The sequence below is a fragment of the Sus scrofa genome, chromosome 8, assembly GCF_000003025.6.
Source record: "Sus scrofa isolate TJ Tabasco breed Duroc chromosome 8, Sscrofa11.1, whole genome shotgun sequence".
In the NCBI taxonomy this organism is placed as follows: domain Eukaryota; kingdom Metazoa; phylum Chordata; class Mammalia; order Artiodactyla; family Suidae; genus Sus; species Sus scrofa.
The window spans coordinates 43726566-44005696 of NC_010450.4; the positions used below are offsets into that span (position 1 = coordinate 43726566).

The 279131-nt window shown below is 40.6% G+C and overlaps 3 protein-coding genes across 6 annotated transcripts; 1 reads left to right on the plus strand and 2 right to left on the minus strand.

Annotated features, from left to right (window-relative positions):
- Window positions 269–19219, minus strand: MSMO1 (methylsterol monooxygenase 1). 2 transcript variants are annotated; one of them, XM_005656503.3, is made up of 6 exons: window positions 18977–19219; window positions 12246–12531; window positions 7525–7673; window positions 6197–6323; window positions 4145–4299; window positions 269–1251 (listed from the first exon to the last, which is right to left on the minus strand). In XM_005656503.3, exons 2-6 carry the CDS (start codon window positions 12498–12500, stop codon window positions 1056–1058), a joined length of 882 nt encoding a protein of 293 aa, XP_005656560.1. In that variant the 5' UTR covers window positions 12501–12531; window positions 18977–19219; the 3' UTR covers window positions 269–1055.
- KLHL2 (kelch like family member 2) lies at window positions 22858–144446 on the minus strand. 2 transcript variants are annotated; one of them, XM_005666650.3, is made up of 15 exons: window positions 144194–144446; window positions 130747–130872; window positions 112392–112498; window positions 100123–100244; window positions 68154–68316; window positions 51534–51643; window positions 47487–47603; window positions 45290–45439; window positions 40370–40487; window positions 29632–29829; window positions 29164–29265; window positions 27658–27786; window positions 26938–27078; window positions 25423–25566; window positions 22858–23980 (listed from the first exon to the last, which is right to left on the minus strand). In XM_005666650.3, exons 1-15 carry the CDS (start codon window positions 144217–144219, stop codon window positions 23952–23954), a joined length of 1782 nt encoding a protein of 593 aa, XP_005666707.1. In that variant the 5' UTR covers window positions 144220–144446; the 3' UTR covers window positions 22858–23951. The 2 variants fall into 2 exon arrangements, with proteins under 2 accessions (XP_005666707.1, XP_020956943.1); XM_021101284.1 differs by lacking the exons at window positions 112392–112498; window positions 144194–144446.
- TMEM192 (transmembrane protein 192) lies at window positions 234105–267721 on the plus strand. Of its 2 annotated transcripts, none has more exons than XM_003128993.5 (6): window positions 234105–234221; window positions 242885–243031; window positions 244769–245033; window positions 258411–258545; window positions 259048–259150; window positions 259872–267721. In XM_003128993.5, the coding sequence occupies exons 1-6, from the start codon at window positions 234213–234215 to the stop codon at window positions 260008–260010; spliced, it is 798 nt and encodes a 265-aa protein (XP_003129041.1). In that variant the 5' UTR covers window positions 234105–234212; the 3' UTR covers window positions 260011–267721. The 2 variants fall into 2 exon arrangements, with proteins under 2 accessions (XP_003129041.1, XP_005666708.1); XM_005666651.3 differs by having other exon boundaries at window positions 234143–234661.

Here is a 279131-nt window from a genome sequence, read left to right on the forward strand (position 1 = left end):
AGACTCGGCTCAGATTCTGCGTTGCTGTGGCTCTGGTGTAGGCGGGAGGCTACAGCTCTGATTAGACCCCTAGCCTGGGAACTTCCGTATGCTGCCCTAGAAATGCCAAAAAGACAAAAAACAAAAAACAAAAAAGTTACAATTGCCAAAAAAAAAGTTTAGCAAAATGAAACATTTAAAATGCTGAAACAATTCCTTCTAGTACAAAATTTAATAACTTAGTGATTTCTATACTTTTCCTGGTAAGAATGAAAGGTGACAACTAATGTTCAAAATTGGAAACTAAATAATCAAACAAAATCACATTTATTTCAATAACTTTAAGTGCAAATACAGCAAGTCAGTTCACAAAGTCTCAAGATATAGCTTTAAGTATAATGAAAAATTGATACACAAAAACAAAAGGGTAGTTAGCAGAAATAAAGCTCAATTTAAAAAAAATTCAAGTAACCCGAAAACCTGTAGACTAAAATCTTCTTACATCAATTTGGAAATGCCTTAATTTACAGATAACAGTAGTATATTGCAAAAAGACTCCTCGAAGAAAGAGAATCACCTCAAACTGGTCAGCTCCAGATAAGAGTAGAAATTCTTGGTGTTGGCTATTTCGGATTCGGCAGCCTCACTCACACTGTATGGATTGGTGTAGGTCAACCCATGGTATTTGATTTTTAAGGAAATTCCAAAAGTGTTTAAAGTTCAATATGAGGCCGACACCACTACTAAGAGTTCTTGAAGTGGCCACTATATATAAAAGATTTAAAGACCAATTTCTGCTTCAGGTCTCTGGTACAACTGGGTGAACAGACATAGATTAAAACTCCGTTACTTAAATCCTTTTTGTAAGGTTAGCAACATGTCCTTTAAAGTTTCCTCATGGAAATTACTTAAATATATAAAAGTTCCCACCAGGAAGATAATGAAAGGTTGTTAATGTTCTTTTGATCACTTTGCAGCCAAGAGACATGTTTATTTCTGCTCCCCAGAAGCAATGTTAGCTACTAGCTTCAATTCAGGAAAATGTGTATCTTCGGGAAGGTTTATGTGAGATGTTTTTATTCAGTCTTTTTCTCAGCCTTTTTCCTCTTTTCATTGTAGGCATTATATTGAGCGTCTGTTCCAAAAATTCTGTCCCACCATGTAAATGTCGACGCATAGTTTCCAATGAAGTTCATGTGGTGGAAGTCATGGTGACGAGAACCAGCATAGAAAGGGATGAGATGTAAAGGGTTGAGAGGGATGTCATAACCACTGGGGGGAAAAAATGATAAAGATCATTAAGGACATAAAGACACAGTAAATAATCAAAGTTTTCACTGCTTGTTAACCAGTTCATTCTATTTTACCAGTCACAAAAGACAAAAACTCACAGAAAATGGTGTGTACTCTAGAAATCACTTTAAGAAATTAAATTAAAAAAATTTTAAGAAGAAATTAAATAACAACTTGATGGTATTCTTGTTGTAGCTCAGCAGGTTGCAAACTCGACTAATATCCATGAGAATGCAGGGTTTTTTTTGTTTTTTTTGTCTTTTTTTTTTAAGGCTGCACTCGCGGCATATGGAGGTTCCCAGGCTAGGGGTCGAATCGGAGCTGTAGCTGCCAGCCTATGCCAGAGCCACAGAAACACCAGATCCGAGCCGCATCTGCGACCTACACCACAGCTCAGGGCAATGCCAGATCCTCAACCCACTGAGCAAGGCCAGGGATTGAACCCGCAACCTCATGGTTCCTAGTCGGATTCATTTCTGCTGTGCCATGACGGGAACTCCCGAGGATGCAGGTTTGATCCCTGGCCTCACTCAGTGGGTTGGGGATCTGGCATTGCTGTGGCTGTGGTGTAGGCCGGCAGCGACCCCTAGCCTGGGAACGTCCATATGCCGCAGGTACAGCCCTACAAAGAAAACAAAAAAACAAAACACTTGATCGACTTATAGAAATTAATACTGTCCATTAGGGGATAAAAGAGAGGGGTTATAGTAATGAATCTTTAGCCAAGGATTCTTATTTTTTCTGTTTTTGAGGAGCTTTCTTACCATAGTTTGTAATGCCCATAATACCACTACATTTGTCTTTTAGGAAAAATGATACGAAACTAGTACCAACATTAAGAAGGTTAAACCTGTGGATCACTGTGTAGCAACTTTTTTTAGAGCACCCGCCTTTATTTTTAACTACAAATCTAAAAATCTAATCTCCACAATTATACCATCTGATTCATCCCAATCCTTCCCTCCTTTAAAGAAGCTGAGAGGGAAGGAGGGAAAAAGAGCAATGGAAGAAAAGAAAGAATGAAGGAGATACCATCTACCACTTCTCTGCCTAAGACTAGAAACATTCATTTTGCTACTTTAGTGATTCAGAAATAATTCCTAGAGTTTCATCTTCTGCTTTCATAGATAAAGAAAAAACTCCCAAGTAAAAATGCAATGAATATCTAATCATTTTAAAATAATAGCAAATTAGGATAATTTTGGAAAATTAAGTATTTTTTTCAAATAAGAGTTAGGTTTATGTTCATTATAGAAGGCTAAAGTAATTGCTGGTCTTGAATTATGGTATTTAACCAGATTTTTAAGGAAGCAAAAAAATACTTTTGTTTGAACAATATTTTAGGGAGACTAAGCAAGGCATGAAGCCCCAAAGCCAGAGAAAAAATAAATGATAAATTTTACTACATAAAAATTTAAAAGTACTGCAAAAGAACCATTAAGAGTTAAAATTCAAATGACAGGTGGAGAGAAAATATTTACAACAAAACAAGCGAAGCTTACATGAAACCAATACGTTATGAAACATATAACCCAATAGGAAACTAGGCAAATGATATAGAATGGTAATTTAAAGAAAAAAATAGAGAGTTCCTGTTGTGGCACAGTGGAAACAAATCTGACTAGTAACCATGAGAATGTTGGTTTGATCCCTGGCCTTGCTCAGTGGATTAAGGATCTGGCGTTGCCATGAGCCGTGACGTAGGCCAGCAGCTGCAGTTCCAATTCAAGCCCTAGCCTGGGAATTTCCATATGCCATGAGTGCGGCCTTAAAAAGAAAAATGAAAAACAAAAAACAAAAAAACTGTTAGTCAACAAGCACACAGACAGCTGTGCGGCCTCACCAGCCCCTGGGGAATCCATATCATAACCCTAAATGCTCTCTGCTCTCCTACTGACCAAAGTAACATGACTGTAACATCCAGACTGGAAAGGGAGCAGGGAAAGCATTCTTACAGGCCTCTGCTGGGCATGCAGCGGAGGGCAAAATCTTATTTCATTTTCTCAAGTAATTCATGAATATTCCCTTACCACAAAAATAACAGCCATAGATAGACAGGAATGTAAAAATAAAATAAAATAATCTATTGTTTGAACTTTTATCCAATGATTATATTCTCTTGTTTTCTTAAAAATAACAACATTGACAAGATTAATGTCTCTTATTAGTCTACTTAGGAAAAAAAAAGCTAATCTATGACAATGATTACAGTGGGTGAAATGGGTGAAGGTGGTCAAAGGTAGGAACTTTCAGGTATAAGATGAATAAGTCCTGGGCATGTAATGTGTGTTGACTACAGTGTAATAAGGACTATAGTCAAAAATCCCGTGAATTTGAAAATTGAGAGTAGATCTGAAAAATTCTCATCATCATAAGAAAAAAAAACTGGAGTTTCTGTCGTAGCTCAGTGGTTAACGAATCTGACTAGGAACCATGAGGTCAAGGGTTCGATCCCTGGCCTCGCTCAGTGGATTAATGACCCGACATTGCCATGTGCTGTGGTGTAGGTTGCAGATGCAGCCTGGACCCTGTGTTGCTGTGGCTGTGGCGTAGGCCGGCGGCTACAGCTCTGATTAGACCCCCTAGCCTGGGAACCTCCATACACCATAGGTGAGGCCCTAGAAAAGACAAAAAAAAAAGACAAATAAATAAAAACAAAAAAATAAGAAAAAAAAGTAACTGCATAGTGATGATCGATGTGCTGATCATTTTGCAATACATACAGATATCAAACTATTATGTGGTCCACCTAAAAAACTAACACAATGTTATGTGTCAATTACATTTCAACTTAAAAAAAAGAAAGATAATCTACGACCATGAAAACAGAATATTTTGATATCTTCTACTTGAATAGAAATCGTTAACTCACCTATGGACATCGATAGTTTCTATCAAACGAACGGTCACCCAGGCCCAAAGAAGAATAACATGATCACATAACAGCATGATTCCAATGAAAAATCCAGTTCCCAGAATTAGGGTTTCCAGAGGGTGTGCATATTCAGCTTCCATCCCAAATGGAGCCTAAAACAAATCAGAACTGCTTACTGCACTGTGACAGTTAATGTTATGGATCAACTTGCCCAGACTGTGGTGCCCAGCCGTTTGGTCAAACTCCAGTCCAGATGTTGCTGTGAAGGTTTTTTGGATGTAACTGACACTGAAATCAGTAGACCCTGAGTAAAGAACAGGACCCGCCATAACACAGGCAGGCTGCATCCAATCAGTAAAGGCCTTAAAAGCAAAGCCTGAGGCTTCCCAAAGAACAAGGAATTCTCACTCCTGCAATACAGAAGCCTTGCCTGGTTTCCAGACTGCTGCCCTGAGGGATTCGGACCCAGGATGCAACACCAACTCTAGTCCGCATCTCCAGCCCGTGAGCTGCCCTACAGATTTCAGATTCACTAGACCCTACAACTGCACGAGCCAATTACTTACAATAAAACTCCTACTGTGTGTGTATTTCCTATTGATTCTGCTTCTCTGCAGAACCCTGACTAATATATATATGCATATATATATTCTAATTTATCTATGCATATAATTTTATAAAATGATGTCCTTTCTATATGTGATGGTGGTACAGTCATCCTTTGGTACCTGATGGGGTTCCAGGATCCCCATGGATACTAAACTCTGAGGATGCGCAAGTATCTGACATAAAATGGACAGTATTTACACATAACCTGCACACTTCCTATTTACCAATAATACCTAATAAAATGTAAATGCTATGTAAGTAGCTACAAATACAGTTTAAAGGTTATTAAATAGTTACCCGCTTAAGACAAATTCAAGTTTTGCCTTTTGGAACTTTCTGGAAATCCCCCCCCACCCCACCCATATTTTCGATCTGAATTCATGGATTCAGAACCCATGGATTCTGAGGGTCAACTGTATATTCAGCCATACATATATGAACATCAACAGTGATTCTCAATAAAAATCTTTTGTTACTCTTACCAGACATCAAAAGGTCTTGGGATGTCCTTAATACAATCTATTTCAATAGCTATCTCTGAAGACTTAAGATAAAGGCATTACACAACTGACTTGAATTCTAATTTTGATTTATGCACCTGAATTTGATCTGCCAAGAAAGGGATGTTTGGTTTGGCATATCACGTAATCAGGATAATGCAGAACATACCAAAATAACCAAAATCTAATGACAAAGCTGTTCTAACACACACACACACACACACAAATCACTGTTTATGAGGAGTTAGCAATGAGATAGAAAGGTATTAAAACTAAGCTGGCAGTTGTTTTGGAATTTTACTGATTCGAGGTTTGTTGTTTGGGGTCCCACTTACAACATCAGAGCTGCTCTCAAACTGCCAGAAACCCAACTATGTCAGGACAGTTCCCTGAGCCCCAAAACATAAACGAACCATTTCATGGAACATTCTTCTTTCCAGTTTCAATTTACCATGAAATAAAAAAAATAAAATTTGTAGAACTGGCTTTGTGTGTGTGTTTATTACATTTTTTTTTTTTTCTTCGTCTTTTGTCTTTTTGTCTTTTGTTGTTGTTGTTGCTATTTCTTGGGCCGCTCCCGCGGCATATGGAGGTTCCCAGGCTAGGGGTTGAATCGGAGCTGCAGCCACTGGCCTACGCCAGAGCCACAGCAACGCAGGATCCGAGCCGCGTCTGCAACCTATACCACAGCGCACGGCAACGCCGGATCGTTAACCCACTGAGCAAGGGCAGGGACCGAACCCGCAACCTCATGGTTCCTAGTCGGATTCGTTAACCACTGCGCCACGACGGGAACTCCCTATTACATTCTTAATAATCATGCTGAAAGAAGAAGAAAGAAAAATATCGCTGACAATTTTTTTTTTAAGTCTAGGGGATTTTTAAAAAATATTATTGCCTCCAAGAGAAAAAATGTACATTAAATATAATTCTTACATACCTGAAACTCATGATGAATTTTATGAATATATTTATATATTCTTTTGTGGTGTAAGAGCCTATGCAGGAAATAGTGCCAGGTATCCTCAATCACAGCACAGCCAAAGCATCTTGCCAAAAGCATGTACCTTTAAAGTGAAAATGCCATAATGAGGATAAAATAACTTTTACTTAAGTAATCTAGACTTTTTACCTGGGTCACTGCTGGAAACACGACATAAAACCAAATACCAGGTGGTTCCCGTTGTGGCTCAGTGGTAATGAACCCGACTAGTAAGTATCTATGAGGATTTGAGCTTGATTCCTGGCCTTGCTCAGTGGGTTAGCGATGCGGCGTTGCACTGCTGTGAGTATAGGTCACAGACTCGGCTCAGATCCTGCATTGATGTGGCTCAGGTGTAGGCAGGCGGCTACAGCTCTGATTAGACCCCTAGCCTGGGAACTTTCATATGCCATGGGTGTGGCCCTAAAAAGCAAAAAAACAAAAAACCAAGAAAGAAAAAACCAAATACCATCCTGACCTAACTGGATATACTGATCAACAAATTCTCAAAACTGCTAGATACAATTGGCTAAATGACAGAAACTGAAGAGTTAAAAAGTCTGTGACCACCACACCAATTCCAGTTCATTTAAGAAAAAGTCACAGGTATAAAATCGAAGTTAAGAAATAAGATTCAAAACTTCTAGGAAAAGAATAACATTGACGAAGGACTCAAATTATGAGACGAAGGACTCAAATTATGAGTAGCAAAAGTAAAATCATTAGGGGTTTTTTTTCTGCCAAAGAGAAGGACATAGTGCAATGGGCAAGAAAGACTTTATATACATATGAACACACACACAGACATTCTTTTGAATATCGAATATACATTAATAAGAGAAACATACATCTATATATTGTACATCTATATTCAGGTTATGTCAAACAGTTAAATATAAATGTTATGGGAACAAACATTTATGCTCAGATAATATACCTCTATGTCTGTATGGACACAATTTTTATAAACCTCACAAACTCTCTTATTTTTTTCCACTCATTTTTGACTTAAAATGCAATGTATTTTTTCTCAGCATAAGCATAAGGATGCTATGGAAACTTCTGATACAAGAAACTCACCTTCTGGTAAAATATTACATAAAATTAGAAACATAAAAACAGGAACATTTTGTTTCTACTGTGGTTTACTTTTTCTACATTTTTACTACTCTCAAAGTTTCAAACAAATAAACATTAACCAAATGAGGAAAGAAGATAAACATTAAGGATATTTTAATCAGATGATAAACCATGACTGAGTATAAAAACCATATTTATCCACATACCATCTTGGCATTGTTTCCCAATCGTAAGGAATACTGAAATACTCCGTAAAATAATAAGTTCCACAAATCAAAGGAAACTGGATACAAAAGTGATTAAACAGAAGTACTTTAAAGCATTTCCACTGGTTTTCCCATGTTTCTGGTTTATCCTATGGAGAAAAATCACAGTATTTAGTTTAGCTTCTGCTATCATGAATTTCACCTGAAAATGATAATTATTAATTTTTCCTCTAATGTTTATATAGGACCTTAATTATGTTATTTAATTAATCCTATGTTATCTGAATTTTATATTATAAGCACATCAACCCCCCTTCTTAGTCCCTGACCAACTATTACCACCACTTTAAATAGGTAAAGAGATTGTTAATAGACAAACCAGCAAAATAATCCCAAAGACCTCAACAAACCAAAGCAACACCACAGAATGAAGAGCTCTTGTCTTTTCTGCCTGCAAATCACTTGTCTTGTACCAGGAATTCCAGAGGGAGAAGCGTGTTCTGCTAAGACCACAGTCAGATTGTGCACACAGCATTGGAAGCCTTGCCATGCAGGTAAACCAATGCTTCTAGCCATTCAGAATATTCATCCCCAGAAATAAGTGCATTTCTGTCCAAATACACTAATAGAATTGTAAATTCTCTGAGCTAGAAGAACTTGAGAAACAAACATGTCCAGGTGGTTCCCAAAGAATGGAGAGCTACTTGCCCAGAGATGCAGGAGTTCAGATCAAAGTCAAAATATGGAAGTATAATCAATGGAGTTCAATGTTACTAAAACCTCATCAGGGTGATCGACTTGCTCAGCAAACCATATGGAAAAACCTAGATTTATTCAGTAAAGGGCTATACTAACACTACTCACAATAGCCAAGACGTGAAAACAACCTAAATGTCCTTCGACAGATGAATAAATTAAGAAGATGTGGTGCATATACACAATGGAATAGTACTCAGCCATAGAAAAGAACAAGATAATGCTACCTGCAGCAGCATGGATGCAACTAGGGATTCTCATACTAAGTCAAGTCAGAAAGAGAAAGACAAATACCGTATGATATCACTTCTATGTAGAATATAAAATATGGCACAGACGAACCTATCTGCAAAACAGAAACAGACTCACAGATATAGAGAACAGACTTGTGGTTGCCAAGGAGCGGGGAGGAGGGAGTGGGATGGACTGGGAATTTGGGGTTGGTATATGCAAGCTATTACATTAAGAATGGATTAGCAATGAAGTTCTTCTGTACAGCACAGGGAACTAAATCCAATTTCTTGGGGTAGAACATGATGGAAAATAGTATGAGAAAAAGAATGCATATATATTTATGACTGGGTCACTTTGCTGTACAGCAGAAACTGACACAACATTGTAAATCAACTATAATTTAAAAAAACTTTATAAAGGTCTGCATTTAAAAAGAAGTGCATTTGGTTTTACCAAAAGATGGTGATAATAAATAGTAGCTATCACTTTGTTTTAAATGTACTTACTTCAAAATTCAGAAACTTGCTAATCAAGATTTTTTACCCAAATCAAAAGATCCCAAGGATGGAAACCATTTGCCATTGGCAGAGGCCCAGAGAAGTCAACCACCCTGCCCAGGATCACACATGCTGTTATTAGCAGAACTTGGACTAAAATCTATGTCTCCAGTGTTGTTTTTGAAGTTCTTTAGGACAGTCACCTCCCCTGACAAAAAAGGAACGGCAATCAACTGGTAATCAATCTGGAGAGCTGGCTCTAATCTCAGGGCCTCTGAGGCTGACAACTCAAGTTCCTCAACAATAAAATAAGGGGTTCAGGCAAGACAATTTAAAACTGTCTATTTCTACTCTGAGCATGATCTGACCTGGCTCCTCCAAAATTCCAGTCTGTGACTGGGGACAAAATAAATGGAAGATTCTGGCTTGGGTTGGCAAAGGGACTCTTTTCTCCGTAGAACTGTGTTTAACAGACTTTAGCAGATATCCTGGCTAGAATCTAATACTCACGTGGCTGCAGAAATTAATAAAAAATGAATCAACTGCAACTAAAAAAAAAAACCCTGTGCTTTACTTTTTACCAGGCCCATGGACTTTAGAAAGAATGTTTTCAGTGGACACATCCTTGAAGAAAGTTCCTAGAGAATTAAGATGTATGACTTTTTATTATTTGCCTTTTTAGGGCCATACCTGCAGCATGTGGAGGTTCCCAGGCTTGGGGTCAAATGGGAGCTCTAGCTGCTGGCCTATGCCACAGCCACAGCCATGCCAGATTTGAGCCGTGTCTGTGACCTACGCCACAGCTCATGGCAATGCCAGATCCTTAACCCACTGAGTGAGGCCAGGGAGCGAAACTGCATCTCCATGGATACTACTCAGATTCCTGCTAACCCATGACGGCTTGTTTTTAAACCCTCTTAAGTTGTGAAAATTTGTACTGATTCACAATTTTAGTATCAAAAAAGCTCAAAGCAGGGACTTTAATGATTGCAAAACTCAAGACATGTCAAGTACAGACCTAAAGCCCATTGATCTCAGTTTTTAAGTTACTAGTTGGAACCCATTAGATTACTGCCTGTCCTTTCTCTTGCCACATTTTATTCTAAAGTCTCCATAAACTTTGACTGGAACATATCTTTCTCTCTCTGAAAGTGTGTTACCACCTCTGATCAGTGAGTCAACCACAGAGGGCAGACAGCACAGGGATACTTTGGCCTGGTCAGCCATACAACCCATCAGCCCTATAAAGAAGCCAGTGGGTGACCCAGGGCAGCCAGAGCTCCAACAACAACTCAAGACATCCAAACTCAACTGTGCCTTTCAAAGTAGGCCTTTTTATGAAAAGCATTTTGGAAATTTTGTGCTGATGTATCATTTCTCTCTCTAACAAGCTGGTCCAGATTCTTCCCTGGGAACTGCGCCCAACTCCATAGTCTACACATTACAAGAGTCTGCTATTTTCTCTACGTTTAAAACTGGGTATATCTCAGCACCCTGTCATGCACAGAAATCTCACAAGAACCAGAGCTGTGTAGTTCCCATTGTGGCTCAGTGGGTTAAGAACCTGACATAGCCTCCACAAGGATGTGGGTTTGAGGGTTCAATCCCTAGCCTCACTCAGTAGGTTAAGGATCTGGCATTGCCATATGCTATGGTGTAGGTTGCAGTTCGGCTCGGATTCAGTGTTGCTGTGGTCGTGGTGTATGTGGCAGCTGCAGCTCTGATTCAGCCCTTAGCCTGGAAACTTCCATAAGCTGCACCTGTGACCGTAAGAAAAGAAAAAAAAAAAAAAAAAAAAGAAAGAAACAGTGCTGTGAAGCAAATATCTGGAAGCTAGGAGTATCATCACTTTTTTAGGTTGATAGGAACTACCACAATATATTTTGGGTAAAAACAAAACCTCAACCGTCCTGATCAAAGTCTTAGAATATTAACATACATGTAGGAGCTGAGACATCAGAGGTTAGAGTGAACTGCAAATAATACCCATAAATCTCCCTAATCTTCTTTCCAGCTAATTTAAAAATTTAAAATTTATATCTGATAAAACCTCTCCATAAAGTGGATATAGAGGGAATATATCTCAACATAATAAAGGTCACGTATGATAAACCCACAGCTAACACCATACTCAGTGGTGAAAAGCTGAAAACATTTCCTCTAAGATCAGGAACAAGACAAAGATGCCCATTTTGACCACTTTTATTCAGCATAGTGTTGGAAGTCCTAGCCACAACACTCAGACAAGGAAAGAAATAAAAGGAAAACAAATTGGAAAGGAAGAAATAAAACTCACTGTTTACATACACAAATACTAATCAGTCATTATGACACAATGAAGTTTTGCCACTTGCAACAACATGAATGGACCTGAAGGATTACACTAAGTGAAATAAGTCAGACAAAGACTACATGTTCATGATCAATTATATGGTAGGGAGAAAAAACCCTATACAAATGAATGAATAGAACGAAACACAGACTTCACAGGTGTAGAAAACAAAATTGGTTACCAGTGGGGAGAGGGAAGGAAGAGTAAGATTAAGAGGATTAAGAGGTACAAACAATGACATATACAACAGATAAGCAACAAGGATATATTAAACAGCACAGGGAATATAGCCAATATTGTGTAAATTTAAATGGAGTATAATCTGTAAAAGTTTTTAATCAGAATGCTGTACACCTAAAGCTAAAATATTATAAATCAACTACACCTCAGTAAAAAATTTTTTAATTTAAAATTTATAAACCCAAATGGGATAAACGTCATATCTACCTAAGGCACAATTTAAAAAATTATTCTTAAAACCTTATCAGTAATGACATAAGGCAGTGCTATCTAATATGGTAGCAGCTAGAAACGTGGCTAGTGAACATTTTAAATGCAGCTAGTCTTACCTGAAATGGGCTGAAGTAATATACACTGGAATTCAACGACTTACTTTAAGAATAAGAACAACATATCCCATTAAGAACTCTTAAACTTTGATTACTTTGTTGAAATGACAACAGTTCAGATTTACTGGGTTAAATAAAATATATTGTGAACATTATTTTCCCAAATAATTTTTACTTTTTAATGTAGTGGAAGAAGATTATATATGTGGTCTCATTACTTGTCTATTGGTCGACCTTGATCTAGAGTCTACTTTCAGTTATGAAGTTACATTTACTTTAAAGATATTCAACAACACTAACGATAACATTCCATTCCAAGTTCATCATACTCACCTTCTGAATTTTGTACTTTTTCATGTAAGGTATAAATTGAAACAAAAATCCAGGTAAACAGAAAAAGAAATAAAGGGCCTCATGAACTATGAGGGATCCCCACGTTGCAATCTGGAACTTTGTATAATTGTTCAACATATAATTCCAAGCATTTTTAAATGGTTCCTGCAGAGGATTCTCAGGTAGAAGTGAATCTACATACTCCACAGCCAAGGATGCCGAACTAAAGATGCTGATACTTTCATTTGTTGCCATTTTTCAAATGTCTGCAGGCAGCCTTATAATTCTGTAAATATAAATAAATAAATAAGCATGCAAGCAGAACAATGAAATTCTAAAAAAGGTTTTTAAATGCTTCTGATTAATTTTTTAAAAATAATTACTAAAGGCCAATCTCTCAGGTCCTAAACATGTGATTTAAAAATATCAGTCTAGAGGTTCCTTCTGTCGTGCAGTGGGTTAAGAATCTGACTGCAGGATTTGATCCCTGGCCTGGAGCAGTGGGTTAAAGGATCTGGTGTTGCTGGAGCTGTAGCATAGGCTGCAGTTGTGTGGCTCAGATTTAGTTCCTAGTTTGGGAACTTTCATATTCTATTGGTGTGGCCTTAAAAAAAATAAAATAATAAACAGGAGTTCCCGTTGTGGTGCAGTGGAAACGAATCCAACTAGGAACCATGAAGTTGCAGGTTTGATCCCTGGCCTCACTCTGTGGGTTAAGGATCTGGCATTGTTGTGAGCTGTGGTGTAGGTCGAAGACGTGGCTTGGATCCTGCGTTGCTGTGGCTGTGGCTCTGACGTAGGCCGGCAGCTGTAGCTGTGATTAAGTCCTTAGCCTGGGAACCTCCATATGCCGTGAGTGCTGCCCTAAAAAGCAAAAAGCAAAAACAAACAACAAACACCAGTCTACAGGATGTCATCATCATCTACATTTGTAATATGAGTTAAAAGCCACATGTTCACTCTCAAGAGCAAGATATAAAGAACAATAGTGGATAAGAAATTTCAAAACGTTTTTAAAGAGACTTTTCAGTGTGGTCTCTAAGATAAACCTTGTCATTTCAATGAACAATAGTTGAGTTTAAAAATGTCAATTAAAACCAAAAGAATCTATAAAGAAAAAGTCTGCCAAATTTGACTACGTAAAAATTAAATACTTACATAACTGGGAATTAAAAAGCAATTATAAATAAAGTCAAAGATCAAATGACAAACTGGAAAACATATTTCCAAGAATCATGATAAAGGGCCACAAAGCACACTTTGGAAAAAGCCTAAAAACCTAATAGAAAAATGACAAAGACCATTCACAGAAGGTTCACAGAAAAATAAATACAAATGCTCATGAAGCAAGTGAACAGTTCAGTTTGAATCAAATAGGAAATGCATCTTTAAATCTCTAAGTTTCACAATACTTAGTACCCAACAATTTGGAGAAACAGGCACCATGGTATATTGCGGATGGGAGGATCTGTCTATCTTTGAAGAAAAAATTCACAGTATTTATTACAGTTCAAAATGAATACACCTTTTGGAGTTCCTGCTGTGCGGCAATGGGATCGTGGAGTCTCTGCAGTTCCAGGAAGCAGGTTTGATCCCCATCCAGCACCCAGCATGGTGAGTAAAAAGATGCCCCAGCTGTGGCTCAAATCTGATCATCCCTGATCCAGGAATTCCATATGCCTTGGGGCAGCCAAAAAAAAATATATATGTATCTTTTGAATTCCCCAGTAGCTCAGCAGGTTAAGGATCCAGCGTTATCACTGCTGTAGCATGGGTTTGATCCCTGGCTCAGGGAACTTCTGTAAGCTATAGGGGTAGCCAAAACAAAACACCAAACCAACAAAATAAATACACCTTTGACCCAGCATTTTTCTCACTCGAGTGTACAAAGACACTGACTGAAGGAAGCATTGCTTATAATAGCAAAAAACAAAGAGAAAAAAGAAAAATAAACTAAGTCCAACAATAAGAAATAAATAAATTCTATCATGTCCTTCCAAAGACACACAGCCACTTAAAAGGAGGATGTTCTACATGTTCTACATACAAAGATGTCTAAAGACAATGTTAAATGAAATAGCAAGTTGTGGAATGTATATAGCAAGAGCCCCACTTACATTTTTGTGAAAAGTTTGTATACTTTAAGCACTTTTATGTATCTGTGCACATCAGACACACACACAAACACAGAAAACATAGAAAATGCATATACACTCCTGGTGGGGGGGGGGAGTTACAAAGAGGAGACAAATTCAGCTTTATACTGTATACTTTCTTACAATTTAATCTTTTTTCATGAGCATGTTTTATTTTCATGATAAATAAGTTTAATAGATCAATCAAAATACAAACTTATGAAGAATGACACTTTCCAAAAAATGTTTACTTCCATCCCTAAATTACAAATGGACCACTAAAATTGCAAATGGACTACTGAAAATAAATACATGAAGCCTGAGAAGCACTCTTTAATATTGCTTAAAATGATCCCCCATGGAGTTCCAGTGGTGGCTCAGTGGGTTGGGGGACTGATGTTGTCTCTGTGAGGATGCAAGTTCGATCCCTGGCCTCATCAATGGGTTAAGAATCTGGCGCTGCAGCAAGCTGTGGTGTACGTCACAGATGCAGCTCAGATCCAGTGTTGCTATGGCTGTGGTGTAGGCCTGCAGCTACAGCTCCAATTCAAACCCTGGCCCAGGAACTTCTATATGCCACAGGGAGAGCCATTAAAAAGGCTCCCCCTCCCTCAACTTGACCTCTTATCAAAGAGGATACAGGGAAGCTTAGCCAGCTTACCCAGGGCTCCGAATTCACTTTGCATCCTTATCTAGTCACTCTGTGACTAGAATGTCACAGCCTGAGCTCACTCACCCTCTCCTCTTAGACTTCCTGGCCTTGTGTTCTAATCCTACCTCATCAAGAACTTGTCCATCACTTACCCTTTCTCACCTTCCATCTTTCCCTCTTGACCGAGTCCATCCTGTCAAGTTTTAAAACATACCCAAGTCTTCCTTCCTTGAGAAAAGTTTTCCTAACCTCCATCCATAACCTCCCTCTCAAGCCACTGTTCCATTTCTTTTTCTTTGGGCCAACAAACTTATCTCAAGGTAGAGATCCCCATACAGCCTCTTACTGCTGAATTCTCACCCACACAATTTGCTCAACTACAGCTGACCCTTCTATAACACAGGTCTGAACTATGAGGGTCCAGTTAGACTTGAATTTTTTTTTCAATAAATACAATGGAAGATTTTTTTTGAGATTTGTGTCAATTTGAAAAAAACCAAAACAGGTGAACCTCAAAGCCTAGAAATATAAAAAAATTAAGAAAAAGCTAAGTATTTCATGAATGCATAAAATATATGTAGTTACTAGTCTATTTTTACATACGCATAAAGTGAGCGATGTTTCATATAAAATCAATGTTACATTTTCTGTTTTACAACTCTACTTTCAAAGAATTACATCACCATACACTATTCTCTCTCTCTTGCAATTGGAGAAACTGCAACCCAGTCTATTGTCACAGGCAAAGTGGTTTTAAAACATAGTAACAATGTTTCCAATACTATATCATGAGTATAACAAATACTATATGCTATAAAACTTCATAATGATTCACTCATCAGTGTGCAACCTGGGCTACTGTGAAGCAACTGTAGCAATTATACTACTCAACCACAAAGCAATCACACTGCTGCTTTTTCATCATTAATGATGAATCCTTACACCTGTAAATAAGTATGAATTCCTTTTTCAAGTCATCTTTTCATTTCTGATGTCTAGTGTTAGTAGTATGTATAATATCTACAGTGTTTTGATCATCTAAGACTGACATAAACTTACAACGTCAATAAATATGGCACAGAACTGTACAGGTGTTTTCCTTATTTTTTAACATTTTCTTTTCTCAACTGTTTGTGTTATTCAACAGTAGGCTGTTAGCAGTTCAGTTTGTAGGGGCGGAGGGAGTCAAAAGTTATGTGTGGATTTTCAATTGTCCAGGGGGTTGGTGCTCCAACCCTCAAGTTGTTTAAGGGCCAACTATACTTGCAATTAGCTCCCCACCCACACGAAAAGTCTTCAATCTTCTAAATTACAAAATAAATTTTGTTCAATCCTCATTTTTCATGAGATCATCATCAAATCTGACAATGTTGAACCAACACCACTTACTAGCTGTGTGACCTTGAGCCAGTTAAGTAACTTCTCTGAACCTGTTTTATTATCTGCAAAATGTAAAGAATAACAATAATAACTTGATGATGTATATGTATATCAAATTACCCCAATGTACCCCTTAAATGTCTTATAATTTTTTCAATTATACCTTGGTAAAGCTGAAAAAATAAGGAAGAGCAATATGGTTCTTCTAATGAGTCTAAGGAATAATGTATGTGACATACTTAACATAGGACCTGACACACAGTAGCTACAAGAAGCTAACGGAGTTCCCCCTGTGGTGCATCAGAAATGAATCCGACTAGGAACCATGAGGTTGCAGATTCGATCCTAGCCTCGCTCATTGGGTTAAGGATCTGGAGTTGCCATGAGTTGTGGCGGAGGTTGCAGATGCAACTTGGATCCTGCGTTGCTGTGGCTGTGGCTGTGGCTGGCAGCTGTAGCTCTGATTCGATCCCTAGCCTGGGAACCTCCATATGCCCTGCATGCTGCCCTAAAAAGACAAAAAAAAAAAAAAAAAAAAAAAAGAAGCTAACATTCACTAAGCACTTTCTATAACGTAGCTATGTTCTAACAGTGTTACATTACTCTTTATTAAAGACGTTAATACTTTAATCCCTACCATACCTTCAAGGTAGGCATTTTTATTATTGCCATTTTACAAACAAAAAACTGAGGTTTAGAAAGATGAAGTTTCCCAAGTTACAAAAAATGTGAAGTGGGGTACCTGTGCTCTCATCCACCATACTATACTGCAATCCTAAATTTAAAAAAGCACATAGTTAAATATTATAATAAGGGGGGAATCATTCCTACAGTTCACCTAAGCCTCCTGAAAGAGTATGCTAGTTAGGCTGTCTTCATCTTCACATTTCCCCACTATTTAATCTGTTCCCTAATCAATATGTTGAATCTACTCTTAGTAAATGAAAGGGTCTCCTAGCTGCCAGATCTAACCAACATTTTTGGGGGTTTATGTGGCCACTCTGGAAGATTTGATACTTCTCTCCTTGAAACACCCTCCTTTCCTCATATGTATTCACTCTGACTTAATGTGCTAGTATGTGCTGCCACTGTGCTCACTGCTGCCCTTGGCCTTGACTTCAAAACATATAATCTAGTGAGGAATCAAAGTAACCAGACTATCACAAAACCTGTGATAAGAACAATAAGGGGCTGGGAATTCAGAGTGCTGGAATGGAGAGGCCCAGGGGAGAGAAAGATGCACCTAAACTAAAAGCTGGAGCTTGGAGGGGCGGGACCAGATTGGAAAAGAGTAATGTAGGGTAGGATGGGGTGGGTAGGCCTGATTTAAGTAAAGGAAACATCAGTTCCTAAGACTCAACCAGGAGAGGATAAAGGACACGGGCCCATTCTGATTCAATGTGTCTGTGGTACAGCTTTTGAGAGAGGAAGGCTCAAGAATTAAGGCTCACCCCTAAATTCCCAGGGATGTTTTCCTTACCCTTTTCTAATTATTCCAGATTACCTAGAGAGTAATCTGTGTTAGGAAAATGCTGATATTCAGTCTCTCTCTCCAGGCCTCATTCCGAAACTCCAGGTTCTGATTATCCAAAAATCCTCTGGCCACCTCCAACCAAGACAGTTCTGAGGCACGTCAAGCAGCCGCTCCCTGCAACCCTGCCCAGAGGCTCCCTCACCTCCTACACCTCCTGACCTGGTTCATCACCTATTTAGCCATCTCAGAATGTTCCAGGTCTCTATCTCTGCTGCCTGGGTTAAGTCTTCAATCACTTACCTGATTTACACATAACAAGCTTAATTAATATTCAGGAGTTTACTCTCTGGACTCAAGGGAGGGAAATGGGTACACTGTTGCCAACTGAACAAAAGCGAAAAAATTGGAGTGAAAGAGGAAAGAGTGAATTTTCTCCTTTTCATATCCCTGCACAACCAGACTGCCTGGAAGCCGGCTAGGTGCTCTGACAGAAGAAATGCAGCTGTTTGCGGATTCCTTGAGAAACCTGAACTTGAGCTGTCTCGGTGCTGCCAGCCGTGCCTGACGCGAGCCGAGCCCCACCGCACCTCCAAGCACGCCCTGCCTCACCCCTCCGTCAGGTCACGTTCATCTAAACAGCAGGCAGCTTCCCCCTTCCCCGGGCCCTGAAAATTCCAGGGAACTTCTCCCCAGCTAAGGACCCGGGCCTCTGCTCTCCTCCTCCCTTACCTCCTCACCCGCACTCTCCGTTTTCCTACACTAAGGCCACGGACTGTCCTGCGCTCCAGGCCTCTCTGACCACGCAAAACAGCTTCCTCTGTAGGTGCGGCCTTCTGCCCAACTCCTACTCATTCTTCAGTACCCTCCTCGGATGCCCCTTCCAGCCACACGCTCGCCGCGCACACACACAGGCCCTGCTTCCTCTTTGTAAACGTCTGGCCTTTGTCACTCGGTGCTATGACCATTGTCCCCAGTGACCACTGACTGCTGAGAGCCATACCCGGCTCGACACTGACGATTCCACCCGCGCCCGCCACAAGACGGCCTCCACCCGCGAGCGCCGGCCAAGCTCTGCATCCCACCCTCTCACCTGCACGCTGCGCGGCCGCCGCCTCCCAAGCTCCACTGGGATGCGCAGCTCGGTGAGGCCTCCAGCTCCTCCGGTCGTTATTCGCTTGCGAGAGCCAGGCCCCACCTTCCAGGCTCTGTGATTGGTCGGTGCAGCTGCCGTCATCGTGTGACTCTACTGAAAGGAGGGCTGGCGGCTCGGCCATTGGCTGCACGGATGGAGTGAGGATCGTGAGAGCGAGGCATCCGGCCAGTAGCGGCGTCCGGAGCCTGCTGGCAGGAGCGACCTTCAGTCCGGGAGGTGGGCGTTCCCCCACCCCGCCCCCGGCGCGGGTCGCTTGGCAACCGCGGCTCCATGAAAGAGCTGGGAGGCTGCGCGCGGGCTCTGAAGTCTGTTTTCGCTGCGATTTGTTCGCAGACCGCCCTTTCCGCAGCTGCGCCCGTCTTCAGACCACCTTCCCTCTAGTCCCAGTCCAGCGCCCTTTGATAACCGTTACCTGTACGTGGGAGATGAGAACTTCCAGTGCAGTGCTGCTCTCGTTGGAGGAAGGGAAGCCGAGACTCCGGAGGTTTAGTGGGGTGGCGCGGCAGCTGGCTGGGCCCCCAAGGACACCGACGCTACTGACTTGCACGGGCTTACCCTTGCAGCTGGGCTCGGGTGTGCACAAATGGGGAGCACCTAAGAATTTAACTTGAACTTAAAAGTGTCTTTTAAAACTTTCATAAGGGTGTAGTGGAAGGCACTTACTATGAAGGACTTTATACAAACAGGACACTGTCGCTCTCGCGGCTGTAATCAGACTGACTCTTGCCTATAATTTAAGGGGCCAGCAGTTCCTCCCCTACCCATGGATTCAGGAACTATCTGCTTTAGGAAGTCCCTTCTTGAGAGATGTGCCTCTTCTGAGGTTCAGGGACCTCTGTCCATTCGTCTGTGCCATGTTTTTGACACCCACGTCCTTTGTAAAGTATCCTGACATAAGTCACATCAAATGAAAAGAAATGGGGTCTGTCCCATTTCTGGATGCTCAGACCTGTCTTTAGGAGGCCTGTTGATGTCCCGCTCAGGTCTCCCTCTTCAGGAATGAATCAGGCCTTCAGCTGCTGAGTGTTGGCAAAGAAAGCCACTTTCCCGTGGCACACATCCCTTCCCAGGAGGCAGCCTAAGTCCAGTGATTGGTTGATGCTAGATTATAAAGGCCCAGCCCCTCACTCCAATTTAGGCATCCTTTGCTTTGCAGGCTAGCTCCAGAGCAACCCCCGCCTCCACCGCGCCCCGGCCCCGCCCCTCCTACTGACTGAGGTTGTGGTAAGACTGCACTGCAGCCCATTTTCTCCTCAGCCCAAACCTGCTGCCCTCCATCAAGTAGTGTTAAAAGCATGCACCTCGAAGTTCCCATCGTGGCTCAGTGGTTAACGAATCCGACTAGGAACCACGAGGTTGTGGGTTCGATCCCTGGCCTTGGTCAGTGGGTTAAAGTGGTGAACCTGTGGTGTAGGTTGCAGACACGGCTCCGATCCTGCGTTGCTGTGGCCCTGGCCTAGGCCGGCAGCTGCAGCTCCCACTGGACGCCTAGCCTGGGAACTTGCATGTGCCAATGGGGGCAGCTCTGGAAAAGGCAAAAAGACAAAAAAAAAAAAGCACCCTGGGGTCAGACCTACCAGGCTTTGTCACTCGCTGTTTCGATAACTTAGCTCTCAAAATTTTATCGAGTACATCTATAAAATGGGTACTATAATAACGTTGGCTATGGCAATAAATGTGATCATGTACGTAAGGCCCTCTGCACAGGATCTGGAATACAGGAAGCACTTAGTAATATGGGTTGGTTATTATCTCTGACTTAGAACCCTACCACAAGCATGTATATATATATATATTTAAACATCAGAGCTGGTGTATGTATGTGGAGGATCAAATTCCTATTTTATATCTTGGAGATTTAGAGCTGAAAGGAAATACAGATATGGCTTAAAAAATACAGAAATAAGCTCACCTCATTTCCTTATAATGAAGAAAGGGGAGGTTCAGAGAATTGCAACAAGAGTGGTAATCTAATAAAGGTCTTCTGTATTTCAAGCGCACTAACATATATCATTTCTTTTAAACTCCAGTGACCTTGTAAGTGGCATAGACACTACTGTTGCCATTTTAGAGGAGACAGAACAAGGGTCAGAGGTTAAGAAATGTGTTTAAAGGCACAGCTAGTAACTGACAGAAGGGGTGCATACACAGCCATGATCATGGGCTGTGCAATACGTCCCCTACTTTCTTCCTTAGAGTTGTGAAGTCAGGGTCAGAATGCCAGAAACTTGACTCAAAGCGTGATTCCATTTTCCCATGTAAGCCTCCTCTCTAAAACCAGATGCAGGCATACAAGCCAGCAGGAGGCAATTTGCTCAGGACCAAACTGAAACAAGCAGCAACCCAACCCATTACATCACTATGTAATATTATGCTACGCTTATACCAATAAAACAGAAGTCTCATAATTCACCAACAGGATTATAAATACCTGAGTCCTCATCCCGTCTCTAAAGGATAAAAAAAGCAGTAATCATATGCCAGAGTGCCTAAGGAATGGGAGGGGAACTGAAAGTATACGTATACACACCTTAACTCCAACCATCACTGCTTTCAGCTAAGAAGGTGCAAAGCCAAGCAAAGCAGGCAGCAGAATTGCTCCACAAAGCATGTACATGAAATCTAGCCTTGAACTCTGCTCATACCTGGTGCTGTTGCTTTGGCAGGATTTCTAAGACTTCTGACCTCTCTTTTTTGTACAATAATAGATCAAGCCAGGAACACTTTTATAAGCCTAACCAAAACTTCCAAAATGGAGAGAAAAAAGGCTGGCATGGGGTGTATATTCAAAGCCTTTGAAATCAAAGGGTTATGCATCTAGCTGCTGACAAACCTCGGCAAACTGTTTTATGGTACAGCTATTAAAGCTTCATAGAAAGAAAAGACAAATCTGACGTGCTAAGATTTAAGACTTTGTTACCCTAACAGATTATATTTAAAGAAGAGCTTTAAAATTTTTAGGTAAATCTTTGATAGATTTATGGAGAGTTTCATGGAACATTAGTGTTTATAAGTGACCAGGAAAGGTAAATGACACATTCTTCTTGGTGCCACTGTCAGAAGCAACTGGCAGTGCTCCAAGTTCATTAGATGCTTGACATGTTAGTTGACAATGGATGTCCCTGGAGCCACACTAAAGCAGAAATTCATATTTTCATAAGGTGAGCACAGGTTTTTACTTTTTCTGATTAAATTATATTTCCACTTATAATGGAAAATTCAACTAAGTATTAAATGTGGTTCTCTGTTTAAATGTAAATATATTAACTAAACAGAAATTTTATCATAGTTCTTTCCTCTTAATTATCGACTGTTCTGACAATAGCTCACACCTACCTTTTAAATTCCTGAGGAATAGCCACCATAATCCATCACCCCCTCCTATCTCCTCCTCTTCTGTGTCTATCACCTCACCTGTCCATCCCACTCCTCTTTCCTCAATTCCTTTTATTTGGTATTAAAACCACAATTTCTCAGTTGTTTCAGAGCAGATATTTTTTCTTTGACTTTCTTTTTTGGTCTGATGCTATTTATCTTTATCTTGCGCCCTGCCAGTATTAGGGACAGAATATAAAAACTTTAAATTTCACCATTCCTTGGGAGACTTTTTCCTTGATTGCTGAGGTAGCTTTTTCTTGGAGAACAGTTTTCAGTGACTTTAGTTACTGATTTAACAGACTTGCCTTGTAGGTTACTCTGGCAACAAACTAAAAATATTGGTTTATGATGTTAGAAAATGCAAATTTTATAAAAACACAGAAAGTGAACCAACAACTTTCTTAATAGCAAATTAAAGAGAAAAATCAAGGACAATGTGAAACGAATAATATACAAACTTTTATTCAAAGTTAATTCAAGAAAGACATGTTTTGGTCATTTTTAAAGTGAGATTAATTGAAGATCTCAGAAAAATTGTATCTGATCAACACACATGGCTACTCACAGAAAGTTCTCTCTTCTGTTAATAGCAGCTAAATTTATACACACAGAAAAAATTCTTAAGACCATGCAAATTCAGTTGAATTCCATACATTCATTAAATTCATCAAAAACCTGCAGTAATGTTCATGCCAAAGTGTTACTTTAAGAAAAAAAATTAGAAATACACACCAAAACATGACCAAGATTAAACCAAGGAAAATAATAAATAAGCATAATTTATACTTTATTTTAAAAAGTTTGGCATCACACATTTATTCAAGTGTGTTACACCATGTTCATTCCTCAGAAGTGGCATTTTAAAGTGTTAAGCAATGTTAAATATCAAAAAATACAACTCTGTTTTACAATGTAGTACTGGCATAATTCAAAGTACTGTGCCAATTATAAATAGTATAATCAAGTTTCAAACATCTTTTCAAACATATTTAAAGGAAAGCATATAGACACACATTTATATGCACACAATTTATTATACTCATGTAATCAAACATATTTTATAAAAGCAGTTTTATCCCTCGACTAGTTTGTATACTTACATAGATTTTAATGCCTGTTCAAAGATTTTCAGTTCCTGTGTATACAGATTTTCAAGAGAAGGAATAAAGATGAAATTTAATTTTACAAGAACACATATTACTTTATCTCCCTTCACAAAATAACCCATGGTCACTCAAGGTTGGTAACTAGTCTTTATGGAAGCAACTGTTGTCCAGAAACCACAGAATAATACTGCAGTCCAAGTTTCTTATTAAAATTCAGTCAGCTGCTGCTCGTTGCAGAAAAAGCCTACACGGTGCATCTACCAAAAATAATCTTCAGTATGTGAGGCCTATAAAGGCAGATGATCTTATCTTCTGCTGAGACTTAAAGTGCAGCTACAAGTGGAGAAGTGCTAGACTCTCGGCAACTTCAGAAGTACTTGTTGAAGCCTGCTTCTCATGTGGAAATGTGCCGAAAATGTCCTTTAGGCTCATAATGGTTTATCAATAACTGTGACCCCTGAACAAAGAAAAGAAGAAATAAAACATAGTCCTGGGAAGCATTCTATATCTCTGAGAAAATACCGAGTCTTAAAGTAGTTTATTATTTAAGTAACAGGGACTAACAGATCATGATGTTTCAAAATCTCTTTCTTAGCAACTTCAGGACTACCATCATTTTAATCTAAATGACAATGAAATCTCTGTTCAAAAATTTGGACCAAAACTACATCTACTACTTGATACAGAACTAGTCTTATGCTCTTCACAGTTACAATTAAGGGGAAAAATTTTTACTCAGGGAATACTAAGATCCGCCTAATACTGAAAGGGGCACAAAGAAACTTTTGAGAGTGATGAATATTTGCATTATCTTGATTATGATGATCCTTTCATGATTATATACCTATGTCAAAACAAATAAAACTGTATACTTTAAATATATGATATTTATTCTATGTCAATTATAGCTCAATGAAGCTGTCTGCAACAAAGTTCACATAATTTTGAGGAACACTATCCTAGGATCCTACTGTATAGAGTTTTCTTAGGTGTTGTTCTGTATGACACATAAACAACAGTCATGGTTAATTAGTATAAAATTTTTTCCTCTATTGGATCAATATTAGGATATTGCTGAAATGTTCTAATGTTTAAAGCAATATAAATATCATCAGAATAATTAATATGCAACATATATAGTTTTAAAGGCTCATCTTTATATTTATTAAAGAGTATTACTATTTCTTTTACTAAGAGAATGGACCAAAATGGCATTTTATAATTCAATCAGTACTGTGCTTAAGTGAGAAAATTACTCTGTAGCCTCACTATAAAACTACCACATGGAGCCCTGCCAAGGGAGATGCTGCAGGGGGGTTCTATCTTTTGGATATCTGAGTAATTAAACCCTTGCCACAGTCATCAGATGACTGATGACACTGCATACAGGTGTTAGCCATATTAAATTTTATTGTATGATTCCACAGTGGAAAGATTTATAATTTTTTTTGTCTGTGTCTTTTCTGTCTTTTTAGGGCTGCACCTGCAGCATATGGAGGTTCCCAGGCTAGGGGTCTAATTGGAGCTACAGCTGCTGGCCTACACCACAGCCACAGCAACTCGGGATCTGAGCCGGGTCTGTGACCTACACCACAGCTCACGGCAATGCTGCTGTATCCTGAGCAGGGCCAGGGATCAAACCTGCGTCCTCATGGATGCTAGTCAGATTTGTTTCTGCTGAGCCATAATGGAAACTCCAAGATTTTGTAATTTTGAATTACAAATCAAATGACTACAGAATGACCAAAGAATACCAGTGCTTTATTTCAGAACGTACATATCCAATATGAATTATTTTGAGAGTAAGAAATAAAATATACTTTGAGAGAAGACTTTCTTCTTATATAGGAGAAAAACATTCCTTATGTAAAAACTGTAAGAAAAATGAACAATTATTACCTGCATAACTTCTTCCTGTGCTCATACAAGATGACACGACTGTCCATTTATCAGTTGTTGGATTATAATATTCTACTGATGCCAAATTACAGGAACCATCATCCCCTCCAACTACGTATAACAGACCGTTAACTGCACAAACACCTTTTAAAAAATTACACAAGATAAAACAATTATTTTAAAAAACTGGATGAATACAAGTACCTTTAACCTGTCTGGTGAGGTGATCCAGAGACATACTTCCTTGAAAGAGGCAAAAGGAGAAGATGCGGAGCCTAGAAAGAATTTCTTTATGTGAGACTAATACCGACTATAAGCTCCTACTCACGTTACTCATACAGCAGTTGCTTTATTATATGCATTGTTTCACTTAACCTTCACAATAACCTTAACTTCCAGGTTAGAAACTATTTTAATCCTTGTTTTTATTAGAAACAATAGAAAATTTAGAGTTAAAGAAATTTAGTAACTCTCCCAAAGTCAGCTTCTAAGGGAATCATAAGGAAAAAGAATATATATATATATATATATAAATAAAAGGTAAAAATGATTCTGAATTTCAATTATTATACTGACTGGCTAATTATCTCCAAAATGGGAGAATAGTATAATTTAATTTTATTATTAGGATAACATGGGTTTTTTTTGTGTGTGTGAAAATTCAAAACATCTAGAAAATTATGAAGAAAAAAAGACCATCACTAATCCTATACCACTTAGAATCCTGATCACTAAAATTATCATTATTATCTTTTGTCATTTTCGGGCTGCACCCATGGCATATGGAGGTTCCTGGGCTAGGGGTCGAATCAGAGCTGCTGCTGCTGGCCTATACCACAGCCACGGCAATGCCAGATCCAAGCCGTGTCTGTAACCTACACCACAGCTCACAGCAATGCCGGATCCTTAACCCAGTGAGCGAGGCCAGGGGCTGAACCTGTGTCCTCATGGTTCCTGGTCGGATTTGTTAACCACTGTGCCACGACGGGAACTCTACCCTCAGCTTTCTTAAACTTGTTGTTTTGGTGTTTCCATTTTCTAGAAATCCTGATCTGTATTAAACTGGAATTGCCATCTTTACGCTTCCCCTCCAGATTCGAATAAACAACTAGCTTTTTAATCTGGTATAAATATTTACTCAACCAGAGTAAATTCCCTGAGAACTGGACTCTAGAACATGATACACAGTAGGCAATCGAAAGTGTCTGTGGTAAGAATGGATGAATTCAAGTATTAGTTAAAGAGGGTTCTTCCTATAAAATAGTCTCTATATTTATTACCAAAAAGTAGCCTCTAATTGAAATATACATTAACAGAAGGATCACATTAACCTGCTATATTCCAGACACCATGCTAGGTATTTACTATATTGGATTATTAAAAAAGTTTCTGCTTTAAAGAGAAAGTCTATTAGGAACCCATATCAGTAAAAGAACAATGGAAATATACAGTTAAGCTAGTAAAACTATGAACACAATTCAATGTAAATTTCATAATCATAAACCAGACAGATACCTGCATTTCTTCTGCACATGTTCATATCTGCAACCTGTCTCCAAGTGTTGCTGGCAGGATCATACACTTCAACACTTTTTCGTACTAAAGGGCCATCATGACCTCCTACAGCATACAATAAGTTGTTTAACACACCAACACCTGTAAAACACAAAGAACCAAACTACAGTAGAGTAAAAGAGACAAGAAATCCGTAACATATTAGAGCAAGTCAATATTAAAGTATACAATCTAAGAGATGGAAATGAATACAATTATAAATGAGAATCTCAATAAGATCTATTGCTCTAAAAAAGCACACCAAATACAATAAAAATATGTAGGTAAAACACAGAGAGGGAAGTCCTTTAACACAATCCTTCTGGAAACACTTTCACAATAAAAGCAAATCAGTAGTAAAACACAAAATTTGTAACGAATGGATATGAAGAGAGTTGATTCTCCAATAAGCACTAAAAACAAAAACCTTAAAGTAATGCCAAACAATATAATTAAATGAAACAGAGAAGACGCCTTTAATACAGCACTTTAGGGATTTTACAAAGTGAAATTTAAGTGCAGCTACCTATCATTTTACCTACATAATTCAACACACATTTTAACAGTGTCACTAGAATCAGTATATATTTTCTGCTAATATAAAGAGGTGTCATCATTTCACTTGTTTAATTTTTTTCCATCCTTTTCGTGCTTCAATTGTGGAATGAGGTTCCTAGTCACCTGCTCCACTTCGCCTGGTGCTCATTTCCGCTATATAGGTCCACTCATTCGCTGTAGCATTGTAGCATTCTACTGTGCTGAGACACTGGCGTGAAGCTCCATCATAACCCCCTACAGCGTAGAGCAGACCTAAACATGGAATCACAAAGAGAACCGAATTCATAAAGTGCTATTTTTCAAGTCAGAAAATAATAAATTTTCCTCCATGGTAGCAGAGTTTCCCTTTAAAACATAAAGCAGGGCTTCCCTTTAAAGCATTACTGATTTTTATGAGTTTTACGAACTATTAAAATCTAATGGTGACAATGGGTGGAGTTACAAATCCTACTATAAAGATCTGCAGGATATATATGATCTTAATTTAACACTTTCATCAATAATCTGACTGACAGAACAGAAAGTACACTAATTATACCTTTGGATAACACTACTTCTTAGGTCAACAACATCCCGGAAAACCAAATTAAATATCAGTTGTCTTGGTAAATTGAAAAAAAAGTTAAATCAAGAGTTAGTACTAGTACACAATGGAATATGATTTGGCAATAAAAAGAAATTAGGTACTGGCAGATGGTACAACATGAGTGAACCTTGAAAACATTATACCAAGTCAAAGAAGCCAGTCACAAAGGACCACATACTGAGTGGTTTCATTAATATGAAATGTCCATAAGTGGAAAATTTATGTAGAGACAGAAAAGTGGAGTAGTGTTTGTCAAGGGCTGCAAGGATGGGGGTGATGGCTAGGAGAGTAGGGCTGCTTTCTGGTGTAATAAAAATGTCCTAAAATGAATTGTTGTGATACATGCACACTTTGAATGAGTGAATTGTATGATGTGTGAATTCCATCTCAATAAAGCTGTTTAAAAAAGCGCAGAGGATTATACCCACCATGGGGAAGGCAGTGGGAACCCAGAAATTTTCTCAAATAAGAAAAAAAAAAAAATCATACTTACAGCCTTCCTTAAACTCTGTTGGGGGACAAAGTAGGATATAAATAAATAACTATGGAAACTCATCCCTTAAATGTTAAACAACTGCTTCTCTACATGTAAAATTTCATGTTCATGCCATCTGGTTTGTTCCCCATAGGGCTGTATTAAGATCTGTTAATAGAGATGAAGGGCCGGAGGAAGGAGGAGAGAGGGAGAGAGGAGGGGGAGAAAGGGAGAGGGAGAGACAGAGGGGAAAGAGAGGGAGAGAGAGGGAGGGAGAGAGAGAGAGAGGGAGAGAAGGAGGTGGAAGAGAGAAAGAGAGGGAGGGAGAGGAAGAGAGGTGGGGAGAAGGAGGGAGGAGAGGAAGAAAGAGAGAGGCATGCCAGAGGGCAGGTGTTCCTTATATAGGTTAGTTTATATAGACAAACTGATTTTTTTTAAAAAAGGATAACTAACATTTTACGATAACCACTGTTTTCCCTTTTTAAATGATCATTTGCTTGCCCATTTAGAACACTGGTGTGTAGGTTACTGGAAGAACCATTCCTGGCCACCAGGAAGCCATGCGCACCTCCAACCACGCCAACACCCACGCTGCTCCTCCTTGTGTTCATGGGGGCCACGTGGAACCACTCGTTAGACTTGATGTTGTATGCTTCCACGGAGGACAGCCCTGTAAGGAAAAAGGCACAATGGGCTCCACCTCCTCCTCAGGCTCCTTATATGTATTATTAGGAGAAATACTTCAGCTACATTCAATTGGGCTAAAAATCCAACTGCCTGATAAAGAGGAAGAGCTCCTACCCTGGCTGCTGACATTTATTGGCTTTTTAAACTTGGGAAGATGACTGATACTGAAGCATGAGAGAAAATGTACATACTCAGCACTCTTAATGTCATTTAAAGGAATTCTGGATGGGAATTTTAAACTTATCTTCATAATGCCTGCTAGAATGCTCACACGTCTCCTAATTTTTACCATAAACATGATTGCTGTGCTTGTCCTCACAGTAGTGTAGAAAAGATAAAAGGAAATTGCCTGTACTCCCGTCGAAGCCTCCCACAGCATATAACAGTCCATTCAACACAGCGGCCCCCAGAGTGCTTCTTCGGTCCCGCATGTTAGCAACGCTGGTCCACTGATCTTTCACAGGGTCATAGGAATCCACAGTGCGGACCCTCAAGGAACCGTTAAAGCCACCAACAGCAAAAACAAGTCCAGCCATATAGACCATCCCTGAAAAGTAAATACAACCGTTAATGATGCATATGCAACCAACCACTACCACCTTCTCAAGACTGCACTCCAGTAAGTCTACAGCTGTTGCCAGAATATAAGTTCCCCTTGGGAGAAGCCAGGCTGAACAGGTCCTAAGTAATGCTATTAATTAGCAAGAATATATAATGACTAAACTGTGCTTTCTACTACTGAAAAATGCAGAGGCATGGGCTGAAGTACTATTTTGACTCTTGGCTTTTTCAAATACTTATTTACAGACTTAAACAAGAAGCCAGTATTTTCCAACTACCTGAACCTCTACATATCTCCCATGGCTTTCAATTCTGGACCTTCTACTCCATATGTTTATACTTAATTTGCATAATGTGCTCCCAGTTTATCATGTTAGTGGGCTAAATCAGGGGCTGGTAAGTTATAGCCTGCAGGCTATTTTCGTAGAACCTCATTGAGTTAAGAATGGTTTTTACACTTTTAAATGGTTGAAAAGCAATCAAGAGAAAAAGAATATTTCATGACACATAAAATTAAAATTTCAGTGTCCATAAATAGAAAGTTTTATTGGAACACAGTCCAAGCCATTCATAGTGTCTACAGCAGCTTTTGACTATAGCAGCCCTTGAGTAGTTGCGACAGAGACCACATATAACTTCCAAAGCCACAAATACTCTCTGGACCTTTAAGAAAAAGTCTGGTGGTCTCTATGCTAATAGATGCTAGGGGATCCCTGGACAGAGAAACTAGACTGCAGACTCTGGGTTTCTACCACCTTTTCACTTTCCTGAGCTTTTTCATGCTGCTGTCCTGCTGAGAAGCTCCTCTTAGAGTTGCAAGCCCCAGAGAAAATTCCACCTTCTTTATGAGCTTCCCAGAACCACTAATCCTGAAAGGATTACTGTTAACTTATGAACCCCTAAAGCAAATAACACCTATTTTAAGGTTAATAAATCTTATACAGTTTATAATATCATTGCTCTAAATTGTTTGCATTTTGTTGTTCTTCAGTTCTGTAATGTTGATGTCACTGCCCCAGCTGGAGGGCAGGTCCTGTGCCTCAGTTCTTTGAATCCCACTACGAGAACAGGAATTAACAGCTCTAAGTATTTGACTAGCTCAAATTTCATATGATGCTTTAAGGTAATTAAGTATGCACCACTACTCCCTAATGTCTTACCCTCTTTACCTCCCCCCACCCTGCCCTAGCCCCCCCAGAAACACATGGATGTGCAGTTCTCCACATGGCATGGAGATTGCAGTTCAAATGAAGTGGCCTGTGCTGGCAGCTCCCTGTCAGAGAGGAAGGATTTTTCAGCCCCTGGTTCAATCAGGACCTGAATATTCAAGTTACATCCTGGAAAACCCAGAGTATGCTAAGAGAACTGTGAGCAATGGGCAATTTAAGTGTGAACTAGCAAACGATTCAGGGTATCCATTAGATTTTCTGAGAACCCAAAACAGGAAGGAATGTGGCAGATCTCCTGGGAGGCCTGGGGGCCAGTGAGCAGTGACACAGCAGGCAGCACAAGGAAGCACAGAAGAAAATGTTAGAAATCTACTGAAGGATATAAAAGAAGACATGAGTCCTATCAGTAGGAATAGTAATTAAAACTGTTCTGTTTTGATGCAGGAGGCAAAATAAATCAAGGGACCAGAACAGAAAATTTAGGATAAAACCCAGTAAATTTAGAAATTTACTATATGTTAAGGCAACATTTAAAATGATGGGAGAGGAGTTCCCATCGTGGTGCAGTGGTTAACGAATCTGACTAGGAATAAGGAGATTGCAGGTTCGACCCCTGACCTTGATCAGTGGGTTAAGGATCCGGCATTGCCGTGAGCTGTGGTGTAGGTCGAAGATGTGGCTCAGATCCTGCATTGCTGTTGCTCTGGTGTAGGCTTGTGGCTATGGCTCCAAATCGACCCCCTAGCCTGGGAACCTCCATGTGCCATGGGAGCGGCCCTAGAAAAGGCAAAAAGACAAAAAAAAAAAAAAAAAATAATAATAATAATAATAAAAATAAAATGAGGGGAGAGAAGTTCCCGTTGTGGCTCAATGGAAATAAATCTGACTAGCATCCATGAAGACTTGGGTTCAATCCCTGGCCTCGCTCAGTGGATTAAGGATCTGGCATTGCCATGAGCTGTGGTATAGGTCGCAGACGTGGCTCGGATCTGACATTGCTGTGGCTGTGGTGTAGGCCAATGGCTACAGCTCTGATTGGACCCCTAGCCTGGGAACCTCCATATGCCATGGGGGCAGACCGAAAAGGCAGAATAAGTAAATAAGTAAAGTAAAATAAAATAAAATAAAACAAAATGAGGGGAGACAAGAGTTCCGGTGGTGGCTCAGTGGTAATGAATCCGACTAGGATCCATGAGGATGTGGGTTTAATTCCTGGCCTCATTCAGTGGGTTAATGATCCGGCATTGCCATGAGCTGTGGTGTAGGTTGCAGATGCAGCCTGGACCCCCTGTTGCTGTGACTGTGGTGTAGGCTGGCAGCTACAGCTCCAATTCAACCTCTAGCCTGGGAACTTCCATATGCTGTAGGTACAGCCTTAAAAGACCGAAAAAAAAAAAAAAAAAGGAAAGAAAAAAGAAAGAAAAACAAAAAACCCAGAAAAGAAAAATGAGGGGAGACAGATAGATTAGACAATAGAAGATGTTGGGACAATTGGCTAATCATTAAAAACAAAATTGACATCTTATTTCCTATATCAAAATGAAGTCCAGATGATTTTTTATATAAATATAAAAAATAAAAATGCAAAGTACTAAAAATGTCATATTATTAAAACCTAATTATTTTATAGGGGAGAAACCTAGCAGACACTACCTTAATCAAGTTACTAAGGTTAAAATCACCAGAAACAATCATAATTACACCAATCTAATCATGATGAAACATTAAACCCAAACTGAGAAACATTCTTCAAAATACCTGATCAAGTGCTCTTCAAAACAATCAAAGGCATGAAAAAAAGGAAAGACTATGGAACTGTCACAGAGCAGAAGAGACTAAGAAAACATGATCAGGATGGTAGAGTAGGGGACACGGCGCTCACCTTCCCCACAAATCCATCAGAAACACATTCACATGCAGAACAATTCTCACAGAAGACTAACCAGAAACTGGTAAAAGACCTCCTTACAGCCAAAGCTGCAACAAAGATCTCCACGTAATCAAGTAGGATGGGAAAAGAAAAGGCATTCAGGACGGGACCAGAGCCCCTGGGGGGGGATCTGTGAAGGAGAGACATGGGCAGGCCCTCACCCTGGGGAGCCCCTTGCCAGCTGGGAGGTCAGTTGGGACAGACAGAGGGGCTGGAGGTGTTACAAACCTGGGTTTTGGACTCTTTAGTTGAGAGAAAATGACAAGAGGCCAGATGAGGAATTCAGGCAAAGCTTTACTGGGACACCTGTGCACAAAGGAGTGAAAAAAAGTAACTGGTTCCCTTGCTTGCTCTCTGAGGAAGGGAGAGGTGGTCCCTTAAATGAAGCGAGTTCATGTGGGTTGGGCTTAAGGGGTGGCTCAGGTGGTGTGCCCATCCTCTTGGTGGTACTATGTGCAGGGATCATGTGCTTTTGCTCCAATCATCCCAGAAGCAGCAGTTGGGTTTGGGCCTTTTTGTATCCTATTGTTCATAACAGCCCATGTGTATAGTTATTTTTTGTCCATTACAGTTTCTTTGTATTCTGAGATGTTTGCCCACATGCAAGCACTCCAGTAGAGGGTCCCAGGTCCCAGCCTGTTTCAGAGGTGTCTAGACTCTATTCACAATGAGTATGCAGGTGCTCGCTTGCTAGCAATCAGGGCAAAGACTGACTGGAGTTGATGGCTGCAACCCTGCCACACTTCCCAGTCCAAAACGCATGCTGGGCTGGGATGCTAGTACGCACACAAACAGCTAGATGCTGAATCTTGGGCAGGTCAGCCCTAGGAGGGGACTTGATCTAGCTGCATGGAGACAGCTTGTAGGACCTGGTGTGGGGTCCTGGCTGAACCCTGGAGCCCACTATCAGGGTTCACACGCCAGGGGCAGGTCTGGCTGCTGCAGACTTTGTGGGCATGCACAGTGAGGGGAGGTCTGGTCTAGGAGCTCACTAGCAGCTCTGGCACCTCAGGGGCAAGTCAAGCCCCAGCTGACACTGTCAGCATACACACTCGGTACTGCCACAGAAATGTATGTCTTGTGGGGACAGTCTTTAGGGAGGAGTACACAGGGTTCCTCTTCCAGCTGGAGGGCTCTGGCTCTGCCCACCCCACAATGAAGCTTAGAGCCATATCGGATACAGATAGGTCCTGGGAGAGGAGTGCAGCAGGGGAAGCCCAGGTCCCGGGTGGCAGCACAACGACCTTGATTCCTACAGCCTCAGTGCCCCAGACCTCAGCATCAGCCCACTCCACATCACACATCAGAATCCAGCACTAGGTCTGGGATGAGCACAATGGAGGAAGGGACACAACCTTGGGCCACTTTTGGGCAAAACCATAGATGTCTGCCTGGGTAGCACATAGGTTCACCATGACCACATGGGCCTCCTTCATTTTAGTAGTCATCTCCTTTGGGATACAGCAAGGGCAATGAGGACATAACAAACCTGATCCTCAGTGCTTCTACTCCAAGAACTGGGGAGCAGACTCCACTCAGCAGGGCCATGACAATCACCAAGCAAAGAGGAGGTTTCCACCCACATCCAGTGTAGGCTCTGAACAATATACCAATCACCCCCTCTTAGCAAGGGGATAAGCGGGTAGCACAGTCTGAGGAAAGACGTGGCTGGCAACAAGACCAAAAACAGCCCTAGCACAAAAAATACTGGACTCATACAGTCTAAAGAAGGACAACTCCACATAAAAACAAACACTCCTTTAAGACCACATAGATAACTTAGGTCCTAAATTTACATAGAGTCAGAGAAAGTCAAGTAAAATGAGAAACCAAAGGAACTACAGTCAATTAAAATAACAAGAGAAATCCTCTGAGAGAACAATGAAGCAGACCTGAACAATGTACCAGACCCTGACTTGAAAAAGGAAATTAATATAAATGCTGAATTGAGAGATTGATAGAAATGCAGATCACTCTAACAAGGAAGAATTTACAAAGATAAAAACCAAGCAAAACTAAACAACTCAACTGCAGAGACAAAAAACAATCCAGGATAGCACACTAAATAATGAAGAAGAATGAATAAGTGATCTAGAAGACAGGATGATGGAAATCATCCACTCAGAACAAAAGACAGAAAAATTAAAGAAAAAAAAAAGAAACTTATAAGATCTACAGGATAATATAAAGCATGCTAACCAACACATAATAGAGGTTCCAGAAGGAGAAAAGAGAGAAGGGGATTGAAAAATGAATAAGATATGGCTGAAAACCTCCCAAATTTAAGAAAGAAATAGATATCCAGGTACAGGAAGGACAGAGGATCCCAAACAATATGAAATTAATCAGACACACACTAAGATATTTCATAATCAACATACTTGAAAACCAGTGTACCCACAAATAAAAAACATACAAAAGATTCTCAAAATCCAAACAGAAAGGAACTCAAGTATAATACAAAAGAAAATCAGCAAACCACAAAAGGAGAAACAAAAAGAAGAAATTAGAAAAGAAAGGAAGGAAGGAGAAATGAAAACCAATACCACAGAATTAAAAAAAAAAAAAATACCATAAATTGTTGTACGGCAACAAACTGGAAAACCTAAAAAAACAAAAAACAAAACAGATGTTTCTAGAAACATATAGCTAGCTAAAACTTAATCAAGAAGAAACAGATTATTTGAACAGACTGATCACTTAAAGTGAAATAGAATCTATAGTTTAAAACAAAACAAACTCCCTGCAAACAAAATGTCAGGATAGGCTTACCTGTACTTCTCAAAGTATTTCAAAAAATTGAAGAGCATTCCCAAATTTATCTCACAAGGCCACCATTACCCTGATACCAAAACTAGACAAAGACACTACAAAAAGAGAAAAGTATAGGCCAGTATCTCTGATAAATATAGATGCAAAATCCTCAACAAAGTATTAGCAAATCAAATTCAATAATACATAGGAAGGATCATACACTATGATCAAGCTAGATTCATTTTGGGGTCACAAGGATGGTGCAACCCATCAATAGGCAAATCCATCAATAAGCTATAACCACCACATTAACAAAAGGAAAGACAAAAACCACATGATCACCTCAATAGATGGAGAAAAGCTTTTTGTTTTGTTTTGTTTTTAGGGCCATACCCATGGCATATGGTGGTTCCCAGGCTAGGGGTCAAATCGGAGCTGTAGCTGCCAGCCTACACCACAGCCACAGCAACTTGGGATCCGAGCTGAATCTGCAACCTACACCACAGCTCATGGAAACACTGGATCCTTAACCCATTGAGCGAAGGCAGGGATCAAACCCGTATCTTTATGGATACTAGTTGAATTCATTTCTGCTGCACCACAACAGGAACTCTTAGAAAAAGCATTTGATAAAATCTAACATCCGTTCAAGACAAAAACTCTCACCAATGTGGGTCTATAGGAAACATATTTTAACGTAATTAAAACTTATGACAAACCCACAGCCAACATAATACTCAACAGTGAAAAGCTGAAAGTTTTCCCGCTAAAATTCTGGAACAGGGCAAGGATGCCCACTCTCGCCACTTCTACTCAACACTGTATTGGAAGTCCTAGCCACAGCAATCAGACAAGAAAAATAAATAAAACGTATCTAGATTGGAAGCAAAGAGGTAAAACTGTCTTTATCTGCAGATGACATGATATTGTATATAGAAAACCCTAAAGACTACATGAAAACTATTAGAACTAACCAAATTCAGCAAGGCAGCAGGATACAAGATTAATATAAAAGAAATATGTCCCATTTCTTTGCACAAACAATGAAAGAGAAAGTTAAAAAAAAAAAAAATCCCACTTAAAACTGCATCAGGGAGTTCCCATTATACTGCAGTGGAAATCAATCCGACTAGGAACCATGAGGTTTCGGGTTCAATCCCTGGCCTTGCTTAGTGGGTTAAGGATCCTGTGTTGCCATGAGCTCAGCAACACATAGGTCACCAATGTGGCTTGGATCTGGTATTGCTGTGGCTGTGGCATACACTGGGAGCCGTAGCTCCAATTCAACCCCTATCCTGGGAACCTCCATATGCAGTGAGTGTGGCCCTGAAAAGACAAAAGACAAAAAAAAAAAAAAAAAAAAAAATTGTATCAGGAGTCCCACTATGGCTCACTGGTAATGAAGCTGACTAGTATCCATGAAAACACAGGTTCAATCCCTGGCCCACTCAACAGGTTAAGGATCTGGCATTGCCAAGAGATGTGGTATAGGTCGCAGACACAGCTCAGATTTGGCGTTGCTGTAGCTCTGGCTCTAATTTAACCCCTAGCCCAGGAACTTCCATATGCCACAGGCACAGTCCTAAAAAGACTAAATCCGTAAATAATAGTATTAAAGCCCTTCCCCAAACAAAAACAGAAACAACAAAACTAGGAATAAACTAAGGAGGTGAATGACTTATAGGCTGAAAACCATAAAACATGATAAAGGAAAATGAATATGATTCAAAGCAATGTAAAGATATCCCATGTTCTTGGAATGGAAGACTCAATATTGTTAAAATGGTCATAAGTCTACAGATTTAAAGCAATCCTTATCAGAACTCCCATGATATTTTTTCACAGAACTAGAACAAATAATACTAAAATTTATATAGAACTACAAAAGACTCAGAATTGCCAAAGTATGGGGGAAGGGGGAGGAAAGCTGAAGGCATAACTCTTCCAAACTTCAAACAATACTACGAAGCTATGGTAATCAAAACAGCATGATATCAAACAAAATCAGATATGCAGATCAATGGAAACAGAACAAAGTACCCAGAAATAAACCTACACAACTACGGTTGATTAATCTGTGACAAAGAAGGCAAGATAACACAATGAGGAAAAGACAGTCTCTTCAACAAGTGGTGTTGGGAAAGCTGGACAGCCACATATAAATCAATGAAATTAGAACACTCCCCCATACCATATACAAAAATAAACTCAAAATGGTTTAAAGACATAAATGTAAGACATGACACCATAAAACTCCTAAAAGAGAACATAAGCAAAACATTCTCAGACATAAACTGTAGCAGTATTTTGTAAGATCAATTGCCCAAGGGAAAAAAAAGCAAAAATAAACAAACGGAATCTAATCAAACTTATTAAAAGCTTTTTTGCACAGCTAAGGAAACTGTAAATAAAACAAAACAAAACCTACAGAATGGGAAAAAATATTTGCAATGGATGTGACTGACTAGATGTTAATATCCAAAATATACAAACAGCTCCCTTAATTCAGTATCAAAAAAAAAAAAAACCCTATCAAAAAATGAGCAGAAGACCTAAATAGACATTTCTCCAAAGATATACAGATGGCCAAAAAGGGCATGAAAAAATGTTCAACATTGTTAATTATTAGAGAAATGTAAAGCAAAACCACAATGAGATATCACATCAGTCAGAATGGCCATCATCAAAAAGTTTACAAACAATAAATGCTGGAAAGGGTGTGGAGAAAAGGGAACCCTCCCATAAAGTTGGTAGGAATGTAAATTGGTGGAGCTACTATGGACACCAGTATGAAGGGTTCCATAAAAAAGCTAAAAATATGGAGTTCCCATTGCGGCTCAGTAGGTTAAGAACCCTAATTTCTTAATTTTGCTAACGGCATAGCAGTTATATATGATATTAATATTAGGGAATTACACACACAAATATTATTATACACACAAATAATTTTTTTTTTTATGTCTTTTTGCCATTTCTTGGGCCGCTCCCGTGGCACATGAAGGTTCCCAAGCTAGGGGTCCAATCGGAGCTGTAGCTGTCAGCCTACGCCAGAGCCACGGCAACGCAGGATCTGAGCCGCGTCTGCGACCTACACCACAGCTCATGGCAACGCCGGATCCTTAACCCACTGAGCAAGGGCAGGGATCAAACCCGCAACCTCATGGTTCTCAGTCGGATTCGTTAACCACTGCGCCACGATGGGAACTCACACAAATAATTTTTGAGTAAGGCATTTCTATACAAGAAACAAATTCTTAAATCCAAAGACAAAATTTGAGATAGAGAATTAATATTGTCACATGGCAAAAATTACACAAAAATAACACAAGTCAAAAAATAAAAAAATTAATACAAAGAAAACTTCACAGCACATGACAGACAAAAAAGCTACTTTCCATAACATATCAAATCAACAAAACAGTATAAAAAATGGCACAAAGCATGAACTGACAATTCAGAAACGTGTTTAATTTTCCTCAGAATACAAGTACAAAGTGGCTGAGACAGCATTTTTCACTCGCCAGATTGTAAAATTCTAAACATTTAATTACAAGGCATTGCAGGGTATGTTCTTCGTATTTTACTGTTAGTGGAAGTCATAATTGGTATATCCTCTGGTACCGTTTGAGTCATTAATTCCAGTTCTAGAGTCTTATCCCACTAAAATATACTAGCATGTCTACATAATGATGTATGAGGAATTCACTGTAGCACTGTTTATAAGATTAAAAACCATTTTAATGTTGAATTCAAAACTAGTAAAAATTATACTACATCCAGACCCCCCCTTCAAAATCCTACACAGCTCTAAGAGAATGAGGTAACTCTATGCTATTATGAAACAATCTCAAAGATATAGTGTTAAAATACTATCATGATAGAAATGTTCCATTAGTTACACAGAACTCATTTTGCCATGGGAGCTATGAATTACAGATCCGTCCAGGGCTGAGTCCCAGGAAGAGTCCTTAGAGTGTGAAACTGCCTTTTCTGACTGCAGTTTTGGCTAAATAAGGTCTATTTCAATAAATGTTGAAAGAAGACAACATGGCTTGGAAGAAGGTAATATAGCTTGTTGCTAAGTCAGGAATCTCTTATAACTAAGGGTCTCAAGCTAAAGAATCCTTTTTCAACACTTCAGCAAAGGTAACTAGGAAGACATCTAGCAAATTACTAGCTACTCCACCTTATACTAGAGAATCAGAAAAATATGTGAAGTTGAAGACAGAGTAGCTCTCCCCATCAACGTCTCGTGAGTTATCAAGGTTCTCGAATCACTGTTTACCCATATAGCTACTTTAATCAAAGATTTTTGGAGTTCCCCTTGTGGCTCAGCAGAAACAAACCCAACTAATATTTATGAAGATAGGAGTTCGATCCCTGGCCCTGCTCAGTGGGTTAAGGATCCAGCACTGCCTTGAGCTGCGGTGTAGGTGCAGTTTGGATCCCAAGTTGCTGTGTCTGTGGTGTAGGCCAGCAGCTGTAGCTCCAATTCAACCCCTAGTCTAGGAGCTTCCATATGCTGCACTTTCAGCCCTTAACAAAAAAAAAAAAAAAAAAAAAAAAAAGCTTTTCTAATAAAGATTCTTCAAATTAATAAAATAACGCTTGAGAGAGAAGCTCCCAATGAATGACCCAGTGGTAGGGAAATGATCACAATGCCTCACGCTTACCTGCCCTACATCTTCTGGAAGGCAATTCTGCTACTTGGTGCCATCGCTCTTCTTTGAAGTCATAACATTCCACACTTCGGATAGCCTTTGGTGCTTGTCCCCCAACCACCACCATCAACTGGAAGGGCAGAAGTATAAGCACTTGAACAAACAACTATTGCATATTCAGGGATTTAAATTGTCTTACAAAGACAGTGATGTGAAGAGTGTTAGGATGAAAATGGCAGGCTAAGCTGGGGGAAAACAACCACCTAGTCGACATTTAATAAACATCAACAAAGGGGGCATAGGTTAGAACTACAATTCTAATATCTAGCACATTTAGTCAAAAATAAGGATATCAGAAACTAAAATAAGTTTCTGATCCTTCAAGCAAAAGCAGTATTTAAGCCAAAAACAGCAGGCAGTCGGCACTGGCAAGGCTGCATATGTCACAGGGCTTGCTGTAAACTAGATCCCAGCTTCTTAATGACCAGGGATTAGATCTCCACTGTCTAGGAGAGCAGACAGAAGTGAAATTGATGTTAGTGGGTAGGTGAGGTGGAAAGGACAGTAAGGCATTAAAAGAAAGATGAAAGAAGGAAAAACAAAAAACCTATTGAAAAAGGAGGACTAATTGAATTGGCTTTCACAAGAGAGCAGATTCCTGATCTCAAGTAAAGAGACCTCCCTGGATGCCCCACAAATACAACAACCAAGAGGACAGACAATGAGATACTAGAAGTCATGATGAATGAATGCACACTAGTCTAGTGCTAAGAATAAGTGAGGTCTATAAATTTCTTCAATTCAACTCAATCCAACAACTATTTATTAAGTGCTTACCATTTGTATTTGATCAGAATTATGCTAAGCTGTTCTATAGAGGAGCTGTAAGACACAGCCTCTACCCTCAAAAGCTCATCCATATCACAAAGGAGATAAGACTCTAAGGTAATTCAAGAACAATATACAATTACAAATGATCAGAAAGCTATGTGATTAGTTATAGACACTAACTGCTATTCCTGATCAGAAAATGAAACGTAGTCCTAATTTAGTGACAGCTTCCTGGAGAGGGTGGCATCTTGAGATAGATGGAATTTAGCAATGTATTTATTCATCTTTTAATGAGAACAAATGGCACACTGGGCACTCTGTGGCAACACTGAAAACACAGCTATCAATGCAGAATAACATAAAAGTTAATGATGTCATATATGGAACACGGTAAATAACGGCAAGCACCTTTCAAGAGAAAGGTGAGATGATAGGAAAAACAGATGTTCAAAAGAAACCAACAAAAAAACCCAAAACAAACAGAAGATGGTATGACTCATACACATAAAACAGGGAGGTTTGCAACCTTGACTGAGTAATCATCTGACTACGTGTACTTAAAACTACAGAAAGATGGGCACACAGAAATCAGAGTAAATCCTATTTCCACAAAGAAGCCAATTTTAGTAATTTATTAACTGGAGAGTAGAGTTTTAAAGGTCTTAAAAAGATGACTGAATATAAACCAATTACATGATTTTTTTCAGACCTGCATCTACTAGTGTTGAATGCAAATAAATAAAAGGTAGAAGTAATAAAGAAAACCTGCAATACCCCCTTCCCTCCCCAGAGGACAAAAGCGGAAGGGCAAAGTTGTGAAATCATAGAGGTGCAACAGACTGAAAGTCAAGGTGTATCTAGGGATCCATAGAAGATCTACCTGTGTATAAACTTTAAGATTCTGCCCACCAGGAAGACAATAGTTGAAAGAGGCTTGGTTAACACTGCTGATCAAGGCCAGTTAATAAAACTCTCTGAGGGGAATACTTTTCAAAAAATACTTGAGAAACAATATTGGTTTACTAGATTTCATGATTCTCAACTATGAATCTCATGATTTCCACATAATATTTGGCTTTTATATAAAGAGGGAAGTGAGGTGGAAGCAAAAATGTGCTACTGAATCTGTCCTTTACTCACCTAAGAGAGGTAAAATGGGGAGAGGATTTGGGATTCCAGGAATCCAAGATAATGGGAACAAGGAAGAATTATAATGGGAAGACAAGAATAGGGATATTTGCATGAGCTCAAAAGACAGAGCTAAAAACTACTGCTACTACTATAAAGAGGTACAATGACTCTGATATACCAATTATTTGTAAAAGACCCCTATCTCATTTGGGAAACAAGACACTAGTCATGCTAATGTAAGGAAGAGAAAACTGAGAAGATATTTGCATGGAAAAATTAAATGTGACATATTTAAAGAAGGCAAGGGGCAGGGAGTTAACCAAATTCAAGTGACAATCCTCAAATGTAAGTCAATAAAACTTTTGCTCTTTCATTTTCTTCACCTTTTAAATAGCAGTTTAAAATTTCCCTTTGAAATACCAAGTTTCATAATTTTCCAACTGGAAATCTCAATAGGTATCCTGGTATAGTAAAGAAAAATATACACATAGAAATCATATGATAGCATTTGTACAAATACAGTGCCCCACACAATCCCAAGATGGTTTATTGGAGACTAATGCTTGAGATATAAAAAGACCATTCGTGCAAGTTATTATGAGTCCATAGAATCAGAGCTACGGAGTCACTGTTGAAGTAGAAATATTATTATTCCAGCATTGCTACCATTTTTGGTCTGGTGTGTCTTATCATGACTGTGATAAAATACATTACTATGAAATATGTCAGCATGAGAAATTAATCTCTGCCTTATTCTTATCTAGAGTTAATCTTGACTATAACCACTCTAAAATAACAAATACTGCTGTTGAAAAAGCATCCAACACAAGTGCTTTTTCAAAACACATGCAGATAAATAAACTTTGAGGAGAGGCTACGCAAATGCAAAATCAACAGCAGTACAGCTCCCTACTACCTGCCAGGTATGCCAGCCTCCTCCCTGCCCACCCTGTGGGGATCAGCATGCCAGCCACATGGGTCAGCATGCCTGTCACTAAAGAACCGAGAAATCCAAAGTTTAATAGTTGGAAGAGTCATTCCAAAGCCACAGAGAAGCCCAGAAACAGTGTCAACTGATCACAACTCTACCACAGAGAAAATACTTGATAGGATCCTACCAAGAACTCTTAAAATGTTTTCAAAAGTGACATGCTTATTCCAGAATTAGAAGAGAATTAGCTTTCACTCTAAAGGTAAAGGCAGAGCTAAAGATAGCAAAGCTGAAGATGCTAGAAAGAGGGAATACATAAGTTGAGATCTTTTACAAATATGAAATATTTTAAAAATATTAAAGATAAAGCAAACTATTTAGAAGGAAGTTAAAAGACTAGCATAAAAGAATAATTCAAATGAACTAAGTCTATGAACAACTTTTATAAATTGATTTTTTTTGTAAGAACAAAAACTGACACCAAAATAATATGGACAAAGATGAAGTAATGAAGACTTATACAGATGGCTACTTATAAAAGGAGGTAAAAGGGTATTTGGAAAATGTAAACACTTAAAAATCAGCAGACCCAGATGGCATGCATACTAAGGTGTTAAGGGAACTAGCTAGTGTACTTACTGAGCCACTTACAATTATTTTTGAAAAATCTTGGAGAACTGAGGAGAGATCAGAAAATTTAAAAAAGGCAAATACCAATTTTCAAAATAGGGTAGGAAGTGAATGCCTTGTAAATGCTTTTTAAGTAATAATAAATCTCAGTAAAAATTTAGAATATTTTGAGAAAAGCATTCGAATTTCTAGGAGCCTTACGACATGATGATAACACGCAGAGGGATGTTAAAAAAATCATGCCAAATGTGAATCTATGTGATCCTGAATCTCATCAGATGTTATATGCCAAATTATTTATTTTTGGCTTAGATAATAAACAATCATGGACTATGTCAGTAAGTGGGTATTTCTAATGAGGTATCACCAGGGAGAATGCTGAAGTCCACTCTAAATTAAAATATTTACTAATGACCTAGAAAAAGGAGGGAGTAGCACACTGGCAAAATAAACAGTTAGTTCTAAACTGAGAACTCCTTTTAACAATGGGGCAAAGCAGAAAACACTACTAATATGGATATGAAGCAATTAAAAATGTAGATTCAAAAAATGCTTCAAAAAACATTAAAGTGAAAGAACATAAAAGATATAATTTAATGAAAAGAGAAGTTAACTAAAGATGATATAAGAAAAAAGTAGATAACAGATTAATTCTTATTTCTTAATCCATTGTCCCAAACACACATGAAGGCTTAAAATCAAACAATTAATCAATCAATCAAAGCACCACATTATGGATCACTCAGATTAGACCATATACAAAATGGTGCTTAAAGCGCTGGTCTCCTGGTACCATAAAGATGCAAACAGAGCAGAAGGAATTGCAAACAGAGACAAATGAATGGTGATTTGTAAGGAAAATTAAATCAGTAAAACATGAATGGCTTCAACTAAAAAGTAAAGAGGTAGAATATGACCTTTCACACAGGAACTACATGAAAACTGGAGATCTGGAAGGACAAATGGGAAGCCTACACTGAAATGGCTACATATGATGTGCGAGTGAACTATCAAACAGTACACAGCAGAGAACTGGAAGGAACGAACGGAACAAGTCAGCATCCTTAGTTCTTAGCAATTCTGTGAAACTACTTGATTTTCAATTATTGCATAAACATGTAGCTTATAAAGAAATCTTTCTACTTAGTCTGATTTTCCTTTCTGCTACAACTGGAGCTAAAAAACTTCAGAAGGGACAAACACCAGTGGCCTCTGTTCCAAAAGGAGTGACATTATAGAGTTTATAAGATCAAATGAATCAAACTCAACAGAGAAGTTGATCACACTACAGTGAATATACACTACAGTGAATTCCTGTGTACACGGAAATTCAGGTGAGTAAAAATATTAGCAGCCTCACTATGGCTCTTTCAGATGAGATAGTAACAAGAAGGAACAGCAAATCCTACTTTGGGAAGGTTCATGGGTGTCCTCAGACGGGTTCGGACACTCTTCATCAGTATTCGCTGCTCTGTTGGTAGTAGGTGATACTTCATAGCTTCAATGAGGTAATCTTTGCAAGCACTGCTGTTCTTGACCAGCGCTTCCTCCTCAACCCTCTGGAAGAAGAAATCAATGAGGGGATAGCTACTTCATGATAAAACTGCCAAACAACTGAAGAAGAAGATAACTGGTTCAGTCTAAAAGTTAAGGAGGAAAGTTAATAAGTATCACTAAGAGAGAAGTAAATAATGCCAAAAAATGCTCAAGTATCTGGTCTGCAGAGGGAAAAAAAAGATGTAAAAAAGAATTGCAATGAAAATTATATACTTCAATGTCAGCTACAGAATAATCTTTAGATAATATGATGTTCATCTATTTCCTAACTTTTTTTTTTTTGTCTTTTTAGGGCTGCACCTGCAGCATATAGAGGTTCCCAGACTAGGGATCGAATCAGAACTACAGCTGCTGGCCTACGCCACAACCACAGCCACACCAGATCTGAGCCGCATCTTTGACCTACAACACAGCTCACGGCAACAACCGGATCCTTAACCCACTGAGCGAGGCCAGGGATCAAACCTGCGTCCTCATGGATGCTAGTCAGATTCGTTTCCGCTGAGCCATGACAGGAACTTCATATTTCTTAACTTTAAAATCAAGCCAGGAGTTCCCGTCGTGGCGCAGTGGTTAACGAATCCGACTAGGAACCATGAGGTTGCGGGTTCGGTCCCTGCCCTTGCTCAGTGGGTTAACGATCCGGCGTTGCCGTGAGCTGTGGTGTAGGTTGCAGACGCGGCTCGGATCCCACGTTGCTGTGGCTCTGGCGTAGGCCGGTGGCTACAGCTCCGATTCAACCCCTAGCCTGGGAACCTCCATATGCCGCGGGAGCGGCCCAAGAAATAGCAACAACAACAACAATAATGCCGAGGGAGCGGCCCAAGAAATAGCAACAACAATAACAACAACAACAAAAGACAAAAAAAATAAAAAAAATAAAAAAAAAAAAAAAAAAATAAAATAAAATAAAAAAAATAAAATCAAGCCAAATGATAAGAAAAATTAGAAAATTTAGGAGTTCTTGTTGTGGCTCAACAGCAGCGAACCCGACTAGTATCCAAGCGGACGTGGGTTCAATCCCTGGCCTTTCTTAGTGGGTTAAGGATCCAGTGTTGCCATGAGCTGTGGCGTAGGTTGCAGACATGGCTTGGATCTCATGTTGCTGTGGCTGTGGTGTAGACTGGCAGCTACAGCTCCAATTTGACCCCTAGCCTGAGAACTTCCATATGCCATGGGTGCAGCCCTAAAAAAAAAGAAAAGAAAATTTAGATAATGAATCCTTCAGATGAGGAAGGCAATATTTATAAATTAAAGACATCTTTAAAAAAAAAACAAATAAAAATCTATTTTGAAAAGGGATTCAAAACACTTAATAAAATGTGCGTACCCCACAAATAAATCTTGTCCTTGCTATCCTTGACCTCAAGTGCAGAACAGGTTTTTTCTGTTCATTTCCTTAAAGGCAGAGTACCAGTGATCATAGAGATTACAACAAACAATGAGGCTTTAAGAAATTATAAAATGCTCAGATCTAATCTCTCATAAATAAATATTTCATTAAATGGTTTTAATCATATACAAAAATGTTGAAATGTTTCTAGTAGAATGCTAATAATAAAGAGTAAATTTAAAATTGTTCAGAAGTTCCCGTTGTGGCTCAGTGGGTTAAGAACCCAACTAATATCCATGAGGATGTGGGTTCAATGCCTGGCCTTGCTCAGTGGGTTAAGGATTCAGTGTTTCTGCAAGCTGTGGTGTAGGTCACAGATGCAGCTTGGACCCCGCATTGCTGTGGCTGTGGTGTAGGCTGGCAGCTGTAGCTCCAATCTGACCCCTAGCTGGGGAAATTTCATATGCTGCAAATGTGACCCTAAAAAGAAAAAAGAAAAAACAAAAAAGAAAAAACAAAACACAGTAACATTGTTCATCGCCTACATAAGATCCATTTATTATTAATTTCAAACAACCTGGTTTTCCTGAGCTTAGAAATGAAGATCATGGGTCTGTATCTTGCAGCTCCTACCACATCGTGTCATGGGAACCTACATGCTGGCAGACCAGTGACATGGTGCCAGGCGTATTCATGTGTTCTGCAAGTGCTTTTACCTGAACTAAATATTCCCGAGGAAGCAAAGGTAACCGTACATGTTCCATCAGCCGAGCCATAAATTCTTGCCTTACATCCTTGTCATGATTCACCCAAGCTATAACTGCTTCAAATACCTTGCAGAAAACATGGGGAAAAGAAGAATAGGCAATGAGTTATGTACCAAGGCATATGAATAAAATAGGATGAGGTAACATTTTATATACAACTCTTCCTTGCTAAGACATTCAAGTTTAATCCATGGCTCAAATTTTTCAAACGACTTGCAATATACTTAAAAAGCCATCCATTCCATTTCTTTCTTTGTCTCTTTCTAAAAATTTGGCACTTAGTAAGTACTTTATTTTCTTCCAGTTTTATTAAGATATAATTGAGAAGCAACACTGTCAGTTTAAAGTGGAAAAACATACTGATTTGATATACTTACATATTGCAAAATGAGGACCACCGTATCTTCAGCTAACACCTCCATTATGTCACATAATTATCATTTCTTTTTTGAGTTGAAAACATTTAAGAGATACTCTAAGTAACTTTCAAGTATATAACAGTATTGTTAATTACAGTCACCATGATATACATTAGGTCTCTAAAGTTATTCATATTATAACTAGAAGTTTGTACCCTTGGACCAACATCTCCCCAATTCCCCTACTCCCAGCCCTTGGTAACCACCACTCAATTCTTTCTATGAGTTCAACTTATTTAGAGCCTGTACACAGCTGAGATCATACAGTATTTCTTTGCCTGACTTATTCACTTAGCATAATGCCCTCAAGATCCATCCACATTGTCACGAAAGGCAAGATTTCCTCATTTTTGTGATTGAATAATATTCCATTGTGTGTATACACCACTTCTCTGACCCCTCATCCACGGATGGACACACAGGCTGATTCCGTATCTTGGTTACTGTGGAAAATGCTGCAGCCAACATGACAGGTATCTCCTCAAGATGCTTTTTATTTCCTTTGGATAAATAGCCAAAAGTGGGATTGCTGGATCACAGGACAGATCTACTTTTAATTTAGTAGGTACTTTCAAAAGGACTTTTAGTTCTTTTATATATTTAGTGAGTACTTTTTCCTTGGTATTTCCTAAGTATCTCTCCAAGTGCCTTATTTAATTTTCTTGAACTTGAGTGGTAGCAGAGATAATTGATAATATATGACCTAAATCACTGCTGACACCTTTCCAAATTGGATCTGGTTCTACTTAGATTTAAATCTCAAGTCCCATTTGAATAAAGCTCCCCAAATAATAAAGCAGTGATGTCTGGAATGAAAATCATGTACTCTTATCAGCAATTCATTTTTTGGCTTTTTCTTCTGGTTTACAAACAAATGTTGGACCATATACTTCTAAATCAAGGATCTTCAAAATAGACTGACTCTTTTGTCATAATAGTAGAATATACTTTTAATTAAGAAAATTAAAATAATAAAGGCATTACAACATATACCTATGAGAAAGCTAATAAGCTAATCTGAAGACAATATTTGACTATAGAATTTCCTTCCAGACTGATGAATATATTATAACCCAATTATTTTTAAAGGCTTGTAGAAAATGTCTGATGACTGGGAGTAAAAATAGGTTATTTTGATGTGGGAATAGGAGAAACTAAAAATAATCTACATTATAATTAACATGCCTCTTTAATTCATTCAGTCAACAAGTACCTCTTCGTGCTAGAAACTAGACATAAAGACCATGCTGTCAATTCTATCTGCTAACTAGTTCTCAGCTCTGCCCTCTCTTCTCCACCCGTTTCTACCATCTTATGTCACTTCTATTGCTCACTGGTAACTTCGACACCCTCTTATCTGACTCTCACCCCACTTTTTGTCTATTCTGCACAGCATCACTTGAGAGCTAGTCTCCAAAAATGGTCCCTATAAACCACTTCTCCAGTAACCACACTTTATGTGGTAACCACCCACAGTCATCCGAGTTGGCCTGTATAACCAGGAGAAGGTTGTGGAGGCAGCCTGCAGGGCTTCTGAAGCTGGGTCATAAGACACCTTCAGTTTCTGCTCTAATCTCTTGAAATATTCATTTGGAGGAAGTCTGACTACTGGACAGAGTATGTTATGAGAGACCCAAGCTGGTTACAGAGAGGAAAGTGAGAGGGGAGGGAGAGAAGAGATACCAATCATCTCATAGCCCAGGAGCCAGACAGGTGAGTAAGGAACCATCCTGGGTGTTTGGACCCACTAAATGCCATGAGCAGAAGGAATGAAGCCTCAGGTATATGGCTCCAGCAGGACCATGCCATCTGTCAAGCCAACCCCGTGAAGCCCCAGCCCTGCAGAGCAGAAACAAGCTGTCCCTATGTGCCCCACAGGAATTCTGCCCACAGAGTGTGAGCATAACAAAATGGTAATAGTTTTGCATCACTGTATTTTGGGGTGGTTGTTATGCAGCCATAGAAAACCAGAATAGCCTCTGTGACATTTCTACAGGGAAGGCATTATCAGGACATTCTTCTAGTGTTTACAACATTTCAGAGGCTCTTCATCACTAGGATAAAGTCAATTTTTTTCTTTAATATGGCTAAGAAGGTATTTTGAGTCATCTCCACATCTTATCTCCTACACTCTGCTAAATACACTTTAAACTCTAATTGTACTGAACCAAATGAATGCAATCATTCTTTCACACCTCTTGGCACTTATAACATCTCTTCCCTCTACCTGGACTGCTCTTCCCATTCCAACCCATCCCTATTTCCCTGGCAAACTCATACTCACTTTTAAAAATTTGGATCATACATCTGAGCCATGCTGAACTCCCATCTTTATGTAAAGAATGAACAGGTGTCCTGCTGGACCCTCTAAAGCATTATGTGTTCATTTACTATTCCACTGGTTGTCCCTCTAGCCATGGGTTAAGAATTTTATTTTCTCAACCTTATCTTTTCTAGGATCCCATGGCAGTCCCTGTTATCTAGCATGCACTCAACACATGTCTATTAAACATGAATAGTAGTGTCTTCTTCCTCTATATTTCTGGGGTACTAAGATTATACATCTCACAATTACTTTCACATATTTTTTCATATAATAAATATTACAGAAAATGAATCTTTTTGTCCCCAACCAGGATGAATATCCTTGAGGAAGAGAAATAAAGTTTAAACAACTTTAAATGCAAAGCGCACAGGAGTTCCATTGTGGCTGAGAGATTAAGAACCCAACTAGTATCCATGAGGATGCGAGTTTGATCCCTGGCCTTGCTCAGTGGGTTAAGGATCTGGTGTTGCCGTGAGCTGTAGTGCAGGCCTGCAGCTGCAGCTCTGATTCAACCTCTAGCCTGGGAACTTCCATATGCTGCAGGTGTGGACCTAAAAAACAAAATAAATAAATTAAAGCACACAAAGGAAAAGCTCAAGATTCACTTCCTCCAAATGCAGCATGTTCATAAGAGTTTGTGCCTTGATTCCCATGAGCTGAAAAATCCACCCAAAGAATAAAACCTTCTCCCTCCAGTAATATGTCAAGTGGCTGACACAGGCAACCCTAAATGTAGAGATGGAGGCTAGACACAGCTGCACAAGGCTCTGGAAGGGAACTAGGAAGCACGGGGAGGGTGTGGTAGGAGCTGCAGGGGCCAATCTAAAGGAAGAGGTTCAGTCTGGAACTAGCTAAACTTTGCCACCTGGGTGACTTCTTCCAACTCACGTGGTGGTGAAATTACTTTGGACTGAGAAAACTGTGTTTAGATCACAGTTCTTCCAGGTATCTAGAAGTGGGAAGAAACCCATTTCCCAAAAGGCCCTTTGTTTCAGATTGTTTAATATGTGCAAGTTCATACTCACAGGGTCAAGTACAAAATTCTGGTGTCTAACAATTTAGGAAAGCTTCTAAGGAGAGAGGATACAAAGTCACTTACACAATTAATAAGTGGACTAACTGAGTTTAACTTCCAGACCAAAGATCACTGGCTGTCACTACACACATAGGATCCCAAAGTTACAAAAACAAAGCAAAAGAAAGGAAAGAATACTGTATCACTATACACTGAGAAAAAGAAAATACACTTACTTTCTCTTCTGAGGAAATGGTGAGTTTGTCACTTGAGATTAAGCTGCACACCTGTTCAATGCCAAGGTTGAGAAATTCTTCACTAAGTACAACATCGGCAAAATGTTGCTCTGTTTGGAGGTCACAAAGAAAATCCATTAAGGCCAACATTCCATTATCACAGTTTCAAACTACTTCTAAAAGACGTTTTTCTTAGTTTAACCTATGCATGAGAAAATCAAGTGAGCTTCCTCATGGCAAGAACAAGACAAACCCAAGTAAATTCACCTGCAAAGTGAGGACTAGGCAGAAGCAAGGGTAGGAAGGTGACCTTAGTGTACACTCAGGTGAATCGCTTCTGTTTTATAAGGTGGTAATATTCAACTTCTACCTATTCCTTATCTGGTAAGACTATCGGCACTGAAATTCATAAAACCTTTTGATTACATAAATCAGATAAAGTACATTCACATACTTGAATGTATCACATAAAACATTAGAGGGCTTTAGAATGGAATGGGGTAAGGAGAAGAAGGGGCTTTATTTGAAAATTAAAGACCAAAGAAATCTTAGATGTTGGTCAGTCTGAATATATGACCACCATTTAAAAAAATTGTTTTATTATATAAATAAGTCTGAAGTCTATGAAAGCAGTTGACTTGGGGACTACCAGTGAAATTAGTAATTCTTAAAACACTTAAAGAAAGAAACCCTTTCTGTGATTTCACAAATATATCCACTCTCCCAAGGGGGTGGGACTATTAGTGTAATCAGTGACTTTAAAACTTAAAAAAAAAAAACAAACAACTTAATCATTCACCAAGTATCCTTTCTTCCAAATCCACCTCTCATTTCAAAGTGTGAGCTCATGAGGAAATGTGGCAGTCAAATCCCAGCTCTGTGTAAAACCTTGGGCAAGTTTGTAATTTCTCCAAGCCTTGGTTTCCTCATCTATAAAATGGGGATAATAAAAATACCTTATCTGACAAGATTGCTGTGAGGATTAAATCAATTAATGGTTTGTAAGCACCTAGAACCGTGTTTGGTAAAGAGTAAGGATTCAACAATTTAGCATTTATTGTATTGTGAGTCCTGTGTTCTAAAGTAAAAATCTGGCAGGAATCCTAGGTATTTTCTAGGTCTTTACACTTAACTGTATTCTAACAGTAATTTTTTTTTGGAAAAGGCTTTTCTATGGTGAAATAAGATTCATTTCAAATACGTGTTTCAATGTACCATAAAAAGGATTTGTTTGCTTCCCTTTGAGAGAACACAGGGCAATCAATGCTGCCAAGATTGAAGAGATCAACAGGACAAGCCAGGAGGCTGCAGCTTATTCAAGCCAAGCCTTACAAGTGGAACCAGTGCTAGGATAATAAAATCTCAGAGTAAGCGACTCTGAGAATTAAAAACCCCAGGGGGACCCAGTCACAGAGAGATCCCCACAATATCATGAGATTTACCTCCAGGAGCTGACCAGTTTCCACAGGAAATATCTGAGATAACGCCCCTCTGGCTTCTGGTGTGGGAAGGAAAAGTGAAATAATCTAAAACTCCTAAAGTAACCTGTTCTTAACCAGGCCTGTCCTCAGGAGAAACTGGTTAAGCAGAGCCTCATCAACCCTGAGGAAGGAGCACATCCAACCCTACCCTGCTCCAACCATCTTGTCCCATCTGAGGAAGGAGAAGGAAGCCGAGAAGCACTCATGAAGTTCCCATGCAGAGCCAGAGGATCATGAATACACTCAGCCCTACCCAAGCACTGGACAAGGCTTCTCTCCTCGCATCTCACCACCACGTCACCAGAGGCCTGTTCGCAATAGTTTCTTTCACTGGTACATTACGCCTGATTATCAGGAAGAAATTATAAGGCATTCCAAAAGGCCAAAAAGACAACCTGAAGAGACAGAGCAAGTGCCAGAACTGGATGTGGTAGCAATGTTAGGTTTATCAGACTGGAAGTTTAAAACCACTATGAGAAACACACTAAAGGTTCTAACAGGATGAAGCAGACAGCATGCAAAAGCAGATGATCAGTGTGAACAGAAGGAAATTCTGAGAAAAAAGCAAAAGGAAATGCTAGAGACTGAAGACACTCTAAGAAAAATCAAGAATCCCTTTGATGGCTTATTAGTACACTGGACACAGGTGAGGAAAGGGCTTCTGATCTTGAAGATAATGGTGGATACAGGTCATAATACACCGGTCAAAACCCATAGAATACACAGCCTAAACAAACTCTAACATATACTATGGTCTTCAGTTAATAATGTATCAGGAGTTCCGTTGTGGCAAAGTGGAAACGAATCCGACTAGGAACCATGAGATTGTGGGTTTGATTCCTGACCTCGCTCAGTGGTTAAGGATCTGGCATTGCCGTGAGCTGTGGTGCAGGCCACAGATGCAGCTCAGATCTGGCAGTGCTGTGGTTGTGGTGTAGGCTGGTAGCTATAGCTCTGATTGGGCCCCTAGCCTGGGAACCTCCTTATGCCACGGGTGCGGCCCTAAAAAGCAAAACAACAACAACAACAACAAAAGGTATCAATATTGGCTGACTATCTGTAACAAATGTACCACACACCAATGCGAGATGCTAACAGCAGAAACCGTATGGAAAGGGAGGATACAGGAGGAACTCTCTGCACTGTCCACTCAATTTGCCTATAAACCTGCAGCTGCTCTAACAAATAAAGATTACTAGAAAAGAATGCACTAATAAAGAACAATATGAATGATTAACTTGTAATGAATCAAAAGTCAAACTGGAAAAACTGGTTTTGAAAAACTATAAACTGAGGATTAAAATTAAATACCCATTTCTAAGAAGTATCTAATCCTCATAACACAGTATTACTTCACAATAGTACTTCAAAACCTAGTGGGGGATTCTTTGATAAGGTTACAGATTTTTTTAATTGTTTTTCATTTTTTAAATTTTATTATTGTTAATTTATAATATTCTGTCAATTTCTGCTGTATAGCAAATTGACCCAGCTATACATTTATATACATTCTTTATCTCATAAGATCTTCCATCATGTTCCATCACAAGTGACTGGATATAGTTCCCTGTGCTATACAGCAGGACTTCATTGCCTATTCACTCCAAATACAACAGTTTATATCTACTAACCCCAAACTCACTGTCCATTCCACTCCCCCCCGCCACTTGGCAACCACAAGTCTGACTACCCTCCATGTCCATGAGTTTGTTTCTGTTCCGTAGATAGGTTCTTTTGTGCCATACTTTAGATTCCACATATAAGTGATACCACATGGTATTTTTCATTCTCTTTCAGACTTACTTCACTTAGTATGAGAATCTCTAGTTCCATCCATGTTACTGCAAATGACACTATTTTGTTCTTTTTATGGTTGAGCGGTATTCCATTGTGTATATATACCACATCTTCCTAATCTAATCATCTGTTGATGGACATTTGGGTTGTTTCCATGTCTTGGCTATTGTGAATAGTGCTACTATGAACATTGGCGTGCATGTATCTTTTTGAAGGAAAGTTTTATCCGGATATATGCCCAAGAATGGGATTGCTGGATAATATGGTAGGTTCTACATTTAGTTTTCTGAGGTACCTCCATACTGTTTTCCAGTAAATTGTAAATTTACATTCCCACCAACAGTGTAAGAGGGTTCCCTTTTCTCCACCCCCTCTCCAGCATTTGTTATTTGTAGACTTACTAATGATGGCCATTCTGACTGGTTTTAGGTGGTACCTCATTGTAGTTTTGATTTGCATTTCTCTAATAATTAGTGATGTAGAACATTTTTTCATGTGCCTGTTGGCCATCTATATGTCTTCTTTGGGGTTATAGATTTTAATAAACCATCATGATTAATTATAAAGGTCCCTTCCTTTCTACATCTGAAATATGATCCTACTATTTCCTGACCTCACAAGAAGTTTACATTAAAAATTATTTCAAAACTTTTTATACATAAGAAATAAGGCAAAATTTTTTCCAATTGTTGGACCTGCTTTTATAGAATGAACATAAGAAAAGCATATATTCTTTGTATTTTAAGTTCCAAAATAGAGAAATAAATTCAATTTAGTGAAAATCTGGCAAACAGCATATAAATGTAAGGATATTTATGACAGTAACTTGGAAATTCAAATATAAGTACATAGTAGCTACTGAATAAAAGACATCAGTATAAACTTATTTTTTCTAGTCATAAAATAGTTTCACTTCCAAACATATGTCTCTAAGGGTTTTATACCATGTTTCTTTTATTTAAAACCTGAATCAAAGAAAGAGATTGCTGGCCTCCGTATACTTTCCATGGGGGAGAAAATCTCTAGTGATAAACACAACAGAGACAACATAACTTTTCTATATCATGACTATGCAAATTACCCAAGTCTCTGCATCATCAATTGGAAAAATGGACTTGCTAAAGATAGGGTCTTTTAAAAAATAATTACATAAATTTAGAAGTAATGGCATTAGTGAAGTCTATGCAAAGTCAAGTTTGGGTTCTAAATTCATTGTGTACTCTTTACTAGTGATCAAAGGAGGTTAAGAGAGCAAGGAAAGTGTTAACTACTACAACTGTATGGCTGGCTCTCCCATATCCTAGGCTGCAAAACCTGTGTTCATCATATGGCATGTTATACAGGGGACTGGAGCATAGAGGGATGTTAGTATCATCAGGGCTCCTGGAACCGGTCCCCCAAGGACACACAGGGATGACTCTATTGCCAAAACCACAGCATAGCTATTATTCAAACAAATGAACCCCACTCCCATCACTAAGCACCAAAACACTACCCTCAAACAAAAAGTAGAGAAAGAACATTTCCATATTTTTAAAGGGTTCCAACTTTCACACACATCTACTTTCTACCTGAATAACCTCTCCTTAGTAAAATCTCTTGGTATTGGTATCTAATGTTCACCCCTCCATATTTAGTTTTCTTTGGAAAGGGTTTGGAACTATGTGAGCATTACTGAACGTGGAGGGCAGTGGTGGGCAACATCAGGAGTAAATTATTTCACTGTAAAACCTGCCCTTCCTCTCTATATCAACAGTATGGATCTTCAAATATTCTGCTATATTAACAGACAAGCAGTTCAGTAAGACTTGCTCTAACAGACACCCAGATATCCCAGATGTCTGGCTCAGTCACTGGAAGACACTATCAGGCACCAATGACACTTTGAAATGCTTTGGTTACACAAGTTTGTCCTGTGAATAATATTCTTGATTTAATACCATCTAACTTGATTGAGCACTTACTGATCCTTCCCATGAAACCTGAAGATTTTACCCACTTACCTTAAACAACTCATACAATTTATGTGGCTTGACTTCATCCCACAGGTCAGCAAGGCTCATGAATATCCCAGGGCTACAATCCCTGGCCCAACTCTAATTCCAGAATGGCTTACACTCAACATTGCCCACTGTCTGCTATTTTGTATGTTCTGATGCCTCCACCTACAGTTCCTATTGCTTCTCATCAGCCCATGCTTGCTCTGCATGATCCTACCAACCTTAACGTTTTAACCAACTCACTCAGTATCACACTAAAAACATTCAAAGTAGCATCCATTCTTTTTGATGAGATGGAAAATGGGATTGCTTTCTTAATTATTCTTTCTGATACTTGGTTGTCAGTATACAGAAACAAAAGATTTCTCTGCATTAATTTTGTATTCTGCAACTTTACCAAGTTCATCCATGAGCTTGGGGTCTTAAGGATTTTCTATGTATAGTATTATGTCATCTGCAAACAGAGACATTTTTACCACTTTCTTTCCAATTTAGATTCCTTTTTATCTTTTTCTTCTCTGACTGATGTAAGCTAGGACTTCTAAAACTACGTTGAATAAAAGTGGTGTGTGTACATCCTTGTTCCTGATATTAGAGGAAATGTTTTCCAGCTTTTCAGTACTCAGTATAACATTATCTGTAGGTTTATCATATAGGGCCTTTATTACGTTGAGGTATGTTCCCGCTTTGCCCACATTTAGAGAGTTTTTATCACCAATGGATCTTAAACTTTATCAAAAGCTTTTTTTGCATCTATTGAGATGATCATATTGTTTTTATCCTTCAGTTTGTTAATGTGGTGTATCACATTAATTGCTTTGTGGATACTGAAAAATCCTTGGGATAAATCCTACTTGATCATGAACTATGATCCTTTTACTATATTATTGTATCTGACTTGCCAGTATTTTGTAAAGGATTTCTGCATCTATGTTCATCACTTACATAGGCCGATAATTTTCATTTCTGTGATATCTTTGGTTTTGGTATTAGGTGATGGTACTGGCCTCATAATCAGTTTGGAAGCATTCCTTCTTTTGCAGTTTTTTTGGGAACAGTTTTAGAAGGACAGGTGTTTGATGTAATTGACCTGTGAAGCCATCTGGACCTGGACTTTTTTTGGGGTGGGGGTTAAATTATCTGATTCAGTTTTATTATTGGTAATTAGTCTGTTAATATTTTCTATTTCTTTCTGGTTCAGTATTGGAGATACTACTTTCTAAGAACTTGTCCATTTCTTCTAGGTTGTCCATTTTATTGGTGTATAGTTGATCATGGTGTAATAGTTGCTCTTATGACCCTATGTATTTCTGTGGTGGTGATTTTAACTTTTTACATTCCTGATTTTATTGATTTGGGCCCTCTCTCTTTTTTTCTTGATGAGTCTGACTAAAGTTGTTTATCTTCACAAAGAACCAGCTTTTAGTTTCAAAGACCTTTCTTTTCCATTTTTTTTTAAAGCTTCAATTTCACTTCTACTTTGATATTTATCATTTCTTTCCTTCCACTAACTTTGGGTTTTGTTTCTTCTTCTTTATCTAGTTCCTTTAGGTGTAAGGTTAGGTTGTCTATTTGAGATTTTTCTTATTTGCTGAGGTAGGCTTGTATCACTATAAACTTCCCTCTTAGAGCAGCTTTTACTATGTCCCACAGGTTTTGGATTGTCATGTTTGCGTTTTCATTTGTCTCAAGGTATTTCTTGAGTTCCTCTTTGATTCCTTCAGTGATCCACTGATTGTCTGGTTTAATATTGTTTAGCCTCCAAATTTGTGTTTTTTTGCAATTTTCTTCTCGTAGATTTCTGGTCTTATAATATTATGTTTGGAAAAGACAAGGAGGTAAAAGACCTTGTACTTGGAAAAATGTAAGACACTGATGAAAAACATGAAAGATGATACAAATGGATGGAAAGATGTATCATGTTCTTGGATTGGAAGAATCTTTTTTTAATGTTTTACTCAAGTATAGTTGATTCAGAATGTTGTGTTAAGAGTCAATATTTCTTTAAGTGACCATATTACCTAAGGCAATCTACAGATTCAATGCAATCCCTGTCAAAATACCAAGGAAATTTTTCACACAACTAGAACAAATAATTTTAAAATTTATATGGAAACACAAAAGATCCTGAATAGCCAAAGCAGTGTGGAGAAAGAAGAACAGAGCTGGAGAAATCACTCTCCCTGACTTCAGACTATGCTATAAAGCTACAGTAATCAAAACAGCATGGTAGTGGCACAAAAACAGAAATAAAGATCAATGGAACAGGACAGAGAACCCAGAAGTAAACCCATGCACCCATGGTTAATTAATCTATGACAACAAATGCAAGAATAGGATTTTAAAATTATTTGTTCTAGTTGTGTGAAAAATCCCCTAAGTATTTTGATAGGGATTGCACTGAATCTGTAGATTGTCTTGGGTAGTATGGTCACTTAAAAGAAATACTGACTCAACACTTTTCTTTCTCACTGGGGACAGAAACTACTTAGGCTTATTTAGTTTGGGGATGTTTTGTTAATTTCTTTGTTTTAAAATTTTCAATTGCTAATGTTTTAACATGGTTAAAAACATGTTTTGGTCATGGGCCTAAGACATCTTGCATTCTTGCCTTCCCTCCTAATGCCACAAATATTCTCTATCCCTCCACAAATGAAAAGTGACTTTGTGGGAGCGGTGGGGTCCAGGAGCATACCCCAAAGGGGCCTAGAAGGTCTGTGTGTTCACATCAAGGCTTAGTTCCTGGATCTACAACCTTCTCTTCATCTTTACTACCCTAGTTTTCACTGTTACTAACTTCACCTACTCTTCCAGTCCTCTACCCCACATGCTGACAGATTACACTGTTTATACCACACAGCTTGCACTGTGGCATTAGTGATTTATCTCTACTGCTTTACTGTGCCACTGAGTAAATGGCATATTCATGACATAGTCCACACTACTGGGAATCATGCCCCATTGCAGTTATGGGGTTAGTTCAGAGAGAAAGAACAGATTATCAAGTGCTGGTGTAATTAGATTGGCTCTACTCAGGGAGTTAATGCATTTTATCATCTTGACTTCAGCAAACAAACATCTGCTATCCTCCCAAACTTGGGCCACTGCCCTACCTTGCTGGCCTTCATACCAAAGTTCTTTAGGGCAGATCTTAATACTCCACACAAATTGATGTACTCACATCACAGCCTCTGGCCCACTTTTAAACAGATTCGACCCCAACCCATGTACCAGCAACACATACCAGCAGTCCTCTAAAACTCACATTGGTTACTTACTTTGGCCTGTTCTGAGTTTTGTGGCTTGACTTTTCAATCATCATGCATCTTTTCATTGATGAGTTTGGTTCATCTCTTGGTCTGATGCTCAACAAAGATTCTCTGGCTGAGTCTGCTGATTAGCTCCTCAAAAAAATCAACATCTTCTGCTGGCTAAGCTGTCTTTAGCCACTGCTTAAATTTTGCCCGGTCTGAGATACTCTAAATTAGTACTGCACTCCACTGGTAGTCATCTCTTGAGCAATCAAGACTAATACCACCTACACCTTCCTCCTGGCACCTGCCTTACCTCCTGTGTTTCTTCTGGGCCTTTTTTTTTTTTTCTTTTGTCTTTTTGCCTTTTCTAGAGCTGCTCCCGTGGCATATGGAGGTTCCCAGGCTAGGGGTCTAATTGGAGCTGTAGCTGCTGGCCTACGCCAGAGCCACAGCAACGCAGGATCTGAGCCGCGTCTGCAGCCTATACCACAGCTCATGGCAATGCCGGATCGTTAACCCACTGAGCAAGGCCAGGGATCGAACCCGCAACCTCATGGTTCCTAGTCAGATTCGTTAACCACTGAGCCATGATGGGAACTCATTTCTTCTGGGTCTTAATGGCTCTATTATCCACACTGACCCCAAGGCTAAATAAATTCTCAGTCACAGTTGATTCCTCACCCCCCCACACCTTTTTTTTTATTGTGGTAAAAACATAAAAAAATTTACCAATATAACCATTTTTAAGTATACAGTTCAGCAGTGTTAAGTATACTTACACTGTAAAATCTAAAACTTTATACTGAATAACAACTTCCCTTTTCCTCCTCCTCCTCTTTAACTCCTAAATTTAACTGTTTCCAAAATCCTCAGAATTGTTCTCAGTAGTGACACCGGAAATCATAAGATTTAACGGTGTAAGGCATCTGAAATGTAATTTGGCCACAACTTTTATATAGAAGAGTCACCTGGAGGTTCCTATTCAGTGGATACCTGGCTATGGTTTGCACACATCAGCAGAGAGCAAAGCAGACACATCATCCTTGAGTACTTACTGTAAGTGAAGGTTCTTCTCCATGCTGCACTAAAATCTTTCTCCTTATTTTGTTACACTGACGCTACTTATGCCCACCACAGAACACAATTAATCTCTTCCTCCCATGAAATTCCTTTACAGAGAGCATTATATTCTCCCAAATTTGCCTCCCATGGTTTATAAATTCCCACATCTTTCTCTATACTCCATATAGTGAAGAATTGCATCTGAGAAGTGAGGTTAAGTGCATGGATTAAAAACAGTATTTTAGATCCAAATACAGCTTACCTCTGAGAGGCAAAGTATTTGGGGGGGGAATATAAAGGTATCTCTACTCTTCATTTTCTTAATTAATAAAATGAAAGTGTTAGACTAGATAACTGCTAAGCTTCCCAACTAGTGCTAATACTTTGAATCTTTCATCTTGAATATTATTAGTCTCCAGGGAAAAAAAAATTCCCTGAAAACAGCTAATTATCTCAGCTAGAAAAACTGTCAAACAAAGCAGAACAGAGAGACTGCACACAGTTTACCAGAACAAAAGTGAGGACCACAATGAGTGTAAGAATACAAAAATGACTAATTCTTTTAAGTGTCAGTTAAGTCAGCATGAATTCAATCAAGAAGTGGTGTACATCAAATACTTTCATTGTTCTCCACAAGATCTTCCATATCAGTAAATTAACATCACAATAGACACTTGAATAATCAGCATATATTATTCAGTATGCACAAAGTCAAGGTTGGTGATACCACCATTAAAACCACTGTCTCCAGTTTCTTTCAGGAGGTCAGCTTTCAAAATCATGATCTTATTTTATTTTGACAGATGTTTACCCCAAGCAGTGATTTCTAGCTAAAATTATAGAAGGGTGGGTAAATGATTGAAGTAAACTGAACGCAGAAGAAAATGTTATGGAACCAGCTTTCAGAGAATAAGGCGTAATCTCGATATACTAAGTCTGGGTTGAGTGGACGGACTATTATTGGTCTATAAGCTCCTTGTAAGCAAGGGTTAATCCATATTGAGCCTATAATCACCCACAGCAGTTTGGGCAATACCAAGCACATAAAGAGAATGGCTTTGCAAGGATTTATCACTGGGTTTAACCTAGGCAGCCAAGAGATGACTGGGAGAACTGGGACCAGACAGCACAGATTTACAAGGAAGTATAGGAGCACACAAAGGCATGAATATTGGTCAGTACAAAGGGTGAACCTTAACAGTTCCAAATACCAACAAGGTTCAGCAGTTGTGTTCTAAGGTAGCAAATGGGTTTACGGAGGGAAGAGAGTGGTCATAAGGAGGTAGGAAGAAGGAGTCTCAAGGGAGCCAACAGTATAGACTTTGAAGTTGCTGATAGCAAGAGAAACAAAGCACAGAGGGAAAAGGCAATCTAAGTGTCAGACGAATGCCTGGAGGCCTAGAGAGAGAATGGGCTGCAGAGAGAATACTTAAGACCGACAGCAGCCAGGGCACAACAGCCTGGAAGTCAATCCTTCTACCCACCTCCCGGGTGAGTCAGGGGAAGTGTCCCTTAAAAAAGTTTGTCCCCAACATGCAAGTAAAGGAAAAGGCAAAGTTTCATTAATGACAAAGGGAGAGGGGACACACGTGAAACAGCTGGGCATGTGAAAATGTTTGATCACTGTACAAACATACTGGAAAGGCTAAAAAAAGGGAAGGATGGGGTGACTGGATAGGCTAGGATGTATAAACCAATAGGGTTCAGAGCAAGAAGAGAATGGAAAATAAACAGAAAGCATGTCAGTGACTGAAGCAGAGGACTTCTTCATAGGCAGCCTGTTACTGAGGAATGCCAGGAGTTTACCAAGCCCAGAGCTTCAGCTAGCATACAGGCTTGAAAATGATATTAAGAATTTCCCCAAAGGTCAGTCAGAACCCATATTAAGTAGCTTCTCAAATTTTCAGTGTGGGGAGTGATGAAATGTAGGAATCACTAAGAATCTGAAACTTAAAATCTGTTGGAAATTCTTACAATCCAACCACTGGCAACTTTTGTTTATCAACAAGGAAGGTTAAATAAAATTCACATTTCCAGTTAAAATTAAAATCTAATGTCCAGAAGAATCTTTAACTGGGATTATAAAAACGCATCTAAATTGTTAAGTTCAGTTTTTATATCCTATCTTAGGTCCAGCAAAAATGCTCAAGACAAAGGCCTTAATGATTTGGGAAATGAGTATAGTATGGACACCACTCAAAACACATAAGAAATAGAGTCCACAAAACAGCCTTCTCCAAACAAGTCTGTACACTTGGAGTAGGTGTGAACATTTTCATTTTTATGTATAACACAAAAATAATTTCATACAGCTTTTTAGCTAAGAAAATAATCATTCCAGAGAATAACAAAGGCTGACTACAGTGCAGAACACCAGGCCTCAATACACAGGTCATTGTACCTGGCTGGACTGGTGGCCCTCTGCTGTCCACAGTTTGAGGCTGCTCACGACAAACCCAAGAGAAGCTGCGTGGGCTGGGGGACGGGCTGTGACTGAAGCCACAGGTGGGGGCACCAGGATGGGCAGCATGGACTCTGTGCCCCCTTGCTCAGACCTACCATCCCCACTTGGCTTCCCACATTTTTACTTTTTCTGAAGATGCTGATATTATGAAAAATAAACATGAGTTCATAGAAGAGATTTCTATGGAACATCTTAATTCTTTCATTACACTAATCCTAAAGAGCTCACTTCTAATCAGTAAGAGAAAGGAAAAAAGCAGATCTTATGCCTAGAATTTCTGGTGAATTTTTAGAGGATAAGGAGTGCTCTAGTCTCTGAAGCGCATTCACACAGTTGGATCAGAGTTTATGCAACTTTCTTCCCTTTCCATTCTCTCCCTTCCTCAGCCCCTCTTCTTCTGCTTCCTTCCCTGTACCTATGTCCCATGTCCCTGTGTATGTGTATTGTTCCTTATTTCCTCCTTTCCTTCTTCTTGCCTAGACAGGCCTGTCACAGACCCTACTTAGCCCACTACCTAGGACAGGGGGGAAAAGTAAGATATTTACTTCCTCTACTGCCACTGTTCTGGGAACACTTTTACTCTACTAGGTCTATTCACATGCTCTAACTTGAACTTGAAAGTAACTTGGGAGTTTGGGTAGGGCTTCCAAACACATGAAGTGCTTGAAATGTAAAAATAAAGGAGGGAGGGACTGACAAGCAATTTGACTCCCCACCTTCTATTTCCTTAAGTTAGTTTAAGTTAGTTTCCTTAAGTTAGCCCCCCTCCTCCTGTTTCCTTAAGTTTTTGTTGTTTGGGTTTTTGTGTTTTTTTCCTGTCTTTTAGGGCCACACCCACAGCATATATAAATTCCCAAGTTTCCAGGCTAGGGATCAAATTGGAGCTGCAGTTGTCAGGCTACACCACAGCCACAGCAATGCCAGATCTAAGACGTCTGTGACCTACAACACAGCTCATGGCAACAAAGGATCCTTAACCCACCAAGCAAGGCCAGGGATCAAACCTGAGTCCTCACAGATACTAGTTGGGTTTGTCACCACTGAGCCACAATGGGAACTCTCCTGTTTCCTTGAGTTATAAACAACAATCTGATGTTTTCACTATGAAGAAGAGCTATTTTAGTTTAGTTTTATATTGGATTATTTATTTTAGAAAGTTTGTTGAGGAGTTCCCGTTGTGGCGCAGTGGTTAACGAATCCGACTAGGAACCACGAGGTTGCGGGTTCGGTCCCTGCCCTTGCTCAGTGGGTTAACGATCCGGCGTTGCCGTGAGCTGTGGTGCAGGTTGCAGACGCGGCTCGGATCCCGCGTTGCTGTGGCTCTGGCGTAGGCCGGTGGCTATAGCTCCGATTCAACCCCTAGCCTGGGAACCTCCATATGCCGCGGGAGTGGCCCAAGAAATAGCAACAACAACAGACAAAAAGACAAAAAGACAAAAAAAAAAAAAAAAAAAAGAAAGTTTGTTGAAACTAATTATCAATACAACAAAATTATGGAAATAGCTTGATTATATGAAGTTGGTCACTGTAATATTTTATATTTAAAATTATAAAGATGAAATATGTAGCTGAAATAATAAAACTGAATTGCTTCAAAATATACAAGAGGATACAAAAATTCATCAAGCTGTAGACTCAGGATGTGCATACTTTTTATATGTTCACAGACTTCACTAAACAGTTTACACATAAAAAATAATAACAGAAGAGGGAGATGTTAAGAGGGGATAGTTGAAACAAGATTATCCATGAATTGACAATTCTTGAAGTTGGGGGATGAGTACTATTTTCTTTTTATATATGTTGCAACTTTTCACAATGAAAGATGCTATAAAATGTTACTTATAAACTTAAGAAACTTGAGCAATTTTTTTTCTTTTTTAGCTGCACCCGTGGCATAGGGAAATTCCCTAGGCCAGGGATAGTATCTGAGCCAGAGTGGTCACGTACATCACATAAACGTTAGCAATTTTAAGATTCAGATGTATGGTATAAAAGCAGTACATTTTTAAAAACAAGATTCTGATTTAAAATGTACTGCATTGGGAGTTCCTGTTGTGGCTCAGTGGTAACAAACCCGACTAGTATCCATAAGGTCGCAGGTTCAATTCTTGGCCTCGCTCAGTGGGTTAAGGATCCGGCGTTGCCGTGAGCTGTGGTATAGGCTGCAGACGTGGCTCGGATCTGGTGTTGCTATGGCTGTGGTGTAGGCCAGCAGCTATAGCTCCAATTCAACCCCTAGTCTGGGAACTTCCATATGTCATACCTGCAGCCCTAAAAAGTAAATAAATAAAATATACTGCATTAAAAATGAAAAGCCAATTTTCTTTGTAATTCTGTTCAAAGTGACAAATTTTCCACAAAAAATTCTTGGCATAATTAAGAAGAAAGAAGACTCTGTAAACTAAGATGTAGAGGTGTTCTAATTCTGGTGGAAAATTGTTGACATTTTGTAGTATTTGACAATAAATTTAATATTATAAATATGAGAAAGAAATAATAAAATCTAATTCTCTCCTAAAAATAGTAAATGAGCTGGTTCTGATATGAGTAAAACTAAGAGTTCTAGTGTATCATGTGAACTACCTATGGACATCTTTCGCACCAATTCTGCTTTATTTCTTCTCTTCCCAGCCCCTCTTCCGTCTCTTTAAGATTTAGTTACATTTATGAGTACCATGAGACAACTAGAAGCCCGAGAAAAATATACTAAATAGTGATTGTCTTATGCAGAAAAAATTATGCAAAAAAATAAACGGGCCACCATGATTTTCCTTATATAAATCAGTTATAACAGGTGCATCATGTCTAGCAATGGATTTTACGCATTTAGAAGGAATATTTTCCATTTGGCTGAAGAACAAATTGGTTGCACTGGAACACATCAATGAATCCAAATTTGTCTTTGGTTTTTCTTAAAATACCTCATCCCACTCAAAAGGACTATGTGAATATCATTACATATTATAGGCATTCTCCAACTTAAAGAAGGGTTATGTTACTAAAGTTCATCTGTAAATAAGCATTCTGGAATTCAGACCGCCTTTTCCCACTGAAACAATTTTATAAAGGATAATGTAGCCAACCAGGCAGCCCCACAGAAATCTACAAAGCTCAAACTTATTGGACAGACCATGTTTTACTATAGCACCGTGTCTTTCTTTGCCCCAACTAATCACCTTGGACAACTATTTCTTTGATAAAGGCAATAGGGATTCCAGACACCCTTCTCCTGTTAGATGTCTGTGCACACATATATGCCCGTGCGTGCATACACACACACACATACACCCACACCCCGTACCTGCGTCTATGTGCCAAAATCTTCCTTCATCATCAGAGAAAGCACAGTGGAGCACATTTAGATGAGGGACTCTTGTACTGGAAGGCTGTAAGAAGTTGGGGTCCTACAGCTTATGAAGGGGCACTGGTCTTGGAAGGTTCTAAGTAACTGTTCATACTGGGCCTCACAGCTATGGGGCAGAGATGGCAGATTATAACTTCCACCAGGTTTTTCTTCTAGAAAAATGGTTTTAAAAAATTAGAAACTTCCTAATAAGCAATTTTTGGCCACACCCATTTTCCTGGGCCGTGGATAAAACTTGCGCCCTAGCAGCGACAGGAGCTACTGCATTGACCATGCCTTATCCTTACTTGACCTGCTGTGCCACAAGAAAACTCTAATCACTTTTAATATGAATTTTTAACTTTCATTACTATTTTTTTCTTTTTAGGGTCTCACCTACAGCACATGGAAGTTCCTGAGCTAGGGGCTGAACTGGAGCTGTAGCTGGCAGTCTACACCGCAGCTTGCAGCAACATCAGATCCTTAACACACTGAGCAAGGCCAGGGATCAAACACACATCATTATGGATACTATGTTGGGTTCTTAACCTGCTGAGCCACAACAGGAACTCCCTAATATGAATTTTTTAAATTCTTAAATACTCAGAGCAAAATAAATCATAGGTTACTTTTTTTGTACTTCAGCTACATCCAAATCTTTAACAAGAACCTCTTCTCCCCAAATGGATAGCCATAGCCCTCTGTTCACCACAGGGAGAAGATGCCAGCAGGAGGTCCCGGAAACCACTGTTTAATGCAAGGAGAGGCGCCTATATTTGCAATCAACTTTTCTACCCCACCCAAAGGCAGCGAGATTTCACTCCTTTGAAGATTTTAAAGCCACAAGATTGTATTCACGGACACAGGGTATAAATAGCCACAGAGATAAAATGACTGACTATCACATGCAAACACTTTCTCACATGTCTATTAATTTGACAATTTGAAAGAAAAATAGATAGGGATTCAGTATTTGCATGAAACTAGCTAACTATTATTTAGGCCTAATAACAGCTATAGTTTTTTTTTTCTTTTTAAATTTGGAATTCTATGAGCATGCTTCAATTACGTAGTACTATAAATTTAAATGCATTTTTATAAAGTCCAGATCCAGAAACCTGACACAACTTTCCAGGAATCACTACAGAATCATATCAGAACTCAGTATGATATGAGTTTCCCTCTTTCAAATTCAGCAGAGGTCTAGTCCACTTGCCTGCATAGGTGTTGGCCTTGTTGAGGAGATCCGTACATGCGTGCATATCAGCAAAAGCTCGGATCCCTAAGCAGTTGACAGGATGAAGCTGAGATTCCAAAAATTCACAGCAAGTCTTCTTCACATCCTGTAACTGTAACAGACCAGCTGCCGGGAGAAGTACCTGTTAACACGTAAGTAAGCATGGTTAGGCAACTGGCTAGAAAAAGTGGCACTGTTCACTGTGGTTAGGGGTCCAGCCACAGCTCAAAATTTGCATCCAGACCCCAGCATGCCACAGAAAAGTAATGTAATAATTATTTGCAAAAAGGATGACGTCTCCTTCCATTCCCCATAATTTCTATGGAATCTTTCAAAGGTTTCTTCTTAGTCACAAAAATATAGAGATAGTAGATCATATTAGATTATGATTTTTTTGAAAAGCATAAACAAAATGTTCCTTTGAATTTTAAAAACATAAATTATTAGGATGCTAGGGGGTGCTATGGTTCAGTGAAAATGGTTTTGTTCCCTTGGTTCCAGTAGTTACAAAAGCTTCAGTGATTTGTGGGGAAGGGGTGAGCACAGAGTGACATATGTCACAACAAAGCCTCAGCTTGTTTTTCCATTGTCTGAAAAACACCACAAACTGCTTTCCTTAGGAGGCTAGAACAATTTTAAACTCAACAGTCTCTAACTACAAGCAGACATTTTCTCTGAAATATAATATATGTACTAAAAAGGAAAACATAAAAATTGTCTAATAATAACTTTTTAATTTGTATTTTTAGTTTAAGAACACTGAGTTTTTTCATTTTTAAAAATTTTTATTGAAGTATAGTTAATTTACAATGTGATAATTTTTACAGTATAGCAAAGTGATTCAGTAATACATGTACACATATGTATAACTATTCTATTCAGATTATTTTTCAGATTCTTTCCCCATATAGATTATCACAGAATATGGGTAGAGTTCTCTGTGCAGATCCTCGCTAGCCAGTCATTCCATATATCATAGTGTGTGTAAGAGATTTTGTATTAATTAGGATACTCTTTGAGATTTAACCAGTACCTTCACCATAAACACTATATCCAACATTACAATTGCTTTTCTAACAAGTCAATGATGGAAACATTTTTCCTTCTAAATTAATTTGTATGGTGCTATGTTATTTGAAATTCAAATTGGAAAACTTCGTAAAAAAGTAGTAGTCAAGTCCTTCTGTATAAGTCAAAAAGAAAAAAAACCTCTCAATTATCAGAACAACAGAACAATAGTCAATCTTAGAAAAGGTCATATTGGTATATTAGCATGAAAAATAAATAAGATATAAGTTCCTTCAGGAAATGATTTTCACCAAGCTGCAGCCCAAAGAGAAAAAGATAAAATAGTAGTTTTGAATATCCTTTACCATTTTCCTCAATGTACGTAGTTAAGCCCTAAATGTGGAAGGGAAAGAGTACATCTGCATTTTTCTGTAATATAAACTACTCTATTTTCTTAAAGAAAACACAACAGCTTTAACTCTCAGATCTGAGGGTTAAATAAATCGTCATGAAGCACAGACTAAGAGGACAACTTTTTGTGTTTTGAGTCCAATTTTACCAATACTAGTTTTCCACGAAAATATCAGAACAGTCTGATAATGCCTTTTCTTTATGAATTTAAGAAAAATGAAGTACAGAGTTCCCGTTGTGGCTCTGAGGGTTAAGAATGTGACAATATCCATGAGGACAGGTATTCAATCACTGGCTTTGCTCAGTGGGTTACGGATCCAGTGTCGCCACAAGTTGTAGCTCCCTAGCCTGGGAACTTCTGTGTGCTGCAGCCGTGGCCCTGAAAAGACAAAAAAAAAAAAAAAAAAAAAAAAGAGTGCAAATAATTCTGTTTATAGCCAAATCTTTTATATAATATGTACAGTGTTTCATTATCTTATAGGAATGAATCTCCATGGAAGGCTTTAGTTGCTGATAATTTTCAAATTGGAGTTTTTCTACACTGATATAATTGTGCTCTGAAGTAACGTAGAGTACATTCTAAGATGCTTAACTGTGAAGCCATTTAATTCAGCAAATACACAGAGTTAACAAAGTGGTCTTTGGCGTAAGATTCAATCTCTGTGAAATCTGCACAAATAGTAAGGCTCACCCATCTAATTAGCATTTTTCCAAAGACAGCCAGAGTAGTATAATAGCATTCAAATTGCTTGGTAATGAAGACAGGGATCCTCTGCGGAGGAGGCGGGGAGAGGTCAAGTAGATGCAGGCTCACCCACTCATTGCTGGTTGGTGGATACCCTGGTTCAACCTCCATGAAGAGCAATTGGTCTATTTACAAATGCATACATCCAAAACTACAAATGCAAATATCCTCCAACCCAGTAATTTAACCTATAGGTATACTAACACATGCACAAATCTCATATGCCCAAGACATTCATTAGAGCGTTATTGTGGGTAATAGCAGCAATTAGAAAAAGGCCTAAATGTCCACCATAAGTAGACCGGTTAAACCCTGATAATCATCCATTTGATGGAACACTGTACAGCTATTCAAAACAATAAGGAGATTATATCAATGGGACAATTTCTGAGATATATTCTCAAGTGAAAAAAAAAATCAATGATCGGCTCATACCACCCTAACATATACACACACATCGGCATTTACATACACAAACAACTAAAGAAGCAGCTGTAACAAACTTTCAAAAAATTTTATTTTGCTTCCTTGATTTCAACTTCATCACTACAAAGTCTAGATCTACCTTATTAGGAGACCGAAATTCGGAAAATTATAGGATCTCAGATCTGGAAAGGATACCTATCACGTAGGCCAGGGATAAAAAGTTTATTTCAAATGTAGGCTATGTGGCTAAAATTCACAAAAATTCTTTTATTGATAGCAATAATAAGTCAAGTGGTTCCATCCTTATTTAGCAATTAAATACACCTTAAATGTTAGTAAAATTTATAAAAAGAATTTATTTATATTTTCCTTTTTTCAGTAAAATCCTTCAAAATCTTCAGTTTTATGACATAATCTTACTAGGGCTAAAGTTCAATAGCTCATAATTATTAATTATATACATACTTCAAAGACAATTAATAATTGGCCCAGGATTACTAACATGACCCCTGCTGACCATCAATCACTCATGATGAAAAAATAAATGGGGCCATACCAACTGTTCAGATTACCTGTGTTTATTAGAGTAAAAAAGCTAAAAAACCCAATCAAACAAAATATGCTCCACACTTCAGATGTACCATATTCTACAATCAGAACCAAAATGGCAGTCTATGAGCTGGATGTCTTGGGATCAAGCAAAATCAAACCTTCTAATTTGCCTGATGAAGAAACCAAATCCTACAGAGGCCAAAAGATCTGACCAAGTTACACAGCCTAGTAGAGAGCTAAGGATATAATCAAATTTGCTAACCCTTTGGGCTACCATTCTTTCCACTACCTGGAACCCTATCTATAGAGGCAGAAAGGAAGTACTTATCTAATTTCCAAATCTGCAGTATTGCTCTGTTGTCAGCAAAAGCAATAAAGACGACAATCATCCCAACAATGCATTCTTGCAGTTGCTTCCTTCTACTGATTACTATGTCAAGCACAGTGCTAAGCATTTGGCAGGCAACAACTGCTCATCACCCCATTAGACACAATGAATTCAGAGGCTGGGAGAAGCTGGTAACTTGCAGAAGGTCAGACACTTGGATGGGACAGGTCGAGTCTGCTAGGAGACTGCTATTAACCAAAGTGGGTATTACACTTTTAGAGGGTACAGATAAGCATTCTCATTTTAATAGTCAGGAATATGATTTTAAAGTTACTGTCTATTTATTTCAATAATATAAACTTTTAAGTAAACTCATGTAAGCAAAAATAGAGTCATACAGAGAAAAACATTAAGTATTTAATACTTTAAAACATTAACTACAGAATATAGCAAATCATGAAGATGGCACTGATTTGGGAGATCAGATTTAGTACTCTACCCTTTTAATCAATATCTGATTATCATTATGATTTCTGTGGTTTTTACATATCACTGAAAAGGAAGAATGTTCTTTTTAATCTGGGGCTGTCATAATCCCATGTCTTATTTTTTACCTGTACAGTTAGTAACAGATGTGGGAAACACCTATATTATAAAGAGATAGTTTCTTAATGTGCTATTCACGTCACAAAAATATCTGGGCATTGAAATTAAGAGGTCTGAAGAATAAATTTATGTTTTTTAAACTAAGTTTTCTGAGCTCTCAAGATTAAAGGAGCAACTGAATAGTGCTGCTTCTTACATGAAGTGGAAGTATATTGATACAATAAACCTCCAGCCACAAAGCACTATGATATCATGGAAACTTTTCATTTGCTTAATTCTCCATATGCTTCACTAATATTAACCCTAAAATTGATTTAAAATTGATTAAAAAAAAAAACCCAGGCACTCTAAGATCCTGAAGTGTATTCTAAATCATTAAAGAAAAAGCAATTATATTTGCAATATATTCTGAATGCTAATGATATATTCTAAGAATCTAAAAGTAATTAATTCCTATACAGTGTATATATTGAGGGAAGGCCACATTCCAAAAGCCAAACCATCTCTCTCAGGCACAAAAAATATAAAGTAGGCAGTGTGTCATGGGGCCGGCGCTCACTTCTCCTTTCTGCCGCCTCCTCGCTACGTGCCTCCCCATTAGCACTACTCCATCAATCCTGAGTCTCTCCACTCACTCTGGTGCTCTCACCAAAGTCTCAGTCCCTTCAGTTCACTACTAACAGCATCACTCTGCTTCATTTGCTCTGTTACAGTTAGTGCTGTCAGAGTCAATCTTACACATTTGCCTCCACATTTACTCTCTCTCTCTTCCTGCAAAAGCAAAAGAACATACACTGTAAGTTGGTAGAGTCACATTGGTTTTACCCCATTGTATGCTCAGGAGTGGCAGAATATGCAGATGCCTAATAAATAAATCAACCTGGATATAAATTAATTTGTTATTCTGGTATTGTTTTTTAAAAGGGATACTATTTTTGGAGTTCCCTTCATGGCTCAGTGGTCAATGAATCTGACTAGGATCCATGAGGATGTGGGTTCGATTTCTGGCCTCACTCAGTGGGTTAAGGATCCGGCATTGCCATAAGCTGTGGTGTAGGTCGCAGACGTGGCTTGGATCCCGCACTGCTGTGGCTGTGGTGTAGGCTGGTGGCTGTAGCTCCGAGTTGACCCTTAGCCTGGGAACCTCCATATGCCGTGGGTGCAGCCCTAAAATAGCAAATAAATAAATAAAAGAGATACAGTTTTTGATGTGCTTTGACCCAAGAATACAAATTCTATTTCTAAAATGTATGTGGGACACTTGTGTGGTATTGCAAATCTTCTCTGTCCTACCTCTTGCTCAAGCCACAACTAAAGCAACCAAGTCCAGGTGGGACTTGATTACCTTTGTAAAGATGTACCGTCGTAGTGCCTTATCCCAATGCCCACTGTACCTCTCACTAGCTGCCTACTGCAGGGTGCACTAAGGACCCACAGCTGCACAATCTGGAAGTATAGGGGAAATGATGCTTGTGCACAAGTCAGAAAGAGAAAGACAAATACCATGTGATACCACTTATATGTGGAATCTAAAATACGACACAAAGGAATTCTCGTCGTGGTGCAGTGGTTAACGAATCCGACTAGGAACCATGAGGTTGCAGGTTCGATCCCTGGCCTTGCTCAGTGGGCTAAGGATCTGACGTTGCCGTGAGCTGTGGTGTAGGTCGCAGATGCGGCTTAGATCCCACGTTGCTGTGGCTGTGGTGTAGGTCTGATTAGACCCCTAGCCTGGGAACTCCATATGTCCATATCCTGTGAGAACAACCCTAGAAAAGGCAAAAAGACAAAAAATAAAAAATAAATAAAATTAAAAAATAAAAAAATAAAATACGACACAAATGAACATCCTACAAAACAGACACTGACTCACGGTGACAGAGAACAGATTTGTGGTTGCCAATGCGGTGGGGGTGCGGAGGGAAGGAGATGAAGTTTGGAATTAGCAGAGATAAACTAGTATATATAGAATGGATAGACAACAAGGTCCTACTGCATAGCTCAGGGAACTATATTCAATAGCCTGTGATAAATTAACAGAAAAGAATATGAAAAAGAATGTATATATACACAGAACTGAATCATTTTGCTATAGAGCAGAAATAAACACAATATTGCTATTCAACTACATTTACAAAAAAAAAAAAGAAAGAAAAAGTCGGGGAGAAACAAGTAAAGAAATGACTCCTGGGGAGTTCCCATCGTGGCTCAGCAGAAATAAACCCGACTAGTATCCATGAGGACCCATGTTCAATCCCTGGCCTTGCTCAGTGGATTAAGGATCTGGCATTGCCGTGAGCTGTGGTGTAGGTCACAGATGTGACTTGGACCTAGCATTGTTGTTTCTGTGGTGTAGGCTGGCAGCTACAGCTCCAATTTGATCCCTAGCATGCGAGCTGCCATATGCTACAGGTATCCCCTACCCTCCCAACAAAAAGAAAGAAAAACAGAAAGACAGACAGATAGACATCCTGGACCTCTAGAATTCTAGCCAATATAGCAATGGTAAAGGCAGCTGTTTATTTAATGACTACCACCCACCACTCACCAGGGACTGCCTCAGTGTAGCCTGTCCCCTGAACACTGTGAGGCTGAAAGGCCTTTGTCATAAAGCCAGTGCTTCATAGAACACTGCATAGGTTCTACTCATTATCCATCTTGTTTATGTGAATAGCAATATCTTAAGTGCTCAGAGAAACATGAATTAAAAGAACATACCATCTGATTAAATAATTTCAAAGGCTATCATCCTGTTAAACAGAAAAAAATAAACTTCATTTAGATATGTTGATTTCCAAAATATGGAGACAAATAAAGCCTAAACATTTTGTACTGTGGAGATATTTTCTGCAATGAGCAAAGAGGTGGGGGGAAAGCTGCTCCTGATTCCTGAAGACAAGCAGAACACTAGACATGGACGACACCCAAGCCAAACAACGAGCACCCAAAGACACTCTTAACCAGCTGCACATTTTAAAGGAAGATGCTTTCATCCTATTTCATGTTGTCTGACAAGCCAAATTACACAGAAGATGTTTCGTTTAGACAAGTACACTCCTTCTGCTTGGCTATCAGGATCTGTAGTTTATTTTCAGCTTGGGCACTTACTCCACAGGGGGAAACAATTTATGTAGTAAATCTTTTATTTTTATTTATTTATTGTCTTTTTGCTATTTCTTGGACGGCTTCCGCGGCATATGGAGTTTCCCAGGCTAGGGGTCTAATCGGAGCTGTAGCCACCGGCCTACGGCAGAGCCAGAGCAACGTGGGATCCAAGCCTTGTCTGCGACCTACACCACAGCTCACGGCAACGTCAGATCCTTACCCCACCGAGCAAGGCCAGGGACCGAACCCGCAACCTCATGGTTTTAGTCGGATTCGTTAACCACTGCGCCACAACGGGAACTCCGTAAATCTTTTAAATCCTGAACCATTAGCAGTGTGTTTATTAGAATACACTACCAAGAGATCTGATTATTCCATAGACGTAAGATTTCCAGATGTCTAGGAAAACATGCAAAGACGATGCTTACAGTTCAGTCACTGTTAATATTACAGTCAGTGTACACCTAAAAAGCAGATTTTTATTCATTTACCAGCCATTTTATATTTGTATCAGAAGCGCTTGTTTATTTAAAGTGCCAGGAATGACATAAAAACAAACAAGGAAACAGCTGTCCAAAGGGCATGAGCGGAGGGTAGAAATAACCCCCAAACTTAAAGTAGCTATACATTGTTCAGACTAAAAATGTCTCATTATGAAACTTAACCTGTAACTTTCATTAGCACACATCTTCTAAAATCTACATTTGGGAGTTCCCTGGTGGCTCAGTGGCTAAGAGGCCAGCATTGTCACTGCAGTGGCTCGAAATACTGCTGTGGCACAGGTTTGATCCCTGGCCTGGGAACTTCTGTGTGCCATGGGCACGGCCAAAACAAATAAATTTTTAAAAAACCAATCTACATTTAAGTCCCCAATTTACAAATAAATCATGTTCCACAGTTTATTTTTTCAACTGGCTGCATGACACCCACTGCACATTTACTCATAGAGATGGTATTAAAAATATTAATAAGCCACAAAAGCAATGAACACAATAATACTACTTGACTGCTTAACTTCAGGGGGCAGTGGGTACAGGGAAGGAAGAAGAGCGTTTCCTTCCTCTTTCTGGGATGCAGGCCTGACCGGAGACAGAATTTTGACATAGGAAGTGTTTGTAACTGGCATCCTGCCCTCTCTCTGCTGTGCACCCAGCTGTGATTCTCCACCCAGATCTGCCTTTCCGGCTAAGTGATTCATCATCTAAATACATCTACTCCCCTCCTCCTTCCAACACACTCCAACTCAAGCTCCACCCCTCAAGATAGGTACTGCCAGCAGGGTCAAAAGGAAAGCCATCTCGGGAGTTCCATTTGTGGCTTATCAGGTTAAGAACCTGACTAGGATCCATGAGGATTCAGGTTTGATACCTGGCCTTGCTCAGTGGGTTACAGGATCCAGCATCACACAGTGTAGGTTGCAGATGTGGCTTGGAACTGGTGTGGTTATGGCATAGGACCGCAGCTGCAGCTCTGATTTGACCACTAGCCTAGGAATTTCCATATACTGCAAGTTCAACCGCCCAAAAAAACCCATCTTATTAATTCATATTAATAATTAATAACACAACACTTATCCAGGACAAATCCCTTCCAGAAGTATTTAAAGTTTTAAGAAAGGCTTTTAAGCAGAATACATCTGTAACTGATGTCATTTCCAATGATATATAAATGCAGGGGAAAGGCGAAGGTGTCATGGAAAGAAGAAAATGAGGGTGTATGGTCTTCAGGCATACCTCCCCCATACCACCCTTTTTTACAGCTGTTTCTTCCATTATTTTTAACCCAAGATTTCTCTAAAATCTCCAACTCTGGATAGATGTCCAGGAGTGGGATTGCTGGATCAAATGGTCACTCTATTTTCAGTTTTCTGAGGAATCTCTATACTGTTTTCCACAGTGTTTGCACCAAGTTACATTCCCACCAACAGTGTAATAGGGTTCCCTCTTCACACCCTCTCTATGATTTACTGTTCACAGACTTTTTGATGATGGCCATTCTGGCTGGTGTAAGGTGGTAACTCAGAGTGGTTTTTATTTGCATTTCTCTAATGATTAGTGATGCTGAACATCTTTTCATGTGTTTTTTGGCCATCTGTATGTTCTTTGGAGATCTTCTGCCCATTTTTTTGATGGGGTTGTTTTTTTTGGTATTGAGCTGCAGGAGGTGTTTATAAATTTTGGAGATTAACCATGTGTCAGTCACTTCATTTGCAAATATTTTCTCCCATTCTGTGGGTTGTCTTTTTGTTTTGTTTAGGGTTTCCTCTGCTGTGTAGAAACTTTTAAGTTTAATTAAGTCCCATTTGTTTATTTTTGGTTTTACTGTCATTACTCAAGGAGGTAGATCTGAGAAGACATTGCTGTGGTTCATGTTGGAGAGTGTTTGGCCTACGTTTTCCTCTAAGAGTTTTATAGTATCTATCTGGTCTTATATTTAGGTCTTTAATCAATTTTGAGTTTATTTTTGTGTATGGTGTTAGGAAGTGTTCTAATTTCAGTCTTTTACATGTGGCTGTCCAGTTTTCCCAGCATCCAGCAATCCCACTCCTGGGCATCTATCCAGAGAAAACCATGACTCAAAAAGATATGTGTACTCTGATGTTCATTGCAGCACTATACACAATAGCCAAGACATGGAAACAACCAAATGTCCATTGACAGAGGAATGGATAAAGAAGATGTGGTACATATATACAATGGGATATTACTTAGCCATAAAAAAGAATGAAATAATGGCATTTGCAGCAACATGGATAGACCTAGAAATTATTACGCTAAGTGAAGTTAATCAGAGAGTGAGACACCAACATCATATGTTATAACTTACATGGAATTTAAAAGAAGGATAGGAGTTCTGTCGTGGTTTAGCGGAAACAAATCTGACTAGCATCCATGAGGACGCAGGTCTGATCCCTGGCCTCGCTCGCTGGGTTAAGGATCCGGCATTGCCGTGAACTTTGGTGTAGGTTGCAGATGCGGCCTGGATCCCGCATTGCTGTGGCTGTGGTGAAGGCCAGAAGCTATAGCTCTGCTTTGACCCCTAGTCTGGGAACCTCCATATGCTGCTGGTACGGGCCTAAAAAGACAATCAATCAATTAATCAATAAAGGATACAATGAACTTCTTTGCAGAACAGATACTGACTCACCGACTGTGAAAAACTTATGATTTCCAAAGGAGATAGGTTGAGGGGTGGAGGGATGGGCTGAGGGTTTGGGATGGAAACGCTGTAATATTGGGCTGTGATGATCATTATATAACTATAAATGTAATAAAATTCATTAAGTAATTTAAAAAAATCTCCAACTCAGTCAACAGTGACTCAAATGTATCATGAGGATAGCACCTACCTTACAGAGTTATTGAAAAAATTAAATAAGTTCGTCAACCATTCAACACACAAGACCAGAGTAGCAATATTAGCTGAAATTCAAGGTCTTTTTTCTTAGTTTGAACATTCAATCCCACTACAATGAAACGCCCGGACTTCCTTTCTTCCTCACAAAATGATGTTCTATGCCAGATGATTCACAAGCAGCATAAAGTTGCCTCCTTTTTGCAGCAAATATTCCAGAAGTAAAAGATATAACCAGGGGCAATTTGGAAAAGAACAAACATGACATACAAAACTGGAAAATATATTTGATACTTCACTAGTCACCAAATAAATATAAATTAAAATGAGAGTATTTTGTGACTATTGATAAAAAAAAATTATCATACATTCAGGTCAAGGTATAGTAAGCCCTGGACCGTAGCACATTTTTGCTGTCACTGGAAACTAGACAGTTCTCTCAGAAAGGAAACAGGCAACATTCTTCAAGATCCACCCAAAAATATAGACGTTTAAAGCCTTTGACCCTGAAAGTATGTTCTGGGAATCTACCTAGAGAAGACAGTTCAAATAATGAAATAGGCTACATCCATGAACTCTATCCTAGCATTACTTAAAAGAGCAGGGAGGAGTTCCCACTGTGGCTCAGTGGGTTAAGGACCTGATGTTGTCTCTGTGAGGATGTGGGTTCGATCCCTGGCCTCGCTCAGTGGGTTAAAGATTTGGCACTGCCACAAGCTATGGTCTTGATGGCAAATGAAACTTGAATCTGGGGTGGCTGTAGTGTAGGCTGTAGCTGCAGCTACAATTCAACCCCCCTGGCCTGGGAACTTCATATGCTGCAAAGTGCGGCTGAAAAAAGAAAAAAAAAGAAGGGAAAAAAACAGAAACAACTCAAGATTTAAATATGACAAATAAATATGTTAAACTCACATAATAAAATACTATAATCAATGACAAAAAAGAACAATAATGGTTGAAAAAATAATATTTCTAAAATATTTGCAGTAATATAGCAGCATTATAAAATCAAATCTTTTTCCAAAAGAGTATTTTATTCTATTTCTCCTACTATTTATCTGAATTAATCCACTTTAATCTTCTCTCCTCTACTTCCTCCTGTCTAAAATCAGTACAAATCAAAAAACATGATTGCTGGTCTCAACATACCGAACATGTATTTTATTCCTAGGGGTCAACATTCCCTTCTGTATCTCCATCAGATCCTCAAAGATTCTTCCTTTCTACAAATTCAGAATTTCATAACTAAGGAACTGACCGTCAATGACTCCACATCCACCTTCCAAAACCGGAATTTAAGCTGGTTAGATCAAGGTTGTGAGACTGAGGCATCTAACCACTGTCGAGAGAAGAAAACAAGGACTAACAAGAGCCATCAGTAGGCCTCAAAAATATTTTTAAAAAACTAAAATAAAAACAAGCACATTTAAGGGAACAAGATTATCAGTTAACTCAAAGAAGTAAGATATGTCTCTCAGACTCTGAATAGGGGATGAAGAACAGGGGATGAAGGACACCTCCGACTTTTCAAAGGTACTGTGTGGATATATTCACAACTGCAGACCATCACCAAATTAACTGCCATATAGACTTGTCAAAATAGTTCATATTTATTGCCTTTTTGTGTCAATCACTGGGTCTATGTACAAATAATCTTTCAAACCATTATGAATATAGGATTGGATTAAACTTTCATTTAAACATGTAGGGAAAACCAGAAATTTTTTAATGGAGGAAAAAAAATTCAATTTGAGACATCCTTTAGCAAGGGATTATTATTCTACCAACAAATAGCTCTTCCTTACTCCAAAATCTGTAATGTTGATAAAAATGGGAGGGTCTTTATCCAATCACCATTGTTCACTAGGTATCATAGAATAGTTAATGGGGAACAACTTCACATGTGTAATGAAATGAATAAGGCCTTAAGCAAGAGCTCTAGTTTTAAAAAAACCTGGGTCCTATGGGGGCACGATGTGACTCAGTGACACACGACACCCTTCTCTTCCTCTTCTGGTTCTGTCTTCTCCTCATCCTTACCCTCTTGTTCTTTTGTCCTTGAGTGCTCCTTTTCCATCTTCTTTCTGAATGGATTTATATTATTCAGAGGTCCCCACAAACTATCAAATTTATTCCAATGGGATATTTCATGGCTGAAGAGATTGCTAAATAATTTTTAAAGTGTTATTGTTTTTCTGTAACTGTAATGTTAAATCAAAACACAGACGTGTGCATGTGCATACTGCACATTCTCTCACACACAGACACACACACACACGTAACACACTTAGTCCACAGACAAATAGCTCTTTTCAGGTACGTGCTATTTTTTATCAGAAATTATTCTATATTCTCTCTTCTCAACCCTGTCTGCAATCAATATTCATAAATTATCTTTCAACTTAGTTCCTCAAAGCCCATGCCTAACATGAAAAAGACATTTTAATATAAAATCAAATTACTTCCAGAGAATGGAAAGTGAGTAAATACATGATAAGAAAGCACATGTTAAGCAAAAAAGAAAAAAATGAAATCATATTTAATAGGCAATTAAATAACCTCATCCATCTTATAAGTAGCCTCTTCCTGACCCCAACGAGAGCTTAATTCTAGAGTGTGTGTTACTCTTAATACTCCTCATTAAAGTGCTTTTAGTGTTATTCATAACTGCCAAAAACTTTAAACACATGTTCATCAACATGCTAAACTGCAGTAAATCCATACAGTGGAATACTTAACATATTTACAAAGACAAACAAACTACTGGAACATGCTAATATAGATAAACCTCACAAATGCTTAAGTGGTACCAAAAAAAGTCAGCCCCAAAAGAATACATTCTGTGTGATTCTATTTACCTGAAATCATATAGGTGGTTGCCTAGAGTCAGAGTGAGGGATTTATTAGGAAGAGCCTGAAGTTATAAATGTTCATTATCTTGATTTGGGTGGGGTTAATGAGTTTCCATATTTGTTAAAACTTAGTTAAAATTAATGGTATGGAAACTATAGCTCATGGGGAGATGGGGGGAAAGTAGAATGATTAAGCTCATACTGAGATTAACCAGAGGTCATTAGAAGGCATTTATAAATTACGAAACAAATGTCTTTTTTTTTTTAGGGCCGCACCCACGGTATATGGAGGTTCCTAGGCTAGGGGTCGAATCAGAGCTATAGCTGCTGGCCTATGCTACAGCCACAGCCACGACAGATCTGAGCCACATCTGCAACCTATATCATAGCTCATGGCAATGCCAGACCCTTAACCCACTGAGTGAGGCCAGGGATCAAACCTGCGTCTTCATGGATACTAGTCAGATTCGTTTACGCTGAGCCATGATGAGAACTCCCTGAAACAAATTTTTTAATGAAAAATAATCCTATCTGATGGAATCCGAAAAGAAAGGTAACCCCTCCAAAAAATCAAATATATTCACATGATGAAATTTCTACACTAGTAGTCATAAAGTTAATTTACAAAAGCAGCTATGAATACATGTTAGTGATATATCTATATTTTCATAAAAAGTAAAGTTTTCATAAATTATATGTCCTGGGAAAAGACATAAGTACATTTACACCAGATGATCAGAAGAACACTAATTTTACTAGACTGACAATGGGATTAAGACATTAAGGTCCAAAAGGTAATAATTTTAAAAACTGTATGTCAATAATGCTAGGGTTTATAAAATCCTTGGCTTATGCCAAACCACAGATAAATTTAACAATTCAAGACTCTCACCACCTAAAATGGTTTGGAGAGAGAGATGTTAACACTGGCCACATGCCTGATGCAAACGTGCTATCCCCCACATTGGTTCCACACCTAAGCATGAGGCAAAGACCAAAGATCAAGAAGAAAAAAAAAAAAATCCACCTGATAAGGACTTTGATTTTTTTCTAACTTTTTTCATCCCCAATCAAATTATTTCAATATTGCTTAAGATGCTAAGTCATAATCAGGACAAAATGATTTTTTGTTCATCAAGATAAATACCTTATACATAGCACATGAAGTCCCTTAAAATATGAACTACAAAATGATTCAACCATCTGGACATCTTCAACGATTATATATTTTTAATGACATGAAGCCACAAAAAATAACATAATTACTAATGCCTCTGGAGTAACTAGCTTTTCTCCAAATAAGAACTTGAAAAATGGAGTTCCCATTGTGGCTCAGCAATAACAAACCCAACTAGTATCCATGAGGACACGGGTTTGATTCCCTGGCCCTGCTCAGTGGGTTAAGGATCTGGCACTGCCATGAGCTGTGATCTAGGTTGCAGATGTGGCCTGATCCCCCATTGTTGTAGCTGTGGCATAGTCCAGCAGCTGCAGCTCCTATTCGACCCCTAGCCTGGGAACTTTCACATGCTATAGGTGTGGCCCTAAATAGACCACAAAAAAAAAGAACTTTAAAAACCACTTCAAGAGTTCCCCTGTGGCTCAGCGGGTTAAAGATCTGGCATTGTCACTGCTGTCGCTCTTGCTACAGCTGATGCTCAGTTCAGTCCCTGGCCCAGGAATTTCTACATGTTTCAGGCATGGCAAAAAACAAAAAACAAAAAAACAAAATCAAAAGCAACCATTTCAAATGTGATGTCCTTCTAGTTCTATTAGATGGTCTTACAATAAAGCTTCTAGATTTTCTCAAACTAGCTGACCTCAACGGCTTCTTTCATATTCAGATTTAAACAGGTTTTTCTTCTGTTATGTACTCTTAATTTATATAGAGTAAAATATGATTTAACTGGCAAGACTGAAAACTGGATGTTCTATGTGGTCAAATATTTTGGTTAAAAATTATAAGTATTACCAAATTTCAACTTACAGCATAATAAAATACAATTAAGATCAACAAAATTCAAGGGGAGTTCCCATTGTGGCCCAGTGAAAACAAATCTAATATCCATGAGGATGCAGGTTCTCTCAGTGGATAAGAATCCAGCATTTGCTCTGAGCTGTGGTATAGGCCGGCAGCATTGCTCCAATTCGACCCCTAGCCTGGGAACTTGCATATGCCATGGATGCAGTCCTAAAAAGACAAAAAAAAAAAAAAAAAAGATCAAAACTCAATTGCAAATACTTTTAAATTTTATGATAATTATTAATATAAAAAACATCATTTTGTGCCTCTGGATGATAATAATAATAAACTAAAATTATCACTACTCTGGTAAAGTGATAAAATTTTAATAAATACCCAGATTTCTGGGTATTATATTATCAGATAAATTCATTCCCATGATAGGACTTCCATTGCTATACCATTAACAACCACTAATCCTGAAGGTTTGACTCAAGACTTCAAGACATTTTTTTTTCTAAGTTTTAACCCGTGTATTGCAAGCACATCAACTGCCAAAACCCTTACAGACACAAAGAACTTAATCTCTATCTCCTTAGAGAAGCAGAACTCAAAGAGAAAATAGTAATAAGCCTTCTGCAGACTCTGCTAGGAGAAATACCTCTGGCCACCACACATTAAACCAACAGAAAAGCCTGTGATATGTTACAGGTAGAAAACTAATGCATCACCCCAGAATGCTGTCTCCACACTAATTCTAATATTAAGGCTTGGTGAGTGGAGAGAAAATTCAGCAAATTAAGAATCTTTTTTTTTTTTTTGTCACAAATATACATTCTGGTTATGAAGAGTGAGAGTATGAAGAGCAAGGAAAGACTACATGAGCACTTTTTTTACCCAGTGATCCCAAACAATGTCAAATGAGTTCTTCTTCCTCATGGCCTCATGTTTTTTATTGCTGCCCCATTTCTTATTTCTAACATTCATAGAACACTTTAATATTTTTAGAAGCTTTAACTGGTATATTTCACAGCATCTCTATGAGGTGTCAAGGAATTATTAGCTCATTTAATAGCTGTAAAAGAGACAGAAAGGTTAATGTCTTACTCAAAGCCATTCCAGAAGTCAATGGTAAATTCAAGATTTGAGCTCTGAATTCTAATAGGACAACAAGCCAGAGTCCACTGGTCCATGAAGTTTTCTAGCAGAGAGCCAACTTAAGACTCCTTATTATGTTCTGAGCTGTTCATTGATAATTTATTTATTCATTTATTTATTTGGTCTTTTTATCTTTTTAGGGCTGTACTGGTGGCATATGGAGGTTCCCAGGCTAGGGGTCCAATCAGAGCTGTAGCCGCTGGCCTACACCACAGCCACAGCAAGACGGGATCCAAGCTGCATCTGTGACCTACACCGAAGCTCATGTCAACACCGGGTCCTTAACCTACTGAGCAAGGCCAGAGATTGAACCCACATCCTCATGGATGCTAGTTGGGTTCGATAACTGCTGAGCCATGACGGGAACTCCTGTTCACTTACAATTTAAATATGCAGTATTATTCACTCACGTAATTTTATGCTAAGATGCCACTGTAAACATTTGTAAAACTGCTCAGTAGGTGTTTTCATCTTCACCTTGAAGATGAACCTTCTTCCTTACTGAACTTCTTCGGTACTTAGGCAACTTCTAAATGTGTGGCTGAGGTTGGAAAATGGTCGTCAATTCAAGATAATTAAAGGGCAAATCTAGAATATGACTATAACCAAGCTTAAACCATAATCAACTGTATAGTCACAATCTCTGTCAGAAGAAATTATTTTTAACGCAAAGTGCAAAACGGTCCTTGTTATTCAATTTCCATGTGAAGACAGAAGGGAGTTCAAAACTACTACAGTCCTCTGCCCTCTAGTTGGAATTCTGGCCTCATTAAGCCACTGTGGTTGGTAGACTGTCACATCCTCAAGTGCCTGAGGGGAGAAAAGACACCTACCAGAATATAAAATGTTCATAAATGGGTTATCTGAAGAACAGTTATTTGTCAGAGTTTTTCTGGGCACCACACAGGGTGGAGAGATATCGGACTTGAGGGCACTCAGTCAATATTCTAGTCACTAGAAGTGTGTGTTTGACAGAGGGATTAGAGCCCTCCCTTACCCATTTGAAGTAAACCCTCCCTCTCCATGATTCCAGCTAACCACAAATCCTTTGATTGATAAATCTATCACTTAGGTACCTAGACCCTTAGGTACCTAGACCCTAGGAATGATGCACACTGAATAATGTAACCTCTATACAGTCAGTAGAAACACCAATTATTTGTAAAGTAATAGGCTGTAAAGGTTCTCAGGACAGGGGCCTTGTCTGTCTTGCTTGATACTGCATTGCCAATGGCATTGTCTGGCATAAAAAAGATGTTCCATAAGTTTTTAGTGAACTATTATTGAAAACTGGAATTTATCTGGATCAATAGCTGCAGTTAAAAAAAAAAGGGGGGGAAAGCTAAATAGCTTAGAAGTATGAAAATGAAAGAATGAACCATGTATAAAAAGCAGAAAAATGGTTATTAATCTTTATCTGAACTTGCTTGGTATAGCTGTACACCTTAAAAGCCTTCGATCTTCAAGTTCAGAACTATTTAGTCCTAAACTAATCCTGATTGGAAAGTTTATTAGAAGGCTAATCAGTGATTATGGTCATTAATCTTGCTGCCACATAAACCAGTTACCTAATCATGACATCCCAAAAGCTCTTACATAAGAAAGTACAGAATCATCCCCGTTTTTTAGACAAGAAAATCAGGCTCTGAGAAGTTAAGAAATTTGGACGAGGTCACATGGCATTTAAATAACAAAGGCAAGATTTAAATCTAGTTTAAGTCTATACTCTATTCATTATATTTTGTTTCTTGTTCATTTTTTGGAGCATCAAGACCATCAGGCCAGGCCTGAATACTCAGCAGATATTCTGTCAGTGTCTGTCTAACTGATAACTGTCTTCAACATCTATTTTAAAAATAAATAGCTATCAACGGGAATCTCATTTCAATGTCTATCTACACAATGCAGAAATACAGCAAAAGCATCTCTCACCAACCTCCGCTTAACCTACTCATCTGACTAACCACGTCTCCCAGGCCCCCTGTACACTTTAAAGATTGCACCTCTCCAGCTGAGTTGCAACTTACCAACCCACACATGTTAGATTTGCTCCCAAATCTGTTTATGACACTTGTACTTGTTACTGAGATTACATAATTTAAATAAATATATGTTATCCAATGAGATGTGAGTATAAAGAGTTTTTTCTAGGAAAACTAAGTTGATTGCTTCAGAATGATTTGTTCAATGTGTTACCACAAAAAAGTTTTTTAAATCAAATTACACGTGTGAGGAATGACAGGAAAAGGATATAGTCCAAAGACAGCTCTGCACGGAGATTTCTTTTCAAGAGTCTCAGTCAGTTCTTGTCACATTTTAGAAACACTGGGAGATTACGACTGATGCATCATTATGATGTGGCACATGCAAGAACAAATGTTGGCTCTCCAAGCAGCTGGCCATACTGTTTTACAACAAAACACTGGCTTACAATTGTACATTATGTGTTTTGGGTTAAAATAAAATATTTAGGGCATACAAGTACTCTTTTAATGGTTCCTCCACTTCAACAGCCTTTTTAAAAATTTATTATTTTTAAAATTTTATTGAATTATAGTTGACCTACAATGTTGTGTTAATTACTACCCTACAGCAAAGTGATTCAGTTATACATACATATACATTCCTTTTCATAATTTTTTCCATTATGGTTTATCACAGGGTATTAAATATGGTTCCTTGTGCTGTACAGTAGGACTTTGTTGTTTATTCATCCTACACATAATAGTTTATAGCTACTAAACCCAAATGCTCTCTCTATACCTCCCCACATCTTCCTCCCCCACCTGCCAGCAATCACAAGTCTGTTCTCTGAGTCTCAACAGTCTTTTCTTGATTAAGTGATTAACATCAACAGGGCTCCTCCTGTGGAAGCCTCTCCTGGGATGCACTCCTATCAGGGGCCCTTATGGGTAAAAGCTTCACGATAACACACCCTGGCACTTTCGCTCTCAAACAACAAACACCCTGCCCTATACCACCATGGAAATGGACACACTACACTGAATGGTCTACTGGACTGAGGGTATGTTAAACATTCTGGTGTGTTATTATCAATCATTAATTTCAACCGTCTCTTCAAAGACTCTCGTTTAAATTCTGTTCCTTTTTTAAAGGGATGAGATTTTTATCTCAAAGCCATCCCTTCAAAATTATCAGATGCTTCTTAAAATCTGCTGAGGTGATGAAAGTTCTAATGTAGACACAACTTGTAGATGAATTCTCATAATATTACTTTGGGAATAACATCATTTACTTACATTGGCACTGTCTACTAACAGCCTTACCTTAGTTTTTCACATACATCAAGTGAAAAACACTCATCTACATTTAGCAATCTAAAATAAATAGCAAAAAGTTGAAAAGTAAAAATGTATGTATCAAAACCACAAATTTAGCAATAGTAATTATTTTTAAAAATTCAAGATCCTTTAGGAGTCTCCAAAATGTTAATCAACACATCAAATGAAGAATAATAAGCCTTCAATAATATCTGGATACTGAAGTTTTTTTTTTCAGTCATAAATGTATTTTAATTTTTGTATTTACAAATTCTCTTTTTAAGCAAACTAGTAGTTAAGGACAACTTAAGTGTTCCTATATGATGCTGAACTTATTACTTAACCTTCCTGAGCTTCCTCATTTTCAAAATTGAGTAACACCTATCTAATATGCTGGTGAGTATCAACTGAGACACATGGAAAATGCCTAGCACACAACCGAAAGTAGACCCAGGTGAAAACTCTTCACACACACATGAAACCCAGATATATATATATATAAATATATATGTGTGTTTATTAAAAGCATTAAGAGTACATGACCTGTCTGAAAGTATACACAAAATTTCATGCTTACATGCTTTTTGTGCACTTTATTTGGAAAAGGCTCCAGAGTTTTTCATTAGCGTCTCAAACGAGTCCATGTCCCCAAAGAAGTTTAAAAGCCTACTTTTATAGTAGCCTTTGGCTTTATTTCCTCTATTCCCAGATTTATAAAGTTTATTAAATTTGACTGGAAAATGTGGACAAGTAATTTAAATTTTTCAACAGCAGAAATAGCAAAAAAGTAGAATTAAAAGTGTAGTAATGGCAAGGTATGTATTCTCCTTTAATTTTTCTTAAAAAAGAAAACAAATTCATTTGGCTCTCCAACTATTCCCCAACTTTCCCATAATTAAAAGCAAATATCTAGAAGAAAACTGGATTAAGATGGTGGAGTAGGGCTGGAGTTCACCTTCTCTCATGAAAACAACAAAATTACAACAAACTGCTGGAGTCATCAACAAAACAGACTGGAAACTACCAAAAAAGATACCCTACACCAAAAGACAATGGTAGGAAGGGTGATTACACAATATCGGCAACCCCATACCTGCTGGGTTGGCGGGCCACAGACTGGAAGGTAGCTATATCAAAGAGGCTCACCTACAGGAGTGAGAGATCCAAGGCCCATAACAGGCTCCCAGGCCTGGGGGTCTGGCATTGGGAGGAGGAGCCCCCAGAGCATTTGGCATTGAGAGCCAGCAGGGCTTGTGCACAGGAGCTCCAAGGGATAGGGGGAAATGAAGATCCCATTCTTGAAAAGTGCACACAGGCTTTCATGTACACTGAGTCTGAGAGCAAAGAGACTCCATAGGAATCTGGGTCAGACCTGACTGTGGATTTTGGAAGATCTCCTGGGAAAACGGGATGACTGTGAGTCCTTGTGGGGGAAGGATACTGGAGGCAAAGGTCTCCGGAATAATCATCAGCATGTGCTCCCCTACAGGTGGCCCCATTTTGGAAAAATCTGGCCTCAGCCATTAGGGCTGAGAAGCTCCAGGCCAAACAACAAACCAGGTAGGAACACAGCCCCACCCATCAGCAAACAGGCTGCCAAAGACAACCCAGCCACACAGCCCACAGCTACCTCTAATCACACCCAGAGACAAAGTGCACCCACCAGAGGGATGAGAATCAGCTCCACCTATTAGTGGGCAGGCAGCAGTCCCTCCCATCAGGAAGCCTACAGTAAGCCCCCATAGCAACATCATCCACAAGGGGGGTGAATATCAGAAGCAAGAGAGGCTACAACCCTACTGTATGCAAAAAGGAGACCACATTAAAACTATATATGAAAGGAAAAGGCAGAGAATTATGACTCGAATAAGGTAACAGAAAAACCTCCAGAAAAACAGCTAAGTGATCTGGAGATTACCAGTCTCCACAGAAAAAGATTTTAAATTAATGCTAGTAATCTTGTAACTAATGAAGCAATCTTATTAAGATAATAATCTTATTAAGATCTTAGATTCAAGATCTTAGATATAAACTGATGTCAAAGACTGATAAATTTACAAGACAGTGAACAAAGGATAAAAGATTTAAAGCTGAGGCAAGAAGAGATACAAAATACAATAACTGAAATTAAAAAATTCACTAGAAGCAACCAAAAACAGATTACACGGGGCAGAAGAATGAATAAGCGAAGTCAAAGAGAGATGTGGAAATCATTGATGCAGAAGAGAAAAGAGACTGAAAACAAATGAAGACAGCCTAAGAAAACTCTGGGACAATGTTAAACACACCAACATCCATATTATAGAAGTGCCAGAGGAGAAGAGAGAGAGAAAGGGCCAGAGAAAATAATCTGAAGAGATAAGAGCCGAAAAATTTCCTAACATGGGAGAGGAATCACTCACTCAGATGCAGGAAGCACAACAAATAACATCTGAGGAGCAACACCTTAAGACATATATTAACCAAACTGACCAAAATTAAACACAAAGAGAAAATACTGAAAGCTGCTAGGGGAAAGAAACAAATAACATACAAGGAAACCCCAACAAGATCACTGGCTGATTTTTCACCAGAAACTCTTCAGGACAGAAGGGAGTGGCACAACATACTTAAGAGTGATGAAAGGAAAAAAATGTGCAACCTAGATTACTCTACCCAGCAAGGCTCTCATTCAGATTTGAATGAGATTTATAGACAAGCAAAAGCTAAGAGAATTCAGCACCACTAAACCAGTTTTACAACAAACACTGAAGGAAATTTTCCTAGGTCGAAAACTACAGGCCACAACCAGAAACAAAAATATTACAAATGACAGGGCTCACCAGTAAAGGCAGGAAATCATCCACAATCAAATATGATACCAAAAGCATAAATTGTGAGAAGAGGAGGGTACAAGTGCAGGATACTGGAGATGCATTTGCAATTCAGAGACCAACAATTTAAAACAATCATGTATATAGACTCCTATATCAAAACTTTATACTAACCGCAAACCAAAAATCTACAATAGATACACATAAGAAAAAGCAATCCCGAAAGGGTGGGGGAAAAAACTGTAACTGCAATGTATACATCTAAGGATAACCTGACCCCCTTGCTGTACAGTGGGAAAATAAAAAAATAAATAAATAAATTAAAAAAAAAAAAAAGCAATCCAAACATAACAATAAAGATAGTCATCAAACTGCAAGAGAAGAGAACAAGAGAAGGGAAGGAAAAAGACCATCAGAAACAGAGAGCTCCCATTGTGGCTCAGCAGAAACGAATCTGACTAGTATCCATGATGAAGGGGTTTGATCCCTGGATTTTCTCAGTGCGATAAGGATCTGGCATTGCTGTAAGCTATGTGTGGTGTTAAGTCACAGACATGGCACAGATCTGGCATTGCTGTGGCTCCAATTTGACCCTTAGCCTAGGAACTTCCAATATGCAGTGGGTGTGTCCTTAAAAAAAAAAAAAAAAGGACCAACAAAAACAAATCCAGAACAATTAGTAAAATGGCAATAAGAACATACATATCAATAATTACCTTAAAAGTAAATGGATTAAATGCCCCAACCAAAAGGCACAGACTGGCTGGATGGATACAAAAACAAGATCCATATATATGCTGTCTTTTGTTTTGTTTTGTTTTGTTTTGCTTATTAGGGCTGCACTCACGGCGTATGGAGATTCCTGGGCTGGGGTCGAATCAGAGCAGTAGTGGCCAGCCACAGCCACAGCAACACAGGATCCAAGATGTGTCTGCAACCTACACCACAGCTCTTGGCAATGCTGGATCCTTAGCCCACTGAGCAAGGCCAGGGATTGAACCTGCTTCCTCAGGGATGCTAGTCAGATTTGTTAACTGCTGAGCTATGACAGGAACTCCTAAATGCTGTCTTCAAGAGACCCACTTCAGTTCTAGGGACACATACAAATTGAAAGTGAGAGTATGGAAGAAAATATTCCATGCAAATGAGAATCAAAAGAAAGCTAGCATAGCAATACTCATATCAGACAAAATAGATCTTAAGGAATATTGTAAAAGACAAAGAAGACATTACATAATGATCAAAGGCTCAATCCAAGAAGATATAACAATGGTAAATATATATATGCACCCAACACCAGATAACCTCAATATGTAAGGAAAATGCTAACAGCCATAAAAGGAGAAATTGACAATAAACAATTAAGAGTGGGGGACTTTGACACACTATTTACAGCAATAGACAGATCATCCAGACAGAAAGTCAACAAGGCCTTAATGATGCATTAAACCAGATGGACTTAGTAGATATTTATAGAAGACTCCATTCAAAAGCAGCAGAATACACATTCTTCTCACACAAGAACATTCTTTAGGACCAATCACATTCTGGGCCATCATGTATCAAGCCTTGGTAAATTTAAGAAAACTGAAATCATATTAAGCATCTTTTCTGACCACAATGCTGTAAGACTAGAAATCAATGACAAGAAAAAAGACTGCAAAAAAAAACCACTAACACGTGGAGACTAAACAAGATGCTACTAAACAAACTAGAAACCAAAGAGGAAATTAAAAAATACCTAGAAACAGATGACAACAAAGACAGAACACTCCAAAACCTATGGGATGTAGCAAAAGCAGTTCTAAGAGGGAAGTTAACAGCAATACAAGCCTACCTCAGGAAACAAGAAAAAGCTCAAATAAACAACCTAACTTTACACCTAAAGCAACCAGATAAAGAAGAACAGACAAAACCCAAAGTTGGCAGAAGGAAAGAAATTATAAAGATCATAGCAGAAATCAATGAACTAGAAAACCAAGAAAACCACAGAAAAGTTCAATGAAAGTAAAAGCTGATTCTTTGAAAAGATCAACAAAATTGATAAGCCCTCAACCAGACTCATCAAGAAAAAAGAGAGGACTCAAATCAATAAAATTATAAATGAAAAAGGATAAGTTATAACTCACATCACAGAAACACAAAGGATCATAAGAGACCACTACAAGCAACTATATGCCAATAAAACAGAAAACTTAGAGGAAATGGACAAAGTCTTAGAAAAGTACAGTCTTCCAAGACTAAACAACGAAGAAATCGAAAAGATGAATGGACCAATCACAAGTACTGAAACTGAAACTGTGATTACAAAACTTCCAACACACAAAAGTTCAGGACCAGATGGCTTCACAGGTGATTCTATCAAACATTTAGAGAAGAGCTAACACCAATCCTTCTGAAACTATTCCAGAAAATTGCAGAAGGAGAAACATTCCCAAACTCATCTTATGAAGCCACCATCACCCTGACAAAACCAGACAAAGATACAACAAAAAAAGAAAATTATAGGCCAATATCACTGATGAACATAGAGTCAAAAATCCAAAACAAAATACTAGCAAACTGAATCCAGCAATACATTAAAAGAATCCCCCATGCATCACAGGGATGCATGGATTCTTCAATATCCGCAAATCAATCAGTGTGATCCACCACATTAACAAACTAAAGACTAAAAATCATATGATCCCTCTCAATACAGAAAAAGCTTTTGACAAAATCCAATACTCATTTTGGGTACCAACCCTTCAGAAAGTGGGCATTGAGGGAATCTACCTCAACATAATAAAGGCCAAAAACAACAAACCCACAGCTAACAACATTCTCAATGGTGAAAACCTGAAAGAATTCCTGTTAACATTAGAAATGAGACAAGGATATCCACTCTCACCACTACTATTCAACATAGTTGTGGAAGTCCTAGCCATGGCAATCAGAATAAAAAGAAATAAAAGGAATCTAAATTGGAAAGGAAGAAGTAAAATTATCATTGTTTGCAGAGGACATGATATAATACCTAGAAAATCCTAAAGACACTACCATCAATGAATTTGGTAAAGTTGCAGGATGCAAAAGTAATACACAGAAATCAATTGCATTTCTATACATTAACAATGAAAGATCAGAAAGAGAAATTAGGGAAATAATCCCATTTACCATCACATCAAAAAGAATAAAATACCTAGGAATAAATCTACCTAAAGAGACAAAAGATCTGTACTCTGAAAACTCTAATAAGACACTGATGAAAGAAATCAAGATGATACAAACAGATTGAAAAGGTATACAATTCTCATGGATCAGCAGAATCAATATCATCAAAATGACTATAGCTACCCAAGGCAATCTATAGATTCAATGCAATCTCTACCAAATTACCAATGGCATTTTTCACAGAACTAGAACAACATACTTTAAAGTTTGTTTAGAAGCACAAAAGACCCAAAATAGGCAAAGCAATCCTGAGAAAGAAAAATGGAGCTGGAGGAATCAGACTCCCTGACTTCACAGTATACTGCAAAGCTAGAGTCCTCAAAACAGTATGGTACTGGCACAAAAACACATATCAGTGGAACAGGATAGAAAGCCCAGAATTAAATCCACACACCTACGGTCAACTAATACATGATAAAGGAGGCAAGAAAAGACAGTGGAGAAAAGACAGTCCCTTCAATAAGTGGTGCTAGGAAAACTGGAGAGCTAAATGTAAAAGAATGAAATTAGAACACTTCCCAATACCATAGACAAAAATAAATTCAAAATGGATTAAAGACCTAGATATAAGACCAGACACTACAAAACTCTTAGAGGAAAACATAGGCCAAACTCTGACATAAACCAGAACATTTTCTCTGATCCACCTCCTAGAGTAATGACAATAAAAACAAAAGGGACCTAATTAAACTGAAAAGTTTCTGCACAGCAAAGGAAACCCTAAACAAAATGAAAAGACAACCCACAGAATGGGAGAAAATCTTTGCAAATGAAGCTAATAAGAGATTAATCACCAAAATATACAAACACCTCCTGCAGCTCAATTTCAAGAAAACAACTGCATCAAAAAATGAGCATTAGATCTAAACAGACATTTCTGCAAAGAAGACATACAGATGGCCAAAAAACACATGAAAAGATGTTCAACATCACTCATTATTAAGAGAAATGCAAATCAAAACAACAATGAGGCACCACCTTATACCAGACAGAGTGGCCATCATCGAAATGTCTATGAACAATAAATGCCAGAGAGGGTGTGGAGAAAATGGCACCCTCTTACAGTGTTGATGGGAATGTAAACTGTTGCAACCACTATGGACAACAGTATGAAGGTTCCTCAAAAAACTAAAGGTAGAATTACCTTATGATCCATCAATCCCACTGCTGGGCATCTATCCAGAGAAAACCATGACTCAAAAAGATACATGTACCCCTATGTTCATTGCAGCACTATATATGATAGCCAAGACATGAAAGCAACCTAAATGTCCATCGACAGAGGAGTAGATAAAGAAGTTGTGTATATATACACAATGGAATATTACTCAGCCACAAAAAGGAATGAAATAATGCCATTTGCAGCAGCATGGATGGACCTAGAAATTACCATGCTAAGTGAAGTTAGTCAGACAGGGAGACACAAACATCATATTCTATTACTTATAGGTGGAATTTTAAAAAGGGATACAATGATCTCATTTGCAGAAAAGAAACAGAAACAGACTCACAGACCTTGAAATTCTTATGGTTACTACAGGAAACACGTTGGTGGCGGGAAGGTTGGAATGGGAGTTTGGGATGGAAATGTTCTAAAATTAGGTTGTGACAGTGACATCAGTCAGACAATGAGACACTAACATCAAATGCTATCACTTACATGTGGAATCTAAAAAAAAAAAAGACACAATGAACTTCTTTGCAGAACAGATACTGACTCACAGACTTTGAAAAACTTATGGTTTCCAAATGAGACAGGGTGGGGGATGGGGGAATGTCAGGAGACATGTTTCTACAATATTTTCTTAGCCTCTTTGCTTCTATTTTCTATGCTGAAAACTCCATCTTGTCCTGCTTTACTTTACCCGATATTCCTGCTTGAAAAACAGTCCCAGTGCTGGTAAATGCCTTAAGCTTAAGAACAAAGACCTAAAGGCCTAAGTTATTCATGTGGTCAGCTGAATGAGGACATAATGCGTTGGTCTAGGCACGCCGGACCTGTGCAGATTGGCACACTGTTTGCACAGCAAGATATGTCCTGTTAAAATAAGAGAAAGAAACCTCATGACCCCAAGTGGTTTATGAGCAGTCGTTAGCAGAATATGCATCAGCAGAGAGAACCGATGGTACAAACCTAGGCACACCAGGTTGCCACAGATAGGCTTGCCATTTGCAAAAGCACAATGATGGTTCTCTAGATGCTATGCATAGATAGCTGATGCCAAGCTTCCTCAATGCTAATGACTGTTAAATGCCTAAAGGTCAGAGTAAAAGCTTAACCATCTACTAGCTATGTGACTTTTAAAATAATAAAAGAACTTTTTAAATAATAAAAAAAAAACTATATCCTGCACCTGCAACCCCCTCCTCACTTGACCTAATCTTAAAGAGCACAATAAAAGCAGTGTGGTATCTTGAGGTGGGGCTCTTGGTCCCTGAGACCTTGAGTCCCCTGGTTCCCACCTTTAATTAAGATAAATGTCTCTGTGTCTTGCTTTATGTTAACTTTTTCCATAAGTTTCACAGCACCCGTTCTCCAGCCCTCACCTGCTGAGCTGGTCTCAGCAGGGGGATGCACTGAGGGTTTGGGATGGAAATGCTATAAAATTTGGTTGTGATGATTGTTGCACACCTATGAATGTAATAAAATTCATTAAGTGATTAAAAAAATAAACTGTATCATAAAGTAATCTAAAAAAAGATAAAATTAGGTTGGGATGATGCTTATACAACTATAAATATAATGTTCATCGCAGCACTATGCACAATATCCAAGACATGGAAACAACCTAAATGTGGATTAACAAGATGTGGTACGTATACACAATGGAATACTACTCAGCCATAACAAAGAACAGAATAATGTCATTTGTGGCAATATGGATGGAACTAGAGATTCTCACAGTAAGTGAAGTAAGTCAGAAAGAGAATGACAAGTACCATATAATATCATTTATATGTGGAATCTAAAATATGGCCACAGATGATACTATCTACAAAACAGAAACATGGACATGGAGAGCAGAAGTGTGGTTGCCAGGGGAGGGAGTGGGATGGTAGGGGATTTGGGGGCTGGTGGATAAAAACTAATATTCGGAATGGATGGGCAATGGGCTTCCCCTGTACAGCACAGGGAACTACGTGTGACTGGGTCATTCTGCTGTACAACAAAAATTGAAGAAACATTGTAAATCAACTATTCTTTAATAAAATAATAATAATAAAATTCATTGAATTAACAAAAAAGAAAATATCTAAACTTAAAATCAAAGTTTGAAAACCCTGAACAAAAAAATAACAGCAACACCAAAGGGGGTAAAAATATCAGGAAACCCTAAACAGCCAAGAATTAAAGCCCTATTACTTACACAATACAGTGACAACTGTTCCCTATTTAGAGTTAATCTTTCAAATTACTTCATTCCCCATTCAGACTCAAAGTTAACAAGCCTCACCTCAAACAGCTATTATATGTATTTTAAATCTATGTAATAAGGAGATTGCAGAGTATCACAGAAGGAACCAAAAACTAGCAATCAAGGAAACCAGGGTTATAGTTCTGTTACCAATGTCCTCTCAGACAGCTGGACCTCAGCATTCTATGGTACTGTGATTCTACACAAAAACATGCAATCTCAAAGTAGACAACTAAGATACCAGCTATCCTAAGATTATACTTGATTAATAAAATGGAAGAATACAAAATCGAGATTACCTGACAAGAGATCTGATTCTAGATCTAATGAGAAAATCCACCCACACTGATAAACTTCTGATTCAGAGAAAGTTATGCCCCCACTGTCCACATTCTCCCAGCAGATAGACTCAGAGCAGGGCTTCTAGCTGGGGCTATTTAAAACTTCAGCTTCACATTAATAAGAATACCAGATACCTCCCCCAAAGATACCCCCCCTTTCCTAAGGTGAACAGCACTTAGAAGAAAGTTTTAATGAAGTACAAAGAAAAAAAAAAAAAAAAAAGACAAAGTACAGAAAACAAAAAATAAGAGAGGAAGAAAAGAGCAGTTTGGTGTATCTTGATAGGTAAACCCTTGTATTTCATTAAAAAATACTTGTTATGGAAAAGGTAGCTGATTTCAATCAATTTTATTTCCAAACTGACTTTTCCAAAACAAGTATTTTTCAATGGAGTATAAAATAAGGCTTTACACACCAAGACATTCCTATGCTGAAGAAACACCCCTCTTCCAAAAAACTACAAAAAACCCCAATGTGACTGTTAAACATTTAATGAGTCTGCCAAATACAACTCCTTGAATGTATTTCCTATAAGAGCTAGCAATATACACAAAAGGCAAATTAGCAGGGAGGTTTCCTGAGGGTTGTGATGACTAACACCTCAAGATTGGAACGTGATAGTTATTAAAAGATACATGAGAGGCGTTATCCCAGCTCCTCATAGGCCAATATCTCCGCCCCCAAGAACTACTACAAACAGCGTTCAGGGCTGAATTCACAGTCTAGTCTCTCAGGCCTAAACCACTTTTTGCAATTTTCTCCCATGTGATGCATTATGTTAGTCAAAGAAACCAAATTAATAATTCATTTACTAAAGGTCAGATAACAGCACAATGAGACTCATGCACTCAAATGAATAAAAAGAAGGAAAAGAAACCCAAGATAAGGGTCTTGTTGAAAACAATGCCCCCGAATCCAGCAAATAGCATAACTGTACAGAAAAGACCAGAATGAGATGACATATACCAAATATTTTATTCCGTGATAAAAATATGTTCACCTAGCATCTGATTCATACCTTTGAACCACAACTTCAGTATCAAACAAGATCTTTCAAATGCTTTACCCCATGAATAGCACTTCCAAGCAGAGGCTAATTGAGGCCATTGAGGACAAATCTCCAGGAGGCCTTACCACTGCCAAGATTTAAGATTTAATAACAGCATGTCCTAACAAGTTAAAATACAATGATTTCCATCTTCAAACACAAATATTCTGTAGAATAGTTCAACTAATCACAAGGGACAAAAAATTAACTCACAATGTCCTATTTGTGCAAATAGAATTTAGAGATTATTTAAGAAGTTAGTCCTAGTTCGTTCTGCTATCCTCCAAACAGTCTACCTATTCAAAAGAGCAGAAATAAATACTATCTTTTAGATGCTAATTTGGTATAATGATCAAAAGTTAAAAAAGGCATGTACCTTTTGACCTACCAATTACATTTTGAGAAATCTATCCCATGAAATTTTTGAATGCAAATTTTTATGTTCATTCACTGCAACATTTTTGTAAAGGTGAAAAATTATGTATGCTGATTAACATATAGGACACTATACAAAAGAATGAACTGACTCACATTACTGACTTGTAAAGAACTCCAAGACACTTTGTTCAGTGAAAAAAGCAAGTTATAGAACAAGCACAGTAAAATTATATTTATGTCCAGCAAATGGCACGAGTGTGTGTGTGTGTGTGTGTGTGTGTGTGTACGCATCACCATATAGAAAATGGTCTGAAAAGATTAACACCAAACAGATAACATGCTACGCACTGGGGAAAGAGAGTAGATCACTGGGTGAGATGGGTGGGCGGGAAGAGAAGAACACTTTTAAAGAGGGACTTTCAACTCACCTGTATTATTTAAACATTTAACATCATATATAAAAAACATCAGTTCTCTTAGAAGAGAGATGCAATGTCAAACTGTAGCTAAAATCTAGAATCACTAACAGAGGATGCTGAGACAGTCAAAGAAGTAAAGGCTGTCAGCCACCAAAAACACCCTCTACAGACTTAACCTATCAAGGAATAAAGGAAAATGTGGGCAGCACTGACCAGTAGTTAAAAATGAACATGACCATGTAAGAACAAGCATCATTCACAGAACTAAAGGTTCCGTATCTTAGAACTTTAAGAATATAAGAAATACCGAAATCAGGAACATTATTAAAAAGGTATACTAATTTTATTTTATTTTTAATTTTTTTTTTATTTTTTTGGCAAGGTATACTAATTTTAAATATGTCTTAGAAATACAGTTTGAACAACAAAGTCTATCACCTTGGTATAAAGTGTCTATGTATGGGTGTGCTCTTTTGCATTAGAACACCGGCATATGTAAACAACCATGTGGTATGAGGTGTCACCTTTACCTGCACATTCTCTTCCGTCACCTGAATCTCCGCCGTGTAAACATAGTCAATCAGCATCCTCAGGGTCCAGCCGTCCACCTCCTTGATTCGCACCCTCTTTGCTCGGCTCTCACTCATCTCACCTGAAACACAAGGAGCAAGGCTGACACTGCAGCAGACACCCAGTGGGAAGACCATGGACTAGGCAGAGGTTTACTTTATTCAGTCAGCAACATGGTCAGCTGCTTCAGCAGACCTGTACATTCCCACACCTCTCCTAGCTCACCTGAACAAACCATACAAGGTACTTCTGCTACCTTGTATGGTAATCACTATGCCTAGAAATCACATCATGATGATGAATGGCCACGTGTCCAACTGCTTAACACCCAGGACCTTACACTGTCCATGCCTTTTTTTGATCCATGCTGTGGACAAAGGTCACCTGCCACATGAGTAAACAAACAATATTGCAGCCATCAAGCAATCAGCTACTACGGACAACCAGAACTGTGCACTATGAGGGAATTCAGGATGGGGAAAAAAAGAAAAAGAAAAAGAAAAAAAAAAACCAGACTACTGACTCTAGACAGTTAAGATGCACATCAAAAGAATGATTTCAATGAGTCTAGACTCTTGCACCTCCCCATAATAGAAAAGCACCAAATTTAGGAGTTCCTGCCATGGCTAAGTGGTTAAAGAACAAAATGAGTATCCATGAAGATGCGGGTTGGATCCCTGGCCTCGCTCAGTGGGTAAGGATCCAGCGTTGCCATGAACTGTGGTGTAGGACACAGATGCGGCTCAGATTTGGCATTGCTGTGGCTGTGGTGTAGGCTATCAGCTACAGCTCTGATTCAACCCCTAGCCTGGGAACTTCCATATGACAAGGGATAATAACATAACATAACATAAACATAACATAACATAATATAACATAACATAACATAAATTAAATTAAATTAAATTAAAATTTTAAAAAAGCACTACATTTATTCACTTGAGATACCGATTTTTTTCTTTAACAGTCATCTTCTGATGTTTCAACTTTGTTTTCGTTTTCGCAAAAACTCCAAAACATCTTAGCTCCTTTCCTAACCTCTTCCAAGAAGTCCCTCAGAACTATCTGTGAGGCTGTCTCCTGGGCTTAAGTCCTTAGCAACTCCACCAAATAAAACATAATTCCCAACTTTGGAGTTATGCATTTTTTCAGTGGTCAGTGCTTTTGGGCAGTTTATTTTCCTTTTGGATTTTTACTCAAGACTAGAATGCAGGGTTACCCACTTCAGCTGACAGCAAGGAGCACATGCTGAGGAGAAGAGCCAGGTTCGAAGCACATACTCAAAAGCAGGCCAGTGCTCACTCCTGCCCTTGGGGTGGACACACCTTTCAGGCAGGAAACATCAGAACACAATTACAGAAGACACAGAGGGACTTTAAGTCAAAAGATGGATCATAAAGAGGTGAGTCAATGGCCAAGACAAATGGCAATGAGCCTTCTAGACCGAGTTCTGCCTCTGTTTGTCATTTCTATGGCAACTTCATCATGAAGTCATCTCCATACCAGCATTTATTACTAAAGCCAGATGCCCTTCTACATCACTGCCTGCTACTAAGTGCTATATGACCTCCCTCCTAATCCCCACTGAACTAGTTAAGGATCACAAAGACGATCCTCTCCTGTGGAAACAAACAGGGAAGCAGAAAAGAGAAAGGATGGCCCCTGAACTCAGGGGATTTGGGGAGTAAGAAGGTTTGGATACACCGGTGCAGACAACATGAAATGATCCAAAAATAGGGAGATATAAGCAGCAACTGATCAGGAAAGAAAACTTCAGCTGGAAACAAGACAGTCTAAAAATAATGTTGAGCCCTAGGTGACACCTTAGCAAAAGGTTTGGTTTCTACATTCATCAGGTTTCAAAGATAAAAGCAGCAGCATGAAAAACAATGCAGCTGTATCACCTCACCTTCACCTCCATCAGCATTTCCTGTTAGAAAAACAATATAAAGGCCTCAAAGATTTCTTGAAAGCTCAATTCCTTTTCAGGTACTTGACCATAAACTATCAGAAAAGCCTAGATGAATCCATAATTACACAGAATTCCTTTGCAAACACAAACCCTGGGAAGAGAGAAATAATAGGGATAAGATATACTTAATTCCCTGCCTTCCTGGAGATTGTCTCTGAAAGGATCTCAGAAAAAATGCTGCTCCCCTGGAGTTCCCGTCGTGGCGCAGTGGATAACCAATCCAACTAGGAGCCATGAGGTTGCGGGTTTGATCCCTGCCCTTGCTCAGTGGGTTAACGATCCGACGTTGCCGTGAGCTGTGGTGTAGGTTGCAGACTCGGCTTGGATCCAGCGTTGCTGTGGCTGTGATGTAAGCCGGTGGCTACAGCTCCGACTGGACCCCTAGCCTGGGAACCTCCATATGCCGCTGGAGCGGCCCAAGAAATAGCAAAAAAAAGACAAAAAAAAAAAAAAAGCTGCTCCCCTAAGAGCTAAAATAACCTAAAAAACTTCCCAGGTGGAACATCCCCAGTACTACAGGGGAAGAGCAGAAGTTCATGATACAGTCCTACTATAAGCCTATACAGCAGAAAGACAAGGGGTTGAGTTATGCGTCTGCTACCTCAGCTCATTTCTTTTTTCCTTTTCAAGAAAAGGGGAAAGCCCATTTTCCCCCTTAAAGAAACGGGAAAAAAGCAGGATGGAGGAATATAGAAAGATAATTCTTCATCTGAATCTAAGGCATCTTTCTCTGCCCTCCTCTCACTAGATCTTGTAGTTGATGGAACTTGCGTCCCCTGAAAGTTCTTCTGTGCCTAAAATAAAGGAACCTTGGTAATTTCCACCTGGATTTAGCTAAGGACCACTCTAACTCATCTCTAGGGCTCTAGTGATGTGCAAAGCCCCATAGGGCCTGGGACCACACAAGTGTAAAACCACATAATTAGTTTTCAAGGAATACTTGATGGTGGAGCTCCTGCTGTGGCACAATGGGATTGTCCATCTCTGCAGCACCAGGATGCATGTTTGAAGGCCTGGCATAGTGGGTTAAGGATCCAGCATTGCCCCAGCTGTGGCATAGGTGACAACTGTGGCTCAGATCTGATCCCTGGCCTAGGAACTTCATATGCTGTGGGGCAGCCAAAAAAAAAAAGGCCTGATTTTAACTTACCTATATGACTGAAAAATTATCAGTCCTTCGTTAAGCAGTTTTTGATATTATAGTTTTAAGGTATTGCCATATGATGCATTGTGTTGATTCAGACATTCCTTGTGTATTATTTTTAATAATTACCTCTCTCTGAAAAACAGTTATCTACTTTCAACAAATTCAATCTCTAACACATATGCTTTAGAAATGTTCTCATCTTTATTTTCCATATTAATTTACAAAAAGTTATAAAAACAAATAGCATGCCACAGACTGTGTTAATAGTTTAAACATTCCAGTAACTACTAAGAATCAAAACACATACTAGAATTGTAAAAGCTATTTAGAGCTAATTCTAGTTGTTACATATTACTTACTGCCTTTTACCTGTTTATAGAGGACATTTATTTTTGATTATGAATGTCTTAAAAGATACCCACCAATAGGGTAAAGAGTTTGTGTTTAAAACACTTAAAATTAGTCTTGATTGTGGGTATTCTAGCTCTGAAGGATTTCAGTCAACAAACGTTTCCTGAACATTCACTACACAGGCTGAGCTAAATAGTGAACACTGAACCATCTCTACTTTTTTAGGGAAAAGAGATAAAAGTCCTCCAAACTGTAAAACTTTATGGACATATATGTATGGAAACATTTCCATCTCAAGGATTCCTGAAGCCCAGAACAAACTGCTAACTATTTACCCATCCTGAAGTTCTAAGTGACTAAGTTTAAGAGGGCAAACCGTAAGATCCATTTCAATAATAGGCTCATATGATTCTAATTTTAGTTACTGTTTAGCACATAAAAACATCTGAAAAATAATAAAAGCTTAACAAAGTAGACTCTATACTAGCTGAAACCCTAAGAAATGAATGATAAATTTAAAGCCACATTTCATAAATAAATTTTATTCTATCACTCTTCAGGTTCCACTTGTCACCTACTCTAATCACTATAGCACTTTTGTTCGTTATTAGTCTTAGGTTACAAAGATACCGAGACACTGGTGTCTTCATTCCGGCAAGTTGACCCTAATGCCCCAGCCAGCCACTGGCTAATAGTGGCATGGTACACAGTCTCCCAATTCCACAACTAATACAAAGCGAACGTGGTAATCGCATTACCCTGCCAATTTGAGTAACTTCTGGAAGAAGTCTCCTAGCTCCTAAAAGAAAACAAGAAAGAGACAATCCCTGTCCTTCATGGAGATTTTGAATCCACTCTGGGAGGCATATTGCACTCAGGAGGGGAAGTAAGCACAGGATATAACTTGTATTGGGGACAGCAGGGTGGGTGGCAAGACAGAAGGAAGTGGATCCCTGATGATCCGACCACGCCTGGTGCCTATTTGCCAGTTCGGAGAGAATATATTTCCTTGCTATTTAAACGAGTTTAAGGAGATTCTTCTGTTATATTCAGACTTATGCATTCTAACTTAGGCACCTTATGGGCGACACCCTATTTAATATTCTTCACAGTAGTCAGTGATGTGAGAAACTATCTTTCTCCAGGTTTCCTCTGTCTAACCTTTCCTTCTCTCCCCAAACCCTAGGATAATGCCTATCACACAGACGCTGCTCAATAACTACTCCTTGATGAATGGAAGCATGAATCTTAGAGAAATACAACATTAACACAACTTCAAAAAAAAAAAAACTCACATCTTAATCATTCAAATGATAATTTATCTTCTTCTATTCTAATTTACCTTATACTAAATCATGTTCAATAAAAAGAAATAATCAAAAAGCCTCCTCAAAAAAAAAAAAGAGTAAAAATAAAAATTCAACATTTCCCACTAGATTTCAGATATGTTAGCCTGTGGCAACAAAGAAGCCTCAGATACACTTGTTAAGGAAAAAGCCATTTTCAATGCCACATTTGTAAACAAACAAGTAATTTAAAAACACAAGAACCAATCTGATATATTCTTTCTCAAGTAACAGTTAAACAACTTGATCGTGATTTAAATAGGCCCCTACTTCACAAAGGAAAAGCTTGTGACTAAATCACAGAATTACTTCTCACCTCCCTTCTCTACCCAAATACTTGGAACAACAATGAGTAAAAGAATTCTTTTTTTAGGTGATAATCTGAATGAAAAATTCACCTACAGTTTATGAGAGATAAAAAACAAGGGCCAAAAAGGACATGTGTAGTGTCCCCATTTCCTAACAGGTGAGTCCCAAGGAATAAGAAGGATGCAGGGGAGCAGGCTGAGCCACTGCAAGCACCTCCACTTACTGCTCATCACTGAGCCAGAGAACACATCACCATGGGTCACGGACGGTAACCATGCCAAGGTCTACTTGTGGGCCTCACCTTACTGTTCATGACAAATATAAATATAACAGGGCTTCAAATCGGGAAAACAGATAAACAATGGGCTCATAGTCTAGCAAATCTTTTTTTTTTTTTTTTTTTTTTTTTGTCTTTTTTTTGTTGTTGTTGTTGCTATTTCTTGGGCCGCTCCCGCGGCATATGGAGGTTCCCAGGCTAGGGGTTGAATCGGAGCTGTAGCCACCGGCCTACGCCAGAGCCACAGCAACGCGGGATCCGAGCCGCGTCTGCAACCTACACCACAGCTCACGGCAACGCCGGATCGTTAACCCACTGAGCAAGGGCAGGGACCGAACCCGCAACCTCATGGTTCCTAGTCGGATTCGTTAACCACTGCGCCACGACGGGAACTCCAAGTCTAGCAAATCTTAAATATACATATGTACACTAAACAACCTAGACCAAACCTTAATAACCTAATCTCTGCTGAACTGTTGACTATTTAGTGGATTCAAAAGAAGAAAATGAACAGTGATTGCCAGAAAGATAAAGAACATCTAATGCTGAAGAACCATAAGTCTAGCCTAACGAGCACAGGAAAAGACGCTCAACTACATTAGTTATTAGGGAAATGCAAAGTAATACTTTATAAGAGAAGCAATTTCACACCCATTAGAATGACTACAATTGAAAAAAAAAAAAAAAGAGTAACAAGTGTTGGCAAGGATGGGGATAAATGGGAACACTCATACATCACTGTAGAAATGTAAAATAATCCATGCTTGGGAAAAAAGCATATCAAGTTTTTTACGTTAAATATAAATTCATCACATGACCCAGCAATTCCACTCGTAGGTATCTACCACCAAGAGAAATAAAAATATTTGTCCACACAAAGAACTGCAAATGAATGTTCATAGCAACATTATTCATAATAGCCAAAAATTGGAAAACAACCCAACTGCTGGTATATGGATTGTCCAAATGTGCCATTTTCATACAATGAAATCAATTTAGCAATAAAAAGGAACAAACTGATGATACATATTATGACGTGGATGAACCTCAAAAATACTATGTGGGAATAAAAATGTTCTAAAGTTGATTTATGGTGATGGCAGTACTACGCAGGAAATTTACTAAAAATCACTGAATTCTACAATGGGTAGAGTTTATGTAAAATCTGCCTCAATAAAATTGTAAAAAAAAGTCATAATCGAAGTACTTAATTCACATTTTTTAATGTTTCAGAAATTAACACAGTATCCCTATTTTGCATCTACCTCAGAATAGAGCAATCTAAGATCTGACCAGGAATTCTCAGGTAGAAACAGGCTGAACTGCAAGAAGTACCCATCCACCAGGCAACTAAGATACATTAAGAGTACCTAGAGTCAAAATGTCTTCAGGGCCTCATTCCCATCATTAGGCAAAGCTCACTTATCCATAAATTGCATGTCAGCTAAAACACAAAGAGGTAAGAGCCACTGCGCCCCCAAGAAAGCTGGGGGAGAAGCTGAAATATAGTTTAATTATAAAGTAAACAGAGAAGAAAAACAGAGACCTAATAATACCTCCCTTCTCTGGCATCCATGACTCTGGATGTCTAAGGCTCAGGGAGTCTGGGACTTCAAGTGCCACCCTTTGAAGGGAAATGAAACTAAACTTCATCTTGTAATTTTAGGTTAATCATGACATTCTATAACTGGAAGGTAAAATATTATCAAAAAAAAAAATTCTAGTTTAAAGACGTTTCAATCTCTTATTCTTATAAAGACATTTAGGAATTGGGGGTAAAAATAATAATGATGATCACAATTATTGCCATCATTAATTGAACATTTTCTATGTGCCAAATAAAAAGGTAAAAATGTACATATATGATCTCATTTAAACTTTACAAAGATCCTAGGAAGTAATATTATCATCTTCATTTCCAAGATGGGGAAACTGAAGCGCAGGCTGATGAGTGATAAACAATCCAAAGAGGAAGTAGCCATAACAGTGTCACCTGAAGGAACTCCATCACGAGGACAGCACTTTACTCAGGAACTCCTATGTTAGGCCAACACAGTCCAGATCAAACACTCCTTTTTGCAAACCTAGAGATTCTGTTTAGAAAAGTGTTCAGGAATAATAAAGATGGTACGAACCAAGAGACTGAAGTAACCCAGGACATAAAAATCCCACTTCATTCATACTGACTCTTCAAACCAGCCGCAGCTAAAGGCACCCTGCCCAAACCATTTGCCCAACTTGGCTCACGGCTTACAGACCCTCTATTTTTTCCCTACATTCTTGACTATTTCAGTTCAGGAACAGTGAGACAGCAACAGGGTGAAAAGTGAGGTGTCCTCCAGACTCCTCTCTACTCCCAAAACACTGAGCTTACTCTCTCCACATTGCCTTCTGCACTTTTCTTCACCTGTGTAAACACTTTATATCCCTTATGTTTCAGGAAACGTCAGATCCCCTTTTCTCAATGCCACCCATCACATTCCTCGCCATCTGTATTACTGCTTCGGGCACACAGATCTTCTGCCCACTATTCTGTACTTAAAGTGTGCACATCTCATTTCCTCAATGACATAATAGACTACTGAGTCAGGAAGTACACTAATATTGTTTTATATTCCTTGAAGTAAAACAAAATATAAGTCACAGGAAATATTTAATAGTTTCTAGAGTATGAACAGATTGTACTTGTGCTTTTTTCTGTCGATATATATGTTTATGAGAATTTTGTTTGTGCAACTGTTAGGTAGCTAGTCGGACAGAATCGAGTCCTGTCCCATCCATCCCTGATGGAGTCATCCTCCTCCCCCTCACTGGGACACTGACCAAAACATGCCCAGAGATTTTCCCTTTTGTGATTAAGGACCACCAAGTTCCCAGCCTTATCAGGCCCAAGTATAAGGTTAAAAACACAGCTGGGCTTTCCAAACTGCTAACACTACCTGGCACATGAGTGTCAAGACCTAAGAGGTGAACCAAAATGACCTAGGTTCATTACACCATATTTATAAAATATAATAAAGTGGTATTCTGGGTTTTGCCTCCTACCCATGGGTTTTGCTTGGGTGCTTATAGGTAGGTGCCTGTGCACAAAAAGAAAAGTTAGATAACCTAAAGCTGTCAATCACCTTGTCAATCAAATGATGCAGGACACAGGGAGGGACCCCCCCCTCACTGTGGGGCTGCTTCTGTTTTCCAGCCAGATAGCCCAGTCTATTCTTTTCAGGAGTGTACTTTAACTTGCTTTGTTTGATAAAACTCTGGCTGCTTGAAGCTGCTCTGTCTCTTGTTTGAATTCTTTCCTTCGGGGGACAAAAGGACCAAGGAATTGCAACACTACCAATAATCTAAGACTATAAGCTCATTCTTGGAATAGATAATAACTGTACAGTATGCTTAAATTTTGTCTTTTTAAGAATAAGATTAAGGGAGGGTGTGGCCAGGTGGCGGAGTAGAAATATCCTGAGTTCATCCCTTCCTACAGACACAGCAAAATTACAACTACTCACAGAGCAACTATATGAGAATGTCCCAAACACTCTCAGATAAGATTTTACACATCTAAAGACATAGAGAAGGAACCACAGTTAAGATGGGTAGAACGGGAAATGACATGACCTAGTCAAGACCCACTCACTCAAGTCAGTGACCCACAAATAGGAGGATAATCACAACTGAAGAGCTTCTCCCCAAGAAGTGAGGAGTTCAAGCCCCATGCCAGGATCCCCAGCCCAGGGGTCCTACACCAAGAAACCCTTAAATATCTGGCTCTGAAGGCCAGAAGGGTTTGGGTACAGGAGAGTTAAGAGGGCTGCAGGAAACAGAGACTCAACTGGGAAGAGTGTGTGCAAAAGCTCACACACTCTGAGATCCAGGGCAGAGGCCACAGTTTGAAAGTAGCCTGGATCAGACCTATTTTCTGATCTTGGAGAGGCTCCCAGAGAGACAGGAAAGCTGGCCCTGGGGACACAGGTGCTGGTGGCAGCAATCTGGGGGAGCTCACTCTACCACAAGGACAATGGTGCTGGCAAGCATCATTTTGGTCTACCCTCTAGATTATTAGCGCCAAGGGCTTACCTGCCAACCAGTGGCCCAGCAGCAGCCCTGTGCTCCACCTGGGCCACACAGACAGCCATGTGGGAAACCTATCCCAACCTCCAGCCCGACCACAGCCCCTGTGCAAGGCACAGCTATTCAGCCAAACAGGCCAGGAGCCAGCCCTGCCTACCAGACTGCCTACAGTTCTCTGGCCACCACAACAGACAGGGGTCACAGCCCATATTGGGGCTATATGGGCCCACTGAGCATATAGCTGTGATAACAGGAGTGGAGTGAACTACTGGGCCCCATAGGATGTCAACTGCATAAAGCCACTTCTCCAAGATCCAGAAACATAACCAACCTACGTTAAATACATAGAACTAACTACAGAAAATTGAGCAAAATCAGGAAACAAAGAAATATGTTCCAAACAAAACAAGACAAAATACCTCAGAAAAGAACTAAATGAAGTGCAAATAAGCTACCCGATAAAGAGTTCAAGGTAATGATCATTAAGATTCTCAACAAGCTTGGGAGAAAAATTAGCTGAACATTGTGAGAATTTTAACAAAGAGTTAAACAAACCATAAACAAACAAACAAAAGACAGTGAACCAGGCAAGGCAAACAAAAGCAAAAATTAATAAATGGGATACATCAACTAAAAAGCTTTTACACAGTGAAGGACACCATCAACAAAGGAGGCCTACCAAGTGGGGGAAGGTATTTGCAAATGAACTACCCAGTGAAGGGCTAATATGTAAAATATACAAAGAACTCACACAACTCAACATCAAAAAAACCAAATGACTCCATTAAAAAAGTGGGCAGAGTACCTGTACAGACATTGTTTCAAAGTCATACAGATGGTCAACGGATACATGAAAAGATACTCAAAATCACTAATCATCAGGGAAATGCAAATCAAAACCACAATGAGCGACTACCTCATATCTGTCAGAACAGCTATTTTCAAAAAGATAACAAATAGGGAGTTCCTAATAGGCTCAGGGGTTAACGAATCCGACTAGGAACCATGAGGTTGAGGGTTCAATCCCTGCCCTTGCTCAGTGGGTTAAGGATCCGGCGTTGCAGTGAGCTGTGGTGTAGGTTGCAGATGTGGCTCAGATCCCGCATTGCTGTGGCTCTGGCGTAGGCCGGCGGCTACAGCTCTGATTAGACCCCTAGCCTGGGAACCTCCATATGCCGCAGGAGTAGCCCTACAAAAGGCAAAAAAAAAAAAAAGATAACAAATAAATACTGATGAGGATGTAAAGAAAGGAAACCCTTGTGTACTGTTTCTGGGATTGTAAACTGGGTGCAACCACTATGGAAAACAGTATGGAGACGCCTCCAAAAATTAAAAATAGAACTACCGTGTGATCCAGCAATTCCACTTTGAGGTATTCACCTGAAGAAAACAAAAATAGTAAGTAACTGGAAAGATATATATGCACCCTTATGTTCACTGCAGCATTATTTACAACAACCAACATATGGAAGAAACCTGTGTCCACCAATAGATGAATAGATAAAGAAGATGTGGTGTGTATATATATATATATATATGTACACACAATGGAACATTACTAGGCATAAAAAAGAATGAAATCTTGCCATTTGCAACAACATAGATGGACCTAGAGGGTATCATGCTAACTAAAACAAGTTAGAGAATACAAATACCATATGATTCATATGTAAAATCCAAAGAAACAAAACAAAATGAAAACAGAGATACACAGAACAAACAGGAGGTTGACAGGGGGGTAAGGGGTGAAGATGGACAAATCAGGTGAATAGTTAAGTGGTACAAATCTCTAGTTAAAATAAATAAGCCATGGGGATATAACATACAGCACAAAGCCAATATTGTAGTAAGTTTGTATGGAGACAGGCGGTTAAAGGACTTTTTGTGGTATTCATTTTATAAAGAATGCAAACCTCAAACCATTACACAGAGCTCCTGAAACATAATACTATACATCAACTATATTTCAATTAAAAAGGGAGAGAAGTGAATTTAAAAGTTTCCAGTGTGGCACGCATAAATTACGGTTTTATCAGAAATACTAAAATCATTCCATGTATTTTTACAGTTGCCTAAATATCCACTCTACTTTCTTATATTTCTGAATCAAAAGGCATTAAATAAACATTTCTTTGTTCACAATAAACACTGGATGAGGCAAAAGTGAAAATAACTTGAAAAAATGTAAAATAATAAAAATATTTTCTTTTGGTAAAATAAGAAAAGTGTCAAAAGCTATTATAACTGGCAAGAAGGTAAACTTAGCCAACACATGTAAGTATAAATGTAAAGGAGGGAAACTGAGCATAAAATTGTATTTTTATGTAATAGACACATATACACAACATGATCACAATAATGAAAAACAAAGATGACTAATTTGAAATAAAGCAAGAGTATTTTCTTCTATAATAATGCTCAATTTCATTTCAGTAAAATGTTAGTAAGAAAATATGGAAAGAATAGCCCAGATCTGCATACATTTTTAAAAACCTCCCTACCGGAGTTCCCACTGTGGCTCAGTGGTAATGAACCTGACTAGAATCCACGAGGACATGGGTTCAATGCCTGGCCCCACTCAGTGGGTTAAGGGTCCGCCAGCATTGCTGTGAGCTGTGGTGTAAGTCACAGATGCGGTGCAGATCCCATGCTGCCGTTGTTGTGGCTGCAGCTCCAATTTGACCTCTAGCCTGGGAACTTCCATATGCCACAGGTGAGCCCTAAAAACACAAAAAGCCTCCATACCTAAATTAACATACCTGTAAACATGGCGTGAAAGTAAGGACTACAGGCAGCCAGCACCACTCTATGAGCAGAGATTTCCATGTCTTCAGCTACAATTGTGACATCACACAGCAAATTCTGACTGTTTACAAGACAAAGAGAAAAAATTTTAATAACAGTAAATGTATTGAACATCTTGAACATCCTATGCAAAAATTTTACAATTTTTGCCCAATTTTCCAAAGTTGAAACTAACTAAAAGCTGCCATTCTTTTTTTTTTTTCCTTTCGCCATGCTTATGCATGCAGATGTTCCTGGGATCAAACCCAAGCCATAGCAGTGACAATGTTGAGTTCTTTCTTAACCACTACATCACCAAGGAACTCCCAAAACTGCCATTCTTAAGAATGGCATGAAGCACATGGTAAGGAGTTTTGACATAAGCCAGGATGCCTTGGCCCTCACTAGAATCTTGCCTTTGTTTAAGAGAAATCTTTCCAAACTTGATTTCTGATTTCTCAATCTAATGAAAATTACTGACAAAACCATCAATGGAGTGTAAGAGCAGAAGTTGTTTGCATCAGCAGAAAGGGCAGATGGCAGTAGATGCTAACACAAAGACAAAATAAAATATATGTAGAAAACTAAACTGAGTCAAAGTGTCCAAAATACATGCACACAGAAAATACCCTAAGTCACCAAAGATAAAATTACATTCAATTACAATTGCTGCTTAAAAGGCACTTGAGCACTTGAAGTATAACTTAGAACATTTTTCCAGTGTAAAATATCTAATTCATCAGAGCCAAAAATACTACCATATATAAAATTTAAAAGCATTGTGTTACCTGAAAACAATTATTTAGCAAACATAATTATACCTCCAGTTCTAAAATATCCATTTTAATCCATTAAAAACATGCAGTGAATACTTTTCTCATGCTATATAAGCTGCTAGATGACTCTCCAGCTAAATAAGAATGTCACAGTGTATCTTTTTTGGTGAAAAAGGTTGCTGATGCTAATTCCAGAAACAAGAAGGGGCTGGTTTGAAATCCTAACTCCAGCCTTACTTACCATTAATCACGTCATTAAAGACTGAAAAAGGTGTGATGAACCCAAGGGCCTTTCCAACCTACAAAGTCTTTGCACTGAATGTGTACAGTGTACACAGGTCTTGATGGACCTCCTCCTCCACCATTCTGCCTATTTCCTAAAATGGTGCCTGCTGGCTTCCGTAACTTCTAGAAGCTTCTGAGCAACATTTTCGCATTTAACCCAGTCCTTGAGTGTTTCACTGTTCACAAACTTATTTCTGTGGAGTTCATACCAAAACTTCTGTTGATCCTATTGGTACTACTGTCCCTCCAGTCTAGGAGAAACTGTGAGAAAAGGGGCCAGCTCAGCCCTGGTGATGAGCTCACTGTGCTCTGCAAATTGAAGCACGGGTCACAATTGCCATATGAGACATCAACCAGGTCATGTAGACTTTCTGAGTAGACTCGTAAGGAGGCGGCACATCACTCATCTGTAATTCCTCCAGATCAGTGGGGAAAACTGACAAAGTCCATCGTCTACTCTGAGCATATCCAACCACTCTGTAATTCTATGACTTCCACAGGTTGATAAATAACTCAGGGGAGTCAGCAGTATTTTCAGGAAGGTGTTATGCAGGAGCTCCACTAGCATATATTATTTCACTTAGACCCTGCCAAATTCTTATGAAGTACATGTTCTTGTGATTTTCACCCTTAAAATTTATAGCTGGGAAACCAGGGGATAGACGAATGAGCAGTCTGATGTCACAACTAGTGGCAATGTCAGGATTCAAATCCGTGGAGGCTAGCTCCAGAGCCTCTTACACTACACAAGACAACCTAAAGCTGTGCCTTTTAAGACCTGTTAAAACCTGAACAAATCAGGGAATAGAAAGTATAAATAATAAACATCACCCATTCATTATTTGACATATTGTATACTGAAACTACTTTTTAAAGTTCTGTATATAGTTTATAGAAGGCCCAGTTTTAGTGGGTTTTTAGCACTCCCTCTACGAGAACAGATATCAAATTCAATAAAGCCTGCAAGATTACCTCTGCCCTTAAGGAGACTAGCAGAAAGGACTGCCAATGCAAGGATTATGGGACAAAGTGGAAAGTGCCAGAGTAAAGATGCTAGGGGAACAGGAGAGTATCTAAACCAGACTAGGGGTCAGAAAAGGCTTCCTGCAGCTACTGACCTTAGTTGAGTTCTGAACACAAGCGTTAGCTGGATGGAGAAGGAGCAAGAGGAGCCCACACAGAGAGAGCAGCTAGTGCTGCTGGGAAGAGACCTGAAGCAGCAAAGCATGATTGGGCCTGTGGACCAGGAAGCATGTGCAAGAAGGAGAGAGGAGTGCTGGGGTCAGTAGGGCCATCCATGTGTCCCATGGTGACCAGGGTATTGAGACACAGCTCAAACATGAGACAAGTGCATCTTTATGTCCATTTTCCTTTTGTCAGTAATCTTTCCTAGTTTCAAGATGGAACTTGAGTGGAATTACACTTAACATCTCAAAATTACAGAATTACATTCAGCTTCAATTACAATTACTCATTGACCCAAACCTCCTATCAGAAAACCTGCTGGCTGTCACACACTTACTTTGGCCTTACTGGCATATTAGTTGTTGTCTGTTATGAGTAAGGTAAAAACACTGCCAAACCGGTTTTCAGCCACACCCAATGGTTTGGTTACATGGAGCCCAAAGGCATGCAAGCCGCCTCACAGATCAAGGACATAGTTTCAGTGTTCAATTTGTTATCTCTTTGTCTCCAGCAATAACATATTTTTAAAACAGATCCCCTTACAGATGGGAGAGATCTGACCAAACTTCTTATCTGTCAGCCAGTGTGTTTATGTGCCGACCTTGGCCCTTACCTCGTCTTTCCAAGTACGCATGCTCACAAGGTGAGTGACTCTAGGTGAGAAGAGGGCCACAAATAAAATCCAGCAGTTAAAATAACAAATTTCTTTGAGCAGCCCATACCCAAAGTCTACATATGTCCTTACTATGTAAAAATCTAATGAGGGAATGGACTACAGAAGGAAAAGGCTTTCAAAATAATAGAATAAAGTTGTTAGCAAAATCTGCATTTATTCACTGAAACATCTAAAGTGCCTACTGGGCACCAAAGACTCTGTCAGCTTACCAAAACAAACAAGATAAAGTCTGTGATAACACAGAGTTTACAGTGGAGCCAGGGAGAGAGGCAAGCTAAGGAGTGCTTAGGAAATGAACCGACGACTATTAGGGCAAGCCCAACCTTACAGGAAAGGTCTGTAAAGGAAACTGCTCCTAAGAGGGGAATGGGAGTTACATGGGTTTTGGGTAAAACTCAGACGGTGAAGAAAAAAAAGATAGGCACTTGTCTCTTGAGTGAAATGTCATGAAAACTTGTCCTTATCAGGAAAAAAAAAAATGCCTGAAAATGAATCATGCCTAAGTACACCAAGGTATTCTTTGGTTTTCTGCTGTCAAATGTGTGTGAATTCCTAAGACTAGAAAACCCTATCACTGCTGTATATACAGAAGTTTCCCTTGTCCACAGGGATGGGTTCCAAGACCTCCATGGATCCCTGAAAACCACAGAAACAAACAGGTACTGTGTTATTTCCTATACAAACACACCCACAATGAAGTTTGATTTACAAATTAGGCACAGTAAGAGATTAACTGTAACTAATAACACAACAGAACAATTACAACTATACTGTAGTAAAAGTTAGGTGAATGTGGCCGTGCTCTCTCTCAAAATCTCTTATTTTACAAATCTAATTCCTTTTTCACCTTAACCAGGCAATTATCGTGCCCTGTGGATGTAACTTTCACAGTTTGAGGTGTGACAGTAGAACTAGCGCAATTTTTTTTTCCGTTTTCACAATTTTACAGAGAGAAGAATCGCTTTTACTGAAAATCTTAGCAACCTCAATATAACAATTTTTTTTTCTCTTTTACTAAGTCAAGAACATTCACCCTTTTCACTTGAAGGAAGCACTTTACAGCTTCTTTTTGGTATGTCTGAATTGTAAGCATTATTTCTGAGCACTGATGAAGTAAAATAAGGGTCACTTGAATATCAGCAACTGTGATACTACAAGAGCTGACCTGATACTGGAGAAGGCTACTCAGGGACTAAGGGCCAGGACATGCTGGACAGGTGATTCACATCCCAAGCAGGACAGAGCAGGACGGTGGGATTTCATCACACTACTCAAAATGGTGCTTAATTTAAAACTTGTGAATTGCTTTATTTCTGGAATTTTCCATTTAATATCTTCAGACCGTGGTTGACCACAGTAACTGAAACCTCAGATAAGGGGGAACTAATGTAAGTATACCTTCTTAAAGTAAAATGTACCATCAGGCTCTGAAATATCAAAAATAATTGGTAGTTCATGAAACAAAAATTTACTTTCTGGAGTTCCCACTGTGGCACAGTAGGTCAAGGATCCAATTGCAGAGGCTCAGGATTTTGTTTGTTTGTTTGTTTTGTTTTTTTAGGGCCACACCCATGGCATATGGAGGTTCCCAGGCTAGGGGTCGAATCGGAGCTATTGCTGCCGGCCTACACCAGAGCCACAGCAACACCAGATCCAAGCCGTGTCTGCAACCTACACCACAGCTCACAGCAACGCCGGATCCCCAACCCTCTGAGCGAGGCCAGGGATCCAACCTGCAACCTCATGGTTTCTAGTCAGATTCGCTTCTGCTGTGCCACGATGGGAACTCCCAGAGGCTCAGGTTTGATCCCTGACTTGGGAATATCCATATGCCACAGGTGCAGCTAAAAAAATAAGAAAGGATTTACTTTCTACTGATGTGGGGGTGGTGGAAAGATACACAGCATCTGTCCATCTTTGTCCCTCAGTGCCAGGCTGAGATCTGGACACACTCCTGCCACACGGAGCAGAGTCTGAATAATAGCCAAGGTGCCAGGCTGGTGAGATGCACTCCAGCCAGAGACCACAGGGCAAACACATGCCACAGCCTAGGAATGTGCCCAAAGGCATCTTTGGGATAGCATCAGGTGTTAGGATAAAGAAACAAGAGTGGGTAGAGGGAGTAGGATGGACAGAGAGTTTGGGGTTTGTAGATGCAAACTATTACATTTAGAATGGATAGGCAATGAGGTCCTACTGTACAGCACAGGGAACTATGTCCAGTCTCTTGGGATGAAGCATGATGGAGGATGGTACGAAAGAATGTGTATATTCATATGACTGGGTCACTGTGCTGTGTAACAGGGAGTGGCACAGCACTATAAATCAACTATAATTTTTAAAAAATGTTAAGTAGCAGCACACAAAAAAACTGACGTGTGGTTGGTTTACAGCATTGTGCCAATTTTGGCTGTGCGGCAGTGAACCAGCCACACGTATACATGCATTCTTTCTCTCATGTTATCTTGAGTCTTGTTCTGTCCAGGAGGTTGGCTATGGGTCCCCTGTACAGTGGGACCTCATTGCTTATCCGTTTCATACTTTTAATAGAAGTGAAAAGTTGGCATTCAGTCCTTTATTTGAAAAAACATATGGTAATTATAAAAGATGCATTTAGATATTTTAATGTACCATGGGCTGAATTTAGACACTTAAATGCATTGTCCCATTTTCTTTTTTTTTTGCAGAAGTTCATCCTATAAGGTCTGTACAATTATAAGACACATTTTTATTTTTTAATTTGAAAATTTTTTTATTAAAGTATAGTTGATTTACAAAAAATAAAAAGGAAAAAAGAAACAAAAGGAAGTTCCTATTGCGGCACAGCAGAAAATGAATTCAACTAGTATCCATGAGGATGCAGGTTTGATCCCTGGCCTCGCTCAGTGGGTTGGGGATCCAGCATTGCCATGAGCTGTGGTGTAGGTCAGACATGGCTCCGAGCTCCCATTGCTGTGGCTGTGGTGTAGGCCGGCAGGTGTAGCTGCTATTCAACCCCTAGCCTGGCAACTTCCATATGCCACGGATGAGGCCCTAAAAAGCAAAATAAATAAATAAATAGATAGATAGATAGATAGATAAAAGAGTGAGACATAAAAAGAAGTTAGGCGAAAGGTTAGAAGCCAAGGAAGTTGAAAACTAGTGAGGAAGCAGACGGGGAGGCAGATACAGAGTTGTGTGCAGCTGCTTCATGGGGTGCTGGCTGCTGGCATGAAGGGAGGTGAGGGACAAGCTGTTTTAACGGCAAAAGGCTTCCTGACTGCTGATTTCAATCAGTCATATTTAACCAAATCTCCTATAACTGATAATGTCATTTAACAGACAAGGGAGATGAAACTTAGTTAAAAATGTCAATAACCTTGAAGAGCAACACAACTCCATGACAAATGCCACAACTGTCTTTCTTTTCTTCTTAAAACTATGATGGTTTGAATTTGAATTTCTGTGGCAGTTAAGCACTGGGAAAACCTAGCATCTGGGTTTACTAATAAGTAATAAGTAATAACACCTGAGAGGAGATGAAAAGAATAAATAGAAATAAAGCAAAAGAAGATATTAGCAACAAGGAAAAGATGACAGGGAGGAGGTAAAGTGGAGAGATGAGGATTTCAGAGAAGGAAGAAAACAGTAATAGCAGTGAGTTTCTGAAGGTGTGACAAAGGCTTGACTACATGGAGAAAATGTAGAGTATGTACAAAGAAAACTTCCTCATTAAAAGTTATTAAAAAAAAAAAACTTGGTGAAACAAAATATGAGCTAGATACTCTTAGCTACAATAATTTAAAATAAAAGCAGCAAAGCACCCTGAACAGGCTAGGCACCCAGCAACCCAGGCAAAGTGAAAAAACTGAAACAAATTCATTCACTGCTATCCACTCCTCACATCTTTGAAATGTTTAATAATGCTATCCAAACTCAATAAACATTCTAATAAGAAATATACCACGAGTGCTTAAGATACACTACAAAAGATTACCAGTTAAACTGAGACTGTGAGCTTCAAAATGTCTCAAATGTTCTTAAATAAACAGGCTTGCTTGATTTGAGGACTCTTCCCAACTGCTCTGTCCTTCAAGGAATATTTTATATTCTACTTTAGTACAACACAAAAACAAAATAAATACATTTTATTTCTATAACATATGTAATGTATATTATACATATGTGATTAAAAAAATTCACACCCTGTGTAGATTCCTAACATCGATTTTAAAAACCGTGATAAAGCTATGGAGAAAAAGGCAGTCTCACTTCAGTTAGTTGTTTAATTCTCTTGCCACCTAAACAATGAAGTACAAATAACCAAAGAAGAGCCACAGCTCAAAGTTTTCATAGATGCAGAATCCTAGCAGTGATCTGAGGCCACAGTACCTCAAAGTCCTGGGGGAAAAATACAGTAAGCATTTCCTTGAGACAGATCTTCAGGCTCTTTCTTTAGACTATCTTCTGGAATGTAAGAACTGCTGTTATAACTGAACTTAATATTTACAACTTCTGTAGGATATATAGGCAAACATTCTAATCACTTCACAGGATTTATCCTTACTAACAACTTTCAACTCCTAAATGTAACTTAAGGATCAAACTTGTCTTCCTTGTAAACAAATAATACTCTACCCCCACTGATGCTTATTGAAGTTTTTAAAACTCAGGTCTGGTCTTATCCCATATGCTAGAAAACAGATGTCTTGCGGTTTTTGGTGTTTCTTTTTTTTTTTGGTCTTTTGTCTGTTTCAGGGCCGCTCCCATGGCATATGGAAGTTCCCAGGCTACGGGTCTAATTTGAGCTGTAGCCACCAGCCTACACCAGAGCCACAGCAACGCCAGTTCCGAGACGCATCTGCGACCTACACCACAGCTCACGGCAACGCCAGATCCTTAATCCACTGAGCGAGGCCAGGGATCAAACCTGCAACCTCATGGTTTCTAGTTGGATTCATTTCCGCTGCGCCACAACAGGGAACTCCAGGTTTTTTTGTTGTTTTTTTTTTTTAATTTATTTTAAAGGCAAAATGTTATATTTGACAGTTCCTTTTTGGTCATCTCAAAAAGCTCACTGTGTAATGTCCTCAAGCAAATGTGTGTCAGGGAACAGCCTACTTCTGTCTCCTCCACAGGCTCAATACAGTGTGCTGCACATAATGAGCACTCTGTAAAGGCCTGGTTTTGAAAATGTTAGTTTGCTAGTGCTTTAAAACCTTCTTCCCCTGCCGAGCCATGCCTAAGAAATGTAAAGAGTTGAATCCCTGCCAGAGCTGTGCTGCTGCACTAGACTCGCCTCTCATTACACTGCTGGCTGCTCTTCTGACATCATTAGTCTTAAATGCTACTCCCTTTCTCAAAAACCTTTGCTGATTCCCACTGCCCATGGAGTTATCACACTGTTTTAGCCTGCTGGAATTCTGACCTTTTCTACAGACTCCTCAGTGTGAACTCTTGATTCACTTGACCAATAAGTTACATTTCTCCTGTTCCTCGCTTGTGCAATTATCCAGCCCAGAAACTGCCTTTCCTTTCTAGCCTTTTTTTGTTTCTTTTTGTCTTTTAGGGCTGCAACCTAAAGCATATGGAAGTTCCCAGGCTACAGGCCGGCCTACACCACAGCCACAGTAAGGCAGGATCTGAGCCATGTCTGCCACCTACACCATAGCTCACGGCAATGCAGATCCTTAACCCACTGAGCAAGGCCAGTAATTGAACCTGCATCCGTGCTTATGGACATTAGTCTGGTTCGTTACCACTGAGCCACGATGGTACCTCCCTCTCCAGTCCTTTGTGTGAACCCTACTCCACCCCTATCGGGCCCTCCTGGAACCACCTCTGTGAATCCTCCTGTGAGAATTCCTTCAGCCCCCAGTTTGCACGCAAGCTCCACCACTTCATCCTCTTCTCTGCACTTCTGTGCAATCGGTCACTCGAAGGGAAGGGGCCAAGTCAGCACCAGTTCTGGCTCCTAACCAGCCTTCTGGGCATCCTAGCTGACTTCAAAGGAGAAACAGGTCCTTACAAATACTTAATGGATACACTGTTTAGAAGTGACTGCTGGAGTTCCCGTCGTGGCGCAGTGGTTAACGAATCCGACTAGGAACCATGAGGTTGCAGGTTCGGTCCCTGGCCTTGCTCAGTGGGTTAAGGATCTGGCGTTGCCGTGAGCTGTGGTGTAGGTTACAGACGCGGCTCGGATCCTGCGTTGCTGTGGCTCTGGCGTAGGCCAGTGGCTGCAGCTCCAATTGGACCCCTAGCCTGGGAACCTCCATATGCCGCGGGAGCGGCCCAAGAAATAGCAAAAAGGCAAAAAAAAAAAAAAAAAAAAAAAAAAAAGAAGTGCCTGCGGGGGTTTTTAAACCAAATAATTTCAAGTTATTCATGCTCATATTGGGCTGGGACATAGAGCTACACCTCGGTCTCCTGTTTGAAAGAAATAAAAAACTAGTTTAAAGAAAATGCCACATTTCTTTTCTATAAACCAAACCAACTCTAAAACTTAAATTTTAAGAAACTGTTGTCCTCCTAGTCCCACAATCACAACTTACACTAACTATACTGGAAGAAGAATGACTTTTACTCCTAAAATTTCACTTTCATCAGCCAAAAATTCTTAAAAACACTCTCCGTGTGTACAGCTGTTATTCTACCTACTAGAGGTGCAGCCCAAGAGCAGAATGGACATGACCAGGATGTTCTCCCTTCCCCGAAGTCAGGAAACCACTCTCAGCTACCCATTTCTGGCAGCAGGAAGCTGATGCAAGGACAGGAAATAATAAAGAACTTTCAGTTGTACAAGAGGTAGGCCTCCTCAGAGAGGTCTTTTTTTTTAAAGAATTATTCAAATTATCAATAAGGGGTAAAAGAGAATGACATCAAACACAAACAAAAAAGGAATCCTAATGAGCCCCAAAGAGAGTTCATCTTTTTAAAAGCACTGGTAGTCAGTAACTTTATTAGAACAATTCTTGTGGACTTGGCAGACAACACTGTCAGCTCTTCAAAGGTCATCCTTCATCAACTATTGGCCGGGTTACACATGCTTGCTACTAAAACGGTGCAACACAAACAACAAAAACATACTGTTTGACAGCCTTACAGTTCACCCCCAAAAATGGGACAAACTGTTGAATGAAGGATAAAGCTAAGTAATCTGAGGATGAGACAAGGGCACCACGTGACCTGCAGGTGCGCAGGAAAGCCTGCACAGATTAAGAGAAAGCCAGGGCAGCCATGAACCTTACTATGCATTCTGTTCATGCCCTTCATTTTATAGTTAAGGCTCAAAAAGGAAAATGACTGGCCCAAAGCCAAAGACTTTGTCCTAAACTTTAGGTCATTCACCCCAGGGGAAGAAGAGCTAGCTAGGTGTGGCCTTCCAGGCAATTAGTGAGTCAGGCCTGGGCCAACAGGGGCCCGCTCAGCGGAAGGCATGGCTACCAGCACCACAGGAGTGGGGGAAAAGGCAACAAGAAGAGACCTATTAAAAGTCAGTCTTTCTAGACTTTTCAAAAAAAAAGTAAACCATTAAAGATTTCAGTCTCAAAATAACCAGACTATTTTTCTTACCTTTCTCTCAGTGTCACTTAACAATCACTGCATTTTATATCCTAATAAATACTTTTGCAATGAGATTAACAAACTGAAACAGCATAACAGGACTTGCTGTATTTCACAGCTACATTTTCTCCCCCAAAATAAATGAAAACATTCTTACTAAAAATGTTGTCAGAGAGGCACCAAGAAACAAATTAAATATCCACTATTAAGTTTAACATTTTCTTTTTTGTGTGAGCCTTTATTTTACTTTATATAACACTTAAGTATGTAAAGATGTAAAGCCGTCCACCCTACTGCCCCATACCTCACCCCACACCTCATACCCCAACACCTGCTTCCCACCATCTGATCCCAATCCCACCCCTTCTAGTTAATACCCTGTTTGCTAAATGTCTTTTCAGACTTTTTTTTTCTTATTCAAATATAAATCTATAATACACACAGCATACATATACACTTACAGAACCTTTGGAGGTTTTGTTTCAAAAAAACACAACTGGCTACCATATTTTTTTTTCATTGAACAGTCTTCACCAGATACCAGTAGCATACCCTACCCTAAAAGACTGTGACAACCACAAATGTCTTTACGCATTGCCACATGTCCACTGGGTGACAAATATGCCCCTGGTTGGGAACCATGGAGGCAGTGAGGTACTTAGGAGTAGTCAGAACAAGGGTAAGAGAGTTGCAAGTTTAATATTTTCTTGTTTCTCTCTCTCCAGTCCACTCTCCACACAGCAGCCAGAGTGTTCTTTTCAAAACACAAATTTAATCAAGCCAGCTCCCACTGGCTTCTCCCATGGCAACTCCCGATGAAGACCAAAACGTAGAAGGCCCTAAGAATGCTGGCTCTCACCCAGCCACTCAGCCTCCTCTTGCCATGACCCTCTGGCCACCACTCAGCTCCTCCAGGAGGCTAGCTCCTACCCACCACAAGACTTAGGCACTGCCATTTCCTATGATTCACTTCACTTCCTTATTTCTGTTTTCCTTTTGATCTCAGCACAATTATCCTTCTCAGGGAAGCTTTCCCTCACCATTGTTTTATTTTTCTTTGTGTTTGTTTTGGCCACGCCCATAGCAAGTGGGAACTCCCAAGCCATGGATCAAAGCCATGCCACAGGAGCAACCCAAGCCATTGCAGTGACAAAGTCAGATCCTAAACCTACTGCACTCTAAGGTAACTCCTCCCTGACCACTGTTATCAATCTCCACAGCCTCTATGTGGCAGTTACTCCCATTAAAATTTACAGTAAATTATCTGTGTGATTCTTTGATTAATACCTGCTTCTTGTAAGCAACCATAAGCCCCGTGAGGGCAGCAACCATGTCCTTTTTGGCTCACTACTGTATCTCCAGCACCTAGCCTATAAACACTTATTGAATCTTTAATTAAAGAAGAAACAAACAAACAATGGAACAAAAAAGGGGACATAGCACAAAAAATTTAATCCATTCCTTTCATAGTTTTAAATTCATGTACTTTCACAAAAGTAATGATGGGAAAATATGTCTTACAACAAGTGCTAAGAAAGCAAAATCATGAATGTTAATACATACGGTTTTTTAATTTAAAAAAGCTACCCATGGAGTTCTCATTGTGGCTCAGTGGAAATGAATCTGACTAGCATCTGTGAGGATGCAGGTTGGATCACTGGCCTCACTCAGTGGGTTAAGGACCTAGCATTGCTGTGAGCTGTGGTATAGGTTGCAGATGTGGCTCGGATCCAGTGTTGCTGTGGCTGGGGTGTAGGTAAGCAGATACAGCTCCAATTAGACCCCTGGCCTGGGAACCTCCATATGCCGCAAGTGCAGCCCTAAAAAGACAAAATAAATAAATAAACAAATAAATAAGCTGCCCAGATGGGATTTAAGATGGCAGAACAGAAGGACTGGAATTCGCTTTCTCTCATAAAAGCAACAAAATTACAATCAACTGCTGAACAACTTTCAACTAAATAGACTGAAAACATTCAAAAAAGTTATCCTACTCCAGAAGACAAAGAGAAGGCCACAATGAAATGGTAAGAAGGGTGATTACACGATATAAGCAACCACATGCACACCGGGTGGGCAGCCCATAGACTGGAAAATAATCACACCTACAGGAGTGAGAGTTCTGAGCCCCATGTCAGGTCCCCATGCCTGGGGATCTGGCACTGAGAAGAGGAATGCTGGAGCATTTGGGGTTGAGGGTAAGCAAGGCTTGTGCACAGGAGCTCCACAGGACTGGGGGAAATGGAGACTCCACTCTCAAAAGGCACACACAGGCTATCACGTGCACTGGGTCCCAGAGCAAAGAGGAGACTCCGTAAGAATCTGGGTCAGACCTGCCATGGTTCTTGAAGGGTCTCCTGGGAAAACAGGAGGAGACTGTGGCTTGTTGTGGGGGGAAACATTGGAGGCAAAGGTCTCAGGAATAATCATCAGTGTGAACTCCTCCAGAGGTGGCCATTTTGGAAAACTCTGGGCCCATCCATCAGGGCTGAAAAGCTCCAGGCCAAACGATAATCCTGATGGGACCATAGCCCTACCCATCACAAAACAGGCTGCCTAAAGACCCCCTAGCACAGAGCCACCTCTATTCTTACCCAGAGACAAAGCCCCACCCACAAGAGTGATAAGAATCAGCTTCACCTACCAATGGGCAGGCACCAGTCCCTCCCATCAGGAAGCCTACAGCAAGCCCCTGTACCAACACCAGCCACAAGGGGGGCCAACATCAGAAGCAAGAGAGGCTACAAAACTATTGTCTGAAAAAAAGAGATCACACAAAAAATCTATACAAAAGGAAAAGGCAGAGAATTAAGATTCAAATAGGAAACAAGAAAAAATCTCCAGAAAAATAGCTAAGTGATCTGGAGACTATCAACCTCCATGAAAAAGACTTTAGACTGGTGATAGCAAAGATGATTCAAGATCTTGGAAATAAACTGAAGGCAAAAGATTGACAAATTATAAGAAATACTGAGCAAAGAAAAAGATTTAAACTTCAAGCAAGCAGAGATGCAAAATACAATCATTGAAATAAAAAAATTCACTAGAAGCAACCAACAACAGAATACAGGAGGTAGAAGAACAAATAAGTGAGGAGGAAATCACTGATTTGGAAAAGAGAAGAGAAAAAAGATTGAAAAGAAATGAAGAGTCCAAGAGAACTCTGGGACAATGTTAAACTAACCAACATCCATATTATAGGAGGGCCAGGAGGAGAAGAGAGAGAGAAAGGGCCAGAGAAAATAGTTGATGAGGTATTAGCCAAAAACTTCTGTAACATGGGGAAGGAATCACTCACTCAAATCCAGGAAGCACAAGTACCATATAAAATAAACCCAAGGAGGAACGCCTCGAGACACATATTAATCAAAGTGAACAAAATTAAAGACAAAGAGAAAACACTGAAAAGCAGCTATGGAAAAGAAACAAATAATATACAAGGGAACCCCAATATGGTCATCAGCTGATTTTTCAGCAGAAATTCTGCAGGCCAGAAGGGAATGGCATGATATCCTTAAAGTCATAATAAGAAAAATCCTCCAACCAAGATTACTCTACAAAGAAAGGCTCTCATTCAGATTTGAAGGAGAAATCAAAGGCTTTGCAGACAAAAAAAAGCTAAGAGAATTCATCACCACTAAACCAGCTTTACAACAAATACTAAAGGAACTTCTTTAAATGGAAAAGAAAGGCCACAACTAGGAACAAAAATATCAAAAATGAAAAGGCCCATCAGTAAAGGCATACATATAGCAAAGGTAGGAAATCATCCACACACAAATATGATACCAAAATCAGATATCGTGAGAAGAGGGTACAAATACAGGATACTGGCGATGCATTTAATGAGAGAAGGGAAGAAAAAAGACCAACAAAAACAAATCCAAAACAATTAACAAAATGGCAGTAAGAACATACATATCGATAATTACGTTAAATGTAAATGGACTAAATGCCCCAACCAAAAGAAACAGACTGGCTGAAAAGATGCAAAAACAAGACCCATATATATGCTATCTTCAAGAGACCCACTCCAGTTCTAGGAACGCAAAAAAATTGAAAATGAGAGGATGGAAGAAAATATTCCATGCAAATGGAAATCAAAAGAAAGCTGGAGTAGCAATACTCAGAGCAGACAAAATAGACCTTGAAATAAAGATGCTATAAAATAAAGAATATTGTAAGAGAGACTCTGTAACATAAACCAAAGTAACATCTCAAATCCACATCCTAGAGTAATGACAATAAAAACAAAAATAAACAAATTGGGAGCTAATTAAACTTCAGTTTCTGCACAGCAAAGGAAACCCTAAACAAAACAAAAAGACAACCCACAGAATAAGAGAAAATATTTGCAAATGAAGTGACTGACAAGAGAGAAAGCTCCAAAATATATAAACACCTCCTACAGCTCAATACCAAAAAACAACCCCATTAAAAAAATGGGCAGTAGATCTAAACAGACAACTCTCCAAAGGAGATAAACACATGGACAAAAAACACATGAAAGAAGTTCAACAACACTAATTATTAGAGAAATGCAAATCAAAACTACTATGAGGTATCACCTTACACAGGCCAGCATGGCCATCATCAAAAAGTCTACAAACAATAAATGCTGGAAAGGGTGTGGAGAAAAGAGTACCCTCTTATACTATTGGTGGGAATGTACATTGGTGCAACCACTAAGGAAAACACTATGGAGATTCCTCAAAAAACTAAAAATAGAATTATCATTTGATCTAGCAATCCCACTCCTGGGCATCTATGCAGGAAAAACCATGACTCAAAAAGATACATGTACCTCAATGTTCACTGCAGCACTATATACAATAGCCAAGACATGAAAGCAACCTAAATATCCATCGACAGAGGAGTGGCTAAAGAAGATGTGGTACATATGCTCAATGGAATATTATTTAGCCATAAAAAGGAATGAAATAATGGCATTTGCAGCAACATGAATGGACTTAGAAATTATCTTGCTAAGCGAAGTCAATGAGAGAGCAAGACACAAATGACCTAATCTATCACTTATGGGTGGAATCTAAAAAAAGGATACAATGAACTTCTTTTTCAAACCCACAGACTTTGAAAAACTTATAGTTATCAAAGGACACAGGTTGTGGGGGGAGGGTTGGGCTGGAGGTTTGGGATGGAAATGTTGTAAAATTGGGTTGTGATGATGGTTGTACAACTATAAATATAATAAAACTCACTGAGTTTAAAAACACAAAAAAAATAAGTAAATAAAAATAAAAAGGTGGATTTCCCCTCATGACCCTGACCAGTATCCATGAGGACAAGAGTTCAATCCCTGGCCTCAGTGGGTTAAGGATCTGGTATTGCCATGAGCTATGGTGTAGGATGCAGATGTGGCTTGAATCAAGCATTGCTGTGGCTGTGGTAAGCCAGCAGCTGCAGCTCTGATTCGATCCCTAGCCTGGGAATCTCCACATGCTGTGGGAGTGGCCCTAAAAAAAAAAAAAAAAAAAGAATAAAAAAGCTACCCATTTTTCAATCAAATTTTAAAATCGCTCTTTTCATTTCAGTGACTCTTAACATATTTGAGAACTGTGGGCAGGTCACTACTTCCCCAAATAATTAATACTACCACTACCACTACCAAAGACAGAGTTAGATTTTTCTCTAAAAGTTTTCTTATATTTCACACAAATGGAAATGACAAGAAAGCAACAGCAGCAATACTCATCAGACAAGATAGATTTTAAAACAAAATCTATGACAAAAGACAAAGAAGGGCATTATATAATAACGAAGGGAACAATACAAGGGGATGTAATGCTCATTAACATACATATGCCTAATATAGGAACACCTAAATATATAAAGGAAAAGGAAACATTAACAGACATAAAGGGAAATACTGACAATAATACAATAATAACAGACTTTAACACCCCACTGACATCAATGGAAAGATTATCCAGACCAAAAAAATAAATAAATAAGGAAATAGTGGCCTTAAGTGGCACAATGGACCAATTGGACTTACTAGATATCCACAGGACAGTCAATCTAAAACAGCAGAATACACATTCTTTTCAAGTGCATAAAGAACATTCACCAGGACAGATCAAATGCTGGGCCACAAAACAAAGTCTCAACAAATTTGAGAAGATATGGATTACATCACTTTTCCAACTATAACTGTATGAAATAAGAAATCAAATACAAAAAGAAAAATGGGAAAAGTACAAACATATGGAGACTAAACAACATACCAATGGGTCAATGAAAAAACAAATGAAGAACTCAGAAAATATCTCAGGACAAAGGAAAATGGGAACACAACTTCCAAAATCCATGGAATGTTGCAAAAGCAGTTCTAAGAGGGAAGTTAAGAGCAATACATGACTTCTTTCAGAAAAAAGAAAAACATCAAATAAAAAACCTAATCTACATCTAAAAAGGAATTAGAAAAAGAACACAACAAAAAAAAAAAAAAAAAAAAAAAAGGGAGTTCCCGTCGTGGCACAGTGGTTAACAAATCCGACTAGGAACCATGAGGTTGCGGGTTCAGTCCCTGCCCTTGCTCAGTGGGTTAATGATCCGGCGTTGCTGTGAGCTGTGGTGTAGGTTGCAGACGCGGCTGGGATCCCACGTTGCTGTGGCTCTGGCGTAGGCCAGTGGCTACAGCTCCGATTCAACCCCTAGCCTGGGAACCTCCATATGCCGCGGGAGCGGCCCAAGAAATAGCAAAAGGACAAAAAAAATAAATAAATAAAATAAAAAATAAAAATAGGGGGAAGACCTGAATAGACATCTTTCCAAAGAAGACAGGTGGCCAACAGGCACATGAAAAAATGCTCAACATTGGTAACTTTCATAGAAAAGCAAATCAAAACCATAAGATTATCACCTCGCATCTGTCAGAATGGCTATCATCAAAAAGTCTACAAATAACAAATGTTTGCAAAGATGTGGAGAAAAGGAACATTCCTACACTATGTACAGAATGGATGGATTTCAGGGATATATTGTACAGCACAGGGAAATACAGCCATTATTTTATGGTGACTTTAAATGGAGTATAATCTATAAAAATGTTGAGTCTCTTTATTGCATACCTGAAACTATTATGATATTGTAAATCAACTACCCAATTAAAAAAAAACTTTTAGGAGTTCCCATCATGGCTCAGCAGTAAAATGAACTCGACTAGTATCTGCTCAGTGGGTTAAGGATCTGGTGTTGCCATGAGCTGTTGCATAGGACACAGATGCAGCTCGGATCCCATGTTGCTGTGGCTGTGGCATAAGCCAGCAGCTAACGCTCCAATTGTACCCCTAGCCTGAGAACTTCCAAAAAAAAAAAAATGTAATAAGTTTTCTTTTCCTATTCCTTGCAATAAGTTAGAAACCCTAAAACAGCCAGTCCAACAGAAATACAATGCAAATCAGAATTTTTTAGTAATCCCATTTAGAAATAAAAAGAAACAAGTGAAATTAACTTCAGTGATAATTTTATTTGCCCTAAAATATCCAATATTATAAATGTATTTCAAAATGTAATTAATATTTTTAAAACCTATTAATAAATATTTTACCTTTTTTTTGTACTAAGTCTTGAAAACCTATTACGTATTTTCCAATTAAGATCAGCCACACGTGGCCAGTGGCTATGGTGTTGGACAGAGCAGCATTACAGCAGTCACACGTCTGAAAAATTATCTGTTCTCTTCCTTCTTTTAAAAAAGAAGAAAAAAGCATGCAGAAAAAAGCTTTACATGTTCTCTGTGTCAAACAAAGCAACAATGAGGGGTGCGGAATATATTCATTATAAACAACTTAGAAATAAAGGAAGGAGACCCATGGTTATATGTATTTAATGTAAAGATACCTTCTTAATTCATTCATGACTTTAAAAGCTTTCTTCATATGCCAAGGATTCACTGTCACTGGGCAGTGTTTTTCGGTATTATCATCTTTTGAATCGAGAGGCTTCTGATGACCCTGTTTTGTGCATCTGTACATGAAAGAAAATAACAAAACACAGAAAAAGACCTTATTAAAGACAGTTTAGTTAAGACTTAACAGGCTACAAGAGATACAATGAATGCTCATCTCTCAAACTTACTTACAAAGTCTCACAGTATATCCCAACATAAGACTAAAACACCATTCAGAACACTTTCTGATGGTCACTGTGATTTTAACCAAAAAAGTAGATAATTAGCCCCCTGGTGTCAAAGCTCTCTCAAAGATGAGCACTAAAAATTCAGTACAAATGGTTTAACAGATACCTTCAAAAGAAATGCTGAGAAATTATCTTCTCTGTTGGAAGTTAACCTCTTACATTCTGCAACAGACATACATATTTACAAACCAAGGCAGGAACTGGCTATTTTAGACGTACTTCAGAAACTTAGAACCTGATTGTGAATTTTGCTGCAAGGTTATTTACCCCATATATTTTGGACCTACTCTGTCTATTGAATATTAGCTATGAGGCAGCCACTGCAGTAAATTTTCTTTCATTGTTTGTTTAACCCTCACAACAACTCTGTGAGCTAATTACTATTATTATCCTTATATAACAGATAAAGAGATTGAGGCAGAAAATAATTTGAGTAACTTGTTGAATGGCAGAGCTGGATAACAGTGGAGCCAGTCTGACTCTCAAGCCCATTCTTTTCGCTAATGTTCAATCCATTTCCTACATTAAGCAATGGATAATTTCACATTTAAATGTGTAATTTTTAAAAGTACAAAGCTATATTAGTATTGCATAAATTTTTCTTCCAAGACCCGGGAGACAAAAAATTAATAAAATTAGGGTGCCATTGTGAAGAAGGTTAACTGTAAATGGATGGATACAGGAATTTTTTGAGATGGTTACATTATTCTAGAAATTTACGAAAATCACTGACTTGCACAAATATAATGGGTGATTTTTATGGCATGGAAATTATACCTTATTAAAGGCATTAAATTTAAAAAATCAGGATAACAAATTAAGCCTAAAAAATCATATCTGTATATATATCATGCAAAGAACAGGTAAACACCATTATTTATTGCACATTTCTCTTCACGCCTCTTCCTTTCTTGACCCATTTCTGAAAGGATGATTCGTTTTCAAAATATTTTTATTAATTCATTCATCAAATAATTTTTGAGTGTCAACTTGTACCAAGCACTATTCTAGGTATTTAGACTATATAAATAAACAAAATAAAAACTCCTGTCCTCATTGAGCTTGGAGTCTAGTTGGGAGAAGGAGGAGACAATACACACACAGAGAAATAAGGTAGGAAATAAGAACTACATTAGAAAAAAAGAACTACAAGGGAGTTCCCTGGTGACCTACTGGGTTAAGTATCCAGAATTGTCACTGCTGTGGCTCAGGTCGCTGCTATGGCATGGATTTGATCCCTGGCCAGGGAACTTACATATGTTGCGGGCATGGCCAAAAGGAAAAAGAGAAAAGAACTAGGGAAAAAAGAAAAGGTAAAGAGAATCAGCAGTATGGGTGAAGGTGCTGGAGTGATGGGACCTACAGTGTTAACAGGGTGATCAGGGCAGGCCAAATTGAGAACTGAGAGGAGATACTAGGCCAGGAGGTGAGAGAAGGCCCAGAAGGAAGGAAAAACTACAATCAAGGCCAGTATGCGCCTCATGTGTTTCAGGACACAAGAGCAGGGCTTCAGGGAGAGGGGAGTGCAGCTCCCGCAGGGCCATGATGGACACTAACACTGACCCTGAATGAAATGGGGCGCTACTGCAGGAGAGCAACACAATCCAACTTAACGTTTTCAAAGGATTTCTCTGGCTGCTGGTTGAGACTGATATATATTGGTCAAAGATGAAAGGAGGTAAGCTACTGAGCAGAAAAATGCAGGAGGGGACGACAATAGCTTAGAGCAGGGCAGCAGCAGTGTAGGTGGGGGCAGTGATGAGAAGTGGCTGAGTTCTGGATATACTTTAAAGGCAGTGCTAACAAGATTTGTTGACAGAATATATGTGGCATGTTAGTGAATGTCCAAATATCTCCAAGGTTTCTGGCCATTAACTAAATGGGGGAGGCTGCAGATAGAACCAGTTTGGAGGCAGGAAGACCAAGAGTTCAGTTTTCACACATGTTGGTTTTAAGATATCAGACTTGTAAGTGAATATGTCATCAAACTGGCAGATGACTATAAGAGTCCAGAGGTGGAGAGAAAAAAATCTAGCTGGAGAAAGAAACATAAATGAAGCTATGAAATTTGGGCACTCACTCACTCAGATAACCCAGCATTAACCACAGCAGTTATCCTTGCTCATTCCCCCATCCCCCAGAATCGGCCCTCACTGAGACACCTGATCTGAGGGCTTGCGCAGCAGAAGTGGACATCAACCCTACTTCCCCACCTCTTGAGTTTTTAAGGGGCACTTAGAAATAAATTAGGGCAAGATACTACCTCCAGTGGACGAGTCCCTGTGGCCTTGTGTGTGTGTTTGTGTGTGTCCATGCACCCACACACACATGTGCACAGAGGGGTGAGCTACACCTGGCCTAACTAAGAAAAAGAGTTAGTGAAGTCTAGAAGCCAAAGCTGAAAGAACATTTTGTTCTGGCAGAGGGAGCCAGGGAAACACTTTACAGCAAAAGATATATTCTCATAATGCCATTTCCCTCCACCCTTTCATAAAGAAAACAATGGGAAAAGGGGAAATTATATAGATATATGCAACCTACATAAATTTTCTGATCATGTAACACTGAATATCCACATTTGCAAGTTAATGATATTTACATCTGCTTTAAGTCTAATAACTTTAAGTTTACAACAAGGGGAAAATATAATATTGAGGACCGGCAAAACTATCACACAAGGCCTTTCAATGCTCAGAATGGAAGCAAAAGCAACTCTGCCTTACAAGGAATATCATCAAGAATCAAGTGTGTTTGCATTTGCTTAACAAAATAGAAATGAAAACCTCCTGCTTTAAAGAATTAACTTTAAGACAGATACCAAACAACAACAAACGTCTATATTGGTGCTTTCTTAAAGCTATTTTTAGCTCCTGCTTTTCTGATGTACTCCAGAAACTTTGCAAAGAAAAGATTCTATTCAAAGGCTAAAAGGAAAAAATAAGAAATAACACTGCATTCTTTTAAGTGTTTTTTGTACTGAGAGCCACTTACAAATGCAGCACTGCCACAGGTCTACATTTTTAACACTAAAATCCTTTCCACAGTTTTCCAGTTCCCATGTGGTTATGTCAGAAGCAGAACTGAGGAATAGAAAATATCTAAAATTACAGATGTGGAAGATCTAGAAAGCAGCCAAGTGGCAGGGAAAGGTTTACCTTTCAAGTCACACCCTAAGTGCAGTTAACCTTCCCCCTGCTTGCCTTGTGAAGCAAAGAGCTAGCCTTTTCCAGAAAAGCTCTTCATTCTAAGAACTATCACTTTTAACATATCTGGAGAAGAGGAGTTCCCACTGTGGTGCAGTGGAAACAAATCTGACTAGGAACCATGAGGTTGCAGGTTCGATCCCTAGCCTCATCAGTGGGTTAAGGATCTGGCGTTGCCGTGAGCTGTGGTGTAGGTTGCAGACATGGCTCGGATCCTGCATTGCTGTGGTTGTGGTGTAGGCTGGCAGCTATAGCTCCAATTCGACCCCTAGCCTGGGAACCTCCATATGCCATGGATGTGGCCCTAACAAAAAAAAAAATGGGGGGAGAGATACTTTTCAAATTCTCTCACTTTTAAGTCTTTCCCCAACTCTACATCCCATTATCAGTTTTAAAATTAATCAACAGCCTTTTGTTACAAAACATACTAACAGCTGAGGTTTCCCAGGGTTTGGATCCCAGAACACTGGTAACAGATAAATCCTACCTTCCTCCTGTGACAGATTCTCCTACAAATTCCCAGCAGTGGGCAAGTCAGTTTCTTAGACCAGGTAACTTTCTAACTCTGCCTCAGAACACACTACTGCCAATAACTAAATTCTCAGAGAGGAAGCAAATGAATAAAGACTCTATTAAGGGCTGTCTTCAAATAGTTAAGATTCTATAACTAAGCAAAGGTTTAAACCTACTACAAAAATGCTGAGGATATCTTAAGAGTTCCCGTTGCCACACTGGAAATGAATCTGACAAGCATCCAGTGGATGAAGGTTGGATCACTGGTCTTGCTGAGTGGATTAAAGATACAGCATTGTGGTGAGCTGTGGTGTAGGTCGAAGATGAGGCTCAAATCCTGAGTTGCTCTAACTGTGGTGTAGGCCGACAGCTGCAGCTCCTAGCCTGCAGAATTCAACCCCTAGCCTGGGAACTGCCATATGCCTCTAGTGTGGCCCTAAAGAGCAAAAAAAAAAAAAAAAACAAAAACAAAAAACTCTGAGTATATATTAGAAATAACATACAGTTTCTTTAGATGCGTATTATTTGCTCTGGAATAGTGATTTCCAGTAGAGAGGACAGAAGGACCATGTGACCCAAGCAATTTTTTGAAACTATACATACCTATCCCTCTTCATGTGAAGACTCGGGCAAGCCCTTTTTACAGGTCTGGGTATATCAGAATGACAGCATCTCCAGGAGGAGGGGTGAAAGCCGGCTGTGTATACTTTTTCTTAAAGGGGGGGTGATATAATATGCCCCACTACCCACTTGCCTCCCACCACAGTATGATCATCTCAGATGGAAAACAAACACCTTAGGAAATAGAAATAGAGGTTTTCTTTTCAAGGCTTTCTGGTAGAAACAATGTTGTAAGTCATGTGAAAAATGCAGCTGCAAAACTTAACAGGGGACCAGACATTTTCATATTTAGGACAAAAACTCCAGCCCCTGGGTGGCCACCATCTCTGCTTTCCCCTTTGCCTGTTCACCTCAAAAGCTGCAAGACTCCCCTGCTTGCAATGAGTCACTAGCCATTACAAATTTCTGCCAAGTTCACATCAGCAGCTGTTGTTTTCAAAGTCACCATCCATGCTGTACTGCTCTGAAGTTTTCCCTTTACATTTCTATTCTCTCTGCTGTCTCCCTAGCTAAACTTGTATTCAGAAGCTCATTACCATATTAACATTGCTCCCACAACAAAATCCAAATCCAAGATGTCAGAAGCAGAAATTCAACCATAACTTTTTTTTTTTTTTTGCTTTTTAGGGCCAAACCCGAGGCATACGGCAGTTGCCAGACTAGGGGTTGAATTGGAGCTGCAGCTGCCAGCCTACACCACAGCTCACCGAAAAGCCAGATCCTAAACCCACTGAGCGAGGCTAGGGATCGAATCCGCATCCTTATGGATCCTAGTCGGGATCATTAACCACTGAGCCACGAAGACAACTCCCCATAACTAATACTTTAAACTAGTATCTGTTACGCCACTCTAGTTTCCCAACAAGATGCTCTCATGCTTCATCTCACCCAAACAACCGCCAAGTAACTTGGAGGTTGTAAAAGCAGAGGGCTTTCTCCATTGGAAACATTTTGGTTTGTGGTAAGAGTTGTGCTTTCAGTTTTTGCAATTAGCTACAGGCAGACATATTTTGTAATTTTTTTCTTCCAGCGTTTGGAATTTAAACTTTTATTAGGTACGGAGCCAGTGGACCAACTGTAATCTATGAATATATGGTCATATTACCAAATAATGTTAATGTCTCCCCTACGGACATACAAGAACTTGAATTAGACTTTCAGTATACAGACCTCCAGGATTGAATATGAAGCATCTTATGAGATAAAAAAAACTTCCTAGCCAGTCACAGAACACCTTACAGATATAACAATGCCAGTGAATACATTTGTATAGCACATGTATTGCTAAAAGTTATGCTTCTGATTTCCCAGAACCGGAAAGAAAAAGTCTAGAAAAGATGGAAATGCCCAATTTTACTAAACCAGCTTAGCAGTTAAAGCAGAGTGCTGAGGGATGGAGTGGGGCATTACACACAGCCCTGTCCTCCCCCAGGACAAGGCGTGTGGGGATGGACTACAGGAGGAGGTGGCTAGGACTCTGAGGTGGAACAGTGCTGGAAGCCGTAAAGTATTGTGCTCAGATCACAGAACAATAGAGCTGTAAAAAGCTCTGCTTCAGTTCAACCCCCTCCCTCTCCTGCTTTCCCTCCCACCTACGTGACAGAGCACAATCAGGCACTTTTTGTCCCTGACAGTGACTACTAACAGGAAAGCGACCAGGGTAAAAGCATGTCTTATGCAAGATCAGTCTTATTTTAAAGAATATGTTATAAACAATTAACACAGCACTGTCAGAGTGGGAAATGTGTGAGGTGCTAAAGGAGGAGGAGGCTGATGATCCATTGCCAACATTTCCGTGTCTTTTATCACTTCTATTTCTGACCTGTCTTTTGCCCCTTTTCCGAATATTGCCATCACCTGGCTAGTAAGGGGGCAGCAAAATGACTTAGCAATTCAGTGGAGGGGGCTACATTTTCCCACACTTGAATGAAAAGGCGCTAGAAGAGGAGCAAAATCAGCTGGAAGATGTGAACTGGAATCCCGGCTTGTGCCAAAATGCTAACCAAGTGATCTTGGATTAGTCACTTAGCCTCTCTGGGCTTCAGACTGTGTATTTACAAAATAAGGTTTTGTTATTCTACAAATAATGTCTAATATGAAATATAACACGAAAGTCAAAGATAGTAACACCTCACATACCTCAGGGAGCTGTACAAGCACTGAACACTACGTGAATGTAAACACAGAGCTAAGAAAAATGCTGAGGTCAGGGAACTATACTGAACATGGAGAGATATTTTTATGGGTTTTCTTAGCCTTCCTCATTTTTTTTTTTTTTTTTATGGCCACACCTGCAGCATATGGAAGTTCCCAGGCTAAGGACTGAATTGGAGCTGCAGCTGAGGCCTACACCACAGCCACAGCAACACCAAATCCAAGCCACAACTGCGAACTACACCATAGCTTGAGGTAACTCCAGATCCTTAACCACCTGAGAGAGGCCAGGGATCAAACTCACACCCTCATGGACACTATGTCCCACTGAGCCACAATGGGAACTCCAAGCCTTCCTCTTTTTTTTTTTTTTTTTTTTTTTGTCTTTTTGGCATTTCTTGGGCTGCTCCCGTGGCACATGGGAGGTTCCCATGCTAGTGGTCTAATCGGAGCTGTAGCTGCCAGCCTACGCCAGAGCCACAGCAACTTGGGATCCGAGCCGCGTCTGCAACCTACACCACAGCTCACGGCATCGCCGATCGTGAACCCACTGAGCAAGGGCAGGGACCGAACCCGCAACCTCATGGTTCCTAGTTGGATTTGTTAACCACTGCACCACGACAGGAACTCCCACCTTCCTCATTTTTAACTGCAACACTGAACTAAAGTTACAAGCAATATTCCACCACCACTGTTAATAAAAAAAGTAAATAAATCCACAGTGCCTAGATATCCAGTGCTGTCCTCTACTAAGCAGGTGAGGGATATAAAGGATGCTGAGCATAGGAGCCTTCTCCAGTTACCAGCTAAGTGAGGAGGCACATCAGAATCAACTGGAGAACGGCACAAAGTCAGGACACAAATTCAAGGTTCTGAGCTACCAGTTATAAATAGTATAGGAATACAAAGAGGAGCTAAATGAACTGGAGTAAGGGGAAGACTTTGTGAAGGAGATGGGGCTCCAATGGGGGCATTGGAGGAATTCTAAGTTGTTTTAACTGCAGACAGGATATGAAAAGGCTGGAGACTTCTGGCGCGTGATAAGATGGAGTTTACCCTAGGAGGTTAAGGCCTTATAATTTTGATTTTGAACATATAAGACCAAAATGATAGAGGGCTAAGACCTCCTGGCTGAGATATCTGGTTTTGGTAATTCTTTGACTTGACTCTAGATGTTGGGGAAGTCAAAACAGTAGGTAGACTGAAAGGTGAGGAGAGAATACCTAAGAGTTCAAAAGGAGAAAAAAATTCAGGTTATCAAGGGAGGAAACTTATCCATAGGAGCAGCAGCAATCAGAACAGACTCCTGAAACCAAGAATGGATGGTTCCTGGGAACTGATAAAATGTGGCAGATGATGAAAGAGAGAGAAACCAAAGGCCATTTCAAGGATGTGTGTACCCAGGACCAGAAGAATGATTACTCCATTGAGCAAGTACAGATGTTATAAAAGGGAAGTCAGCTTGAGAACAAAGATCACGAACTCAGCTTTAGACAAGCTGAATCTGATGTGAGTAGGTGTTCTGTAAGAACCTAAAAATTCAAAACTGAAGCACAGGTCTAGAGCCCAGGCCTAAGATACAGATGGAGGCACAACCTAATGATTAATAGTTGATTGAAAAGAACTGGCCAAGGCCTGCATCTATCTGCGAGAAAACAGCTACTGCCCACAAACAGAAGTCATGTAAGCCAAAAAAGTGATCAACAGAGAGAGATTAGAGTCCCAATTTCTCCTCTATTTAATAAGCTTGGGAATGTAACTTAACCTCTGAAAACTGGTAACAATAAGAGACCTGAACAAGATCTGTTGAACCTACTGAATAAGGTAGGTTGTTGACAAAATTAAATGAGATAAAGTAATAAAATTAACAAAGTAAATCACACCTAACAACCTAAACACTAGAGAAGGAAACGGAAAAAAAAAAAAAAAAAAGTGTCATAGAAGCAAGGGCTTATTTTTCAAGGAAAGATCAGTGAAAAGAAATGGTCAAAAAAAATACTTTAGCAAATGCCCATAGCCTGAAATGTGAGAGAGAAAAGCACATAACACAGAGTACATAGATCCACTCACTAAAGTAACTATATCATATATTTGTTTACTGTCAGTTTCAACCATGAGGAAAAGGACTTTGTTTTGTTTTCTGAGATACTCTCAAAGCCTGGTCACAGCAGGCACCCAATATCAATAGAAAACCTAAATTCTCTTATTATAAACAGTAAATACATTTGGAATTTGGTAGAATTCCATAGAAGAGCATCTGAAAGGCAATTTTCAATCTCTGTATCAACTTGAAAGAAACTTCCACCTGATCTGAAGAAAGAAACTCACTTATTTTCATGAACACTCCTGGTACAGTTCAGTAAGAGCCACAGCTGAGTGAACTGACAGTCACCTTCACAAATGCACATTCACTAATATTCACTGCAAGCCTACTATCTGCATGAGAAAATGTACATTAGGAAAAAGAGTTTAGGACTATATGGTGGGAGGGGAAGGAGTGATTTCCCAGCATCAGAAAGTTTTAAGACTGTAACACAAATGCTACCTATTTTCAGAATCCACTTCTCACCCAAATGCATCTCAAAATTTTCCTTACACATGGCACTTGTTCAACACATGTTCGTCCATGTGTCTTCTTTTAACATTACCTTATGGGTCATTATTATCCCTAAATATTTTAAACATCTCTGTTTATCATTAAGGAAACTGGTCTATAATCTGAGAGATGCCCAATTTACACTGATGACTAGTTAAAACAGGAATACATTCCAATGGGCTATAAAAGACAAACATATGAATATTGGGGTAACTCGTGGCAAGATTCCATATTCATGGTCATTAAATCTTAGAGTGAACATGAAGGTCATCTGCTCCAGTAGATTGCAGATGTCTGTCTTCAATGAACTTTTTATTCATATTTCAAAATGAGGACAATGTAGTATATTTTCATAAAACTAAATGTATTCAATTTAAGAAATATCCTTTAGCGGGGGATTATGTCCTTCTTTGTATTTGGGGAGGGGCACTAAGATGTCCTTTCTTTTACAAAAAGATGATAGTTGATAAGTATTATTTTATCTTTTTGTTAAAACTTGGCAAAACAAAAAACCTAGAAATTCTATGTTGGACTTCAATTTTTGTTTGTTTGTTTTTTAATTTTACAGTCAGTTAAACCCAAAAATATAAGAATGTCTACTCTAATTCAACTATTTTTCTGCTGCCTAAATCCCTTAGAACATGGTCAACAAGATATGTGTCTGCCTATGCTGAATATCTCTAATGTTCAAGAGCTTCCAGTGATGTGAAATCGACTGAAAAAAGACATGGCTGTATATCTGAGGCATGAGTGCTTAGTTTCATGAAGAGCAAAAAAAGCAAGGCCTGTAGGGAGCAAGCCAACTTGTAAAAGAGGGCCAACAGGAAAACAAAAGCCAAGAAAACTCTTCAGAGACGGGACATCAAAGGGATGCACTCTGTCCTACACTCATAGCTTTCCCTCAACTTAGTAATTATGAAAATCCTTTACAAAAATAACTGTAAAAGCTAGAATGTATAAAACAATCCTGAGGTCAGCATTGATCAGTTCGCATTTCCTTGCATACAACAAGTACCTGAGATTCCTCCTTTACTAACCTAGAAATAATTTTAGTTGCATACCTTTTTTCTTTCTTTCTTTCTTTTTTTTTTTTTTAAAGGGCTGCACTTGCGGTATATGGAAGTTCCCAGGCTAGGGACTGAATCAGAGCTATAGCTGCCGGCCTCACCACAACCACAGCAACAAAGAATCTGAGCCATGTCAACGACCTACATCACATCTCATAGCAACAGCGGATCCTTAACCCACTGAGTGAAGTCAGGGATAGAAACTGCATCTTCACGCATACTAGTCAGGTTCCTTAACTCTGAGCCACCACAGGAACTCCCTAGTTGAATACTTTTCAGATTCAATCTGGCAAATGTCCCAGGATCTTAAAATCACCCAGACCCCAAAATGCAACAGAATCTAAAAGCCACATAGACTCAAGGATGCAAAAAAACAATAAACAGATATAAAGCCCATGACAATCAACCTGAGAACCAAAAGGGATGAGAACTTGAAGAGCATCTGAAGTAGTTAAGCAATGAGATCCTGCTGTATAGCACAGAGAAGTATATCCAATCACTTGTGATGGAACATGATGGAGGATAATGTGAGAGGAAGAGTATATATATATGTATGTGTAGCTGGGTCACTTTGCTGTACAGCAGAAATTGACAGAACATTATAAATCAACTATAATAAAAAATAATTTTTTTAAAAAAGAGAGAAGCACTTGAAGGAAAGCAGTAGAAAGAGCAGATGAGATCAAAGTACCTAATCTCAACATGGCCATCTGAAGGAACTAAGGATACTGGGCAACGTCACCTCTATCCCTCCAAGACAGTTTAACAGGCTGAAAGGGAGCAAGGTGGGACTTGAAAATGATGCAAAACTGGCTGTTAAAAGAGAAGCAGGAGCAGAAGTATCACACTCAGGGCCAGGAAGAGACAGGCATTCAAATATTTGCAGGACAAATGAATTAATGAACCAACATTCACACAGAGAGGATTTGATTCTGTGCTTCCAACATCATCCAAGGCACTTGAAGTCCACGTCAAACAACTTTTGTTGCCTTAAAGCTCAGGCTAAAAATCTAACCTTATGAAAAGCTGAGCCGTCCCAATAAACTTCACTGGCCTCTGTCCTGGCCCAGTTCTAGCACAGTGAGGCCTGACAAAGCTCCTTCCCCAAGAGCTCTCGTTTCTCAAATCTAGCACCCAGCATTCAGTGTGGAAGGAAAAAACAAGTTATTGAGAGTGGAGGCACACAGGCCAAGGGGTGGGAAGAATAATTATTTCTGATATACAGAATAGAAAAAATACTACAGTTCTGAAATTAGGGCTATTCCAAACAGAGCAAACGAAAACAAAACTTTCGTATTTATTATTAAATGAACAGAAACAAAAGTCTCACCAACTTGAGCCACCCATGACTGAAAGGAGTGTTTGGTTTTTGTTTTTATATTTTAAACCGATCTTTCATCCCTTATGGCATTCAGGCTTTCCATTATATCTCAGCCTCTCACTGTTCCAGCACCACTGATGAAGTCTCAATAGCAAAGAATGGCGCTGGACACCAAAATTATGATTAGTTTATCTGTCTTTGATTCAGTGTATCAACACTTGCATTTATTTCATTTTTCATCATTTCTATTTAAATCATTTTTTTGTCTCTATCTCCCTTCAGAGCCTGCTTTCCCCACCCTTTTCTTACCTGCACTCTAAGGTCCCTATTCTCTTTCCTTTAGTTCCCTGGTTCCAGAATCAAAAAGAGACTGCAGGGAACTGAGATAAAGGGGGCAGGTCTACAAAAGCTAACATACTATGTGGGATATTCTCTATATTACCTGTTGTCTATAGACAGGTAGCATTTCCTGCCTTGCCTACCTCGGAGCCTGGACAGAACACACATGATTGTGCATTCATGATGCTGATGCTAACAATCCCGCATCATGTTTCCTAGAAGTTCAGGAGCCTTCCTGAACCCACTGAAGAGCACGACCAGATCACAAAGCCCTTGAAGCCACTGCCACCAGGAAGCAACTGATCTCTTGTTCCTACCAACCCAGGAGGAATTCAAGAGAGGAATGTATTCCCTAGATCCCGCATGACTTGTTCCACTCAAGCTAAAATTTCTGTAAGGTACTTTTAAGAAACTGTAGTTCCAGAATCCTATCAGCTCTCCTAAAAGGGCTAAACACCAAAAAATTATTCAGTCCAAATCAAATATTTCTATTCTGGTTGGCATTCTGCCAAATAACCACCAAAGGCTGGAGTGGTACAACCGCCTTGGAGGGAAGCTAGCCAAATCTAAATGAAAAATGATAAAGCTCCAAAAACAAGCTGTCATGAAAAGGTACACGATTCTTCAAAATAAGATCTGCTTGCGCTTGAAAAGTCAGATTCAAAAGGCTCTTGTTCTTTCATAAAGGTTAAACTAAGACAGCAAATCAAAATTGAAGTGTTCAAAATTCCTGGGGATTTATAGTTCACTTTTAACAAAATGTTCAGAAAAATCTTGTACTGAATAATGCAGTATCTTCTATGTCTACCACATTAATTGTTCGGCTGTTATTTCTGGAAGCAATTCTGTTGCAGGTGGTCTTGACTGTACTTGGGTACCAAGGAAAAAGACACCTGTGCCTGGCAGGTCGCACACTACTCATTCGCACAGGGTGCCAGGCAAACAGAAGATGCTGTGATTTCTGGATACGATTTTCTGCAGTACCAGGTAAAAGAGGTCACATGCCCTTAACAGCCGCGGCTCGGCTCGCACAGAGTGATGTGCAACCTCCTCAGAGAGAATTTTGCTAGAAATTGGGAGAATAAGGCGAGCTGAGGGGAATTCCTCGCCGCACCGGCATCGATACTTTACAGCTTCCCTTTCCGACGGCCTCGCGCGCATACAGGGTCTACATCCCGCGTAGGCTCGGCCTCCCGGGGCTCCCGCACGCCGCGGAGGACCCTCCCCATACCCCGCGCGGCGACGCCCCGCCCGCGGGCCAGGCTGGGTTCCGCCCGCCGCCCGGCCCGCCGCCCGGCCCGGCCCGGCCCCGCCCGCTGCCCGTCCGCTCACTCACGCGGGAGGCCGCGGCGGCGTCTCCATGGCGGCTCCTCTCGGGCTTCAGCTCGCGGGCGCCCGCCGCCGCCTGCACCATTCCAGCTGCGGACGCCGGCCCCGCCCGCCCGCCGAGCCGCGTCCCATCCGCCCGGGCGCCCGCCCGCCGCCGCCGCCGCCCCACGCCCGCGCCCGCACCCGCACCCGCTGCGGCCCCACTCGGCGGCCCCAGTCGGCGGGCGCGCTCCGCCTGCCAGCGCTGCTGGGGGCGGGGCAGAGGGCGGGCACTTCCGGGTGTGACGCGCCCGCGAGGCTCCGCCCCGCCCCTTCCTGCAGCCGCCGGCCGCTTCCCCGGTGGGTCCTCCAGCCCCTACGCTGGAGGTGGAGGGGTGAGGGCGCGGTCCGACCGGAAAGCGCGGCACCCCGGCGCTCGGCGCTCACTGACTGCCCAACTCCACGGAGGCGCTTGCTCTATTCTCTCCCCACCTGCGCCCGGGACCTGGGAGGGATGGGCGTGGCCGACCTTTCCTGTATGGACGGTGAAAAGGCCAGAAGTGACTCTCCTGTCCAGGGTCTCAAGCTGGAACTGGATCCTCCCTGCTCAGGCTGCGATCCGCTCGTCGCATCTGCTGGGCAAGGTCTCGGCGCTGGGATGGGACGCAGAGCAAAACCAGGTCTCCGTGGCCACGCACCTGTCCATGTGGACGTGACAAGGGAAACTGAGCCAACGAACGGTGCCCACCGTGAGGATACCAAATAATCAGGGCGAGGAGACCGGATGCTAAATGATGGTCAAGGAAGGCCTGTCAAAACATGTCCTTTGAACAGAGATGGAAGAAAGCGAATCTTGAGTAATGCAAAGAGTGCTCAGGGCAGAGGGAAGAGCAGTTCAGAGACTCCTGGCATAGAGGGCTGGGAAGAATACAACTACAGTGTAGCTGATGGTTCTGGATGTATGCATTTTGGGGTGGGGGGTGGTTAGAAATGCGAGTTCTCCAGGCCCACTTCAGATCTACTGAATCAGAATCAAGGGGTGAGGCCCAGCAGTCTGTGCCTAACAAGCCCTCCAGAGGATGCTGATTCCCTCTAGGGTTTAGGAACCACTCTAGTAACTGAAGCATGAAGACTGGAGAGAGTGAGAGAAGATGGTGTGTGTGTTGCAGGGGGAGGGTGGGGGGTGGGTAGTGACAGATCTCATAAGCCTGTTAGACCATCAAAAAGGATTTGAATTTTACTGAGAAAAGAAACAAGAAAAACTTGTGAGCAAGTTGATCTGGTCGTTAAAGGGATGACTTTGCTGGAATTTGTTTTAAAATCCTCCGCCAAAAAAGGGAGGGTAGGTAATAAAAGAAAGAAGATGAGCAAGATGTTAGTTGTTGATGCTGAGTGATGAGTGCATGAGAGTAGTCATGTATGTGTATTTATGTTCATGTTTTAAAAGGTTCGTAATAAAAACTGAAATTTTTAAAAAGATGAGTGGTTGCTATATGAGCCATGGGTGTAGAGAAGCAAGAATGCAAGCAAAGAAGCTACCTGACTGGGATTCCCAGAGTGATGGAGAATATGGTCAGGCACTGATTTTACTGAGAAGATAAAGCAGAAGGGTATTGCCAATAGCTTAGATATAAGAGAGCAGAGTGGAAGATGATCCCAAGGGTTTTGGTCTGGACTCTTAGGGGAGTGGAGTTGATATTTACTCAGATTGGGAAAATAGAGAAGAAACGAATTTGTGGGTTGCTGGGGGGAGTATTTGTAAACTCTGATTTATACATGCTAAGTCTGAGGTATTTGTTAAACATCTATATGAAGACAGGTGTAAACATCTATGTGAAGACAGGTATCTGGTGCGGACATAAATGTGGAGGTTGTCAGCACAGGGATGATGTTTGAAGACTTGTTGAGGAGTTCCCATTGTGGCTCACTGGGTTACAAACCTGACTAGTATCCATGAGGATGCAGGTTTGATCCCTGGCCTTTCTCAGTGGGTTAAGGATCCAGCATTGCTGAGAGCTGTGGAGTAGGTTGCAGATCAGCTCAGATCCTGCACTGCTGTGGCTGTAGCGTGGGCCGGCAGCTGCTGCTTCAACTCAGTTCCTAGCCTGGTAATTTCCATATGCTGCAAGTGCAGCCCTAAAAAAAATTAATTTTAAAAATAAAGACTTGTTGAGATTAACTAGAAAATGTAACTAGAGAAAGCAAAGGACAAAGAAGTAAACTCCGGGGCACTCCAACACTAAGAAAGATAAGGAGGACTCAGCAAAGGAGAGAGAGAAGGAGTGAGGTAGGAGAAATGTCTTGGTAGCCTACTGAACATGTTCCAGGAAAGGGCTGTATCTAGTATGCCTTAGCATGAGCTCACCCCTCTATAACCTGGTGGTGTTTACTGACCCACCATGAGGAGGGCATACACGATGGATTATTTCTCCAGTGTTAGTGATGATTGTGTTCAGGCCAAAATAAAACTTCCTAAAATAAAAATAAAACTTCCTTGAGTTCCTGTTGTGGCTCAGTGGGTTAAGAACCCAACTAGTATCCATGAGGACACAGGTTCCATCCCTGGCCTCGCTCAGTGGGTTAAGGCTCTGGCGTTGCCATAAGCTGCACCCTTAAGTGACAGATGCAGCTGGGATCTGGCATGACTGTGGTGTAGGCTGGTACCTGCAGCTCTGATTCACACCTTAGCCTGAGAACTTCCTATGCTGCAGGTGTGGCCCTAAAAATAAAAAATAAAATAAAAAATATAAGTAAATAAAACTTCCTCGTTGTGTTAATTGAATAAAATAATCTTTTTAAGGCATATAGCACCAAGAGTATAATGGAAACACTTGATAAATGTTCACTGCTATTATTATTTCTGCACATTTCATGACCATGAGTTATACTTGGCTCAGCTAGGGATTGAGGTTAAGGGCTAGACCTGAGACATACACACTAACTTAGGTTTGATCAAACTTTTGGCCTGACTTCCTTATGCATGCAAGCAGAGTGAACAGGACTATTTGACCAGCCACTTCAGGAGCTTTTTCAGGACAAAAAAAAATTCTTCCAATGCTTTTGTATCTTCCCACCCCAAATGTTATGGGTAAAAGTAAATGCTGCAAAGTGAGGAATGTCTATCTGACAAGGAGGCACACATCTTCAAACTATAGCCCATTTCACAGCCTCCCCTGTATTAATTTTGTTTGTTACACTTCTCTGCTTCTTAAGGGATCCAGGGCAGCCAGCATGCTAAGTGTCTACACAAACCTTTTCTTTTTCACACCATCCTTAAATGTGTAGGCCTAGGAATGAGCGCTTTGCTACCCTCAAACTTGCTAAGAGTTCAATGATAGCCCACAAGCTCGAGTGTCCCTAGATGACCACCAGGTAGATCTCAAGACAGTCTATGTTCCTAATCCACTTCTCTGTTCTGATCACACTCCCTGCAGAAAGCAGGAAGAACTGGGTCCATAGCTCAACATATCTGTGAATCTTGAAGCAATTTGAAAATGAAATTTTGAAAGTCCACATTGAAACTTTGTTGTTTTCAATGTAAGCAGACCTTTGGCTTTCAGACCTGCTTAAGAGCAGCAGCGATTTATGAGGCCAAAGTTTCCATTTTCATGTTTTTTTGGGCCAAGTAACGCTACAAAACTGGTCCTTGGCCAGACTTAACCATGTATCACCAAACGCAAGAAAAATAAAGAAAAATCCTTGACAGGATGAACACAAATCCATGTGTAGGGAAAAAACTTTTAATATGTCTTCCTTTGTAAGTCAGTTTCATTATTTTTTTCAAATGAAGGATTAGGAGTAGCTATCCAAGGCCACCACGGAGGTCCCATTTCCATTTCCTTTGGCACAAGAAACGAACTGAACGTCCTAAGTCTTTTGACCTCTCCCCGCTCAGATTATTAGCTCTGACCACCTGCCAATTATACTTGAGATGAGTCTTTCACTCCCCTCAGAAGGATAAGATCTTATGAAGTCCACTCATTTGTTATACAGTTGAAATATAACAAGTCCTTAGCTATATTGGTAACCATAACCTAAAGTTAATGTAATTAACCAGAATATATCACTGGTAAAGAAGATGGTCCAGCAATCCCACCCCCAGGCATCTATCTCAAGAAAACCATAATTGGAAAAGATACATGCACCCCAATGTTCATTGCAGCACTATTTACAATAGCCAAAATATGGAAGCAACCTAAATGTCCATTGACAGAAGAATGGATCAAGAAGATGTGGCACATTATATACAATGAAATATTAGCCATAAAAAGAATAAAAATACATCATTTGCAGCAACATGGATGGATCAAGAAATGATCATACTAAGTAAGGTTAGACAGTGAAAGACAAACATCATATGCTATCTCCTATATGCGGAATCTTTAAAAAAGATACAAATGAACTTATTTGCAGAACAGAAACTGACTCACAGACTTTGAAAAACTTATAGTTACCAAAGGGGACAGATGGGGTAAGGGGAGGGATGGACTGGGGGTTTGGGACTGGCATATGCACACTGAGGTATATGGAATGAATGGCCAACAGGGACCTGCTGTATAGCACAGAGAACTCTGCCCAATATTCTGTGATATTCTATGTGGGTAAAGAATCTGAAAGAGAATGGAGGTATGTACATGTATAACTGAATCACTTTGTTGTACAGCAGAAATTATCACAACTTTGTAAATCAAATCTACTTCAATAAAACTTAAAAAAAAAGCGGATGGAACCATGCAGAGGAACAAGTCTGGGAGAGTAGCTGGTAGTAAAAATTACTTAGATTGAATTGAAATCGGGGGTGCAGTGGAACAAATGACATGACATGGCAGATGCAAACACATCGTGTAGCAAGAATCTGAGAACTGAGAATTTCTCCCATAAAGAAAAGACTTAATTTCACCAAAGAATGTATAACTATAAGATTCTGTTTCTGTGATTCCTTCCAATATAAAGGTAACAACAATAAAAGGCCTCACTTGTTCAAAAATGGGGTATTAAAGAAGATGGAGACCTTCAAAAACTCTTATTTCCTATCCTGAAGGGTTACTCTAAAATGCATTTGTTGGGAGTTCCCTGGTGGTCTAGTGCTTAGGACTTGGCAATTTTACCCTTTCACCGCTGTCGTCCACGTTCAATCCCTGGCCTAGGAACTGAGATTCCACATCAAGCCACTGCGTGCAGAACCCTCCCACCCCCCAAAAAAGTAAAATACAATGAAATGCACTACTTGAGTTGTTTTACTAATTTTAAATTAGGGTTTTTTCTTTTATTATTTTGATTTGGGAGCAGTTTTAGTGTACATAATGTATTTCGAAGCATTTCAGATTATTCTTGTGGAGACCGCTATTTAGCAAACAGATTCGTCAATAGTAAAGGTATTTATTATAGGCTTCATGGTGTTAAATGGGGTGATGTGGGTCTTCTGCTTCAGGCCAATAGAAAATGTTAAATTGAAAGAATCCTTCATTTCTATGAGTCCAGTTTATTCTACAAATGTTTTTCTTGTTTTCATAGTCTTGAAAACGCAAACCTGCTTCCAGCACAATGCACCTGCCCATCATCCTATATCCTGTATCAGAGGTTCCTGGAGAAATGAAAGCAAATTGTTTACTGCAAAGTTTAATTGGAAATCTATTGGAATTGATACAGGAAATACCCAAAAATAGACTTCTCATTAATGTATAACAGGTAAGCAGTTTCTCTGTGCTTTTTAAAGAAAAGGACATTTACATAATCTATTTTTACTTGTATATAGCTATATGGTATCTATTTATGTAGTCTGGTGAGGTAATACCTCATTATAGAATTATCTAGGACTAAACATCTTTCTACACAGGCAATAATGCTAGGAGAAAAAATAGCAGGTAAAAATTCTTGATAAATTATGGGGATTATTATGAGCTTGGTGTCATTTATCTCAGGTTACACACACACACACACACACACACACACACACACACTTCTACCCACAGTTTCTGTTTGTCTATCAACAATGACTGTTAATAGCATAGACTCTAAGCTAAATTGTGAAATAGGGCTCTTTTTTTTGCCATTCATTCTCCTTTTTACCAGTGTTCTCTTTTTTCCTTTCAGTGTCTGTATATCTATGACCTCTGAGCCTCACCATCGGTAGGAATCCACTGTCCTCTCTTCATCCCTAATCAAACTTAGAAATTACCTAATATCAGCATGCTTTGTAGATTATACTATAATATAATGGGGCATTTTCATATTGGTATTATATTCCCCAAATGATATCCTCATACCCTATCCCCATTCTCCTTCCTCCTGGAATGCATTCCAATCCCTTCTATATTTTTTCAACTACACATTTTTTGCCTTTTTTTTTTTTAAGGGCCACACCCAAGGCATATAGAAGTTCCCAGGCGAGGAGTTGAATCAGAGCTACAGCTGACAGCCTATACCACAGCCACAGCAATGCCAGATCTGAACTGTATCTGCGACCTACACCACAGCTCCTGGCAACTCCAGATCCCCAACTCACTGAACAAGGCCAGGGATGGAACCCACATCCTCATGGATACAGGTTGGATTCGTTTCTGCTGAGCCACGATGGGAACTCCCCAATCACATTTTTTACCACAAAATATGATGTTGAGATGTGTCTTTTTCCATATCCACCCGCATGTTCATTGCAGCACTATTCCCAATAGCTGAGACATGGAAACAACCTAATTGCCCATCAACAGACAATTGGGTTAAGAAGATGTGGTATATATACACAATGGAATACTACTCATCCATAAAAAAGAACAAAATAATGCCGTTTGCAGCAACACGGATGGAACTAGAGACTCTCATATCAAGTGAAGTAAATCAGAAAGAGAAAGACAAATACCATATGATTTCACTTATATCTGGAATCTAATATAGGGCACAAATGAACTTTTCCACAGAAAAGAAAATCATGGACATGGAGAACAGACTTGTGGTTGCCAAGAGGGAGGGGAAGGGAGTAGGTGGGACTGGGAATTTAGGGTTAATAGATGCAAACTATAGCCTTTGGAATGGATAAGCAATGGGATCCTGCTGTATAGCCCTGGGAACTATGTCTGGTCACTTGTGATGGAGCATGATGATGTGAGAAAAAAGAATGTATATGTATGTGTGACTGGGTAACCTTGCTGTGCAGCAGAAAATTGATAGAGCACTGTAAATCAGCTATAATGGAAAAAATAAAAATCATTACAAAAAATGTGTCTTTTTAATTAATAGAGGTATGTCTGTATAACACTGTCAAAGGAATACTTTAATAAAGGTCCATGCTGAGATCGACGAAAAATATTTTTCTTAAGCTCTAGACCTTTTAAGACCAAACCTCTTAAGAGTTTGTATTATTTGTTCAAATTGTTCACATGGTAATGTGAAAAGATAAGTCTTGAATGTTCCACATAAATCCTAAAATTTGAGCTCAGCCCAAGTCTTGGAATTATTTTTGTGAGTAGGGGGTCCTTTGCCAAGAAATCCTTTCTCGTTCTTAATCTGGTACTAGTCAGCTTCTGAATGCAGAGAAGCACGTTTAATGCAGGATATAAGTGGTTAGTCAATTCTTGAGGCATCCATACTTCTTCATTTTCCTTGTTAAGATCTTGGTAATAATCCAGCCCAAAAAATAGAATTGAATCCCAGCTGCATATGTATGAGAACTATTCTTCATTGAACTAAAAATGAAAGTAAGCTGCCATTTTGAAGTCCTTGTTAAAAGCTAAAATTAAATCATAAGAAAAATATTCATAGTCATATTTTCTGAGGCAAGCTGACAAGCCATTCTTAATTATATTACACTTAGATTGGGGGGGTTGTTTGGTTTTGGTTTTGGTTATGGTTTTTTAGGCCTACACCTGTGACATGTGGAAGTTAGAGGTCAAATCGGAGCTACAGCTGTGGCCTACGCCACAGCCATGGTAACATCAGATCCAAAACGCATCTGTGACCTGTGCTGCAGCTTGCGGCAACACCGGAGCCTTAACCCACTGAGCAAGGCCAGGAAATAAACCCTCATCCTCAGGGAAACAATGTTGGGTCCTTAACCCAATATTCCACAACAGGAACTCCTGTACTTAAGTTTTAGAGCAACTTTTTTCCCATGCAAGATGGGGAAAATACTGATAGCCCTATTTTAAGTTGCAGCTACCCTCTGCACCCTCAGCACTCCCTCAACTCCTTTCCTGATATATGTTTCTCTGAAACTCTTATCACAATTTGACAAACTACGTGTTTTACTTATATTTTCATTTATTGTCTATCTTCTCCCTTGGGATGTGAGCTTTATGACAGCACGGATTTTGTCTCTTTAGTCATCACTATACCCTCAAGGCTTAGAAAGGTACTGTGAATAATAAGCCCTCAGAAATACTGTTGGATGAACAACCTGCGTGATTCACTATGTACCAACCAAAATGTTTAACCCCAGAAATATACATTTTAACTCAAGTTGATAAAATGTGCATTTTAATAGCAAAACTACATCTACATATTAATTTCCATTCTTTTTAACTTTGGGGAGTATAAAATCAATGTTCCCCATAAATAAGGAAGGCACAGAGAAACTATCTTTGATTTCAGGTAGTCAACTTTTATTTTATTTCGTTTTATTTTGCTTTTTTTTTTTTAGGGCCACACCAGTAGCATATGGAAGGGGTTAAATTGAAGCTACAGCTGCTGGCCTACATCACAGCCATAGCAACGCCAGATCTGATCTACATCTGCAACCTACACCACAGCTTGCAGCAATGCCAGATCCTCAACCCACTGAACGAGGCCAGGGATTGAACCCTCATCCTCATGGATTGAGCCCACATCCTCATTGATCAAAGCTACATCCTCATGGATGCTAGTTGGATTTGTTTCTGCTCTGCCACAATGGGAATTCCCGATGTTATTTTTAAAAATGTAAACAAGACTACATTATTCTCAGCTTAAAATCATCCAGGGAATTCCTATATTAAAAAAAAGAAGAAGAAAGAAAGAGAAAAGCACTTAGTGGGAAAAGAGAACATGTTCAGTGGACAGTAAAGGGGATTTTTAAGACAAACTATTCCAAGGTAATAAGAAAAACCTGAGATGTTAATGTTAAGGTAAGCTCCTAAGTCTAATTGGATAGAGAGGTTAGGCTTTATGTGGAGTAAGAGTCAAGTATTGGAGGAGTATGTCTGCGTGTGTGTGTGGAGCGGGGGGGTAGTGTGGTGAAGGAGAATAAACAAACTCTGCTGTTAAGACTTCTAATCCGGCATTAAATTTGAAAAATTAATGATGGGTGAAAGAAATTAGTTGGAAAACTATTGTAAGGGTTCATATGTGAGATGCTAGAACTTGAAGTAGCATGCTATAAATCAAAAATAAAGGCCAAATGGAGGAGTTCCTGTTGTGGCTCAGTGGTAATGAACCCAACTAGTGTCTATGAGGATGCGAGTTCAATCCCTGGCCCTGCTCAGTGGGTTAAGGATCTGGCATTGCTGTGGCTGTGGTGTAGGCCGGCAGCTGCAGCTCTGTTTGTACCCCTAGCCTGGGAACTTCCAAATGCCATGGATGTGGCCCTAAAATAAAATAAATAAAGGCCAAAGGGCAAAGATGAACTAAGCATGACTTGATGAACTAATTTGATATGGGGGTAATTTGATTTTCAGCCTAAGACCATGGAGATAGAATTGATAAAAAGAAGAAAGCCACATGAGCTAGATGATGATGTGCGTGGTTTTAGGCCCACCAAGCTTTCAGTAATAGCAAGATAGCCAAGCAAAATGTACAGCAGGAAATTGTAGTTAAGCAAGGACAAGGACCCTTGGTACAAAGACAGAATCACTCATAAAATTACTGGACCCTAAAGAAACTGGTAATGCAACTTTCTGTGGAGAGGTACTTTGTTACAAGACATATATTAAAAAGAAAAAAGATAGATGTAAACTCTCTGGTATTCTCCACATTTCTCTCTGCAAAGGCTGGCATCTCAGTGTTGCTCTCTTAATTTTCCAAGTTCTAAAACTGTGCAGCTAATACCTGATTACATTCTTACAGTGAAAATTCAAATCATAAGGTGAAGGTTTCCACTGACCTCCAACCCCCTCTGTTGGAGGGGGGGGTTAATGGTTTCATGTGTGTCTTTTCAAACATTTTTCTACACAATTACATACATGTGTGATACATGTAGAAATACACAGGGTTTTTGTTTGTTTTACATAAAGGGGATCATGCTGTGTGGTACCATCAGTCCATTAGCAGCTGCTAAAGAAACCGTACTGCCAATTTGCTGTAGCTATGGGGACCCAGGCGGGAGGAGCTGAGCTGCCAGCTGCCAGTGCATCCAGGACGTTAACAGATACTAATTTCAGGGAAGATTCTGAACATCGGAAGGTTGGCTGATGCATTAGGTAAATAGAACCCTGCCAGATAAATACTCCATTGAATCCTAGTACCAAGATAGTCCCCCCACCCTCACCAAAACACACATACTCTTTTGGAAATCTCGTTTTCACACTAATCCTTAGGGAACAAGATTCAAAGTCACTACTATCCCAGTAAAAATTCGTTTTTTTTAAATTGGATTTATATTTCCAGAAATCTTAGTACTTCTAGATTCTCTATTCCTGTTTTTTCTTATCATTTTTTTAAATCTGTACTTTTTCTTTCCATAATTTTTCATTCCAGTTACTTTATCTAAGAAGAAGTCTTTCTCTTTTTTTAATTTTTAATTTTTATTTTTTATTTTTTGCCTTTTAGGGCCGCACTCATGGCTTATGGAGATTCCCAGACCAGGGGTCAAATCAGAGCTGAAGTATCCTCATGGATACTAGTCAGATTCATTACCACTGAGCCACAATGAGAACTCTTAAATATATTTCTTTCTTTCTTTCTTTCTTTCATTATTATTATTATTATTATTATTATTATTATTTTGCTTTTTAGGGTGCAGCATATGGAGATTCGCAGGGTAGGGTCTAGGGTCTAATTGGAGCTATGGCTGCCAGCTTATACCACAGCCACAGCAACAGGGGATCCTTAACCCATTGAGCGAGGCTAGGATTCAAAGCTGCAACCTTGTGGTTCCTAGTCGGATTCCTTTCCACTGAGCCACGATGGGAACTCCAAGAAGGCTTTCTCTTTAAAACTCAGGGTATGAAGAAGATCTTGAAGAGCTGAGTTATGGTGGATGTCTGTTCATTTTACGTTGGTCAAGAGCTGCTAAAATTTTATTCTTTCGTGTTTTAGTTTTTTATTAAACTTTCGTAAAACTGTAGTAATTACATGCCTACTTATAATGATTTACTTTAAAGCATGTTTAAATATTGCAGTAATATGCATTTTATTTAGTACAATCCACTTTTAAAGTTCCAACTGTGAGAAGCTATATATGTTCATAATTACAGTTTATTTGAATGTGTAGTATTTTTGGAACAGTGAAGTACCATACTTTAGGGGGGTGGAATGAAAATAATTTATGTATTTTTAAATGAACTCATGTTTTTTTTTTTTTTTTAGTGTTCAGCGTCTAGTGTATTTTTAAAATGCATTGGTTCTATTTTATATCAGAATCTATGAATAAAAACATCTTTACACAATGGAATCTCACTAATGTAGTTTTCAAAATCCATGTCATATGGCTACCACTAACTACTTTGTAATTGTGGTGATTAAATCATCTTTGAGAGATTTTTTTTTCTCTGATACTGAATTTCATACCAAATAATTTTTGCAAGTAAGTGGAAGTGTCTTTCAAATGATAAGCTAAAAATTATTGATGTTTCATTAACAACTTATTTATAGTCATGTTATTAGAAAAGGATAGCTGAAAGCCACTTTGAAAACTCATCTGGTTTATTCACCCAGTTTCACTGGGAGTATGGTTATTCCAAAGTCATCCAGGGAGTATTTCAGAAATTTCTCCAGTAACTCATTCCACACTTTTACAGTCTTTTTTTAAGATTCAGCACCTAGGAAGTTCCTGTTGTGGCTCAGTGGAAACGAATCTGACTAGTATCCATGAGGATGTGGGTTCGATTCCTGGCCTCGTTCAGGGGGGTTAAGGATCCAGTGTTGCCGTGAGCTGTGGTGTAGATTGCAGACTCAGCTTTGATCCCACGTAACTGTGGGGTAGGCTGGCAGCTGTAGCTCTGATTCGACCCCTAGCCTGGGAACTTTCATATGTCTCAAATGCGGCCCTAAAAAACCAAAAAAAAAAAAAAAATCAGCACCCAGATCTGCATTTGCTTTGGAGACAGATTAAAAAATAACCTGCCCTGAGGAAATGAGATATACATACCTAAAATCATAGGAGAATATGGCTCATGAGTGAAAAGATAATTTGGGATCAGATTATCCCAGAAACACTTTCTGGAAGAGGTATAATTTGATCTGGGCTTTGGGAGACATATAGGATTTAGATTAATGGAGAAGAAAGGGAGCAGTTATGTCACACAGGGAAGAAAATAACAAATGGTTGACCTGGCAGAAATTATAGGTCTGTCCTAATTGGAGTTGAAAAGTGGTAGCTGAAGTTGGACAGGTATGGCAAGGTGTTTTCCCAGGAGACTCCCAAAACCTGAGTGAAGGGTGGTTTGAAATTGATCTGCTGAGCTAGAAGACACTGAGGCTCTTTAACAAGGGATTCAAATACACAAGTGTTACTTTAGCAAAATTTATCTGGTGAAGGGGACTGACTGGCTGGGAGTTTTTGGAAGGAAGGGCATTGCCTGAGGAGACATTACACGTGCATCAAAAGTTTAAACAGTAGATGTGTCCTGTGACAGCAATTCCACTTCCAGGAATTTATAAAGTAACCATAGATGCACATAATAAGTCAGCTACCAGCTTATTAAATCAGTACACTCATACAATAATAAATTGGAAATTTAAATTAATGAAAAGGCGACTGGCCAAACATTATACAATACAGTGGACTATTATGGGACTATTAAATTTTGTACATGAGGGAGTTTCTGTTGTGGCACAGTGGAAACAAATCCTACTGGTATCCATGAGGATATGGGTTCGATCCCTGGCCTTGCTCAGTGGGTCAGGGATCTCGCATTGCCATGAGCTGTGGTGTGGGTTGCAGATGTGGCTCAGATCCTGTTTTGCTGTGGCTACCTATGGTGTAGGCCAGCAACTGGAGCTCGCATTGGACCCCTAACCTGCGAACTTCTATATGCCACAGGTGCAGCCCTAAAAAAAAAAAAAAAAAAAAAAAATTGATAGATGATGACTACTCAATGTCATAAAAATGACGCTTCCTTTTTGAAAGGGAAAAAGTTAGTCACAAAATATTCTATATAGTATGATCCTAAGCCTGTATGAGAAGAAAAGTGTGTGTGTGTGTGTGTTTGTGTGTGTGTATGCATCTGTGAGTATAATGGATAAAAGTTGAACAAATATGACACAGTTTAATTGCATGGAAAATGCACTTTTTGTTCTTTGCAACATACATCCATTGATGTTCTCTTTTCCTGCCCTAGGATGAAATGACAAACAGACCCTTAGATACAGGCCCTTAGAACAGGCTCTTAGATAATTAAAAAGTCCTTCAGCCAATTATAGTTCTAAAAAGCCAGAACTCAGTCTTAAATAATAATCAAAATTCCAAACTTTGTGTTAATTTTGCTCCCCTACTCAATCTTGAGGTAGTTAGTTACAGTCTGAAGTCTTGTAGGGAAGAAAGTTGAGGAGGTAAGAGCTCTGTAATACTCTTCAGACTTAAGATAACTTGGCAGGAAATTTGACTTCTAGAACCACCTCTACAGCCCAGGCTGGTAAATTAACCTCTCCAATTTTTTATTACTTCTGGTGAAAAATTAATTGAATAATACTTGGCTTACCTACCTCTTAGCTTTATTATGAATATCAAATTATATCATGAAAGCTGAATTATTTTGCAGAGTTAAACAGTGCGTTGGTTGTTTATTATCAAATATACCCCACTAATCTAGGGATCCAAAACCCAAATGCCCACAGGTGACCAGGAAGGCAATCTAAATGATGAGATCAAGCCAGGTGTAAGATGACAGATAGTAACTGGCATCTGACCTTGAGGTTGGGAAGACTGACATGGGTAGGGAAGACTGGAAACTGGATACAGAGCATTCATGCCCAGTGAGTGGCTCCCTCCTTGAATCTGAGTGGCTAGTGCCACGTAGAAATGTAGGCCATGGTGCTAGACCTTCCTATATTTCAAGGGAACCAAAAATTCTGATACTTAGGTGAAATCTTCTGATTTTCCAACGTTAACAACTGATTTAAATATCAAATACCACATGGACCAACAAGGGAGGTGTTGAACCAGTAATGTTCCAGGATATCACTTCATCTTTCTGGGCTAGGCCATAAACACCTGGAAGGCAGAGACCTTGACTTTCCTCTCTGTGGTCTCAATATTTTATACAATGTCTGACATATTTGGTGCTCGATAAATGCTGGTAAAACTATGGATGCATGGTGTTCACTTGAAATACTATTTCTGCAGGTAAAGCTGTCCACCAACTCAACACTACCTTTGGCTTTGTGCCTAGGGTTCTTTATATATGCACATTTTTTTTTTTTTTTTTGGTCTTCTTAGGGCTGCACCTACAGCATATGGAATTCCCAGGCAAGGGGTCCAATTGGAGCTGTAGCTGCCAGCCTACATCACAGCCACAGCAACATGGGATCCAAGCCTCGTGTGTGACCTACACCACAGCTCACAGCAACGCTGGATCCTTAACCCACTGAGTGAGGCCAGGGATCGAATCCAAGTCCTCATGGATACTAGTCCAGTTTGTTACCACTGAGCCAGGATGGGAACTCTTATATATGTACATATAATTGTAACAATTCTACCTTTTATTTTTCCCAGCCCATCAAGGGGAAAGAAGTAGAAGAAAGCTAAAGGAATAGATGCAAAATAAGAGACAAATGTGAGCAAAACAATAAATTAAAAAAATAAAATCAGGAGTTCCTGCTGTAGTGCAATAGGTTAAGGATCCAGCATTGCTGCAGCTGTGGCATGGCTCGAAGCTGTGGCTTGGATTCGATCCCTGGCCTGGGAATGTCCATAGGCCACAGTATGGCCAAAATAAATGAATGAATGAATAAATAAATAAAATCACAAGATATTTTGTTGCTTCTGGTGCTCTATCCCGTAAGGAAGTTAGATCAGTCTGATTGAAGTGGGTGGGTTTAACTAACTAGGTAATGAGAAGAGCATCACCTAATTTAGGGAATGTGGGTACTTCTTGCAGGACAGTGATGTTATTTCATTCAACGAGTACCTATTGAATGTTTACTATGGAATACATCAACAAGCAAAATAAAGAACCTTGATCTTCATGGAACTTATATTTTAGTAGAGGAGACAAATCAGAAAATTATATCAAGTGTTAGAAGGTTATAGTTTAGTTTGTTTTTGTTTTTATTAGGGTTCCCATGGAATATGTAAGTTCCCAGGCTAGGGGTTGATCCGGAGCTACAGCTGCCAGCCTACGCCACAGCTTTCGGCCTACGCCACAGCTCATGACAATGCGGGATCCTTAATCCACTGAGCGAGGCCAGGGTATAGTCCTTGGTTATACAATCAAACACTTATCCAGGTGTTGCTGTGAACATTATCTAGATAATCTGGGTTGACCTGATTCCATCAATTGAAAGACCATGGGAACAGAACTGAGGTTTTCCAAAGAACAAGAAATTCCCCTATGGACTGCAGTTTTGACTCATGCAGACAGGTTCTAGCCTGCCCTGTGGATTTTGGACCTGCCTAGCCCATCCCATAGTTGCGGCAGCCACCTATCTAGGTATACATGTTGTTCTGGTTCTGTTTCTCCAGTGGATCCCTGACTGATACAGAAGGCGATAGGTTATAGGAGGCATGGGAGTGTAACATAACAGAAAGGAGCAAGTTGCAGTATTAAGTGGGAGAGTCAGCTTAGGTTTCATTGGGAAAGTGAGATTTGAGTAGACTTGGCAGAGGTGAGAAAGTGAGGCAAGTCTATCTCTGGGGTTGTCGTTCCAGGCAGAAAGACCTGCTAGAACAAAGTCCGTAAGGTAGGAGGCAATGAAGAAGACAGTCAGTTTGGCTATTGCAGAGTGTGTGAAGGGAGAGCAAAGGAGAGGAGATCAGAGAGGAGGGATGGGAACAGACGCCTCAGTCCACTGTAAGGCTCTTAGATTATACTTCGAGTGAAACTGAGAACAACTGCACAGTTTTAAGAGAGGGATACATAATTCGACTTAAGTTTTTCAAGGATCATTTACATTGAAAAAATCACTATGTTGAGAACAAATTATGGGATGGAGGACATAAGAGCAGAAGCAGGGAATTCTGATAATGATAATTCAGGCAGCATGATGCTTGAACTGAGTCTCACAGACAGCCTTGACATTCAGGTGGTTCACATTGGATTGCTTGCTGCCCATGCCATACCAGCTGGTAAACATTTTTAATATCTCCCTTCTCAAGGCACAAGTAGGAGGTAGGCAGTCAATGAATGCTGACATGAATGTTTTAGTCATGTTCAAAGGCATAGGAGTATAAGAGGGCTTTGTGTATTCACTAGTATCCAGGGTCACCAGTATGGCTGGAACAATTGATAAAGAATAATAACTGCTGACACGAGTGTATGCCTTGTGCCAGACATTGTTCTAAATACTTCTCACATACCACAGAAGAACTCATTTGTCTTTGTATCAGCTAACTATTGCTACATAACAAATCCTTCCAAAATTTAATGACACCATTATCACTTAATTACTCAAAGTTCTGTGGGTTGGCTATTTGGGTTTGATTGGTAAGGTTCATCTCTGTTCTGTGTAGTGTCAACTGGAATCATTCCTGTGTTTGCAATCACTTGTGTTGGCTAGTTCCAAATGACTTCATTCACATGTCTAGTGGTTGGGGGGGGATCCAGATGGACAGCTGTCACTCATCATTTAACAGGCCAATGAAGGCTTCTTCAGGTTGTGGCTGGATTCCAAAAAGTAGCAAGTATAAGAGTCTAAAAAGCTATATTAAAGAATATACATACACCTCATTTCATAGCACTATTTACAATAGCTGATACATGGAAACAACTTAAATGTCCATCAATAGATAAGGAAGAGATAAAGATGTGGTGTGTGTGTGTGTGTGTTCTATACACACAGATACATAATATAATATTACTCAACCATAAAAAAAGAACAAAATGACACCATTTGCAGCAACATGGATGGACCTAGACATTATCATACTAAGCAAAGTAAGTCAGAAAGACAAAGATAATTACCATATGATATCACTTACATCTGGAATCTAAAATACAAAACAAATGAACACACCTATGAAAGAGAAATAGACTTGTATACGAAGAGAACACACTTGTGGTTGCCAAGGGGGAGGGAGCTGAGGGAAGGAAGGATTGGGAATTTGGGAATAGCAGATATAAACCAGTATACATAGAATGGATAAACAACAAGGTCCTACTGTATAACACAGGGAACTCTTTTCAATGTCCTGTGATAAACCATAATGGAAAAGAATATATATATGATTTATGTGTAAAACTGATCACTTTTCTGTGCAGTAGAAATGAATGCAACATTGTAAATCAACTATAATTCAATAAAAATTAAAAAAAACCCTCAGTACTCATGCACTGATCAAGTCTCTGCTTCCGCCATTGGCCCAAGCAGACCACGTAGCCAAACCAAAGATCAGTGTTGGAGGGGATCTCCCCAGGGCTTGGCTTCAAGGAGGCATGACTCACTGGGTTTGCCATGACCTCAGCAATCAACCACAGTCTTTATAAAACCATCGAGAGGAAGGTCTTGTTAATATCCCACTTTTTAGATGAGGAAAGAGAGGCTGACAGGGGTTGAGGAGCTCTTGACCAGCAAGGCCTAGGTCTGGTCCGAGCCTGGCTCCAGAGACTGAGCAGAAGCTGGGCAGAGGGTCCAGAGGTGAGAAGAGGCAGAGGAAAATGGGCCTGTTCAGGTCAGTGTGGACTGTGATGGCAGGTCTGGGGCAGCGGGGTAGCAGGGCAGAAGACTTGTGGATGGGATTCCTAGGGGAAAGGAGAGAATAAAGCTTTAGCCAAGAAATGGAGTCAGCATCACGGGCGGGGAGAAAAATACCCTGAACCAAACCACAGAGGCAGGTGGAGGCATAAACAGAAGCCAGCACTGAAGAAGGAGGGAGCAGAGTGAAAACAGAATGCTCTCTACGGGGCTGCAGACCCACGAGGTATACTTAAAAACAATATCTGGTTTTATAGCACTTTGTCTTGAATCCTGGTCATCACAGCAGAAATAAAATTCTGTTTCACTCCTTTTTGTGAGGGTGCTGGTGTATGTAAAAACAGGGAAGAGTGAGTGTGCTGAAATACCAGTGAGCGGCTCTGAGCAGCTCTGAGTGTATTTATAGATGTCAAGCACACGAAGCACGCCCACACCATACACCCGCGCCCGGGAGCCCGGAAGGTGGGGTGATGAGCACAAGGTATACATGGGCAGGCTCTACCCCACATGGGGTGAGCTGGGCATCATCTTAAAAAGCCTCCAGGGTTTCCAGCCAGGGTTTAGCAAAGTTGGAAGGCTTATAGACAGCATTATTATTGTTATTGTTATTTTTAGGGCCACACCTGTGGCATATGTAATTTCCCAGGCTAAGGGTCAAATAGGAGCTTTAGCTGCCGCTGCCGGCCTACACCACAGCGCTAGCAGTGCGGGAACAGAGTCATGTCTGCAAACTACACCGCAGCTCATGGCAATGCCAGATCCTCAACCTACTGAGCAAGGCCAGGAATTGAACCTGCATCCTCATGGATACTTGTCAGGTTTGTTACCACTGAGCCATGACAGGAACTCCTAGACAGCATTCAAACACAGGCCATGACATAATCTGTCTGAATCTCTCAGGGTCAAGATCTTGTGATCTCAGGCCAGTGGATTGATGAGAGGATGGCAAAGGGTTGGAACGCTTTCTTTTTAATCCACGCAGTTCTCTGCCATCACTTTTAACAATAAAATATATTGATTTTATGATCATGAATACTTTATTTTTTTTTAAGTAATAGGCTCATTAGACATAGTTGTCTGATTCTGTTGGTATAAAATGCAGAGGAGACCACAGCAGGAACAGAATGGGTTAGTATGGAGGTTAGGGGGTACTCTCCTGACACCTGGTGCCCCAAGTATTGAGAACACAGCCCTTAAATGCTAGGACCACATTCCTACCAATAATAGACTTTAGGCATGAAAAATAGGGTCCTGCCGGCATTTTGATCATTAGTGGCAATGGAGACATACGTCATTTACCAGGGGAGTCACCAATTTTTAGCTCAGCAGAAAAAAGCGGAAAGAAATTACTGTGAGTCTCAGGCTTAGAACAGATAGTACCCAAGTTGAGGGCATTGGCTTTCCTGTCGCCAAATGGCAAGTGCAGAGAGCTGAAAAGACTGGCAGAAACTCAGAAATGCTCACTATGGGAGAGAACACAGGCACGTGCTGGCCTTTTCTAGACCAAATGTGCCTCAGGATTTTTATCGCACCAGACATCTACAGAACACCTCCTCTGTGCTTAGGAAATTTACCGGTGAACAAAACACAGCCTCTTCCCCAAGGAGTTGATAATTTGGCTTTCTCTCTGCTTTGCTTTCCAGGACTTTGCAGCAACTAAATCATGCTCTCTCTATTTCTTGGACTTGGATCTGCTGATTTGTTTTGTTTTGGTTTGGTTTATCACCGTTCTGTCCCTAGTTTCTTCAGATATTTGAGGGGTGGTGGACTTTATGTTTTATTTCAAGTCTCTCACCTCTGATTCCTCAGGAAAAGAAAAGATAACAATGCTATCTGTTGATGACTTACTTATCAGGGTTTCTAAAGTCACAAGAACTCACTGGGATTCCTAGGGGAAAGGAGAGAATAAAGCTTTAGCCAAGAAATGGAGTCAGCATCACGGGCGGGGAGAAAAATACCCTGAACCAAACCACAGAGGCAGGTGGAGGCATAAACAGAAGCCAGCACTGAAGAAGGAGGGAGCAGAGTGAAAACAGAATGCTCTCTACGGGGCTGCAGACCCACGAGGTATACTTAAAAACAATATCTGGTTTTATAGCACTTTGTCTTGAATCCTGGTCATCACAGCAGAAATAAAATTCTGAGCTCTGTGGGCAAGAGCTCTTCAACCCCTGTCAGCTTCTCTTTCCTTATCTAAAAAGTGGGATATTAACAAGACCTACCTCTCGATGGTTTTATCTATCTGGTTTTCTCTATCTGTTGGTGACTCACTTTTCAAGATTTCTAAAGTCACAAGAACTCACTGACAAGAGAAGACATCTCTCTTCACTATTAATTCCTCCTTTAGGTATAAACGATCTTTTCTCTAAACATGATCTTGTAATGTACTCTCCTTTAGCATGATAATAATAGCAAAAGTTATAGATGCTTCTTTCTTACTTTTAATTCCCCGTCAGTCACTGCACATACTTCTGCGGCTCTGTGATACCAGCGTCACTCCATGTGTGTTGCTACCTGTCACTCAAAGGGGAAACAGAAGAGCTGAAATCACCTGGCTTCTGGTCTCCCAAGTGTTTTGGAATTTCTTTCTTTCTTTCTTTCCTTCTTTCCCTTTCTTCCTTCCTGCCTTCCCTCCCTCCCTCCTTTCTTCCTCTTTCTTTCTTTCTTCCTTTCTTCCTCTCTTCCTTTCTTTCTTTCCCTTCCTTCTTCCTTTCCACTGTTGCTGCAGCTGTGGCATAGGTCCTAGCTGTGGCTTGTATTCGATCCCTGGCCTGGGAACTTCCATGTGCCATAGATGTGTTTCCCCCACCACCTGCCAAAAAAAAAAGGTAATTCTACAAAGGCAAGATCACAATCTTTGTACTTTTTCTGAAGAAATTGTTTGCTAAGTAAATTACTAATTTAAAAAATCCAGTGAGAACTATTAGCACTCCTCAGGGAGACTTTTCAAGCACTCTTGAAATTCCATTGCTGCATTTATTTGCATGTAAATGACAACAAATTAAAAATGATCTTTGGAGTTCCCGTCGTGGCACAGGGGAAATGAATCCGACTAGGAACCATGAGGATTCGGGTTTGATCCCTGGCCTTGCTCAGTGAATTAATGATCGGGCATTGCCATGTGCTGTGGTGTAGGTCGCAGATGCAGCCTGGACCCTGTGTTGCTGTGGCTGTGGCGTAGGCTGGGAACCTCCAAATGCTGAGGGTGCGGCACTAAAAAGCAAAGCAAAACAAAACAAAACAAAAAAGATTTTTATCTCTCTACTAAAATGGTCCCAAAGAAGCTATCCTTGGAAGCTTTGTGCCAATTAGCTCATATTCCAGGGGACCTTTAAAATACAAACCTATAGATCTCAATCAGAACTTTCTAAATCAGACTTTGATTCATTTGAGTCTTCCAGACAGTTATTCTGAATAATTGTGGTAAGTGGCTTTACCCACCTACTGATGACTTTTACTTCAGCAAAGTTTAACCCAGATAAGTCAACTCTGACAGGCGTTACTGCCCAATGACCCACCTATACCACACTGCCTGCAGAGAAAGGTCACAAGAAACCCCGAAGGACTGTTGCGTTCCCCTTCCAGAATAGACTCTTAAAATAAGTCTTCCTCCCGGGGTTCAGGTGGAATGTTCCTGTTGGTTCTCCAGGGAATGTATTTCTCTAACAGTTCAGAGTAATTACTGCACAGCAAATTGTTAGTATATGAAAATGTGTGTGTGTGCTATGTAACTTGCCTCCAAATAATATATGCTTTTTTGGGAATTCCTGTTTAGTTCAGTGGTAACAAACCCAATTAGGATCCATGAGGTCATGAGTTGGATCCCTGGCCTCCCTCAGTGGGTTAAGGATCCCACATTGCTGTGGCTGTGGTGTAGGCCAGCAGCTACAGCTCCGATTCAACTCCTAGTCTGGGAACTTCCATATGCCATGGCTGCCACCCTAAAAAGACAAACAAATAAACAAACTATACACTTTTGAACACTATTTGTCATTCTAGTTTCTGTCAGCAACAGACTTGTGACCTTATTTTTTATTTTTTTGTCTTTTTTTTTTTTTGTAGGGCTGCACCCGTGGCATATGGAGGTTCCCAGGCTAGGGGTTGGAGCAGTAGCCGCCAGCCTATGCCATAGCCAGAGCCATAGCAACGCCAGATCCGAGCGTGTATGAGAACTACACCACAGCTCACAGCAATGCTGGATCCTTAACCCACTGAGCGAGGCCGGGGATCAAACCCCAAAACCTCATAGTTTGACTTGTGACTTTAAAATGCTAAGTCCCTATGCATTGCAGTAAATAGCATTTTTTATTACTATACACTAACTGTATGATGAGCTATTGTTAGAGATTCTGTGTTTCTTCATAAATTCAAAGTTTTTTTTTTTTTAATTTTCTCTCACCTCTTCTTCTAGAGCTTGCTGTCTCTTTCTCATCAACTGTCCCCCAACAACCCCCATCTCTCTCTCCCCATCTGTCTCTGTGTCTTTCTCCTTCCCCCTCATCCTTTTTTTTTGTTGTTGTTCTTTTTACTTTTCCAATCGCCTTTAGGCCCAAACCCTTGATCTTTTGGAATTGCCACGTGGCAAAGGTTATTTTTCTCTGTTTTGGTTCTGAAATGCGGTGCCTACAATTTCTACTGAACTTGGCCTTTAATGAAGCTAAATCTCAGATCCCGCTTTCCAGATTCACAGCTTGCTGGGGAACAGACAGGCGTGGGAGGGAGGAAACTGGAACATTGGGTACTGGTGAAATCCACCCCATTCCTCTGTCACCTCAGAAAATGTTCTTAAGATCCCAGCTAAATGACCAGCTCTTTTTAACCCTCTTTCTTTTATAATAATGTTCAATATATATCAATGCTTATCAAGCTTTCTTAACCTATATGCTGATTTTTTCCCCAGAGTTTTGCCTTCTGTAGTTTTATTACAAAAGTAAGAGCATTTCCACCCAAATATAAAATTATAATTTGAATGTTTTCTCACTGACATACCCCTGGAGATTCTGAGCCAGCCCTAGTGAAGGGAAAGGGGACTGTCTACCCTCCCCCACGGCCCTCTTTGAGAATCATTGGTCCAACTATACTGCTCTCTGGGGCTTGGTTAGTAAATCTGCCCAAATTGAAAAAGAAATTCTAAAGAATAAGTTGTTGTAGAAATCCCAAACTTTGGTAAACCAAGAGCTTGGCTATAAAGTAGGGACTTAATTGGTCCTTGGGGAAAACATTCAGATTTCCAAAAGGTTTTACAGTTGGTAGTAGAACTTTGCAGAAATGTCTTATGATTTTGCAACTAATAAAAACTAGCAGCCCACGATAATCCTTGCATTTCCAGTTGTGAAATGGATTTAGAGAGCTGTTGGACTAGTCTAAATTTGATTTTTCTATTTTCAATCCTTTATCCAAAATATGTGGTTCTGCATTTCAGTGTTTAAATTAAAGTGGCTTATGTTCCTCAAAAAACCGAGGCAGAGGTCAAAGGACAAGGCTGAGCAACATTGGAACAATATGGTAAGCCTGCCTTTTGTTAGCCTTTCTCTGACCTTGGGAACTTTAGTGTTTCTAAAGCTGAGGGTTTTTTTTTTTTTTTTTTTTACTTTGTTTTTTAATTTAACCTTCCTTAGCAAGGACTAGAGGTTGAATTTGTTTATGAATTTGGAACATTGAAAATACTAACTCTTACACCTGCTTTTTCTTTGTGGGACTATATGTTTCCTGTTAAGTTATCAGTATGCGGTAAGCATATGTCTGACATTTCCCCCCCTTTCCTAAATATGGTTATCAATATTATCTCATTAACCCTTACTGCCCCCCTGTGGAGTAAGGCAATGCTCTCACTCTCTTTTTTTTTTTAAAATTGGGCTGACCAAATCTTAAAAATAAAGCAGTTTGTGCAAATGAAACAGTGAAACAGTGCTGGAATTGGAAATAGAATTCAAGACAACAGAACCTGAAACTGCTCAAGGTTGTGGTAGAAAATAAAGTTTGACTCAATCTACAGAGTGTCAAGAAAGATTATTTAAGACCACATTTTCTTTAGAGGATACCTATTGACATCGGTACATGAAAAAAAAAAAAAACCTCCTAAATAAATGTGTGAAAATTTATAATAATTATAAAGCACACATTTATTACTTCCAATATTATGGCAATCTTGCCTAATAGTTGCTGGTGTTCAGGTCAGGGAAGGGAAGATACATCTATTTCTTTTTATTTATTTATTTATTTATACTTTTTTTTTTTTTGTCTTTTGTTGTTGTTGTTGTTGTTGTTGCTATTTCTTGGGCCGCTCCCGCGGCATATGGAGGTTCCCAGGCTAGGGGTTGAATGGGAGCTGCAGCCACCGGCCTACGCCAGAGCCACAGCAACGCGGGATCCAAGCCGCGTCTGCAACCTACACCACAGCTCATGGCAACGCCGGATCGTTAACCCACTGAGCAAGGGCAGGGACCGAACCCTCAACCTCATGGTTCCTAGTCGGATTCGTTAACCACTGCGCCACGAGGGGAACTCCTACATCTATTTCTAAATCTATTCCGTTTCCTCTGGAACATAATACCTCTTGAAATACATTTGATAGTTCAATTACCAACCCTTGTTTCTGGCAATGATGTGCAATGTATTTGGCTTTGCCCCGATACTGCCTTTTGTCCTCTGACTGCAAATGTAAATTTCCTTCGTGCGAGTCAGTGATGGTTTTCCTGACCTTGTGATATGTCCTTTTTAGTTGTTTCACCATAGGAATTTGTATAAATTCAAGAGTTAATTTGAACAATGAATGTCACTTTTGAGTATGAATGTGGAGTTTTGGTAGTGTTAAAAGGACTGTTTTAAAGGGATGAGAGGATGCTATACGAAACTCTTTGAGGCCACGGTTTCTGTTGTTGTTTTTTCATTTTAAGGCTGCAGCTGGGGCATATGGAAGTTCTTGGGTTAGGGGTCGAATCAGAGCTGCAGCTGAAACCTATGCCATAGCCATGGCAGCGCCAGATCTGAGCCACATCTGTGAACTACAATGCAGCTTGTGGCAATGCTGGATCCTTAACCCATAGAGTGAGGCCGAGGATCGGACTATGTCAGGTTCTTAACCTGATGAGCCACAGCAGGAACTCCTGAGGCCACACTTTGGGTTTGAGTTATCTGACTCTGTATGAACCGCCTTGTTTCTGGTGTATCAAATCCCTCCCTGTGTCTGCTCTACCCTCTGAGCTTTTTTACATCCTTCTTTAGATGGAGGATGTTTAAAAGGAGAAATGTACTTGACATCATCCTGCTCCCATATTTGTGCCAGACCACTACCACACGTATTGCCATACCAAAGGAGCTGCATTTACAGTCAATATATGAAAACTAGCTTATTGTTTTTAAAATATGATATCTACTCAGTATGAACAAAATTCTAACATGACAGAAAAGTCAAAGAAGAAAGTAAAAGTATACACCCAAATTCCCAAAGAAGTGCCTGACAGTGTGGTGACACCTGCCATATGTTTCTCAATGCACATCTACACATTTGTAGACACATACAATCTTGCATAAATGAAATCACACTGTTCACACTGCTCTGAGGCACATTTCCTTCAGTCAGTCATTGGTCCCAGACATCCTTCCATACCCATCACTACAGAGCTAATTTCTTGTCTGATAGACTGCAGGATATCCCTTTGAGTCCATGTACCATAATTTACTTAATTATCTAGGCTGTTTCTGAATTTCTACTACTGTAAACAAAGCTGCAATGAGTATCCTTTGGTGATATCTCTTCTCATGTATTCATTTATTTTTTTGAATAAATTCTTACATATGAGGCTTTTGTCATTTTTATACATATTGCCAAACTATCCTCTAGAAATATTGTATAAACTTACATTCCCAGCAATAGGAAAGGAGAGTGTCCATTTCCTGAAACCATCTCCAATACCATCAACCTTTGAATACTAATAATGGAACTTCCCAGGCAAGGGGTCGAAGTGGAGCTGTAGCTGCCAGCCTACACCACAGCCACAGCAAGGCCATATCTGAGCTGTGTCTGCAACCTACATCGCAGCTCATGGCAATGCTGGATCCTTTAACCCACTGAGCGAGGCCAGGGATCAAACCTGTGTCCTCGTGGATACTAGTTGGGTTCATTACCACTGAGCCACGACAAGATCTCCTTAACTTTTAATATTTCTCAATTGGACTAGAAAGCGATAGTTCGTTGATAATTTATTTGGCTAGTTTTTTTTTTTTTTTTTTTTTTGGCCACACCCACCACATGTGGAAGTTCCTGGGCCAGGGATCAAGCCTGTGCCACAGCAGTGACCCAAGCTGCTGCAGTAACAACACCAGATCCTTAACCTGCTGTACCACAATGGAAATCCTATTTGGTTAGTTTTGATCCTTCCTAATAATGTTAAAAATCTCATTGCTTTATTGGTCATTTGGATTTCTTCTTTTTGTTAATTTTCTTGCTCATTTATTTTTTCTTTTGTTTTGTCCCTCTTACACGTGCGTAATAGATTTTGCAATTTTGAAATGTTGCAAAACATTTTCCTAATTTTTCATCTATATTTCTCCCTTCTTTATACTATAAGTTATGATTTGATTTTTGTTTGGTTATTTGCAACACAGAACTTTAAAAAGTCAAAGTTATCAATCTTAGCCTTTTTGGTTCCTGGTTTTTCATGGCATAGTTTCAAAAGGGGCTGCCATATTCCAAAGTGAGAAATAGTTATCCATTTTTTGTTCTAATATTTCTAACATTCCATCTGTCACACTTAGAACTGTGATCCATCTGGAACATATTTACATGTAAAGAGTTGAAATCTTGATCTCTATTTTGTTTTTTGCAGATGACTGACCTGCTGTCCCAAATCCTGAATGGTCATCTTTTTCTTTTCTTTTCTTTTTTTTAACCACTTATTTGAAAGGCTAAACTTTATCATGTAAGTTAATATATATGGGTATATTTAGCATAGTGATTAAAGCATTGTTTTCGGAGTCAAACAAACCTCAATAAAGTCAGATCATTTTCTTTATTTAGCACTTATTGTTAAGGTTTATTTTTTCTTTTTTGGCCATGCATGTGGGACATTCCTTGGCCAGGAATTGAACCTGTGCCACAGCAGTAACCAGAGCCAAAGCATTGACAATGCCAGATCCTTAACCAGCTAAGCTGACAGGGAACTCCATGTTTTTTAAAAAATATACCTTACATTTTTGTTGCTATTGAACAATATATTTTCCCACTAGGTGTTTTTTAAAATATAAGCCAACTATTAAAAAGTAATAATAAAAATATAAGCCAACTATTAATTTTATATATGTAATTTAAAATAATCTACAAAAATGATAGTTTTGCTTCTTCTGTTCTAGCTCTTATTTGATTCCTTGGCTTGATATATAAACAATACCTCTATTTTATTCCTGATTTTAATGAATTAAAATATTCATCTACTTCTACTAAGCATTCATTAGAAATAGATGTTAAATTTTATTAAATGTATTTAATGCAGTCAAGATGATCTTACAGTTTCTCTTCTTTGACTTATTAATATATATACAGTGAATTATTTTAATAATTTTTTAAAAAGTTATATACCACATTTGTGCTTCTGAAATAAATCCCACTTGATCATGAAGTATAAGTCTTCTACTGTATTTCTGGATTCTGTTCAAGAAATGCAAGATTATTTTGGCATTTATAATTTGATTGTAAACAATGCATCTTAACAGTTCCATCATTTTGGGGGTCCTACTTCAAGTAAATTCAAAGTCAATTCATTTAAAATAATGTATGTGTTATAAAATGGAACTATTATCACATATGAATATACTCCTAGGAGTGAAGCAATATGAAGCTGCTTAAACAATAGTTATTACGTTAAAATTTTGAAGTCAAAGGTATATACCCAAAAGAATTTAAGCATATGGCCACACAAAAAAATGTGTACACTTTTTTTTTTCAACTGCTGTACCTGTGACATATGGAAGTTCCTAGGCTAGGGGTCAAATTGGAGCTGCAGCTGCAGGCCTATGTCACAGCCAGATCTGAGCTGCATCTGTGACCTACACTGCAGCTTACAGCAATGCTGGAAACTTAACCCACTGACTGAGGCTAGGGATTGAACCTATATCCTCATAGACACTGTATTGGGTTCTTAACCCACTGAGCCACAATGAGAACTCCTACACAAATATTCATAGCGTTATTCATAATAGCACCTCATAGCCCAAATGTATACCAATTGATGGCTGAATAAACAAAAGATGGTATATCCATACAATGGAATATTACTCAATAAAAAAAGGAATAAAGTACTGAAACATGCTACAAGATGGATGAAAATTTTAAAAACATTTTGGTACGTGAAAGAAGCCAGTTTGAGAAGGCTACATATTGCATGATTCCATTTATATGAAATGTCCAGAATTGGCAGCTCCTTAGAGCTGGAAGGTAGATTAGTGGTTGACAGGGGCTGGCAAGAGTGGGAGATGGGATGGAGTTCCAGTCGCAGCTCAGTAGTTAACGAATCTGTGGAACCATGAGGAACCATGAGGTTGTGGGTTCGATCCCTGGCCTCACTCAGTGGGTTAAGGATCCGGCGTTGCCATGAGCTGTGGTGTAGGCCACAGACTCGGCTTGGATCCTGTGTTGCTGTGGCTGTGGCGTAGGCTGGTGGCTACAGCTCCAATTCCAGCCCTAGCCTGGGAACCTCCACATGCCGTGGGTGTGGCCCTAGAAAAGACAGGGGAAAAAAAAAAAAAAAAAGTGGGAGATGGGGAGTGACTGCTAATAGGTGCAAGGTTTCTTTTTTAGGGTGATGAAAATGTTCTGAAATTAAATATTGGTGATAGTTGCATAAGCCTGAATATGCCAAATACCACCTACTTGTAAATTTCTTTTTCTTTTTAGGGCCACACTTGCAGTATATGGAAGTTCCCAGGCTAGGGGTTGAATCAGAGCTGCGGCTGCTAGCCTACTCCTGACTGTATGCTTTAAAAGACTAAATTTCATTATATGTGAATTACATTGCCAAAGAATTTCTTTCCCTTCTTGTTATGGCTGCAGTGCAGCATATGGAAGTTCTCAGGCTAGGGTCAAATTGGAGCTGCAACTGCAGGCCTATGCTACAGCCACAGCAACATCTGTGATCTACAATGCAGCTTGTGGCAACACCAGACCTTTAACCCACTGAGCGAGAACAGGGATTGAACTTGCATCCTCATGGAGACTACATTAAGTTCTTAACCTGCTGAGCCACAATGGGAACTCCCTAAAATTGTTGTTTTTAAAAAAAGAATTATATGAGGGGAAGTATTGAAATGAAACCACAGATGGGAAGCGATTGTTTACTCCATTTTCCCCCTCTTTCCGAAGGCTAGGCAGGAATCTTGAAGACCCCTGTTAAAAACTGAAGCTTTGAGGCAAGAGGAACGAAGAATACTCCAAATGTCTTGACTAACACAGACTGAGAAATGTATGAGGTTCTCAGCCACCAACCTTAGACCTGCACTATTGAACTATAGTTTAATTTTCCTGGATCTATAAAATTTTGCTAACATAGGGCTTTATATTTTAGAAGATATAAACTTAAAATACATTTGCCCAAATCCAGATGACTTTCGGAGTTTCTGTCGTGGCTCAGCAGTAACTAACCCGAGTAGTATCCACAAGGTCACTCAGTGGGTTAAGGATCCAGCATTGCCATGAGCTGTGGTGTAGGTTGCAGATGTGGCTCAGATCTGGAATTGCTGTGGCTGTGGTGTAGGCCAGCAGCTACAGCCCGGATTTGACCCCTAGCCTGGGAACTCCCATATGCTGCACATGTGGTCCTTAAAGTCCAAAAACAAACAAACAAACAAACAAACAAAGTTCCAGCTGACTTTCTGTGTCATACTGCTACTATGACACAGGTAAAGCAAATCTGCAGGGACTCGGACGGCAGATGGAGGAATGGGGAAGGGTCTGCAGAGGGTGAAAAGGAAGTTGTGGGCCGGGACAGGAGAATCAGATGTGTTTGTAGAGAATGATGTTTTGATCCATGAACATTTTCTCCAGTCTCCGTACCCTTCTTGGGAAGGCTATAGTCATGGGACCTCAGAACTGTCCTGAGGCATCTGGTCCTCCCCACCATCCTTGGAAGATGGTATCAACTCATAAGAGTCACCCGTCAAGACCCAAATTATCCTTCTGTTACTTATTATCCTTACTGTCCCTAAAGGGTCTGGGTGCTTTACACAATCAGCCAGCCAAAGTCTGGCCTAGGGAACTTTTAGGAAAATGTAATCAAGTCTGTATTTAATACTAACTCTGAATTTAGTGGGGTATATTAATGAACACTAACCTAATTTGGAAATTATAGTATTGTAGGGTGCTGTTGCACTGATTTCACCTCTCACGCAGAAAAATTCTACCTCTGTGTTTGCCCTCACATGCAATCAGTGTTGATTCAATCTTTCAGAAACTTGGATTTAATTTTTTAAATACTCTTTTAAAGGGTCGTATTACCCAATAGTTGTTAGGGCTGGGTACCTGCCTTGTGGGTCTGCTTTAAGAAACAGAAACACATGAAAAGTGTTTTTTTTTTTTTTTTTTTTTTTTTTTACAAACAGTAAGTATACTATGCTACTAATATTCAACTACTAGTAGCAGTGCTTTAATAATAATTATGTCGGGCTCAACATGTCCTCATCCAGTAAAAACTAGGATGTATTATTTAAAGAAAAAAGAGAGGGAGGGTTCTGGTAATCAATTTAATAAAGGGTTGCTGGAGCATTTATTGTGATAACAAATCTCCTAGAAGGGAAAAATATTCTAAAATATGTCTTCAAGGATGAAGATGTCTGTACTGACCTATTACTACCTTCTTGCCAAGAGTTTCTCATAAAAGCATTATTTGTGTGACAGATTTGACAGCTGAAATATCATATCTCAATAGCTGGAAGTGGGTTCCCCGGAAGCTCTACCTGGAGGGTCAACGGGGAAGAGTAGGGCTGGGATTCAGGTTGGGTCAACCAACAGCATCAGCACCATTATCCCTCCCCTCACTGCTTCCAAATCCCACTGAACCAGTGAAGCTCAGTGATGGTGAGAGGCACAGAGATGTTTGGAGGCTCGTAGAAAGGGAAGAGTGCCTATTTCACAAATTACATAATAATCAGTTTTTATGTACAAAAACTTAATGGTTTGAAGAACAGAGTTAAGGGAATTCCTGCTGTGGTGCAATGAGAGCAATGGTGTCTCTGCAGTGCTGGAAGGCAGGTTTGATTCCTGGCCCAGAGCAGTGGGTTATGGGATCTAGTCCCTGGCATGGGAACTTTATATGCTGAAGGGTTGTGAAAAAAGAAAAAAGAAAGAAAGAAAAGCTTAACATTATTTTCAACAACAATGAAATATAAAATGCAAATATGCCTCTGGGGAAAATTTAATAAAATAGAAAACTTAAAAAAAAAACAAAGTTAGGGATTTACACTACCTGAATTCAAGACTTACTATAATGCTACATAATCAAAAGAGTATGGTATTGAAATAAGGCAACACATAGATATAGATTAATGGAACGGAATAGAAAGCCTAGAAATAGACACACACAGCTATGATCAAGTGATGTCAACAAAGATGCCAAGGCCAATTAATGGAGAAAGGATTGTCTTTTCAACAAACATTAATGGAACTGGATTTCTGTATGAGAAAAAAATGAACTATATACACATAGACAAATATTAATTTGAATTAATGTAAATGCTAAAACTTCTGGAAGAAAACAGGAGAAAATCTTAGTGATCTTGGGTTAAACAAGGTCAAAGCACAAACCACAAAAGAAAAAAATTTATAAATTGGACTTCATAACTGAAAACTTTTGATCATTAAAAAAACACAGTTAAGGGAGTTCCCGTTGTGGCCCACCAGAAACTAATTCGACTAGTATCCATGAGGATGCAGGTTTGATCCCTGGCCCTGCTCAGTGAGTTAAGGATCTGGCATTGCCATGAGCTGTGGTTTAGGTCGGCAGACATGGCTCAGATCCCACATTGCTGTGGCTCTGGTATAGGCCGGCAGCTGCAGCTCTGATTCAACCCCTAGCCTAGGAACCTTCATAAACCTCAGGTGTGGCCCTAAAAAGCAAACAAAAACAAAACCAAAAAAACACCAATGACAACAAACACCACACAGTTAAGAAAATTAAAAAGCAAGACACTGACATTCTGGGTTTCCTGTCTTGCTGGTGGTCTGAGAACAGGGATGAGAAGAGGTTGTAGGACTAGAGAAGCTCTCACTTGTACACGGTGGCTGGGAGGGAGATTTGCACAAGTCCTAAAGAGCCATCTAAAAGTACCTGGTTAACCTAAGTACATTTATAATTGGTGGCCCAATCTTCAAATCAGAAAACAACTCAGTCTGGTAGATTCCATTTTCTTTATTTTACAAAAAAGAAACAACCACTTTGCACCCATTATGATGGGCATTATGTTTTTTTCAAAAGAGGGAAAATAAGTGTTGGTGAGGATGCAGAGAAAATGGAAATCTTGTGCCTTGCTGGTGAGAAGGTAAAATGTTATCACCGTGATGGCAAACAGTTTGGCAGTTCCTTAAAAAGTTAAATGTAGAAATATGTTATGACTCAGCAATTCCACTCCTAGGTGTGTCTACAAAAGAATTGAAAACAGGAACTCAAACGTATACTTGTATGTGAATGTTCATGGTAGTGTTTATCACAATATGTGAAAGATAGAAATAGCTCAATGTCCATGTGGATGGATAAACAAGATGTGGTAATATGTGCGATGGAATATTCCTCATCTGTAAGGAGAAATGAAATTCTGATACACACTACAACAAGGATGAAATTTGGAAAAAAATATGCAAAGTGAAGTAAGCCAGACACAGAAGGACAACTGTTTTATAATTTTACTTATATAAGTTTCCTAGAATAGGCAAATTCACAGAGACAGATAGTAGAATAGAAGTTACCAGGGGCTGGGGGCCAAAGAAGATGGGCCATAACAGAGCTTCTGTTTGGGATAATGAAAAAGTTCTGGAAATGGATGGCCATCATGGTGGTTAGGGTTAGGGTTAGGGTACATCATTGTAAATGTACTTAATATCACAGAATTATATACTTTAAAATGATTAAAATGGTAAATTTGATGTTATATCTATTTTCAAACAATTAAAAAAGAAACCAAGACTGGTAGCCGCAGCTTCAATTTGACCCGTGGCCTGGAAACTTCCACATGCCGCAGGTGCAGCCATAAAAAGAAAAAAAAAAATCAAGAGACAGAGACACACAGAGAGACAAGAGACACAGAGAGAGAACAGGAGGTTCAGAAGCCTCAGGTGACTTGCCTGATGCTGCCGCATCAACAGAGGCCAGAGAGGGAATTCCAGTTCCCTCCAACTTTGGTCCTCTCACCATGAGAGGTGGAACAAGGTAGGAGGCATGTTCTGCCTCAGCTGGGAAGTTAAGCATCCTCCACTCAGACTTTTCAAGAGTCCGCACATGTCCTCGAATGACCTCAAAGGGCCACAAGTAAGGATTTGGGGGTTATAAACAAATTTTAGCAAGTAGGGAATTCACAGATATGGAATCTGCAAATTACGAGGATTGAATGCATTTACAAAACTGTGTTTTTAAGCTTGTGAGGCTTTGGAAGTGCCCTCCCAAGGAGAGGTACTGGTGTGGGTGAGGTGCACGGTCCTCTGCTGGCTTTTTCTGGATGGACATTGTTCAGCACACCCACATATCAAGCTGTTTATACTCTTTCACGCATGTAAGAATCACCTGGGGAGCATGTGAAAATGCAGATCCTGGGCCTCAGCTGAGGCTCAGGTGATCTGGGATTAAGCCTGGGAATCTTCATTTTTAGAAAAGGCACAGATGATCCTGACATTTTGAAAAGAAAATATGTAGAAATTCTAAATCTGAGCCTGTCTCTTGTTGATGCAATGTGGCCAAAACCCACCAGTAATACACCCGTATTCACACAAATTTGGGTTTATTAGCTGACATCATGGCAACCATAGAGACCACATAGCATGGAGGACCTATGGGGTCTCTCATCAAGAAAGTTGGAAGGGAGTTCTCGTCATGGCTAGTGGTAACGAATCCAACTAGTATCCATGAGGAGGCAGGTTTGATCCCTGGTCTTGCTTAGTGGGTTAAGGATCTGGTGTTGCCGTGAGATGTGGTGTAGATCGCAGATGCAGTTCAGATCCTGCGTTGCTGTCACTGTAGTGTAGGCTGGCAGCTACAGCTCTGATTTGACCCCTAGCCTGGGAACTTTCATATGCCTTGGGTGTGGCCCTAAAAAGCAAAAAGAAAATAAAAAAAGAAAAGAAAAGAAAGAAAGATTTGGAAGGGACTTTCTATGGGAATTTGGCTTGTTACATGTTTTGGGGAGATGGCTCAAAAAAGCAGGCATTTGCCATGGATTGGGTGCTGTCAGGAATCAGTGTTGTCTAGAAGGCAGGAGAAATGAAGAGGGGCTTTACTCTGCTGGGAGAAGGGGCAGACACTTGACCATTTTTATGATTTCCATGACCTTTCGTGCTCTCAAGCTCAGTGATACATTGGTCTTGCTTCTGTCTCCTTCCGTCCCTGACACATAGTGACCTCACCAGTATTGATGGCCTGGGAGCCTAGCCTGTGCTCAATGGAACAGCAGAGCCAGTGGCACCGGCCATCAGCCCCAACCAAGGTGGTTGGTAGGATCAGGCCCAAACCAGCTGTGAAGTGTTGCTTTTTGCCTTTCTCACTTGTGGATGTCCTGTTTTTGTCCTTTCCCCTCCTTCTTCCACGGCCCTTTCACGTTCCTTTGTCTTATTTTTGCTGATGTCTTACCGGACCCAAATCTATCACTGCAGACACTGGAGGAACTGCCATGTTCATCATCCCTTTTACCATTAGCTTGTCTAATATACTCATAAAGTTGTCCATGTTCAAATGGATACCAGCTCCTGTATTTCTAATATGTAAATAGTTGTTAGAGAAAAATGCTCCCCAAATACCCACAAGAAAATAAAAGTAATGTGATTCTTTTTTTATGTACTTATTTTTTAAATTACAGTTTATTTACAATGTGTCAATTTCTGCTGTACAGCAAAGTGACCCAGTCATACATATACGCATTATTTTTCTCATATTCCATCATGTTCTGTCCCAAGAGATTGGACATAGTTCCCTGTGCTGTATAGAAGGAACTCATTGCTTATCCATTTTTAAATGTAATGGTTTGCATCTACCAACCCCAAACTCTCCTTCTTCCCTCTTCCCTTTGGCAACCACAAGTCTTCTCTCTATGGCTATGAGTCTGTTTCTGTTTTGTAGATAGGTTAAAAATATGGAATGCTCCATGAATTTGCGTGTCATCCTTGAGCAGGGGCCATGCTAATCTTTTCCTTATGTTCCAATTTTAATAAATGTGCTGCCAGAATGAGCACTAATGTGCTTCTTTAAGTTGTTATCTCAAGGAAAGATATTTCATCTTTCATATGTTTCTTGGCATATCATAAACGTTAAGCAAGTATTAAATGGGGTATGATGGTTTTCTTGGGAGACAAAGAAGAAGCAGTGACATTAAATGGAGTCTGAGGTCTTTAATCTCATTTTAAACCCTTCAAAAAACTCTAGCCACCTCTAACAAACAGCTTTAAATATGTTGGAGTAAAAAGACGTGGATTTAATGATCACAAGGTCATTAAGGAAACCAAAACAGGAGCTCCTGTTATGGCACAGTGGTAGCGAACCTGACTAGTATCTGTGAGGATGTGGGTTTGATCCCTGGCCCCGCTCAGTGGGTTAAGGACCCAGAGTTTCTGTGAGCTGTGGTGTAGGTCACAGACACAGCTCGGATCCCACGTTGCTGTGGCTGTGGCTGGAAGCTGTAACTCCAATTCAAACCCTAGCCTGGGAACTTCCATATGCCACAAGTGTGGCCCTAAAAAAAAGAAAGAAAGAAAGAAACTAAGAGAAATATAAAATGTGTGTACACCTGAAGCATATGATGTTATAAATCAATGTTATTTCAGTTTTTAAAAAAATAGTAAAATCTCTGCTGTGTTTACACGGTGAATAGCAACCAAGAATAATACAAAAGGGAAAAGTACCTTAATTAGAAGAAGAATGAAAAAGTGCCTCAATTACATGTCTGTAGTCTTGAAATTTATATATACATAGATAGCTTATGGATGTTTATGAAACTAAACCAGTTTTTCTGCAAGACACACATCCGCAATGCTTTTTGAGAGCAGACATGTTACAAAATAGCATAATCACAAGAATGGCATTTAGGTGTTCTCTTTCAGAGTTAACAAACTACAATTTTCCTTAGTCTGTTCATGTGTTTAATTGCCTTCTGTTATTATTTTTTATGCAAGAAATCCAGCCAGAGATCAGTGAATTGGAGCAATGATGTTTGGCTTGTACTCCTTGAATGAGAACAGAAACTACTAATTGAAATGAAGTTGACCTTCACCTGTGCTTTCAGAAATCTGCCTCAGACCACCTACACAGGCAGGATGGAGGCTTAGAACATTGTGCAGGTAAATCAAGCCCCTGAAAATAACTGGGAGGAAAAAAGTATTTCTAAAATAAAATATGGTTACTGATTTACACTGATTGATTTTCTTTTATTTATTTATTTATTTTTTGCTATTTCTTGGGCCGCTCCCGCGGCATATGGAGGTTCCCAGGCTAGGGGTCTAATCGGAGCTGTAGCCACCAGCCTACGCCAGAGCCACAGCAACGTGGGATCCGAGCCACGTCTGCAATCTACACCACAGCTCACGGCAACGCCGGATCGTTAACCCACTGAGCAAGGGCAGGGACCGAACCCGAAACCTCATGGTTCCTAGTTGGATTCGCTAACCACTGCGCCACGGTGGGAACTCCGATTTTCTTTTATTTTTTTAATGTTAAGGCTGATTTTATTCAAGACGGTCATGATAGGTATAGGTACTGTTACTGAATCAAGCTTGGGTCCACTTGTCCACATGCAGTAAAGCCAACCTATTGACACTGGTTAAGGTGAAGGAAAGTGCAGTATTTATTTTTATTTTTTATTTTTACTTTTTCTTAGGGCTGCACCTGAAGCATGTGTTAAGTTCCCTGGCTAGGGGTCAAATCAGCACTGCAGCTGCCTGCCTATGCCATAGCCACAGCAACACTAGGTCTGAGCGGCATTTGTGACCTATGCCAAAGCTTGTGGCAATGCCAGATCCTTAACCCACTGAGAGAGGCCAGGGATTGAACAGTCATCCTCATGGATACTAGTCAGGTTCTCAACCCACTGAGCCACAATGGCAACTCTGAAAGTGCAGTATTTATTGCAGGCACCAAACAAGGAATCCAAGGCAGTTAATGCTTGAAAGACCCAAACTCCCTGAAGGCTTTCAGGGAAAGGTTTTTAAATACAGGGTGAGGGGTGGGGGTAGTGGGGTGTGTGATCAACTCATGGACATCCTTCTGACCGGTTTGTGGTTAAGGTAACCAGGAGTCAACATCATCAACATTCTGGTTCCAACAGGTCTGTGGTCTACAGGCTTGTGAGCAGCATACAGTTAACTTCTTCCACCTGGTGGAGGTTTCAGTTATCTGCAAAATAACTCAGAGGACATGGCTCAGAATATTACCTATAGTCCTTGAGGAGGAACTAAAGGACCTTGACTTCATTTAATGGCTAAAGTGTTATTTTTGTCTTGCTTGACTATTTTCCTTTCTCTGCATTTTCTCACTTCTCTGATTAAAGGTATTCTTTCACTAAAATTTTCCTACAGTCAGAAAGCAGGTAGAGGACATAGTAGGGGGAGGGGTCTGTTCGGGGAATGCCCCCTAGGGATTACTCAGTTACAAAACAACTGCAATGGGATTTCACAGTGAGGGAGAAAGATGGGAACTCAACTCAAAATACAGTGTGGACAAATGGGACTTTGTTGCCAAGGAGTTGGGGAAATGGTGTCATACACTGATTGATTTTAAATGTGCATTTTATCAACCAACTGTCCATAAAAAATTACTTTTCTTAGGTATATATTTTTTGTGTGATAATGTGTACGATACTAATTATAAAAATGAAAAGAGGGAGTTCCCGTCATGGTGAAGCATAAATAAATCTGACTAGGAACCATGAGATTGTGGGTTCGATCCCTAGCCTTGCTCAGTGGGTTAAGGATCTGGCGTTGCCGTGAGCTATGGTGTAGGTTGAAGACGAGGCTTGGATCTGGCATTACTGTGACTGTGGTGTAGGCTGGCAGCTACAGCTCCAATTAGACCCCTAGCCTGGGAACCTCCATATGCCTCGGGCACGGCCCTAAAAAGACAAAAGACAAAAGAAAAGAAAAGAAAAGAAAAGAAAAGAAAAGAAAAGAAAAGAAAAGAAAAGAAAAGAATGGTTAGAATCATGGGGAAAAGAATAAATCAAGATGAACCCAGTCTTAATACTTGGAGAATCATTGTCACATTCCACACATTACATGGAATGGAGGTGGTGACATACTCGGCCAGACTTCAAAATGAACATTTTCGTGTTTCTGATTTTTATCATGTTCACATGTTCAGGATTAGATCTTTTCTTTTCTTTCTTTCTTTGGATTTTAACTCTGGCAGTTACGAAGTACTAGCAACTTCCCCTCCTCCTCTCCACACAAAGGCCCCTGTTGTCGGCTCACTGGGCCCCTGTTGTCGGCTCCCAGACTAGCTCATGGGAGGCTTCAGGAATGTGGTTCTAGGTGGGCTTAGAAAGCTCAGAGTGCATTTTTGTTTTCTCACTGTTTTTTTCCTCAGTAAAGTACATTTATTTCTAAAATACTACTTAATATTGTCACCAAAGGTGGGGTCTGGCAGCTTGCCGCTCTAAAGCCAATAAAGAGGCAAGATTGGTGGAAGGAAAGTTCGCCTTATTTCGGATGCCACGACCAAGGGAGAGGGCAGACTCCTGCCCAAATGTCCAAAGGCCAGTTTCCACCCCTACCCTGACAATCAGTGGGCAAGAACATTTATAGGAGGAGGGAGGGGGCCACATCAGAAATAGCACAATCAGCTCTGACAGTCATCTTGAAATTGGTTATTGGTTAATAGGTGGTTTGACCAGCATCATCTTGATTGTTTTAAGTACAGTTAGTCTTCAATTCCAGGGTCAGTTTGTTCCCATTTCTCTGAGGCCATTTCTCAGAATTGTGGCTGATTATGTCATGGCTACAGTCTGGTCATCATGCAATTAACTTCTTCCACCTGGTGAGGGTTTTAGCATCTATAAAATAGATCACAGGATATGGCTCAGAATATTATCTATAGCCCTTGAGAAGGAATTAAAGGTCCTTGATTTTGCTTAATAACCAAACTATTATTATTTGGTCTCATTTGACTGTTTTCCTTTGCTTCTGCATTTTCTCACCTTTCCGATTAAATCTATTCTTTGATTAAAGTTTTTGTACAGACAAAAGGCAGGTGGAAGACTTGAGGAGGGGGAAGGACCATAGGGTTCTGCTCCATCTTGGTGTGTTTTACTATCAGTTTTACTCCTATCAGTTAACTTGTTCTACCGCCAATTCCGAAATTTATTTATTTGACATAATTGCTAAATTTTCTCTCTTTGTAGAAAAGGATGAACATTTTGGATTTTATTTTGGATTTACATTATATTTCAATATAGTTTTTCTCCTTATTTTTATTTCAGTTTACTTTTCTATTCTCTAGTACATTTGCTCAGTTTAATAATGTCTTAGTTTTCTGACCAGGAACTACCTTGAGTTCGGTGTTATTAGAGCTAGGGTCAATCTTTGACTTATCTATAATATAATTTAAACTAATACATATGTATATATATGTTTATACACACACATACACACATATATATATACTGTGTCTTAGCTAATTTCCTCTTTGGCTCCATCCATTTAGCATTGTCCCTCTTTCTATAGCATATTCTCACATTTTACATACATTCTTATACATTTTTATCCCTTTAGGAAAAGAAACTCAGGTGTCCCCTGATGACTCGGCAGGTTAAGGATCCAGTGTTGGCATTATAGTGGCTCTGATTACTGCTGTGGTGTGGGTTCAAACACTGACCTGGGAACTTCCACATTCCATGGGTGCTGCCAAAAAAAAAAAAAAAAAAAAAAAAAGGAAAGAAGCTCACATCTGTAGTTTTAACCTAGAAGTTTAAAAAACTCACATTTTTTGGATTGTTCAATTTTCAATATTTTTTGTAGACAATATTGGAAATATGACTGTATTGCCATGACCTGTGGCATGCTGTGTTTTACCTTAATCTTTTGACCTATCAACAGAGATTCAAGGTTCTTCTACTAATCTTAGCTTATGGAATTAGTATTCTGCCCTAAAACTGGCTTAAAGTAGATGAATACGCTAATAGTAGCATGTATATAAAGAAAAAATCAGAAGGCTACAGAAGGTCTTTAAAAGAAAAAACTTGGGGAGTTGCCATCGTGGCTCAGTGGTTAACAAATCCAACTAGGAACCATGAGGTTTCGAGTTCGATCCCTGGCCTTGCTCAGGGATCCAGCATTGCCATGAGCTGTGGTGTAGGCTGCAGATGTGGCTCAGATCCCGTGTTGCTGTGGCTCTGGCATAGGCCAGAGCTACGGCTCCGATTGGACCCCTAGCCTGGGAACCTCCATATGCTGTGGGAGCGGCCCAAGAAATGGCAAAAAAAAAAAAAAAGAAAAAAGAAATAACTTGGGGAACCAATAATTTGCTTATATGATGTTAGTATCTGCAAGTAGGTATCTATTGATCATAGCTGCTCATCATACTGGCTGCCTTTGTTAAATTTATGTTCTTGTTCCTGAGGAAGGTTCTTCTGGACCTGCATATGTTGGAAGCAATTCTAGAATGCCTGGGCCAATGATCAAAAAATAAATTGAAATGATTGTAGGAATTCAGAATCCTAGGGAACAACATGGTAATTAGGATGCATGGTAACTGACAGTGCTTGTTGCTTCCCTCTCTGCTGCTGGCCTCCTTCCCCACCTAACAGCGAGGGCATCTGGAAGTGTCTTTGCATTTTGAAAGAAAAAGTTCTAGGTTCAACTTGACTTTTCCTGCTTCAAGACAGAGGATCAGATATTTTAAAAAGCTATGGTTCTTTCTAAAAGAGAACAAGGAGTTCCTGTGGTGGCTCAGCCTTGATGAAACCAGCTAGTATCCATGAGGATGCAGATTTGATTCCTGGCCTCTCTCAGTGGGTTAAGGATCAGGTGTTGCCATGAGCTGTGGTGTAGGTGGAAGATGAGGCTCAGATCTGGCATTGCTGTGGCTGTGGTGTAGGCCTGCAGCTGTGGCTCTGATTCGACCCCTAGCCTGGGAATTTCCATGTTGTGGGTGCAGCCCTAAAAAACAATAGATAGATAGATAGATAAAGAAATAAAGAAATAAATAAAATAAAAGAGAATGACAGTAGAGAAAAAAGAAAAAACAGGAGTTCCCTAGTGGCTCAGCAGGTGAAGGATCTGGTATTGTCACTGCTGTGGCTTAAGTCTATGCTGTTGTGTGGGCTGGATCCCTGGCCAGGGAACTTCCATATGCCACAAGCGCAGTTAAAAAAAAAAAAAAAAATAGGACACTGGAACTATTTAATGCACTGTTTAACATGACTGCCAGAAGGAGGTGGGGTGACAGAGAAGACACTTCTCTAGTTACTGTGCTAACAGCAATCATCTAAAAAGAACAGATGATGAGTTCATGTTAATGGTTTCAATTTATCTCCACTTAAAGTCCCTTTTGTCTTCTGTTAAAGGAGGTTATTTTTCAACTTTATATAATAGAATTATTCTGTTTTACATTCACTTTAAGATGCCCTACTATTCATACCAAACCATGTGTCTTAATTATTGTGTTGTTCTCTAAAGTGTCAGATTCTTAGAATTCTTCTAATTATTGTTGTTTTTGTATTTATTTATTTATTTATTGGTCTTTTTACCTTTTCTAGGGCCGCTTCCTGTGGCATATGGAGGTTCCCAGGCTAGGGATCTAATTGGAGCTGTAGCCACCGGCCTACACCGGTGGGATCCGAGCTGCGTCTGCGACCTACACCACAGCTCATGGCAACGCCGGATCCTTAATCCACTGAGCAAGGCCAGGGATTGAACCCACAACCTCATGGTTCCTAGTCAGATTCGTTAACCACTGCGCCACAATGGGAACTCCTTATTTATGTTTTTAAAGTTTTATTGAGATATAGTTAATTTGCAGGGCTGTGATAATTTCTGCTGTACAACAAAGTGACCCAGTCATACACATATACTTATCCATGTGTCTTAATTTTTGTGTTGTCCCCTAAAATATCAAATTCTTAGAATTCTTCTAAATTTTGGAGAGGGGGATCATCAACCCAGGTATACTGGAATTGTTGCCAACACATGCAAGTCCACAGAGCTCTCTCTGCCTATTATCAGCACCATCAGAAATGCCCACTATCCTAGAAACATAAAGGACCTCCCTCCCCTATCTCAGGAACACAGCCACACATCCAACCTAGCCCAGTGGGTAGAACAGACACTTAACTGAAGATGATGATAACCGATACCCAATGGGCAAATCATTGGTCCTCTAAGTTTTGTTGTTAACAGTACTTCTCTAGACTTCTCCTTTTGAGCAGATTTTTCCCTTGTTTTTTTTCCTCATAGTTGAGCCATTTTTCGTCTGCATATTTGCTTATTTTAAGGCTGTCTTAGGGCTGAATTCAGGTGTTAGAAGTTCTCAAATACCATTATCTCGGTGTTGCACAATGCCCATGATCCAAACAAGGCAAAAGAATCTGATAGCCTGAAAATAAAATTAAATTACAGATGGAATCATTGGGAAAGCATATTAAATGGAATAAAAAGAATTCTCTCCTTAGAATTTACGTTTGAGTTCCCGTTGTGGCTCAACGATAACAAACCCAACTAGTATCCAAGAGGATGCAGGTTCAATCCCTGGCCTCGCTCAGTGGGTTAAGGATCTGGCATTGCCATGAGCGGTGGTTTGGGTCAAAGACTCGGCTCAGATCTGGCATTTCTGTATCTGTGGTGTAGGCTGGCAGCTTCACCTCTGATTTCATGTCTAGCCTGGGAAATTCCATTTCCCTTGGGTGCAGCCCCAAAAAGACAAAAAAAAAAAAAAAAAAAAAAAAAAAAGGAATGTTTTCTTTGAACAACTTCTGTTTTATTTATCGTTGACTCTGATGAACTCCCTAAGAACAATTTCATGAAGGACAAAAGCTCAAATGAATCACATTATTTCATGTTCAAAGAACTTTTAGCTATTCTGCTAATAACATGATTTCACCTACATGTGGAATCTAAAAAGAAAAACAAAACCAAACCCCTGAAATCTCATAGATTCAGAGAACAGACTGGAGGACTGGTGGTTGCCAGATATGTGGGGGGTGAGAGGTGGGCAAGATGGGTGAAAATGGTCCAAGGGTACCAATTTCCAATTATAAAATAAGTAATGAGGCTTTAATGTACAATGTGGTGACTATAGTTAAGAATAGTCATATTTAACATTTGCATGCATATTTGACAGTTGCTAAGAGTAATTTTTTAAAAATTGAAGTATAGTTGATTTTCATTGTTGCGTTAGTTTCAGGTGTACCGAAGTATATATATACACATACATATATATACAATTTTCCATTGTAGACTATTCCAGATTATTGAATATAGTTCCCCTGCTGTAAGAGTATTTCTTTAAAAGTTTTTTTTTGTTTTTTTTGTTTGTTCGTTTTTTTCTTTTTAGTGCCATACTCATGGCACACGGAGGTCTGTCCCAGGCTAGGGGTCGAATCAGAGCTACAGCTGCCAGCCTACACCACAGCCAGAGCAACAGGGGATCCGAGCTGCGTCTGCAACCTACACCACAGCTCATGGCAACGCAGGATACTTAACCCACTGAGCAAGGCCAGGGATCAAACCCGCAACCTCATGGTTACCAGTCGGATTCATTTCTGCCGCGCCACAACAGGAATTCCTGAAAAGTCTTCATCACAAGAAAAAACATTTTTTATAACTCTGTAGTGTAATGTAACTATCATGTTAACTGCATTTATTGTAGTGATCATTTCAGGATATATACAAATATGGAATCATTAAACTGTACATTAAACTAATATAATGTTACATATCTATTATGCCTCATTAAAAAGAAAAAAAGAAGACCACCTTTGAGTTCCCTGGTAGCCTAGCAGTTAAGGATCCAGCTTTTCACTGCTGTGGTTTAGGTTACTGCTGTGGCACAGGTTTAAGCCCTACTTTGGAACTTCCACATGCCATGGACATGCCCCCCTCATGGGGGGAACCCAGATTTGAATGTTTAATAAAATTAACTAAATTTTTAAAAAATTAAAATTTCAGATTTAATTAAATAACAGATTTAAAATGTGGATAGTATAGATAATTTGAATTTTTGTAATATAAATAGATTATTTCTTTTTTTTCTTTTTATGACCGCACCTATGGCATATAGAAATTCCCAGGCTGAGGATCGAATCAGAGCTGCAGCTGCCAGCCTATGCCACAGCAACACTGGATCCGAGATCTACCCTTCTGCTTACAGTGATGCCAGATCCTTAATCCACTGAGTGAGGCCAGAGATTGAACCTGTATCCTCATGGATACTATGTCAGGTTCTTAACCCAGTGAGTCACAATAGGAACTCCAGATTATTTCAATTATTTTAGAGACAAGAAACTTAAAAAAAAATAAGACGCTAAGTACTGTGTGGATCTAGAGACTTCTTAAAGAGATTGTGACAATCATGACATAACATAGTGGTTTATGTCATTAAATTAAAATATTTTTCTTTTCTTTGATAAAATTAATTCATGATCTGCAATCATGTTGTAGAGTTTGATGTGACATGAAAAATTCATGGTTTGTTTCCAATTTAAATACTGCTTGAAGCATCTTTTTTTTTTTTTTTGGAAAATGCCAGTTATTACTGCATTAGCAAAGTGTATTTTGTAAAATTGAAAATATTAAAGCAAAAAAGCTTTGAGAACAAACATCTAAAAAAACTTGTTAAGGAGTTCCCATTGTGGCCCAGAGGTAATGAATACAACTATATCCATAAGATGTGGGTTTGATCTCTTGGCCTCCATCAGTGGGTTAAGGATCTGGCATTGCTATGAACTGTGACATAGGCCTGCAGCTGCAGCTCCAATTCGACCCCTGGCCTGGAAATTTCCATATGCCATGGGTGAGGCCCTAAAAAGACAAAAACAAAACAAAACAAAACAAAACAAAACTTGTTAAAGAGTTCCTTGGTGGCTTAGGTTGGATTCTTGGCCCAGGAACTTCTGCATGCCATGGGCAATCAAAAAAAGAAAAGAAAAGAAAAAAAGAAGACTTGTTCAAATGATGTTACTGTTGGTAGAAGGTATATTTTGTGAATGTCTTACAACAGCATAATTTTCCCTGAAATTAGGGCAAGAGAAAAAATATAAAACAGGAGTTCCCATCGTGGCTCAGTGGTTAACGAATCCAACTACAAACCATGAGGTTGCAGGTTTGATCTCACGTTGCTGTGTCTGTGGCATAGGCCAGCAAAACTCCGATTGGATCCCTAGCCTGGGAACCTACATATGCTGTGGGTGTGGCCCTAAAAGGACAATAGACTATATATGTATATAACATAAAATAATTAATGGATTATATAAGACTTTTTTATTACTCATACAAGCCCATAAACAGAACACCAAAAAATGTGCAACAACAATTGTATACAGTTACATTTACTTGCATATATTTAAAATGTGGCACTTGATAAGATTTGCCTATCACTGTAATCATACTAATAGTCATCTTCTATATCCCCAAATTCTTCCTCATGTTTGTGTGTGATCTCTTCCTTCTGTTCCTCTCCTTTTATCATCAGGAAACCACTGATCTTTCTGTCACTATAGGTGAATTTGTATATTCTAGAATTTTATATAAATAAAATCATACTGTATACATTGTCTTTGGTCTGGCTTCTTTTGTTCAGAATAATACTGAACCAATAGTTCATTCTTTTTATTTCCAAGTAGTATTCTACTGAATAGCTATAACACTATTTGATTATTCATTCACCTATTGATAAACATTTGGGCCCCAAAACATCCCTCCATGGGGAATAAGAGTTGATTTTTTATTCATCTCCTTTCTTATTAGCAATGACTTCATAGATCAGTTAAACTCCTTTATTAGCTTGGAAATGGAATATAGACTAGCCTTAGACTACACTGAGAAAAGCTCATCAAGCCCCAATAAAATTTGTGCAAAGATAGCAACATAATTCACATACACATACAAAAAGTATACAGATAGCCCTTCAACAAATTTTAAATTTCATTTACCATGTATTCTTTGTAAGTATGTATGCTTAACCTGAAACAAACCTTTAGCAGTTGTTTTCAGTTTACCGTTTCTATGGACTAAATGTGTGCCCCCAGAATTCTTATGTTGAAGCCATAATCCTCAATGTGGTGATATGTGAAGGTGGAGATTTTGGGACATCTTTAGGTCATGAGGTCAGAGGCTTCAGAAAAAGGATAAGTGCACTTAAAAGAAGCAACAAGAAAGATATGACCTCTTTTTACCACGAGAGGACAAGCAGAAGGTGACCATCTGCAAGCAGAAGGGGGTTTTCCCCAGGAATCAAATTGACCAGCATCCGGGTCTTGGACTTCCCAGCCTCTTCCCAGAAATGTCAGAAATAATAATTTTTTTCTCTTTCGAAGCTGGTGTATTTTTATGTATGCACAGCTACATGTAAAAGAGTGAACTTAGAACATTTTCTCACACCACATAGAAAAATATATTATAAAAATAAACTCAAGATTAAGATGGAAAAATAGAAGGACTGGAACTCAACTGCTCTCCTAAAAACAATAAAAATTACAACCAAATACTGAGCAATCTTCAACCAAATGGGCCAGAAACTTTCAAAAAGATATCTTACTCCAGAAGACAAAGAGAAGGCCACATCAAGAGGTAGGAGGGGTGATTAGGTGATATAAGCAACCCCATACCTCCTGGGTGGGAAGCCCCACAGACTGGAAAGTAACTGTATCACAGAGGCTCACCTACAGAAGTGAGAGTTCTGAGCCCCACATCAAACTCCCATGTCTGAGGATATGGCACTAGGAGAAAGAGCCCCCAGAGCATCTGGAATGGAAGGCCAGTGAGGCTTGCATGCAGGAGTTTCACGGGGGTAGGGGAAATGGATACCTCATTCTTAAAAGGTGCACACAGACTTTCACATGCATTGGGTCCCAGGGCAAAGCAGTCTCCATAGGAATCTGGGCCAGACCTGACTGCAGTTCTTGGAGGACATTCTGGGAAAACAAGGGTGAATGTGGCTTGTTGTGGGGAAAGGACATTGGAAGCAGAGCTCTTGGGAATATTCAGCAGCAGGCCTTTCTCTGGAGGGGGCCATTTTGGGAAAATCTGGCCCCACCCATCAGTCAGTGCTGAGCAGCCCCAGGGCAAACAACAATCCAGGTGGGATTACAGCTCTGCCAATCAGTAAACAGGCTGCCTAAAGACCCCCCAGGCACACAGCCACCTATAATCGCACCCAGAGACAAAGCCCCACTCCCCAGAGGGATAGAAATCAGCCCCTCCTACCAGTGGGCAGGCATCAGTTCCTCCCATCAGGAAGCCTATAGCAAGCCCCTGTACCAACTTCAGCCACAAGGGGGGAAGACACCAGAAATAAGAGAGGCTACCACTCTATTATCTGTAAAAAGATCACCATACCAAAAACCTATAAAAATGAAAAAACAGAGGACTATAACTCAGATGAGGGAGAAAGAAAAAAACCCAGAAAAACAGCTAAGTGATGAGATTCTCAGCATCCAGGAAAAAGACTTTAGGTTGCTGATGCTGAAGATGATGCAAGACATTGGAAATAAACTGGAGGCAAAGATGGATAACTCACAGGAAACACTGAGCAAAGAGATACAAGATATAAAACTTAAGCAAGAAGAGATGCAAAATACAATAACTGAAATAGAAAAATTCATTAGAAGCAGCCAACAGCAGAATACGGGAGGCAGAAGAACGAATAAGCGAGGTGGAGGACAGATTAGTGGAAATTACGGATGCAGAACAGAAAAGAGAGAAAAGATTGAAAGCAAATGAAGAGAGTCTCAGAGAACTCTGGGACATTAAATGAACCAACATCCATATTATAGGGGTGCCAGAAGGAGAAGAGAGAGAGAGAAAGGGACAGAAAAAATATTCCAAGAGATAATAGCCGAAAACTTCCCTAACATGGGAAAGGAACCACTCACTCAAATCCAGGAAGCACAAGTACCATATAAAATAAACCCAAGGAGGAATACCCAGAGACACATATTAGTCAAACCGACCAAAATTAAAGACAAAGAAAATCTTGAAAGCAGCTAGGGAAAAGAAACAAATAAGATACAAGGGAACCCCGATAAGGTCATTGGCAGTGTTTTCAGCAGAAACTCTGCAGGCCAGAAGGGAGTGGCATGATATACTTAATGTGATGAAAGGAAAAAACCTCCAACCAGGATTACTTTACCCAGGAAGGCTCTCATTCAGATTTGAAGGAGAAATCAAAACCTTCTCAGATAAGCAAAAGCTAAGAGAATTCAGCAACACTAAACCAGCTTTACAATAAATACTAAAGGAATTTCTCTAGGCAGAAAAGAAAAGGCCTCAATCAGAAACAAAAATACCACAAATGACAAGGCTCACCAGTAAAGGTATATATACAGTAAAGATACAAAATCATCCATGCACAATTATGCCACCAAAATCAGAAATTATGAGAAGAGGAGGGTACATATGCACGACACTGGAGATGCACTTGCAATTAAGAGACCAACAACTTAAAATAATCTCATGTATATATATATATATATATATATATATATATATATATATATACTCATATCAAAACTTCAGAAGAACTGCAAAACAAAAATCTACAATAAATAAACAAACAAATAAGGAGTTCCCATTGTGGCTCAGTGGTTAACAAATCCAACTAGGAGGTTATGGCTTCAATCCCTGGCCTTGCTCAGTGGGTTAAGGATCAGGCATTGCCATGAGCTGTGGTGTAGTTCATAGATGTGGCTCGGATCCCACACTGTTGTGTCACTGGCATAGGCCAGCAGCTATAGCTCCGACTAGACCCCTAGCCTGGGAACCTCCATGTGCCATGGGTGTAGCCCTAAAAGGACAAAAGACAAAAGACAAGAAAAAGAAAAGAAAAATCAACTCAAATACAATGCTGAACATAGTCATCAAACCACAAGAGGAGAGAACAAGAGAAGAAGGGAAGAAAAAAGACCAACAAAAACAAATCCAGGGAGTTCCCGTCGTGGCGCAGTGGTTAACGAATCCGACTAGGAACCATGAGGTTGCGGGTTCGGTCCCTGCCCTTGCTCAGTGGGTTAACGATCCGGCGTTGCCGTGAGCTGTGGTGTAGATTGCAGACGCGGCTGGGATCCCGCGTTGCTGTGGCTCTGGCGTAGGCCGGTGGCTGCAGCTCCGATTCAACCCCTAGCCTGGGAACCTCCATATGCCGCGGGAGCGGCCCGGGAAATAGCAACAACAACAACAAAAAAAGACAAAAGACAAAAAACAAAACAAAACAAAACAAAAAACAAAAAAAAAAAAAACAAATCCAAGGCAATTGATAAAATGGCAATAAGAACATACATTTCAATAATTACCTTAAATGTTAATGGACTAAATGCCCCAACCAAAAGACATAGACTGGCTGAATGGATACAAAAGCAAGACCCATATATATGCTGTCTTCAAGAGACCAATTTCACTTCTAGGGACGCATACAAATTGAAAGTGAGAGGATGGAAGAAAATACTCCATGCAAATAGGACTCAAAAGAAAGCAGGAGCAGCAATACTCATATCAGACAAAATATCTTTAAACTGAAGAATATTTTAAGGGACAACAAAGGTCACTACATAATGATCAAAGGATCAATCCAAGAGGAAGATATAACAATTTTAAATATCTATGCACCCAACATAGGTTCACTATAACATATAAAGCAACTGCTAACAACCTTAAAAGGATGAATTGATGATAACACAATAATAGTGGGGCACTTTAGCACCCTACTTACAGCAATGGACCGACCATCCAGACAGAAAATCAATAAGGAAACACAGGCCCTGAATGAAGCATTAGACCAGATGGATTCATAGATATTTATAGGACATTCCATCTAAAAGCAACAGAATACACATTCTTCTCAAGTGCACATGGAACATTCTCTAAGATTGATCATATCCTGGGCTACAAATCCAACCTCGGTAACTTTAAGAAAATTGAAATCATATCAAGCATCTTCTCCAACCACAACACTATACGACTGGAAATCAACAAGTAAAGAACTGCAAAAAACACAAACATGTGGAGATTAAACAACATGCTACTAAACAACCAATGTATCACTGAAGAAATCAAAGAGGAAATTAAAAAATACCCAGAAGCAAATGACAACAAAGATATGACACTCCAAAACCTATGGGATGCAGCAAAAGCCATTCTAAGAGGAAAGTTTATAGCAATACAAGCCCACCTCAGGAAACAAGAAAAAGCTCAAATAATCAAGCTAACTTTACATCTAAATCAGCTAGAGAGGGAACAGACAAGACCTAAAGTTAGTAGAAGGAAAGGAATCATAAAGATCAGAGCAGAAATCAATGTAATAGAAACAAAGAAAACCATAGAAAAGATCAATGAAATGAAAAGCTGGCTCTTTGAAAAAGATCAACAAAATTGATAAACCTTTAACCAGACTTATCAAGGAAAAAGAGAGAGGACTCAAATCAATAAAATGAAATGAAAAAGGAGAAGGAACAATGGACATCACAGAAATACAAAGGATCATAAAAGACTACTATATACAACTATATGCCAATAAAATGGAAAACCTAGAAGAAATGGACAAATTCTTAGAAAAGTACAATCTTCCAAGACTAAACCAAGATTAAATATAAAAGATGAATGAACAAATCACAAGTACTGAAATTGAAACTATGATTAAAAAACTTCCAACACGCAAAAGTCCAGGACCAGATGGCTTCACAGGCGAATTCTACCAAACATTTAGAGAAGAGCTAACACCTATCCTTCTGAAACTATTCCAAAAAATTACAGAGGAAGGAACACTCCCAAACTCATTCCATGAGGCAACCATCACCCTGATACCAAAACCAGACAAAGATACCACAAAAAAAGAAAACTACAGGCCAATTTCACTGATGAACATCTATGCAAAAATCCTAAACAAAATACCAGCAAACCAAATCCACAATACATTAAAGGGATTGTACATCATGATCAAGTGGGATTTATCCCAGGGATGCAAGGATACTTCAATATCCCCAAATCAATCAGTGTTATACACCACATTAACATTGTTGGTGGGATTGTAAATTGGTGCAACCACTGTGGAAAACTGTATGTCATTTGCAGACTTTTTGATGATGGCCATTCTGGCTTGTTTAAGGTGGTACCTCATATAGTTTTGATTTGCATTTCTCTGATTCCTGCCTTTGATTCTTGGGCTTTTGCACTCAGATTTTAATTTATACCATCATCCCCCAATCCCTATTCTCAGGCCTTTAGCCTTGGACTAAATGACACCACCAGCTTTCCTGGTTCTCTATATTGCAGATGGCAGATTGTGGGACATCTTGACCTTCACAACATGTGAGCCAATTCTGATAATAAATCTCTTCTATCTATAACTATAGTTATATCTTTATATAACTTATTAGTTCTGTTTCTCAGATACCCATCAAACTGTAAGAGTGGAGTTACCTCTGCAGAAGGAATTAGGAATGAAAGTGGAGTGAATAGGAACCCAAATTGTTACTCTGTAAACTTCTGCATTGTTTGAACCATTTGCAATGAGAATTTTTTTGTGTACTATCTGAGCAATTTTAAAAATGGAGGGAAAAAAACCAAAGCATGCAACTGCTGCGAAACCAGAAAAAATTTGACAGATGGTCTGTCAGAACTACCAGGAAAAAAACTGCAAGCACTGGGAAAATAACAGAGAAAAAATTTCAGGGAAAGGTTCTCCGTTAATTAACATTAAGAAAGAAAAGGAAGAGAGAGGTCATAAAATAATCTAAATAATTGGGATCTAAAACAAAAGCAGAAGATCTGAGAAATCTCGAAGAGCTGTTGACCTGACCACAGCCCATTACATCTGTGATTGATGAAAATCATTTTATCAAAATGAGAACATCACGAGTCTTTCTCACAGCTCTATTTCAGAAAGGCTGGAAGGCATCATTTCATTTTAACACCCAAGAGGAAGTGATCATGAGCCAAGAAAGATTTAAATATCCTCAGAGACAGGAGTTTTTCTTGCCAACGTTTAAGGAGCCAAGATTTACTTGTCGTGATGAACCAAGATGCTGAGCAGAAAACAGATTCTCAAGAAAAAGACAGGGACCAAGCAGAATGACATCTGCAAGTCGGATGTTTTTACTGAGGAGTTGGGTTTTTTACATTTTTAATATTTTTAAATTTAAAAATTAACTGACAGAGAACTCGACCCAATATTCTGTGATAATCTATGTAGGAAAATAATCTGAAAGAGAATGGATGTGTACATGTATAATGAAACTGGTTTGTTGCATAGCAGAAATTATCACAACCTGGTAAATTAACTGTATTTCAATAAAACTTTAAAAAAGTGAAAAAATATTTAATACTTGCTTCTGTAGTAGAAATCAGATCACATCAAAGGGGAGATGCAGCATCTTCCTGGAAGTTTAGCTGTCCCTGTCCCTGTCACCCTTGTTCTTGCATGTTGCCCAGTGGTTTATAAAATATTTTCTCATGCATTATCTCAGGGAGTTCTCACAACAAGTGTAGAGCTGGTCCTTTTGATCTTATTCATATGTGGGAAACAGCTCAAGGGCATTGCTTCAAAGGTCACATGAGTGAATGGCATAGCTGGGACCCAAATCTAGGACTGCTGACCCCAGTGTGCCCACAAGGATCTCTCAGACAGATAATGAATGCATCTGACCTTTTCTTGAACAATATTTGTATATTAGTTCAAAAGAAGGAAAGCAGATAGTCTTGGATAGAGCAAAAGAACTAGGACAGAAAATAACATAAAATAAGCTTGGGAAGCATGGAAGGAGCAGTATTGATTTTGCTGGAGGGTTTTTTTAATCTGTTATGATGAGGCATTCCAAATGCCACTACAGAACTTTGAAAAGGGAAACACCACTATGAAAACTGTGTTTAAGGGAAATTATTTGAAGAATTCAGCTTCAGAGGAAATGAGAAAATGGTATATTAGAAACAAGGAGAAGTGGGGTGATATGGCAAACTATGATAAGAATCAGACCTTATCAAGAACAGGAAGGTTCTTAAGACCCTGGAAGAACTATTCAGACTGTGAGTGAAGAAGCAGTAAAAAATATAGCCTGAGATTTGATACCAAGTATGCCGGACTGGTGGGCATGCTAGGAACCAGTGGGAACGTTGACAAGGTGGGTAAAGCTGACCCAGCAATTACCAATATGTAAAGCTTCAGGTGTCAATAATCAGGTGAAACCATTATAAGGAGTGGAGAGTGTAAATCTGGAGAAAGATGAAAAATGAGTGCTAGTCTTTTATATATGAAAGCTATTTATTTAGATAGGTGACCATGACAACTAGGAGAATAGAGAATTGCCCAGGCATCAGAAACATTGGAGAAGCCCACTCACTGCAGCCAGAAGGGGAATTCCAGCCAGGCAGAAAAAATGGAGAAGATAGTGATGGTTCTTCACTAAGGCAAACAGAGCATTAGCCAAAGTTGAAAGAACCAAATGAACTTATTTATAAAACAGAAATAGGCTCACAGATACAGAAAACAAACTTACGGTTACTGAAGGGGAAAGGTGGGGGACGGATAAATTGGGAATTTGGCATTCTAAAGGTGACTGTAAAGGCAGAAAAACCAAATCCAAAGATCAAGTTTAAGAGATAGCCCACAATTGAAGAACAGGAAAAAGGTTGGAGAAGGAGAAAGAGGGAGCGAACAGGAGAAGGAAAGAAGAGAATAATTGTAGCCATGATCTCAGACTAAAGTAAAGCAGAGATAGCAATGCTGTTAATCTAATTTGAAAAGATCCATGCACCCCAATGTTCATTGCAGCACTATTCGCAATAGCTAAGACAAGGACACAACCTAAATGCCCATCAACAGATGAATGGATAAAGACGTGGTCCGTATGTACAGTGGAATAATGCTCAGCCATAAAAAGAATGAAATCATGCCATATGTAGCAACTTGGATGGACCAAGAAATTATCATATTAGGTGAAGTAAGTCAGAAAGACAGAAACAAATACCATATGCGTTAGGACAGAAACATGGGTGTGGGGGTAGAGGGCTGGACTTCATCCGAGTCTCTAAGGCACTGTGGTTCTGAGGAAACAGGGTAAGAGAAGCAGGAATGAAGAAAACTTAGAACTCAACAGTCAGGCAGAAGAGCCCCAGGAAGATAGATAGCCATGGATACTTTCCAGAATGTACCATCACTAGTGCTATCAAAGAGGACCCTTGGAGTACAGCTGAATAGCATTTCAATTTTAATATATTTATAAGATATATTGTATAAATGTATCACATAATGTATTTATTAAAAATTCAATATATTTATAATACATTTATTAAAAATACATATGATTTATATACAAAATTAGAAAATCCAAAAAATATAATGAATTTTAAAAACTTACATAATTCCATAAATGGGAGATAGCCACTATTAAAACAGCAGAGTAGCAGTTCCATTGTTGCTCAGTAGGTAATGAACCCAAATAATATCCATGAGGATGCGGGTTTGATCCCTGGCCTCTCTCAGTGGGTTAAGGATCCGACATTGCTATGAGCTGTGGTGCAGGTTGCAGACACGCCTGGGATCTGGAATTGCCATAGCTGTGGTGTAGGCCAGCAGCTGCAGCTCGGATTCAAACCCTAGACTAGGAACTTTCATATGCTGAGGCTGAGGGTTTGGCCCTAAAAAGACAAACCAAACCAAACCGAAAAACAGTGGCATAATTCCTTAGTTTTGTTTTCTGTATACATGTGTATATGGAAGTAAGAAACATTTTTTTCACTTATTACATCATAGCTTTTGTCTAGATGCCAACTTATGGACATACTATCCTTTATTTACCAAATAGCTACATTTATCAAATAGTATATTTATCAAATGTGCTATTGAACATTTAAGAATTTTCAATTTTCTCTGATATAGGTATTGAGTAATATTAATATCAGTGCATCATTTACAGCCCTTGCACAGTGACCCATTGCATTGCTAAACCTTAATTTACTTAGTCATGTGATCCTCTTATATTTGATATTTTAATTTTGTTCTTTTTCTTTGATCTTTGTTATTGAAACAATGTTATAACAAACATATGTATTTTGTGTGTTGGGGATAAATTCCTTTTTTAAGAAATAATCAGGTGTTCCCATTGTGGCTCAGTAGAAACAAACCTAACTAATATCCATGAGGATGCGGTTCAATCCCTGGCCCTGCTTTGTGGGCTAAAGATGCAGCATTGCCGTGAGCTGTGGTGTAGGTCTCCGATGTGGCTCTAGATCTGGTGTTGCTGTGGCTGTGGTATAGACTGGTAGCTGCAGCTCCAATTTAGTCCCTCGCCTGGGAATGTCCATATGCTGCACCTGCGGCCCTAAAGAAGAAAAAAAAAAGAAATAATCAATAATGAACAATGATCATTTTCTCAAATTCATTGCCAAATTGCTGACCAAACTAGTAGTTTTTGCTCTACATTTTATTTTATTATTGGGAGTTTCCACACATAAATTCTTTATTGGCTTTTTTTTTTTCTTTTTTCTTTTTCTTTTTAGGCCCAATCTGAGCTATGGTTGCGACCTACACCACAGCTTTAGCAATGCAGGATCCTTAACCCGCTGTACCCGTCTGGGAATCAAAACTATGTGTGTCCCAGTGCTCCAGAGATGCTGCTGATCCCCTTGTGCCACAGTGGGAAGATCAACACAGGATGCTTTTAAACCCTCTTTAAGGCAAAACGACAATCACAGAAACCTATTTTTTTTGGGGGGGTGGCACACCTGCAGCATGTGAAAGTTTCTGGGCCAGGGATCAAAACTATACCACAGCAGTGACCCAAGCTGCCGTAGTGACAACACTGGATCCTTAACCCACTGTGCTGCAAGAAAACTCCACAGCAGCTTGTTTTCTTTTTTAGCACTTTTTTTTCCCCTTGGGCAGAGCCCTTTGCTAACTGCTTTTTTTTTTTTTTTTTGCTTTTTAGGGCCGTACTCTCAGCATATGAAGGTCCCAGGCTAGGGGTCGAAATGGAACTGCAGCTGCTGGCCTACATTACAGCCACAGAAACGCCAGATCCGAGCCACATCTTCGATCTACACCAAAGCTCACAGCAAGGCTGAATCCTCAGCCCACTGAGCAAGGCTAGAGATTGAACCTCAACCTCATGGTTCCTAGGTGGATTCGTTTCTGCTCTGCCACGACGGGAACTCCACATACATTTTTTTTTCTTTTTTTGTCTTTTTAGGGCCACACCCATGGCACATGAAGGTTCCCAGACTAAGGGTCGAATTGGAGCTGTAGCTGCCAGCCTAAGCCATAGCCGCAGCAACACAGGATCCAAGCTATGTCTGAGACCTACACCACAGTTCATGCCAACTTTAGATCCTTAACCCACTGAGTGAGGCCAGGATTGAACCTACGTCCTCATGGACACTAGTCAGATTTCTTTCCACAGAGCCACAATGGAAACTCCCAAGCCTGTTTTCAATTATTATTACCAAAACCCCAGAAATAATGCTTTCTGCAAAATCTTAAGAGGTCCTTGTTCTGTCTCCTTTCAAGCTATAGCTGGGTAACAGGAGCATTTGGTTCCAACTGCCAACAGCTCTTCATTATTTAAATGCTGGGTTGGACACACTTGTGCATATATGAGAGTATTTGGTAACACGGCCTTTCTTACCTTCTCCTGAATGCTATTTTCTAGTCAGTCTTCATTGCAGTTCACTGAAAGGCCAGGTTGATAGACTCTACATTTTTCTACCATCTATGACTAAGTGCCCCCTCTTGCTTCAAGCGGGAAATAGACATGGGACACTGAAAGTACTGACTATAATTAATTTTCAAACAAGGCAGTGGGTATATTTCTTTCTTGTGGCTGGAGGCAGTAAGGGTAGGGAACCATAGAAATTTCAAACAGAAACAATCTTATATAGATAGATGAGACCATAAAGATCACTACAGTGAAAACCTATTTAGGAGTTCCTGTCATGGCGCTGCAGAAATGAATCTGACTAGGAACCATGAGGTTGCGGGTTCGATTCCTGACCTTGCTCAGTGGGTTGAGGATCTGGCATTGCTGTGAGCTGTGGTGTAGGTCACAGATGCAGATCATATCTGGTGTTGATGTGGCTGTGGTATAGGCTGGCAGCTGTAGCTCTGATTGGACCCCTAGCCTGGGAACTTCCATACGCCTCGGGTGCAGCCCTAAAAAGACAAAAAACAAACAAACACACAAAATCTATTTGACTGCCAAATTTCTCTTTTTATGGGAACTCTTTCCTTTTCTTCTTACCCCTGAAGTCTATCTAAATCATCGCTAATAAGATTGGTTCTCCTGAGGACAACTTTCCAAGCCTTGGGAATCAGAAATTTCTTTCACCAGGTGGCTGGACTTGCAGGCTAATAAAAACTTGGGGTGTTTTGGCAGCCAAGTTTTCTGCCATGTGGCCTGGGAAACAGAGAAAGTTGGTCATCGAGTAGAGAAAAATGGTGCCAAATATTTCCTTAGGATTTTGTAGACTTCTGAGAGGGGCATGTGCCCCTGCTTCTTTATAGTAAATTTTCTCAGGTTTACCATCTCTCTCTTTCTCTCCCTTTCTTCCTTTCCCCAACCCTCTCTCTGCCCTCTCTCTCCTTCCCCTCCCCTCTCTCTCCCCATCTCCATCTCTCTTCTTAGTGCTGGCTACGGTTGATTTCTACTGTTTGCAGACAAGACAATTTTAAATCATACAACTACCCACATCTCCCTTTTTAAACCACACTACCTGGGAATAAAGAGCATGCTAATTATTTTAAACTGGTGAGGAAAGGATATATTTTCTCCCCTACTGCCCTCATTCCATCTGTTCTCTTTTTCTTTAGAAAAACACTCATAGGCCATTTATTATCACAGTGTTCTTATAAATGTAATCAATTTAACTGTACATGTAATCTATTCAATTAGCAAATGAAATAATTTCATTTTTATTTTTTCTAGTATTGATAAGTTTATTTCCATGTATTCAGCAACAGAAAACTTTTCTTCAGGAAATAATTTTAATTGTAGGAAGATGTTATTATATGATTGCCTTGGCTATTCCTCTTACTCAAAAGAATCCTAAATCTTCTAAAGGGCATTCCAGTTAATCGTTTTTCTAGGCAGAGTCTTACAAAGTAGGCATGTTTTGAGACATACTGTTGAAAGAGTTTCCTGTTCAAAAATATTTCCCCCTTTGGAGTGATGAAAACATTCTGGAGGAGTTCTCTGGTAGCTTAGTGGGGTAAAGATCTAGCGGAGTTCCTGTCGCAGTGCGGCTGAAATGAATCCGACTAGGAACCACGAGATTGCAGGCCTTGCTCAGTGGGTTAAGGATCCAGCATTGTGGTGAGCTGTGGTGTAGGTCACAGACGTGGCTCAGATGCTGAGTTGCTGTGGCTGTGGTGTAGGCTGGCAGCTGTAGCTCTGATTAGACCCCTAGCCTGGAAACCTCCATATGCTGTGAGTGCGGCCCTAAAAAGCAAAAATAAATAAATAAATAAATAAATAAATAAATAAATAAATAAATCCAGTGTTGTCACTGCTTGGCTCTGGTCACTGCTGTGGTAACGGTTTGCTCCATTGCTCAGGAACTTCTGCCTGCCTCAGGCATGGCAAAAACAAACAAACAAACCAAACAAACAAAAAAACATTACAGACTTAGATAGTGGTAACCTTGAAAAAAAATATATTTTTGGCCACCCCCACAGCATATAGAGTTTCCAGGCCAGGGATCAGATTAGTCTCTACCTATGCCACAACTTTGGTAATGCTGGATCCTTAACCCACTGTGCCAGCTGGGGATCAAACCTGTGCCCTAGTGCTGCAAAGATGCTGCCAATCCCCTTGCCCCACATCGGCAACTCCCAAAGATATATTTTTATTTTTTTAATTTTTTAATTTTTTTGTCTTTTTTTTTTTTTTTTTTTTTGTATTTTTAAGGCCGCACCGTGTCATATGGAGGTTACCAGGCTAGGGGTCTAACTGGAGCTACAGCTGCTGGCCTACACCACAGCCACAGCAATGCCAGGTCTGAGCTGCATCTGCAACCTACACCACTGCTTAACAGCAATGCCGGATCCTTAATTCACTGAGCAAGGCCAGGGATTGAACCTGCAACCTCATGGTTCCTAGTCAGATTCATTTCTGCTGAGCCATGACGGGAATTCCGGATATGTTTTTAAATCACTGAATTATTCACTTTAAGTGATGATTTTATGTAAATTAAATATCAGTAAAAGTTAATAAAAGCAAAACCAAACAACAAAAAAACTTGGTCACAGTGGGTAATACATGTTTAAATTAGAACATGATGTAATAAAATTAAGTTTGTTGATGATATAATACAGAAATTAAAAAAAAAAAACCTCTCCCCAAGTACCATTCTAAAATGCCTCTAATTCTATTAGTGGAGAAATCAGTCCTTTAGCTGAAACATTGTCACTTCTGGAAACTCCTATTTGTAAGCAATACATTTTGTAGGGTTACATAAAAAACAAAAAACCAAACCAAAACAAAACCAATGCTATTGGCTGTTTATTCCTTTAGTTAACCTCTCAGGTGAGCAGTTGCCGCTTATCAGGACCTCGAGGGGAAGACATGTGATGAAAAAATATTAAGTTATTTTCAATGTGGACAGTTGATGGGGAAAGCACAGTGGTGAGAATGTGGGCAATGGTCAAAGAATGAACTATGTCCTGCTGGTCCTGACCACTAGAAAGTAGCATTGATGTTTGGAGTCTAAGGTGAGTAGTAGGGAGAAGAAAGAAGATGAAGGAGGTTCTGGTGTCCGGGAAAGAGGACGCTGTGCCCTTTGCTGAGTGTTCCAGCGTTGCCCGGGATCACAGCCCAGCCCAGCCCAGCCCTACCGCTCTGCTTCCTAGTTTGAAATCCAGGGGTTTAAAAGTAGATGGGAAAGATCACTTGTTTCAGCTGGAAGAATCCAGAAAACTCTGTTGAACGAAAAAAAAAAAAAAAAATCTACTTGACCCTCTTTTAGTTTTCCCCCAAATGCAGAGTGATTCTTGAAAACCAGTGTTGTTACGTCTCTGATGCAAAATACGTGGTTGAAAGAACCCATTTGTCAGGGCCCTCATGGACCATCTGAGTTGAGAGAGCTGGTCTTTGCTGAGAAAGAGAATCCTACAAGTCTGGAAGCTTCGTCATGGCAGTGGAAAATGCTACATGGCCCATTTGTTGGGCCGTTGGGATTTATCAGGCGGCAGCCTAAAGCCTCCCCTCTCCCCGCCCCCTGGCTCGCTAAAAAGACATAGTCACATAGACTTTTAAAGTGAGTTTCCTTATCTATAAAATCAGGATGATTTTGTTATTCCTCTTGAGAATTGTAAGGATTTTAAAGTAAGACACATCCTGTTATAATGACACCAGTTTGTAAAGGTTAAAAAAAAAAAAAAGATGAAGGAGTATAAAAAAGGACAGAAATCGTAGGAAAGTATTAAGCCGCACCCTTATAACTGTCCCAGAGTGGATCCAGTCTGTTATCCTTTCTAGAATCCTATGCTTTCCATGGAAATTGTGTCAAAAACAAATCTTGGAACAAAACTAAATTATTAATGGGCCCCTGAAGCAAAATGGACTTATTATCTCTGACAACACACTTGTTCTCCCTTGCTTGGAAACTGCTGATCACACAGCTTACATGTCCCTTTGTTCTCCCCGTGACACATGCACTTTTGGAATTCTTGCCATATGACAGAGTGACAGGATGGGTTTTCTATATGAAGTGTGAAAGTCAGTCAGGTACACAGGCAGCCAGCACTAATCTTTCCCCTAAGTCAGACCCTATTCCAAACCCTCTTTTTAAAAAAGCAATTAAAAAAATCAATTCTTTAGAAATAGTGTTGACTAATCTCTAAAAAAAATACTTAAAATGGCCTCAATGTTCCCCATTCAAAACTAAAGTGAATTTATAGGTGGAGGATTAGGCGATGACTTTGTAATTCAGTACATTCACAGAGAGTTTAAATAATGTTACTTTCTCATCAAAATGCCCTGATCCCCCTTTACCCATGTGAATAACTGCCTATGAGCCATGATAAGTACAGGGAATTCACGACAGCTCCAGAGAAGACCAATCATGTTACATGAATGCAACAGTTATGGTTAGGTACTAAGATGGAATTGTTCTAACAATAGTAGCCACACTTTATGGAGAACTTATTGTGTAATAGGATCTGTTTTAAGCATTTTACCCATCTAACTCACTGAATTTTACCACAACCCACGTATACAACGATGAGGCTGATGTACCAGGCTGGTAGGGTCAATAGGAAAACAAATTACAGAAAGATCCCAAACTGAGATTAAAATTCAAGAAGCCAAGAGGGTTTGGTTAGTTACTCCCCTCTCTCTGGAAATTCTTCTTGCAATGTTAAAACCTGGAGGTTCTAGGTTTTGTCTTAGTATATTAATTCTAAGGTATGGTGCTCTGTATGACTTGTCTAAATCCCTTAGGACCTCTGTGATTCTCTAAAAATTCTGTGCACATGGATCCAGAGCTCCCAGATGAAAGTGGGTGCTGAGGCTTTGCTCTGCTCACCTAAAAGCCACATTAAGGGCTTCTGACTTTATTCAAGAGGGAGGTGGCAAGCCATTTGAGCATTTTGGGCAGAGAACCATTTGAGCATTTGGGGCAGAGCCTTTCACAGATTATTCTGGCTGATATGTAGAAAATAGATTGGGATGAGCATAAGGATGGAAACAAACTATTGAAAGCCATTGAAATTGTCCAAGTGAGCAGCAATGAGGGTCTAGATCAGGAGGTGGTAGAGGAGGTAACGGGAGATAGATCTTGAAAATATATATTGTAACTAAAGCTGGTAGGATTTGCTGATGGCTTGACTGTGGGCTAGCTGCAAGTTTCTCACTCTTAGAAACTGGCTGAATGGAAGTATTTCTATTCAATAATATGGAGAAGACCATGGAGGAGAAGAGAAGAAAAATAAGAATTCTTTTTTGGATATTTCAAGTTTGAGATGCCCTTTAGATATTCAAGTGGCAATATGCAGTAGGTATTTAATATGTGTGTCTGGAATTTAGAAGAGAGGTACCTTCATTTTTTCCTCTCCTTCTACCATGTTCTCAGGCAAAGACTTAATCCACATCAAGCTGCACATTTTGATGGAAAGTTTACACAGTCTCCTTTTAGACATTAATTTTTTTTTTTGTCTTTTGTTGTTGTTGTTGTTGCTATTTCTTGGGCCGCTCCGCGGCATATGGAGGTTCCCAGGCTAGGGGTTGAATCGGAGCTGTAGCCACCGGCCTACGCCAGAGCCACAGCAACGCGGGATCCGAGCCGTGTCTGCAACCTACACCACAGCTCACGGTAACGCCGCCGGATCGTTAACCCACTGAGCAAGGGCAGGGACCGAACCCTCAACCTCATGGTTCCTAGTCGGATTCGTTAACCACTGCGCCACGACGGGAACTCCCAGACATTAATTTCAATACGGGACAGTGTTATGTCGTTTTCTGGTGGCAAAATTTCAGACATTCATATTACTCCAATTTGGGGTGCTCTTGATTTGTATCCATAAGTTAGTATTTACAATAATTTATAGTCAGTCCTTATGAAAATCTTGATAAAGAATCAGATGTCCTTATAGAAATGCAATGAGTATTGTGACATTTTACTACTTTGCAAAGGAAATGTCTAGGATTAAATATGTTCTTAGATTAAACAGTTGCTAAAACTGTGCTTAAAATAAACTGACTTTGGAGTTCCCACTGTGGCTCAGAGTGTTAAGAACCAACATTGTGGAGTTCCCGTGTTGGCACAGTGGTAATGAACCCAACTAGCATCTGTGAGGATGTGGGTTCGATCCCTGGCCTTGCTCAGTGGGTTAAGGATCCAGCGTTGCCGTGAGCTGTGGTGTAAGTCGCAGATGAGGCTTAGATCCTGCATTGCTATAGCTGTGGTGTAGACCTGCAGCTATAGCTCTGATTCAACCCCTAGCCTGGGAACTTCCATATGCCATAGGTATAGCCATAAAAAGCAAAAAAGAGAAAAAAAAAAATAAAGTAAAACAACTGACTTCATTTTGCTCAATAAATGACACCAGTTTTTTTAATATGTCAGGAAATACATAAAGACATAATCATAGCACCATATCAGGATGTGTAAGAAAAATACAATATATTAAAAATGTTTTAAAGTTAGTCTTTTTCCATGCAAAACCCACAAATTTTCTTTGTAAAGTACACTTAAAATTAACTCTATAGCTCAATATATAAATTAAATTTTTTAATTTGATGTGCAGCTGGAAAAAAGATAATTTTTCCTAATATGTTCCAACAGAAAACATTGCTGAAATCACGTTATTTTATTTTTATGTTGTTGCTATTCTCAGATATCCTTCAAAATAAAGGCCTTCATCTTGCAAATTCCCATTGTGGCTTAGTTGTAATGAGCCCTACTAGTATCCATAAGGACGTGGGTTCAATCCCCTAAGAGGCTCGGATCCTACTTTGCTGTTGCGGTAGTGTAGGTCGGCAGCTGTAGCTCCAATTGGACCCCTAGTCTGGGAAATTCCATATACCACAGTGCAGCCCTAACAAGCAAAGGGAAAAAAAAAGGACCTTTATCTTATTATGTTTTGCCCTAAATTGAGAGTGTTGTGTTTAACTAACATATCTAAGACATAATACTTTACAAAATGTATTTACATGTGTTATCTAGTTGATCTCTACAACAATATTTTGGAGCAAATATTATTAATACCCCCATTTTGCAAGGGAGAATATTCGAGTCTCAAAAGTGTAAATGATATACCTAAGATAATATAATCAATTGATGGCTATAGTCTGTTCTTTTTAGACTCCATGTCATGCTGTTTCTTTGCAATTTTCCTCCCCCCAACCCACAGTACTGACTCAACTTTAACTGGTTTTTCTCTGACTTGAAACAGTAACTTTTCTATCCATAGTTTTTTTCAAGAAAATACATACTGTCCTTGCCGAGATACTTACCTTTGTCAAGGGTGAAAAGATAATCAAATGCCTGACAGAGACAGGGAAAAACTTGACAGTGTATATCATTTGTCCCTCTTTCTCCCCTATTTCTGTCTTCTACCTACAAATCCTATTCCCAGTCTCTGTTCTGAGCATATTTCCAATTACCTAATTGAACATAATTATAATATCTGCTTTAAAGTCCTCTAAATTCGAACATCTGGGTCATCATATAGTTGACCTCTGTTTATTGTCTTTCCCTTGAGAGTAACTCAGATTTTCCTAGTTCTTTATATGTCAAGTAAGTTTGGATCATATCCTAGCACTATGGATGTTATATTGTAGAGACCCTGGATTCTACTATATTTCTCTGAAGAATGTTGACAGTTTTATCTTCATGGAGAGTCAACTCAATTAAAAGCAATGCAAACTTTATCTCACCTGTGGTGGGTAGCAGCTCAAATCTCAGTTCTGTTCTTTTATTTTTAGTTTTACTGCTTGCAGTCTGACACCATGCATAATTCAGAAGTCAACCAAAATCTTGGGCAAAGTTTACACACAAAATTTTTGGCTCCTTCTCCAGCTCTTTCCTTTCTGAGATTCCTCTCTCAGGTTCTGACTGCCCTTATTTGCCTAGATCAGAAAAGTAGTTAGCTTTCTATTGGAGTTTTAGTTTCTCTGTACCCTGCTCTGACTGTGACCTGCATTCAGGGGAAAAGATGCAAATAAATGGTAAACTCATGTATAGTCCATTTTTACAAGTTTCAACTCTTCTCAAAAAACTTCCTGCTTTATCCAGACTTCATAGCTCTTGGGTAGTTGTGTTTTTTTTTTATATTGTTTTCTCAGAGTTTATAATTGTTATCTGCAGGTGGTTTGATCTGCTAGCTTCTCCTACCATACCAGAAGTATATATCCCCATATAGATGTGTGTTTTGGTTATTTGTTGCTATTGTAACTAACCACTCCGAACTTTGGGGATTAAAATAACAACTATTTATTTGCTCACAAAACTACAATTTGGGCTGGATTTAATGGGAGGTTCTTCCCCATGCAATATTGGATTTAGCCATCTGGGAGCTTGAATGGGACTGCAAATCCAGAAGAGCTTTGCTGGTATGCCTGACATCATTTCTCTCATCTCTTTTCCTCCATCCCACATCATTCTTTCTTTCTTTTTTTCCTTTGTGGTCTTTTTGTCTTTTTCTAGGGCTGAACCTGTGGCATATGGAGATTCCCAGGCTAGGGGTCCAATTGGAGCTGTAGCCACCGGCCTATGCCAGAGCCACAGCAATGAGGGATCCAAGCCATGTCTGTGACTTACAGCACAGCTCATGGCAACACAGGATCCTTAACCCACTGAGCAAGGCCAGGGATTGAACCCACAACCTCATCGTTCCCAGTCAGATTTGTTAACCACTGAGCCACAATGGGAACTCCCACATCATTCCTTCTAATGCACATTTTTTTTTTTTTTTTTTTGGCCATTTCTGGGCCATTCCCGCAGCACATGGAGATTCCCAGGCTAGGGGTCTAATCAGAGCTGTAGCTGCCGGCCTACACCATAGCCGCAGCAACTCGGGATCCGAGCTGCGTCTGCAACCTACACCACAGCTCACGGCAATGTGGGATCGTTAACCCACTGAGCAAGGGCAAGGATCGAACCTACAACCTCATGGTTCCTAGTCGGATTCGTTAACCACTGAGCCACAACGGGAACTCCTTCTAATGTACCTTCTTGATCATATTTATCCCACTGCTCACCTTCCACTGGTATCCTATTTTTACACTTTCCCTCTTGTCTCTTTGACTGAGTTCAATTCAACCACCGTATGTTTCATGTTCAGTTATAGGCTGTCTAGAGTTTAGCTGAGGGATTAAGGACATAACCGTGAAACTCCTCCTGAAACAAAAGAGAATGTTTACAATACCTATATTCCAGTCAGCTTTGCTTCTGATTGATTTAATCACTGTTATTTAGTTAATGAGTGTGTATGTACTTGAAATAGTCAACAAGATTGCTAGGGATGGGAGTTCCCATTGTGGCTGAGTGGGTTAAGAACACTGAACTTCAATATGCTGCGGGTGTGGCCCTAAAAAAAAAAAGTAATAAAAAAAAAAGGGAGTTCCTGTTGTGGCGCAGTGGTTAACGAATCCGACTAGGAACCATGAGGTTGTGGGTTCGGTCCCTGCCCTTGCTCAGTGGGTTAACGATCCGGCGTTGCCGTGAGCTGTGGTGTAGGTTGCAGACGAGGCTGGGATCCAGCATTGCTGTGGCTCTGATGTAGGCCGGTGACTGCAGCTCCGATTCAACCCCTAGCCTGGGAACCTCCATATGCCGCGGGAGCGGCCGAAGAAATAGCAAAAAGACACACACACACACACACACACACACAAAAGATGGCTAGGGGTGTCTGTAACAGGCTTCAGATAGCCACAAGTCCTTCAGTGGCCCAGATGTAGCATGAAAATAGTGAGGAAGAAAAAAATATCCCATAGTCAGTCAGATTTTCTTGCTAGGAAAAAATTTTCATTCTCTCATTAACCTTCTCTTAAAAGGCTGAAGACAACCTGAAATGAAGAACCAAACATATTATTGCTATGTTAGCATGTAAATTTCCTGTAGTCTCTGACTAGAGCAAAAAAGGAATCTCCATAAAATGTAGTCCATTTGAATATAATATCTGCTGAGGGAATTTCTACTGTGGCAAAGCAGGTTAAGGATCTGTTGTTGTTTCTGCCGAGATGTGGGTCTGGGGCCTGGTGTAGTGGATTAAGAATTCTGTGTTGCCACAACTGTGGTGTAGTTTGAACCTGGATTTGTTCCCTAGTCCGGGAACTTCCACAGGCAGATGCAGCTGAAAAAGAAAAAAAAAAAAAAATCTGCTGAAAAGTCTGCAATAAAGCAGTTTTATACTGCTTTGTATTTAGTTCAAGAAACTCAGTCTGTTTCCTGTGCTACACTATATCCAGTCTCTTGGGATAGACCACGATGGAAGATAGCATAAGAAAGGGAATGTATATATATGTATGGCTGGGTCACTTTGCAGTGCAGCAGAAATTGGTGCAACATTATAAATCAACTATACTTTAATAAAGAAAAAAGAAAAAGAGAAGAGAATCTTCAATCATCTAAGACATCTATAAAAGCAGTCAATATTGAAAATAGCTTAAAAAAGAGAATGAATGTACAGCATTGATTTCTAGAAAACATAGCAACCTTATTAAAGTTTTCTAATCTTGCAATTTTAAAATAATTTCAGAAAACTGAAAACATTCTCTCCTATGGGAAACATCTGCCTTCCCTTTGTTGTTGTAATGTGTATGTCTAGGGTGGAAAACTACTACTTTGGTGTCATATATACTTGGGTTCACACTTTGGAGTCACTGTACAAGTTTGGCCAAGTCATCTGGCTTTTCTAAGCCTTAGTTTCCTTTTCTGTAAAAGGCGCATAATATCACTTACCTCATAAAGCTATGAGGTTTAATAAGATAGTAAACAACATCATATCTATTGTATAGTGAGCATTTAACAAATAATCTCCTTTCCTTGCTCCCCTTCTCAAGAAAGAAAAAATAAAGACACCCAGAATGCCTCTTCTCAAACTCACAGGTAAAGAATTTTTTTTCTGTTATCTGGTTTCACATTCCTACCACCAGTGTATCTGGGTACACAGCAACAGCTTAATACTGAAATAAAAACTCCAGCCTGGAGTCTCTATTGTGGCTCAGCAGTAGCGAACCTGAGTAGTATCCTTGAGGATGAAGGTTCAATCCCTGGCCTTGATCAGTGGGTTAAGTATCTGGGGTTGCTGTGAGTTGTAGTGTAGCTGGAAGATGTGGCTAGAATCCTGTGTTGCTGTGGCTGTGGCGGTGGCTGACAGCTGTGGCCGGCAGCTGCCACTCCAATTTGACCCCTAGCCTGGGAACTTCCATGTGCCGCATGTGCAGCCCTAAAAACAAAACAAAACCAAAAACTCCATCCTTAGTGATGATGAAAATTATAATCACTGATTGACGATGATCACTAATTAATGTCTCATATTTTAAAAGTCTGTCTTTTGTGGAATGGACTGGGAGTTTGGGGTTAGTACATGCAAACTCTTTCATTTGGAGTAGATAAGCAGTGAGGTCCTGCTGTATAGCACAAGGAACTATATCCAGTCACTTGTGATGGAACATGGTGGAAGATAATATGAGAAAAAATGTATATACATGTATAACCAGGTCACTTTGCTGTACAGCAGATATTGACAGAATATTGTAAATCAACTATAATAAAATTTTTTAAAAACTAAAAAAGAAAACAAACAAACAAAAAAACCTCTGTCTTTAGATATTCTGGTATGTTGGCTTCCTAGCACAATGCCTGATGCATACTGAGAGCTATTAAATCACAGCTTACTTTACTTATTTTGTGTCCACTAAAGAGCCCCTTCATACACATTCTGAAAAGGAAACAAATATCAATCTTTAAGCACTTAGCCAGAAACACCAAATATTTTATCTATTTGATGAGAAAGATTTCATTTCTGAGGCCATTGGCCATCTTACTAGTGGAGAAGCAGCACAGTTCAGCAGGCGGGGTGAGAGCTGCACCTATAAGTGCAGGTGTGGTCCAGGGAACTTACAGACACATTGTTCAGCTTTTGTGAAGCAAGTCAGTTCTGAAAAGTTGCCAGCTAGGTTGCCATCCTGAATTCAGTGAGATGAGTGGTCCATCCTGCCTAAACTTTATGGCTTGCTCCTAGGGGGCAGTGACCAGAGCAGTGGAGGGGAAGGGTGAGAGTTGAAGAGGAGGAGGAGGGGTGATGAGGTAGAGAAGATTCTATACTACAGAGTTTCTCCTTGGGAGAGCTCTGAGTTTGTTTGGAAGCTGCTAGAGGAGGAGGGCAGGGCATCAAGAGCCTCACCAGACAACAAAAGATGGAAGCAAAGAGGAGGGCAAAGGACTGAGCCAGTAGGATGGCAGAAAAGGCAGAAAAACCTTTCCCAGATCCTCAGAAAATTTTACAATCCACAAATACCTGGTGTAAATTGGTTTCTTGAAGAAATCAGTGAAGGGAGGGAGTTCCTCTTATGGCTCAGTGGGTTAAGAATCCGACTAGTATCCATGAGGATGTGGGTTTAATCCCTGCTCATTCAGTGGGTTAAGGATCTGGTGTTGCCGTGAGCTGTGGTATAGGTCACAGACAAAGCTCGGATCCCTAGTTGCTGTGGCTGTGGTATAGGAAAGCCAGCTGTAGCTCTGATTCAACCCCTAGCCTGGGAACTTCCATATGCTACAGGTGTGGCCTGAAAAAGAATAAAAGAAAGAAATCAGTGAAGGGAGAAGGGCCAGGAGACCCCAGCTCAGACCTAGGTTCCTACTGAAAGCCTCATCTCCCATAGCTGACCATCTTTTTCTGACCTTTGAAGAGATGGTGACAGTGAAATTGACAAAGTACTTCATCAGTCTATCTGACCAGCCTGCAGCTTAAAACTCTTGCTTCTGTCTTCAAATCCTAGACATCTGACTGCCCAATGGGATAGAAGCGAAGTTGTGAGACAGGTGTGAGAAGTAGCATCCCATCTTGGGGAGAAATGAATTCAGGTGTCATTCTGTGATTTGCCAAAACAACACTCTGAATTTAGCATTGGTGCCATGTGATTTTCTGCCAAGGAAAAAAACATCTAATCAGAGTGATTGAGCAGAGTGCTTTTCGCCTGCTATGATGATGTTGAACTTAATCAAAAAGCATTTGTGAAGTACTTAATTATGGGTGTCGCTCCGCTGGATACCCACAGAGAGAACTACGGGGCCCGCTCCAGCAGTTTACACGACAGAGAAGTGGGGAGGCAGGAAGGAAGCTAACATGACACGAGTTCCTCATTTGTGCCAAGTCCCAGGAAGGAATTCAACATGTGACTCAATCATTATGACACCTATGAGACAAGTGTTATTTTGTCCATGTTGTAGATGAGGAAAAGGAGCCACCAAGCAAAGTTGAAGAACTGGAATTCAAGCTGAATTTGCTGACTCCCAGGCTTTTTCCTGGACGCTATAGTGTCTGAGAATAGGACAGCTGACATGGGAAGTGTGTTTAGAGTAGAAGCAATTAAACAAAAGGCCGCTTCCAAGGGAGTTCCCATAGTGGCTCAGTGGGTTAAGAAACCCGCCAGTATCTATGAGGATGCAGGCTTTGCTGGCCTTGCTCAGTGAGTTAAGAATCCAGCGTTGCTGCAAGCTGTGGGGTAGGTAGCTGATGCAGCTCAGATCCCAGGTTGCTGTGGCTGAGGCAAAGGCTGGCAGCTACAGCTCTGATTTGACCCCTAGCCACCAATGGGACCCAAATCCAAAAAAAAAAAAAAAAAAAAAAGACTGCGTCCTAACAGTGGGGAATGGAAGACAGAGATGATGGATGAGATATAATTGGAGATCAAATAAAGTATATCCTCAGACAGTCTGAAAAAGATTTCTTTATTCAGACACAAAAACTTAAGGCAGAAACAATTTACTGATTCTGTCAGGCTTGGGGTGCAGCACAGTTGGGGGGACCTGAGAGGTGGCCTTCCCTCCCTTGATCTTCCAGGCTTCCAGGAGATTCTGAGATTGCCCTTGGGATTTAATGCTTCTGGGGGGTGAATCTTCTACACTCCCAGGGGCATTCTGAGAGTAAGGCTGCTAGGCCAAGGCAGGATCCACAGAAAAATGCCCAAGGGAGGAGCCTGCTTCTGTGGGTGGCCCAGCAAGGTGCCAGGAGGCCAGGAGGACCCGGTCATCATGGAACCATTGGCTTGCCGACTGACATCAGTCTGCCACTCACCGTCAGCTTGAGGGTCTGTGGGTTTGGTGCCTCCACTCCCCTACCTCAGGCACCTACATGATCCATCTTCCATGCCTCTAGCAGCCCGTGGTGTTTCACATAGTTCTTATTCTCCACATCCTGCACTAATTAACGCTGGGCGTGATGACTCTGGCGTCAGTGCCCTCCGGCCTCTTTCTGTCCTTCTGCTCAACTGCCACAAGTGTTCTTTTCTGTTCTTCCACTGTCCCCTTCCCTCCTCCTCCTTCCCACATCTCTCCTTCGAACCCATCCTTCTCCATCATATTTATCCCACCCCCCACCTTCCACTACCATCTTATTTTTACACCTTTTGTGTCATTTCTCTTTCAGTTCAGTTCAGCCACACATTGCCTGCTCAGTTCTGGGCTCCGTGTGGGGAGCACACTTTAGAACATTTGATGTTTGGGGCAGGTCGTGGTGGGGGCGGGCACAACCATGAAATCCTTGGCAACCACAGGGAATTATTATTATCAGAAGCCATAGGAAAAAAAATGGTGTTAGCTGGGATCTAAAGAAATGAGAAAGGGCTTGGTCGTGTTTTTTTGTTTGTTTGTTTTATTTTGTTTTTAACCTTCTAAACTCTACATTACCTGCCTTAAATTTTGCTAATTTCTCACTCACTGAAGGCCAAGTAAAATGTATGTGCAAAAATAGGAAAAAAGGACAACTTTAAGGAAGAAATTCAGGTTTGTTACCTTCAAGCGGCTGGAGAAAAGCTGCTGTTAGGTTGGGAAGAGGAGCGGCTGATCAAGGACTATAAAGGAGTGCAAGGGCCTCAGCAAGGCTCTCTCCCTGAGTCTGGCCTGATCCTGCTCAGGAAACACTTTTTCTCCCCTTGTTTGCAGTCACTGAAACTCCTCCCCACATTCCTGGTGATATTTGTTTTCCTTATTTCTTCATTTTTCTTAAATTCTTCAGTTACAACTTCTCATCTTTGGAGTTTCCATCATGGCTCAGTGGTAACAAACCTGATTAGCATCCATGAGGATGCGGGTTTGATCCCTGGCCTCGCTCATTGGGTTAAGGATCTGAGGTTGCCATGAGCTGTGGTGTAGGCTAACAGCTGCAGCTCCCACTTGCCCCCTAGCCTGGGAACGTCCATATGCCGAGGGTGTAGCCCCCCCCCCCAAAAAAGAGACAAGTTCTCATTTTTGATTCAAGATATGATGTAATTCAAACCATGTTTCAGGCAGGTAGATGATGAAGTAGCTTTTTAAGTCATTTTCCCCCATTGTATTTCTCTTGGCTGCTTTCCAATGACACATAGACATCTTTATCTTTTAAATATACATTCTAGAATTCCCTGGTGGCCTAGTGGTTAAGAATTTGGCATTATAACTGCTGAGGCAAGAGTTTGATCCCTGGCCTGGGAACTTCCTCATGCCGGCGGTGAGGCCAAATATATTTGCATTGTTAGATATTTATATCTAAAACTTTTCAAATTTATGTCTACCAGCTTTCCAAAGCATGATTCTTTTACAAACTATTTTTAATTGTAAAAAATAACATACTGGCACCAGAAAATGCACTAAGAGGCACAGGTTTACTTAAAGAAGGAAGTAGAAAAATATTCATTTATTGTATTGCTTGAAATACCAAAAAAATGAAAACAAGTGAAATATCCATTATTTGAGGATATTAATATGTGAGGATATAGTCACTTGATTTTAAATAAATTATGGTATTCTTAATCAGAATACTATTCAGCATTTTCTTAAAAAATAAAGAGGATCTATATACATTACCAAAAAACTTAGCTGGGGGTTCCCGTCATGGCACAGCGGAAATGAATCCGACTAGGAACCATGAAGTTGTAAGTTCGATCCCTAGCCTCACTCAGTAGGTTAAGAATCCGGTGTTGCCATGAGCTGTGTGTAGGTCTCAGACGTGGCTCGGGTCCTGTGTTGCTGTGGCTGTGGTGTAGGCCAGCGGCTGTAGCTCCAATTAGACCCCTAGCCTGGGAAACTCCATACGCCCCAGGTGCAGCCCTAAAAAGCAAAAAAACAAAATTCAGCTGTACAGTGTAGAAAAAATTACTTACAATGTAATTTTATTCGTGAAAAAATATATACATAGTAGAAAAACCAAATGCAAAAATATGCTATTAAAGTATACAGAAAACTGTCTACAGGTATACACACGTCAAACTGCTTATGGTATAGTCATGAATTACCTGTTTAATTAAATATTTAAAATTGAGTTCTCTTGTGGCACAGTGGGTTTAGGATCCAGTGTTGTCACTGGAGTAGCTCTGGTTGAATCCTTGATCTGAGAACTTCAACATGCCACAGGTGCAGCCAAAAGAAAGAAAGAAAAAGAAAAGAAAAGAAAAGAAAAGAAAGAAAGAAGGAAAGCACAAAGAAAAATTAAGTGTAAAAAGTCGTAGATAGAAAACATTCCTAGGAGTTCCCATTGTGGCTCAGTGGGTTAAGAACACGATGTAGTCTCTGTGAGGATGAGGGTTTGATCCCTGGCCTTGCTCAGTGGGTTAAGGATCTGGCATGGCTGTGAGCTGTGTCACAGGTCTCAGAGGCAGCTCAGATCCAGTGTTGCTGTGGCTGTGGTGTAGGCAGCAGCTGTGGCTCTGATTTGACCCCTAGCCAGAGAACTTCCACACGCCGCAGGTGTGGCCGTAAAAAGAAAAAAAAAAAAAAAAAAACCAGAAAACACTTCTAAGTATGGAAAAATTTAACCTGGAAAGATAATATTCAACACCCTCAGTCCTACTCAGCAGAGGTAACCATGATAGAAATATATATACACATATGGTTGCAAATTGGAATTTTTTTACTTATTTACATCATTCTGTAGCAGGTGTAGATTAGCACATGTAGATCTACACCTATACTTTTTAATGGTAAATTTCATTGGTGCATTTGTGCGTGCATTCCAGAATTTTTTTAAAGCTATATTTTTATTGTGGTAAAATATTCATAATATATCATTTGCCAGGTTCCCCATTTTTAAGTTTACAATTCAGTGGCATTAATTACATTTAGGTAACCATCATCACTATTTAATTCCAAAGATTTTCATTTCCCCAAACAGAAATCCTTACCCATTAAGCAATAATTCCCCACTTTCTCCTTTCTCCAGACCCCTGGTAACTTCTAGTTTCTGTCTCTATGAACTTGCCTATTCTAGATATTTCATATATGTGGAACCATATAATACTTGTCCTTTTGTGTCTGGCTTATTTCACTTAGCATAATATTTTCAAGGTTCATCCATGTCATAGCATGTATCAGAACTTCATTCCTTTTGATGGGTGGATAATATTCCATTGTATGTATAACTCAAATTTTATTTATCCAGTCATCTGTTGATGGACACTTGGGTTGTGTGGGAGGGGAGGTGTTGGAAGGGAGAGGCCTTCATACCTCTGCGGTTATGCTAGCGTCACTGAGAACCCAGAGTTCAGGCCAGGTTCCGGGGTGTGACAGCCCTGTGTGTCTCGCCATGCTCCTGTGAAGAACAGCTCAGCTCTGAAGCTGTAGCTATGATTTGACCCCTAGTCTGGGAACTTCCATATGCCCTGGGTGCAGCCCCCCCCCCCAAAAAAAAACAAAAGAAAAAAAGAATACTCTATCCAGCAAAGCTCTCATTCAGATTTGAAGGAGAAATCAAAAGCTTTATAGACAAGCAAAGGCTGAGAATTCAGCACCACTAAGCCAGCTTTATAGCAAATACTAAAGGAACTTCTCTAGGTAGAAAAGAAAAGGCCACAACTATAAACAAAATATCACAAATGACAAGGCCCACCAGTAAAGGCATACATATAGTAAAGGTAGGAAATCATCCATACACAAATGTGCTACCAAAACCATAAGTCATGAGAAGAGGAGGGTACAAATGCAGGACACTGGAGATGCACTTGCACTGAAGAGACCAACAACTTAAAACAATCTTGTGTATATATAGACTCCTATATCAAAATTTCATGGTAACTGTAAACAAAAAATCTACAATAGATACACACACAATTAAGAAAAATCAATCCAAACACAATGCTAAAGACAGTCATCAAACCACAAGAGACCAAGAGAAAGAAAGAAAAAAGACCATCAAAACCATATCCAAAACAGTTAACAAAATAGCAATAAGAGCATACATATCAGAGTTCCCGTCGTGGCGCAGTGGTTAACGAATCTGACTAGGAACCAGGAGGTTGCAGGTTCGGTCCCTGGCCTTGCTCAGTGGGTTAACGATCCGGCGTTGCCATGAGCTGTGGTGTAGGTTGCAGACGCGGCTGGGATCCCGCGTTGCTGTGGCTCTGGCGTAGGCCGGTGGCTACAGCTCCGATTCAACCCCTAGCCTGGGAACCTCCATATGCCGCGGGAGCGGCCCAAGAAATAGCAACAACATGGAGTTCCCGTCGTGGCGCAGTGGTTACCGAATCCGACTAGGAACCATGAGGTTGCGGGTTCCGTCCCTGCCCTTGCTCAGTGGGTTAACGATCCGGCGTTGCCGTGAGCTCTGGTGTAGGTTGCAGGCGCGGCTCGGATCCTGCGTTGCTGTGGCTCTGGCGTAGGCCGGTGGCTGCAGCTCCGATTCAACCCCTAGCCTGGGAACCTCCATATGCCGCGGGAGCGGCCCAAGAAATACCAACAACGACAAAAAGACAGAAAAAAAAAAAAAATAGCAACAACAACAACAAAAGAAAAAAAAAAACATACATATCAATAATTATCTTAAATGTAAATGAACTAAATGCCCCAACCAAAAACACAGACTGGATGAATGGATACAAAAACAATACCCGTATGTATGCTGTGTTCAGGAGACCCACTTCGGTTCTAGGGACACATAGAAATTGAAAGTGAAAGGATGGGAGTTCCTGTTATGGTACAGGAAAAAGAATCTGACTAGTATCCATGAGGATGCGGGTTCAATCCCTGGGTCAGGAATCTGGCATTGCTGTGATCTGTGGTGTAGGTTGCAGACGCGGCTCGGATTCCAAGGTGCTATTGCTGTGTCTGTGCTGTCGGCTGGCAGCTATAGCTTCAATTGGACCCCTAGCCTGTGATTCCATATGCCACAGGTGCAGCACTAAAAAGCAAAAAAAAAAAAAAAAAAAAAGAGGATGGAAGAAAATATTCCATGTAAACGGAAAATCAAAAGAAAACTGGAGTATCAATACTCATATCAGACAAAATAGACCTTAAAATAAAGAATATTATAAGAGAAAAGGACATTACATAATGATCATAAAATCAATCCAAGAAGAAGCTATAAAAATTGTAAATATGGACTTCCCGTCGTGGCGCAGTGGTTAACGAATCTGACTAGGAATCATGAGGTTGAGGGTTTGGTCCCTAGCCTTGCTCAGTGGGTTAATGATCCGGCGTTACCATGAGCTGTGGTGTAGGTTACAGACGCGGCTCGGATCCTGCGTTGCTGTGGCTCTGGTGTAGGCGGGTGGCTACAGCTCCAATTCGACCCCTAGCCTGGGAACCTCCATGTGCTGTGAGAGCGGCCCAAGAAATGGCAAAAAGACAAAAATAAAAATAAAAATAAATAAAAAAATAAAAATTGTGAATACATATGTACTCAACATAGGATCACCTTAGTACATAAGGCAACTGTTAACAACCTTAAAAGGAGAATTGACAATAACACAATAATTGTGGGGGATTTTAACACCACACTTACAGCAATGGACAGATCATCTAGTCAGAAAATCAGCAAGGAAACACAGGCCCAAAAGATGCATTAGATCAGATGGACTTAATAGCTATTTATAGAATATGCCATTCAAGGAGTTGGCTTAACAGAAACAAATCTGACTAGTATCCATGAAGGTTCAGGTTCAATCCCTGGCCCTGCTCAGTGGGTTAAGGATCTCCCACTGCTGTGAGCTCTGGTGTAGGTCGCAGACTCGCTAGGATCTGGCATTGCTGTGGCTATGGTATAGGCCAGTGGCTACAGCTCTGATTTGACCCCTAGCCTGGGAACATCCATATGCTGCAGCTGCATCCCTACAAAGACTATATATATATATATATATATATTCCATCCAGAAGCAACAGAATACACATTCTTCTCAAGTGCACATGAAACATTCTCTAGAATAGAATGCGTTCTGGGCCACAAATCAAACCTTGGTAAATTTAAGAAAATTGAAATCATATCAAGTATCTTTTCTGACAACAACACTGTAAGAATAGAAATCAGCAACAAGAAAAGAACTGCAAAAAAACACCTACATGTGAAGACCAAACAACCTGCTATTAAACAACCAATGGATCACTCAAGAAATCAAAGAGGAAATTAAAAAATACCAAGGAGCAGGAGTTCCCATCACGGCGCAATGGAAACGAATCCAACTAGGAACCATGAGGTTGTGGGTTTGATCCCTGGCATTGCTCAGTGGGTTAAGGATTCCAGAGTTGCCATGAGCTGTGGTGTAGATCACAGATATGGCTTGGATCTGGTTTTGCTATGGCTGTGGTGTAGGCTGGCAGCTGTATCTCCTATTTGACTCAGCCTGGGACCCTCCAAATACTGCAGGTGCAGCCCTAAAAAACAAACAACAACAAAAAAGAGAGGGAGATGCAAATCAAAACTATTACGAGGTACCACCTTACACCAGCCAGAATGGCCATCATCAAAAAGTATGTAAATAATAAATGCTGGAGAGGGTGTGGAGAAAAGGGAACCCTCATCCACTGATGGTGGGACTGTAAATTGGTGCAACTACTATGAAAACAGTATGGAGATTTCCCAAAAAAACAAAAATAGAATTACCATGTGATCCAGAAATGCCACTCCTGGGCACCTATCTGGAGAAAACCAAGACTTGAAAAAATACATTCACCCCAGCATTCATTGCACCACTATATACAATAGCCAAGACAAGCAAGCAACCTAAATGCCCATTGACGAAGGAGTGGATAAAGTAGATGTGGGATAGATACACAATGGAATATTAATCAGCCATAAAAAGGAAAAATAAATAGCATTTGTAGCAACATGGAAGGACCTAGAAATTATCATGCTAAGTGAAGTTAGTCAATGAGACACAGACATCATATTCTATCACCTATACATGGAATCTGAAAAAAGGATACAAAGAACTTATTTGCAGAAGAGAAACTGACTCACAAACTTTGAAAAACTTAGGGTTACCTAAGGAAACAGGTTGGGGTGGGATGGGCTGGGGGTTTGGGCTGGAAATGTAAAATTAAGTTGATTATGGTTGTAAAACTATAAATATAATGAAATACATTGAATTCCAAAATAAACAATTTTTTTGGATTCCCTAAGTTTTTCTAGATGTAATATCATGTCTCCTGTGAATAGAGATAATTTTCTTTCTTTCTTTCTGATTGAATGCCTTTTATTTCTTTTCTGTTACCTAATTTCTCTAGCTCTGAATACTTTCTTTCTTTCTTTTTTTATGGGCCATACCTGCAGCATATGAAAGTTCCCAAGCTAGGGGTCAAATGGGTCAAATTGGAGCTGGGTTAGGGGTTAGCATGGAAGGTCTCCCTTTACTGTAAGACTACTTTAAAAATGTTCTTTTGGGAGTTCCCATTGTGGTGCAGTGGAAACGGAAACGAATCTGACTAGTAACTATGAGGTTGTGGGTTTGTTCCCTGGCCTCGCTCAGTGGGTTAAGGATCTGGCGTTGCTGTGAGCTGTGGTGTAGGTTATAGACGTGGCTTGGATTCTGCATTGCTGTGGCTGTGGTGTAGGCTGGCAGTTGTAGCTCCAATTAGACCCCTAGCCTGGGAACTTCCACATGCCTCAGGTGTGGCCCTAAAAAGCAAAATAAATAAATATAAATCTTTATACTTTAAGGAATTTATTTTGGCTTAAAGAAAGTGGGAGTGATCAAGTTTCCTTTTCTTCTAAATGGCTGTTTGATTTTCCCAACATCATTCACTAAATAATCCGTCAGTTGGGGTTAGTACTTAGAAATATAAAGTTCTTATATTTATAAATATATTTATAAAGAGCTTTGTGTTAATAGAAGTTCTTATATGGTACTTAGAAATAGAAAGTTCAAGTTGAAAAAGGACTGGGACATTTTGACTCCTAGAAGAGTTTGACAGAGGAAGGAAGACTCACACGCAGGATCATGTGTCTCTTGAAAGAAAGTGAGCACTACTCATTATTGGGAACTGAACTGGAGCCAGATTAGGGAACTACTTCTCAGCCCAGTGTGTGAGACAAGAGCTTCTAATTTGGGTTCTTTGCTCATTGCCTTTAAACCCAATACCTTTCCCCCCACTCCCTTTTTTTCCTTTCCATGTGCTACACCTGTGGCTTATGGACGTTCACCAGCCAGGTAGGGTTCCAATCTGAGCCGCAGCCCCTGGCCTATACCACAGCCACAGCAACCAGATTCTTAACCCACTGAGCAGGGCCAGGGATCGAACCCACATCCTCAGGGACACTATGTTGAGTTCTTAACCTGCTGAGCAATGGGAACCTGAAAGTGATTAGTTTTTTGTTGTTCTTTGTTTCTTTTTGGCTGCCCTTGGCACATGGAGTTCCTGGGCTGGGGATCAGATCCAAGCCACAGTTGTAGCCCTATATCCTTAAACCACTGTGCCACCAATCCCATGGCACCACAGTGAGATCTCCCTGACCCTTTCTATTTTTCTGTGTGAAATCCAACTCAGTTGCCAATTCATCTATAATGAAATATTTTTTCATTCTCCAAAAATTTCTATTTTTCCTCCTGCTCTACTTCCAACACATCTCAGAATATCCAAGAATTCTTTTTAACTGTCAGCTGGGAATAGGAAGCTGAAAATGGGAAAGGGTTGACAGGAGATATCAGAGAACTGGGCTGAGGCTGGAGACCAGACACTGTATAAGGGCAGAAGTTGGGGGGTCTGATGGGCATTTGTGAGCAGAGTGTGCTCAGTCCATGTAGAAATTCAGCCTAAAGACCAGTCTAAGGGCAAATCTAAGAGCATCATTTGCAAAGACTCACCAGGGGCTAAGGACTCGAGACAAGGAAAAACATAAGACTTAGTAATTTTTTTAGTTTCCCACAGTGCCTATCAGAGTCCCACACTGCAGGATTTTAGTAAATATTTATTGATGAATGAATGAGTGAGGGAGTGCTGAACATGACACCACACCCCAGTTTCCCTGTGACTAACAGGTGATCATGGGCACGTCATTTAAGCATTCTTACTAACTTTTCTCAACTGTAAAATGCAAGCAATAGTATTGTAAAATCCCATCTCTGAGGATTGTTGTCAGGACCAAAATAAAATATTTAAAAATGTGGGAGTTCTGGTTGTGGTGCTGCAGAAATGAATCTAGTATCCATGAGGACTTGGGTTCAGTCCCTGGCCTTGCTTGATGGGTTAAAGATCAGGCATTGCTGTGAGCTGGGGTTTACATCACAGGCACGCTCCAGATCCTGAGTTGCTGTAGCTGTGGTATAGGCCCGCAGCTGCAGCTCTGATTTGAACCCTAACCTGGGAACTCCCATATCCCGTGGGTGTGGCCCTAAAAAACAAACAAACAAAAGTCTAAGGCTTTTTAAATTGTCATGCCCACATAAATGCTATACCTAGGATCCTTCCTAAAGGCAGGATATACACATGCCTATCTTCAAATTTATATATTATATCCCTTAATCTTCTGTTTTTTTAAATCCTTTTTAACACTCTTAAATAACTTAATTTTCACTAAAAAATTTTTTTAATCAAAATGTTTATTTAGGAGTTCCCCTTGTGGCTCAGTGGTTAATAAATCTGACTAGGAACCATGAGGTTGTGGGTTCTATCCCTGGCCTTGCTCAGTGGGTTGGGGATCCAGCAATGCTGTGAGCTCTGGCGTAGGTCGCAGACATGGTTCGGATCCTGTGTTGCTGTGGCTCTGGCGTAGGTTGGCGGCTACAGCTCTGATTAGACCCCTAGCCTGGGAACCTCCATATGCCGTGGGCGTAGCCCTAAAAAAAGACCAAAAAAAAAAAAAGTTTATTTAAACAATGTAGAACAAATAAAATCACAGGATACACAATAGCATTTTAAACTGAAAAGCAAAAGATTGAAAAATATCAAATACGTAAAATTCTTGGGAGTTCCATCGTGGCTCAATGGTTAATGAACCCGACTAGCATCCATGAGGATATGGGTTCAATCCCTGGCTTTGCTCAGTGGGTTAAGGATCTGGTGTTACCATGAGTTCTGGTGTAGGTCGAAGATGCAGCTGAGATCCCACATTGCTGTGGCTCTGGCGTAGGCCAGCAGCTATGGCTCCCATTGGACCCCTAGCCTGGGAGCTTCCATATGCTGTGGATGCAGCCCTAAAAAGACAAAAACATTTTAAAAAATTTAAAAAAAATCAAATACATAAAATTCTTGAGTTCAAATGATAATACTAATAACAAAGCCTATGTATCGTTACTAGGTCACCAATATAATTTTTTTTTTCCTGTGGTGTGCAGTGATCTGATGTGGGGTCTCAGTTCCCGGACCAGGGATTGAGCCCAGGCCACAGCAGTGAAAGCACAGGGTCCTAACCACTACCCCACCAATACACTTTTTTTTCCCCTTTCTTTCTTTTTAGGGCCACACTCAGTGGCATTTGGAAGTTCCCAGGCTAGGGATTTAATTGGAGCTGTAGCTGACGGCCAGATCTGAGCTGCGTTTGTGACTTACACCATACCTCATTGTGGCGTCAGATCCTTCACCCACTGAACTGGGCCAGGGATTGAACCTGTGTCCTTATGGATACTAGTTGGGTTCTTTACTGCTGATCCACAATGGTAACTCCCCAAAAACATACTTTTAGTGATTTGGATTAAATGAGCCAGGCTTTCTACCATTTGCCACTGTGATATTTCTTCTATGTGCCAGGTTCAGGCTATGTCCAGGAGGTTCACAGTGAATAAAGCATATCCACTTTCTTAAGTTAGCTCACCTGAGCAGCCTGCTTAATATTTAGCTTTGGAGATCTAAATGTCTTGAAGGCAACAGTTTTTTGGCTGGTGCTTCACCTCTTTAACTCTTCATTTAGGATTGCTTTTTTTTTTTTTTTTTTTCTTTTGTGCCTGTGCATGTGGCATATGGAAGTTCCAGGCCAGGGACAAACCCAAGCAACAGGGGTACCCACTGTGGTGCAGTAGGAATGGTGGCATCTTGGGAGCACTGGGGCACAGGTTCAATCCCCAGCCCAGCACAATGAGTTAAGGATCTGGCATTGCTGCACTTGTGGCTTAGGTCACAACGGTAGCTCAGATCTGATCCCTGGCCCAGGAACTCCATATGCCCGGGGAGGAAGGGCAAAACAACAACAACAAACAAACAAACAGACAAACAAACAAACAAACAAAAACCCCCATGCCACAGCAGCAACCCAAGCCACTGCAGTGACAATGCCAAGTCCTTAACCACTAAGCCACCAGGGAACTCTTGATTTTCACTTTTTTTAAAAAAGAATAAATTCGTCTCTACCTTATATATATTAACAAAGGTGCTTGAACAACAAACCATCACCCGTCCTGGTTTATATTGCTGCTGCCCAAATAACTTCAGAGACTCTGAAATTACAAGCTTTTCTAAATATTGGAAAATCAAAATAATTATTTTATTAGTTATTGGAAGACACCGTCAAATGTATTTTAAACCTCAGTATACAGAATTGTAAATTGTATTTTAAAAGAAATAATTTACGGAGTTCCCCTCGCGGCACAGTGGAAACGAATCCGACTAGGAACCATGAGGTTGAGGGTTCGATCCCTGGCCTCTCTCAGTGGGTTAAGGATCCGGCGTTGCCATGAGCTGTGGTGTAAGTCACAGATACGTCTTGAATCTGGCGTTGCTGTGGTTGTGGCTGTGGCATAGGCTGGCGGCTACAGCTCTGATTAGACCCCTAGTCTGGGAAACTCCATATGCCAGGGTGTGGCCCTAAAAGGAGAAAAAGACAAAAAAAAAAAAAAAAAAGAAAGAAAGAAAGAAAGAATCTACTTCAAAGATGTCTAGAACTTGATTAAATGAGATATCACTGCAGAAAGTGGAAAGCCCCATCCTCTGGTTATTTCTGAAATAAGGAAATCCTCCATGAAATGCTAAGAACCAATCTGGCTGGATTGCAGTGCCTGGGACCAAGCACCAGAGTAGGATCAGGAAGGAGCAGAGATCAGATGAGACAGCTCTAGAATTACTAAGTAATAGCCTTGATTTCCATGAAGGTTACAGAATTCATTCTGAGTTCCTATAAATGCTTTTTTCTAAACTTTCTGAGAAATTTTGGCTTTGATCTAAAACTTCACATATTTGGTGTCTATCCAAGGACAGATTATTTTTGGAAGTTTTAGCAAATTTGTTCTCCCACTCCCGAATTAGTCAGTGAAACCAAAATAAAATTTTTCTGCATTCAAAAAAAAAGTGTGTTTTTAAATGTCAGGCACAAGAACTCCTGGAGAACACCAACTAATAACGTGGGAGGAAGTGTTGGATAATAAGTTTGAAATCTCATAGGTTCTAGGACCTCTAATAGACCCTTATCATCTGAATTTGAAATGTTTGGTTACAGTTGGATTCTATTTGTGGTACACTGTGCTTTGAAAGACACAAACATTTATGGAACAAATATGGAAACTGGAATATTTCCAATTGTTCACAGTATCCTTAAATTTCTTTCTAGAAAAAAATTTTCTAGAAAAAGTACGTAAGCCAAAAATAATTTAATACTCTAAAATAACTGTTGACTTTTTTTTTTTTTTTGTCTTTTTAGGGCCACACTAGCAGCATATGGAGGTTCCCAGGCTAGGGGTCAAATCAGAGCTGCTGGCCTATGTCACAGCCACAGCAATGCCAGATCAAATCTGTGTCTGCAACTTACACCACACCTCACGGCAATGGCGGATCATTAACTCACTAAGCAAGGCCAGGGATCAAACCTGTATCCTTATGGATGCTAGTCAGATTCGTTCCCACTGATCCACTAGGAGAACTCCACTGTTGACTTACTTTTTATGAGTGTTCATTGAAAGGGAAATTTTCAGTGCTACATCTCTGGGTATCTAAGAGAGCCTTAGCTACAAAGCATTGTCCAAAACTGGAAGTTGGAATATATGCATTCCAGATAGAGGTACAGGAACACTTTTTTGGTCTTTCTTTCTTTTTTTTTTTTTTAAAGGGCTGCATCCACAGCATATGGAGGTTCCCAGGGTAGGGAGGGGTCGAATCAGAGCTGTAATCCTGGCCTGTGCCACAGCCACAGCCACAGCCACGCCAGATCCTTAACCCACTGAGTGAGGCCAGGGATCAAACCTTTGTCCTCATGGATACGAGTCAGATTCATTTCTGCTAGCCGCAACAGGAACTCCGAGGTACAGGAAAACTTAAGAGAATTGTGAAAAGATATAGCTTGGACCGATTCAGTCTAAAATTTGACTAAGAGTTCCTGTTGCGGCTCAGGTGGATAAGAACTTGACACAGTCTCCATGAGGATGCGAGGTCAATCCCTGGCCTTGCTCAGTGGTTTAAGGATCCAGCAGTGTTCCCACATGCTGAGGCTTAGACTCCACATTGCTGTGACTGTGGCATAGGCTTCAGCTGCAACTTTGATTCAATCCCTAGCCTAGGAACTTGCATATGCTGCAGGTGTGGCCATAAAAAGAAAAAAAAATTTAAATCAGTATCAGTAGAAAAAGAGATCCTACTTAAAAATCAACAGTAAATATTAATTAGGCACTTATTATTTGCATGATTCATGATACTAGGTATGTTAGGCTGAATAATGTGTGAAATAAAACTTGTATTTGATGGTGAGACAAGAAAAATTTAAACATAAGGAGTTCCCTTTATGGTGCGACAGGATCAGCAGCATCTCTACAGTGCCGGGATGCAGGTTTGATCCCTGGCCAGGCACAGTGGGTTAAGAATTTTGGATTGCCAGAGCTGGGGCATAGGTTGCAACTGCAGCTTGGATCTGATCTCTGGCCTGGGAACCAAAAAAGAAAAAAAAAATTTTTTTCTCTGCCCTAGGGCCTCTTCTCTCTTCTTCTCTGTGCTTTACCTGTATTATGCATTGACCAAACATCCCCATTGGAGAAACACCTGTTCAACCATAAAGAGCAACATTCTCCTAATACCAACAAGGCAGCTCCTTAAAAGATAACATTCCTTTTTAATCTTGTAAGTGGCTACAGTGTCCCATGACCCACTGCTCACTTTGTACGTATAGACATGGATTGTGTAACTGGCAATAATATGTACATCAGTTAATGTACAGACCTCTGTCTCAAAAAAAATATGTGTATATATATGTGTGTGTGTGTGTATATATATATATATATATATATATATATATTGGTCTTTTTAGGGCTGCACTCACAGACTCTGTCTCAAAAAAAATATGTGTATATATATATGTGTGTGTGTATATATATATATGTGTTTGGTCTTTTTAGGGCTGCACTCACAGCATATGGAGGTTCCCAGGCTAGGGGTCAAATTGGAGCTGCAGTTCTCAGCCTATTCCAGAGCCACAACAACGCAGGATCTGAGAGGCATCTTTGACCTACACCACAGCTCATGGCAATGCTGGAAACTTAAACCACTGAGTGAGCCAAGGATCAAACCCGCATTCTCATGGATGCTAGTTGGTTCACTAACCTCTGAGCCACGATGGAAACTCCCTGTCTCAAAATCTTATATAACTCTGTTTGACCTCTAACAGATGGAACAGTTCTCAAAGCTTTCTGAAAGGCCATTCCTGGGTTATAATACTCAATTTTTTATTTATTTATTTATTTATTTTTTTAGTTTTTTAGGGTTGCACTTGTGGCATATGGAAGTTCCCAGGCTAGGGATCAAATAGGATCTACAGCTACTGGCCTATGCCACAGCCACAGCAATGCAGGGTCTGAGCCATGTCTACAACCTACACCACAGCTCACAGCAACACCGGATCCCCGATGCACTGAGTGAGGCCAGGGATCAAGCCCGCATCCTCATGGATACTAGTTGGATTTTTTTCCTGCTGTGCCACAACAGGAACTCACCTTCAATTTTGCTTGAATAAAATTTTCCAGTTCTTTCTTAGATCGACTGATTAATTTTTCATTGACAAATGGAAGTTCTGGTGAATTAAGGACACATTTAATTTTGACATTGGAAAAAATGAGATACTATTAACACTTAAATATCTGTGATGGGGCTAAATGCTGTGTTTGGAACTTTGTTGATGGTGACAACACTCAGAAAAGACAGTGTTTCATACCTGAATCTTCACCAGGTGAGCTGTTTGGCAGAAAGACAAATTTTCTGCTCTCCTCTCACTCCTCATAGATAAACAAGTGCAAGGATCTTCCCCCAAAATATTTTAATCATGCAAAAATGAAGTGTCAAGGAATTCCGACTGGTATTCATGAGGTTGCAGGTTCAATCCCTGGCATCACTCAGTTGGTCTGGGATCCAGCATTGCTGTGAGCTGCAGTGTAGGTGGTAGGTCACAGATGTGGCTCAGATCCTGTGTTGCTGTGGCTGTGGCAAAGGTCAGCAGCTATATCTCTGATTTGATCCCTAGACTAGGAACTTCCATATGTTGCAGGTATGGCCCTAAAAAGAAAAATAATAATAATTTATTTATAGCCACAGGGAGGACTGTAAAAAGAAGGAGGAGGGGGAGGGCTATGATTATTTCTACCCTAAAGTATAATAAGCAAGCCCTTTAGCCTACCAAGTACACATCATCTTTGTCCCCCTGTAATAGGGCAGAAACTGTATTCTGTTACAAATTAATGACTAAAGGGATGCCCCCTATAAGCTTAAATTATAATCATGTCCCATCTCCTCTGCCTTCCAGGGAATGCGCATTAAGCTAAAATACCTTTGTTTGGCTCACAGGAAACATCCTGAACTGGGCCCATCTGTGAATGGCTACTAGAAAGAAGAAATTAACACATCCCCTCCAGAAGCTGATGGGAAACAGCAAATGTTTGACTTCACTCCCTTCCCGTAAAAGAAGCCTGAATTCTAACCCAGGCAAAGTGGTTCTTTGAGTCCACCATCTTCTCAGTCTGCTGGCTTTCTGAATAAAGTTGCTATTTCTTGCCCTAACAACTTGTTCCTCAATTTATTGTCCTGTTGTGTGGTGAGCATTATGAGCTTGGACTCAGTAAAATCCTCGACTTTTTTATTTAGAAAAAATATTGGGAGTTCCAATTGTGGCTCAGTGGGTTAAGAACCTGACTAGTCTCTGTGAGGATGCAGGTTCGATCCCTGGCATTGCTCAGTGGGTTAAAGATCTGGCATTGCCATAAGCTGCAGCATAGGTATGTCACAGATGCAGCTTGGATCCAGCATTGCTGTGGCTGTGATGTTGGCCTGCAGCTGCAGCTCTGATTCAAACTCTAGCCTGGGAACTTCCATGTGCCACAGGTGCAGCCCTAAAAAGAAAAAGAAAGAAAACACTGACTATATATGTAAATAATTCTTAAATAATGCTAAATTAGGAAAATAATGTGACATATTGGACTGGGTGCTTTATAGAGACCACACTGCATCAAGAGCATTACATACTCATTTAGTCAAATATCCTGCTAAATTGGAAGTAGTAACATTCCATTTTTAAAAATCAGGAAACTGAGCCCTAGAGAACTTAAGTGCCCAAGATGCTGAATTCAAACCTCCATGACTAATTCCAGAAACCTGGCTTAACCAGTGTGTTTTACCTGTAAAAATACATGCCTTGACATGATAGCTAAATGCAATGTGTCAACCTTGACTGGATCCTGAATTGTGGGGTATGGGGAGGAAGCAGCAAAAAAGACATTTGGGGAGTTCCCGTCGTGGTGCAGTGGTTAACGAATCCGACTAGGAACCATGAAGTTGCGGGTTCGATCCCTGCCCTTGCTCAGTGGGTCAAGGTTCCGGCGTTGCCGTGAGCTGTGGTGTAGGTCGCAGACGCGGCTCAGATCCTGCGTTGCTGTGGCTCTGGCGTAGGCTGGCAGCTACAGCTCCGATTCGACCCCTAGCCCGGGAACCTCCATATGCCGTAGGAGCGGCCCAAGAAATGGCAAAAAGACAAAAAAAAAAAAAAAAAAAAAGACATTTGGGGGATATTTTGGAAATTTTTTTACCATGGATTTGCAAACATGGAATTACTATTAGTTTTCTTAGGTATAATGCTAATACTGTGGGGAATTTCCTGGTGGTCTAGTGATTAGGATTCAGCACTCTTACCTCTCGGCCCTAGTTCAATCCCAGGTCTGGGAATTTAGGTTCCACATCAAGCTGCTGCATTCTGCAGCCAAATAACGATGATGATGATGATATTGTAGGAAAATGTCCTTATTTTTAGGCCTTGAAGTAGCTAGGAATAAAGTTTCATTATGTCCTCAGCCTACTTTGAAAGAGTTCAGTTAAAAAATGCACACAGAGCAAGCACCTTCGCACAGAGCGACTGTTAGTGTAATGAGTTTGTGTAATGTAACTGTTGAATCCATGTGGGGGTACATGGATGTTCACTGTACTAGTCTTTCAACATTTCCATAGGTTTTAACATTTTAGAAATAAAACATCAAGGGGAAAAACATATACAGATAAGGCTCTTAGGAAATAATTCATGGAAACTCAGGAGATTTTAAAAATTTTTAAATTTTGTGAGATTTTCAAAGAGCAAGTGGAGAATTAGACTATCTTTTTCTTTGCTGATATTTAAATGATTTTATTTCACCAATGGTGTAAACAAGATTACACCAAAAACAATGTGCAAATAAGCATTAAAAAGTATGATAGTATTTGCTACTCTAGTATCAGCATTATCTGTGGGGACTGGTTATAAACAGAAAATTTTACTTTCCTTGTTGCTTAAGAATACTAGTGAATTTTCAGAAAATGTAATCGTTTCATTTTCAGTTCCGCTTAAAAACCCATAGATGAGTTATCCATGTGGCTCAGCTGCTTGAGAACCCGACTAGTATCCATGAGGATGTGGGTTCAATCCCTGGCTTCACTCAGCTGTGGCTTGGTTCTGGCATTGCTGTGGCTGTAGTGTAGGCTGGCAGCTGCTGCTCTGATTCAACCTCTAGCCTGGGAACTTACACCTGCTGCAGCTGCGGCCCTAAAAACAAACAAGCAAGCAAGCAAGCAAACAAACAAACAAACAAACCTGGAGAATTCCTTGGTGGCCTAGAGGGTTAAGGATCCACACTATCACTGCTATGGCTTGGGTGGCAACTGCAGCTCAGGATCAGTTCCTGACCCCGCCCCCCCAACTTCTGCAGACCAGTGGGCTACGCCAAAAATAACAAAAGCAAAACAAAAAAACACCCTCCCAAACCCATGACAGCCCTAAAAATTCCTTACTGCCTCATGTACTGGTGAAATCTGTTAAATGTATCACAGAAATCAGTCTTTATTCGCTTTGGCTCCCTCTGCTGGTGGAGTTCTGATCTATAAATGCGAACCTGGGATTCTACCGCTGGTTCTATGCACAGAGGTGTGCTGCAAGCGAAAATTAAGGAACACCAAGAAAACTTAATGTTCAAAGAAATGAGTGGTGGCCGAAAGTAGTTCAAACTCTGGGACTTGGAACGCATGCTTTAGTGCCCAATTCTCCTGCCAACCACGCACTGGACAAGAGATCGCAACCAAGGCACTCTCAGGCACCCAAGACCTCTCACCTGCACCAGCCTCCCTGGGCGGGTCTTCGGCGAGAGTCACGCCCCCTTCCGCCTCTGCCAATTGAAATCGAGGTGTCTGTGTCGCTGTCTCTGCATCTGCCAATTGGAAGCGAGGGGCGTGGCCAGTCATTCCGCTCCCTCTGCCAATAGAGAGTGAGGGGGCGGGTCCTGGAACGCTTCTGGAAGTGGGCCCTTGAGCGAAGCGCTGGAGCCCGCCCTCTGCGCCTCTGCCAATCGGGAGCGAGGTGCCGGTCCAGGGGCGGGTCCCGGAAGCAGGCACCGAGAGCAGGTTTGGAGGCCAGGCGGCGGGGCTGCGGCCTCCGGCGGCGGGCAGTATGGAGGATGTGAGTGTGCAGATGCAGGTGGCCGGCGGCCAGCCTGGAGCCTCTCTTTCGGTGCTGGGCGCGCTGGGCGGAGATGGGGGTGGGCGCAACATTGACTGGAGGGGCGTCTCCTGCGCGGGGCTGCCTGGGCCTGGGACCCTGGCAGGAGGCAAGCGGGAGTCCGCGGAGTACGCCTCGCGCCAGGCCGGCTTATTTAATGGGGGGAGGCTGGACGCTTAGCCCCGTACGGGTGCATCTTGGGTCCCAGAGCTGGAGCAGCCCGCGGTGCAGGTGTGGACCCGGGCGCAGAGCCGAGTTCTGCTCCTCGAGGCCCCAGGCCTTGGCCTGGAAGGCTGTGACCTGGACCGGCTTCGGCGTCCCACGGGCAGACCTGTCGCTGTCATCGCCCGGAAACCCACATTGGAGAAAAACAATGTCGAGATGTTTTGAATCATGGCATGGTAGGAATGAAGGGATTTTTAAATTTCTAAGTAGATGGATCCAAACCGGATTACTAAAAAAGCAGTGCCCTAGTTATAAGCAAAAATCTTTGCTTGAATGTATTAAAACATTTTTAGGGGAAGCGTGTATTTGTGTCCACAATTCCCTAGGTTGCCCATTGGCACAAAATAAATTATTGCCTAAGAGAAACGAAAAGTTGGCAGTTATATTAAAGCACTAATTTGGGTTAATAAATTAATAGAAATATTACTGTGATCCTACTACTGAATGAGGTGACTCCAGCAGGACACATGAAACACAGTTCCGGCCTCACAGGCCCCACAAGGCCTTAGATTCTTATGCAAATAATGACTGAAGTTCAGTTATCTTGACTGAATAAAAACCAGTTTCTCGTAATAAGACTTAAAAATTCAGTTTCAGTTGAGAAAATGAATGCTTACTGTAATTCCTGGAAATAGATTTGAGACATATATTTAAAGAAAAGTTCTTTGTTTCTAAATTTTTTAAGGATGAAATTCATGAACTGACAATGTATGGAGAATATGAGTTTCTGAGAGGAAAAGGAGAGACTCTTAGAAAAATATGTGCAGTAAATGCCTCTTGGTTGGTGCTAGGCTGCCCTAGGATTCTTGAATCTATAGCTTTTAGTTTTAGGATGCATGCAATCCTAGAAATTTGTTTCACCAAACATTGGAGAGTAATGTTTCACCAACAGCTATATAGCTAAATCACTTTAGATCTGAGAAGGTTGTCTGCTTTTGGTATTTTATGGATATGATTTCTACCACTCAGTAAAAAGCTAAAAACTGTGCTTTATCTTAGGCCCAGACACCTCAAAGCGGCAAAAGCTTTTTAGTTAGGATTCATTGTTTATAAGCAAGCACACCCATTCTGGTTGCTTATTTTTTCATTTTTTTGGTCTTTTTCTAAGCCCGCACCCGCTGCACATGGAGGTTCCTAGGCTAGGGGTCTAATCGGAGCTGTAGCCGCTGGTGTATACCACACACAGCAACACTGGATCCTTAACCCACTGAGCTAGGCCAGGGATCTAACCCGCAACCTCATGGTTCCTAGTTGGATTTGTTAACCACTGAGCCAGATGGGAACTCCCATTATGGCTGCTTTAAGGAAGAAAGTGAGAGTTCTCTTGTGGTACAGTGGGCTGAGGAGCCTGTGTTGTCACTGCAGTGGCTTGGGTCGCTGCTCTGATGCAGGTTTGATCCCTGACCTGGAAACTTCTACATGCCATGGGTTTGGCCAAAATAAAAGGGATTTATTTGTAAGGATATAGGGAGATGAACACCTTGGCCTCTGAAAGTACCAGACAAGGGCAGCTCAAGGGATCCAATTACTGGAGTCCTTTCAGAATCTGTCCTGGGATGGATGTGCCTTAACCATGGCTTCCCTTTGCTTAGCTGCTCAGAGAGAGTTGAATTGGCCCAGCCCTCTTTGGTGCATTACTAGCCCTTGGCTAAGGAGGGTGAGGAACATTGAAGGATGTTCCCCTTGAGAGTGCAGAGTTAGACATTGATTCCCAAAGGAAGCAGTTATTGTCACAAAAGAAGTGGGAAGAGATGGTATGGGCAAGACAACAGACATCTTCTCCAGGACGCAGTATAGTTGTTAATTGTGGAAATGAAGAGAAGGTTTGGATCAGGGTTGTCCGCCCTTTACCTTTCACTTGCAGATGGTGAGTTACGGAGACTGACAGCTTGCTGCTTGTATGGTTTTCCTACATTTCCTATAGGATCCAGAGGACAGTGTATTTGATATAGCCACCATACACATTGTATTTCATGAACATAGACATAATGTAGAGGAGAGACCATATTGCCCCCAACCCCTTCAGTGTAGTCAGGAAAAACCGAGGGCATACACATGAAGGAAACAACACAAGGCAGCATAAGAAATATTCCAGGAGTTCCCATCGTGGTGCAGCGGAAACAATCCAACCTGTATCCATGAGGATGCAGGTTCAAACCCTGGCTTCACTCAGTGGGTTGGGGATCTGGCATTGCCATGAGCTGTGGTGAAGGTTGCACACACAACTTGGATCCAATGTTGCTGTGGCTGTTATGTAGACCAACAGCTGTAGCTCCGATTTGACCCCTAGCCTGGGAATTTCCATATGCTGCTGGTTTGGCCCTAAAAAGCAAACGGCAAAAAAAATCCAAATTAATATTATGGGCAGTATGTTTTTGTTTTGGGTTTTTTTTTTGTTTTTTTTTTTTTTTTTTTCCAGGGCCACACCTGCAGCATATGGAGGTTCCAGGCTAGGGGTCAAATGGGAGCTACAGCTGCCAGTCTATGCCACAGCCACACCAGATCCGAGCTGCATCTGTGGTCTATACCACAGCTCATGGCAACACTGGATCCTTAACCCACTGATTGAAGTCAGGGATCAAACCCTCAGTGGTTCCTAGTCGGATTCATTTCCACTGCACCACGATAGGAACTCCATGGGCAGTATGTTTTATAGGAGTTTTAAAGTAGAAAGGCAACACTTGGCAGGACACGTTTTATAGGAACATAAGTCTTGGTTGGATCTTGAAAGATGAGTTAGATTCTGAAAATGATAAGAGAGGGGAAGTTCCTTGGTGGTCTAGCATTCAAGGATCCAGCTGTGTCACTGCTGTGGCTCAGGCTCCTGCTGTGGCTTGGTTTGATCCCTAGCCTGGGAACTTCCGCATATCTTAGATATGGCCAAAAGATAAATGAAAAGTTAAGAGAGCATCTGTGGGCCGTTCCAGGAAGCCCATGCAGCCAGGAGAAGATGCATGAAGGGGATCTAGTGGGAGATAAAGTAGACTCTTGTCTTAACAGTCAAGGTTTCAGTGCTGCCTTTTTTCCCAGATCCCAACTGTTGAAGAAGGTGAGCCATCTTTCATTCATTCAACACACATATTGAGTGTTTGCTGTGAATCAAGTACTAAAGGTACAAAGACCATAATATAATGCAGAGTTCTGCCCTTGTGAAGTGCACCTTATTCCACCCACTTTCTGCTTGTTTTTGCCTTTTAGGGCCGCATGTGGAAGTTCCCAGGCTCGGGGTCGAATTGGAGCAGCAGCTGCTAGCCTACACCACAGTCACAGCCACGTGGGATCCAAGCCTCGTCTGCAACCTACACCACAGCTCACAGCAACACCAGATCCTTAACTCACTGAGGGAGGCCAGGGATCCAGCCAGAATCCTTATGGATACTAGTTGGGTTCCTTACTGCTGAGCCATGATGGCAACTCTGCCACCCACCTTGATAGCTTGTGCTTCTGCCTGAAAGAACCAAAAACCTGTATATAATATATGAAATTCTTTTTGAAATAATGACATCAGGCAGTGAAGGACAGTGATCTTGAGAGATGGGAAACAAATGATGTGAGACCTATGATTGCCTCAGCCCACCACCTCGACAGAGTCTGTGGGATAGGGCAGAGGAAGGGGGCCCAATGGAGTTCCCGTTGTGGCGCAGCAGAAATGAGTCCAACTATTATCCATGAGGATGCGGGTTCGATCCCTGGACTTGCTCATGGGTTAAGGATCTGGTGTTGCCGTGGGCTGTGGTTTAGGTTAGGGACATGGCTTGGATTCTGTGTTGGTGTGGCTATGGTGTAGGCCAGCAGCTGTAGCTCCGATTCCACCCCTAGCCTGGAAATTTTCATATGCCACGGGCGCAGCCCTAAAAAACAAAACAAAACGAAACAAAAGAAAAAAGAAAAAAAAAGAGGAATGGGGCCCGAGTTGAGGAGGAGCTGAATTTGGGGAGACTCAGTAGCTGGAGTTCACAGGACAGAACCCAAAGAGGAGAACACTGCAGAGGGAGAGCCTGGAAGAGGTGCAGAGTCCCCTTGGGTATTCTGCTGAGTCCTGCTGTGCGTGCCTCTGAGGAAACTCCCTGATAACTGGGAAAGAACCACTCAGAAGGATTAGAAGGAGCAGTACTCTCACACAGGGCCAGGAATAGTGCCTGTTCCTAAGAAGCACCTTGAAAGAAAAATCAAGTGTTCCCTTGTGGTACAGCAGGTTAAGAATTGGGTGTCCTCACTGGCTTGGGTCCCTGCTGTGGCATAGGTTCACTCCCTGGCCTGGGAACTTCCACATGTCATGAGGGTGCCCCCCCCCCCAAAGAGAGAGGGAATATAGGATTACAAAAATGTCCAGCACCCAAAGAGGTAAATTTTGCAATGTCTGACATCCAATCCAAAATTACCAGGGATTGGAAGTTAGTTTTATTTGTTTGTTTTTTCTTTTTTGGCCACCCCAAGGCATATGGAGTTCCCAGGCCAGTGATTAGGTCCAAGCCGCAGTTGTGACCTACACCTGTTAAGCACTGGATCCTCAACCCACTGTGCCGTACCAGGGATCTAACCTGTGTCCCAGAACTCCAGAGTTACCTCTGATCCTGTTGTGCCACAGCAGGAACTTCACAGGCATTGGTAACTAGTGATGTGGTAGAGGTGTTAGCTGATGCTAGGTTGGTAATCACTTTGTAACATGTAAGTGTATCAAATCAACTTACTGTACTCTACACTTAGACAATGTGCCATATCAATTATATCTCAATAAAGTGAGAAAAATGACCAATATGACATATAATGAGTCATTTAAAAGTGATTCAAAGATGACACTTCTAGAAATAGCAAACAAGGACATTAAAAAATTATTGTAGCTTTTCCAAACTCTTTTTAGACACGTAGGAGATATAAAATAGACCCACTCAAACTTGTAGAAATGAAATCTGCAATGTCAGGTGAAAAGGGCAGTAGGAAGAGCGTTGAGGCATCAGAAAAGGCAGCTTTTTTCTCAGGCATTTGTCAAATGGGGAGGATGAAGAGGCACAGAGACCGAAAGGGTCCGAGAGAGACTGATGAGCAGTCGACATCAGGAGGAGGAGAAGCCAATCCTGAAAAGTTGCTTGGGAATAGATTGTAAAGATAGACTAAGACTTTGGACTCAAGAGTTCTCTATTGTGGCTCAGTGGGTTAAGAACCCACTAGTATCCTTGAGGATGTGGGTTCAATCCCTAGCCTCGCTCGGTGGGTTGAGAAACTGGCGTTGCTGCAAGCTGCAGTGTAGGTCACAGATGCAGCCAATGGCATTGCTGTGGCTGTGGCATAGGCTGGCAGCTGCAACTCTGATTCATCCCCTAGCCTGGGAACTTCTATATGCCGCAGGTGTGGCCCTAAAAAGAAAGAAAAAAAAAAAAAGAATTTGTCCTCAGGGTAATGGGGATGTCCCCAAGGTTTTGGGGGAAAGAAACTTGAGTGTTGGTTTTGGAAGAGCTCTAGCTTGAGTGAAAAAGGTCAGTAGGGTCTGGAGATTGGAAGGCATTAGGAAAGGCCACTGAAAGTCCCAAGGACCTGGACTGGTATAGTGAGAATAGAAAGGAAAGGAATAGAATAGATCTGGGAGTGAGAAAGTCATTTAGGGAGCAAGGGAAAGCAGAAGTTAGAGGATCATAGCAGCTGATTCAGGGATCCTTAGTCTGTGCCATGTCGTAAGCACTTTTATGGTCAGTAAGTCATTTCATCTTCCCAGCAGAGCTGTCCAGCGATTGTTATTCTCTTAAAGGTGGGGGACTTGAAGCAGAGAGATGAAGTTGCTTGCCCACAGCCAGGAAGCCGTGGAAGTTATATTTGCACTTGGGCAGTTTGAGGAGACTTCTCTTAACTATAGCACTTACTGCCTCGGGTCAGAGCTGATTTTCCCCACAGCTCTTGCTAATCTCTCTGATTAGCCTGGATCTATGATGGTGCTGTAGCTGAGTCAGGAGACAGGCAGGGACAGTTTTGGAACATCATTTGTTCATCTTGTGTTGGCTGAGTGCTGATCATGAGTCACTGTTGGGTGCAAGGATTACAGGGAGGTAAGAAATGGTGAGCGGGTCACGTGGGGGAAGACAGATAAGTAAGACAGTGTGAGAGGGGAGATGGGCATAGAATGCTTGGGATCGGGCTTGGGGGAGTGGTGTGGGTGCTGGTGGGGGATGCTTAGAGGGTGGAGATCCAGATGTCCGGATGCCCAGAAGGGATCCTGTGGGAATTGTCCTAGTCTGGAAGGAGGGCCCGGAGGGCATGAACGTTAACTAAGGGAGGGGCTGTGGAAGTGCCACAGCTGCTAACCGGGAAAGCTAGAAGCAGTGGAGTCTTGAAGGCAACAGAAATCCTTAGATTTGCTCTGTGAGTTATGGCAAACTAAACAGGAAGCTCTCCAGGCATTGAATCAAAAAGTTGCAGCAGCACTGAATGTTTGTGAGTGGAAATTGAGAAGCCTGCCACAGGTCTGGTCACTCCTCAGATTGCTGTGTTATCCTGGTGCACAGTGACCCAGCCTTACACTGTTGGTCCCCTTCCCTACCCCTTCCAAAGTGAAGAGCCCTTATGCTCTGTCTCCATGTCCTATTCTCAGGCTTCCCCTTTCCCCACTGTATTCATTTCCCACTTGTTCTAGTGCAGTTATCTAACCTCAATTTGTTGCATCATCTGTGCTATTCATTTGCTAATTTATTATGTAATGCCCTATAGTATGGCGTGCACTGTATTCTATTTCTTTCTTTCTTTCTTTCTTTCTTCCTTCCTTCCTTCCTTCCTTCCGTCCGTCCGTCCGTCCGTCCTTCCTTCCTTTCTTTCTTTCTTTCTTTCTTTCTTTCTTTCTTTCTTTCTTTCTTTCTTTTTCCCTTTTACAGCTGCACCCACCAGCATATGAGGTTCCAGGTCAGGGATCAGTTCCCAGCCACAGCTGCGATCTGTGCTGCAGCTGCCCCAAAACTGGATCTTATCACAGGCTGGGGATCGAACCTGCAGAGATGCTGCAGATCCTGTTGTGCCACAGCAGGAACTCCTATTTTTTTTGTCTTCTCCCACAGCATGAGGAAGTTCCCAGGCCAGGGGTCAAACGCGCACCATAGCAGCAACCTGAACCATGTTATATATTGTTTAGTCCTGCATGCCTTTGTTCCTAAACTCCTGGATGAAAATGTAATCTCGTTTTGGGCAGGGACTGTGTCTTATATTCTTTTATCTCAGGAACATTACCTTATATGTTATAGTGTTCAGTAAGACTCTGAGACCCAGAGATTGTTATATGCATCCAGTATTGTTACTATCCAGACAGTACATGGCCAAGTAGATTTTGAGGTTGCAGCTCAGCCTTTGCTGGCTACTTCAGTGACATTGCACCTAGTTGTTTTTATTAAGAATATGGTATTGGAGTTTCCATCGTGGCTCAGTGGTTAATGAATCTGACTAGGAACCATGAGGTTGCGGGTTTGATCCCTGGCCTTGCTCAGTGGGTTAAGGATCTGGCGTTGCTGTGAGCTATGGTGTAGGTTGCAGACGTGGCTTATATCCCGTGTTGCTGTGGCTCTGGTGTAGGCTGGTGGCTACAGCTCTGATTTGACCCCTAGCCTGGGAACCTCCATATGCCCTAGGAAAGGCAAAAAGACAAAAAAAAAAAAAAAAGACTATGGTATTGGGAGTTCCCATTGTGGTGCAGTGGAAACAAATCCTTCCTGCTAGTATCCATGAGAATGCTGGTTCAATCCCTGGCCTCGATTAGTGGGTTAGGGATCTGGCATTGCCATGAGCCGTGGTATAGGTCGCAGATCTGGCTTGGATCCCAAGTTGCTGTGGTGTAGGCTGGGAATTGCAGCTCTGATTTGACCCCTAGCCTAGGAACTTTTTGTATATGCCACTGGTGCAGTCATAAAAAGCAAAAGAAAAAAGAATATGGTATCTACAAACTATCATTTCCTTGAAGGTCTGTCAAGGTGATCTGTTTTCATTAGCACTTTAAAACATTTCTATCATAACTGAAAGTTTGTTTTGAAACCTCTTAATAAAGCCTCCACAAACTTTATGGAATTTTGTAAAACACTGAGATATAGTTTAAGAATTGCAATCATATGTAATTATTTTATAAATAATGTTAAATCAACATCTTAAGTTTTGAGGGCTTGAAGATAATTATTTGCTTTAATTTCATATGTATTACCTCATTTGAAGATAAATGAATTAAGGTTACCTCTACCTGTTTTAATAATTATTTTCACCAATTTATTTACAGTAGTCATCAAGAGATTTATGGTATTTTTTCAAAATTGGCTTTAGGTAGGGAGTGTGATTTGTTGCCTGTAATTTGTGTAATGGATTTTGAAGCTTTATAGTTTAGTAGAAACACAGTCCAGAAAGTGGTGATTATAGCTTGCTTCCTTTTTTCTGCATCCCAGGGTTCCTTGGATCTCATCCAAAGTGTTGAAGATGACCCCCTTCTGGACACCCAGCATCTCCCACGCCACTCATTACATGCTCATTTCAGGCCTAGATTCCACCCACTTCCCACAGTCATCATCGCAAATCTTCTCATACTGATCCATGTAAGTTGCCTGGAAGAAGGTGATCCATCCAGAGGTGATGTTTTTAAAAAATGTGTAAGCTCTTCAGAGGGCAGTTTGGCTCTATCTGTCAACACTGAAAATGTGCATGCATTTTTACTCGTATTTCTACTTCATAGAATTTATTGTAGACATATTTGCACACATGTAAGGAGGTTGTTTATGATAGCAATGTTGTCTGTAATGAGGAAACTGCAAACCACCACCATCTAGAGGGTGCTTTGTATATCTGGTCCATATGAAGGAAGGCTTATGCAATGTTAGAAGAGAAACTTGGTGTTCCATGACAGGAACTCCCACCTGTATCGTCTTTTGTAATAAATTTGTAACCTAGTGAGTAAATAGGTCTCCTGAGTTCTGTGATCTGCTTTAAGCAAATTAAACCCAGAAAGATTAGGACCCCCTGATTTCTAACCAGTTGGTAAGAAGCACAGGTGACAACCTGAATTTGCAGCTGGTGTCTAAAGTCCAAGGAAGGGATTGTGGGAACCCCTGATTTATAGCTAGTTGGTAAGAAACACTGGTAGGGAGATCCTATTGTGACTCAGCAGGTTATGAACCCGACTAGTATCCATGAGGATGCGGGTTGGATTCCTGGCCCCACTCACTGGGTTAAGGATTTGGCGTTGCCGTGAGCTATGGCATGGGTCACAGACGAGGCTTGGATGGATCCATAGTTGTGGCTGTGGTGTAGGCCTACAGCTGCAACTCCAATTTGACCCCTAGCCTGGGAACTTCCATATGCTGCAGGTGTGGCCCCCCAAAAAAAAGAAGAAAGAAAAGAAGTACTGGTAACAACTTGAACTTACAGACTTGCAGTTGGCATCTGAAGGGGGGCAGTCTTGTGGAATTGAGCCTTTAAACCATGAGATCTGATGCTCTCTCCAGGTAGTGTCAGAATTGAGTTGAATTGTAGGCAACCCAACTGGTATCAGAGAATTGCAACCTACCCCCACCAACACACACGCATTGGGATTAGCACTGGAACTATTAATGTGTGTTCCTGTATTCTATAACAGAATGTTTTCAGAAGCATAGACAAGACTCTTTTAATACTAGTTGTATTGAGGGTCTCAGTGAAAGGGACATCTCATATATTTTACTGTTTACTTTTTGTACTATTTGAATTTTTTTTTTAACCATATACATTTACAACCTTTTCAGTTATAAAAACAAAGATATTTGGAGTTCCCATTGTGGTGCAGCAGAAATGAATCCGACTAGTAGCCATGAGGATGCAGGTTTGATTCCTGGCCTCACTCAGTGGGTTAAGGATCTAGCATTGCTGTGAGCTGTAGTGTAGGTTGCAGGCACAGCTCAGATCCCGAGTTGCTATGGCTGTGGTGTAGGCCGGCAGCTGCAGCTGTGATTCAACCTAGTCTGGGACTTCCATATGCTGCACATGCAGCCCTAAAAAGGAAAAAAAAAAGAAGTACTCCTTTTGGTTAGATGGGATTTGGGGTGATTTTTTTATTCTCTTATTTGTGATTTTATCTGCTTTCTAAATTTTCTGCAAATTTTTCTTCAGATTATCTGTTTAAAAAGATTATAAAACTGGCCAAAAAAAGTAATTTTAGTTATAAGAATAGGATAGTGAAAGTCATAGGTATAAGAGTATGTGCTAGGGTGATGATTATTGTGTTTTAAATCTAAGTATTGAATATTAATATTAATATTAATATCTAAGTATTAAATATTAATATATTTTCTTTCCACCAGGTTGTGTTTGTTGTTTTGGCCTTTTTAACAGGTGTACTTTGTTCTTACCCCAATCCAATTGAGGACAAGTGCCCAGGGAACTACACCAACCCCTTGAAAGTCCAGACAGTCATCATCCTTGGCAAAGTTATTTTGTGGATTCTACATTTCCTTCTTGAACGATACATCCAATATCACCACAGCAAAGTAAGGAACCGAGGCTATAATAAGATCTACCGGTCGACCAGGCATCTTAAAAGCCTTGTGCTGATGATACATTCCACTGGTAAGCCAACTTGTTTCATCAGCTGTCTGGCACCTTGCTTGAGTGGAAAAAAATGACAGCAGAAAGAAAGTGTTAAGTTTTTGTTTGCTCGTTTGTTTGTTGTCTCTTGAAGGTCACACCCTGGGCATGTGGAAGTTCCCAGGCCAGGGGTCCAATCTCGGAGCTGCAGCTGCTGGCCTACACCACAGCCACAGCAAAGCCAGATCTGAGCTGCTTCTGTGATCAACACCACAGCTCACGACAATGCTGGATCCTTAACACACTGAGCAAGGCCAGGGATTGAACCTGTGTCCTCATGGGTCCTAGTCCAGTTCGTTACCGCTAAGCCACCATGGGAACTCCTGTTAAGTTTTATTTTATAATCAAATATATTCTCTCATTTTTGTGAGAGTGATTGCCACTGAAACTCGAATCCCCTTAGTGTCTTGAAGCTTTTCTTCTATTTTCCTTTGAAATCTCTGTCCATTATTGTGGGGGAGGAAAAATAATATTCCTGCTACCTTTCTGTGTTCTTGGCTGAGGTTCCACTCTAATAAAAGACAGGTAAACAGGAGAAAAGCAAACAGAAGTTTAATAATGTGTATACCTCCTGTGTACATGGGAGATAGTAGACCACCAGGGAAAGAAAGACAGTTGACCTGAGCAGTGAGAACTCAAGCAAGATTTATTGACAGGCAGGGTGGCTGGGAGCCCTGAGCAAGAACTCAGAGCCCCCCTCTGATGGGAGAGAATCAGGTTTTATAGGCAGAAGGTCATGTGCTGAGTTCTGTAGGTCCGGGATGGCAGTTGAGATCATGGTATAAAATTTAACTTTCTCCTAGAGGCTGTCTTTATTCTTGGGAAGTCAACTGCTTCATGGGGTTGGTTGTTCCGCCTATGGAGGTCCGATAAAGTGGAGACTGCAGATCTGGGTCTGGGTGGGTCCCTGAGTCATGTGGACTTACTCTTTTTTAGGCCTTCATTTTAGTTTCCACCTAAGATTTCTCCCTGTTTTTAATAGGAAAAGGGGCAAAGTTCTCTTCTTCTGTAGCTTCTTCCTGCTGAATAGGGGTGTCGATTGGGGGTGGGGGAGGTGGGAGGAATCTGGTGGTATCTGTAGGTCTGTAAGGCCAGAATGGAGTTGACCTGTTTGTCTGTGATTGATTGGATGGTTTTGAGTCAGGTCCAGCATCCTGGGCCAGCTGTCTACTTCTGATGTCTTCTCGTCCTGGTAAGAGGTTTTTTTTTGTTTGTTTGTTTTTTTTTTTTTTTTTGTCTTTTTGCCTTTTCTAGGGCTGCTCCCGTGGCATATGGAGGTTCCCAGGCTAGGGGTTGAATTGGAGGTGTAGCCACCGGCCTACACCAGAGCCACAGCAATGCAGGATCCAAGCCATGTCTGCAACCTACACCACAGCTCACGGCAATGCCAGATCCTTCACCCACTGAGCAAGGCCAGGGACCGAACCCACAACCTCATGGTTCCTAGTCGGATTCGTTAACCACTGCGCCACAACGGGAACTCCCTGGTAAGAGTTTTTTAGATCTACTTGAAGGAGAAGCATTTTTTATAGAGACATTAGAGTTAAAGCCATTAACTGCCTATAATGACAAAAGACTTAAGGTACATTTAAGATCTGATTCAATGCACTTGGCAAAGAAACTTGGTTACTGTTGAGACATCATACTGTATAATCTGAGGAGGCTTATCACTCATTTATATTCTCTCCATGTATTTTCCTAGTTCATTTCACTCCCCCCCTCCCCCACCTCTGGGAATCCTTGGGGCCTCTGAGCCATCATAAAGTTAGCTGAAGTCAAAAAAACTCAATTAGAATTTGATAGGAAGTTCATTATAAACATTTGGACAAATAGAATTATAAGTCAGTGGATACTTTTCCCAAAGTTGCAAGAGATCTCGAAAGCAAATACAGATTGCTTAAAGGCAAAGGATTTCACATAATCTGTTATTTTAAGAAGACCTTCTTCTCTTAGCAGAGCGAGAAAAGCCAAATTCAAGTCTTGGACCAGCTTACTTTTAAAATTAATTTACTCAATTAAGTTGATTCTAAACTTAGTTCTGACCATGCACAAAATTCTTTCCTCAGTGTCCACTTTCCACACTCCTTGCATCACTTTCTGTATCCTTACTAGTCTGTCCCTTTTGTTTTTCCATTCAGAACAACAAGCTACAAGACAGACTGTCTTTCTTTTCCCATAATAAAATGCAATTCCATTCCTCATTCTTCTTTTACCGAAAATATACAGCACACATCCTACTTTTTTTAAAGCAACCACAGACTGTCTTTTAAAATTTCTAAAAACATGTTTTTCTTATAGAGATCTTCTCAAGGTGGCACCGAACATATTAATAGATCTAAATACCTTTAGTTTCTGTTTAGTAATTGATATCTTTGTATTTCATTTGACTTCTATTAAGTCTAGGTACAATAAATTTTTATACTTAATTGATAACTATAAAGGCATGTCTGTATTAATTAGATAAACTTTAGCTTTAATGCTAGATATTAATGTAATACTGAATATTTCCCAGTTCACGTGAACCTGAAATTCTGGCCAGTTACCTTCTGTATTTTTGAGAATTTGTGTAAGTGCTTATTTTCCTTTAAGCCAATTAAGTAGGTCCCGTTTACCTTTATATTTTTGATAATACCATCCCAAAGTTAAGACATATATGATGCACATATACATAGACACAGAGATCTCACAGCTTCATTTTCTAAGCTTAGTCATAAATCAGATATTAAAACTCAATAGTTTTCTAAATAAGTTTGTTTTTGTTTTTTTTTTGTCTTTTTGCTATTTCTTGGGCCGTTCCCGCGGCATATGGAAGTTCCCAGGCTAGAGGTTGAATCGGAGCTGTAGCCGCCAGTCTACACCAGAGCCACAGCAACGCTGGATCCGAGCCTCGTCTGCAACCTACACCAGAGCTCACGGCAACACCGGATCGATAACCCACTGAGAAAGGGCAGGGATCGAACCCGCAACCTCATGGTTCCTAGTCAGATTCATTAACCACTGTGCCACTGACGGGAACTCTTATAAATAAGTTTTGAAAAGACTTCTTTGCCCATTTTTTTTCTCAGCCTCAGGAAATTAGAGATGGTCTGGATAAGATAGTGTTCCCGAGAGCCCAGGTCTCAAGGCCCAGGGTAAGAAAAGCAAGTTCTCCTAGAAGGACTTATTCCCTCAAGGTCAGAAATCTGAAAAGATGTTTTCTCACACTTGCTTTTTTAAATTATATATGCAAAAAGAGTAAACAGAAATGTCTTGGGTCTTCAAAGGTTTCAAAAGGAGAAAAAAAGAGGCCAGCTTGAGTTTGAAAAGAGAAAAGGGAGAGGGAAGGGGAAAAAGTCAACAAAGTGTCTTGTTCCCTTATGGTCGGCACTCTGGCCAGTCGTCCACATCAGGAGGAGACCAGGGACTAAAGGGTCCCAGTTGTGGCTGCTGGGTCTGATCTGTTGTTGGGCGGGTTTGTCCTTAAGTACTTGAGTGGTTAGTATCTGTGGCTAAGGCTTGGCCAAAGAAATGTGAGCTGTCTCTAAAACCCTGAGGAAGGACTGTCCAGGTTAACGAGAGGCTGAAACAATATTGGGGTCCATCCTTGTGAAAGCAAAGGAGTCCTGGCATGTAGGGTCTAGAAGAATTGTAAAAAAAAAAAAAAAAAAAAAAAGTCGTCTTTTAAGTCAAGAGCTGAGAAATGAGAAGTGTTAGGAGGTAGATGAGAAAGAAGAGTATAGGGATTTGGGACCACTGGGTTAATGGGAAGGACTTTCTGACTCATGAAGCGAAGATCCTGAACTAATTGGAAAGATCCATCTGGTTTTTTTACAGGAAGAATAGGAGTGTTGAATGGAGAGTGAGAAGGTTTGAGGATACTGGCCTTAAGGAGGCACTGAATTACAGGCTTTAGTCCTCTCTGAGCGTTTGGGCTATTAGGATATTGAGATTGGTTAGGAAATTTAGTAGGATCCTTTAGTCTTATGAGAATGGGAGAATGATGTCTAGCAGTGGAGTGCGTGCTGGTGTCCCAAACACTGGGATTTACATCAGAGGCGAGGTGGAAAGGACTGGGAGCAGTGGACCCCAGATCTGGCTGGCACAGGAATAGGAACTTTGCGATGCTTATGTAGGAAATTGAATGTATGCCTGGCACTTAGTTAAAATATCCCTCCCCATTATAGGGATTGGACATGTGGGAATAACTAGGAATGAGTGGCAAAAAGTGGTGTTAAAAAGTGTGCAAACTAAAGGTCTGGTCTGTTGGGGTGTAGTGGGCACCCCATTTACCCCCACTGTAGAAGTGGGGGAGGTTAGGTAACCCTAGAAACTAGGTAATATGATACCCCCATGTCCAGTAAGAACAAAACGGTCTTACCTGCTACCTCCATAGATACCCGAGGCTCCAGAGAGATGGTGGGAAGGTGGCGGCCTGGTGGCCTCAGGCCCCGTCAGTCTTCCACGGCCAGGCCTAACAGGTTGTGCATGTTGAGTCTCCGAGGTGGGTTTTGTGGGGAGATGGTGGGCTGCCCTGGCTTCCCACAGTCCACTTTCTAGTGTCTGGTTTGACCACTTTTGCAGCAAGGGCCTGGGGGCTTTTGCCTAATGCACCTCTAAGCTCCCAGAGGGAAGGTTGTTCTATAAGTTTGTATGCCTTAGGAGAAGCGGGGGGTCCTTGGTTTTGTTTTTGAGGATTTCCTGTATAGCAAAAGCAAGAAACTGATATTTGGTCATGAACTCCTTTAGTTTCTGGGCCTTTTTTTCTTCCTCTCTATTGTTAAAAACTTAAAGGCAGCTTTAATGAGGTCCCTTTTGTGGGGTCAAAGGACTGTCCTCTGACCTCAAGTTTTTGTAATTTTTTATATCTGGTGCTGATTGGGAAATGGTATATGACGATAAGTTTTTCCTTCTTCACTCTCTAGATTTAGGGTAGTATACTTAAGAATAGGCTCTGTAAGCCTGAACATAAAAGGGGCTGGATTTTCTTGGGGTTCTTATATTACTTCTCTAATTTTATCATAATTAACTTTTTTTTTTGGTCTTAGGGCTACATATGTGGCATATGGAGTTTCCTAGGCTCGGGGTCAAATCAGAGCTGCAGCTGCTGGCCTATGCCACAGCCACAGCAACGCCAGATCCGAGCCTCCTCTTCGACCTATGCCACAGCTCACTGCAACGCTGGATCCTTAACCCACCGGTTGAGACCAGGAATCATCATGGATGCTAGTCAGATTCATTTCCTCTGAGCCACAACAGGAGCTCTCATAATTAACTACTTGTACTGAGGATTTCTTCATTCCTTCTATTAAGCAAGAGATAGGATGGCATCTCTTGCATCTGTCCGATAGTCTACCTGATAGTTCCAATTAGGGTCCACATGAGGGACAGCTAGAGTTCCAACGGGATTGTTAGTGGGGTCTTGAGTACATAAGGTGTCGCATGGGCTTGGGCTGCCAGCCAAATTCATTCCCTTTCTTCGGGGGAGAGAATAGAGCTAAGGATGACATAGATATCTTGCCAAGTTAAGTCATAGGAGTAAATAATATATTGGAACTCTTTTGTGTAGGTAGTTGGGTCTGAGGTGAAGGCACCTAAACAGTTTTTCTGTTTGGGATAAGTCTCCCAAAGAAAAAGGTACATAAACTCTGACTGTTCCTTCAACTCTTACAACCTCTCTTGAAGGATTGCTGGGAGTTTCTGTTGTGGCGCAGCGGAGACAAATCCTACTGGGAACCATGAGATTGCTGGTTTGGTCTCTGGCCTCGATCAGCAGGTCAAGGATCTGGCGTTGCTGTGAGCTGTGGTGTAGGTCACAGAAGAGGCTCGGATCTGGCGTTGCTGTGGCTGTGGCATAGGCCAGAGACTATAGTTCTGATTCGACCCCTAGCCTGGGAACCTCCATATGCCAATGGTGTGGCCCTAAGAAGACAAAAATAAATAAATAAATGAAGGATTGGGGCCTTGGAGTATTGCTAATAGAAATCTTGTTAAGGGGGGAATAAAAGGGTTTGTTATTTGGAGAGGTGGCATTTTGGGAGTGGGAATTAGGATTCTGGGGGCATGGGAGGAGAGGAGGAAGAACAGTGGCAGGAGCGGGGAGAAGAAGGTATAGGAGCTACAGGAGTTGGAGGCGTAGATATGATGAGAGGAGCCATAGGGGCTGTAGGAGGTGAAAGTACAGAAACGGCAGGCGGGGGTGGCAGGGGGTGTGGTGGGGGTTGGGGGAGCGGGTGGGGTGGGGTGGGGGTCGGGGGAGCGGATGGGAAACATACAGGCTGCAGGAGCGAGGGACACAGGAGCGGCAAGAGGGGAATTGGATTATGGCTGTGAGGGATTAAAGGGGTGCTGAGGCATCAATAGGATCAAAGTCAGAGATGAAAGAAGGATAAGGAGGGAAGGAGGTTTAGTTTCTGCCTGTGAGGGAGGTAAAGTGGGAGGAGGGTGTTCATTTAACAGAAGAACCTGGTATGAGTTACACTTAGAGCAAAGAGAAGGTCAAGATCTTAAATAGCTGAAAACTTGAATGTGGGAACCTCTGACCATTTTCCATTGCATTGGAAAAAATTCTCAAGATAGCATTGAATTTGGAAATTGAATGGGCTTTCTTGGGCCATTGGGTCCCTTTATCTAATTCATATTGGGGCCAGGCCACCTTGCAGAAGAAAATGAGATGCTTGGGCTGGATATCTGGGTAGAGTCCCAGAGGTGAAAGGTTGCAAGGAAGTTACCCTAAAGGTGTATCTCATGGAGGCTGAGAGAAGGAGGCGCCCATAGTGTTAATTTGGGAGAGAAATTTTGAAATAAGGAGTCTAAAAGCCCACCCAGGCGCTCTGAGAGGTGTCCCCCTGAGAGGGCCTCGAATCTGAATGAGATAACCATTTGGATATTCAGAGGGTCACCCCCTGTGAAGACTAGGGTCTGAATGAGGCTGGCTTCTGATCAGGAAACATCTTTCCTGAGAAGGGGGAGCACCCGGTCCCTGGGACCAGATAGAAACTTGGCTGACTGGATGTCCAGATTTTATTTTATTTATTTATTTATTTATTTTGGTCTTTTTTTGTCTTTTCTAGGGCCGCACCCATGGCACGGAGGTGCCCAGGCTAGGGGTCTAATCGGAGCTGTTGCTGCTGGCCTATGCCAGAGCCGCAGCAACGAGGGATCCAAGCCACATCTGTGACCAATACCACAGCTCACGGCAATGCCAGATCCTTAACCCACTGAGAGAGGCCAGGGATCAAATCTGCAACCTCATGGTTCCTAGTCGGATTCGTTAACCACTGAGCCACGACAGGAACTCCTGGATGTCCAGATTTTAATGAGGAAATGAAAAGTGGCGATGAGATCAGGAGTTCCCCTAGCCTGGGAACCTCCATATGCCGCAGGAGCGGCCCAAGAAATAGCAACAACAACAACAACAACAAAAAGACAAAAGACAAAAAAAATTAAAAAAATAAATTAAAAAAAATATATTAAAAAAAAAAGAAAGAAAAGTGGCGATCAGACCAATTTTGGGAAGAGAGTAGGGGAGGGGACTCTAGGATTTACTCACCTTCCACTGATCTTGAAGTGGAGGCTGGTGTGGGGTGTGCTATGGTGGGAATCGTCAGAGGGCGCTTGAGATCTTAGAGCTTGACAGTCACAGGAAGAGAAGGAGACTTTCAGTCTTCCCACAAACCGTAGTTGCTGGGATAGAGAGCTAGAGAAACATTCAGAGCTTACCAGGGAGTAGCCCTGGCCTGAGTCTTCAGCTGTTCCAATAGTCTCACTCTGTCCACTAAAAGTCTCTTAGGCTTAGGAGGAAGAGTTTAGGAACAGAGGAGTCTTCCGCTCTTTTGGGCCAAAACTACTTGCCCCTAGACCCTAGAGGGACATTCAGAACACCCCAGGGAGTAGCCCTGACTGTCTGTCCAAGCCTTGGAGAATTCGTGGAAGCTTGGAAATTGGAAACGTCACTCTCCTAGGTTTCAGCACCAAAATCTTGGAGCACTAGGGAAGGAAAGTTGACTGGAAAAGTGAGAACTCAAGCAAGATTTATTGACCAGCAGAGTGGCAGGAGCCCTGAGCAAGAAGAACTCAGAGCCCCCCCTCTGATGGGAGAAAATCAGGTTTTATAGGCAGAGGGGTCATGTGCTGAGTTCTATAGCTCCGGGATGGTGGTTGAGATCATGGTATAAAAATTTAATTTTCTTCTTGGGACTGTCTTTATCCTTAGGAAGTCAACCGCTTCATGGGCTTGCTTGTTCCACCTGTGCAGGTCTGATAAAGTGGGGACTGCAGGTCTGGGTCTGGGTAGGTCACTGAGTCATGTGGACTTACTCTTTTTTTAGGTCTTCATTTTAGTTTCCACCTAAGAAGAGAGACTGGGGAAAACTGGGTAACTCTGAAGTAGCCTATGCTGCCCCCTTAAATAACCTCTCTAGCTAAAGATCAGGATGAAGGGGGCTGTTAGTTATGGGAGGTTTTCAGGAAAGGCACAGTAAATAAGAGTCAGGTTGTTGTTGGAGTTTACGTTGTGGCTTAGCGGAAATTAATCTGCATAGTATCCATGAGGACGCAGGTTCGATACCTAGCCTCACTCAGTGTGTTAAGAATCCGACGTTGCTGTGAGGTGGCTTGAGCTGTGGCATAGGCTGGCGGCTACAGCTCCAATTTAACCCCTAACTTGGGAACCTCCATATGCCTCGGATATGGCCTTAGAAAGACTAAATAAATAAATAAGTTTGTTGGAGTTGCCATTGTGGCTCAGTGGGTTAAGAACCCAGCACAGTATCTGTGAGAATGCAGATTCAATCCCTGGCCTTGTTCAGTGGGTTGAGGATTCGCTGTTGCCACGCTGTGGTCTTGTTAACAGATGTGGCTCAGATCCTGCATTGCTATGGCTGTGGTATAGCCTCACCTGCGGCTCTGATTTGATTCCAGGTCTAGGAACTTGCAAATGCCGAAGGTGTGGACGTAAAAAGAAAAAGAGTAAGATTGTTATGTGGATGAAAGGGCTTGACTTTTCTAGTGATAAGAGTTTCTAGAAATTTAGAGTCATCCTTCTCTTCCTAGTACAGCAAGGGACACACCCTAACACAGAGAGATTTCCCTTATAAACATCAATGTCTTTCACAAAATGTAACTCCTACTTGTTTTTCAGAGCTTCATTTGTGTGTACCGACACAGGCATTCTAAAGGCTTAATGAAATTGAATTGAACTTGTTTAGGTGTTTTTGCCTTATTGTCAAAGTTTCTACCTTAAAAAAAAAAAAAAAAAAAATTTCAATTTGAGTTTAGAATAATTTTTTTTTTTTTTTTTAGGGCAGCACATGTGGCATATGGAAGTTCCCAGGCCAGGGGTTGAATCAGAGCTTCAGGTGCCAGCTTACACAACTGTAGCAACATAGGATCTAAGCCACGTCTGCAACCTACACCACAGCTCATAGCAACACCAGATCCTTATCCCACTGAGCAAGGCCAGGGATTGAACTCGCATCCTCATGGATCCTAGTCAGGTTCATTAACTGCTGGAGCCACGAAAGGAACTCCCCAGAATAAATCTTTGAACATTTTGAAACCAAATTAGAAATAAATTTTTCACTACAAAAACAGCTCCATAGAATTGAATTTTTTCTGTGGTGTGGTAGAGTATATTCTTAAAGGGTAGGCTTCGAGTTCATCTGATCAGTGAGGTTCTCATGGGGCAAGAGGGCCTGGTGGAGAGCAAGAAAGAAGCACTGCAGTGGGATGGCTGGTCTTGATGCACCTCCAGGAGCAGTGTTTTTTTGCTCCCAGAGACATCTTATGTTCTCCTGCTATTGTGCAGTACTTGGTTTTGGCCAGAAGGTGGCTGTAAAACCTCTCCTATCCCCCGACATCCAAAAAAAGCAGAAACCTATTTGTAAACTGACCAAAATAATGTTTGGTTTCTCCAGTGGTGGTCTGGAATAGTTTTTTTTTTTTTTTTTCATTTTCTCCTTCTTACAGCCACACCTGAGGATATGGAAGTTTCCAGGCCACGGGTTGAATGGGACTGGCAACTGCAGACCTACATCAGCCAGGGAAGCCCCAGATCCAAGCCAGATCTGTGACTTACACACAGCTTTCAGCAATGCCAGATCCTTAACCCTTTGAGCAAGGCTAGGGATTGAAGCTGTAACCTCATGAGGGCAACTTTGGGTCCTTAACCCACTGAGCCACAACAGGAACTCATGGAAATAGTATTTTTGAGGCCCACCAGGAGATTGTCTGATCTTTATTTAAATTCTGACTTACAGATCCTTTCTAAGTATGTGACCCTTAATCACAGTCTGTTTCTAAACAGCCGAACCCTTAGTTTTATCACAGATGGCATCACATTTATGTTGCTCATGTAAAGGTTGGGGGCAGGTGTTTACTCTGTTTCCATTTTTTTAATTTTTTAATTTTTATTTTATTTATTTTTTTTTATTTTTCTTATTTGAAGAAAAAGATCAATCTTTGAGACCATAGAACTTCCAAGGAGTTCCCGTTGTGGCTTAGTGGTTAACGAGTCCGACTAAGAACCATGAGCTTGAGGGTTCGGTCCCTGGCCTTGCTCAGTGGGTTAAGGATCCGGCGTTGCCGTGAGCTGTGGTGTAGGTCGCAGACACGGCTTGGATCCCACGTTGCTGTGGTTCTGGCGTAGGCTTGGCAGCTACAGCTCTGATTTGACCTGTGGCCTGGGAACCTCCATATGCCAAGGGAGCAGCCCAAGAAAAGGCAAAAAGACAAAAAGAAAAAGAAAAAAAAGAACATAGAACTTCCAGCTAATCTGAATGGTGTCCCCTTTCTTTTTCTGCTTGTGCTAGTATTGCTGAGTATTGTTTAGCTTCATCCTGATCCTTGATATTCTTTGCAGAGAGAAAAATAAATCAATTTTGCCTTGTTTCATGGAGATGGGAGAGGGGGGCTTTGCTTTCCTTCCACATAAGTGGAAAATATGTATATATGTGTTCTCTTTCCTTAGATTGAAATATTATTACCTACATAGCAAGTGGCATTTGCAGTTGTTCTTTTCATTAAAATGAAAACTTGGCCCTTCACTGAAAAGCAGGGAGGAAGACTCCTCCCTGGGTCTGAAAGGGTGAGCCCAGAGGCAGAGGATGGGCCAGGGGCAGTGTGAAGGAATTACTAGAAAGTCAGCTCTGGAAGATTGCTTGCAAGAGCGGGTCCTTGGAGGAGTTGCAGGGCCCCAAGGTCAGGGAGATGGAGACCTACAGACCCCTCAGCAGAAACACTGCTCAAGTCCTGCTGTGGCTGTGCCCTTGCTCCTGGGCTCAGTGGGTGGAGCAGAGCCTGGGTAGTGACTGTAAGTCTGCCCTGGGGCCTGCTTGGAGAAGTTGTGATGGATTCCGTAAAACCATTGTTATTGTAATAATGTTGATACTTGCTACCATTCATTGAACACCTACTTAGGAATTGTTCATTTTCTCCTCCAACAGGGCTTGTTTGGGTTTATTTCTGCAGTTTTACAGAGGAGGAGTGTCTGGGGCTGGGGTGAGGCAAAGTTTTAGTTATGGACCTTGTGTTGCTGGAACTCAGCCTTAGAAACGTGGAGACAGAGTTTTGGGTGTAGGAGGAAAAAAACAGCTTTATTGCTTTGTCAGGCAAAGGAAGCCACAGCAGGCTAATACCCTAAAGACTGTGCCCTCTCTTGGGAGAGAATAGGAGGTAGTTTCATAGTTTAGGAGTAGAAAATACGGCCACGGATAAGGATCAGGGTAGGCACAAGCTTGTATTCTTCAAGGTTGGTGTTTCGTGGCCCCAGTTCTGGTGGTCCTCTTCTCTGGCTTCCATTTGGTGGGGGTTTCGTTTTGCAGTAGAGCTCAAAGGTACTGTTGTGTGTGTTCCTTAAGGAGGAACTAGGACCCTGCCTCTGGGATGCCTTGTCTCTGCATCCCCTCCCTGTCCTGATTAGCAACTGGCTAAACCTGCCCTTTGGAACTCAGGGAAAGCTGTGGAAGCTGAAGCTTCTTCCCTAAAATAATCAGTGGGGGACACAGAAAGGCTTTTGTGCCCAGGAGCCCCACTGGGTCCTGCTGGGTTTCACTTACAAGAGGTGGCAGGTCCTGCCCTGGAGCCTAGCCTCTCAGAGCCCCTGCACCTCACACTGTACTATCTCCCCCACCCACAGGAACTGGTTTCTTCCTAGGATTTTTATGGATAGTAAGTATCCCATTAACTCTGAGAACCTTTTTTACATGGCAAATGGAATAGTACACAAAACAGCTTATGTCTTTGGTTATAAAACAATTTGAGGGAGTTCCCGTTGTGGCTCAGAGGTTAACCGACTAGGAACCATGAGGTTGTGGGTTCCATCCCTGGCCTTGCTCAGTGGGTTAAGGATCCCGCGTTGCCGTGAGCTGTGGTGTAGGTTGCAGACACGGCTTGGATTTGGCATTGCTGTGTCTGTGTCTTAGGCCAGCAGCTATAGCTCCAATTCAACCCCCAGCCTGGGAACCTCCATATGCCACAGGTGCAGCCCTAAAGACAAAAGACCAAAAAAAAAAAAAAAAAAAAAAAATCATCTGGAAACTGTGTTTCACTTTCCAAGCAAGGGAGTATTTCCCCTAGCTTCTTCCTCTCCCTCAATGTTGTCAGTTATATTTGTCTTGTACACAAAAGTAATTCAAAAATTGAGCCGTCAGTTAACATGGTAAGACACTGTGACATTTGTGAGTTTAAGGGGAGGACTTAGGGCTTTGTGTAGGACTTCTTATTTATTTATTTATTTTGTCTTTTTAGGGCTACACCTTCTTCATATGGAGGTTCCCAGGCTAGGGGTTGAATCAGAGCTGCAGCTACCAGCCTATGCCACAGCCACAGCAATTCATGATCAGAGCTGCCCAGAACTTCTGCATGCCACAGGTGTGTCCAGGGGAAAAAAAAAAAAAAGTGCAGAATGAGGTTAGATGGTCTTCAACGGTGAATAATGGCTATGCTGAGCAGGGGGTGACAGCTCATAATTACTGAATACTTACAAACCAGGCACCATTCTGAGTATTTTGCATACACTACCTCATTTACTCCTCACAGCAGTCCTGTGGGAAGGTGCTGTCACACCATCTTTCAGAGGAGGAGCAGAGGTGTTTGATCAGCAGCCCAAGGTCAGCAGCGAGTCCTGGGTTCTTCTGGATCCTCCCTGAGTCCTCGATGGCACTGCACCAGCAGAGAGGGCCACTGGGTCCTCCTAGAAACTCACTGCTTGGTTTTTAAGCCCAGATTCTTACCTATTTGTGTTATGGGGTATCATTTGCTCTTAGCCATGTTGTTGGTTTGTGTTTGATCTTCATTCTCAGCCTTTGCCCTTTTGGTGGTGGTGCCCCTGCTGCGGGAGTGTGGGCCCCCTGACACCCACTGGTGCACCCCCTCCCCCTGCAGGCAGCACTGCTCTCCTCCTCCTGCTCTGCCTCCAGCACTCCTTCCCGGAGCCCAGCACACTGTACCTGGACCTCATTCTGGCCACCCTGGCCCTGGAGCTGCTCTGTTCCCTGACGTGCCTGCTTGTGTACACAGGTGAGAGTCACAGAGCCTTTTCATTTTTTAATTGAAGTCGAGTTGCCTCTCCCTGTGCCGTCTTGTGGCCTTTGCTTTGTGCAGGCATATTTCTGGTGTCTCTTCCATCAGATCAACACCCCCTGCCCCCAATACTTTGTTTTTGCTGTAATGTCTTCACCAGTGGTCCTGTCTCCAAGGATAGTCATGTTGGGTTTGGGGCTTCAAGTTCATTTGTGGCCTTCAGGTCACCAAAGTCCCAGCTACTCCAGGTGTCTTTTCTTCTGGGCAGGGAGCATTGCCGGTTCTTCCTTGATTCTCCAGCCTCTCCACACCAGAATTTCCATTTCCTTTCAGCACATTTTGCCTACTTTTTTTTTTAATCCCCTTTATGAAGCCATTTTTTTTTTTTTTTGCGTGTTCACTTATTTGAAAAGAATGGCTAATTACTAATGTAATTGGCAAAAATGGAAAAACTCTATCATGATTGAATAACCTGACAATAATGACCTTATTATTTCAGTGAAAATTCGAAAATTTAATAAAGCCAAACCACAGCCTGATGTACTAGAGGAAGAAAAAATCTATGCTTACCCCATCAATATGACCTCAGAGACGGGATTCAGGTAAGTGCCTAACAAATGATTAGAGAAAGAATTAAAAGTCTTTCCTTCTGGAACTCTAGAGACAATTCTCATGGTTAGAGTCGAGGACTCTGCATAGGGTAGAATTTGTTTTGAATTATGTTTGATTTGTTTACTGTCTCTTGGCTGTGCTGAAACCACCTCTGTTGAAAGAATCTCATTTGGAGATATTGCCTTGGCTTAGAACATATGAAGTGTTCCTGTTGTGGCGAAGTGGAAACAAATCTGACTAGTATCCATGAGGGTGCTGGTCCAATCTCTGGCCTCACTCAGTGGGTTAAGGATCCGGCACTGTGGTGAGCTGTGGTGTCGGTCACAGATGCAGGTCATATCTGGCATTGCTGCGGCTATGGTGTAGGCGAGCAGCTACAGCTCTGATTTGACCCCAGGCCTGGGAACCTCCATATGCTGCAGGTTCTGCCCTAAAAATAAAATTTTTAAAAATCTAAGAAAAAAACCACAGGCATTCACTCATGGCTCGGTGGGTTAAAGATTCAGCATTGTCACTGCTCTGTCTTGGGTCGCTATTGTAGTTTGGGTTTGATCCCAGGCCCAGGAACTTCTACATGCCATAGGAATGACAAAAAAAAAAAAAAAAAAAGTGACAAACAGTACAACATTGCTGTATTGAAAACTAGTAGGAATACATTTGGGAAGAGACTATTGAACATGTGTAAGCCATGGCCAATTTGCTTCTGTGCAGGACTCTCTCAAGCCTGGAGGAGATTGTGGAGAAGCAGGGGGACATCATCCTGTACCTGAAGCGCCACAATGCACTGCTCAGCAGGCGGCTATTGGCCCTCACGACTTCTGACCTCAGCTCTCAGCCAAGTGGGATTTGACAGCAACTCTAGAGGAGCCCGAGTAGTTTAAGACTGACTGCCTGCTCTTAAGACTGAATGCCTGCCTGACAAGCTGTCCCAGCGAACTGCAGCTTTGCCAAGTAACAGTCTACAATTGTTGTTGGAAACCTGAACTTGGTTCTCACCTGCTTGGACGTTTAATAAGCAGGACCCGTGGAGTGTTTAAAGGGCACTTTGTAGAGCCTTTCTAACTCAAGGGGAAGGTCTGTTTGCACATTTGAAATTATTGCACTGCTTGGTTTATTCCAGGATCAAAGGTACAGTTTAAATATCTCTGAGCAACTCTCCTTGCATCCTCCTTAGCAGCCAGTAATCATTTGGTGTTTTAGAGAGGAAGTCTGACCTGACAAGCTATTTAAAGTGGGGCTTTGATCAAATGAGGTTTTCCCACTTTATCCTGGTGAGTGAAGACATTCTTTCTCCTGGTTAGTGTTTTCTCCACTGAGGCCAGGTGGATCTTATATGTGTGTGTGGTACCGAGTGACCTTGGCCCTTGGAGCCTTTCTAGTGAATTTCCTCACTATAGGACCAAGGTCCCCATAGGGGATTTTCTTTGCACCTCCTGTGGGTTTCCATTCTCCAGAAATAAGACTTGAGGATCACTTGCACCAGTGTTAGGCCGACCAGTGCTGCTGTGACAGCAGCAGCGCCTGCCACTGGCAGCAGCTGAAATACTTAGGGAAGACTTCAGGCTTTAACTTTCCTTTGGCCCTTTTTCAAGACATTGCCGTGTATTTCATATTGACTGGACTGTCATTGGATCAATAAGTTCAGGGATAGGAAAGGAGTCTTTAGTGGCTTTAAGTTTGTCTGAAAGATAAAAGAACAACAGTATTTAGTCCTGGAGTACCCCCCTTCCCCCCAAAAAAACAAGGAATTCCTGTTGTGGGTCAGTGGTAAGGAACCTGACCAGTATCCATGAGGACGTGGGTTCAATCCCTGGCCATGCTCAGTGGGTTAAGGATCCTAAGCTCCCGGGTTGCTGTGAGCTGTGGTGTAGGTTGCAGATGTGTCTCAGATCTGGTGTTGTTGTGGCTTTGGTGTAGGCCAGCAGCTGCAGCTCTTATTTGACCCCTAGCCTGGGAACTTCTGTATGCTATAGGTGCAGCCCTAAAAAAAGACCAAAAAAAAAAAAAAATTCCTGCATTATTCTTAAAAATTATGATGGAAAAAATGTCCTATCAACTTATATATGGCTATTAAACATATTATAATTTCCCAGATAAAAAGAAGCATTTTTATGAGTAAATGGAATTTTTTCTACAGTTCTTCTACTGTGCCCTTTTAATCTATCAGTTTGCTTTTGGCACCTTTACATGCTGCCTTAGAAAGACTCTGGTTGAAAGCGTAAAATGAGGGAGGGAATATTTGTGATTAAGTATGCTGCTAATTTTTTTTTTAATTTAGCCAATTAATCAATATTTGATATAAAAATCCTTGAGCTTCACCTAACCATTTGCCAAGGGATGTATTTATTGATCATATCACACTTATGAAGGGTAAACATTGGTTTCCTTCAGATATGGCCACTGCAGAGCATTTTGAAGGTTTCCTGCTGAGGACAAGGTGACTGTCTTGTCACCTGAAGCCAATACCATTGAATCCCCAAAATGACAACATTGACAAACTAGAGCCAAAATGTATTTTTAAAGTTCAGACTGTATCCAAGTTTCCTGACTTTTCCTCCCTCCCTTCTTTCCTGTCTTTTTATTTTGTATTTATTTTTTCTTCCTTTTCAATAAGTATAACTCAAGGCCGTTGCCTTCTATGGAGATCCGTCTCTATGTTCTGGAACAACTTTTGTGTTTACCTGTTTTACTTGAGGAAAACACTGGTGGTAGATAGTTAATTCTCCTTTATTATTATTATTTTTTTGATCTTTTTTTAAGGGCCTCACCCACAGCATATGGAGGTTCCCAGGCTAGGGGTCCAATCAGAGCTGTAGCTGCTAGCCTACATCACAGCCGCAGCAAATGCCAGATCCAAGCCGTGTCTGCGACCTGCACCACAGCTCACAGCAATGCTGGATCCTTAACCCACTGAGTAAGGCCAGGGATAGAACCTGCGTCCTCATGGATTCTAGTCAGATTCGTTTCCACTGAGCCACAGTGGGACCTCCAATTCTACTTTATTTTTAAATTCATTTTGGATCCATGGTCAGTTTCTAAGGTATATGAATAAACTCTGGTTTACAGAGAAAGGAATAGTTAGAATGCTGGAATATTCAGGTTCTGATGGGATGTTTGTAGGATCACCAACACTCTTTTCTAAACTCTATAATGAACAGTTCAAACAGTAAAAGAAAGTGAAACTATCAGAATTAGCAGAAAGGAATGAAGAAAACTATTTATTATTTATTTTTTAATTTTTATCTTATGAAGGCTGCACCCTGGCCTATGGAGCTTACCAGGCTAGGGATCAAATCAGAGCTGTAGCGGCTGGCCTATGCCACAGCCACAGCAAGTTGGGATCTGAGCTTCATCTGCAACCTACACCACAGCTCATGGCAACCCTGGGTCCTTAACCCACTGAGAGAAGCCAGGGATTGAACCTCTCTCCTGGTGTATACTAGGATACAGATTGAGAAGAAAACAATTTAAATCATTCCGTACACCAGGCGGATACTGGGCTAGCACCTTGGATACAAAACTCAGTAAGACCGCCCTAGTTTGCGCTCACATTCTAAGGAGAAGACAAGGACTTCCAGGCTCTGCATCATCCAGAAATGATGGCAGAAAAGCCCAAGGTACCTCAGGGACTGCAGATAAGAGAGTTCCCTGGGGAAGGGCTTTAGGATCCCAGGAAAATTCGCAAGTAAACAAGAAGAGTGACCACTGCAGATGAGCATGAGCCCCATGTACAGCTCGAGCCCAAAGTGTGAGGCAAGACTTTGGAGGAGGGACGACCAGCAGCAGTTTCTGGGACCCCTGATGCTCTTTAGGCCGAGGGGCCTGCACTGGAATGGAGTCCACTGAAGGGGTGGTTGTTTTTCACCTCAGGGGAATCAGAGTGTGCAATGTGGGAAAGTGTGTGGCAGAGTACATGGTGCTGAACTAGGGTGTGTGTGGTAACATTTTATTAAGCATAGATCTGTATCTGATGTATTTCTGTACTGCTAATTTGGAGATTTTACTTGAAATGATAATAGCATCATGACTTAATTGCATTTTTTTTCTTTTTTCTTTTCTTTTTTTTTTTTTTTTTTTTTTGCTTTTTAGGGCTATACTCATGGCATATGGAAGTTTCCAGGCTGGGGTTGAATTGGAGCTACCGCTGCGGCCTATACCACAGCCACAGCAACATGGGATCTGAGCCTTGTCTGTGACCTACACCACAGCTCACAGCAATACCAGATCCCCAACCCACTGAGCAAGGCCAGGGATTGAACCCCCACCCTTATGGATACTAGTTGAATTCCTTTCCGCTGCACATAACAGGAACTCCTTAATTGCATTTCTGTGATTACTAATAAATTTGAGCTTTCGTTCCTATTCTTTGGCCTTTCATAAATCTTCTGTGATGTACGTGTGTAAGTCTTTTGCTCATTATCCTCCTAGGATATTCTTTTTCTTAACAAACATGGTCTTCCTTCATTTTATATTTGTTGGAAAAATTTCCTAATTTGTTTTGAGTTCTTTTGCCTTGTACTCTTCAAACCCTGCAGATTGGATTCTGTCCCTTGCGTCCTGGTGGAAAGTTTACCCAAGTGGATCCCTAAAGCCACACTGGGTGGGAGCCAGCATTGGCTTGAGGGAAGTTTATTTATTTATTTATTTATTTGGTTTTTTTGCCTTTTTTTCTAGGGCTGCTCCTGAGGCATATGGAGGTTCCCAGGCTAGGGGTCAAATTAGAGCTGTAGCCACTGGCCTACACCAGAGCCACAGCAACACAGGATCTGAGCCGCTTCTGCAACCTACACCACAGGTCATGGCAACGCTGATCCTTAACCCACTGAGCAAGGCCAGGGTTCGAACCCCCAACATCATGGTTCTTAGTCAGATTCGTTAACCACTGAACCACGATGGGAACTCCTTGGCTTAAGGGAAGTTTAATACATCCAGGCTTCTGCTGGAGGCCCCATAGCTCCTTCTTTTTCCTTTGAAACCAAAGTCTTATATGAATTATTTTCCTATTTACTCTAAGCAGGGTTCTCCAACCTTGGCACTATTGACATTTTGGGGTGGATAATCTTTGTTGTGGAGGCTGTCCTGTGTGTCGTAGGATGTTTATCATTTTTCTTGGCTACTAGGATACCAGGAGCAACCTCCAGTTCTGACAACCAAAAATGTCTCCATGCACAGGCCTTTCAGTTCACACTTCGCATTTAACTGAGAGCTGCCACCCACCAGAGAGGGAACCAGGGTCATTCAGACAGAGAAGGTTTCTGTTCTCACAGAGTCTACACAGGGGTTGGGGAGAAGGTGGGGGAGGGGTAGAGGGAAGGTGGAAATGAACACAGTAAAGATATCAGCCACCTAACCTATCAGGTTTGATGAGCATGATTCTTCTGTAGATTAGCCCTCATGGAGATTCAGACACTAATGCGACTTGTGGAGAGAATTTAGCTTACATGTTCTGTGAGCATTTAGAAAACTGAATGACAAAATGAACCGTAAGTCCCCTCCCCATCCTTTTACAGAAGACATAGTTATTTAATGATCTCACAACCTGATCAGAGATGCTCTTATGCATCTTGAATACAAAACTCAGGTGGGAGTCTCTTGAATTCTTGAAGAAACAAAGCTCAAATATATGAGAATATAAATCACAAAAATCTTGAAACATTTCCTGTAATAGTTTATTTGTAAACCAAGTAAGCCTGTCTGTCTCTAATTCTTCCCCTCCCTTTCTCTCTAAACCAGTCTATCTTTTCACCTGGCTGCTCCACTGGAACCTTTTCTTTTTTTTTTTTTTTGGTCTTTTTAGGGCGACACCCATGGAATATGGAGGTTCCCAGGCCAGGGGTTGAATTGGAGTTGTAGCCTCCAGCCTGCACCACAGCCACAGCAACGCCAGATCTGAGCCACATCTGCAACCTACACCACAGCTCACGGCAATGCCAGATCCTTACCTGCTGAGCAAGGCCAGAGATCAGACTCCCGTCCTCATAGATACTAGTTGGCCGTCCTCATAGATACTAGTCAGATTCTTAACTTGCTGAGCCACAATGGGAAATCCCCTAAGAGTTTTTAAGATGGGCATACACATTCCCTGGTGGTTCAGCGTCTTAAGTACCCAGCATTGCCAAAGCCTCATGTATTTAACTATATAAAAACTAACATTTCCCCTTGGGAAAGACTCTTTTAACATGAACAAGACAAGATTATAGGACAAAAAAAGAAACTGGATAAAAATATTTATAAGTCACAGATTAAGAGTGTGATTTATGATAAGAGGGAAATACATGGCACACCCTTGGAATTCCCTATGTGATAAGAGCAATAGGAGCACCTTTGGTCATAATATTTGGTCTGCTGTCATCATTCTTGAATAGCTGCACATCCATAGAACTGAGAAGATAACAAGCCCTTTCAACCCCAGCTGAGCTGAAGTTCATGAGGTGACGTGAGGCCCTAAGGATGGGGTTTTGCTGCCTGAGAAGCCAGCCAAGTGATTAGAGGGCTGGACCCTACCATCCCTTCCCTAGCAGCCTCCAAGAAGGGAGGGGGAGAGGCTGGAGGCTGATTCAGTTACCAGTGGCCCACGATGTCACCCCTTGAGCCTATGGAATGATGCCTCCATAAAACCCCCAAAGGATGGAGCCCAGGTGTTCTTGGTGAGCACTTGGAGATGGGGGGAGTGTGCTGTGCCAGAGGGGCTGGCAGTTCTATGCTAGCTAGTCCCACTCACCTTGTCTTCTGCCCCCTTTCCAGCTCACCATTCCTGGGTTATTTCCTTTTAGAATAAACCAGTAAAGGTGTTCCCATTGTGGTGCATCAGAAACAAATCCAGCTATCATCCATGAGGATTCAGGTTTGATCCCTAACCTCGCTCATTGGGTAAAGGATCCGGTATTGCTGTGAGCTGTGGTGTAGGTCGCAGACACAGCTCAGATCCTGGGTTGCTGTGGCTGTAGTGTAGGCCAGCAGCTATATCTCCGGTTTGACCCCTAGCCTCGGAACTTCCATATGCCACAGGTGTGGCTGCAAAAAAAAAAAAAAAAAAAGAAAGAAAGAAAGAAAGAAAACAAAACAAAAGAAAAAGAGAGAATAAACCAGTAAAGTAGTAATTAAAATGTTTTCTGAGCTCTGTGAGCTGTTCTTGGAAATTAAAGGAACCCAAGGTGGGTTAGGGGTTGGTTGTGAGCAACATCCTAAATTTGTGGTAACTCCAGAAGTGTAGGTGGGGTGTGGGGGGCAGATTGGGGGACTGAGCCCCTGTAGGAGCTGATGGTATCTCCAGGCATGTGGTTTCTCAGGCCTTCCAGACACTTGGCTTCTGCCTGGAGTTCAGCCAGGGCTGGGGCCACTGCCACTGGGGCTGCACTGAGCTGAGTTTCTCAGGGGGCCAGGCTGCAGGGTCTCTGCCCTGAGCTGCAGGTGTACCCTGGGATCTCAGTCCTCATATAATCCTATCGAGTCTTCAGAACTTTTAATTGCAGCTGCCAAGAGGAGCCCTTCTCATGGTCTGCACTCAATGGTTTGCAGCTCAGCTGGTTAACTGCTCTTCCAGCATCTGGAAGCTCAGGGAAAATGAAGCCAAGATAAGCAGGTTTCTTGGTCAGGAGAACAGTTGTTGCCTCAAATCATTAGTTGCTATGGATGAGAAGATATTTCTTCCTAGAAAACCTCTGGGTTTAGTTCAGGTGGTCCTACCCACTGCTGCAGGCCAGCTGAACACAGAATATCCTCTCTTAACCCCATTCTTTTATTTCTCTACCTTTCCTACTAGCCCATCTACACCCACATCCCATCTATTTAGTATCTATCCTAACTCTCTGTGGAAAGAGCACAGGCTATGGGACAGATAGATGTACCACATGCAAATTAGAACACAGCCTTGGTCATCTGTCCAAGTAGTTTGGGGGGATTTATTTTATATCCTGAAGGGGTCAGAACATGTCACCCCCAAATATGCCTTCTTAGCATATGAGGTATTTGAGATGAAGGCAGTCAAGATACAGCAGGCTCATTTGTGGGGGAAATCTACAATTATAAATTATATCATATAAATTGTAAATCATATCAGAAAGGGTGTCTGAGCAGGAAGAGAGCAATTGCCAGATGTGACATAAAATTCATATTTTATGGCAAGACATGAAAACTTAAACATTAAACATTTTCTCTGCCCTTTGGCCTCCTTTCTCCCCTCTACTGTGCATTATGTATCTGTATTATGCATCAATTGGACCTCCCCATTGGCAGAAATACCTGATCAACCATAAAGAGCACCATTCTCCCAGCACCAATAAGACAAATCTTTAAAAGATAACATTCCTTCTTGATCTTGGAAGGGGCCACAATGGCCCATCACTTTGTACTTACAGATCTGGATTGTGTAGAATGACAGTAAGACATTCATTTAATATACATAAGACCATCATTTAATATACAGTCCTTTGTCTCAAAAACTTATGTAACTGTGCTTGGACTTCTAACTATCAGAGCCCTGCTTGGGCCTTTCTGAGATGCTGTTCCTGGATTATAATCCTCAATTTGGTTTGAATAAAATTTTCCATTTCTTTCTTAGATCTACTGATCCTTTTTTTTTTTTTTTTGGTGACACACAGAGATCACTTTTTTACCTGACTCATCTGCATCGCAGGGCAAACTTTGTTTACCAAACATTTCTTCTTCTTATCTTCCAGGAAAATGGCTCCCTACCCTCAGCAGCCCTAAGGGCCCTGATCCCTTAGCTTAGCTCAGGATGGGAGAGTGTCTTCCTCACTGGGCCACTCTGTAGGGGCTTCCACACTTGACTTCAAGACCAGCACCTGTGGCTTTGTCTCACAGATGTTCCCCTTTAGGACAGGTTCAGATCCTGTGTTTCTAGTAAACATTCCAGGTGATTCTGGACAAGGTTCTTGAAGGGCCTCGGAACTACAGTATATGGTCTGAAATAAGCCAAATATGATGCGTTTAGATTCACTGGCAGGGAACCAGATATCAACTCAGAGGACCTGGCTTGTTCCTGTGCCCACAGCCCCCATCTCCGCTTACCTGCAGTGGAGGCTCAGTGATGCAGTTCAATTGAACACACCCTTGTGGGAAGGGGAGGCCAAGGGGACCCTGCCTAGCAAAGACTTGCACCTCCTGGAAGTGGGATGGGCTCTGGGGCCAGAGGAGGATGGGGTTTCCTGTAATTACAATTAGCACTTAAGTGGCTTTGGCCTTGATCTAAGAAATCAATCTTCCTTAATAATCTTGTAGGACAGGGAGTTCCCACTGTGGCTCAGTGGGTTAAGAACCGGACTAGTATCCATGAGGAGGACTCATATCCATGTAACCGAGCAGGGCCCTGTGAGGCTCCTGAGCACCCAAGCCTTTCTGTGTCTTCTATTTCTTGTTTTTAGGGAATAAGCCTCAGCTTCATGACCTTCCCTGAGTTCCAAAGGGCAGTTGCTAATCAGGGAAGGGAGGGGATGCACAGACCAGGGAGAAGTCCAGAGACAATAGTGCAGCCTTGGGGCAGAGTCCTGGTTCCTCCTCAAGGAATATGCATAACAATGTCTTTGAGGAGTTCCCACCATGGCACAGGGGTTAACGAATCCGACTAGGAACCATGAGGTTGCGGGTTCGATCCCTGGCCTTGCTCAGTGGGTTAAGGATCTGGTGATGCCATGAGCTGTGGTGTAGGTCGCAGACGTGGCTCGGATCCCACGTGGCTGTAGCTCTGGTGTAGGCTGATGGCTGCAGCTCCGATTAGACCCCCAGCCTGGGAACCTCCATATGCCATGGGAGCAGCCCTAGAAAAAAGGCAAAAAGACCAAAAAAAAAAAAAAAAAAAAGAAAAGAAAAAGAAAAAAAAAAAAGCAATGTCTTTGAGCCTTTCTGCAGACCTAAAACCCCCAACAAAAAGGAAGAACTACTTGATGAAGCCTTCTTCAGTTCCTGGAAGGAGGAGGCCCACCAGAACCAGTCCTAAGGCCACTAAACACCAGCTTTGAGAAACAATGCAAGCTTGCTTCTACCATGATCCTTATCTTTGGCCCTATTCTCCCCAAATTATAAAACCATCTTCTAATCCTTTCCTAGGAGGGGCACAGTCTTTAAGGCATTAGCTTGGTTTGGCTCCCTTGCCTGGCAAAGCACTAAAGCTATCTTTTTCTCCTTCATCCAAAACTGTCTCCACATTTCTATTCAGCAACTCTGGACAGGGGCTGTTTCAGCAACATCCATGAGGATTTGGCTTCTATCCCTGGCCTCACTCGGTGTATTAAGGATCTGGTGTTGCTGCTAGGTGCAGCATAGGTCTCAGATGTGGCTCGGATCTGGCGTTGCTGTGGCTGTGGTGTAGGCTGGCATCTGGAGCTCCAATTCAACCTGCAGCCTCGGAACTTCCAGATGCCTCGGCTGCAGCCCCAAAGAAAAAAAATAAAAACCTTGTAGGACAGTTTCTGTTATTTGCATTTTCTTTTCCATGAGCAAGCTAAGTACCTGAAAATTTGAGAAGTCAAGAAGAGATTTCCACCCAGAGCCTGCCAGTTGGGTTTACTGATGAAAGAACTTTTTCCTTATAGAAGGTAAACAGTAAGTGGGCATATGTGAAACAAGTGTCCACTGAAATAAAAACACACAACATGAGAGCTTTGTTTATTTTTTTTTAATTTATTTTTATTTTATTCTCTTTTTAGGGCTGCACCTGCAACCGGCAACACAGCTCACAAGTGAGGCAGAATAATCACTCAGGTAGTCAGTGTAGGAGCATGGGCTTCAGTGCATTCTTTGATATGGCTATTGATTAACATTTGTGGCTTAAGGGCTCCAGAGAGTAACATCCCCACAGGCCTTGTTTACTATAGGGAGTGTACCTACACCCAGATGGATATTAATCCCTAACCCGCTGTGATTCAATCTCTGAGAGGAGAAGGGAAATGAAACCATGAGACTTAAGGGGCATTTCCACCCTAAGACCCCTATTGGACAAGGACTGAACTGGGCAAGGCCAATAGGAAAAAAACCCACATCTTTCTGGACCCCACGTTGGTAACCCCCATCTTTAAGGTATAAAAACCCCTATAGGACAATAGGAGCTGGGACTCTTCTTCCCCCTCCCAGCTGTCCTGGGAGCTGTTTGCTTTCCTGCAATAAAGGCTTTGCTTGCTTGCTCCCTGTGTGTTTGTGAAGTTCATTCTTCAGCTCCATGAACAAGAACCCAGATTCCAGTAATAACTTTCTGGTATCAACAGCAATGCTGGATCTTTAACCCACTTAGCAAGGCCAGGGATGAAACCTGTGTCCTTATGTATACTAGTTGGGTTCATTACTGTAAGGTGAGTGTGGAGAAAAAGAGAATGACTCTAGTGGTCAGGCGAAAAAACAAAATTTATTAAAGGGAAATGAGAGGGTGATTGACCCTTGAGAAGAGCCAGCCCCCTGCCCTTCTGGCAGGTCCTTTTTATACCCCTTGGATGGAAAATTGGATCCCCTGAAGGGGAGGTTATCTTTTTTTTTTTTTTGCTTTTTTAGGGCCACACTGGTGGCATATGGAGGTTCCCAGGCTAGGGGTGTAATTGGAGCTGTAGCTGCCAGCCACAGCCATAGAAACGCGAGATACGAGCTTCGTCTATGACCTACACCACAGCTCACAGCAACACTGGATCTTTAATCCACTGAGCGAGGCCAGGGATCCAACCTGCAACCTCATGGTTCCTAGTCGGATTCATTTCCTCTGAACCACAATGGGAACTCCTGGTTAGTTTATCTTTAGCCTGTGGCTGGACTCTGGTGGTTGTAGTCTTAAGAAAGCTGGAGATATGTGGTGTCCCATGGTAGGGTGGTCACATAGTCTTGGGAAAGTAGGCACAAGTGGTGAAAAAAGGATGTTGCTTGAGCAAGGTGGTCAGTCTTGTGGGTCACTGTGACCTCATATTTTGATTGCAAGGTCAGCACAATGAGCCATTTTAACAATGAGCCCCAATGTAGCCCCTAATAGCTACAATGGGAACTCCCAACTTGAGAGTTTTGGCCTTCAGTTTTATTCTCGGCCTATAGCATTTTATTGAGGTCTAGAGCTCAGGAGACAGCCACTCAGCAGCTCCAAGGAGCTGCCAGAAAGGTAGGGGAGGAGCTGGGGTATATATGAACTTTTTGGCCAGGGAATATGTGCAGTCAAGCATTCATCCTGGTAAAATATTAGTTATGTGAAACACCTCTTGGTGGATGTTGAGCCAAAAGATACTACCAAGTCAAAGATATGGAGAAGGCAGGATTTACTACTTGAAACAGGTAATGTTGCTGAAACTCAGTTTCTGTCCTCCTGTGTCGAATAGACAAGAGTTTTGGGCAAAGAAGCTCACAGCAGGCTAATGATTTAGAGGTTTCCACCCACCCCCCTTTGGGAGAGATTAGGAGATGATTTTATAGTTTGGGGAGTGGAAAATAGGGCAAGGATCGATATAGATGCAAGTTTTCATTCTTCTTCAAGGTTGATATTTAGAGGCTCTGGGATTTGTTCTGGTTGTCCTGAAATGAAGAAGACTTCATCAAGGAATTAGCATCTTCTATGTCTTGGTAGTTTTAGGTCTGCAGAAGTGCTCAAAGATATTGTTTGGTGTATCCCTTGAGGAGGAACCAGGACCCTGCTCCCAGGCTGCACTACTGTGTCTGGACTGCTCCTCCCTGGTCTCTTCATCCCCTCCCTTCTCGGATCAGCAACTGCCCTTTGGAACTCAGGGAAAGTCATGGATGCTGAAGGAGGCCTATTTCCTACAAACAAGTAATGGGAGACACAGAAAAGCTTCCATGCCCAGGATACCCATAGAGTCCTTCTTGGTTTCCTTAAGGAGACAAGTGGCAATCCTTCCTAAAGTAGTGCCCCCCCCCAACAGCAAAATTGGGGATGTTTTAGGCTAAGGACCCATTCATATTTATGAAGGGGCTTGAGGGGAGAGAATTCAGCTTAGAATTGAGGCCAAGGTCAACAGAGTCCAAGCTTTAGTTGATGGAAGTCAAGAGAGTCAACAGCCTGTCTCTGGAATATCAGTTATTTTAAGCTGGTTATTTTCTAAGCAAATGCAGACAAGTCGAAAAACTCTGAACACTGTTGCATGGAAGAGAGAAGAAAAGCCAGTCAGCTGGGAAGAGTGAGGTCCCAAGTAGGTTTTACTGACCAGAGAGATAGCCGGGAGCACTGAGAAAGGAAAACTCAGGGCCCCCGCCCTTTAGGGATAGTTAAGTTTTATAGGGCAGGGGTCGTGTGTTGAGTCACGTAGTCATGGGATGGTGGTTGGTGTCTGGTCCAGGTGAGACTTTTAATCTTTAGTTGGCCAAATTTAAACAGACACAGAAATGTCTGACAATGTTCTGAGGTGGTGACTGGTCTGGGCTGGAGCTGATCTATAGCTTGTGGTGACACTTTTATGGCTGCTTTGCTGTAAACTTTCCACCTATGCTTCAGACCTATATCTCACGATGATACTTTTATGGCTGCTTTTTTGTTGAATATTTCCACCTAAGAAACACCAAAGAGGAGTTCCCCTTTTATAGGAAGCAGTCATATTTATAAGCAAAAATCTCCATCTGTGAGGGTGTTTCCCTTGCTGGGCCAGAAGCAGGAGGGTCCTGCTCTAGAAACTCTCATCAGTGAAAGAGACAAGAACTTAAATCTGCTTAAATAACCTTGTTCACTGTGCTTTTCCTGCTCACCCTTCCATACCTGACCTTTCACCCTCAGCCTCCTCTTTTGTCTTCAGCTGAAGATGTATTTGAGGTGAGCTGTGGGCATTTTGGTGGGTTATTCAGTTTTCCTGGGTCTCTCCCCCATATGCATGCTATGAGACTTTGATTTTCTTCTGTTAATCTGTCTCAAGTCAATTTAATTGTTTGACCAGCTGGAAGAGCCTAGAAGGGTAGAGGAAAACTTCTTTTTCCCCAACACTAAGAACGTTGTTTTGTGTTCATATGAATTCAGTATAATGCATAAAGGAATCCTGTAGGAAATCATACCAGAGATGTGTGGTATTCTTCAGCTAGCTGGCTAAAATATAAATCATTAAAAGGAAATATATTATTATTGGTGAGGAGTTCTCTCATAGCACAGCAGGTTAAGGATCTGGCATTGTTACTGCAGTGGTTTGGGTTCCTGATGTGGCATGGCTTTGATCCCTGGCCCGGGAATTTCCACATGCCAAGGGCTTAGAAAAAAAAAATCATAATTTTTTTCTTTTTTTAAATTACTCGTGGGATTTATTACATTTATAGTTGTAAAATAATCATCACAATCCAATTTTATAGGATTTCCATCCTACAACTCTGGCACATCCCTCTACCCCCCAAACTGTCTCCTTTGGAAACTGTAAGTTTTTCAGTCTGTGAGTCAGTATCTGTTCTGCGAAGAAGTTCATTGTGTCCTTTTTTTCAGACTGCACATGTCAGTGAAAGCATTTGATGTTGGTGTCTCATTGTCTGACTGACTTCACTTAGCATGATAGTTTCTGGGTCCATCCATGTTGCTAAAAATGCCAGTATTTTGTTCCTTTTAATGGCTGAGTAATATTCCATTGTCTATGTGTACCACATCTTTTTGATCCCCTCCTCTATTGATGGACATTTAGGTTGTTTCCATGTCTTGGCTATTGGAAATAGTGCTGCAATGAACATTGGAGTACACGTGTCTTTGCGAGTCAAGGTTTTCTCTGGATAGATGCCTGATGTCATGAGACCTGTTTCTACAACATTTTCTTAGCCTCTTTGCTTCTATTTTCTGTGCTGAAAACTCCATCTTATCCTGCTTTACTTTACCCCATCTTCCTGCTTGGAAAACAGTCTCAGTGCTGGTAAATGCCTTAAGTTTAAGAATAAAGACCTAAAGGCATAAGTTATTCATGTGGTCAGATGAATGAGAACATAATGCATTGGTCTAGGCACGCTGGACCTGTGCAGATAGACACGCTGTCACAGAAGCACAATGGTGATTCTCTAGAATGCTATGCATAAATAACTGACTTTGCCAAGCTTTCTTAATGCTAATGATCGTTAAATGCCTAAAGATCAAAATAAAAGCTTAATCAGCAACTGGCTATGTGACTTTTAAAATAATTAAAAAAAAAAAGCAACCCTATATCCTGCACCTACAACCCCCTCCTCACTTGATGTAATCCTAGAGAGCACAATAAAAGCAGTGTGGTTTCTTGAGGTGGTGCTCTTGGTCCCTGAGACCTTAAGTCCCCCGATTCCCACCTTTAATTAAGATAAATGTCTCTGTGTCTTGTTTTATGTTAACTTTTTCCTTAAGTTTCACAGCACCCATTCTTCAGCCCCAACTTGCTGAGCTGGTTTCGGCAGCCCAGGAGTGGGAATAATAATAATTTTTGGAGTTCCCATCATGGCACAGCAGAAATGAATCCGACTAGGAACCATGAGGTTGCAGGTTCGATCCCTGGTCTCGCTCAGTGGGCTGATGATCTGGCATTGCTGTGAGCTGTGTTTTAGGTTGCAGATGTGGCTCGGGTCTGGTGTCGCTGTGGCTATTGCGTAGGCTGGCAGCTCTAGCTCTGACTAGACCCCTAGCCTGCGAACCTCCATATGCTGAGGGTGTGGGCCTAAAAAGCAATAATAGTAATAATAATAATTTTTAAAATCTGATCTCTTTAAAAGATACAGTAATGTCTACTTGCTCCCCCCCCAAAAAATATTATTAGTGAATACAGCAGATTAGAAGCAAAGAAACCACCGTTTCTGAAAAATAATATATTAATGTCATTCATATAGTGGTATAAAAGAAAAGACAAATACTGCTTTTAAGTGAATAGCAGAAATTCCAAAGCAAAGCCCAACATGTATATGTATTTGTATATATATATATGAGTGTGTGTGTATAATATATATTTTTTTCTTCTTAGGCTGCACCTGCAACATATGTAAATTTTCAGGCTGGGGTGCAATCTGAGCTACAGCTTCAGGCCTATGCTTCAGGACCTCCCTCCAACTCTATAGCCATGGCAATGCTGATTCTGAGTGAGATCTGTGACCTAAGTTGGCAACACTGGATCCTTAACCCACTGAGCAAAGCCAGGGTTCACATGCAAATCGTCACTGACACTCTGTTGTGTTCTCAACCTGCTGAGCCACAACTGGAACTCTAGGCCCAATGTAATGTAAATGAATTCCTATACAGCATGTACATAAAAATGAACTTAGTAAATTAAGCAGAATTATACACACAAAACAGTACTACATTTTTAGAATAAGAATCCTTTTTTTTTTTCTTCTTCTTCTTCTTCTTTTTTTTTTTTTTGCATTTTAGGGCTGCACATGCAGCATAGTGAAGTTGCCTGGCCAGGGGTCAAATTGGAGTTATGTCTGCCAACCTATTCGACAGCCACAGCAACTCCAGATCCAAGCCGTATCTGCGAACTACACTGCAGTTTACAGCCACGCTGGATCTTTAACCCACTGAGGGAGACCAGTGATCAAATCCACATCCTCATGGATAGATAATAGTCTGGTTATTAACCAGCTGAGCCACAGTGGGAACTCCTAAATAATCCATTCTTAAGGACACTTGAGGTGCAATTACATGGGTGTTCAGTGGAGGAAGAGGATGGGAGCGGAAATCAAGAATAAGGCGGAGTTCCCGTCGTGGCGCAGTGGTTAACGAATCCGACTAGGAACCATGAGGTTGCGGGTTCGGTCCCTGCCCTTGCTCAGTGGGTTAACGATCTGGCGTTGCCGTGAGCTGTGGTGTAGGTTGCAGATGCGGCTCGGATCCCGAGTTGCTGTGGCTCTGGCGTAGGCTGGCGGCTACAGCTCCGATTCGACCCCTAGCCTGGGAACCTCCATATGCTGCGGGAGCGGCCCAAGAAATAGCAACAACAACAAAAGACAAAAAGACAAAAAAAAAAAAAAAAATAAGGGGGCATTTTTTTTTTTGTCTTTTTAGGGATGCACCTCCCCCACCCCCTGCATATGGAAGTTCACAGACTAGGGGATGAATCAGAGCTGTAGCTGTTGGCCTACACTACAGCCATAGCAATGCAGGAATCAAGCCATGTCTGCAACCTACACCATGGCTCATGGCAACACTGGATCCTTAACCCACTGATTGAAGCCAGGGATCAAATCTGAGTCCTCATGGATACTAGTCGTGTTCGTTAACCACCGAGCCATGATAGGAATTCCTAAAGGGGTATTTTTTTGGATGCCAGTCAGGTTCGTTAACTGCTGAGCCATGACAGGAACTCCCTAAGAGGGTATTTTTTATAAGACTGACACCTTACCACTGGGCAACCCAGCCTGCTTGGGGACATTTGTTAAACAAGGGCAAAGTGCTGCATGAAATGATGATGTGCCCTCACTGAGGAGCAAGATGAAGGCACTTCTCAGGGAGACTTGTAATAGCCCACATGAACCCAAAATTATATTCCTGAATGAGGGTTATTTATATTTAAAACACACTAAAAAAAAAATCAAATCCAGGAGCTACCTCATGGCTCAGAAGATTAAGGATCTGGCATTGTCACTGCTGTGGCTCTGGTTGCTTCTGTGACAAGGGTTCATTCCCCAGCCCAGGAACTTCCACATGCCCTAGGTGGGCTCAAAAAAGAAAAAAAAAGAAAAAAAAGAAAAAAAAGAAGAAGTCTATTTTGTCCTACTCTGCCGCAATTTTTTTCAGTATGTAAAGAAAATCTGTACCTTTTAACATTTCCACTGATAGTATATGATTTCCCTCATAGTCTTTGCCAACTGGTTACTAAGTGTCATTTTAACTTTCATTCATCTATTGGGGAAAATATATCTCAATTTAACATTCTTTTCTGTGATTACTCACATGTTTAAGAATTTGTCCAAATGTTGGAATTCCCATCGTAACTCAGTGGTAACAATCCCAACTAATGCCCATATTAGACACTGGTTCAATCCCTGACCTCCGCTCCTTGCTCAGTGGGTTGAAGATCCAGCCTTTCCACAAAGTGTGGTGTAGGTTGCAAACAAGACTCAGATCCTGCATTGCTGTGGCTGTGGTGTAGGCGGCAGCTAGAGTTCTGATTTGACCCCTAGCCTGAGAACTTCCATATGCCATGTGTGTGGCCCTAAAAGAGAGAGAGAGAGAAAAAAAAAAGGAATTTGTCCAATTGTGAATTTGTGTTTATTTTAGGAGTTTTCTAAAGGGTGGGTGCTGTTTTTTCTCATTAACGTTTCTGCCCAAGTACTAGCATACCTCCTTAGCACTATTTAAGACACATCTGTGTCCAGGGCTGTGATTTTCTCCATCCTGGCCTCTTTCTGGGCCATCAGTCTTCTGCATGCAATTGCCTAGTAGAGGTGCCCACCTGGACTCCAATTGCATCTCCAGACTCAGTGGTCCCAAACCAAAATTTTGACTTCTCTCCAACCCTGACTGCCAGGAAATTGCCCCTCCCCAAATCTCTCCATCGCAATGCAGGGAACCTCCGTGCTCCTAGTAGCTAAGGCAAAACCTGGGGGCAGCTGTGATTTCTCTCTACTCCCCTTCCAACCTATCAGCATAAGTAAACAGCAAAAGAAGATTGGTCATCTGTGCATGATATTGACAATGAGTGATTTATTTTCCTATTATTATCCTATTCCCTTAAACATAAAATAAAATAAAATTCAGATTTTATAACAAGACAATTTTTTTTTCCTGTAATGGCTGCACCTGGGGCACATGCACATTCCCAGGACCAGGGCTCAGATCCAAGCCCTAGGCTATGACAATGCCAGATACCTAACCTACTGTGTCAGGCTGGGATTGAAACTGTGTCCCAGCACTCCCAAGACGCTGGCCATCTTGTTGAGCCACAATGGGGAACTCCTGATATCTTTTTTTGGTCTTTTTTATTAGGGCTGTACCTGTAGCATGTGGAAGTTCCCCGGGTAGTGGTTTAATCCGAGCTAGAGCTACCTACTGGTCTACACTACACCCACAAGGTGGGATCTGAGCCATATTTGAGACCTACACCACAGCTCATAGCAATGCTGGATCCTTAACCCACTGAGTGAGGCCAGGGATCAAAGCTACTTCCTCATGGCAACTAGTCATAGTTGTTACTGCTGAGCCACAATGGGTACTCCTGGGCTCTGGCTTTTTAGAATATACTTTTGCTTTATTGGTTGTGAAGATATGCATAGGTGGGAAAACTATCGAGAAAAGCAAAGGTATTGTTAGTATCAATCAAGATACTGGATGCCACAGGCTGAAAAAAAACCACTGGTGATGAAACTGACAACACTTTGGACTTGAACCTAGCCAGAACCAGATGGGGACTTGAAACCACAGTTTTTAAATTAGACTCACTCACCTGGTGTCTGGACTTACTGAAGTTCAGGTTCATTGTGCCTCAGCACAGAAGCAATTCAGCGAGAGACAAAGTATAGGCAAGAAATAGCTTTATTATAATAGAATGCATCTAAAAGAAGCAAACAGGGAGGCAAGGAGGCTCTGCCCCAAGGGCTAGGTGGGCTACGGTTTTATAATCCAAGGAAAGTGGGGAATGGCAAAAGACCACCTTCTTCCTTTTCAAGTAGAAACCAGGAAGAGAATATGTGACCCTGAGGTTAAACTGGGACTATGATGGGGCTTAATCAAATTAGCAGAAGGGGGGTAACAGAGGCCAAAATATGTTGAATCATCTCAGGTTTCCATATGAGGGTCTCCTGCTTTTTTTTTTTTTTTTTTTTTTTCTTTTTGGTCTTTTTTTAGGGCTGTACCTGTGGCACATGGAGGTTCCCAGGATAGGGGAGCTACAGCTGCTGGCCTAGGCCACAGACACAGTTAATGCCAGATCGGAGCCATGTTTTCAACCTACACCAAAGCCCGTGGCAACGCCAGATCCTAAACCCACTGAGCGAGGCCAGGGATCAAACCCGAAACCTCATGTTTCCTAGTCAGACTCATTTCCGCTATGCCACTATGGGAACTCCAAAGGTCTCCTAATTTGGAATGTCATCTTTGCCTTAAATTCCTGTCTTTGGTCTTAA

Coding starts and splice junctions, on each gene's coding strand:
- TMEM192 (XM_003128993.5), top strand. Junction 245,034..258,410: donor GCTGATGATACATTCCACTG/GTAAGCCAACTT, acceptor CTCCCCCTGCAG/GCAGCACTGCTCTCCTCCTC. Junction 259,151..259,871: donor ACCTCAGAGACGGGATTCAG/GTAAGTGCCTAA, acceptor GCTTCTGTGCAG/GACTCTCTCAAGCCTGGAGG.
- KLHL2 (XM_005666650.3), bottom strand. CDS start 144,219: ATGGAGACGCCGCCGCGGCCTCCCGC. Junction 68,317..100,122: donor TGACGGAAGAGAATGTGCAG/GTAAAGGTGACA, acceptor ACGTGTTAACAG/GTACTTCTCCCGGCAGCTGG. Junction 45,440..47,486: donor CTCGGGAATATTTAGTTCAG/GTAAAAGCACTT, acceptor TTCTTCTTCCAG/AGGGTTGAGGAGGAAGCGCT.
- MSMO1 (XM_005656503.3), bottom strand. CDS start 12,500: ATGGCAACAAATGAAAGTATCAGCATCTTTAGTTCGGCATCCTTGGCT. Junction 6,324..7,524: donor TGGGAAACAATGCCAAGATG/GTATGTGGATAA, acceptor TTCACTTTAAAG/GTACATGCTTTTGGCAAGAT. Junction 1,252..4,144: donor GAAACTATCGATGTCCATAG/GTGAGTTAACGA, acceptor TTTTCCCCCCAG/TGGTTATGACATCCCTCTCA.